Source organism: Malus sylvestris, chromosome 1, assembly GCF_916048215.2.
Source record: "Malus sylvestris chromosome 1, drMalSylv7.2, whole genome shotgun sequence".
Classification (NCBI taxonomy): domain Eukaryota; kingdom Viridiplantae; phylum Streptophyta; class Magnoliopsida; order Rosales; family Rosaceae; genus Malus; species Malus sylvestris.
Window position 1 is genome coordinate 15,197,427 of NC_062260.1, and position 242,816 is coordinate 15,440,242.

At 37.3% G+C, this 242,816-nt stretch overlaps 8 protein-coding genes, 2 long non-coding RNA genes and 1 pseudogene across 12 annotated transcripts; 3 read left to right on the forward strand and 8 right to left on the reverse strand.

Moving 5' to 3' along the window:
* Positions 1–484: 484 nt before the first annotated feature.
* Positions 485–5,648, reverse strand: LOC126615599 (protein REVEILLE 3-like). The gene is made up of 9 exons (XM_050283447.1): positions 5,129–5,648; positions 4,048–4,105; positions 3,184–3,307; positions 2,924–3,100; positions 2,673–2,801; positions 1,984–2,093; positions 1,770–1,829; positions 954–1,070; positions 485–876 (listed from the first exon to the last, which is right to left on the reverse strand). Exons 1-8 carry the CDS (start codon positions 5,419–5,421, stop codon positions 963–965), a joined length of 1,059 nt encoding a protein of 352 aa, XP_050139404.1. The 5' UTR covers positions 5,422–5,648; the 3' UTR covers positions 485–876; positions 954–962.
* Positions 5,649–9,919: 4,271 nt separating this feature from the next.
* Positions 9,920–18,210, reverse strand: LOC126620622 (C-terminal binding protein AN-like). The gene is made up of 9 exons (XM_050288838.1): positions 17,210–18,210; positions 16,003–16,223; positions 13,994–14,594; positions 12,903–13,071; positions 12,675–12,805; positions 11,182–11,973; positions 11,010–11,057; positions 10,764–10,877; positions 9,920–10,346 (listed from the first exon to the last, which is right to left on the reverse strand). Exons 1-9 carry the CDS (start codon positions 17,888–17,890, stop codon positions 10,275–10,277), a joined length of 2,829 nt encoding a protein of 942 aa, XP_050144795.1. The 5' UTR covers positions 17,891–18,210; the 3' UTR covers positions 9,920–10,274.
* A 20,754-nt stretch (positions 18,211–38,964) lies between these two features.
* On the forward strand, positions 38,965–41,318 carry LOC126627029 (heavy metal-associated isoprenylated plant protein 39-like). The gene is made up of 3 exons (XM_050296453.1): positions 38,965–39,343; positions 39,580–39,655; positions 40,540–41,318. The coding sequence occupies exons 1-3, from the start codon at positions 39,338–39,340 to the stop codon at positions 40,941–40,943; spliced, it is 486 nt and encodes a 161-aa protein (XP_050152410.1). The 5' UTR covers positions 38,965–39,337; the 3' UTR covers positions 40,944–41,318.
* A 13,293-nt stretch (positions 41,319–54,611) lies between these two features.
* On the reverse strand, positions 54,612–54,979 carry LOC126627062 (uncharacterized). Its single transcript, XR_007624879.1, has 2 exons — positions 54,840–54,979; positions 54,612–54,759 (listed from the first exon to the last, which is right to left on the reverse strand). It is a non-coding gene; the product is annotated as an uncharacterized LOC126627062 (long non-coding RNA).
* Positions 54,980–58,666: 3,687 nt separating this feature from the next.
* Positions 58,667–156,988, reverse strand: LOC126626969 (1-aminocyclopropane-1-carboxylate synthase 1). Of its 2 annotated transcripts, XM_050296388.1 has the most exons (5): positions 156,905–156,988; positions 60,985–61,016; positions 60,636–60,767; positions 60,377–60,537; positions 58,667–59,974 (listed from the first exon to the last, which is right to left on the reverse strand). In XM_050296388.1, exons 2-5 carry the CDS (start codon positions 61,003–61,005, stop codon positions 58,951–58,953), a joined length of 1,338 nt encoding a protein of 445 aa, XP_050152345.1. In that variant the 5' UTR covers positions 61,006–61,016; positions 156,905–156,988; the 3' UTR covers positions 58,667–58,950. The 2 variants fall into 2 exon arrangements, with proteins under 2 accessions (XP_050152345.1, XP_050152336.1); XM_050296379.1 differs by lacking the exon at positions 156,905–156,988 and having other exon boundaries at positions 60,985–61,271.
* LOC126627038 (uncharacterized) lies at positions 95,511–96,898 on the reverse strand. Its single transcript, XM_050296462.1, has 3 exons — positions 96,310–96,898; positions 96,053–96,188; positions 95,511–95,851 (listed from the first exon to the last, which is right to left on the reverse strand). The coding sequence occupies exons 1-2, from the start codon at positions 96,602–96,604 to the stop codon at positions 96,064–96,066; spliced, it is 420 nt and encodes a 139-aa protein (XP_050152419.1). The 5' UTR covers positions 96,605–96,898; the 3' UTR covers positions 95,511–95,851; positions 96,053–96,063.
* On the reverse strand, positions 96,932–98,224 carry LOC126627006 (uncharacterized). Its single transcript, XM_050296425.1, has 3 exons — positions 98,087–98,224; positions 97,693–97,963; positions 96,932–97,154 (listed from the first exon to the last, which is right to left on the reverse strand). The coding sequence occupies exons 1-3, from the start codon at positions 98,215–98,217 to the stop codon at positions 97,044–97,046; spliced, it is 513 nt and encodes a 170-aa protein (XP_050152382.1). The 5' UTR covers positions 98,218–98,224; the 3' UTR covers positions 96,932–97,043.
* On the reverse strand, positions 98,943–206,008 carry LOC126626952 (uncharacterized; annotated as a pseudogene).
* LOC126627054 (uncharacterized) lies at positions 121,268–121,933 on the forward strand. Its single transcript, XR_007624878.1, has 3 exons — positions 121,268–121,338; positions 121,489–121,556; positions 121,837–121,933. It is a non-coding gene; the product is annotated as an uncharacterized LOC126627054 (long non-coding RNA).
* On the forward strand, positions 151,139–153,439 carry LOC126627049 (1-aminocyclopropane-1-carboxylate synthase 1-like). 2 transcript variants are annotated; one of them, XM_050296475.1, is made up of 3 exons: positions 151,139–151,396; positions 151,622–151,752; positions 153,351–153,439. In XM_050296475.1, exons 1-3 carry the CDS (start codon positions 151,205–151,207, stop codon positions 153,412–153,414), a joined length of 387 nt encoding a protein of 128 aa, XP_050152432.1. In that variant the 5' UTR covers positions 151,139–151,204; the 3' UTR covers positions 153,415–153,439. The 2 variants fall into 2 exon arrangements, with proteins under 2 accessions (XP_050152432.1, XP_050152430.1); XM_050296473.1 differs by lacking the exon at positions 153,351–153,439 and adding an exon at positions 151,851–152,398.
* Positions 206,009–206,627: 619 nt separating the features above from the next.
* LOC126626943 (uncharacterized) lies at positions 206,628–210,362 on the reverse strand. Its single transcript, XM_050296349.1, has 9 exons — positions 210,088–210,362; positions 209,677–209,941; positions 208,986–209,087; positions 208,802–208,884; positions 208,499–208,615; positions 208,227–208,329; positions 207,538–208,144; positions 207,220–207,419; positions 206,628–207,015 (listed from the first exon to the last, which is right to left on the reverse strand). The coding sequence occupies exons 1-9, from the start codon at positions 210,210–210,212 to the stop codon at positions 206,899–206,901; spliced, it is 1,719 nt and encodes a 572-aa protein (XP_050152306.1). The 5' UTR covers positions 210,213–210,362; the 3' UTR covers positions 206,628–206,898.
* Between the last annotated feature and the right edge of the window lie 32,454 nt (positions 210,363–242,816).

Sequence of the window (242,816 nt, forward strand, 5' to 3'; positions counted from 1 at the left end):
GCTAAATTGTTGTAGATTGTAAAAGCGCTTTACGGAAAAGCACCTTCAAGAAGCACTTAAAAGAAAATTTATCTAACACGGTTATGATACTAGCAGAAGTGCTGCTTGCTTACACAAAACAACGTTCATCTCGTTAGAAAGCAAAATAATCTAAATTCAGACTGCATCAATAGCACATACACAACATACATGAATGAGGATCCTCTCCGGATCCTCTTTGTGAGGATCCTCGAAATTTTCTAATCACATCCGATTATCGTATATCGTGCGGTCAGAAATCATTGTAAATCTTTTTATTTAAAATTAAATATAAACAATATCTGACAAAAACTGACCACACGATGTATGATAAACGGATGCAATTAGAGGATTCCCAAAATCCTCATAAAGAAGATCCGGAGAGGATCCTCATTCAATATACATGGCCCTTTAGTGAGCTGTAAACAGCCGGACTTAACCGGAGAAGGCTCGACGTCGAACAGACTAGAGGTAAGACCTTTCTGCAGAATGTTTACTGTTTAAGACGGAGACGGGGAGACCACATACAGTAGCAGGTTTCTCTTGTTTGTCACCGTTTTGAGGTCCTACTTTTATTCCAGTTATGTAAAAACCAAAAACAACTATTACAACGGCACAGAGTCCACAGTCAACGACAATCTCCTAGAAATTCTATACAAGACGGCCTCCGAACAGACGTTGGAGTTGACTGTATCATCCCACATTCCTTCCCGACGAAACTGGGTTTGGTATGGTATGCACACAAAACTGGGTTTGGTCCTCACAAGCTACATGTATTCAAAACCGTCGTATTCTACATATGTACAAAGCCACTCTGCACAATAACTATTGGTGAACTTGGTCGTTCAACGCTCCGCCCTGAAATCCACAGTTAAGAGTCAGCAACGGCTAGATATTCGCCGTAAATATTGAGGAGTTGATAAGTTCCATTTTACCTTCGTCTCTCAAGCAGATAGGATGGCATTCTCTGATTTACCAATGCGAGAGAAGTTGCAATTGCCGTCTGATTTAGTTTTGTCGGAGCCGACAGCATATGATGTAATTAGCTTTCTCTGTGTACATAAAGAGAACCGTTAATATCCAAATAACAGCATCATATAATTTAGTCAGAGCTAGCACAAAGCTAGAAACGACACAAATACCGAAGAGTGAAAGGCACGACCTGTCCTAGGAAGCTCACAGACACAAGCAAGGCTTAGAGAGATTCATTCCAAGTTAAAAACTAAAGAACTTTTCAGATAGAAAGAGCACGCTTTCTTAAAACTTCTCGTGCAACAAAATGGATGTAACAGTCACTGCTGCCAATGATGAGAGGGGATACAACAGAACAGTTCAATTGCAAAGAAAGCATCACGGTCCAGCATATTTTTAGATCGGCAATCAATAAATTTCAAATTTCTAACTACAGAACTTCTGTGCACAAGGCATTCTTCAACAACTGCTTCGTCTCTCATCAGAGACATCTGGTCCTCACACTCCAGAGCTTCATTAATAAGTAGTCAATTATTACCTAATAGAGTCGATTATTACCTTAATGAGAGAGACTGTTAGGTGTCTTAATTCAAAAATGAAATTTCAGTTTATCAACTGCCAAACACAAGGTGTGAACATTATGTTCCTAAGATGTTGGCAAAGTTTTGAACCGTCAAGATAGAAATTTATCATATTGATTCTTTGAGCAAACAATTAGACTAAGGCATCCATACTGCAGTCAAGAAAGACATGCTGAAGTTGAGAAGGTGAACACTCACATGATCCTGAAACTCAGGACTTGTCAAATTAATGGAGAGGTTCCGCATCAGCAAAAGTGCCTGGGAAGAACCAAATAGAACCCTTCAGTAAACTTACCAGTAAGAGCAAGACACTTCCGGTAAATTCACGGGGGTATAATTCTGAACCCTTTTGATGATATGAGTGGCCAAATAAATAAATAAAAAAGGTTACAAACAGTCAAAATTGACTTACTGTTTCGAAATTTATGGGGTCCAATTGTCTCAGTCTCTCCAAATGACTAATTGCACTGGGGTCAAATACACTTCCGATAAATTTATACACCTGAGCAAAATCTGGCAAAACTGCAAATACAAGAACTACAGTTAATACCAACAGAACATAAAAAAATGTCATAAACGCATATAAACATTGCAATACCAAGGAGAATCTACATGCAAGCAACATCTTCAACTCCTAAGGAGGAGATCATAGACCAGTATACAGTACCGGGGATCTAAAAGCATCCCATGGTCAACAGAGAGCTACTACAGTGATGGAACATTGATTATCCTCCATCCTTTCTGGTGTTATAGGAAAAAAAAAAGAAAAAAAAAAGAAAACTAATTAAAAGGGCTTGAAAACTTTGAGTTTTAACGATAAGGACAAAATAAAGGGTAAGGTGAATATTACCAGGATTGACTTTTTAGTGTAAAAATGTGGTTTTTTGTTAAAATGAACGGTACCAGGAGCTTTTCGTTAAAGTTACCAATTAAACCCAAAATTTGCCAAACTATATGAAGAAGGTCAAGGAGATAATGTAGAACTCAAAGGCTAGACTTCAATATCACCTCCTTAAGCAACTCTTATGATTTTAACACAATAAGAAGATCATAACTCAAGCATATGAAGGGAGGCATTAAAAATATGAGAGAGAATTTTACCTCTGTGTGGCTGGCCAGGATCTACTCGATCAACTGTCTCACTCACTTTCCAATTTTTCGGGTTGCTTTCATTGCTACTACTGTAGCAAGAGTTATGTGTAACAGTTGGCCCAGATAACCTTCCTTCGTCTAAGAAAAAGCATAATAAAAAATATAAAAAATTGTATTTTAACAAGATAGGGAAAACAACTTATTATTATGGCCAAATCGATCAAGATTAAATCACTAAGGCAGGCAGAAAAATATGAAACCTTTAATTGTTTGCGACACGTTGACTGGTGGCACAGAGTTATAACTCCAAGATAATAAAGTTGCAGCGTTAACTGGAGTTCCAAGCACAATTGAGGAATCTGGCTGGTAAACATATCCATGTTCAAGCAAGTCAGATGAGGACTGAAACGGCCCAGCTACTTGAGATACAACTGCAGCTGCCAGAGATTAACTTATGAACAAGAATTCTATGATAACCATAAGAAGCATTGACAAGAAAACAATGGTTGACTATACTGACCACTTTTTGGAGCCTTTTGTGGGTATGGATGAGTCGCTTTCCTCTTTGGCCGAGGTGGAGGTACATGTTCACTTGTCCCTTTCTTCTGAACCTTCAAAAAGTATTTCTGTGCATGACTTCGTATCTGAAAGGAATATCATTTGCCATGAGTACAATGAAAACATGACACATACGCATTGAAATGGAGCAAAAAGAAATACGACAAGACGAAGCAGATACAGTGCTTACTAAGACAAGATTTCTCAGATGGTATTTAAATTCTACAAGGAAAGAAGCATAAAACTTGCAGGGGCATGTATTTCTCTGTCACCTTGTCCAAGATATTCACTTCATTTTAATTATTTTTTCGATAACATGAAACTATGCTTGAAAAAGTGAGATCGGAATACATACACATGACTAGAGGATGTTGTTTTATATGTAATCTGAAAATTTGTGAACATAGAAATTCTCCTTATCAGTTCACTATCCACAAATTCAAAGAACAGTCAGTTTCTCTATCTTCAATCAACCAAAAAACGCAACAAAAAGAAATTTACAGAACCTACAAAAATGTTAGAGATCCTTCTAAGTAAAGGTCGTACCCAGTGCACAAGGCTCCCGCTTTATGCAGGGTCTGGGAGAGGTGAATGTCGGCTAGCCTTACCCCCATTTATGGAGAGGCTGCTCCCAAGAAATTACTTACAAGTTACAATTCCTTCACCATGTACTTAAAGACAACCAAAACCATCTAACATCACTCTCCAAGTAATTATATAAATATTAAAGCAAAAAAATAAAAATTAAGCATATTATATTCATCCTACATTTTTGTTTTTTGCTATCTGCAAATACATGATAAATTTGACTATGATAAGTAGTCACCTGGATAACCGTTTTTGAGCCAATAAATGCTTCAATCTTCTTCCAGTCACGATCAAACCTGAGTTAACCCAAGTGAACAAACATAAGAATGCTTAAACGTGGAGGAACAACTCATGTGAATTAAAACCGCAAGGCTTACATCTACATACACTAACACAAACATATATATTGAGTTAAAAATACCAGATACCTCACGTAGTCTCAAGAAACATTAATACATCTTGACCATGAAAAGAAGAGAAACTAAATAGATAAAACAGCTTATCAAGACATTCCAATCAAAACTACTAAAGCAAGGCCTTCTACTCAACAAATCTGAAAGAAAAAAAGAATTAAAAATTACGAACGTCTGTCCTATATTAGTACAACCTGATACCTCTCCTTTATCATATTTTTATTGGATACCAAACTATGTAATGAGTACCTAAAAAAACCTATTAACAAAATTTTGATATTGAGAACAAAATCTAATAGTAAATCCCAAATTGGGATTTAGAAATCATCAAATTCAGAGATTATCAACTTGCATAACATAAATATTCCACCATTTGGATGAACTAATCCAAACAACTGGATCAACTTGGGCGAGATTTGTATTTTGAATACATCCTAGTGTCCAAAACAACACTCTTTGACAATACAAAGTCTCATTTGCTTACACTCGAACGCCGGTTATCTTGTCCACTAACACAAGCCCGAAAAGGCTCATCCTTGGGACAAAATTTTAGCTCCAACTTCGTAAAATTAATCTAATTGGCACAAATTCACTAATAAAATCCATCAAATTATCTAAAATTACTGGTAGAAAAATCCGTAAACCGAAGGACCTTCAATAAGCTCCAATTCTCTACTTGGTTAATAGGAAATGCAATAATCCATCACAGAACAAAAATCACCATCTCAATTCCAAATCATCGTTTATGCAAACTGAAAGCAACGCTTTTCCATTAATTCTTATTTTAAAAACAATTAAAAAAGAAGCAGCCCTTTCATCTATTTTCCACACCCTGTCCCCAATTTTCCCAGCAACCAAACAGAAACCAAAGAAACAATACTAATAACACAAAATTGAACTCCTTACAGCTGAAGAGCTTCGAGAAACTTGTCGTGCTCCTGCTCCGTCCAGCTCTCTCTCGACTTGGTAATCGTATACGGTTTCCGGATTTTCTTGCTCTGATCATCCGCCGACATCGACGCGGCGTTTGCAGGCGCGGACGAAGACGTGCACGCAGCAGTCGTACTGGTCGCCGCCGTGGCTGAAGCAGCACCAGTTGTCGGCGGCGGCATAGGATTGAGACCCGGAAGGCCCATATTGGTATTCATGGGATCGAATAAGTAGAAACCTTGAGCTGGGTTTGGATTCAGAGACAGCATAAGCTATAAGCTAAAAGCTAAAAGCTAAAAGCTGAAAGCTCAAATTATCAAATACAAGTACTGAAAGCTATCAAGTTTGTAAAAAAACCACAGAAAATTGAAATTTTTCTTTGAATTTTCTGGTGATTTTTGTTGGTTTGCTTTGCTTTGCTTTGCCCTTTGATTTGGGTTTTTAGCTTTTGGTAGGAAATGAGGTGGGGCCTAGAAATGTAGCCGCCTTTGGGCCATTTTGCTCCTATATTTATACCTCTATTTATACACTTATTAATCTCTCAGCAAACGCTTTACGTATGAACTTAATATTTTTGTAGGAGTGTGTTACTCCTCTCACACTTTTTATTAATTTTTGTCATTTGATTTTTTTCAATTCATCAGATTCGACGATTTAAAATTAATAAGATGTGAGAAGTAAAAAGGGATGTGTGAATATCACATCCCTTTTTGTAAGATACACCTCGAGATTTTTTATCTCAATAACTTACTAAAAACTAAAAGATTAAGCAAATATGGATTTAGCAAAGTTGAAGTGAACACCGCGCTTTAAAACCTTCGCTCGTATTTTTATTATAAATAAAAGTGTAATTATTCTATGTTTGTAAATGTAAATATTAAAATATAAATAGTATTTATCAATTAACGTTCTTGAGTTTGTTTTAAATATAAAGTAAAATATTTTTTTTATTAATATACGTGTTATAATAAAATTATTTTTTAAATGATATTAATTTTCTTATTAATTTTTTTGCGCACTTTTCATTCTTTTAGTAATTTTGAGTAATTAACATAAAAAAAATATAAAACCAAAGTACTAAAATCACTACCTTCAAATTTGGAAAAAAAAAACACAACTCCATTGAAATAATGAGTTATGATAACAATTGGTCCTCTATCACAATTATTGAGAAAAGTAGTTCCTTACACTACGGCATGGATTAAAACTCTATCGAGTTTCTAATTTAATATTTAATTTAACAAATTTATTGTTTGATAAAAAAATAATAGGAAAGAGATCCTCTCCTAATTTCTACTACCAAAGCCACCTAATCAAGTGATTTGGACATTTGAAATTTGATCCAACGGCTAAAAATAGGGGTTCCCTTTAAAAATTATAATAATTTTAATCATTATATCAAATTTTAAGGATCCAGATTACTTAATTAGGTGACTTTGGTGGGAGAGATTAGAAGATGATCTCTGTCCAAAATAATGAGTTATGATATATATATGAATATGAATTGGCCTAATCGGATAAATGGTTCCCGTGGTCATAAGGTATTCGGATGATAGCTCCTGTGGTAAAAAAATTCGGATTTAAACCCCTGTGGTCACAGTCTGTTAGGATTTAAACCCTTGTGGTCTAAGTCTGTTAGGATTTATGCCCTTCTGTCATTCCTCCATTAGGTTTAGGTTGGCCAAATCGGATAAATGGTCCCCGTGGTCTAAGTCTATTAGGATTTATGCCTGAAATTAGAGGTTATGTCATTCCTTCGTTAAGCTTACAGGTGGAGCAGAGTTTCTCTGAGTATCTATCAATAAAAAATATCTTACAATAAAAATGGGGGGGGGGGAGAAGATTTCAGTTTATGGTAAAAAAATTCATTCATCTTAGTTATTTCACAAGAAGAAAAAGACGAAAACAGAGATCTGTTAAATTTCAAATAGTTAGTTTCACCAATAGGATACGAAGACTTACTTCACATTTACAATTACACAAAAAAACTATTTATCTCAGAGAGGTTTACATAAAATTCTGGGAAAACGTCAACGATTACTGTCTTATTTGTCAAAGAAAAATAGAATATGTATAAAGAATTAATTAATCGGTTGGACATTCGGGAGTCAAAAACTCGTTAATTTTATAAAGGCATTTTGAATTATTTGATTTATTAGATCTTGAATTTTAATGAATTATGTGATTTATTAGTTCCACCTGTAAGCTTAGCGGAGAAATGACAGAACCTCTAGTTTCGGGCATAAATCCTAACAAACTTAGACCACAGGGGTTTAAATCCGAATTTTTTTTACCACAGGGACTATCTTCCGAATACCTTATGACCACGGGGATCATTTATCCGATTTTTCCAACCTAAACCTAATAGAGGAATGACAGAAGGGCATAAATCCTAACAGACTTAGACCACAAGGGTTTAAATCCTAATAGACTATGACCACAAGGGTTTAAATCTGATTTTTTTTACCACAGGGGCTATCATCCGAATACCTTATGATCACGGGGACCATTTATCGGATTAGGCCATATGAATATTGTATTTGTTGATGTAGGGGACACTAAAAATTTGGGTGTGATATCCACACACCGTATTTTACTTCTCACACACCTTTTTAATTTTTGGACGTCAGATCAGATGAATTGAAGAAGATCAACGGATAAAAATTATTAAGGGGTGTGTGAGAAATAAAATAGGGTGTGTGGATAGCACAACCCTAAAAACATTACCTACTTGGCTACTTGGGTATGACCGCACACGTGGCGACACAAGGATATGGTATCAAACTATGTGCTGGGCTTGCGGGAAGCGGCACTGGCACGTGGCAAGTGCCAATGCTGTCGCTTTGAAAAATTCCCCAGGTTTTTGAGCTACGCGGGACGATGTAAGGCCATCTCCAACCGAAGGGTCCAGAGGGCCAAAGGGCCGAAAATAGCCCTAAAACCGTCTCCAACCGAGGGCTAGGCCAGAGGGCTCTGGAATCTGGGAGGGCCCCATGGGATCGGAGAGGGCTGGCTTATTTTTTTTTTAATGTTTTCTATTGCTGTCGGTTTTAACCGACAGCATTAAACAGGTTTTATTTTTTTTTTAATAGTTCTACTATTAGTGTCGGTTATAACCGACACTAATAGTTTGAATGTTTTTTAATACAACGGCTAGTAGCCGTTGTATTATTAGGCCTTTTTTTTTTTTTTTTTAAACTTTTTTTTTCCTTTTCATATTAATCAAATTTTGTTTCATATTTTTTTTTCAATTCTATTTTACAAAATTTGTTTCAATTTTTTTTTAAATTCTATTTTTTTCCTATAACTTCTATTTTACAAAATTTGATTCATATTTTATTTCCTATAACTTCTATTTCACAAAATTTGTTTCATAATTTTTTTCAATTCTATTTTTTTCCTAGGCCATTTATACAACATTAAATTAAATTAAGTAACATGAAACAATATTAAACAATATGAAATAACATTAAATTAACATTAACCAACATACAAATTATACAATTATGTTTGGCCCTAGCCGTTAGATTTGAATTTAAATTGTAGTTTTTAAATAATAAATTATGTTTGGCCCTATGGCCCTTTGGCCCTCGGTTGGAGACGGTTTTTTGTGACAGGGCTAAAACGAGCCCTCTGGCCCTCGGTTGGAGACGGAGGCAAATATGGCCCTGTACTGTTCATTAAAATATTAATATCTTGGAGAATCTTGGAGGGCCAGAGGGTTAAAACGAGCCCTCTGGCCAGCCATCGGTTGGAGATGGCCTAATTGGTCATAGTTTAGGGGGCATGGCCAAATCCCCCTTCTTTGTTTTTCGTATTTTTCTTTGGGGAGTGACGTGAGCAACATCACACTTTTTGTAGAGTCGAATTTCCATGTCACGAATGCAGTGTCATTATAATGTTAACAAAGAATTTTAAAAGAAAATTTACACATAACGCTACAGGATCTCTTCTCCTTCCTAAATACGAATCGGATCCCTTATTGACCTTTAAAAAGTGAGCAGACGATTGTGATCGTTGAAATTTAATTCAACGGTTACAATTATTATAATTTTTAGATGACTCTTTATTTGTAACTGTTGGATCAAATTTTAACGACCACGATCATCTGCTTAGTAGACTCAGTTTTTAATGGTCAAGAGGGGATCCGGATCCTAAAATTACCAAACGGCTAGGGCTGAGATGATGACATGTGTGCCCCTCAAATATAATATATAATATTCTCCCAAAGAAAAAGAAAAAGATATGGAGGGGAAGCTCTAGAGTTTCTTTCTAGCACTGTCTTGACAGAGATGTTAATCAAGACGTTGCCACTCCTTTTGGCAAACTAAAGTCCAAGAATCCGTACTAAACCAGCAAACCCGATTAGTTTAATGGCTTAATTATCAAATCAAATGTTAACCACACTAATTAAGGAAAAGCAATGTGGTTTAGTGGTTGGCAATTGATTACCATATTTGCAAGCAAATCCATTTAAATTCTGTTGTTTGCATTTCTCCCCACCAATTTGGGTAGCCAAATTCAGTAACAACAACATTACGGATTAATTGTGTTTAATTCAAGTTTGGTAACATAGAACCGCGAACCTAAGCTCGCTAGAGCAATGAGTTCCTCCCTCTGTACTCAAAGTTTGATTGGTTTTCGTCGACTGAAAGGACAACAGAAATTTCTCTTTAAATTTCTAATCCATGATCAAAATACGAGTTTTGCTTGCGTCCCGAATGAATTCGAGCACATATTCAAACAGAATAAAAATAACACTCCGAATGATAGAGAAACAATAAGCTTCATCAATCGTAAAATAACACTCCGAATGAAACTTCCTCGATGGATGAGTTATACAACCGCCATCCATTGGAACAAACCAAAGGATATCACTTGTACATTACACAATACACGCACCTAATATCTGGAGGCTGAATAACCCACAACACAAATCCTCTACCAGCTGATAACATTATGCGACGGAAAACCCGAAAAAGAGAAGTGTAGAAGAACAAAAAATAATAACAAAAAGAACGCTTTACAACTCTCAAGCTGTTTTAAAATGATACAAACCTCAGAAAGAGGAAAAAATAAGAATAAAAATGTTAGGATTCTTAGTATTCTTTCTCGTCGCAGTCTAATCAAGCCAACGTGTAACCCCGTCTTCCCCTATGGTGGCCAGAATCTCGATGCTTACATCCAAAACAGCCTACAGTTTTTGTATCAACCAAACATTCGAACGGTGAGAAGGATTAAATTGGCAACAATATTTACAGTTTATGAAATTCACAATTTAGCACTGCTAGGACTATTTCGGCTGAGAATTACATCTGGGAAAGGAGAGGCAACTTTTGATAATATTGTTTCCTGCTCAGCAGTTGATGTATAACCCTTAAAAATTATAAAGCAAGCACATAATCATTTAAATTAGTAGACTCGGCAGACCACGGATTTACACAGGAGAGTTTTTCTCTTAAATTCTTCTCGGGGCTAGGGGGTATGTTCGTTCAAGGCAACTTAAATCACCTATGGTTATTGAACTACCATTGCACGGTCCACTAGAGTCAAATTTTTCAGTTTAAAATACAAGAAGGCAGATGCAACTACATAAAGTAAAGGAACTTACCAAAGGATTTCTACAGTTAACCAGCCTACATTCCTCCAGAGTACCTTCCAACATCCAACTCTCCCAGACATCGAAACTGTGACTGGCAAATACAAATTCCATTTTTCTATTTATCTGCAATGTTAAGGTAGAATTTGATTTTAATCCCCAAGCACTTAAATAGTCAGATAGTCAGCTTTTGAGATCAATTTTTAATCTCGTCCAAATTTAGACTTCCAAGAGTGACAATTGATAAAGTAATATTACCTGCAATAACTTTCCACCAGCAGCAAAAGATCGCAAACCAATTGTGTCCTGTATAAGGTACCGATAATTTCATATCAGCTAACCAGATTATAATTAACACAGCAGCCAGCATAGATTGAATAATAGACTACAATTTAGGTCCAAGAGAAGAAATAAGTTCTTGCATACTAACCTTGCTTCTGATAACAATGAGAAACTGAGCTGCAGGATCTCTTTTTGTTACATTTGACATGGTATCTAGGAGCCAACCGCCACCTTTAACTCTTTGCCTTGAGACATGGAGGGCGGGACGATCTCTTGCATACAAAGCGACAACATACCCATCCTTCAACAGCTCACCAGGCTTTCCACTGAGCCTCTTAATAGATTTTTGAAGATGGTGGGAAGGCAATTCTTGCATTGATTCTATTTGAGTTTTCCTACTTCTTGAGTCCTCTGGGGAGGCAAACCGAGAACTGGAACTTAACGCTTGATCAGTTCCACTCATAGCTGTATCTTCTTCCCGCTGCGAGGTACTTTCTTTTTCTCGTGAAGGATCATCTGACTTTTGCCGGGATTTTTGGTGTGCGTGCCTCTTTTTGGCTTTCTTACCTGATCTGCCTCGTCTTCCATCAGGTCGAGTGGCACTTTGAGATAAACCTGAACTTTGGTGCTGGCTAGGAGACTCCTTGGATTGAATAGCTTCTTTATTCTGAGAGCGTTCCGGGCTTGCATGAATGACTTCAGTTGGTTGCTCAATAACGGATAGCTGCAAGTTATTTTCTCTGTCCAGCTTATCCGACTCTTCATTTTCATCACCTAACTCACTTTCATTCTCCTCTTCAGATACAGAATCTTTTGGAACAATCCCGTCAAAAAAGAATGTCTGCAATATGGAGATAGCTTTCTCCCTTATCTCCAACCATACTTCTTCACTATAATCTGCACTGTGTGGAAGTATCAACACGTTGGGCATCTCCTTCACCTGAAGTAAACCCATGATATCTTAGCATCAACCTGGTATATCAAATTTAAATGCTCCAGATGTGCATCGTTCATATATGGGTAGAACTAAAGAAGAAAAATACTAAGAATATACAATCATCCATAAGCAGGTAAAATTTATATTCCCTTCTGCCTTTCATGCCTGTAAGTTATATTACCACATGTAAACAGCACCATAAACACCATGGGGTTTCATACCAAAGGTTATAGAGCCATGTGATAGTTCAAAGATAATTAATGTTAACAATGCAGATGCATTTTTTTACTCCAAAGAGCACAATCTACATCCAATAATTCAGATATTAAGGATGTAAGACTGATAAGAAATGAAGAAAAAAAAATTGAATTAGGCAAGGGGGGAGTCAATGAGAAGATGGGTATAGTACAAGGCTAGAATGAAAACACATACTTTGCATATTACTGAATTCAGTTTGCCAAAAAAGAAAGAAAAAAATGATCTACACATCGTTTAAAGCTCCCAAGCTATTTATGAGCAAGTCCAAACCTATTAATACAGCAAGAAAGCAGGAGACAAGTCCTGAAATGAAGCAAAAAGGGGACTAGACTAACTGGGCATATTGCGAAGCATGCTGCAGCACTCAAGCACAAGTATTTGCCAGAAATTGACACAGTCACACAGCCTATGTTAACAAGTCGATAGCCCACAAAGAATTAGCATACCCATGCTTCCATCCATTGTGGCCCTTCAGCGCCATCTAAAGCACACCCAGCTAAGGTTCCGTCAATCAAAAGCTGTTTCACAGAACAATCGTCCAATAGTTGACAGCTCCCTGTGTTGACCAGAAATGCTCCTGCACAACAACACTTATAAAATCATTCCATGCTAATATAAAATACAAGGAATCCCAAAATTTCCTTAAACAGGCACCAAGATGAAGATTAATGTACCAGGCTTTACATGCTGTAAGCATTCAGCATTTAGAATCTGAACTGTTTCATTTGTCAGAGCACAGTGCAATGAAATGAGGTCACTTGCAGCCAGTAAATCATTAAGTGTATCCATTCTTCTCGCAGCAGAAGGAAAGCTTACAGGAGAAATGCTCACTTTTCCGTTCACCTGAGATATTGTACCATGCAAAACGTTCATACAGCACACAATAAATAGAACCAGAAGAATCAAACATGAGACGCAAAAGGCAGTTCCAAACTAGAAAGTATGCAATGGCAATATTGAGTCAATTTCCATCAATAGAAGTGGCAAAAACAAGTTTATTTCCAAAAGAAGTTTCAAGTGCAAAGTATTTGAAGAAACTAAAAACAATAGTTTTCAGAATTCAAATAAGCATTAGGATACTTGTAAGCAGTACTTCGCAACTAAAACATCAACGTGTACCCGCCACCCCAATAGATAATGGGGTGTGCTATCCACACACCCCAAATTACTTCTCACACACCCTTGTTAATTTTTGTCCGTTGATCTTCTTCCATTCATCCGATCCGACGGCCGAAAAGTAAAAGGGTGTGTGAGAAGTAAAATGGGGTGTGTGGATATCACACCCCTAGATAATTAGATATGTAAAAAACTGAAAGTCCACAATTTCTCGACAAGTAATGCATTCTGCTTCAATAAAACCTACCCATATCCAATCCCAAAAGAAAATATTAAAGAACCACAACTTAACTTCAAACATCAAAATGAATTGAATCTACTCTCTTTTTTCCCGCTATCAGATTCATAATAAACTATACTACATTTTAGGCTCCGAACATAGATTAGGACCGAAAACACAAACTTTACCACATTTCCATCATAACAAGCTACGGTAAACATAAAAAAAGTGCATTGTCTCAACAATATCAATATGAACAATTAAAAGCACATCTAAAGGTCAAATCTTTCAGCTACTCAAATGTTAAAACTTAAAAATGAATTCACTAACTTCAAAATGATGCACATTTCGGGCTACTAAACATCAGATCTTTTAGTACAATTTAGCTGAATATGAGTTTCGGAGAACTAAATATGATCGAATCGGTACCTCTACGTCTTGAACATCAAAATAGAGAACGTTCATTTTGAAGGCCAAGCTCCTTGTAGCCAGAGACCTAGCCGACGCAGATCTGCCAATAATCCCCAAGACCAAGCCTCGACACCGTCTCATCCCACGGCATAGCGGCTGGATCGAGCCGAGCCATCCCGAAGCAGAGAGCGTGTGGCGGGAGAGCATATGCGTCCGGCGGAGCAACCCGAGGAAGAGCGCCATAACCGTGTCGGCAATCTCCTCGGCACGGGATACGTCCACGTGGACAAGCCGGATCCCGAGGTCGGCGGCCAAGGCCGAATCGACTGCGCGGTCGGAGGAGCCCAGGCAGAGGATGAGCTGGTAGGGGCGGAGGCGGCGCTGGGCGGCCCGTGGGAGGTACGCGAGGGACTGGAGGAGCACGGCGGAGGCCGACTCGATCTTGCCTTCGGCGAGGCGACTAAGCGGCACGTGCTCGACAGCGGCGACGCCGGACAAGGAGTCCTGCTCCATGCCGAAGTCATCGATGCAATTGAGAGTGACGACCAAGGGGAGCGATGAGGGTGAAGCCGCAGGGCTGTTACGGCGGGGCATTGTTGCAGGGGATCTGTGACCGGTGCTTGCGCTCATGGTTTGTGGCGGCGATGGGTTAGGGTTTTACGCTTGTAATTTTGGGCATTTCTGGGGGTTAAGGTGAGCGAGAGCTCCCATTGATTTGCCGGAGAGTTGAGAGCTTCAAGTGTCCATGCTGATGAGATCCAGTGCGCGCCTCTAGGCTCTAGCTAGCTAGTCCTCTTCGGCTCTGCCGCTCTGTCAACTCACCACATTGCCCCTCTCATTTTACATAATTACCTTCATGTCCCCAGTTTTTGTTTTGTATTTTTTTGGTTCCCTTTAATTAGGAAGAGGATCTAGCATCTTTGACGTACCACGGTCAGCGGCACCATAAAAATATACCCCTATGGCTTTGACTAATTTGATTTACTTTTTCCTACATTTATTTTGTTTATCATCAGCTATTTTACGAAAGAAAGTTGTTATTAACGCTCTACAATAATTATCCTGCACTCTCTTTGCGTGCCGAAAATCTTGTTAATAACATTTTTCTAAAATGAAAAAAACAACTAATATCGAGTGTGGATGTTTGGCGACTAACTGTAGCACAATTTCCCGTTCGAATGAAATGCATTTGACATGTCTCAAAATCTTTATCTACAACACTTGTGTACATCGGTTGTACACAACGCCTTGTGAAAGAGGCGTTTCATACAACGGTTGTATAAAGGAAGTCTCACGAATAACATATAACTCATGTACGACCAAAATCTAATAACAACATATGCGCATCCGCTACCTACATGGCAAGAAGAAACAATACAATTATTCATCAACTGCACGCACACTGCTCGCTCGCATCGAATTTTATTAATCTGAGTGTGAGACTCTGAGAGAAGAAAAAAACATCAAATGTCGATGCAAGTAATGCAACGGTACACTATCTACAAAAACAAACATCCACGATATGAACTTTCCCAACAGACTCCAAGGACTGCAAAATTTTCTACAAGATATGAAAAAAACATAGCCAAATACATACATTTTCCACGAAGGCAAAGTCGAACCTCATACAAGCTTGTGCTGGCCGCTGAACAAGTACTTGCTATTACCTACAGCTCCATCAGATCTTCAAAGCTTATTATATTTTCCTGCCTCGGAAGGCTGAGCCGGGTTATCCACATTGGCACCTGTGTCTATGTTTCATTGAAACAACATTTCAATGGTGTCCAACCAACCTTTGGAGTGAAATGAACAAGTTTGGCATCCTTTGTAAGCGCTTTTATCTGAACATAAAACTATTAAACAGAAAAACTGTACAAAACTTCCAACCCAACTTCAAAAACTCATGCTCAACAGATTTATGTTACCGATTTATGCCGTTTTCACTTCCTCACAATTTTTTATTATTTCGTTATTCCTTTTCCCTTGACTTCCCCATAAAAGTTTCCAATTATCCACTTCAGAAAAACCTCCTCCTGAAATTACTGGTAGTCGCTTGATAGGAACGCATGAGCAATCCAACACCAATCCCTATCCCAAGGCACATCCCAAGGCCAATTCCAACACCAACTCTAACACCAGCATTAAACCATGTAAGTTGGCCGTCTTCACCGGTGTACATTTCATCAGAGTAGAAATGATGTCCGATTTTCCCTTCTGCCTCATACTCATCAATTTCATAGTCTGTGATCTGCATACAGCCGCCAATCAAGGACTCCAAGTCAGTTTAAACTACAGATGATAAATATGCTTCTTTCCTCCAGTACAGAAGTAATGGGGGTAATCCAACCCAAAATGATATTACAAACGGGAAGACTTAAGTATCAAATAAAAGCTTAGTAATCAAAATTTCAAAAGAAAAAAAAAACCAACGAAAAAAAAACATATATATACCTCAAGCCCCAGTGAGCTATATGTTTCGCGTCTATATGTGCACCAAAAAGTAAAAGCAAAGGAACCTAAATTGTTCGCTAGTATGTCACTGACATTACAGAGCCCTTCATTTAGTTTGCTCAACTTAAAGCAACCCCTTCGGAAGAGTGAAAAAACTAAAGGGAAAAATAAACATTTCCATACTAACATAGCCCTCAACAACCAAATCCAGGGGGAAAAAACTTAAAGCAACCCCTTCTCCGTTCATTAGAAAACCACAAAATGGATTATTTTCTAAGTGCTATAAATTTTGTATGAGATATGAACCCACAGGTTTGACGAATACTGGATCAAAACCTGGGTGCAATAAATTAAAAACATGATCACGGCAACTACCTACCAAGTTTCAGTCCCCTGTCGGAAGAGTGGATTATACTATCATCCCACTTAACAGCAACATTCCCTCAATTAACATATATATGTTCAAATGAACAGTGGCTCGTGGAGCATTCTGAAGAGCCTCAAGATACTGTATTTCAATCAAAAGCGTAGTTTAAATGACTCGTACTGATGTTTCTACAATAGCCATTTATGCTAGAAGGCCACAGACTACTGTGCATCCATTGACATAAATTATTCCCACCTAAATAAATTCATAAGAAATCCAAATTCTCTACCACCGCCACCACCAAAATTCTCACAAATTCACAAGCTAGCTACCAACAATTATCGATACCATATTCAATACAAACCAAATGAAGAACAAAACTTTCAACAACAAAATCAATGGCAACATTTCAATACCTGAACTTTCCGGCGAATCGTCCCATTACAGCCCTTGGTGTGCTCCTTCCCAACCTCCTCATCCTCCGGAATGGCATCGAGCGTTGCATGCCTCGGGCCCTTCCGCCTCGGACTAACCTGTATGGTTTTCGTCAATATCACGGGCACCCCGGAGCAACACCCGGCGATATATACCTCTATTGACGGTGCAGAGACGCCGAGTTTTGGCCGGAAAAAGGCGGAAGAACCCGAATTGATCGAGGCGGCCATGTAGCAATCCACACTCCACCCGGTTCTCGAATCGTTCTCCAATCCCCCCGCATTTCCATTGAGCCAAACACCCTCCATCCGCTCCAGAGACCCACACAGAACCATGTCATTGTTCTCGTACACCTCAAATTCAACCCCACCGGTGACCCTCACGCTATCAGTGCTGACGTACGTCACCTCCGACGACTCCTTATCGACCCGATCGCGGCGGAGCGTGAGCGAGGCCGAGTCCGACGCGGGAACCCGGGTCCCGTTGATTTCAAGCGATACCCCAATCTCGCGTCGGAGGTGGCGGAGCGTGAGGTGGTCGGGAACGCTCCCAATCACGCAGGGCGCAACCCGGACGTAAAACAACCGGATTTCGAACCAGGCGGAGTGGGCCAACGACGGCCCGTTTAGAATTTGGATCGAATTTTTGTCATGCTGCCCCATAAAACCCAAATTCACAATCGAAATTGAAGAACTGGAAGCGGAAAACTAGGGTTTTCGAAAAATCAAAATACACAGAAGCGATTTCTCCCCTTTTTTTCAATTAAATATTTTTTTACGGTGATTTATTTTTTCAGAGATTGGAAGACCTGAGCTCTCTGGTGATCCACGTTTCGGGTAGAGGCTGCGAACACGAAGAGGGTCGTTGCGGAAAACAGGGTTTTCTGAATAGGGAGGAAATTTACAAACAGAGCCAGGAGAGAGAGACAGTGTTTTTTTTTTGGGATTTTTGGGTGAGTGGGAAAAATGAAGGTAGGATTTGGACTTTTGTTGGTGTGAGGTGCCTGGTTGGAGATATTTTGTGTCGTCAGTTTAAAGATGGGTGCATGCAGACGGAGTCAACTGTGATCGACACGCGTCGTTTTGCGCTAGAAGACAAATGAACAACCTTTGTCGTTTATGTTTTTTTTCCTGAACTGAACCACCATGCGTAAATGGGTAATTGGGTATGGTTATGAGAAAATAATTCTCTTATTCGCAAGTTAATGTTGCGGTTTTAATTATATTGGCAGACGATTGTGACAAATAGTTTTCTTATTCGAGGGAGAAATCAGTGTCGATCGATGGTTACAAACTAACTCAAATCAAAACTACGCATTAAGTCCAAGTGATAACGGTGGTGTTGGATACTCTTTGGTTTGGCTTTGGTACCCAGCCACAATTCCTTATCTCGTTTACGATGAACTTAACCATACTTAAAAGTGGTGGTAATCACTGTTTAATTTAAGTGGACATATCCAATCCGATCCGATCCGATCCGATCCAACCTACCAAACAGTCTTGAGGTACCTTTTACCCCTTCAGCCTGGCCCATTGGACTATGTTTGTATGAATTCATGTAGAACGAAGCCCACATGTGGCCTAACCATGCTACCAATGAGTTTTTCTTCCTTGCCAACCTATATGCCCACTCCACATCCATTCATAAATCAAGGTAAGTGTATGTTGCACACAGCATTTAACAAATGGATAGCGATTCCTTTTTTTTACTTTGTGAACACATCCTGTTAATCCTGATCGTTGATTTTATTTTAATTCTTCAATTTAATGGCTACGAAACAAGAAAAATGTGTATGAGGTGAGAAATGGTGTGTTTAAAACGCTACCCTTAATAAATAAGGAATCAAAGAATTGAAGGAAGAGCCCATGAAAGCGGAACTAAACAAGGAATAGCCTGACAAATAAAAACGGTGGGCAGACTCCGAGAAGGAAGAGCCCATTTATTTCGAGTACATTTTTTCTCATCACCCTTTTAATTATCGTTAAATTACTATAAAGTTTAAAATTAGTGTAGTAGATAGATCGAATTAAACTCATTTAACAGTAATCAATAAGGTGGTAAGTATCACCATCACTTTTCATTTATGGTTTACTTATTTATTTCTCTTATTTCCTTATATGGTACCATTTTGTATTTTAGCTTTCAATTTTTCACTTGAGATAAAAGAAAATTACATGGAAGACAACAAAGTTCGCTCACAACAAAGTTATTCACAAAAATGGTTCATTTCACATCAACTGACTGTTGAACTCACAATAAAATCAAACGTGAGATTTGCTTTCAATCAAATACCACTCAATGAAAGTTAGTTTTTTTCTTTATCCAAGCGATAATGGAAAAAAAATAAAAGAAATTAAATCAAACTCCAAACTTCTAATGCAGCAGTAAATACTTTTAATCTTAGCTACAAACTTTTTAGGGATCAAAAGTAGATAAGTGGAGGAATTTAATTAAATCCCATCTCATATATTTGTGAAAATATTTGGAGCCTTGCAAAGTTATCCGATCGTGGACCTCATCTTTCGTTCCACGTACGTAGCCATGCAAAGGAGGCGGGCGGCTGCTCAACCTAGTCTAAAATTTTCAAACTTACATGATGGATTAGAAAGCAAAAGATTCGTACTATCAATGTCACCTAATCAAAACTCGCAGAAAAGATGAAAATACCGAAATGATAGCACACAAAGAATGAGTGAAGTGGCATCCATGGCTCTTAATGTTTGCAATAATTTTCCCTTTAAATTTGTGACCACAAATGGCCTTCGAATTATATATGATTACGACTACCGAATCTAGCTACCTATTGTGCCCTCTTAAATAGGTTTGACAATTTTTTGCACTACTTGTTAATTTGACACCAAACAAAATCAAAATAAAAGGTTTCGGGTTAACATGTTAATGAGTCGGGTAATTATTGAGTTACCTATTAAGAACTTGAAAATATATCGTTTACCAGATCTATGTATTAGGTATGGTAATTTCTTGCTTGACCCGTTAACTTGACATGAAACGACACGATCCATTAACGAATCAGGTCGTTATTAAGTCATCCAATAAGATATCGTTTGCCAGATCTAGATATTAGGCATGGTAATGTCTTGCATGACCCATTAACTCTATACGAAACGATACAACTCGTTGACGAATCAGGTTGTTATCAGTCACATATTAAAGAATCTGTTATGATAACGAATTTGACACAACACGATGTGTTAAAATAACTGGTAGACATGAACACGACAAACATGACCTGCCAGGCCTCTCCTTAAGGCAATTCCTTGATGTAAGCAATAGATTAGATTGAACCTAATACTTCGCTCTCATTTTGATTCATGCCTTAACCAACATGTATGCAAACATTAAGTTCGTGACTCGAACTCGTGATTCTGGTGAATAAGAATATTCACGCATGATTTATGCATTTGAGGTCATGTGTTTAATTAATATTTTTTTTCAATGTGTGTTTGATTATCATTTCTCCTCATATCATGAACAATACTTGACTACTGAAAATTCAACAGCAATTCCTGTTTTTATCCAATTAGATTTGAACTCGTGTTCAAATCTTATTGGGTGAAAGAAGGAATGGCTGCTGAATTTTCAGCAGCAGCCAAGTATTGTTCTCATATCATATGTATATAATTAATTGAGAAATATTTCGGACAAGTGCGGTTATTAGAAATAACACCGTCACTACAAAATCCTTCCATTATACATGCAAGCAACATACAACCTCACACATTGATAAAAATAAATAAAGACATACAGTCTCACACTGGACTCTGATTTTGAGTCAATACAGCATAAGAAATATTATTTGCAATCCTACAACTTGAGTGACACATCTGTCCTCTTTTGTAAAAAATATAAATAACATGCATAGAGAAAGGTAAGCGATTTCACTCACATTTACTATGTATAGACTTAATTATTGTGTTTTTTCCGATCATCCTCTCTTTTATTTAATCTTAAAGTTAAAAGAATAGTTTTTTTATTTTTAATTTTTTAATTTTTTATAAATAAATAAAAGAGGACTAGATGGTGGTTTCGTCACTGCAATCATCCTTTTGGAGATCGGAAAGATTCACAGAGTCATTTCAGTATGCTCTTGGGCACCATCATGTGATTCACCAGCGTTATAAATTGAACCCAGTACATGTTGTATGGAATACATGCTTGAAATTCGTCCCTAATGACTGATCACCCCGTAGTGATCGTTAAGCGTAAAGAATAGTTGGAAGGACACGAGAAGAAAAAGAAATAACAGTCTAACAAATGTACATGTTTAAACAACCCCGTAAGTGACCCTTTACTATGGTGATGGAAATGTGTTGAGCTCTTACATGATGGCGTTCAAATCTCGTCAATGAATAATCTGACATCTAATATAACAAAATTTATTGTTTGACAAAAAAAATAAAGACAATCCTATCCACAAATTAATGTTTAAAAGTAAATTATAATATGTAAACTGCCATACTTTAGCCAATATCTATTTCCTTCTTATGATTTTTCTTTAGGTGATGCTAGAGAGATCATTTTTAAACTATATTTTGCAGACCGTATGATATAAGAATTGATGATTGAATTCATTTTTAAAATCTTTAAAAAACAAAGTTCAACCATCAATTGTCAAATCACGTAATTCACAAAATATAGTCTAAAAAATGATCTTCTTTAACATTTTTCTTCTTATTTTCATCTTTTTACCTGCCAATATAAGTAGTCATTGAGTAATAATGAGATTATTTGGTCCAACGTCTAGCCACCCCAACCAACCATTTTTCTTCGGTGCATTTTTTTGGCTTTCATGCCAATGTTACTGTTCCTAATTAAAACAAATAAGAAAAAAGCGTGAAACCGGTCATCAAGTTAATAATGCATGTGGATCATTACTTACCAATATTTTCGTCCGAAAATTTCAACTCAATCATCAATTAATCCTCAAAAATAGGAATTATTTTCCACATTTAAATGAACAATACTCAAATCAAATCTCAATATGATGGAGCCATGTAACCGTAGACAACAAGTGGGTACATAGATGAATATATAGTTACACATCAGTTCATTCTACAATTAATTCATATTATATTCTCTAAGTTAACTTTACTATTGATGAGCGTTAACACACACCCATCAAAGGTTGATTTCCCTGTTTTGATCGTTAACAGAACTGCCTGGCCCTTTTGGTCCAATATGTCGACGGATTTAGTTCTCCTCTGCTTCATCAGCGAAGAGGATGACATATTCGAGCGATTCCATAAGGCTGTTTTCGTCTTTTTGACGAATCGCCCATTTTGATCTGCCATTTTTAAGGAGTGATGATACCCACCCCATTATTCTATTTCTACACCCATCATAAAAATTAAAAAAAATTAAAATATTATTTCTTCACCCACCATTATTCCTAAAATAACCTCTAATGTCTAATTTTTTAAACAATAATTTAATACGATTTTTTTTTAAGAAAAAAAAAACTTCATGCTTCCTTAATTGCCACTACCCTAGCCGCACTAGAAACTCCTCCCACCCCCATCAAAAACCAAAACCTTTGACACCTGCTTGGCGGCATCTCCTTTGGAAAGAGAGAGAAACCAAGGGGAAAGGAAAGAGAGAAGCATAGGGGGAGTTTTCCAATACAAAAGCAAATCTGCTCCAAATCGATTTATTCCAACTGGAATTGGGTATTCTTTGATTTTAAAATCTGGGTTGTCGTCGTTATTGATTTATGAGGAAAAGGAGGAGATGATGGAGGTGGTAGTACCATAATTGAAAGGGAGAGTGGGGTGGTGTTTGTTGCTGGCGACGATAATGGATGATTGGGGATTTGATAGTCGTGTTGGAAAATAGTTATTTATTTAGTGTTTAGATTTGGGCTTAGCCCATTAGAATTAGGTTTTCGTTTCCTTACTTATTAGGGAATAGGGTTATTTTATTATAAATAGAGAACTGTGTTATTAAGAGATAATAAGTTAGTCACAATGTAGCCTCTTAGGGTTCTGTAGTCGTTTCGGCATTATCGTTTGTCTAATAATATTTCTATTAGTTTGTAGTCTTGCTTGTTCCGCACTCTGATATTCAACTTGGTATCAGAGCAGGTTAAATCTTTCAGGAATTAATCTGTTTTGGGGTTGATATCGATTTGTTTGTTTGTTCAGTATCAGATTATCAGTTTTGTTTTAGTTAGGGTTCTGTTGTTTGAAAAAGAAAAAAAAAGTTGAATCTGCCATAACCTCACCGCTGCATCACCGCATCTAGGCCTGCTTGGACCATTCTTGCAGCAGTACAAGATCAGTTTCATCCCCATATCCTGTCTCTAGCCTGATCCTATAGAATTTGTTGATTGTTGGAATGGATTGTTCGTTTGCTTGCTTGGATGCTCGTCCGCTTGCCTTGTCTTGTCTGCCTAATGGAGCTTGCCTTGTCGTGTCAACCTAACGGAACTTTCCTTGTCGTGTCTACCTAACGGAGCTTGTTTTGTCTTGTCCGCCTAACAAAGCTTGCATCCGCATCTGCTTGTTGGCAAACTCATGACATGTACCTCCATGAGTTTGACGGGGAGTTGGAAAATCGTTATTTATTTAGTGTTTAGATTTGGGCTTAGCCCATTAGAATTAGGTTTTCGTTTCCTTACTTATTAGGGACAAGGGTTAGTTTATTATAAATAGAGAATTTTGTTATTCAGAGATAATAAGTTAGTCACAATGTAGCATTTTAGGGTTCTGTAGCCATTCCGGCATTCTCATTTGTCTAATAATATTTCTATTAGTTTGTAGTCTTGTTCGTTGCGCACTTTGATATTCAATTAGTCGTTGGTCCATCGTGGATGATTTGGGAGGATGATTGATTTATTTTTACTTTTGTTAGTTTTAGTTTTTCTTTATTCTCTTTTAGTTTATTTAATTAAAGTTATAACAAATTTACAAATGTGGATTTAAAAGTCTTTTGCTAAAAGGATAATTATGTGATTAACATTTTGATTAAAAGGTGTGTGGGAAAATAAGACAATGGAGTGGTTTTATAGCACTCCACTTTCAAAATAGCCGACTTTCCAACCCTCTAACGATTCTCCCAACCCAGAAAGATTTATAAATTTTCTGATATTATGCTCTGTATACAACCTGGTCAACCGAAGAACCTGGTCAGTGGGATGTTATCGGACGATAAAAAAGAAATGGTATTTGTTTGTACCATACTTAGGGTCTCCGTATTTAGACCTCGTATAAATACTCGAAGGACTCAAATGTAATTATGTAGGGGCAAATATGTAATAAGTGATGATCCTTTAGTCTATAAAATGGACTCCTCACCCTCACAAACCTCAAGCCTCAGATCCCCTAAAGAGAGGTCTCATCCTCACCACAGTCCATGCTCTCAAACTCTCTATTTCTTTGGGGACTCCCCCTCACCTTTGTAATCCATACATACAGTTAGAGAGAAATACAATCAACATCAGTGTGAACGTAGCCCAAACATTGGGGTGAACCACGATACATCTTGTGTTCTTTACTTTCTTGTAGATTCACGGTCAGATTTACGTTGTTCCAAGACCCCTCCGGTTTTGTGCATCAACATTTAGCACCATCTGTGGGAAATGATACGAAAAGTTGTGTCGATTCTCTTCATTTTTTCACTTCCACAGTGAATCTGCAAAATCACAAAAACCTAAGAAACCAGTCCCTTCCTATCCATATTTCACATTTCCAAATGCTACTTGATTAGCCTCTCTACCATCAGCCAAACAGTGGAAAACGGAGTTTTGGAAACTGCTTCTGGCATCCAAGTTCTTCTTGGCTTCGTGGGTTTTGGCAGTGGGAGGCCAGAACTTACCACCCTGTTCTTTTCCATCTCTATTGTCTCGATCTGTCCTACAACAACTTATCCGACGAGATTCCCTCAACGATCAACCATTTGACCTATCTTCTCACTCTCTGGCTCAGGGCCAACCGTTTCTCCGGTTCAATGTCGGATCTGAACCTGCCGAATCTGTAGGACCTCAATGTGTCCGTGAACCGTATAACCAACGAAATACCCAAGTCCTTTTCAATATTCCTCGTAACTGATTTTGCTGAAAACCTGGCTCTATGCGTGTCTCCGGTGCAGAGCTGTAAGGGTACATTAAACAACCCGACCTGGCCTGGATCTGACGGAGCCATTGCGTCTCATGTAATGCCTGTTGCTAACCCAATATCGTAGCGTCGTCGCTGAGTTCGTTGCCTGCGAAATCAGCGCCAAACAAATCAGGAAATTCTCACCGTGTTGGTAGCGCAAAAATGAGTCCGAAGGCTCTAATCGCCATCATAATCGGCGACGCTTTGGTTCTCGTGCTGGTTTCGCTGCTTCTGTACTGCTAGTTCTGGTGGAATTTTAACACCAAAATGCAGCAGGGCAAGGGCAGCTCGAAGCTTCCAGAAACTGAGAAGATCGTGTACTCGTTGATTCCTCGAGCAAGATTACTCATTTCGTCTTCAAACGAAGAGAAAATGGGATCAACGATGTGACCATAAAGATCTTGTACTGTGGGATATACCACATCGATCTCCACCATGCTAAGAATGACTGGGGCATCACCATGTATCCGGTAGTCCCTCGTCTCGCCGATCTCGATGGCTTCCATACCCAACCCCGGAGACATTTTCTACTGAAGCAACATGGTATTTGCATGTGGTACTTGGGTTTTGGGAGCGAAAAGTTGGAGGCTTTGGAGCTGAAGGAAGAAGGTAGAAGGTAGAAGAAGAAATGAGCATTGTGAGACAGTGAGAAATGGAGCAGGTTCGGTCAGCAGTGGAGGAGCACCTGGATCACATGGCAAATCTCGTCCAGAAACTATCCACAAAGTTACGTTTTGGTCTTACACCTGCTGTGAACATTTTCTTGGGCTTTCTTCTACGCCATCGACTGGAAGGAACCAAATCTCTCGTCTCTCTCTCTGCTCCAAAACAGCTTCAATGGGGGCACTCATACACTCATTCTCTGTAGCTTCTCTAACTCCAACGGCTCTAAAACTGGTCTGCACAAATGGGCCTTCCTTCAAAAAACCAAAATTCAAGCTTTCAATTCTCAAATGGGTTCTCTTTGTTTTCTTCTCATCGACATTTCTAGCTCAGAAGCTCCCAGTCAGAGTCAGAAGCTCTCGTCTTCCCTCGAAGCATTCATTTTTTATTTGTGAATTTAGGGAATATTCTTGGATGGTGTAACATCTTGTCATCTGGTTAAGTGTGCCGTTTCCTTTAATCATTGCCTTCAATGCACAAAAGCAAGACAATCATCAACCAGCTCTGAGAAAGCAAAAGTGGAATAAAAGAAAAACGAAAAAGCTGGAGAGTAACGTGCAATCCGCTGTCAAGTGGGCTTGCTGGATAAAGGAATAGAATATAAAAAAGAAAAAGATCATGATGTTGTTGAGAGAATGTTTGAGAAAAAGAAAAAGAGGAAGAGTGGGAAACAAAAGCAGAAAAGCAGAAAGCAAAAGAAGATAAAAAGAATGAGACATAATTGCAGTGGTGATGTCATGCAGAAAAGGGAATTATGGGCGTGACCTATTGAGCAGAGTGTCAGATTTATTTTTGAATGATGTGATTTATTTTTCTTATCTTTCAGAGACATCTGTATAAACCCCATCAGAGGGTGATAAAAAAAAAGGGCAAGCCCAAAATAATGGGCTGAAATGTTATGTGAAGGGCCAAGGTCCATATGCCCAAAAGAGCCAGACCCTGTGGCTCCAAATTTATTCGACACCCTACCGCTATTATCACCAACTAGGGGATCAAAAGTACGTCCAATACTCCAAAATTATTCGGCAGTCTGCCACTATTATCACCAACCAGGTGATCAAAAGTACGTCTAGTACTACAAAAAATTATTTGGTAGCCTGCCGCTATTATCACCAACCAAATGATCAAAAGTACGTCCAGTACTCCAAAATTATTCGGTAGCCTGCCGCTATTATCACCAACTAGGTGATCAAAAGTACGTCCAGTACTCCAAAATTATACATGAGCATCACTCATGTCAATCATACATAAACATTCATGAGCATCACTTATGACAATCATACATAAACATTCATGACCCTCATTCATGTTAGCATTCATGGGCATCACTCATGTCAACCTCCATGAGCATCACTCATGTCAACATCCATGAGCATCACTTATGTCAATCAACATAAACATTCATGAGCATCACTCATGTCAATCAACTTCAAAAGCTTCATTTACAAAAGCTCCCGCTTCAAAGCTTTACTTGCAAAGCTTCACCTACAAAGCTTCACTACAGGGTATACAAATACCGCCTTCAAACAACCACCACTTTGTCTTATACATGGATTCAATTTGAAGTCTCCAGCCAACAGACTCTATTGACTGAAGACTTGGGGGACTACACTATGTACTATATATTGGGCTTCCGCAACTAGGCCTCATGAAAAATACTCGGGGGACTTAGCCCATTACTTATGTATTGAGGAGCGAACCCTTATTTTATAAAAGGGACTCCCTCACTTTTATTAAGCACCCATCACTTATGTATTGAAGAGCGAACCCTTATTCTATAAAAGGGACTCCCTCATACTCGGGGGACTTAGCCCATTACTTATGTATTGTGGTCCGCTAACCATTTGGCCCTTTTAATTGCTGTATTCGGGTAAGCATCTTCTAGGGTTACGATTTTTTTTTTTAAATTTTTTTTGGGTATGGTATTGAAGAAGATAGGATATAAATCATTTTTATTCTTCTGAGCAATAATGTTATCATGACATTTTTTTTATTCAATAGAAAAAGAAAAATGTTACTTTTATCCGTATTACATTTATACTATTTCTAATACATATGACACTCACATATGTTGGTTGCTTTACCTTTATTACAGAGGTGATATGAATGTGGTAATAGTAGCATTACTCAAAGAGAAAATAAATTACCTTCTTTTTTTAATACTAAAAACTAGTGTTTTACGACTAGGGATGGTACATGGTGCCCATAGATATTCCAGCATCATAATCATCACCATTACCATCATAAACACCATCATTCACCATCATAATTAACACATATTTATACTTTAACGGGCTTCCATTTAGCTAAATGGGTACTCGTTGATCATCTCTTATTTATGGCTAATCTTGCTTGCATGTGTAATGATAGGAAGACCATATTTTAAAACCACATTGGTGTATTATTTCATATGACATGTGATGCACACAACCAACACTCATTCAAATGGATTCATTAATTGACATGCCGTATACATCACTTGTCAGGTCAAATAGTACACTAATGTGGTACAAAAATGCAATCTTCTAACACTTTTCTTTTGCATATGATTTTAGACCTAATTAGCTAGCACATAATGTAAATGATTTAACGTTTGTGTACATGTAACACAGATTTATCATGATATTTAAATACCAGCATGATTTATTCCACAAAACAATATAACATCCCTTGCAAAATGAAATCTCCATTAAAATTATATTACATAGTGTTCTTCTCCAAGTAAATATTAAAATGAAGCCTATTAATTATTTAATTTTTCTTCCCTCATGCTCATTAGACAATAGACACCTAACTAATGCGATGTTGACTTTGACAAGGTGGCATTTGAGATTTGAAGCATTGGCGGCATTCTAAATCGACGGCCAGGATGCGTCGCCGCCCATATTGTGAAAACCCGCAGATGTACTTTGACATCGACTATTTGACTGGGGGTAGGATAGAAGGGCCCACAAACCCTCTGAGAGTCTGAGGTCCTTAATTTTACCGTCCAACTCCGACACGCGCCCCCGAACTGCGAGTGTTGAGATCCAAAAGTGAACTGAAAATCAAAATGATTTGCCAGCGGAGAGGGGGACCCACATGCTGCGTCAGATCGTCGTCTTTGTAGCAGCCTTTTACAGTAGCACTCGTGAATTTTTCAGTGCTGTCGTTTTGGGATTTGTTGTCTTGGAGAGAGTACTTTTACCCCAATTCTCTTTGTGAGAATCTCATGAATCGTTTCATCGTGTCTGTTTTTCTGTCATACTGTAGTTATAAATTATTTTAAATTTTTTAATTAAAATTGAATATAAATAATATCTGACGAAAACTGATAGCATAATATACGATAAACGAATACGATAAAATAATCCTGAAATTTCTCACCAAGAGAATCTAGAGAAAATCCTCATTCAATTGGTAATTAGAAATTATAGCGTAAAATTAAGAGAGAGTGCAGAAGGTGGGTAATTTTGTATTTTTTGTGAAATATTTTTGTAAATTTAGCTACCAATTATTTATTTTAACTTGAAATGTAACTTAGCTAGTCTCTTTGGAGCACTATTTTTTGTGATTTTTTGGAGCATCTTTAATCATACTCTAATCCAACCATATTCCCTAATTTAAAATAGAGGTTTTATTTAAGTATCAGTAAAAGAGTAGTTGCAAATGCTAGGAACACCTTTTTAATTTCCCATGAGCTCCTAACGGTTTGGTATCCTAGAAGCAAGTTAGCGAGTGTAATTCGAAAGAGGGGGGGGGGGGGGGGGGAAATGCTTGTGTCCTCCATGGAGAGCTTATCTCGCATTTACGATTAATGAACATTTATCGTCTGAACATCATAATCGAAGCCGTTTATTTTTTTGTTATCATTTAAAGATTGTATCTACAAAAAATCATTCAATTTGGAGAGAATTTAGTCATCTATATGTGTTAAACTAATCAATGATCGCGATAACAAGTAATATTTTCACGATGACACGGTCATTTGTTTTTATGCATATGAAAGGCTAAAAGATTTTCAAATTGAATAATTTTTTGCACATATGATGTTTAGATGATGATAAAAAAAATGAACGGTTCTAATTATGATGTTCAGACAGTAAAAGTTCGTTAGTTATAAGTGAAGGGACAAGTAAGTCCACCCGTAAAAGAACACAAGCATTATCCTTTAGGAAGTTGATTGAAGATCTCCAAGCAAACCGAGGTCAGCTAGGTCCCAAAAAAGATAAAAATTTAAAAAGTGAGTTGGGGGCACGTACATACCCATGAGTGCAAGCATTTTTAGAGTACAGATTTGTCCTTATAATTTAAATCTAAAGTTTAGTTGGGCCACACAAAAAAGAAAATGGAGATCTAAACTGAAAACTCTAAAAACATGTGATCCTCTAATTAAGAAAAAGGCCATATACAAAATGATTTATCCAAAGAAAAATTGTAAACCAAGTCCCATACCAAATTAATGACCATTTTGGTAAAATTATATATTGAGACATACATAATTAGGTGCTTATTCTCTAAAAGAAATCATGGTTAATTACTTATCATCATCATTCTTTTTTATATTGCCATAGAAATATTTCTTACCATGCTTACACTGGATTCAAGTTTGTGTCCATTTATTTTGATTAACATGCGTGTTTTTTTTTATGTAATATATTATTGGGTTTATGATGAACTTGTAAACATTTCAAGTATGGGCAACTGACCAATTTGAAGTTGTTGGAATCCTTATGGGTCAATGCTTGCTTAATTATGGATAAATTAGTTTAATGAGGCTACTTGTATTAAAAGAAGAAGAAGAAGAAGGTGGAAACAGATAAATAGGGAATTAAGGAGTGTTAGAATAGGTGAAGGGTGCGTAGCAAACCACAATTGTTGATCAGATTAACAAGAACGCTCAGATTAACAAGAATGAAAATCGAATCAACTACACTCTATGGTTTATCATATTCCTAATTTTGATATTATTTAATTTTTGTAGTTGGAATAGGCCTCTCGGTTATGTTTTCAATCTTAATATAACATAAAAAAAGGTAATGCTAGGGAGACTATCTATTTAAACCATGTTTTGCCACTATGTTAATGCACAAAACCGGAAGGGTCTTGGAACAACGTAAATCCGACCGTGAATCTACAAGAAAGTAAATAACATAAGATGTATCGTGGTTCACCCCAAGGTTTGGGCTACGTCCACACTGATATTGTATTTCTGAGAGAGATTGTGAGGGAGAGAGCTTCTAAGGGTGAGAGAACTCTTCCCAGTCCCCCAAGTCTTCAGTCAAGAGAGTCTTTTGGCTGGAGACTTGAAATTCAGTCCATGTGTGGAGCAAAGTAACTAGATGTTGTCTTGAACTGATGTTCGATATGAGGTGGTGCTCAATCTGAAATGATGCTCAACTAGAAGTAGCACATGCTGCGAGGCTGCTCGGCTCGTGGCTTATGTTGCCTTGGTTGGCTCGGCTTGTGGCGTTGAAGGTGAGGGAGTTCATTTTATAGAATAAGGGCTTGCTCCTCAATACATGAATGATGGGCTAGAGTCGATGCTCGTGGCGAGGCGGTTGCTTAGTAGGCGGCGATGCTATCTAATGATGGTGAGGGAGTCCCTTTTATAGAATAAGGGCTTGCTCCTCAATACATGAATAATGGGCTAGAGTTGATGCTCTCTAATGATGGTGAGGGAGTCCATTTTATAGAATAAGAGTTCGCTCCTCAATACATAAATGATGGGCTAGAGTCGATGCTCGTGGCGAGTCGGTTGCTCAGTAGGCGGCGATGCTCTTTAATGATGGTGAGGGAGTCCCTTTTATAGAATAAGGGCTCGCTCCTCAATACATGAATAATGGGTTAGGTCCTCCAAGTATTTTTTATGAGGCCCAGTTGAGGTCCAATATATGGTACATAATGTAGTCCCCAAGTCTTCGGTCAATAGAGTCTGTTGGCTGGAGACTTCAAATTGAATCCATGTATGGGCCAAAATGGCGGTTGTTCGGAGGTGGTATTTGTATACCTTGCACTGAAGCTTTGTAGGTGAAGCTTTGCAAGTGAAGCTTTGAAGCTGGAGCTCTGTAAATGAAACATTTGAAGCTAGAGCTTTTGTAAATGAAGCTTTTAAAGCTAGAGCTCTGTAAATGAAGCTTTTGAAGCTAGAGCTTTTGTAAATGAAACTTTTGAAGCTGGAGCTCTGTAAATGAAGTTTTTGAAGCTAGAGCTTTTGTAAATGAGGCTTTTGAAGCTGGAGCTCTGTAAATGAAGTTTTTGAAGCTAGAGCTTTTGTAAATGAAGCTTTTGAAGTTGGAACTCTGTAAATAAAGCTTTTGAAGCTAGAGCTTTTGTAAATGAGGCTTTTGAAGCTGGAGCTCTATAAATGAAGCTTTTGAAGCTAGAGCTCTGTAGATGAAGCTTTTGAAGCTAGAGCTCCGTGAATGAAGCTTTCAAAGCTGATTGACATGAGTGATGCTCATGAATGTTTATGTTGATTGACATGAGTGATGCTTATGGATGTTGACATGAGTGATGCTCATGAATGTTTATGTTTGATTGATATGAGTAATGCTCATGAATGTTTATGTATGATTGATATGAGTGATACTCATGTATAATTTTGAAGTACTAGGCGTACTTTTGATCACCTAGTGGGTGATACTGGCGGCAGACTGCCCAATATTTTGGAGTATTGGGCGTACTTTTGATCACCTGGTTGGTGATAATAGTGATGTGGTGCCGAATAATTTTTTTTGTGGTACTGGACATACTTTGGTTCACCTGGTTGGTGTTATTTTGGGCTTATGGGCCTTCGCCCTCCACATAACATTCCAACCCATTTATTTTGGGCTTTGCCCTATATTTTTTATTTTTTATTATTACCCTCTAATGGGGTTTATACAGATATCTCCGAAAAATACGAAAAATAAATTACATCATTCAAAATTAAGGAAAGTAAACCACATCATTCTGGTGGGGTGTTTATTCCTTGCTTTTGCGGTGTCCCCATGTGCCTCCCTTTTGCTTTCTCTTTTCTGCTTTCTGAAATATTCTCTCAACGACATGATCTTTTTTCTTTTTCTTTTCTGTTTCTTTGACCCTGATCTCTTCACCTCCATACACACTCACTAGCTTTTGCTTTTACTTTCCCTTTTCTGCTTTCTGAAATATTCTCCCAACGACATGATCTTTTTTCTTTTTCTTTTCTGTTTCTTTTACCCTGATCTTTCCACCTCCAGACACACTCACTTGCTTTTGCTTTTACTTTCCCTTTTCTGCTTTCTGAAATATTCTCCCAACGACATGATCTTTCTATTTTCTCTTTTGCGTTGACTTGGATGGTTTTTGAGAGACTGGGAGTAACAGCTGCTGCCAGATCTGAATTCGAATGAGCTAACTTGTTGGCCCATCATCATCATGGTTGTGGACTACACCACCCTACCATGCATCCCATTAATATTATCTTTTGGAAAAGTTGGAGGCGGAGGTGACGGTTATCTTGTTCTTCCCACGAGAGACGGTGATGGAGTCACCGAGAGCACCGGCCTTACCGCAGACCTTAATGCGTTCCTGGAGGAACTTCTCCAGTGAGGCGATGTCCATGATCTTATGCTCCACCGGCTTCGCGCAGTCTATCACGAATGAAACTCCCTTCTTCTTTTTTTCGTTTAACTTCTGAACTTCTTCTGTCGCAGCAGCTGCAGTGAGGGTGGTAATATCATCATGTGAATGAACATTAACGGCGGAGCTGACCACTGTAGTAAGATGGTCATGCTCAGCTCCTATAGCTTCCGCAACATTAGCACGTTGAGCAGCTATCGACGTGGCGGCAGACACCACTGCCATGTCAGTCTTCCCTGCTTGACCGTTCTGTCCTGACCCCGAAGAAGCCGTTGTGGCTGCAACAATGGCGGCCACTCTGTATTGTCTACAAATCATCTCAGCCATATAATCCAACTAGGCTGCCAACTTCCCCAAACTTGTTGTGGACACAAATGATCCTCCATCTGTCGAAAAATTCGCCAAGTGCCTGCAGAGAATGAGGCCTAAAGTTGCCCTCACCTTGGCCAAAACCGTCTTTTACAACGACCATAGAGACGTTATCGACAAGGTCTCGACTCGATGCACCATCGTCAGCACCAGCAGCGACATTGTTGTTCCAAAATCGGTTACGTTCTTGAGCTTCTTGATATACTTGGAAAAGTCTTGGGCCTTCGTCCTGGAAGATGACACACCTGAATCCTTTGTCGGCAATTACAATTTTTGGTGAAAGCTCCCCAGATTTGGGGGTTATGGGTTTTGAACCCAACGTGAATGCTCCCTAGAGACCAGCGATGCTTCTGACCATATGGACCACCCCGACCCGGTGAAATCGATGACCCCAGTTCCAAATAAAAGGTTTTCGGTATTTCCGGCGCTAGCCCAGCCATCGACTGACCAGAAACAGTGGGTGACGACTGGGTAGACGAATCCGGTGAGGAATGAGGGGTAACTGAGGTAGGCGACAAATTGAGTCTTCTCGGCAATGGATCCGCTGGTGATTCCGGTGGCAGCGATGGCGAAGGCCCACTGGTAGTTTCTGAGGATGAGGAAAGATTGCACTGCATATCCGGTTGAGAAATTTCACGGAATGGTTTCCTTTCCTCGCGTGTTTGGAGCTCATTTTCTGTACTTGTGAGAGCTGGAACTTATTGGCGTTGCTTCTGCATAGCTTTCCTAAATTGCACTACCTTATCCTGAGAATTGACTAGAGATTAAATAGAGACTTTGCTTTCAAAAGATTATTGTACAAAACATCGGAAGGATCCACGCCGGAATGCTTAGTGCTCTGCCTTCAACAAATCGAGATTTGAGGGTTCGAATGGGCGTTGTATGACTGACCGAGAGAGGAGAAAGAGAGAGATTTGGTTTTTTGGATTTTTGTGATTTTGCAGATTCACGGTGGTGGTATGAAAAATTGAGAGAGAACCGACATAACTTTTCGTGTCTATTCTCACAGACGACGCCAAATGTTGATGCATAAAATCGGAGGTCTTGGAACAACGTAAATCTGATCGTGAATCTGCAAGAAATGTAAATAACACAAGATGTATCGTGGTTCACCCCAAGGTTTGGGTTACGTTCACACTAATATTGTATTTCTGAGAGAGATTGTGAGGGAGTTAGGGAGAGAGCTTCTGAGGGTGAGAGAACTCTCCCCATGGACTAAGAAATGGCCTCCTTAATTGTGAGGGTGATGAGTCATTTTATAGAATAAAGGCTCCTCACTTATTACATATTTGCCCTTTCTTTTATTACATAATTACATTTAAGTCCCCCGAGTATTTGTACAAGATCTAAATACGGAGGCCCTAAGTATGGTATAAACACACTGTATAACATGGTTGTTAATTATTAGATTATCACTTAAGTGTTAATGTAACGTGCTTATTTTCTATTGATAACACATCACATAATTTACAAATTTAGTCTAAAATATTAATCTACCTTACATTATTCTTATATAAATACCATTTTGCCTTATCAATACAAGAGGAGACAAAGGAAGTTCACACTAATAAGAAAGCTGGGAGAGTCTTTTTTTTTCTTTTCCTTCAATTGAATTCTTTTAAAAAAATTAATTTATTAAATTAGTGCTAATTCAAACCTTGAACTAGGCCACGGGCCACCCTTTGCTTAGTTCAAGCATTGCCCAACACTCTTAAACTAAGATATCCAAGGGCATGTGATTATGTCACTAGGTTCACAGGATACAATATCAGAAATTACCATTTGGCAGGCGAAATTTTGTCAGACAAAATTGCAATTTGTATTGCAAATAAACTTTGTCCGCCAAATTACTTATGTTCACCGGACAACATCAGTCAACATTTGGGTTTCTTCATAGGGTTTTGCCCGACGAACAGAATTCGACAGGCAAAGCTTTAGTTGTCCGGTAAAGTTTAACGAACCTTGTCGCGTAAATTGACAACCTTTACCTGACAAACCATCTAGGATTCATCGCACAAAGTTGTACTTTAAGGTTTAGGGTTTATATTTCGTCGGGCAAAAGTGAGAGACATGGTTGACATATTTTATTCATTCGATGATTTTCGCAATCTGCAAAATTAATATCAACAATCCAACCGTTAAACTTGTCTGTATGTACTCCAAGATCGTATATGCCAAAAATGGACTTTTTTTTTTAGGATTAGGTAACATGATGAAATCCTTGATGGTTGGAAACAAAAAATCCGGATTATAGGGTCGTTTTAGCTCCGATTTTGATGATTTTTTACTACACTTCTCGACCCTTGAAGAATACAATGAAACTCAATCATCAATTTAAAATATTTACGATAGTGGATATCACAAAATCTTACGTTATACTTAATGGAAGTATAGAATAAACTCTTAAGTGTTTGTTGAATCTATTGTTTTTTATTTGATATGCATTTTATGAAACTAGTTTCAACGATCCAACCGTCAAACTTGTTTCTATATACTCTGAGACCGTAAAAGCCAAAAACCACAAAAAACAAACTTTTGGAGATTAGGTAACGAGATAAAATCCTTCAATGGATACAAACATATCATGACGATTTAATGTGTATAAACCTTTGATTTTGATGAATTTTTGAACGACGGTAATTGAGAATAAATAATTTTTTGATGTTTGCTCGACGATTTAATGTGGCAAACTAACATAGATTTATTGGGCAACATTGCTACATTTGCGGGGCAAACCTGAAACTGAAAAATTTCTCCCAAATTTTTCCAAAAAGTCAAATTTGCCCCTAGATTGCCCCGATGAAATATTCCAAAATTTTGTCAGGCAAACTTTATTTTCCACCAAATTTTTCGTCAAATTAAACTATTTTAGACGCCTTTACCTAACGAAATTTTAGGGTTTTAAACATGTGTTTCATTTTTTTAAGAATAAATTGTAGCTATGGTCCCTTAACTTTAACTCAATTGGAGCAATGGTCCCTCAACTAAAAATGCATTACCATTGGTCCCTCAACTCATCAAAACATGCATCTATGATCCCTTAACTAAAAATCCATTACCATTGGTCCCTCAACTTTAATTCAACTGGAGAAATGACCCCTTAACTCTAACCCAATTGTAGCAATGATCCTTCCAACATAACTCGTTTTGACAAAAATTTTGACGTAGTTGACGAAAAGGATCATAATTACACATTTTGATTAGTTGAGGGACCCTAATTATATAAATGGTTATTCAAACATAATTTATTTTGACGAAATTGATGAAAAGCACTATAGCTACACATTTTGATAAGTTAAGGGACCAATGGTAATGGATTTTTAGTTGAGGGACCATTGCTCCAATTTGATTAAAGTTGAGGGACCATTGCTACAATTGTCGGGCAAGAGTCTGATATGTTATTATCCGAGAGCCCTTCTTCTTCCTCCTCATGCTGCTCAACTGTAGAAAATCTCACGCTCTCTCTCTCTATCCTTTCTCTTGGTGTTACTAGACTAAATGATCGTGTGCAAATAAACGATAGAAGTGAGAGTTACGCATCATGTTTCTTGTCCTACATACCCCTCTTTATAATTGGTTATTCAGATTGAATAAATCAAACATAAACAACAGATAAGATTAACAAAGAATGTATGAGAAAAGAAAAATAGTATATAATTATAATTTTTCATTAAAAAAAGAGAGTTAAAAGTAGCATTGAGTTTTAATGTGGCATGGAGAATCCAAAAAGTCACATAGAAGAAAAATAAATGTTTTAACAGCCTATCAAATTACGTGCATGATGACATTGAAGAACACCAACGCTTGAGAAAGAGAAATGATAAGGAGACTTTTTAAAGTGAGAATTTCCATAAACTTTCTATAACTTTATGTTTTTAACATAATATTTTATGGAATGTGATATCCACATATCCCTTTTTACTTCTCTCACACCCTTTTAATTTTCGGCCGTTGAATCAGATGAATTGAAGAAGATCAAAGGACAAAAATTAACAAGGGATGTGTGAGAAGTAAAAAGGGGTGTGTGGATAGCACACCCCTATTTTATAATATTAATGTATAAATTAACGCTAAAATTATAAAGTAACAGAAAATCTATGATGAATTTCATTTTGAGACAATCTCCTTAGGCTGTGTTTGTTTGAGCTCCTTAGGTTTCATTGGACTAGGACCCCGAAAACATTGGGATTGCTAATCCCTGCTCTCTAATATCTCCCCCTTATGAAACCCAACGAACCCACAACCCAGATTTCCCCTCTTTGCTTCAAGAAGGAATACCTAGCTGGATTTGCTTTGGATTTAATCCAACGCCAAGAACTAAAATTGTAATCTCAAAGAACTGAAATTTAAATATCAAAACAAATTCAGAGTTTCATATTTTGAAGAAGAGAAGAACAGAGCAAAGTAATTTGAGTGAAAATGGCGAAAGAGAGAGAGTGGAGAGGGTGACAGTGGACGAAGAAAAAAGAGAGTAAAAATGGAAAAGGGCAGGAAGACCATGGGCGGAGAAAAAGAGAGGTTAAGAGAGAGGAAGAAATTATAAAAGAATAAATAAATATATTAATATTAAAATATTAATAGATATTTGTTAAATAATATAATATTAAAGTTTATTAATCATCATACTTTTTAATCTGACACTGTATCAAAAGTTTTATTAAGTTAATCAAGCTTAGTCTAATCTAAATCAGTCTAACTTAATTCCTAAAGCTAATCCAGTCCGAGATAATCTGGTACAACAAACACATCCTTAGTTAAAAAACTTACGTGTTTTGCGGAATACTCATTAAAATCCACCACAAATTACATTTTCACAACGAGGGTATTTTTTGAGGCTTCAAATTTGGGAGAAGACTTTATAGGCCAGAGAGTAAATTGACGCGCCAACAGTTCGCGCGTGATATGCAGTTTCATGTTCCAAAAGGGCCATGGATTTTGACTGTAATAGCTTAACTTAACTGCTTAAGCAGCTTGATAGCTTCACTGGTTGCACACAATTCTTGAACACGTTCGTGCACAAAAGCTTTCTCTCTCTAGCTTTTCTCTCCATCTCATTTTCCACTCCCTAATTTTCTCTCTCCTATTCTGCACTGGTTGTTTTGATTCGGATTTTTTTGGTACCTGGTGTGCCCAAACACCGACCTTCTATCTCTCTCATCTCATCTCATCTCTCTCTCTCTCTCTCTCTCTCTCTCTCTCTCCCTCCTTTTCAACAAAGCATTATTCGATTTCGTCTTGGCCTCTCTTTTCAACACCCCATTTGTGCAAATTGCATTTATCTCTGTTTTCTCATTTTTCTTGCACGGCTTTTCCATCTGACAATCTCAACTTTCTGGTTTTTTTGCTCTGCATCTCTCTAAAAAAAGAAGGCAATTGCAAATGAAGGTCTGGAATCTGAAATCCTCCCCACTTTTAAATTTTCTGAATATTCATTCTTTTTGCTGTCAAGATTTCCCTTTTGGGTCCTAATTAAGCACACAAGTCTCTATCTTGAAAGGGACAAAAAATTCTGCTTTTGGTTATTGCAGTTTTGGAGTTTCCATGAAAGAATTGTTCAGATTTGGAAGATTTTTGTGTGATTCTGATCAGATCTCTTGGTGTTTGTGGTTTTGTTGTTGCAGAAGTTTGTACTGAAGTTGGATTTGCCTGATGACAAAGCCAAGCAGAAGGCTCTCAAGACAGTGTCTACTCTTTCAGGTGCAAATTATCACTATTTTACTAGATTTAATCAAACTTCTTAATTTGGACCAAATTGATGATGTTAATTACTAATTGACAGAAATATAATTAAATCCTTACCTAAATTCTGTCATCTGTAATTGTTTGGATGGAAAGTAGTGGTTGGAAGATTTCTCCACTTTAATTTCCTAAAGAAGCAAGAGATGGGATTGGAAAATTATATATAAAAAATCAAATCTTTTTTGTTATTGTTCATATCTGATTGTTCACATATGACAACTTAATTGGTTAAAAAAACAAACAGAAAGATGAGGAAAGAAAGAGAAAGAGAGAAATTTCTTCACCTAGGCTCTTTATATGAATAAATTTCGGAGAAGATGGTGTAGTTTGCAGACGTCTACACTATAATTTGTGATTCAATTTCAAGGGGTTGAAATGTACTAGAAATCTTACAAGTAATGTATGTAATGAATCGGGCTAATGTTTGCCTTTTGATTTTTTTTTTGTTTTTTTCAATTTGAAGGTTTTGAAATGTGTTCTAAAAGTCTACAAGTAATGAATGTAGAGCACGTCAAGTATAAATTCAAGCATCGATGATGAAGAACTTGCCGTTTGTTGTCGGCGTTGGTTGTCCATGTTGCCTTCGGAGTTGTGTATAAGAGAAAAATGTTAGTAATGAATGGGTTAATGTTTTAAAACAATCTGTGCATGGTTTCGGCAGGGTTTAGAGTTGCTAGTTTGCTCTATCAGCAAGTTGATCATCTGTCTTGCATTACTCAAAACTTTAAGTACCACAAAATGTAGGGGTCATATGGATCAATTGTTCTTGAGAAAGTAGATATTTAAGCAGAGTTGAATAATTGAGAATTCTCAATTAATTGTTTTGATCTTGCAATTTGTAGGCATCGATTCCATTGCCATGGACATGAAGGATAAGAAATTAACAGTGATCGGAAGCGTGGACCCGGTGACTGTGGTGAGCAAGTTGCGCAAGTATTGGCAAACAGATATAATCTCAGTAGGACCAGCAGTAGAGCCTAAGAAAGAGGAACCAAAGAAGGAAGAGCCCAAGAAAGACGAACCAAAGAAAGAAGAAGAGGCGAAGAAGGAGGAGCCCAAGAAAGAAGAACCCAAGAAAGAAGAAGAAGCCAAGAAGGAGGAGCCGAAGAAAGAAGAAGAGAAGAAGAAAGAGTCAGACCCCGTCTTGGAGCTCGTCAAGGCGTACAAAGCGTACAACCCCCACATGACCAAATACTACTATGTGCAAAGCATGGAAGAGAATCCGAATTCATGCGTTATTTTCTAGGCAAGCAAGCTTCTTGAATCCTCGAACGAGGGACTCAAAATCTTCCCAATGCGAATTGGAAGCCAAAACCCCAAGAAAGTAGGAGCTGCATTTGTATATATAAGATGCTCTTTGCCTCATTGAAATGTTGCAAAACATTACTATTGTGTGTAGAGCAAATAAATGTATTTAAGTTTTGTTGTCACCACATAATTGTACTCTCGAGTCTTATTATGGTCTGTAATGCTTCTCTTGGGAGCTTGAGCTCGCCAATTTGGTAGTTTTTTTTACTGTGGGTAAAGAAAATGGAAAATTTCATTTTCTTTGGTTTTGTAGTTCATATTTTGTAGGGCACAGGTGTATTAAATAAAGCAAAGGTAACTCTCATTTTCTTCAGTTTGCATGGTGGGTCATGTGAATGTATTCCTTTCAGGTGTTTCTTTGTATTTGTCTGTGAGCTTGTATGTCAATATGCTTTTATTAAATGAAACTGAAGGCTCATGGAGTCATGGTCCTCCTCCTCCTCCTCCTCACCATTGTACCTGTCATTGATGTGTCTTTATATTATATATAAGCTGCTGCTTCTGCATTAATTTGCAACGGTCATACATGGTCCCATGGATTAACTGGTCAAGTTAGTAATCATTTTTCCTTTTTCTTTTACTTGGTCATCTCTATTAGTGTGGTACCACTTCATTGGATGGTGTAAGTTAATTAGTAAATGGAGTTTTCTCTGCTTGAAGAATCATGGTTGTTTTCTAGATCATTTTCAAGCTCTTCCAGCCTTCTAAAGTTGGTGTATCCAAAACTCAAACTTTCATGTCTGATTTATGAAATGCATGAGAAATTTTTAGAGTGACAATCATGACGTTTGTTGGAAGACTATAAATAGATTCGAAAGTACGTGTGTACTTTTTTTTGCGGAAACTTGAATCTCAACACGCTCCTACAAACATGAACAACGCTCCGACCCTCCGTGCACTTCTAGAACCTCGTAGGTCGTTGAGTTGGCTACAGTATGTCGAGTTGCCCCTTGGTTTTCGCCTACCAAGACCTAGAGCCGAAAGTGATAGCTCTAAAGACCTAACTAAAATATTTGAACTCTGGAAAAGCTTGTGTTTCTTATTTTTTTCTCTCTTCCCCAAAGCCTCCTTATATAGTGGTTGGGAAGAGTGTACAAAGACTGAAAAGCTCCCAAATATATTCTAATATGAATATCTCTTGATTTTCATCTAATTATCACATAGATTATTAGGAGGTTAATATCCTTATGTGGATGGAATATCCTTTGATATTTATTTATCCCATAAGATAAATCCTACATCTCCCACTCACCCATATAGGGTGTGGCATAGTCTTAATCAACGCACTTAGTTCACATCCATTATAGTCTATCTCCTCATACAGAAAATGGGACATGTGACCTCGCGAGAAAGAACGTACATAACCAGGACCACTGACATTAAGCTATCACTAAACTAACAACAGTGCATCACCTTGAAATGCCCTAGATTGTTCATCACACACCAGACTTGACATTCTTTATCCCTCGTTATGAAATAAAAAACAATGTCATGTCTCACAAGTATCATGTATCCATGTCTTATGTTTGATAACAAATATCAAGACGCCACGCAACTAATGAATCATAGGACATGGTGTTTTCTTCGAATTGTCTTCCTTAAGCTCTCATGTCAGTCTAATATAATTTAACTGCTTACCTAGACACGCCTTTTGGGACAGTAACTGACTTGACCGTCTTAGATAAATGTGCTAAAGTAGTGATCATTAAACCTCATCTTTCTAACATAGACTTTAGTTCAAAGGGCATAAGGGTAGAATCATATAGATTCCTTGTGGTTCACACATTGATTGAAGCAGGGAACAATTCATCACTCCCACTGTCAGTCGGTTATAGCACATACAGTATGATTTGTATGCTATGGTGTATCCTCATTTCAATGAGAGTGTCACATGTATATTTGACATACACCATACGAATCTTAGTCTAGTTGCTACAGAAGCGCCTAACCTGAGTCTTCTAGCTTAGTCGCCCTCTCGACGTCCACCTAGATGCTCATATCCGGCTTTACAAGCTTCAGCATGAAACAAATCTCATGTTCGACTTCTGTTAAGTCTCATCTTAGACATTTCTAAGGCAACGTTTACCTTGTGCATATTCGTACGTTCAACATACATGTGTCCGGTCTTGCAGTCCAATACGTTGAGGACACAAATGTCTCATCCTACTCTTTATCTCAGCACCAGGGCGAATCGTTCGTGTGAAAAACTGATTCTAGCTTGGTGACACTCGTAAAGATGTGTAAACAATCATTTCAAAAATAAATATGAAATGAAAAAAATTCAATGCCTTTTTATTCAATAATAATGTCAAATACAAAGAAAAACACATCAAACCCTACATAAACCCATATTCTTTACATGAGTAAGAAACGAGTTTCTAATTATGGGTTTAGTCATGGGATCAGTGAGCATATTGCTAGTCGAGATATGTTTCAAAACTACTTCACCCTTAGTAACCTTGTTCCTAAAGAAATGATATTGTGTATCTATGTGCTTAGATTTGCCATGATATTTAGGATCTTTAGTGTATGCTAAGGCCGAAGTACTATCACAGTAGACAAGTATAACTTCTTGAGCATAAGCCGCAATTCCCATATGTCGTAGAAACCTCATAAGCCAAACAGCTTCTTGAACAACTGATCCAAGGGCAACACATTATGACTCCAACAGAGCAATACAAGTTTGCTTCTTGCTACACCAAGAAATAATTCAATTCCACCTCCAAGGACAAAAGCATAACCTGAGGTGGACTTGCGTTCATCTCTATCGTTTGCCCAGTTTACATCACTATATCCTCTTAACTTCAGATTCCCTCCTTGGTAACATAAGGCTAAATCTTTTGTTCCTTGTAGGTATCTCATAATCCTCTTGACGGCTTGCCAGTGAACTTGTCCAGGATTACTTTGATAGCGGCTTACCATGCCCATGGCATGGAAAATGTCCGAACGCGTGCAAAACATCGCGTATATCAGACTTTCTATTGCAGAGACATAAGGGATGTTTGCCATTTGTTCTTTCTCTGTCTTAGTCTTTGGATAATGTTCTAAGGACAATATTGTGCTTTTTTTCATAGAAGTGTCTAGGGGTTTGGAGTTATCCATCTTAAATCGTTCAAGTACCTTCTTAATGTAAGTATCTTAAGACAAACTTAGAAGTTTCCTTGACTGATCTCTTGTGATCTTAACTCCAAGCACATAATGTGCTTCATCCATATCTATCATCTCAAAAGGGGATGACAACCACGCTTTCGTGGTTTCTATGGAGGTTTTATCATTTCCCGCTATTAGGATGTCATCAACATATAGAGAAAGTATGAGAATACTTTTCCCAGATTTCTTAAGATACACACAGTGGTCTTCCTCAATCATCTCAAAACCAAATGAAGTGATTGAATTATGGAATCTAATGTTCCATTGTCTAGACGCTTGCTTGAGGCCATATATGGAACGTTTTAGGCGGCAAACTGTACGCTTTTATCCTTTGGCCTTGAAGCCTAGAAGTTGATCCATGTATATCTCTTCGTCTAGTTCTCCATTGAGAAATGTTGTCTTAACATCCATTTGGTAAAGTTCCAAATCTACTTGAGCAACAATAGCTAAAATGAGGCAAATAGAGACAAACCTCACCACAGGGGAGAATGTCTCTTCATAGTCAACACCCAATTGCTCAGTGTATCCTTTCGCCACAAGGCGTGCCTTATATTTGTCAATTGAACCATCCACCTTGCGTTTGATTTTTAAAACCCACTTGTTTCCAATGGTTTTACGCCCAGGCGTAAGGTCAACTAACTCTCAAACAGTATTTTTGTCCATGGAGCTCATCTCTTCCTTCATTGTAGTTACCCACTTTTCTTTGGCCGTTGAAGACAATGCTTCTATGTAAAAAGAAGGTTTGTCTTCCTCTAAAGGTTTGCAAATGTAGGCCTCCCCATCAACCTCAAAATGATGTTTGGGAATGTGGCCTCTCTTGCTTCTTCAAATTGTGTGACCTTCAATTTTAGAGGGTATGCTCCCATCATTGGGCGTATTCTCTTGAGTGATTATGGATACATTACTCCCACTGGGTTGTGTACTCCCACTCGGATCAAGTCCTCCTACATCATATTCAGCGACCATTGGATTGGAAATTAATTCCCCTAATTCGCTTGTAGATGTTACAAGTTCTTCATCTTTCTCCAACTCATGGAGATCAAGGTTTTTGATAGTATCACCAAGTTTTGGGAAATCATTCTCTATGAACTCCACATCATATGAATCAATCTTGGTTCTCCCTCCATTTGGATGTTCACCATACATCACATAACCTTTTGAGTTTTCACAATATCTTATAAAGATATGTTTATTTGCTCTAGGACCTAACTTTTCAAACTCATGTGGTTGATTATGAGCAAATCCAGCACAACCCCAAGGACGCAAATTACCCAGATTGGGTTTTACATCATTCCAAAGTTCGTATGGGGTTGAGGGAACCGTCTTTGAAAGCACACGGTTAAGTATATACGTCGCAGTCAATAATGCTTCACCCCAGAAAGATATGAGGAGATTTTCTTGCGCGATCACAAACCTGACCATGTCTAATAAAGTTCTGTTTCTCTTCTCAGCAACACCATTTTGTTGTAGCGTGTAAGGAACATAAAGTTGTCTGTGTATCCCCTTACTTTCACAAAAAACCTTGAATTGGTCAAACAAATCCTCGAGTCCACGATCAGTGCAAAGAGCTTTTACAATATTCCTTTTTTTATTCACAAAAAACATTTAATATTGCCTGAACCCACTCACCATGGGTGGCGCGTGACACACACGCGCCACCTTCTAGCAGTCCGATGTCGTTCTTTTGACCTCTGTTGGATTGAACTCCCTGAGATGAATCCAACGGTGTAGCTATCATCCAGGAAAGCCTAGCGAAGTACTCGTACTTGCTTAGGCCGAAAGTGGAAGAGATGAACCACTGTTCATCATCTTTTTCCAAAAAATCTGGAATTTCCAGATTTTTCACTCTCACGAGGCCTATTTACAGAGGCCATAAGTTAGCGAATATGCATCCGTTTTATGCTTATTTTATGTCGTTAGAAAGATCAAATTACCATATACAATTAAATCTTTTGATGAAATCCAAAAACAACTCTAACCTCACGAAAAAAAGGTAGCAAAAACCTTGGAAAAATTAGGGCATGTTTGGTATTGGATTTGGATCCAATATTTTTAACTCAAAAACAAGTTTTGAGTCACAATTTAAAATCTTTGTTTGGTATTTGATTTGAAAACAATTCTCAAAATTTCAACTCAAAAATATTTGAAAACAAAGCCTATTTGTTGAAAACACAAAATGTGTTTTTAGACTTTTTTTTTTTGGAGATTCAGCCACTCCCGTCTCTCTCTAACCTTCTCACAGAGGCCTGCACTGGTGTGCACTGCAGTCTGTTTGATTTCTTAACAAAGCTCCACCCCGACTCCTCAAATTTCCAATTGTTGCAGATCTCCAAAGACCAAGTCTACCGTGTCCCGCCGCCAACCCGCTACAAGCACTACACTCGCCAGAACCCTTCTTCTACGGTCTTCGGCCTCATTCCACCCTCATCCTCCTCCCTGCCGACATCTTCTACCTCGTGGTTTGCCCTGAATCCCCCAACAACTCAATCGATATCATCATGTTCAGAAGATTCAACTTGACGGCATTGTCTCCTTCTTCGTCATCTTGCCGGAGATCTAGGTCACTATTTGAGCTCAAAACCCCAACAAGAAGATCATAATTTACTGTGAGATAAAAGCCCCCGTCAAACCCTTCAACTTAACTTCTTTTTCTTTTTTGGATTAGTTTAGAGAAGTTGCATACCAAACAAGGTTTTGGATTTAAAATTTTTAAATCAAAACATGTGTTTTTAGAAAAAATCAAAATGTTGAGTTTTGTTCTCAAGTAGAATACCAAACAGGCTCTTAGTTTTTCGTGCTATTACGAAACTAGGGTTTCAATTATCTCTCTAACCACTTGGTTTTTCTTTACCAAATTTTAAACATAGTCTCATATGAATGTAAAGAAGCGTTAAAACCCAGGAAAAATAAGCATGGCAAAAACGAAAATTTTAAAGACAAGCATTCATGGCATATTAATATATATCTCATGCTTTCAAGGTTTTCATACATGGCATATTCATATATATATATATATATATATATATATATATATATATATATATCTCATGCTTTCATGCCAGGAGTGTGTGAGTGGCTTTGATACCACTGTTGGAAGACTATAAATAAATTCGAAGGGACGTGTGTACCTTTTATGTGGAAGCTTGAATCTCAACACGCTCCTACAAACACGAACAACTGCTCTGACCCTCCGTGCACGTCTAGAACCTCGCAGGTCGTCAGGTTGGCTACGGTATGTCAAGTTGCCCCTTGGTTTTCGCCTTCCAAGACCTAGAGCCAAAAGTGATAGCTCTAAAGACCTAACTAGAATATTTGAACTGTGGAAAAGCTTGTGTTTCTTATTTTTTTTTCTCTTTCCCAAAGCCTCCTTATATAGTGGTTGTGAAGAGTGTACAAAGACTGAAAAGCTCCTAAATATATTCTAATATGAATATCTCTTGATTTTCATCTAATTATCACATCGATAATTAGGAGGTTAATGTCCTCATGTGGGTGGAATATCCTTAGATATTTATTTATCCCATAAGATAAATCCTACAACGTTATTATAGAATCATATTTTATAATATTAGTAGATGATATGGATGACCGATACTGCATGCATTAGGGCATTAGGGGTTTAGGACTTTGAGTTTAGGGTTATAACACAAACACATGGTTCGTAACAGCGAGACGATTTAATTTGCCTCAATTTTATACAAGGTAATTCAACAAAACTTCCAAGGGTAGTACTTAATAAGCATTTGAGACTGTTTAATTAATTTTATCATTGCTTATTGACAATTAAGAAAAAAGAACAATCTTTTGTTTCTGGAATCCACATGAAGAGCCTAATTTTTAATTTTCAATTACTAATAATATACTAATTATTAGTTAATGAGAGGCATGTGATGCTAAGTATAATTTTATTCCTTGTACCTGTTCTTACCCCCTAAAGTGGCAACAGAATATACACAATGTATGACCGTGCAAATATTCTTCTGACAAATTAATAATTCTTAAGTTTGAATGATGAAATTAAAAAAAATGCACAGGAGACAGATACTGAACATTCAACAACATGGTGTGTATTGAAGGCAATCGTAGATTCAATTACCACATTTAAAAGCAAAAGTATTTGTAGCGGTGGATCTGGTCTTTTCAACTCTTCTGTCAACCATTTTCTGTGGGTGGTTTCAGAGCTGATGGCTTCAAACCAAAGAAATAAATAAAGAGTAGTGTCTCCAGGTTCAATGAAATGACTCATTTTTTTAGTCAAAATTTTACCCCCTTTCTTTGGTCGAGAAGTTTTTACCACTTGAGTAATATTATATACTTGAAATCAAAGTAATTTCTGGATATATGCATGGCATATAGTCTATCCAAGTCATAGCTTGGCCTACTTAAAAACGTGTTGTTGTTTTCTTTGAAAAGATAACTTTTCAATGAGACGTTCTTATTACGTGACAGGAATTGAGTGATAGACAGGACCATTAAGTTAAAGTTTATTATCTGTTACGATTCTTGACTATAAATAAATAAAAGCCTATCACACATGACAACTAATATTCTTTGGTCCCTTGGTCGACCTAAGTATTGGAAAAGCATATATGAATGTATGTATCACGACTTGATCTAGAAATAGCATGGCCATTAAAGAAAAGAAAACTTAATCTAGAATGGCGGTGAGAGAGAAAACTATCCTAGCTTAACATAGAAAGGCTAAAAGGAAATGAAAGCTAACAATGTTGGGTGTTTACTGAATCAAGCATTAGAACAAAGAATAGATCGCATCAACCTCTATATATATATACGTATATTTATATGTATATATATATGTATGTATTGGAAGAATATGATTAAAAAAATGCTAAGTATGGGCATTAGGAAGTATCTGGAAGGTTTGGAGCTTAAAATATCCAGCATATCGAGTAATTCAAACCTAAAACATCTTCCCAAATATTATAGTTAGGTCGAAAACTAAATTTGTGCACTGCATATGTTTTCTTCACAACCATGCATGTATTTTTTAATGAAAAAAATATTTAATCGATGAGAGTAACTTATATGAAATGAGTTCACAACCATAATGACGTGTCGGTTCATAAAATTTTTTCTCCTAACCTAGTGGTGACACATTCGTTCAAGCAAACTTTACGTTATCTAATAAAAAGATATCGATATATTATGCCAACCTTTGTCAAATTGTCAACCATCATACCTATGTCGTACAATACTTATTGCTTCAAAACTTTGATACATATCTGATCTTTGTAATGGACTGTCGTTATAGAATTTACGTACAAACAATAACCATATATGGGTACGTTCTATATTGGCCGAAAAGGACCAGAGACTAGCCTTATTAGTGACTTGTGTAATCTACATAAAATTTGTTTACAAATATCAAGCAATGAAATATATAGAAGAATAATGTTGGTGGAAACAAAATGTTGATCGTCATGATTCTATACTGCATGGCAGCTGGTTACGCTCGACAATTTGGACACCATCAGCTAGAATATGACATGGCCTTTCCCCACTAACATCTCTTGATTTAAGAGACGTGTGATGACACTTCAAGGCTTCTGTAATGCTATTGCCTTCGATATCCACCCTAAATTTACATCAAAACTGACAATATAGCCATGTCAACATTCTATCCTTGATCTTGTAAGATTATGTGTTTGACCTTTTATTGTAACTCCCTGTTTGTTAACATTTTTTTTTTCCATTTTACCAGAGCGTTAAGGTTAATGTAAATACACTAAAAACAGTCATAATACACATTTATCATTTGAAGGGTCATGAGATTTTGGGACTATATTTTCTATTTTCTAAGTGATCCTTTAAGTTAACCAGTTAGGAGAAATAATATTTAGGTTTCCTTTGTTTTTATGGATTTAGGTTTGCTTTACTTCACGTTTTAAGTTCCCCCTCTAAACTTGTTTTCTTATAAATACTTTCTTATGGAGAAGAATAAAAAATGCTAGTGTATGTGTGATTATGACAAAATTTCACTTTGTTTGGCTAGATATACATATTTAAATTGGGAAATTTGGAAAAGTAACCAAATTTTGGATCCCATATAGAATTATAGCCACCATTTTAGATTTATGATAATTATAACCCAAAATTGATATAAAAGTACTAATATACCCTTTGATACACCTTCATAATTTTGTATCAAAATAAAAACTCAAAAAATGGACAATTAAATCCCCTTCTACTACAAGTTCAGAGACAGAAAACATATCGAAATCAAATAATGCAGAAGAGAAATGCCAAATGAAAACTGATACAAAATTTGCAATGGACAAAAAGCAGTTAATAGGTAATGATCTTCTTTTTCATGCTTGCTAGATGCCCCAAACTTGTAAAAAACAAAAATTGCTAAATGTAAACGAATCAATGTGTGTGGTGTGGGGCAATATATATATATATATATTGACATGTTCTCCAAGTGATCTTACCCATGAGTGTTCATGGCTTCCCAGACCATGCTCTTCGGGACTGGATTCAACAAAAGACCATTTTTAAACGACAATAAATAAATTTTTCTTATCACACACAAATCAAACCAAGAAAATCCTTTTGTTCACACGGTCTATTTTTTTCTTTGGAACCCAAAAAAAGAACTCGGTAAGACATTGGGACAATCTCCTATTTGATTTGGGTTTTTTGGATTTGTTTTCAAACTCTCTCCTTATCTCTCAATTTCTGTTTTAAGGGTATATTAGTATTTACATATCAATTTTTTGTTATAGTTATCATAAATTTAAAAAAGTGGCTATAGTTCTATATGGGGTTCAAATTTTGATTATTTTTCCAAATTTCCCATATAAATTATAAGATCAATTAAAGTGAATAAAGATCGGCACATATATAAGGGTTTAGGATTTAATAATGGGAGTTTTAACGAAAAACCTGCGGTACTGTCCACTTTAACAAAAAACCACATTTTTACACTAAAAATTCAATCCTGGTACTATTCACTTTACCCTTTATTCTGTCCTTATCGTTAAAATTCAAAGTTTTCAAATCCTTTTCATTAGTTTTCCATTTAATATAAAGGTTTAGGATTTAGAGTTTAAATGTGATTTTTTACACGAGAATTTTGGATTATAAGATAGCTAAAATTATTTAAAAGGCAAGCAATGCTAAAACAAGCAGAGAATCCATTTCGCTAGTATAAGTTTCATTTTTACCGTCACAAAGAAAACAACACCACCAAATTTGGGCGGCAAGAAAAAGTTAACGCACATTATTTTAGATTGTGGATTTGTGGTTCTGAAAACCATAAATTAATGGATAGGTTTTACTGAGAGATAAGGGAAGACACTTTCGGCATAGGAACCAAAATCGAACAGAAACAAGCATCAAGCATGTCCCGCCGTGGGTCACACTGTGTCTCCTCAGAACTTCACCACAGCAACATGAAAATGACTTCTCAGATTTACGTCCTGTAAGATGTAATCTGAAAATCAACAAGTTACTAGGATCAAAGATATAACAAATATAACTACAATAAACCAATAAAACAATTAAAGGGAAATAAACTTATTTTCCAAAACGGAGGAAGAAGAAGCCACGACTGCTAGGGTTTCAAGGAGGAACTTCTACACTGTAGCAGCCGAGAGTCATTGTGCACAGAAATAGGGTTTTGCACTAAAATAGGATAATACTGTGAGTGTAGGGACCTCCTAATATATATATATATATATACACACACACACATACACATGCTCATCCCTTTAATCCGGCCTATTAACTGATTAAAGGGATATTCCAAATCAATTAGGATTTCATTAGCGTCCTAGATGGTAATGAATTCTTTGTCAACTAATTAAGGTTTTCATGATAAATTGCACTAAATAAGGATTCCTAAACCTAACCAAATAAGGCTCCATAATTTTCTCAACTATTAACTCGGATTGACCAAGTTACTTGTATGTCAAGAAACAGTGAGCACATGTTCTTTGACACTCACAACTTACACGTCGAACTCTGGTTCACATCAATCAATCCCCACTAAATAAAAAGTTTGAGTAAAAGTTAATCCTCTCTAGATTCTCTTTGTAAGAATTCAGATGATTAATTAATTGTGTTCGTTTATTGTACATTGTGCAGTTAAAAATTATTTTGATTTTTTTAAAAATTGAATATAAATAGTAGCTAACGAAAAATAACTGCACGATATACGATAAACTAACATAATTAATTAATTCCTGGATCCCTACAAAGAGACTCCAGAGAGAATCACACATGCCCCACACATATATACATTGTCGTTCACCTTAGAGCAGTTCCAGCCTTGTAAATAGGCCGGGGGACAGGGGAGAAGAAAAGGCCCGAGGGCCTGTCAAGTTGCTCCAGCCATGAAGAGCCCGAGCTCGTGGAAAAGGCCCGAGCAGGGGGCCTGTCAATTTGTGACAGCCCCGGAGCCCGAGCTCCAAGCCCATTTTTTATTTTTTTTGTCAGGCGCGTGCACCCCACTCGCGCGTGGGGGCACGTCGCCCGACAGCTTTTCAGAAAAACAGACAACTTTTCAGCCTTTCACAGTTACCGTTGGGAAGCCACGTGGCTTCCCACGGTCCGTTCGATCTCAACGGCTCCTTCATTTGGACCGTCGGATCTCAACGGTAAAAAAAATAAAAAAAATCTGATTTAATATCAACCGTTCGATCTAAGATCAACGGTCGATATTAATATGCTTTATAAATAAAGAAAAAATAGTTTTAAAATTAAGAAAAGTTACCGTTGTGACACGTGGCACAATCTGGAGTGTTGGAATTCAAATTTTTTAAAATCCAACGGCAGAAATTAATTATTTGAAAAAAAATTAAAAAAAATGGAAAAAATCCGAAAAAATTGTAAAAAATCTGAAAAAAAATTTGTAAAAAATTGTTTTTACTTTTCTATAAATACCACTTCTTCTCCATCTACCTTACACCACAATTTCATATTTTCTCAACCACTTTCAATCAAATTCTTATCTTTCTCTCAAAGTTTCAATCCAATTTTTTTTCCACAAAATGACTACTGATGCAGGTACGAATTGGTCGCTTCTTGAAGATGTTGCGTTGTGCACTAGCTGGGTTGAAGTTACTCATAATTCCCTTACGGGTAATGAGATGCAGTTGCGAGAAATGTGGAGTTTAATTCATACCAAATTTCTTGAGCAAATGAGTGGGAAAAGAACCAAAGAATCGATGTCCAGTCGTTGGAAAATACTTTGCCATTCCTTTAGTACGTCGAGAGATGCCTTGACACAAGCTAGTAGTAATGTTCGAAGTGGGGCAAATTATGCGGATGAGGTAAGATTATTTGTTTGTATTATTTATTTGTTACCTAATTTCATTATTATTATTATTTGTGACCTAATTTCATTATTATTATTTGTTTGTATTATTTATTTGTTACCTAATAATTTCATTATTATTATTTATTTGTATTATTTATTTGTGACCTAATTTCATTATTATTATTTGTTTGTATTATTTATTTGTTACCTAATTTCATTATTATTATTATTTATTTGTTACCTAATAGTCTCAATATTATTATTTGTAGCAACTTCAAGCACAAGCATGGTATGGTGCCAAAATTAAATCAAGAAACAAATCATTCACCCGGTGGGAATGTTGGAATATTGTTAAAGATTGTCCTAAATTCAAAGTTGTGCCTGTTGGTCCAGAAGTATGCATGAACAACATCCCTCTACACAGCACCTTTGTACACAACACCCCTCCACACTCTACACCCGATCATGGCTCCCATGTTGATGAAGAAGATGGAGAAAAAGTGCCTGAAACGCCCATTCCTAAACAAGCGTCGGGGTCGACCCGTTATCCAATCAGGCCTCTAGGTAAGAAGGCTTCAAAGAGGAAAAGGAGTGCTTCCAAGAATGATTATGGAAAGTACATGCAAGAACTTGCTCGTCAAGGTGAATTGACGTTGGCACGGGAATTGGCGAAATATGAGGCTGACAAGGCTAGAGATGAGGTAAAAGCTGCAGCTATTCAACAAGCATTTCAAGCTGAACAGAGGGAAAAAGATCTACTTAGGCAAGAAAGGGAGTTGCTTAGAGAAGAAAGAATTGCACAACGAGATCGTGACATTATGAACACGCGTTTAGAAGGGATGTCTCCAAATTCTAAATATTTTTGGCAGTCGGAGAAAGCGGATGTGGTGCAAAAGAGGCGTGCAAGAGAAGCGAGATCAAGACAAGATGGTCCTAGCACAACAAGACAAGATGATCCTAGCACCACAGATTGGTTAAATGGTGAGGAATAAGGTACTTTTGTAATCAGAGCCCATAGTTTTCCAATCACTTTGGGTTGTAATTTATTATTTATGTTGTTTCCATGTAATCGGAATAGGGTACTTATGTAATTTATTATTTATGTTGTTTCCATTTTATTGAAGTTAGTACTTTATTAAAAGTGAGAGTACATGTATTTAATTTCGTAATATATTTATCCTAATAATAGAATCTTTATTCATCAAATTGTTCACGTATAATGAAATTATAAAACACACCAAATAAAACTAAAAAACTCACCAATTGGAATTACATAAACACACCAAATAAAATTACATAAACATACGAAATAATAAAAAAACTCACTACAAAAAACACACCAAATAAAATTAAATAAACATACCAAATATAATTACATAAACATACGAAATAATAAAAAACTCACTACAAAAAACACACCAAATAAAATTACATAAACACACCAAATACAAACAAACATACTAAATAAACTTAAGTATCTTCAGCTTGTTTCAATGCCCACTGGTGCTCTATCAAGTCAATTTGCCAATCAATGTGCATAGATGACCTTTGAAGTGCAGTATATTGTTGAATGACCCTTTCATTGTAATGTCCATCCCTTTCTAATGGGTCGTGTTGCACGGGTTCTTCGGTGGTATCATGCGCACAATATATCTGTGTTCTCGAATTGTTCATCGTGTCTGCCTCTGGCTCATATTCATCAACCGCATCATAATCGAACTCATCTTCCACAATCATGTTGTGAAGAATGACGCACGTCATCATGATGGATCGAAGTGACGAACATTCTGGCAGCACCCTTGACGATCGCCCAACGAGCTTGAAGGATACCAAAACAACGCTCCACATCCTTCCTGCACCCCTCTTGACAGCTTGCAAAGTGTTTTTCCTTTGCACTTCGCGGACGTGGCACTGTTTTGACAAATGTTTCCCACCGTGGGTAAATACCGTTAGCTAGGTAGTATGCCCCTTCGTACCTACGTCTGTTGACGACGTACGTGACTTTTGGTGCCTTTCCTTGCAGGACGTCGTTGAACACTGGGGATTGGGCAAGGACGTTGAGATCATTTTGAGCCCCCGGAACCCCGAAAAAGGCGTGCCATATCCATGTATCAAAAGATGCCACGGCCTCGAAAATGATAGATTTTGATCATTTTCTGTCCCCATATGCGCCTTGCCATGCACTTGGACAGTTTTTCCACGTCCAGTGCATACAATCGATGATTCCTATCATCCTAGTAAAACCTCGCATCTCGCCCTTCTTCAGAAGCCTTTGCAAGTCCCAGCGAGTAGGTTTTCGGAGGTACTCTGCGGTGTACAAAGATTCGACTGCTCCGCAAAACCTCATCAGGGCCTCAAGAATGGTTGATTTCCCCATCCTCGTTATCTCATCCACTTGGTCTGCAGATGCTCCATACGCAAGCATCTGCAACGCAACAGTGATTTTTTGCTCAGGCAGGAGACCCATAACACATCAAGCATCCTGTTTTTGCACAAAGTAAGAATCATGGTTACAAACATCAGTCATGATTCTGTTGAACAAATGTCGTTCCATTCTAAAACTGCGTCTGAAGTACGTATCAGGAAATGCACTGTTATGGACAAAGTAATTGTCCAACAGCTCTTCACCCCGTCGTTGCCTGCTTCTATCAAGGTTTCTTGAACGGTTGGGCCTGCATATCTGAGCAACAGTCTGGATGACTTGACGGGAATGTGAGGCTCTGGCTATTCTTGTTTCGTCATCTCTCCTTCTACGCTCCTCATCCTCTTCCATCTCATTTTCGGCTATCTGAAGGTTGAACATTCCTTCAGATTGGTTAAACAATTCTTCCTCTTGCTGATCGATTTCCCACATCATCCTTGATGAAGAAGAAGACATTGTAATGATGGATGGTGAAGAAGAAGCAGAAACTATGAATAATGAGATAAAGATGTTGAGAAAATTGGTGTGAGATTTGTGAGGATGGATGGTGGATTATATGGACGATTCAGAAAGGATTGGATTGTAGATAAGGCCACATGGCATGCCGTCATTCGTTAAAAATCTGATCGAAATCTATCCTCAAAGATTCTGAAAAGATAATGACACGTGGCATGATCGTATTGGATAAAAATCTTATCGAAATCGATCTCCAATAATTATATTTTTGGATAATGACACATGGCGCAATTTTGAACAAGTTAAAATCTGATCAAAATCTATCGTCAAAGATTCTCAAAAGATAACGACACGTAACACGATGACATTGGATAAAAATCTTATCGAAATCCATCGCTAAATAATTGTTTTTTTTATAAAATGACACGTGGCGCAACGAGAACGATTTAAAAAATCTTATCCGAAATTACAAATAATTTTATTTTGTATTATTTAAACAAACAAAAACAACTAATATTTTATTGCCTATTGCCAAGGGGGAGGGCTCCAAGGGTGGAGATGCAAATGGCAATTACTGTTCATTAATGGCAGTTACTATTCATTAAAGGCAGTTACTGTTCAAAAGGGTGGATTCAATAGTGGATTGCCAGGGGAAAGGCTCCATGGGTGGAGTTGCTCTTACACCTTCCACCGTCCAACAGTTTGGTGAAAAATTCCGACTTTGGAACAATGACACAGTGCACTTGTCAACTATATGCAATAGTGTATGTTTTATTTCTCTATTTCATTAAAGGGTGTGATGTCCACACATCCCTTTTTACTTATTCCACACATTTTTGGTTTTCGGCCGTCGGATCGGATGAATTGAAGAAGATCAACGGATAGAAATTAATAAGATGTGTGTAGAAAGTAAAAAATGGTGTGTGGATAGCACACCCCTTCATTAATTGAAACTTTGTTTCTTTTTTTATTTTTTATTTTTATCAAAGTCGTCTAGTTTCTATCTATGTCATAAATTCAACAATAATAATTTATATGTCAATATATTTAAATTTTGTAATAAGAAATTATTTAATCATTTCTAAACGTTACATTCAGTATGTTTATATTCATGACTAAATATGTATCATATATTTTTATTTTTAGTTTATAATATTTTTAATTTGTAATAATTTTTTAATATGTACTTATTTTCTTTTTAATTTTTGTACTCATATATTTAATTTCTTTTTGTGCCATTTTCAAAACTTTAATCTTTTATTTGTACCCTAATTTTTTAAATCATTTATTGCACCCAAGATTTTAAACACTGATATGTACTCCAAATCAGGCTGCAAGTACATTTTGTGGGTACTTAACATTTTTTCCTTATGATATTGAGATTGGTAGAATTTTTTTTTTTGAAAAAAAATGTGTAGGGGTGAGTACATTTTGTTGATATTGTGAAATATAAAGGGTGAGATTAGTTTTTTATATCCTACAAATTGTGAGTTTTGAATAATATCTCATATTTTCAATAGAATAAAAAAGAAGAAAGAATATCCCATAAAATGGGAATTATATATTTCATAAGTTGTTACTTTTATACAAAAAAATTAACATGGAAATATATGACATTGATATTGATATGCTAAAGCGTACAAAGTCACTTTGATAAAAAGCTGAAAACCAATAAGATTTCAGTTAAAGAACAGTGATAGCAAGAAACTCGATCCAAAGTCTCCTTTAATTTAAAATTGAAAATAAATTAACTTATAAACAAATTATAATATAGTGCCATGGCCGTCTCATACTCATTATGTAGATGAGTTTAATCAAATTAATTTGTTTGTGTGTTTGTGTATATATATCTATTATCTTATATATGTTTCTTGGTTATGGTATGTGATGATCTCATCAGTTTTAACATTGTGCTATGAGTCATTTTGACTTGGAATTTTATCAAATTGAGTCATTGTGCATTGTGAGGATCAATTAAACACGCAGCATGCTCATCATATAATACATGTATTATATAATAATTTATACATTCTATGACGATGATGATGGATACAGAAGAGCCTGGGACGCGGTTAGGTTGTTGGATTGTCATATGCTTAATGCCTCATGTTTAATATTTAGGTTTCATCTGCTATAATGAAGCCAAAACATCCAACATATAGCTATGATGTCACAAATTGGCCTTTATCAGTCAGCATTCGACTAATTAATTTTCAATAATCCACCCAGCTAGCTAATATTGAAGAAACACATTAGAGAATAGAGATACATGTATAATTTACATTATTTATATGTATAGTTCAGCTTTCAAAGTCACACAAGAAAAAAAAGTGCTTGATACAGTGGGGAGTCCTACAAGCATATTAAGGCCTCAATAGAGAGGATCAATTTGGATATGGCTATTCACTATAGTGATAGACATTTTAAAGGAAAAATGGACGACAACTTCCCTATTTAGTGCATTTAAAAAACCTTTGAGAACTGCATTAATCAGCATCCAAAGTAATTATAATGGGCAAAATTATCATGCGTATGTCCAAAACGAAATTAAAAACACAATCAACCTCAGTAATTATTTTCTAATACCCTTAATTAATAGCACACACTAGAGTATATATAGGTCCCCAATACTCTTTAAGTCGTAGCTCGAAGGAGAGGTGAGTGAGGCATTGGTGAATGAGGAGACATCATACGTGGTGACATAACACTAACACCTTCCTGCTCAAACCTTCTGGATGATGATGAAAAGCTCAGCCTTAGATTGCTCTGCCAACGCTTCTTAGGACTTTTCACTTGTGCTTGTTCTTGAGCTTTCTTTCCTTGCCCTACAAATGCCCTAATCCTTTTGAGTGCAACTTCCACTGTGTCATCATCCATGTTGGCGAAGCAAACCCTAAACCAACCAGGCTCGACACATTTAAACGAAGAGCCCGGAGAAACGTTGAGCTTCACTTCATTAACGATTACACGCCACAACACCATTTCGCCATCAAACGTTTGATCTTTCAATAGCCTCCTTAAGTCCATCCAACAGAAAAGCCCGGCATTGCTCTTCAAGCAGTTGATTCCCACTTCCTCAAGCCCATCAGTGAAGACCCCGTGCCTCTTTGCGAGCCTTTTTGCGCTTGTGGTGAGGAACTTGTCGACAAAATCTTCGTCCGAAAGCATGGACGCGAGCATGTGCTGAGTTTGGGACGAGACCAGCCCAAAACTTGACATTTTTCGGCCAATGTTCACCACGTCATCGTTGTAGGAGTAAACGATGCCGACTCTCAATCCCGGGAACCCCATGTCCTTGGACAAACTGTAGACAATGTGGATTAGGTTGGGGTTGCAATTCATGTTTTGTATGACCTCGGTGATGCATGTGAATTTTGGGGAGCTGAAGACTGTGGCTGCATAGATTTCATCACAAACCAAGTGAATGTTCTTTTGGTTTATAAATGTGACAAGGCTTTCAAGTGTGTCTTTGTCTAGGGTTGTGCCTAATGGATTTGATGGGTTTGTTATGATCAAGCCCTTGACATTGATGTTGTTGTTTTGGGCTTTTTCATAAGCTGCTTCCAGTGCTTCCTTGGTTATTTTGAAATTGTTGGAGCTATCACAATCGACCGGGACAATTTGGACTCCAGTTCTCCATCCAAGGTCTCGGTAAAATCTGCAAATTTTCAGATATGAAAAATTCTCTGACCAAAACATTATTTTAAAAAAAAGTAAAGAAAATATTACAACTCTCTCTATCTCAGTTTGACCAAATATGTTGACCTTTACTATAAAAACCCAAATATATTTATCTTAAGGATTTCAAAACCCTTGTGGTCAAGTCCATGACTTGGACTCCACAAGTTTCTTTCTACCAAATTCTTAAACCTACTACTGTATTGTGTGTACAAATTAAACACGCGTAGTCAACCAAACGCTTGAAAAGAAAAACGGTGGCTATTGGGGAATTAAGTACTCAACTATTCAGCACGGTATATAATTAATTAGCAACGTACGTAAACGTAAACAATTAAAAAACAATATTTGAAATGAAAGACATAGAAGAAGCATCACGTACGCTGGATAGTACGGTGAGGGGATAAGGAAAGCATCGCCGGGGTCGGCCAAACAGAACATGACCAGCTCGTTTGCTCCGGTGGCTCCGCCACTCATAACTACGCGATGAGGATCAAATGTGACTCTACCACCTCTTGCTTTCGACATGAACGTAGCAATGGCCTGAAAATTAATTAAGATCATGCAAGTTAATTATAATGGCAATTACTGAATAATTGATTTCCGTGGACCATGCCATGCATGCATATGTGTTTGTATACCTGTCTGAACTCTGGAAAGCCATGGTAGTCTTGAAAATTTGCCACGTTTCTGAACTTCTCAATTCCTTCAGCAGTGCAAATAGAGGCTTTGGGATTTTTCCTAATCCACTCTTCAACCAAGTCGAAGGAAAGCTGAAACAAAGTAAAACCATGCATTTTGTTAGCTTAATTTCTTCCTAACTCTAACGTAATTATGTGTGTACAATAGAGTCACGGTTGAGGCTTGTAGCTCAAGTGGAAGTGAATATTTTATCCGACTTCAAGGCGAAAGTTCGAATCCCTCACCCCCTTTGACCACCTTATAACTGAAAAAAAAAAAAACTAAAACGGGAAGAAACGTAGTGCAAACCTGATTTTCTGCCAGACCCATCTGGATAACACCTTCAGGATTTTCAGTTGGATGAAATGGGTTTTGATCGTACGCCTTCCATCCGTCAAAGTACGGCGAGTTCTCCCCATGTTTTTCATTGGTTGCAATCTTGGATAACAGTAAGCGATTCTCACTTGCAGATGAGGCCATTTTCTTGGTTCCAAAGAACACACACAAGCTATATAGCTGGAGGGAATGATAATACTACTGGAAGTCTGGAACGACAGTAGTGCTTATTTTTTTAAGCAATGAAGTGTGAAGCAAAGGGTAAGGCAGTTGTGGATTTATAGGCAGTGGAAGATTGATTGGCAAGCTGCACGGGAAGCAAAATTTGATGGAAAAGTCCATTTCAAAATTCAAATGTAGAAAAACCGACCCCTAAGAAGGGAAATAACAGAATTTAATTGTGGTAGTGTTGGTCAATGAGTCGTAATTGCTTGCGTGTTGTACATTATACCGAACCATCAAGCATGTAAAAACTTGCACAACCACGTGTACACCGCCAGTGTACCTCTTGGTGGTCCTTATACATCACCTTTCATGAAACACTCCTACAACTCATCACTTTTTCTCAATTGACATGCCACATGGTAATATTGTAATCAAAATTTTGTAAACTAAATTATATAAAAGTTAATAATTAGATTATTATTTAATCCTTGATAAATATACTCATTTTTTATTGGTGACACATCATTTGATTTGTAAATTTTATCTACAAGTTTAATCTCCATAGCATTATTCTATCGTCACACAACAGTATATCATTTAATCAAATAAGGGTTTATCTCAGCTTCATTTGTTTCTAATATGAATAAGATACTAATATGTATACGGGCACACCATTTGATGGTTCTTTTTATCCATATAGAAAGTCGTTTTTCTTTTTTCCTATTAGTTAGGTATTTGCTTTTGTGTTAATTTTTTCTTCAATGGATGTGTTATGTTTCTAGGAATGAAGCTTCCCTGAAGCACCATGAGAGAAAGAATGAAGATTTTGGTGCTGACTGAAAGCATATAGTTAGAAGTCAGAACTTTGGAATTTGGTCGGTTTTGGACTTGTGCACCAATAGTAGTAAATGCACAAGACTCACACATTGTTAGGACTTGAAATCTAAAGGGTATTACTATTTCCTTGAGGTTTCCTTTTCCTCCACGGTTGCTCTGTGAGATACTAATTTGGTTCCACGTTAATGTGCTCCATTGCATTACTTTGCCATCTTTTCTAAACTTACTAATTAAATCCCTCGTGTGCTCAAATGGGAATGCAATTAAATACTTCATAAATAGTTGGAAAATCGATTTATATCATGATCCTGCCAAAAATAGCTGCTGAGCAAGGTCGGTCCAAAGATTTTTGAGGTCCAGGGCGACGTCAAACAAAGTGCCCTAACTTCATGTAAGAAAATTATTTATTTTCACACATAAGACAACGAAAAAATTATACTTAGAAAAACACTTCAAACTCAATAATTTAGAAACACAAAAAGACTAATTTATTTTGTATTGAGAGAGGGAAACAAAAAAACTTCGGGCTTACAAGTAGATAGAGGATGAGTTTTGTTTTCCATCTGAACTTTGAATGTGTTTTTGAATAAAGCATGAGATTTTTTTTTTCTTATTTACTAACCTTGTCAATATGGGACTTATAAATAATGATGTTTTCGAGTCTTTAATTGATATGCATTATTAATGAATGGGCACTAAATTAAACATTTTGACGACACATCATATAATTTGCAAATTTGGTCTGCTTATTATTCTTTGTGAAGATTAGACTTGAATTAAAACGAATATTTAAAAATAACAACCCGCATAGCTACTAGATAGTAACTAAAAATAAATTAACAACCAAACAAAAATTTGTAAAAATTGAAAAAAAATAAACATGCACATAGCATTTCGAACTTAGGACCTCTTGTTAATTTTAAACAACAAAAATCATTGTTTCTAATTAAACTTCTTGATCCTTTAACCAAATTTTATAAATTTATACTCTTATCAAAAGAAATTTGTAAAAAATGGAAAGTAAATAAGCACCCATGGTGTTTTGAACTCAAGACCTCCTCATTATTTTCAAATGACAAACCACCACTTCTAGTTAAATTTCTGTGTCTTTGAACCAAATTTTATAAATTTATACTCTCATAAAAATATATATAAATATATCATCCTAATAATTTTGGTGCCCCTAATTTTTTTGAGCTCTGGACGGTTGCCCTGCCTGCACTGGACCTGGGCCGGCCCTGCTGATGAGGAGTGAGGACATCTCATAAAAAGTACTTTCCGGCCCCCTAACCTTTTGGGTTAATATTTCACGCGGTGGTCTCTGGTGGTACCGAAAGCCAAGCAAATCAAAGGTGGTTTGTGGTCGGGTAGTACAAATTTCAAATTTTAGATTTAAAAGATAAAACATACACCCCGAAAATGGTATAGCACCAACTACAGGCGATAAGTGTGTATTTGACTTTAGCGCATACAGTCACTCGTATTAGTTATTGATTTTAAGCATCCCTTTCACATTTGCTAACGATGTATTGGTTTGCATGGCTGTACGTAGCTAGGTACTTGAGATATTACTAATTTTCATTGCTATGCGTATGTATTGGTTTGCTCTACAATAGTATAATTTCAACTTTTTATGTTACAACTACCTTTCGAATCACTCAAATCATTTCCTAATCACACTTCTAAACATTATGATAGATTATATTTCTGAGACTATCGAAATGTATAAATTCAAATATGGGTTTGTGTTATGCAACCCACTCCTCTTTAATAAGACCATTTATCCATTTTGTAATTCCATTACACTATGTTTGGATGAAGGAAATAAACTTAGAATTTCGATAAAAGTCAGAACTTATAAATTGACATGCATCAATTCCCTTATTTAGATTCATAAACATAGAAATTTAGAATTTCCGCGTGGAAAAAAAAACTTAGTATTTGGGACCTTCAATTCCCAAGTTTAAATTCCATGTAAATATGTGTCATTTCCTAATTTCTATGATTGAGGGTTTAAAAAGAACAAATTCCGTATTCAATTCCATTGTTCTTTTACGTTAACCAATTTCTAAAATTCCTTAATAATCTTAAATTTCTTCATTCAAATATAGTGTTAGAAAAACCAAAATTCATTTTAATACTCCAACACTATGTTTGAATGAATGAAATAAACTTGAAATTTTGATAAAAGTCAGAATTTATAAATTGGCATGCACTGATTCCTTTATTTGGATTCATAAACATAGAAATTTAAAAAAACATGGAATTTGGGACCTCCAATTTCTAAGTTTATATTCCATGTAAATAGGTGTCATTTTCAAATTTCTATGAGTGAGAGTTTAAAAATAACAAATTATGTATTGAATTTCCATTGTTCTTTTAAGTTAGTCAAACAAGAAAAATTCACCAATTCTATAAAATTTCGTCAGTTCAATTTCTGTCATTTTAAAATTCTTTGGTAATTTTAAATTTTCTCATCCAAACAGAGTGTAATGTACTATAAGTAATGAAGTTTAAGAATCTTAATTCGATTCTAGTTAGCGGTCTAACATGCATTGATCAGATTATGATAATCTCTAATGAGCTCCTTAATTAAATTTCAAGAAGTTAAAAAAAAAATCAACTTAAACATGCTAATTATCCTTTTATACTTGAGATATGGAATCCTCTAAAGCTCCTAAGAGAGAAGATGACTCCTAGTGTCTCTAGTCTTTAATTAATGGCGATTGTTTATTAATATTTTAAACAAATATATTCAAATTATATTTGGCTTATAGTCATTATAACTCTCTAAAGTACGGAGTATGATTACTGTAAAAAAATTTAGAGAGCTCTTAAAATTAATTTTTGATATTTTTAGCTAAAACTTAGGTCTAAGATAGAAAATATAATTAGAGATGCTTTAAGTGTTCATACATTTAAGAGATGTCCATTATGGTAGGAAGGTCTATTCACCAACATACTTCAATAATATTTTTCACTAGAACCAGCAGTGAAGGAAATTGAAGTTCTACTATATAATTAAATGGTAAATGGGGAGTAGTCCAACTACTATAAGCACATGAAATGTTTCTGTCATTTTCCTAATGTTGGATTCAATCTCAACATGCCTTCTCACATGTGATGAGTTTCAAGCTTAACACGTAGACAACATAAATCAAATGACAGAGAGCACATGTGGACTTTGGGATTCACACATGGAACAGTCTGCTTTGATATCATGAAGAAAGTTGAGGTTCACTATAAAATAAATTGACAAATATATGCAATAGCCCAACTACTTATAAAGACATAAAATTTCTCTTTTCCAATGTGGAATTCAATCTCAACATGCAGCAGTCATATTTGATTGACCACAATAGTGAACTATGGATTTGGATCCCATCTCGATCTAAATTATAGGGATCCTAGGGATCCTAGGGATCATCACATCCTAACCGTTCATTGTACATCGTAAGGCCAAAAATCATTTTGAAATTTTTATTTAAATTAAACATAAAATGTACCTAACAAAAACTGATCATACAATTTACAATGAACGATTAAGATGTGAGAATTCCTACAAAGAAGATTTGAAGAAAATCCTCATTCGTGAACTATGTGCATGTTGCTTGCCCTAAGCATGCTGACGATGCATGCATGCACCAAATCAAATCCCCAGTATAGTGGTACGTGCAAAATAATTATAATTTTTTAAGCACCATTGTTGTGGTGACGGTATTGTTTAATTGTGATTTGACATAGAGAAATTACAATGTCATGGACTGTGGATAAATTTGGCGATAAAAGGGCGACTAAGTACATGGCATTTCATTTTTAACCTTCCTTACAATGGTTTAAATGAGTTAGTAGCAGATTCCAAACACGGAAATACAAGCCAAATTCGGTGCACAATGATTAGTTAGGAATTGGATCCTATTCGGATTCATTTTATGGGGATCCTAGGATCTCTACATGTTAGCTATTTATCGTGTATCGTATGGTCATAAATTATTTGATTTTTTTATTTAAAATTAAATATAAATAGTATCTGACGAAAATTGGTTGCACGTTGTACGATGAACGGTTAGGATGTGGGGATTCCTAGGATCCCCACAAAGTAGATCTGGAGAGGATCCTCTTCCAATTAGTTATAATTAAACTTAAGAAATAAGTTACATAGTACTATGGTCTAGTGGTATTACTCTTCACTTGTAAGTGGGAAGTTGAACCCACATCATTGCTAGCCAATTGTGAGACTCAGCCCATCCACCCCTTAGTGTAGACAAGGTTTTACAAAATGTTAGGTGCTTGTCGGGCGGCGGGTTGGGGCTTAGCGCCTAAGTGGCTAGGCAGGGGTCTAGGTGGCTAGGCAGAGATCTAAGTGGATGTAATTAAGTTTATTATATAACATATAAATAAGTGTCTACTTACACTCTAAAAAATTAGAAATTATACTTATATTGACAATTTGGGAAAGTTAAAAGTTAAAACTTAAAGCATCATGTCATTGTCATAATCACAAACTAATGCAGTAAAAATAAGTAAAACCCAAAACTAAAAACCAAAATTGAAAATCACTAATTCATCTAGGTTCTTTTTTAGTAGGTTAGAAAACCCTTGAAGTTAATTATAAAAAAAAAAATTAAAAACAAATGAATTGCCTAGACATCGCCGAGCTCACCTAGCCCCCTACCCACCTAGCCCGTTTAGATGGGCCACCTAGCCCGTTTAGATGGGCCACCTAGCCCCTACACGATTTTTCTGCCCGTTTTAGCCTAAATCGCATCGGTCCTCCACCGCCTAGTACCTAGGTGCTACCTAAGCTGATTTTTAGAACAGTGAGGTAGATAATATTGTTTATTAAAATAAATAAATAAATAAAACTTAAGAATTAAGGTCATTTTTTTTTGGGGTTAAAGGGTGGATTTTATTAGATTCTAATGGAAATGTTTACATCGTAAGCCAAAATATTAAAGAGAAATTCAAGACCAATGGAGTTCTAAATATGGAAGCCACTATGGGTGTGCAAACGAGCCATGGACCCGCAGGTCAAGACGAGTATGGGGCAAGTCCAAAATTTATATATACAACACGGGTCAAGGCGGGGCAAGGACAATTGCGGGACGGGGTGAGTCTAAAAAACTGGGGCAACAGAGCCCCGACCCAAACCGTTGCTACAGTTGATCATATACCTTTCTTGTATAATCTTGCAAAGTTTTGTTACCATTGATCATACCTTGCAAAGTTTTGACTCATTCATTTCTGTCTTGACTAATAAATCTTGTACATATTTAGTCTGTGACAGAAATAACCTAGTTTTGGTATTGGGAATTTGTATTCCCAGAAAATAATGGAAGGCCCCTAAGTCTTTGATCTCAAACTCAGTTGTGAGGGATTGAATAACCTTTTGAATTGCATTTGATGCATTGCCAGTAACAATGATGTCATCAACATACAATAATAAAATGACAATCTCATAATCCACTTGCTTCACAAATAAAGAAGAATCAGAGTGTATTCTTGAACCCTAGTGTAGGTAGAAATGCAGTAAACCTCTCATTCCAAGCTCTGAGAGCTTGTTTTAAACCATATAGGGATTTATGAAGTTTGCAGACCAAAGTTGGATGATTGGGACCCATAAATCCAGGAGGTTGGGCCATGTACACATCTTCTTGGAGAATGCCATGCAGAAATGCATTCTTTACATCTAACTGCCTTAAATTCCAACCAAAATTTGCTACAAGTGCCAATAGAATCCTCACTGTAGTTGGCTTAACTACAAGACTAAAAGTTTCTTCATAATCCTGTCATGGTTCTTGACTGAATCCTTTAGCCACCAATCTAGCTTTGTGTCTAGCAATGGACCCATCTGCATGCTTTTTGATCTTAAATATCCACTTACACCTAACCAAATTCTTATTTGCAGGCAATGACACCAAACTCTATGTACCCTAAGAGTGAAGAGCATCAACTTCTTCTTTCATAGCGGTCAACCAAAAATGAACTTTTAAAGCAGTCTTGTAAGTAGCTGGTTCAACTAGAGACAAATCAACACCACCAGACTCTTGGAGAGTAGTTAGAAAAGCCTTGTTTTTCACAATTCCACTTTTGCTTCTGGTTTGCATTGGATGCAAATTCATGGGGGGAATCTCCAAAACTACTTGCAAATTTTCGGGTTGAAATGGAAAAACTTGATGCAAATTATCAGTTGATGTTGCTTTATTATTGGACTCAGGTACCACAGGGATTAATGAAGAAGATTCAGATGTACCAATAATGGACAAAGGTGAATTTTGAACAAATTGAAAGGGTGAGGATGGCAGGGGTGATATATGTGGTGCTAAAGAACATGGATCAGGTGAATTACTAAGTGTAGTAATTGTATAAGAGGTAGTGTTATCATGAGATGCAGGTAAGACAACATATTAGTATTTGCGACAATAGGTAAAGAAGATGGTGCACTTGGCATCACATGAGATGTATGTGGTGGCTTGGAGTGCATTAATAAGTCTGTATATGGATAATCATGTTCATCAAATACAACATGCCTCGAAATATAGGTTCTTTTCCCAGACACATCATAACAAATGTACCACTTATACTAAGATGCATATCCTAAAAAGACACACTTAATGGTTTTTGGTTGAAGTTTGTTGTTGAGATATGGTTTTAGCAAGGGATAGCAGGCACAACCAAATATTCATAAATGAGAAATTGCTGGAACATCTCCAAATAAAACTTCAAAGGGAGACTTATCATGTAAAATTGGTGTGGGCATTTTATTAATCAAGTAAGATGCAATTTGAATAGCATAAGACCGGAAAGAAGATGGTAACTTGGCATTTTGCAATAAAGTGATGGTGGTTTCTATAGGGTGTCTGTGTTTTCTTTCAGTCAATCCATTCTGTTCAGGAGTATATGGACATGACTTTTGATGAATGATACCCTTATCTTTAAGAAATGATTGAAATTGTTTAATGACATACTCTCCCCCTATCACTTTGTAAAGTTTGAATAAAGCTTGAGAACTGAGTTTGAACATATTTGTAAAAAGTAACAAACACATAACACAAGTCATTTTTATTGATTAATGGATAAGGCCAACAATGCTATGTACATTCATCAACAAATATCACATAGTACCTATATCCATCTATTGAAATACAAGGAGAATGGCCTCATAGGTCACTATGTATAGTTTGGAAAGGTTGTACAGACTTATTGACACTTTGGTGAAATGGAAGTTTACAAAACTTGCCTTGTAGACAACTGTGACACATGATAGGTGAAGAAACCTGTTTACATTGTACATGAGCTTTATGTAACATCAATGTAACAATCTTATTTGTAGTGTAACAACCCATCCCAATTAATATAACGGATTTAGGAACGGAAGGGCCTTTTGGTAATTTCATTGGGTTTGAAAGATATTTTGAAAATGTTGCTTTTTGGGTCTTATTTAGTGTGCCCAAGGGGGCCCACCCTTTCAATTTGTCCCTGCCCCAATCTCTTCCCTCATCTTCTTCTTCATGTGTCTCTTTCTGGAAAACCATACAACTTTCTCTCTCTCACCGATGCTCTCTTTCAGAGCTCGACACAAACAACACCAACGACGACACCATAAACCACTACCACCTTATGAACCTTCGACTTCTCGAACATAGGCCAAAGCCAGGTAGTCCCAATGCCCTAACGGTGGCAACACCATTGTTCACTATCTCCTCCATTGAGAACACGACGCACCCTCGATTGTACGAGCAAAGTAAGGCCTCGAAAACGTTGTAGGTCACCTTAGATCCCTTTTTCACATTGCTCCTAGCCTCATTTCAACTTTTGACACAAAAAAACCACCCCGAGAAAACCTTCCCCACATTCTGGCGAGAAACCAAAGCTTGCAAACCATTTTTTGGCCAACTCTGGCCACCACACAACTTGAAATTGGTACGACTCTCTTCCTTGTTCCTTGGGCTTCATTTTGGTATATTGTATGATAGGTTTTAGGTAGGTTTGTGAGGTTGAATGAAGTTGGAAAAAGTCCAGCTTTCCTCTTCGTCGAAACCAGCCAACCCGGCTTGGAAATGGGTTAAACCCTACCCACAGAACCCAGCCCAAACCCTTAGTCCGACTTAAACCTTGGGTTACGTAGCCAAGCCCAATTCACTTAGCCCAGGCCTAACCTACCTAAACCTAACCCAAGCTTAACTTTGCGGCCCAAAACCCCTGACCCAACCCAGAACCATGTCCAGTGCGTGGGTCTGTGTGAGGACGCGCATGAGCACCTGTCTTGGCCAGCATGTGAAGCACACGTGCCTCCACTGGAGGTACTATTCTTCGTTACCATCCACGGTAGCGACCACGACTGCGCCATCGACTTTTCTGGCCAACTTTTCGGCAACCCAAATCGGTGCGTGGCGGCACGTAGGGGTACCCGAGGTCCCCCTTATGTTTTTCGATGTCCTGAATCCATTTATGACATCAATTTCTTGAAATTCAACCGTTTTAGTATAGTTTTATTAATTGGTACTTTTATGTGCTTAGGTGCAATTGTGTATGGCATTTCCGTCCTCTCTTGCTTACATGGCTATTCGACGACGAATTATCTGTGAATGGACCCCTTCCAAAATGCATGATTTTATTATTAGAAATGCATACATGAAAAACATGATTTGTTGGTATGAAATGTTTATGGTAAATTGGATTTACACTTTATGATATATTATGCTTTATCGACTTTGCGTTCTTTGTGGTATATATAATTGATGACTATATACCTACTTACGAACGTGGTTTTACGATATGACGTTTTAGTTACTGAGCTCCGATTTGAGATATATATATATATATATATTAAAAATATTATGTTAATGTTTTTATGTTCTTTTTTAGTGGTTACTCATAATGTCTTGCCTACGAGCGAATGTCCTGCCTACGGGCGAATGAAATCATTAATTGGCTTTAGTCGAGTGATGTAGGGCCTACAGGTGAATGATATTGCTTACCAGCAAATGATACTTATATTGGCTTCGGCTGGGCGTAGGTTGGTGGTTTTGGCCGGAAGATACTTATATATGGCTTCCGCATGGCGTAGGTTGGTAGCTTCAACTGAAAGATAATTACATATTGCCTACGGGCAGGTGATGTAGTGCCTTCGAGCAAATGAAGATTTATTTATATATATATATATATATACACCTTTGTGCTACTATTATTAAGCACACTAAATATAATATATGTTTTAAGAAGTTTTATGGCATGTTAGGGTTTTCGGAAAAACCTATTACTTATTATGCTATACGAGTTTCCTATACTTGGGGGTTAGTATGTTAAAGTTTAACTGTTTTAATATTACTTATATATCAACTTGGTCCATTCATGTTTTGTTTTACGCCCCTTCAGGACTTAGAATCGAGGCGTATAATCCCGGCATCAAGGCACTCCCGCATCAGCATCTTCGAGTCCTCTCGGTGTAGGACCCATCCTTTGTTCATTCAATTTTATATTATTCATTTTTAGTGTCTCGGATTAGTTGTATGCTTTGAACATGATCCATAATTGCATATTCATTATAATTAAATTCATAACTTTTATTTATGTCGGTTAATTGTTTTTAGTTCTCATGCATCCTAATATGGCTTCGTCACCTTCGAATGTCAGCCAGCACGTGCCTACCCTTGTGTTTGGAGAATATCAGGGTCGAGCGTGTCATGTAGGGTGTCATAATCGATGATGCCAAGTAGAAGATAGTACTAGCTAACCAAGATATGCTTGTGGTTGATATTTGGTGGTTTTGAGAACATAATGAGAAGATGCTAGAGGGATGTGATATAGTCCGTTACTGCACAGCCCTTTGTAGAGAATCATCCATGTGGCCTTGTCCTAAATCCAAAAGCAAAATGCATAAAAAATTAGCCAACAGTTGTTATCTAAGCATATCCTATAAACGGACAACAAGTTTTGTGTCAATTTTGGAACATAGAGCACTGAATTCAAGTTTATTGGTTTCACTCTTGTATTAATAACAGATATACCAATATGTGATACTAATAAACCTTCACCATTGTCAATTTGAATGGTTTCATTAGTTGGATAAGGAGTTGCTAAAGACATGTTATATAGAATAGATCGACAATCATGTGGTTTACTACACCAAAATCAGTGAGCCATACTTGAGGTAGATTATAAGATGTGGATGCCTGAGTTGGTTGTATTGCAGTATGCATAGCTTGCATAGAAGATTGCTGAGACTGGTAGTGTTGAGATGGACAATGTCCAAATGATTGAGAAAACATTTGAGGATAATTTTGATGTGAACCAGTACCAATAAAATTCGAACATTTGTCTTATAGAAGCAGTACCATGTGGTATGATTTGTTTTTCCACAAAAGTGACACTTGGATCTCTAAGGAGGCTTAGAACCACAAAATGGAGCAGTATGACCTTCACTGTTGCACAATTGACATGTAGGAATAAGAGGTGTATGTAACACCCCGCCCCGGAAAATATTTATTTTGTTTATGGGGAATAATGTTGATGATAGGCCCAAAATAAACTCCCGCTTTATTTAGCAAAGTTTAAATCACGATTCTCTATTTAAATTTCTTAATTCCTCCTCATTAACTCAATTTAAAACTTAATCACTAAGGCATGAGCCTAGATTTTCTATCTAATCTAATTTCTTCTAATAACTCAACGTCTCAACATAAAATAATTCTTGATTGACAAATTATGAGTTATCCACAAAATCCATAATCCAACTCATTCATCAAGAGCATAAGATAAATGTCGCAAATTAATCTACCAATTTTTCTTCTTAGACAAAATCTAAAGTATGATTCATCTCGGTTGTTTAAGGCTGCATCTAACACTGTTAGACTGCCTACGTACCCATTAACGGGATCAAGCCTTTCGTAGTTCACAAATTCCAAAATTTAAACCAAAACTGAATATATTCATTTAATCCAACATATACCAAAATCGTATTAATATTCAAACCTTTGCTCTCAAAACATAAGTTGAATAACGAAATTCGCATAAAACACAATTGTCGGCTTCCTGGCCATGCGCCGCCGCACCCGCCGACCGCGGCTGCCCCTACTGGCCGAAAAACTTAATTATTTCTAAAAATTCGTAAAAATTACAGAAATAAAGATCTCAAAGAGTAGAGTAAACTTTATACCTGTGGCCAAGTCCAATTTGGCCTAGAAAGACTCCAATTTTCCTTGAACCCGTCGAAAACCCTATAAATGGGTGTCCTCGATTCGTCACCTCCGGTGCTCCGCCGTCCCTACCATTGTTTGGGCTTTGTTCCAGACCTCAAGAAGAGTCTAATAGTGGTAGATATTGATGTAGTTTGCTTCAGATTTAGTGGATTCGAACACCCATTCGCCGTTCCCCACTGTGCGGTTTCTCCCGATTTAAAGTCCAAATCCCTATATTTTTTGGATGTAATAGGAATGGGGAGGTTGTGGAGGGGTTTCCAAGTGATTATTTGGTGTAGTTCATGGGAAAAATGGGTGGAAACCCATCGAAAATGGCTAAGAATGTCGATCGGGTCAGGTCACCAGAGACTGGGTCCCGATCCCTCGTTTCTCTTTTTCCTCATTTCTCTCCCTGATTCCTCTATTCCCCGCCTGATTGGTCCCAGACTCCCCCTTATCTCTCCTTTCCTTTCCATCAGTGCCACACACGTGGCACTCCCCTTTTGTTTCAAGATTTTCTAGATTCTTCCCACTTAATGACAATATAATTATTTTACCCTCAACTTCTATCGTTCATAACTTTCTCATTATAACTCCGTTTCACAAACGGTTTGCACCTACGCGTTCATGAGATCGAGCTTTATTCAAAAATATAAATTGTGACCTCCAAAGGTCTATGAATTGTAAATAATTAATTTCCAAACTTTAAACCTCGTAATTAGTTTCATTTACAAACTGATCTCAAATAAACTAATATAATTTCTTGAAAAATAACATAAAATCTCAATAATACAATTATGTGAATGATAATAGTTTCTCAATTCTATCTTCATAACCGTAAATCGATTTATTTTCGATTTTCTCCACATATTCATAATTATGAATATATTTCATACATTTAAGTTTTCAGGGTATTACAGTGTAGATGATGAATAGTAGTATGTAGTTGGTGATTGACCAAGAACACGTAGATTTGGTGTAGGTAGCATATGAGTTTGTGTCTAAAAATGTTGTCTTGGATTAAATGATCTCTGACCTTGATTGAACTTTCCTTTGCCCTTGTTTCTATTGAAAGACTTATAGCCTCCATTAATATAAGAGGATTGTCCATGAGAACCATTAGACTGCTGAAATATTGGTGCTTGAGACATATTAGGTCCAAATTTAGTAGCCATAGTAGTGAGATAAGATGGTGTAGCAGTGATATTATCCACAATACTTTCTTTAACCAGTAATTGAGATCGAAATTCTTTAAAGGGGCGTTTGTTTGCCCTCAATAAGTGTCACTGGACTAGACTGGACTAACTATTAGTCCAATCATGTGTTTGATATCATGTGGGACTAGTGTTAATGAGACTAGCTCGGACTCGCCTAGACTAAAGGCATCACTAAAGGTTCTTAGCGAGAGTCCCCGAAAACCATAGGACTAGCTAAGAACTGCCTTTCTCCGCTCTCTGTTTCACTCTCTCCTACTCTCTCCCTCTCTCCTTGCCCAAAACCCAGAATTATGAGAGCTCATATATGCTTTTCCCATGCACTTCTCGAGTTTATCGCCGAGCTCGTTGTCGAAAGGTAGTACTTCTCCTCTGCTCAGATCCTCGACTTCCTCAACTCCCAATATCGCTTTTGACCATCACTTTCATCCATCGGGACATAGTAAGCAAACTCCACGATGCCAGCGAAAACCCAAAAGACAAAAAATACCAAAATGCCAAAACCCAAATGAAATTCAGAAGCTTGTGAAAAATCCAGAAAAAAACCCCCCCCATATGACAAATCATAAGCTTTTTTTGAGAATGAATGAAAAAGAATGGAATTTGGTGATGAGGGAGAAAGTAAAAAGAGAGAGACAGAGAGGCAGTTGGAAAGGAAAGAGAAAAAAATGGAGAGCATTCTAGAGAGAGAGAGGGTGTTCTAGAAAGGTAAAAGAAAAAATATGTAAAAGATATAATTAAATATTATTATTTTTATTATTTTAGTTCTTAATCCAATACTACATCAAACGCTTCACTAAGTTAGTCTAAGCCAGTCCAGCTTAGTCCCTAAAGTTAGTCCAGTCTGAGTTAGTTCGGTGCAATAAACGCACCCTATGGGTAGTAACACTTTCTCTACCCTTAACCACACATCTGAATGTATTATATTCAGGAGGGAGTTCATTCAAAGCTAGAATTACAATATCTTCATCAACAAAGTACACACCTGCAGCTGCCAAGTAATCCCTAGGGGCAAAGTGGATCAAAATTGAGCTTTAGGAGAAAAATGAAGCGAACTTTAAGTTTTATGGAGTAAAGTTGTGACTTTTGAGTTATATGGAGCAAAGTGAGATTAATATCAAGTTTCAATGAGCGTTGCTAAAAATAATTTTTTAGTAAAGTACTTTGATTCATGTCAATACTTTCATCTATTGACTTAAAAATCAATACAGGGTTTGCGAGCTTAAATGTATTTTTGCTTTAATCGATTTAGGGCATTTATCATTGTACTTGAGATTTCAAGTTCGATTTCCCTTTGCCGTCTATATTGCTTGTATAAAAAATGTTTAAGCCTCCACGAGTGCTTATATTCATCATAGTAGTGGAGCTATGTTCTTTATTGCATAGATATTGTCGTTAATTGAGGTATAAATAATATGTCAGTGCATCTTAATGTGGTTTATAATGTGTTCTACACTTCATCAATACGATATAGATAATATTCTACTTTTATAATGTAATACGATGCCCACAGTGTAAAGGTTAACTTTATAGTAATACTGATGTCATTGATACAACCCGACCCTAATCAGGGTATGCTGGCCGTCACGTGAGGGTGACGTAGCCATGTGCACAGTGCAGAAGCAATAAAGATAATAGAGAATACGAATAAATGAAAACCAACTCATAAGAGTACTAGTGAAGACAAGTGCTATAATATGTGTGAATACACAATCAGAGTGTGAGTAGCCTAAGTTCAGTCCAGAAAACAAGTACTAATTAAACGACATCCAAATATGTCCTACATTTGTGATAGTCTGTCAGAACCTCCAATCAATCCTCGTGAGCCACCAACGAACAAGCTTAACCTGGAGGGACGCAAAACAGAAAGTGTGAGTGGGCAAAAACGAAGCTTTACAAAACCATTTCATTTATCAAATGCTCTAATCCCTCGCCGTAAAACATGTATAACTTTCTTAGAAATGGAATATATATATATATATATATATATATTCAAATCATGCTTCACATATCCATATTCATAAGTATGTCATGCCAAAACAAAAAACAGAATAAGTAACTCAGGTGAAAATAAATTCATGGATAAATAACATATTAGCAGGAACCCCTGCAGAGGTCTGTACGACTGAATTCATAGCTCATTAGTCAATATAGCCGGAGTCGCAAGTGACCTATACGGCACTACACTGCACATGAGTCGGAACCACTGCAAAGGTCTGTAAGACAAGACTGGGTGTGATATAGTTATGTTCAATGCTATGCTCTCATGATAACTGTGCGATAAATCGCTAGTCACCTACGAGTCGGAACCATCTATAATGGTCTGTAAGACAAGACTGTGCACCTAAATTGGATCCAATGTGAGCATATGGTGCGGGAGGTGACATTATAAATAGGCATGTACTATATCTTTGGCTAAATCACAATCACCTGGGGTGCATGTTTATGAGCTCTCAATCACGTGTCACATTATCAATATTTCATATAACAAAACAATACTCACCTGGTACTTACATGAGCGTCCACAACACTACTTCATATTATGCATCATATACTAATTCATATGCTGAATATAAATTTATATGCATGGCATTTCAAGCATATTTTCATTTAAACACATTTTCTGGGAAAATATCAAGTATATAAATATATACTGAAAATTAAAAGCCCACTCACTGATATGTCGAAGGGTCGTAGCCCTCGAACCGCCCTTGACTGGGCTCGTCCTTGGGATAGGTCTCACCTATATGTGAAATAACTGAATAAAAGTTATTTAAAGCACATAGACAAAACTAGTTAATAACTTCTCATACATTACTCAAATGAGATGTTTGAATATACCAACGTGATCTACACAACCTCACGAACATCCCCATATTTTTAGAAAAAATTTCCGACCACCCACGCACTGCCACTCGCCGGCCAAGGCACGGCCAGACGCGCCCCCAAGTGCGGGTAACCTGACGGAAACCTAACTGCCGTTAAGAATATTCCGTTAAAATCTTAATAGACGTTAACGGCGTTACCTTTTGCCGTTAGAATATTCCGTTAGATTTGACGAAATATGCTCTTTCGTCTTCCTCAACTCGCCGGAGTCCGGCGTCGGTGACCTCTGTGTTGCCGGTTTATGGAAAGTAATAAAACCTTCATTTCTCACTCAATTTTCCACCAAATTTCATGAAACTTGAACCAAATTGAAGCTTAGGACAAATAGAACACAACCATACCTGTTTTGGGACCTAAAATCCACGGAAATTTGCTGGAGGACCTTCGATAATCCGGTCAAACTTCAAATGCATCAATCTCGATTTCCCGACATCCAAATTATGTCATTTTTCTTCTCCGAGCTTTGTGGAGAGGTCCCTAAGCTTCCTATAAGCTTGAAATCCTCTAAAAAATATTTATGATTGCATGAACAGTACCTCAAAACTGGGATCTTGGGTTCTCGGGTTTTCTAAGCTTTCCCTTCCTATAAATGGTACGAATGGACTCAGGAGCCTACAATGAACTCAAAGGTCATATTCTCCTCGTCGATCCGTGCCTAAATGGAATGGTTCAAGAATTGTCCGTACGCTTGTACGGACGTTGCAGAAAATCGAGAGAGGGAGGAGAGAGAGTGTACACATGGAAAGGGATGGGTGTGTGTGTGGTCCTAGTTGGTTACTAACCCACAAAACAAAGTAACAAGCCTAAGTCTTTTTCCAAGTACTTAGGAAATATTAGAATTGTTCAACTTAAGTACATAATACATACAACACACTTTAACGTCCAAGGGTAAATTAGTAACTTCCACGTTCGAGACCAATTAATATTACAACATTTCGGAACGGGCTATGACAGTCATTCTGTGTATAAAATTAGAGTGCAAATTTGAACGACTCTAGTGTAGTGTAATCCAATTACGTCTAAGCATATTACCCTATGTTGACCGTGTAAAAGGACATCCCAATGTAATCACCAACTGTGTTATAGTAAGAATAATGACATTTTGTATTATTATTAACTATAAAATTACCATCATGATAAGACGCTATATTATACTTGGACGTGATTACATTCTGTATAGTTCAGAACTTTCGATATAAGCGATATTGGGGAAGAGAGAATTCGAATTCAGAACTTTAATACAAAAGTGAATGTTTTAAACCAACTAAGTTACAAATTATTTACTTACACTTCAGTTGCCCTAATTAATATATGGATCAAGAGACAATTTGGTACGTTGCTAAATATTTTTTTTTAAGCGTACATTATCCAACTTTTTAGGTCAACGTCATATGTTAATTAAACATTAGCCCTGCACAAATAAAAACAACCAATATTAAACAACTCCAAAATTCAACATTTCTTAGTAATGGAGTGTCCAACTTTGCAAGGTTTGCTTTACTAAAGGGTTACATGTAAAAGTTGAAAAGGAAAGATTAGGAACAAAATTATATATATTATAAAGATGTACGTGCATATTTTCAAATAACCAACCATACTAAGATATATAGTGTTTGGACACAAAGATCCCATTTGACCGTATTCATTTTCTCTCCAGCGCAAGCTCTTGCAGCTTGACATATGGAGTTGGTGGGTAGCTTTACGATATTCAAATGAGTCTCAGGAAAATTATGAACTTCCTTTTTTCTTCCAAAAAGCGTACTGCTGACCAGATTTTTATACCTGTACTGTAAAATGTAAAACCAAACTATTAGAAATTAATCATCTCTTCATCGATCGATCAGTGGGCTAGACGATAGAAGATATATGAGAGGTTTTGAGAATTATATAAATGTGTCATGTTCTGCATCGGAAGTTTGGAATTGATCAGTGTCTATCGTGAATTGTTCATCCTGTGAATTGTTCATTTGAGCCACGGTTGATGTTTATTTTTTAGGTCTAAGAACTTTGTCACGACTGCTTAGGTCTGGCACCGTTTTACTTTTAGTGTTTATTACTTTTCATTTTTTTTTTTAAGAATGAATAAAGGTGGAGGAAGGTATGGAGAACTGATGAATGAAGGATAATTCATCAAAAAAAATTTGAGTATGAAAACAGCTACATATAATATTTTAGGTTTTATTTTTCATTTTGTTGTGCATCTCCGTCTTCTACCCGCTCTTTTTTTATCCCTCATTTTTCCTCTATTTTTTGAAAAAAAAATAGTAAAATTATTACAATTAAAAACAGAATTGTTGTGATAAAAATAAAAAATAAAAACCAAAATTGTTACCAAACGAGTTTTAAGATACTTCTAATGACTCAAATTTCTTTTTGTGTGTAGCTATGATATTCATTGCTGATACCGCCAAAACTACAGTTGACTTCTCTCTAGGCAATGACTATACTAGGGCAACATTACTCCGAACGCACATTATTTGTCTCTAATTAGTGGTAAAAAATTCAAATCATGAGGGCTTCAAAGTTTTAGTGACAAAGCGTACTTATCCTATTTATATATAGAAAAATGATACTTGCACACTCATTTTCATTCTGCACTCTTATTAGTTTTTTTTTTTTTTTTTTTTTTTTTATCTTCTTTGCTTTATTCAATTCAACCAAGAAAAATCAAACTTTGCACCGATATAAAGATATTCATAATTAGTTATTTCTCTGACAGTGACTGCGAAGCATTTTTCACACGGTAAACTTGTAAAAGAAAAAAACTGAGGCGGCATGTACTACGTGCCCCATATAGTATTATTGACAAGTGGGTCAATATTTGGTTTCTAATTTCATCATGATCTCCTTTCTTTGTATAACCACACTTTTGTCTTGTAAGATATAAGTCATAAGTGAATTAGAAATTCGATAGTTGGGGCCATGAGTTTCAAGCTAAGATTTTAAGGAGTTGTGTTTGATAAATATTTTGCTTTCACTTATGTTTTTTTTTTTTTTTTTTGAGAAATTTTCACTTGGTTTGTAAACAAAAAATCAAAGCAATTATCTAAAGAAACTAAAGTTTCATCACAAAAATAATTGACAATATAAGGAGTAGTCTAACTATTTATAAGCACATACAAAATTATGAGCATTCTCAACATTACGAAACAAGTTTTCAGCTGAAAATTGAGAACCAAACTTGTCACAACAATATCTTTCAATTTTTAATTTTCAATTTTCAGTCCTATTTAATAGTAAAACTAACCATTTGCTTTATTTGTAGTTTTACTAGGGTAGGCTAGAGGCCTTGAAATATATATGGTCAGGGTAGGCTAGAGGCCTTGAAATATATATGGTCAATCTGAGCGTGAGTGTTGACTACCAAGGTCACCCTAAGTTTCTACATGGCCGTCCACGTGGTCTGCCCCCCCGCCGGAATTCCACTCTTCATTATTTTTGTTGAGAGAAGATCCTCGCCGAATCCTCTTTGTGAGGATCCCGGAGATTCTTCAATCATATCCGTTTATCGTACATCGTACGGTCAGTTTTATCAGGTATTGTTTATATTCAATTTTAAATAAAAAAATTACAATGATTTTTTACCGTATAATGTACGTTGAACAGATGTGATTAAATGATCATTAGGATCCTCATGATACGGCGGGGATCCTTCTGGATTTTTGTTTGTGTTTTTTATGTACGCTAATGTTTGTTGACCTGTAGATTACGTTGCCCAGAAAGATGGCTGAGCATACAAACGGTCATGCAGTACTAGAAATTCGAACAGTATGTTCAATCCGTGGCTATTACAAGAACTGTCATGGATTAGTCGTGGCCAACGCACAACTCCCGTGTTATTACTTATTAGATATTTGAGGTTGTCTATCCCTAATTTGTTCATGTTGAAACACGTATTTTATTATTCAACGTATATTTTGAAAAGTATATACTAGTACTTATATTATTAGAACACACGGTGAACTAATAGCACCACTTTATTTGGTAATGTGTTATGCCAAAAAACATTTATAAACTACGTATTAATGTAACAATTATTAAAACCAAGAATTTTCACAAGGGTAGATAGGCCTGGAAAGCAGGTCGTGTTTGTCGTGTTCGTGTCGTTTTCGTGTAACACCTGTTATCTTAACGGGTCGTGTCGTGTCACACCTGTTATCTTAACGGGTCCTTAACAGGTTGGGTCACTTTACCCAACGGGTAAAGTGACCCGACCCGTTATGACCCGTTAAGAAAAATATATATTTTTTCTTAAATTTGCACATACCACACATTACCACATAAATATTACTTCAAAACATTAAACATATTTGTCATTTATCTACACTCGAAAATAAGAGCCTAACAAAAAACAAGTTTGACGGTTGGATCGTTAAAATTAGTTTCATAGAATTCGTATCCCATCAAAACGATAGATTCACTAACACTTAAAATTTATTTATATTTTCATTAAGTATAACATAAGATTTTGTGGTATACACTTGTGTAAATATTTTAAATTGACGATCAAATTCATTCATTGTATTCGTATAGGTTCAAGGAGTGTAGTTGTAAAAAATCATCAAAATCGGAGTTAAAATAACCGTTAAATCGTGATTTTTTTGTTTTATAACCGTCGAAACGTTTTGTCTCATTACTTGATCTCTAAAAGTTTGTTTTTTGTGATTTTTGGCGTATGCGATCTCGAAGCATATACAAACAAGTTTGACAGTTGGATCGTTAAAATTAGTTTCATAGAATTTGTATCCCATAAAAACGATAAATTCACTAACACTTAGAGTTTATTTATATTTTCATTAAGTATAACATAAGATTTTGTGGTATCCACTTGTGTAAATATTTTAAATTGACGATCAAATTCATTCATTGTATTCGTATAGGGTCAAGGAGTGTAGTTGTAAAAAATCATCAAAATCGGAGTTAAAATAACCGTTAAATCGTGATTTTTTATTTTATAACCGTCGAAAAGTTTTGTCTCATTTCTTGATCTCTGAATATTTGTTTTTTGTGATTTTTGGCATATGCGATCTAGAATCATATACAAACAAGTTTGACGGTTGGATCGTTAAAATTAGTTTCATAGAATTCGTATCCCATCAAAACTATAGATTCACTAACACTTAGAGTTTATTTATCCTTTCATTAAGTATAACATAAGATTTTGTGGTATACACTTGTGTAAATAATTTAAATTGACGATCAAATTCATTCATTGTATTCCTATAGGGTCAAGGAGTGTAGTTGTAAAAAATCATCAAAATCGGAGTTAAAATAACCGTTAAATCGTGATTTTTTGTTTTATAACCGTCGAAAAGTTTTGTCTCAATACATGAACTCTGAATGTTTGTTTTTTGTGATTTTTGGCGTATGCGATCTCGAAGCATATACAAACAAGTTTGACGGTTGGATCGTTGAAATTAGTTTCATAGAATTCGTATCTCATCAAAACGATAGATTCACTAACACTTAGAGTTTATTTATACCTTCATTAAGTATAACATAAGATTTTGTGGTATCCACTAGTGTAAATATTTTAAATTGAAAATCGAATTCATTCATTGTATTCATATAGGGTCAATGTGTGTAGCTGTAAAAAATCATCAAAATCGGAGTTAAAATAACCGTTAAATCGTGATTTGTTGTTTTATAACCGTCGAAAAATTTTGTCTTATTACTTGATCTTTGAATGTTTGTTTTTTGCGATTTTTTGCTGATGCGATCTCGAAGCATATACAAACAAGTTTAACGGTTAGATCATTGGAATTAGTTTTGTGTATCCCATCAAGTTCAATGGTGTGTGTGTGTATATATATTTATATTATGTAGATTTAAATCTATTTATTTTGTATGTATAATTATTATAGTTAATATTTTGGGGGTATAATTATTTTAGTTAATATTTTGGGGGTATAATTATTATAGTATATATAATTATTATAGTTAATTTAATATATATATATATATATATATAATTATTATAGTTTTAAACTTTTTAGGGGTATAAAATTGTTAAATTAATATATATAATTATTATAGTATTTTTTAGGGTTATAAAATTATGAAATTAATATTCTGCTTATCGTGTATCGTGTTACCCACGTGTATACCCGAACCAACCCGTTATCTTAACAGGTGCTTATCAGGTTACCCGATAACACCCGATTCATTATCGTGTCGACCCGAACACTTGTTAATTTCGTGTCGTGTTGTGTCGGATTATCGGGTCGTGTCAGGAATTGTCATGCCTAAGGGTAGACATAGACAGACTACGATCTTTTCGGTCTATTATACATAATTGATTGACTGACTTTGTTCTGTGAACAGTGGGGTGAAGAGGGTATTAATTTTGCTAGGATTAAGCTAATTTCGGCTTAGTAGGCTGGACTTCATACAAAACTACCACTAAATTTTTGTTAGTCCAAAAGTTAGCACTAGGCTGAAACTCGTCGCAGTTTAAGACATGTTCGGTCCCTTAATTAGCGTACAAAATAAAATAGTAAGGAAGAAAAATGGAATACATGTTGAGGAACAAAGCCACATGAATCTTATGATTGTTGGACTCGATACGTGGATAACGTGATCTTATTTGTAAAGTTCTGAATTAACTCGCCCCATTTTAAGACATGTTCCGCGCGCCCCTCAGTGTGCAAAATAAAGAAGGAAGAAGAATGGAATACTTGCTGAGGAACAAAACCATATGAACCTTCTGGACATTGGATTCAATACGTGAATAATGTGCTCTCATTATGCAAAGCTATGAATTGGCTGAAACTCACTACAACCTAAGACAGGTTTCACCTTGCAAATGACGTTTTACCGCAATGATGAAAAACAATCCTGCCAATGAACTCTAGTTCGGGTTCCATCCCCACTGATTCCCCCTCTCTAACAACTATATATATATTTTTTCAAACATTTTTCTTCAGACCATGCTATATGCTGAAATTTTTATTTCTTAATATCAAAAGATTATACGTACACAATTTTCCATTGTGATTTGAATTTCGTGTTCTTAACCTTGATGACAAGCTACAACGTTTTGATTACTTCACATTACATTTCGTGTTGTTAACCTTAACCATGCAATATTTTGATTACTTCAATCAAAGCAATATAATTTATTGACAAAAAAAAAAAAAAATCAGAGCACTATAATTAGAATTTAATCTAACGAAGTGGTTCAAGTAACTTGGATGGACCAGTCGACACTGAACAACTATTTCAACACGTTGTAATAAATTTTTTTGTTAATAGATTTTCTTCCTCATCGCCCTTAATAATATGTTCTTCAGCATGTTGGACCACAATTGGAAGCACATAATTAACTATATATTCTTGCAGATTTCGTTTGGGAATTGATTTTGGTTACTAGATCATATTAATCATCATGAGTAATTCTTCATATTTCTCAGGTATGTACTCGTTGTGTTCCACATGATAAATAATTGACACATGCCTGCATGGATCTCATGGCCGAAGTTTGAATAAACGGGTTTCACAATGTTCTTCATGCACGTTCCTTTTTTTATTTGGTCGGAGTTTGAATAATCGGGTTTCAGCACTTCCTACATTGTCTGTGCATGTGTGGACTACACATTACATTATCTTCTACACTATGCAGGTAACATATACATTACATTTCTTAGATACATAGATGTAGAAGGACATATGCGCACGAAGATGTGAAGAAATATCCAACATCAGAAGTTTATCAAAGTAATATTGCATGTTTTTATAAGAACTTGAGCTCCTCATCATATTACTGATTTTTTGGTTTGGGGGGGGGGGAGAGACCTCAATTTTTTCATGGTACTAGAGAATTTGTCCTATGCGTGAATGCTCTGAGTCACTCAATTTGTGTTGTCCACATATTAGGCTTATAAACTTTCCTCACATGAGGGACTGTGTGAGGGATGTGAAGAAAAATCCAGCATTCAGAAGTTTATCAACTGTACATGTCTTTAAAGAAGTTGGACTACATTCTTTTTGTAGACTACAGACATGTAAAGTATCAAAAACTCATCACACCATGCATAAAACGTACAATAATTCTACACACAAAGTGATGTAGGATAGATGTGGATCAATTCCAATGAAGAAGTATAAAGAAAATAAAATATTTCAAATTCTGTAAAACAAGAATTAAATTTGAGAAATATTAGATTGAATCGATATAGAGACATAATAGGTAGTGATAAATATTTTGGTGTCAAAATTAGGCATGTAATATGTTGTTTTTGAAAATAACAAGACTCGTGCTATACCATGAGCCTGTCGTTTTTAAGGCCATCTGAAGTTGTTTAAACTTCCAAAACAACATTTTAATTTCCATAATAAAAATCAGACATTTCAGTTATCGTCGGATTAATTTCGTTTTAATTAGTTGAGTCATTTGAGTTGTTGTAGGAGTTGTAATCAGTTTATTTAAAGTCTTTAGCTGTTTCAAGGTAATCATTTCAAGAATTAATCAAATACAACACTTTGGGATTTCTCTCAATTCTATGGTGGATTCCATACTTGTCCTTCAAGGATTACGTTGGTAACCCTTTGATTGTTTTGAGTTGTGTCAATCGGTATTGGAGCATGGATTTGCCCTGTTCTAATGATAATCGATTGTGGGAGAAGCGGCGTTGATCCCGAGGTTTTGGCAATAGATGCAATGTGTGTATAGGGAATTGCCCTGAGCCAACCTCATCTAGTTGATATTGATGATATTTCTATTTTCCTGGGAAGTGATTGCATTGAAGAGTTTCTCTTGTGGGTTGAGGATATAGAGAAACTTTTCAAAATACAATAATTTGGGAAAATGAAATGGTGAAGATGATTGCTTCTTGTTTAGATGGTGATGTGCATTTATGGTGGGATCAAAGGCAAGAGTCTAGGTGACAAGAAGGAAAAAAATCCTATCAAAACTTAGCGTTGGTTGAAACGACTAATTGTTAAGCAATTCTTTTCCAATTTCTACAAATTGTATTTGGAAAGGATGGGTCAAGCAATCAATAGAAAACAAGCTAAAGTGGTGGAGATTGATATTTCATTACGCCAAGAAAAGGTGGAGGTCAATTTGGAAGAAAAAGAACAAGTAATTTTGCTTGTTGAGAATCTTGTTAAAGAAGATCTTCTGAGACATGACAATTCACAAGTGGAGACTCAAGAAATCTAAGGTATGAATGATTCCAAAATTGTTTTGACTTTGGAGAATCAACAATCTAATAAATTGGAGTTAAATTTCATTGTTGGGCAAACAAGAAAATTGGGGAAAGAAACATATTTTGATTATTGATTGTCATATTTTAATCTTTTTTACGAAATTAATTTCATGATTATTCTACCTAAGTGGAATTTATTTGCTTAACAAAAGAGTTGTCTACTAGCTATCAAGATCATTTCAAGGAGAACTCGAGGTTGAGTTCCTTTCAGGTGGAGGAGTTTGATGTATAGGACAAAATATGGGTCAATTCCGAAGAAGTAAAAAGAAAATAAAATGTTTCAAATTCTGGAAAACAAGAATTAAAGTTGAGAAATATTGGATTCAATCAATATGGAGATAGAATAGGCAGTGAGAAATATTTTGGTGTCAGAATTGGGCGGGTAATTTATATATTGTTTTTTTAATTAATCATGAGCATAACAAGACTTATGGAATATCAAGAGCCCGTTGTGTCTAAGGTCATCTGAAGTCGTTAGACTTTCAAAATTGCGTTTTAATTTCAATAATTAAAATCAAACCTTTGAGTTGCCGTTTGTTTAATGTCATTTTAATTACTTGAGTCACTTGAGTTATTTAAGAGTTGTAATCAGTTTATTTAAAGTCTTTGGCTGTTTCAATGTAATCAAATAAAACCTTTTGGGATTTCTCTCAATTTCCTGGTGGAGTCTAGACTTGTTCTTCAAGGGAATACGTGGGTAACCCTTTTGATTACTTCGTGCTGAGTCACAAAGTAGAGAAAGTGTACACAACATCTATATTGTCACAAAGTAGAGAAAGTGTACACAACATCTATATTAAGTGATACGAAAATACATGTATTGTTTGTTCTGACATTGTATTATTGTATGTTTTGATACAATATGATAGTATAATTAAGCGAATTCTAACATGAAATCAATCAAAAAACGAGTGGGGAACCCAAAATCTTTTATATATCACGTTATTGTTTGGCAATCCCAAGTCTCGTAAAGTCTCTACTAAGTGTTGTCCTTACTCCGAAAAAAACACACACATAATGTACATCTAGATTCATTCAATAAAAAAATGTATATCTTTAGCTTGACCGGCAAGGGGAAACGTCCCAGCATGTATGAAGCAGGAGCATGTTAGTTGCCGCCCACGCATGGATCCACCGATGGGCAACTATCCCTATCAGCTGCATGTCTACCTGCTCATCAATGTTATGAAAATCTCAGTCTCTTTTTTCCTTTTCTTTTTTCTTATTTGAGTACATTAATTGCTCTTGCCATTGTCCTATGCATTGCCAACTGCTTTATGCGTGACTTTGTGTACAAACAGTAAGTCCAATTCCCCGGTGCTCTCATGCACATGCAGTGTCCTCTCCAACAATAACGTTGTTTAATTTGATGCCTTACGTGGTTTCTTCCCCTCCAGCTCCCTCCCTCCTGTACCTTAACATGCAAAACATATACAGATAGTCAAAAAACAAATAAAATCCAACTGACAACAGCACGCGAACTGATGTGTGTGCATATTTTCATATATTTTTATCATATACTTCCTTTGGATTTTGTATATATGAATGAGTTAAATCTACTAATTTATATTGTTTTAATTTATAGGCATTCAATACTGAAGTTCTACAGAAATGAAGTGAAAAATGAGCTTTTTGGGTATATAGAGTAATTCTAGTGGAGCACGAGGCTAACTAGATGTGTGAAGACATGTGCATTACAACAAGAAGATGGAACCGAGCGGTTTTGGAATCAAATAGACATGGGAATGCTATTCAATAGACTTCAGAAGAGAAATTAATTTCTATTTTTATTATTTCCGCTTATTTTTCCTTTTCTTTAATAAGGACTTAAAGTCCATTAGTGATAGGATTTTAGTGGGGTTTAAATTGTTATTTTTCTTTCTTGAACACCTTATTGCCGTGGGTTTTATATAAGGAGGTTACTTCTCCTCATTAAGTTAGAGAGCCATAAAAAACAGAACCAAAAATCATATTTTAGATAGGGGGTTGCGGCAAGGAAGGGAAGAGATAAGAACTTTTCTAGTTTCTTTTCTTTTCTAGGGCTACGATGTAGCCTAATTATGAATACTTAATTGCCTTGTGGCATTGTTATTATCAAGTTTTTCATCTTTATTGAGTATCTTTCACTATTCGTAATGCGCTTGATTTTTATTTAGATGCTTGATCACCATCTAGGTTTAAATTAGCTTGATTTGATGCAAGTTAAAGTAGATGCCATACTTAACTTGAGTTTAGCTTCTTGCAATTGATACCATAAACACTTATTTGTAGATGCCATACAATTAGGGTTTGTGTGATTTTCCAACGATTTCCATAGAGCTTAATGGGTTCTTACTTGTTTAAATTCATCTAGATGCCATAGAGGGTTAACATGTGTAAGGATATTTTTTTTATGTAACCAGATTCCATGGCCGTCGAATAATTTACAAAAAAATCGATCATCAATATTGGGGATCTACTTGAGCATAACATATTAAGGGAATTAAGTAGAATTGGTTACGGTGAATTCGGATGTCCTAGGTTTTCCTTTCTTATATTTTTATTTTATTATTTTATGCATTTTTTTAAGTTGTATTTCATTTCAGTTTAATTCAAATCATATGTCTTTATTTTTTTGTTAAAGCTTCTTAACTATAATTTGTTTCAATTTAATTAGTAAGACTTTTAGATTCAATTCGATCTCTGTGGGATGATATTTGTGCTTATATGTTATACAATCATCCGATTCACATATTTGCGAGCACTAAAATTCGAGATTGTTGGAGCAATATTAGAAAATATGAAAAATAACAATATAATTCCAATCAAAATAATCACAAAGAAATTCACAACATCAATTATATATGAGATTAATATAAACAACTAGAGAGAAAGTTAAAAAAAAAACTGACAAACTTGGAGATTGAGGCTTGCATAAATGCAATGTCTTAAAGACAGAATTTCGCCCCTACTCTTGTGCTTGTAGTTCGGTAGGCATCCGTCTCCCAGGATTCAACAATCTATAATCCGAAGTCAAAGCACTTCAATCTTCGAACTCTGGCTAACTTCATATATTTCGTACTCTCAAGACACGACTCAAAGTTTGACAAAGACATTAGAGAAAACTCTTCTCTATTTTTTAAATCTATTAGACAGGTGGGATGCTTGAGTTTATATAGAACTCAAGGCACCCTTTTTAAAACATTATGATTGTTGCCTAAAGTTCCAACAAATAGACACAACTCTGAATTTGAATTCAACTATGACACATGACTTTTATTTTTCATTCATATAAAAATAAAAAATAAAAATATTAATTATAATATATAATTTCCAACATTAATGAGTTTAATTTTGGTTATCTAATTTTTGCAACAAAAACCTGATATAATCATCACAAAAACCAAAGTGAGACTTATTAGTTCTATCGGTCTCTTGACCTCTCTGCAGAATCTATGCTAGTGCAGACTCACATTCATACAAGTATATTTGAACCAGAACCAATATATGATTCATATGAACATTATTGTTTTATCGATTTTAAATTGGATAGATCAAGAATGTATATCGATCTCTGCAGATAATTATCATACGTAAAGAGAGAAGTTAGATGAAAAATATTTTATTAGATTACTCTGTACCATTTTAATTAGGTATGCCAACCTTCTTTATGCAACTTATTACTATAAGCTTGATTTGCTCGTAACTATTTTATCAAAAATCCATCAAATGCGGTTTGATAGACTTTTGGAAGCATACATACGGAAAATATACATTGCACGAAGCACTTATGATAAAATGTCTCGCGCGCGAGTTTGTTACAATACATGTTAGAGAGACTAGTTATCAATATAGTTTTATCTTCAAACGTATTATTCAACCTATTTTTATACAAATGATATTTAGGAAGTGAGAATTAACAACATGACTTTGAGTGTAAAGGTAGATTAATTACTAGCTAGTTGGGAATTTAGAGAATTCGTGTCAATTCTTAAAATGCAGCAAAAGATTTTTTTTAAGGATTCTGTAATCATAGGAGATCACTTGGTTTTCTTTTTAGGATAGATTTACTTGACTATATATTTAAGAACATAATCTAGATTTGTAAACAGATTACCAAACAATTCGAATTGTTTTTCTTTTTGTTCATGTTTCTGTAAACCTAAAAGAAAGATGTATCTAGGGTTTTTGGAAACCCTAAATAGTCAAAGAGACAAGTATAATTTCTTACGGTGGCTTTTGGACTTGGCTTAAATATTGGTCTGCCTAGGAAAGGATTTGCAATCTTAATGTGGGTGTTCAATTGGACCCGCATGTCTGGCTGTCTTCCATTACCTTTTATTGTTGTTTTGTTGCTATCAATATTACAAATTATTCTTAATTCAAAAGTCTTTAAGCTTACATTCTTGACACGTGCATTTGAGAGGGAATTTTAAAGTTTCTTGCGAAGGAAGCTTAACCATTGACTGGAGGAAGAAGAGGTCTTATCAATTGGCCATTGTTATTAAAAAAATAAAAAATAAAAAAGTCAATTCCATAGCTAAAACTAATACCAAGAGAAATGTTAACAACTTTTTTACTTCTTCTGATGTCATGTATACTCTATTAATACTTAGAACTATGTATTAAAAATTTCCTAGTTTTATTTCTTTGTTAGTACAATTAAAAATTTTGTTTGTCAGCAAAAAAAATATATATTTTTAGTGTTACGTGCTAATGGAATACATGAAGCATGAGGATGAGTGATAATGTTGAGGTTATTTATAGCTAAGTCTCATGAAACTCAGTTTTAGTCTCATTTTGCCCCTGTAACTAAAAGTTTGCTACTTTACTCTCTGAAACTTAAAATTCGCTTCACTTTGCCTTCTGAAACTCGATTTTTATTCCATTTTGCCTTCCTGAGATTCAAAAGTCATCATTTTACAGTATAAAACTCAAAATTGCCTTCCACATTGCCTTAATTCAGTTAATTTCTGTTATATGGATTTGATTGTAAATCTCTACTATGAATTTGAGAAGGCTGCTAGCACTCCCTAATACCAAAAGCATCAACAGTTCCTAAACTTCAGAAACATGATCAAATTGTAGAATCTTAGTTGTGAAAAATAAAAGATATGTTAAGGAAATACACAATTTGTAATGCATTTAATAAATATATTTAAAAAAAAGTCATTGTGATTCATATACAAACAAGTAATTAACATATTGTGACGCTTAGTTGGCATGATTAATGGAATGGAGCTATATTTTAAGAATATGCATTCCATTGTTTGGTTCAAAATTCCAACATAGGAGTGGGAATGAAAATTTCATTCCTCTAAAAAATAGGGATGGGTATCCTCAATGTCTAGTGGACATCGGGATAGGGACATGTTGACTTATGACTCGTTTGAAAGTGCTTTAAAATGACTGAAGACATTTTTAGTTAAAATATTTTTGAATCAATCCTTAGTAAAAATCCAAGTGGATCTTGAAAAATCACTTTATGTGCTTCCTGGAAGATTTAGTGCTTCTTCCAAAAAAGCACTTAACGTACATTTGAAACCCAAAATCAATTTTACGAAAAGCACTTTCATCATTTTAAAAGTACTTTCAAACAAATCCTTATACAAAGAAAGTAACAAAGACATTTTATGCATGATGTATATAACAAGTTAATTCTATCGAAAACTCGACAGAATTTTCTGTATTCACTTTATGCATGACTACAATAAATTCCACAACTTTCCACACCTCATGAATCTCAGACCCTCCATTCCATGAAATGCATGAAAGAGAATTCAAAGCACACTTAAATAAGTCATAAATCCTACTACAAACGTGTAGAAAAAATTTCTATAAGGATTCTCTATCCGTTCTTGAACATCAAAGTGCACATGTGAATGAAAGCCGTTCAATTTTTAATTTAATTCTTGTTCTGATGTTAAACTTAAATGTGCATTTTTAATGTGCCTCGAAGAATTCTCAAAATTGTTAGAATGATCATTTCATTGGTTGGTTCGAGTCCAATGTCCCAAATTTTTTATCCTGAGCCTTTAGGGTACATGATGCGAAAATTATCTTAACACACAAATTTAACCCTCTTCTGACAACTGTAGTATAAGTATAAGTAGGGATCGTTATGGACCGGGGATTAGGAGGGCTTGCTAATAACCTCTAAACTGACTCAAAAACATAAAACTAAACTTAAAAATACTTAACAAGACTCACAAGACTCACAAGACTCAAAGCAAACATAAAATACTCAAACCAGCTTAGAACAACTAAATAAACTTAAACTAGACACTATGAATGACTTTGGACGAAAATTGACTTTTACTTGAATCAAAATATTTAAAAACACAAATTAAAACAGATTCTAACTAATTAGACACACTAAAGTAAAAGGGGATTGAGTTTTGGATGAAGTTGAAACAAACAAACAAGTATGAAAAACTAGACAGATTGTAAAACAAATTTGAGAAATAAGATGATGGATGAGATAGCTAGAGGCTTTTTCTCCACACATGACATGTATGCAAATAACTCGATTTCCAGTTACTACTTCATTGAATTATGAATGACAATGCTCCAAATTAACCGTGACATCACTAGTTAACTCTCAGATTTTCCTTATTTTATTGGATTGGATGACATCATTTGACAACCCAAAACATTCTTCTAAAGTTCCCTACATGACATCACAATAGAGATACAATCAAAGATCATTATGTTTAATGAAAATCATAGGCATTGACAAAGCACTTGCAACTATGACATCATGTCACTCATGCTAGGAATTGAATTTAATGCGATCATTTATTAGCGACCTTCACTACATGTGAATATAAGTTTGTAACGATTATGTGAAACTTCCTTATATTCTAGCAACGAATTTATGCATGCCAATTAAGTGTCGACCCTTAATTAACAAATACAAATAAGTTATCAATCAAATAGTTAAGCCAATTGCATTCACGATTCAAGAATTCATAACTGGAATTTATCAAATTATATTGCACACATAATCATGGCTTTGAAATCACCCCTAGCCAAGAGGGGTTTAGCCACTCATATTTACAACAAAACGAAAGGAAATGAATTTAAACATTAGAAACAAAAGAAAGAAAACACCTAAACGCTCCAACGATCCAAGTTGGACAGCAAGCACGTCCAAGCACTTTCCTTCCCTTCCTTTGCTACGGCACAAGGTGTTGGTGAGTGTTTGAAGGTTTGTTTGTATGGAGGAATGGTTGAATGTGTTTAGGTTGGATGGAAGTCACGGCAAGGAAAGGGAAATGAAGGTGCATGAAATTGTGTTTTTGTTATGGGAATGTGTATAATGGTTAAGAAGAAAAGACTCTGTCTTGCGGCAGAATGTGTCTTCCTCCCTTCTCCCTAAACTATCCCCTTGAATGTGTCTTTGGATGGATATATTTATAGGCTAAGGAGAGGATGTAGTGGGTGATGGTAATGAGTGGATGTAGTGGTAGGTGAATGTATTGGGTGGTTGAAATGAGTGGATGTAGTGGTAGATGAATGTATTGGGTGGTTGAAATGAGTGGATGTAGTGGTAGATGAATGTGTTTGGTGGTTGTAATGAGTGGATGTGTTGGATGAAATAAGTGGATGTAGTGGTAGGTGAATGTGTTGGGTGGTTGTAATGAGTGGATGTGTTGGGTGAGATGAGTGTGCTAAAATGGTTATTTATAGGGAGAGGAACAAACTTCAAATTTCGTCCATTCCTTTTGCTCCAAGCATATGTTATCCATTTCATGCCCAAAAATGCTCCAAAATGCATTTTTTTTTGCCACATTAACCCTTTGGACCTACAAACACACGAAAATAGCTTAAAAAACTAAAATAACTACGAACTAACAACATAAATACCAAGAAACAAGCTAACTAAGTCGCATAAATATGCTCCTATCAGTACACCCTTAAATTTATATTTTATTGCATTCAATGGTTAAATACTGAAATTGATTCTAAAGTTTTTCAACCATCAATTTCATTCATATTCTCGTTTAATTGCCTAACAACTAGAATAAAGAGAAGATTAATTGTGTTTTAGTACCATGTGGTTTGCTCATTTGGACACACGTTTACTTCTTAATTTTATTTTGACTTGTTCAATCAAATTGTTAGAAAAGAAAAGGAAAGTATACCAGAGGTAAAAATAGATGTGTAGAGACAATTCCAAACCCAAGAACTCTACGATGCTTTGGAGTATAGAATGCTCCAGAGCATCCTCTACTTTGGACTTTCTAACTGTTAGGTTTTGATTTTTGTGTTTTAAGCTAAAGATTTTACAGTGTAGTAATATTCTTTTTAACTTATAATTGAAAAAAGTCTTAAGCTTGATCTCATAGATGACGAGTTTGAAACTAGTTAATTTCTCTCGTCCCTTAATCTAAATATATCATTTTATAAAAAAAAAAAAATCTAACGGCAAAGAAAGCCAGTCTTCGATACTCCCAAACAACTAGAGAAACCACAACCCCCCCCCCCCCCCCCCCCCCCCGTTTATATGCTTTTGTTGTAGCCGCCCACAATTAGGATGTGCAGTAAAAACTCCAGAAACAGCGGGCTGTTTTGCTTTGAGCGGGCTGTTTTGCTTTGAGCAATTCAACTACGGTAGGGCTAGGCCCTTTGTTTCACCCCACCTGGACCCAGCAACAATTTCAATATTTGTTCTCCAAATTTTCAATCCGAACGAAAGTAACGTTAAAATTGTTGAATTTATCCGATGTCAGTATCAGTTTCCCTGACAAAAAGTAATCCAAGGTTGTAAGACATTCATGCATCTTCTCAACCATTCCCAACCAGCCCTGCCTAAACCAAAGAAAAATCTTCCTTACCTTCGAAGAACATATGTCGAATTTTTATTTGTCTAAAAGAAAGCGTAAGGAGCCAAGTACTTTTTACGGTAAAATATGACGTGCATAATTGCTCATAGCCAAATTTCAAAAAAATAATTAAAAAACATAAATAGCTGATGCCACAAGCCTCTGTCATCCATAATTCATGTATGCAATTGCAATCACAAGTATTGGAAACTTCATTTCTCACTAATGCATGGAGATAGAATTTACATTAATGTTTAAAACTAGTCTTAAGACCACAAAAGAGAGCAAGAGAAAAGGAAGAATTTCACCGTCAAACTTCGTCGACATGTTTGTCTGCAAAATTGAAGTAGCAACTGCCCCAAAATACACCACATGCACAAACTTGGAGGACCTTTGTACAAAGACACTACATTTTCATCTCAAGAAACAAATTGCAACTGTTCTTTTTCCAAGTGATTTAGTTCTCCTCTTAGTCCTGCAATCTATGTCTTTGGATCCGTACTTGCACCTCTTCGTTTTCAAGTGATTTAGTTCTTTTAATCCTGCAAAAGTAAAACAGACCTACATTCTTAGCGCTTGTAAAAGGAAAGCTGATTAACTCTGGCAAAAAAGAATAGGTTATCTGATTAAGAACAGATGCTATTGGTCTGAAAAAGCATTTTAGGCAAAAATTAATTGAGTGAACACCAGCACATAAACCCGCTATCATAATTGATTAGGAGATTTTGGAACTTTGATTTTACCTCCTCTTCCATCAGCTCATAGGTATTGGATCTTGCGTTATTGCCGATCCATTCTTATTCCTCCGCTTGCACCATTTACCTAAATACCTGTTTGTGCCATCAGGGCCGAGCAAGCCACTAGAAAAACACACATCCCCTGCATTTTTAAAAAAGGAAATCAAAGCAAAGTTAAATTTCATCTTCTAATGTTCTTCAGGTAAATGTACTCATTTCATGATGTATTGGCCAACTAAACCCAAAATGCATCTATAATATACCTGGTCTGGGAAGTGGTTGTGGAACAAGACATTCCCTTTTGATGTTCAGCGTCGGTTGAACTTGTTCATTGTCGTCAATAATCACAACTTCAGCACTATCAGAAGCTGGAGTCTTGGCAGGATCATTACATGTACCAGTTGATAAACCCAGCGACTCCGCCAGATTCCTTAGCCCATGGACTGAAGTTTCTTTCTTTGTTTCAGCAGCTGCCACTGACATTAACCAAGAACACTTATGCTTAGCAACATCCTCACAGGTTTGTTTTTTCAAATCGGGATTTGAAGGTACATGCATGGTTGTAGAAATACTTTAAAGCATTGTCATCTATTAAAGAATAGGCATCTCTTACATTACCATTAGCACTGATACTTGTGCAATCTTTAGTACAAATTACAGTCATATGGTTAGTGAAATTGAAGTTTTCTATTTTCCTATATGATAATTTTACAAGCTTCTGGTTCTAGTTAGGGTATATGGGGGATTCATCCGAATGTTTTTTATTTTATTTTTATCTTTTGATGAATTGTTGAGAGAGTGAATTAGACTTGAAATTTAAACCATTCTGAATAACTCATTCACCTCCAGCTTTCTTTGTCCAATGCCTTCTTTCTTTCTCGCAACCTTAAACACTCCAAAGTCAATTTATCAAATTCTTACAAAAAATTTAACCGAAACTTCATCAGCTTCTATTTCTTATAAATAATGAGCATTATTTTAAAGTATAAGACAGCTATTAGTTTACCTCAGATTTCATTTGAAGCTGCTGTTGCGTAGATGTACGCTGTTTCAAGGCTTCATTCTTTAATGCAACTTCTATCCTTGCCTGCACCTTGGATTGACAAAGCTGAAAGAAGACTTGCAACGTAAAAAACACACAAAGGCAAAGCAAGCTCTTATAATCTTGCACGAAACAAATCACTGTATATCCAATCCAACATTTTGATATTTCTATTACCCCCCTCCTCCAAATCCCTTCCTTTCCTTGGCAAAGAAATCAATCATAACCTCACCACCTTCTCTTGATTTTCTTTTGCAGTGAAGGGTCTACGCTCGTATCGGAGGTGTCTGTTTTGCTAAAACAGAAAGTATTCCAGAAACTAAAGTTTGAAACTTTCTTATTATTCAGATTGAGGTTCCACCCAAAAGCCAATTTGGGCTTTTCGACAACTCTTCATATCCTCAACCAAATTCATCACTCGAGTTATACTTGTTTTGCTTAATTCCTTTCTCCAATTCCCAACACTAAAAGAAAAAAATAAAAAAAGGACTACCCAAAATATGTAAATCCAAATCAAATAAAAAAACCCTAATTTGTTTTGGGGGGTTCCATATTTTCTCAGGAACCAAACCGAGCATAGTGTGAATCGAATAAACTACAATACCTCTTCTTTGACCAATTTGAGCTCCTCCTCCTTGAGCTCCAAATCCGAAGCAAGCCCTAGCGCCACGGCCTCCAACCTCCTCACCTCTTGCCGCAGCGCCTCGGAGACTTCCTCGCATTCGACACTCGACCTCTGATTCTGACTCTGACTGAGATTCGGATCCGCCCATTGAAAATAAACCCGGACGACGTCGTTCAGGTTGCAACTCTGTTTGCAAACCGGGCAACTGTTCCTCTTTTTGGTCGCATAGTACCCGAACGACTCTTGCAGACTAGGGTTTTTGCACACAAAACGCAGCGTTTAAGCAATTGGTTCCAACCGAACATAGAAATTAGATACAGAAAAATGAAATTGCATATATACAGAGGAGTGAGAGGGAGAGAGAGAGAGAGACCAGAGCTCGTGGAAGACATGGCCGCAGATTGAGATGACTTGGAGGTCCTCGACAACGGGATCGAAGTCTTTGCAGCAGAGTGAGCAAATGGTTTTGGTAAAGCCGTCGCCGCCGCCGCCGCAATGCACCATTCTCTATCGACTCTATACTCTCTAACCTTTCAATGGGGTTTCGTCGTTTATCCCTCTCTCATATTTTCTCAGGAAAATGGAGCGAATTTTTAAAAATTAAGCGAATTAAGCGGGATGGTTTTTAATTTTTAATTTTTTTTTTTTTCAAAATCTACAGAAATGCCCGCCACTCTTTACTTTATTTCAGATTTTTGCAAAATGGCTGTCTTAATTTTAGCCCTTAGATTTCATCCAATGGCTTTCAAAATTACTTAAATTTCTATTAGTTTAAATTCCGGTATATCTTTTTTCCGATTGGATTATCTATTTTTTTTAATGTACAACAAGACAAACATTGGTATAAGCCACTTTGGTTCCATGAAATGCAGAATGAAGAATCTAACTCAAAACTTTCGTTTTAAATTTTAAAGGTAAATGTTCTCAATCATTTGAGCTACAAGATTCATTGGTTGTTTCAAACCAAATAGGTCATTGCATCAATAGCATGTTTACTTAGCTTAAACGAAAAATGAGTCTGCAATAAATAACCTTGGGTTAATCCAATAATTGATTTTTTACGTATGGCATATCAAAATCTAACACATTTGTTTCATTCTTGCAAACGCTTTGTAAGTAATATAGAGTTTTCCTCTCCTAAGCATAAGAAGAGAGTAAACAATGATTGAAATTCAACTAATCAACCGCTCACTTGTGAAAAATGATATGTAACTTGATAAACTCTCAACTTTGTACAAAGACATTTCTTTCCTCTAAACTTCAATAGTAGCCAATAATATTTTGAGCGACAAAAATAGTAGCCAATCATATAAATTATATACAATACAACAAAATGGCTCTTCATAAACAGGAAGTATAAAATGCCATTTGCTTCAACCATTTGTTACTCTTCACAATTCGCATGGACAGAGCATAACATATGAATTTTTGCTTTCTCTCCTAACTCCAAGCCTCCACAACAAAATCATACATCTCAATATTGCAAACCCGTAAGTAGACGCACCTTTGAATGCTTGATCATCTACCAACCCTCCCAAAGAAGTGTTCTATTTGCAAGCACCCTTGGGACTGCACACTATTTGCCTTAGACCCCGACTTGAACCGCTTTGTCGCCGGTGCATTCTCCTTATTATCCTGCAAAAGTAAACATATCTACATGCTTAACATTTCTAACAACATCGAGTGAATCACTTCTTGAGTAGGTACAAATATTTCGAGATGTGAAAATTTGTGTCCATGGGCAAAAACGACCAAACAACTCAATTAGAAAGGAAACTTGATAAGAGTACCAAAAATCAAAATAACAAGTAGAATGAAAACAAGCACATGAACCCACCACTATTGAATGATTCAGTGATCTAAGAACTTTGATTCTGCCACCTCTTCCGTCAGCTCCTACAGCAATCAAATTACCAGAATCTGCACTTGGGTTTTGCCTTGATTCTGATCCCTTGTTCAGACCCTGCTTGCACCATTTACCTAAAAACCTGTTTGTTCCATCAGGCCCAAGCAAGCCACCAGAAAAATATACATCCCCTGTATTTTGAAGAGAAATAACAAAAACAAAATTAAATCCTCATCTACTACATCTTCAGAAAAAATGTTACTTATTTCATGATATATTACTCATTAAACTCAAAAAACTGCATCAATACATGTTCCGGGAAGTGGTTTGGGGTGGGAGACTCCTTTCTAATGTTAAACATGGGTTGATCTTGTTCAACATCATCAAGAATCACATCATCGGCAGCAGGAGTCCTGGTGTATCGTTACAAGTAGGAGTTTCAGAAACTGCATCTGACGTCAACCGAGTGCATTTCTGGTTAACAACATCCTTATAGGTTGGTACTTTCAATTTGGGATTTGAAAGTCCACGCTTAGCTGTAGAAAGTTTTGAAGCATATTTATCTCCTCAAGAGTAGGCATCTCTTACTTTATCATGAACAGTTGTGCTTGTACTATCTTTAGTACAGCTTAAATCCATATGGTCAGTGAAATTTGAGTTTTCTGTTTTCCTATAACACAGTAGATCATGTTCCAATTTTTCAATTCTATCCAACTTATGAATGGGAGCATACGGATGTTTTCTTTGAACTTCTGAGGAATTGTTGACAGACATTGAATTAGTGTGCTTGTACTTGAGCTTTCTTTCTGTTGACTTGTATAATATTTCCTCGATAAGTATGGGATTCCTATAATATTGGGTTTCCTAGTTTAGAGTGTAGATTGATTGTAATTATTCTTTCCTTATTGTAGAAGGATTGTACAAGATTATATATACCTCAGAATGAGAAGAATACAATTAACACATTCAAAGCATTCTCTTCTTGGCACCAGAGCCAGGTCGTAAAAAAAGGAAAGAAAGTTTTGAACCCTAACAAGGTTTGTTACTGTGCCGTGCCTAGCACCACGGTGGTGCCTTCGACGAACAGCGAGCAATGTGAGGTTGTTGATGTGTCCCGATCTTCTGCCCTGAATTCCGGTGAGCAACGTGTGTTGTTGCTGCCCTAAGTACCTTTGCTGCTACACAGGTTTCCTATTCTTCGTGAAAAATATATGCCGTGAACAACCAAATCGTTTCTACTACCGCTTCGATCATGATTTAGTCGGATAATTCAAACTTCAACATTGGGATGGTTTTGGATAAGAAGAACTATGATTTATGGGCTCCTTTTATTCAAATTCATATTGTTGGAAGGAAGAAGATGGGATATTTTTGTGGGTCCATTAAGGCCTCTGCAAAGGATGATCCTAAATATGATGATTGGTTCTCTGAAGATCAGAGAATTAAGAGTTGGCTCTTGTCGGCAATGAAGCCGGAGATCATGAAACATTATATTCGATTGTCAACTTCTAAAGAGATAATGTGTAAAGAGCCACCACTTGGACATCAGGCTGTTTATGCACATGTCCGTCGTGAAGCAGATCATAAGGAAACTATGAAGATGGAGGGCCAAAGCTCAAAACCGGCTACAATGGCAGCCAAGGCCCTCGGCCCCTCCAACTGCACCAACCTAGGTGGGTCTGAGAATAAAAGTGGATAACTAAGAACCAACCAACCCGATCGTGATCGTCCTCAGCGTAACTATCCCTATTGTGGTATGACGGGACATTCCAAAAGCCGATGCTTCGAGCTGATTGGGTATCCCGAGAACTGGGATAAGACACTTAACCCTAGCTTCAACAAACCTCGAGCTTCTGTTGCAAAAACCAAGGATGATTCAACTGATGTAGCAAGCAAAACATCATCTCTAATTGTCACGGCAGGTACCGGTGGTAAGGCACTTAATGTCTCCACTTCTGTTATGAATTATACATGGATAATTGATTCTGGAGCTACTGAACATATGACTTGTGATTCTAGACAGGTTTCCTCACTAAAAAACTTTTCCCACACCGAGATTAATGTGGCTAATGGTGATGCCGCCCCAGTCCTTGGGGAAGGCACGGTTTCCCTTTTTGATACCATGAAACTTGATACTGTTCTTGTGGTTCCCTCCTTGAATTATAATTTATTATTGGTTGCATAACCTTTGCCTTACATTGTTTGGTGGTGTTTTGGCCTTATTTTTGTGTATTTAAGGACATCCGGACCCGGAAGACGATTGGTTATGATATTAGACGAGGGAAGTTGTACTACCTCGAGTTGAATTCCAATAGCTTAAGATTGCTCACTCAATTATTGTTAGTGAATGAGACTCCAACTGAGAATAATAAAGGGTCTAATGTGTGGATGTGGCACCGTTGTCTTGGCCATGCTTCGTTTGGTTATTTGCATAAATTATTTCCTAGTTTGTTTGTGAAAAACGATGTTTCTCAGTTTAAGTGTGATGTGTGTGAAATGGCTAAGAGCCATCGAACTTCTTTTTCACCAAGTTTAAATAAGAGTTTCGTTCCTTTTATGGTTATGCACTCAGATGTTTGGGGCCCTTCCAAAATTGCCTCTCTTGGTGGAGCTCATTGGGTTCCCACATTTATTGATGATTGTATGAGAATGACTTGGGTTACTTTGCTAAAATTGAAAAGTGATGTGAGTATGGCATTTCAAAAATTTCACAAAATGGTTTCGATAAAATTCAATATGAAAATTCAGGTGGTTCAGAGTGATAATGAAGGCGAGTATGTTAATACTAAACTTCATTCTTTCTTTGATAAGCATGATATTGTTCATCAAACCATATATCCGTATACTCTTTAGCAAAATAGGGTCATTGAACAGAAGAATCGACACTTGTTAGAAATGGTTAGTGCTTCTCTTATTAAGGCACGTCTTCCCTTGTATTATTAGGGTGAGGCCCTCACGTCGGCTACCTATCTTATTAATCGGCTTCCTTCTCGTACCCTCAAGTTTCATACACCATTTCAGACTCTTATGTCTTTGCTCAGCTGCCCACCAGTCCCTAACCTTTCCCCTCGAATTCTTGTCTACGTGGCTTTTGTCCACATACATCATTCACAACGACAAAACAAACTTGAACATCGAGCTCTTCGATGTGTGTTTATAGGGTATGCTACTACTCAGAAGGGCTATCGGTGCTATCACCCTCCTACTAAGAACATATTTATCACTGCCGATGTCATTTTTCATGAAATGGAGATGTATTTTGGTTCCTCTGAGTCCTCACTTTAGGGGAAGTTTCAAGGCGATGAAGCTCGTATGTTTGATTATGGAACTGAACAACAAGATATGGTGTAGCCACCTATTATCAAACGGTAGACCACTTCGTAGCAGCCTGCCGCTGAGCAGCAATCTACGATGCAGCAACAGGCTTTCGAGCATCAGGCTACTGTGCAGCAGCTTAACACCGAACTCGTGTCAACTGTACAACAGCCAAGTTTCAAGCAGGTTGTTGCTACACAATAGCTTCCTGCCAAGTTCGAGATAGCAGAAGACATGGCCCCCTCGACCCCCTTGCAGGTGGAACCCGTGGTTGTAAAAGAAACAGTACATGCCAACTCGTCTCTCAGTGATTCTCATAACCAATCTTCTTCTACGCTAGATGGACAACCGCTCCGTAGTCTCCCCGAAAAAATTAATCGAGGTATTCCTAAACCCACTTATAAAGCAGACCCTAAGTGTAAAACTAAGTATTCAGTGAATGCACCAACCCATAACTCAAGAGTGAGGTGCCTATTAAACAACTATGTGTCCATCTGTCACATGTCTGAATCAAATAAGTCATTTGTGAATCAATTGTCTACTGTATATATTCCTAACAGTGTGCATGAAACCTTAGCCAAACTTAGATGGAAAAAAGCAATGAATGAATAACTAAGGTCACTAAAGAAGAATGCTACTTAGGAACTATCGGACTTGCCATCGGGCAAGAAACCAATGGGATGTAAATGGGTCTATATAGTGAAGTACAAAGCAGATGTAACAGTTGATCTGTTTAAAGCTAGACTAGTAGAAAGGGGTGCACTTAGAAGTATGGCATAGATTACACGAACATCTTCGGGACAGTAGCCAAGATCAATATTGTCCGAGTTCTCTTATCCATGGCAGCGAACCTAGATTGGCAACTTCAACAGTTCGATGTAAAAAATGCGTTCCTACATGAGATTTAACTAAATAAGTTTATATGGAGCTTCCACTAGGATGTACCCGAATAGACATGAACAATGGTAAGGTATGTAAGCTAAATAAGTCACTATATGCATTAAAGCAATCACCAAGGGCATGGTTCGGCAGGTTCACTAAATCAATGAAGGCATTTGGGTATAACCAAAGCAGTTGGGATCACACCCTCTTCTTGAAACGAAAGAATAAAAAGATTATAGCACTTATTTTATATGTAGATGACATGGTGGTCACCGGGAATGACACAGTGGCATCAGATTCATGTAAAAAATTGCCACAACATTACACACATTATACCAAAAGCAATTAAAACCGACATAAACTTCATTAGACGAAAAGCGGAGGAAAAAAAACTCAACTGATTCGTCAGATACTTCTTTGAGGCATTTAAACAAGCAGCTTGTAAGTCAAAATTGCATAACCCTATTTCACCAAACCAGTAAAGGGAATTCCCGAAAAACAATTTCTTTCCACTTTCTAATTGAACAAAAACAAACCCAATTGCCATTTTCACGTATTGAATCCAGATCAAAACGAAAAACCCAAATTTTTTCAATTGCATTCATCTAACACACCAAAAAATTGTTATAGTTTTGATAATTTAAATTCTTTTCGACACCCACAAAAAATTTGCAAATGAGAAGTGGATTAAGAAGAGCACGAATTATAAAGCAAAACAACATAAAGATATAATTGTTACTCATCTTCCCAAAGGAACAAACCAAATGCAGAAAAAAATACATCAAAAATGCGAAATGCGAGTTTAGCGGGGAATGCTCGGAACTCATGCTAGGACAATTCATCTTCTGTGGTTTGGTGTGAAAAGAAATAAGATAGGGGAGGGTTGGATTGTTGATGACATTTGGCATTTATACCGCCCACCCTCAAATCCATCAAAATCGTGCATCCACCAAAATCCTAGCAAATCCTTGGCATTCACACTACACTTAGATTTGTATGGACTTTTTAAAATTTTAATTGATTACCTATGAGTTTGGATGTATTCTTTAAATCCTCTCAAATCATGATTTGACTACACCTTGATTTTAAAATCTTTTAAAATCCACTTTCAAACTTCTAATTGACTACACTATGATTTTAAAGTCTATTAAAATACCATTAAATCTAAATTTGACTATACCCTCTTTAGACTTTCAGCATGGAAAAAAAAAACTTGCAATTTGAGACCTCCAATTTCCAAGTTTATATTCCATTTAAATATGTGTCATTTTCAAATTTCTATGAGTGAGAGTTTAAAAATAACAAATTCCGTATTGAATTTTCATTGTTCTTTTAAGTTAGTCAAACAAGAAAATTAAACAATACTACAAAATAAAATTCCGTGTGTTCAATTTCTGTCATTTTAAAATTCTTTAGTAATTTTAAATTTTCTCATCCAAACAGAGTATAATAGTACTATAACTAATGAAATTTAAGAATCTTAATTCGATTCTAATTAGCGGTCTAACCTGCATTGATTAGATTATGATAATCTCTACTGAGCTCCTTACCTAAACTTCAAGAAGTTAACAAAAAAAAAAAATCAACTTAAACATGCTAATTATCCTTTTATACTTGAGATATGGAATCCTCTAAAGCTCCTAAGAGAGAAGATGACTGCTAGTGTCTCTAGTCTTTATAATTAATGGCGATTGTTTATTAATATTTTAAACAAATATATTCAAATTATATTGGCTTATAGTCATTGTAACTCTCTAAAGTACGGAGTATGATTACTGTAAAAAAATTTAGAGAGCTCTTAAAATTAATTTTTGACATTTTTAGCTAAAACTTAGCTTTAAGATAGAAAATATAATTAGAGATGCTATAAATGTTCATACATTTAAGAGATGTCCATTATGGTAGGAAAGGATCTACTTACCAACATACTTGAATAATATTTTTCATTAGAATCAGCAGCAAAGAAAGTTGAAGTTCTACTATATAATTCAATGGTAATATGGGGAGTAGTCCAATTACTATAAGCACATGAAATGTCTCCATCATTTTCCTGATGTTGGATTCAATCTCAACAGGCCTCCTCACATGTGACGAGTTTCAAGCCTAACACATAGACAACATAAATCAAATGACAGAGAGTACGTGTAGACTTTGGGATTCACATATGAAACATTCTGCTCTGATATCATAAAGAAAGTTGAGATTCCCCTATAAAACTAATTGACAAAATATATGGAGTAGTCAAACTACTTATAAAGACATATAAAATTTCTCTTTTCCAATGTGGAATTCAATCTCAACATGCAACAATCATATTTGGCTGACCACAATAGTGAACTATGGATTTGGATCCCATTCGGATCCAAATTGTGGGGATCCTAGGGATCCTCACATCCTAACCGTTTATCGTACATCATGAGGTCATAAATTATTTTGAATTTTTTATTTAAAATTAAACATAAATAGTACCTAACGAAAACTGATCATACGATTTACGATGAATGACTAGAATGTAAGGATCCCTACAAAGAAGATCTGAAGAGAATCCTCATCCATGAACTATCATGTGCATTTTGCTTGCCCTAAACTTGCTGACGAGGCATGCATGCACCAAATAAAATCCTCAGTATGGTGGTATCGTTGTACATGCAAAATAACTATAATTTTTTACGCACCATTGTTATGGTGACAGTGTTGTTTAATTGTGATTTGACATAAAGAAAGTACAATGTCATGGACTGTAGATAAATTCAGTCATAAAAAGGCGACTAAGTACATGGCATTTCATTAATTAACCTTCCTTATAATGGTATTCATGGAATCCGGATTCTTATTAGATTCTCTTTGTGAGGATTTCAGTGATTCGTGAATTGTGTGTCTATTCATCATATATTGTACAGTCATAATTATTTTAAATATTTTTATTTAAAATTAAACACAAATAGTACTTAACAAAAATTGACTGTACGATGTACAATGAAGAGACACGATTCACAGATCCACATGATTCTCACCAAAAGGATCTGGAGAGGATCCTATTGGGTTCAAATGAGTTAGTAGCAGATTCCAAACACGGGAATACAAGTGAGTATTTATCAAATATAGCCAAATATTAGCCTATAATTTCAAAAATGTCAATTTTTATAAAAACTTTCAAATATATCCAAAATATCACTTAAATAGACACAAATACCCTTAAGTCATACAAATAACTAGTTGTTGATTAAAAGATTCTTGTGTGATAATCAAGTGGTGCTTTCACTTATTTTTCTAATATGCACCCGAAGAATTTCTATTCCGTAAACCTTAAAATATGCTTTTTGCACTTTCTAAGAACACGACAAATCTCTCGGTTCACTACCATAGTCAATGATAACCTTCAAAACAGAATCCGGACACGGACAACACACTTAATTGGAAAATTAAATACGAAGCATATATAATCCAAAGGAAAATTGAGATAAATAATGTTACAAAAATTGACAGTTCATTCTTCCATAAATATTCAATCGAAGGAAAAAAAACTACAAAAGCAAAGAGAAAATGTAGAAGAAGAAAAGTGCAAAAAACTAACCATCTACACTTGTTGATGCAAAAAACCGGAGGGGTCTTGGAACAACATAAATTCGACTGTGAATCTGCAAGAAAGTAAAGAACACAAGATGTATCGTGGTTCACCCCAATGTTTGGGCTACGTCCACACTGATGGCGATTGTATTTCTCAGTAACTATATGTATGGGTTACAAGTGTGAGGGGGAGTCCCCCAGAGAAAGAGAGAGTTAGGGAGAGCTGTGCTCTGAATGTGAGAGCTTCTGTTTGGGGATGTGAGGCCTGAGGATTGTGAGGGTGAGGAATCCCTTTTATAGACTAATGGCTCCTCACTTATTACATATTTGCCCCTACATAATTACATCTGAGTCCCCCGAGTATTTATACGAGGTCTAAATACGGAGGCCCTAAGTATGGTACAAACAGTAGTCCCCAAGTCTTCAATCAAGAGAGTTTTTTGGCTGGAGACTTGAAATTCAGTCCATGTGTAGGGCGAAGTAACTAGATGTCGTCTATAACTGATACTCGATATGAGGTGGTGCTCAATGTAAAATGATGCTCAACTAGAAGTAGCACATGTTGCGAGGCTGCTCGATTTGTGGCGTTGAAGGTGAGGGAGTCCCTTTTATAGAATAAGGGCTCACTCCTCAATACATAAATGATAGGCTAGAGTTGATGCTCGCGGCGAGGCGGTTGCTCAGTAGGCGTCGATGCTCTCTAATGATGGTGAGGAAGTCCCTTTTATAGAATAATGGTTCACTCCTTAATACATAAGTGATGGGCTAAGAGCGATGCTTGCGGCGAAGAGGTTGCTCAGCTAGTGGCGATGCTCTCTAATGATGGTGAGGGAGTCATTTTTATAGAATAAGGGCTCGCTCCTCGATACATGAATAATGTGTGCTCTCTAATGAAAGTGAGGGAGTCCCTTTTATAAAATAAGGGTTCGCTCCTCAATACATGAATAATGAATGCTCTCTAATGATAGTGAGGGAGTCCCTTTTATAAAATAAGGGTTCGCTCCTCAGTACATAAATAATGGGCTAAGTCTCCCAAGTATTTTTCATGAGGCCCAGTTGCGGAAGCCCAATATATAGTACATAGTGTAATCCCCCAAGTCTTCAGTTAATAGAGTCTGTTGGCTGGAGATTTCAAATTCAATCCATGTATGGGCTGAAGTAGCGGTTGTTCAAAGGCGGTCTTTGTATACCATGCACTGAAGCTTTGTAGGTAAAGCTTTGAAAGTGAAGCTTTGAAGCTGGAGCTTTTGTAAATGAAGCTGTGAAAGCTAGAGCTCTGTAAATGAAGCTTTCGAAGCTAGAGCTCTGTAAATGAAGCTTTTGAAGCTGATTGACATGAGTGATGCTCATGAATGTTTATGTTGATTGACATGAGTGATGCTCATGGATGTTGACATGAATGATGGTCATGAATGTTTATGTATGATTGACATGAGTGATGCTCATGAATATTTATGTATGATTGACATAAGTGATGCTCATGTATAATTTTGGAGTACTAGACGTACTTTTGATCACCTAGTTGGTGATAATAGCAGCAGGCTGCCGAATAATTTTTTGTAGTACTGGACATACTTTTGATCACCTGGTTGGTGCTAATAGGGCAGGTTGCCGAATAATTTTTGGAGTACTGAGCGTACTTTTGATCACCCGGTTGGTGATAATAGCGGTAGACTGCCGAATAATTTTGGAGTAGTGAGCGTACTTTTGATTATCTGGTTGGTGATAATAGTGGCAGGGTGCCGAATAAATTTGAAGCCATAGGGCGTGACTCTTTTAGGCATATGGGCATTCGCCATCCACATAACATTCCAGCCCATTATTTTGGGCTTGCCATTTTTTTATTTTTATTTTTATTTTTTTATTATTACCCTCTGATGGGGTTATACAGATGTCTCCGAAAGATAAGAAAAATAAATCACATGATTCAAAAATAAATCTGACCCTCAACTCAATGGGTCATGCCCACAATTCCCTTTTCTGTATGCCATCACCACTGCAATTATGTCTCTTTCTTTTTATCTTCTTTTACTTTCTGCTTTTACTTTTTGTTTTTCTTTTTGCTTTTCTGCTTTGGATATGTCGCTTGATGATATGATTAAGGGCAATATTCTTTCTCCAAAGTGACAGCTGCTTGGACAACCTTTTTCGACACTACCCACTTGCTTTTCTTGATCGCTCTGCTCATTCTCTGCTCATTTCTTCCCTTTTTCTTTTTCTGAAATATTCTCTCTACAACATCATGATCTTTTTCTTTTTTTATTCTATTCCTTTTTCCAGCAAGCCCACTTGACAACAGATTGCACGTTACTCTCCAGCTCTTTCCTTTTTCAATCAGGACCTATAGTAGGCTGCATAATTCCCTCTATTGCAGTAGGATTTACAGGAAGCGGTCGGTGATGAAGACGACGGCTCCGAACCAAATGTTGATGTTGGTGCATACGGGATTCAACGCTGCTTTAGCGGCAGATTTTGGATGAGGGTATGGTGGGCGAGGGAGCGATCGGCGATGAAGACGATGGGTCTAGAGCCGTTGTGGAGGGAGATGATAGGTCCGTATTGGACCTGGAGGTTACGGATGAGCTGCTTGAGCTCCGAGATGGGTTTGGCATGACCTACCCTTTTCTTCAATCACTTTGTCCACGAGTGATGGTGAAAATCTCATTCCAATCAAATTGATCTCAAATTGCTACCCGATGAACTTGCTACATTGTTCCCGAAATGGCCTGAAAATGTAGGATCTGAATGCAACTCATAATCCAAGATCTTTTCTTTAGTAACAATTGCCTTCTCATATTCCTATTTATGACAACAAACTGCATAAGCTAGGCCGCCGGTCACACTTTGATCAGAAATTTCAACGGCCGGAGTGGAGCAGAGCCTATGACGCCGATGCAGCGGCGCGTCAACTGTACTCACTCCCGCAGGAGAAAGGTTCGTTGGGAAACAAGCCGAGAGTTACGAGAATCGCATAGAGCAACTGAATCACTGACCGAGTGATGGATCCATGGTTGGTAAGTTGTCGATGAACTTCTCCATTTTCTTGGCAACCAAACAGAAAAGTCCTCTGCTTTTTGTTTCCTTTTGTCTCTGGATCTGAAACTCTTCCTTTAGATCTGAAATTCCCTTTCCCCCCTCTCTCTCCTCAATCTCTCTTTCTCTCTCAGAGTGAAATGTAATCCCTCACTGGCCAATGGAGTGAACAAAGTGGGTAAGAAAACTGGAAGGAGAAGTAGCAAAAGAGCACTGAGTGCTCATCCTCTGAGAGAAAACTCAAGCTCGACCACCATTTTTCCAAAGCTTGGATCCGAAAACTAAAATTTGGGTTTTGCTCTGCAGTGGAAACTACAGAGATCCACAAAGAAGAAAGGGGGTGAATAACGCAGCTATAAATGTAGCGACTTAGAGATAGAATCTTAGGATCTTTAGAGAGAGTGTGGTGTTCTTGGTTTTTGTGATTTTTTGTAAGAGGATAACAGAGTGAGAGATAGAGTATTTGGTTTCCTGGGTTTTTGCATATCCACGATGGAGGTGAAAAAATGAAAGAGAACCAACACAAACTTTCGTATCGATTCCCACAGACGGCGCCAAATGTTGATGCACAAAACCGGAGGGGTCTTGGAACAACGTAAATCCGACTGTGAATCTGTAAGAAAGTAAAGAACACAAGATGTATCGTGGTTCACCCCAATGTTTGGGCTACGTCCACACTGATGGCAATTGTATATCTCTGTAACTGTATGTATGGGTTACAAGTGTGAGGGGGAGTCCCCTAGAGAAAGAGAGAGTTAGGGAGAGCTGTGCTCTGAATGTGAGAGCTTTTGTTTGGGGATGTGAGGCCTGAGGTTTGTGAGGGTGATGAGTCATTTTTATAGACTAAAGGCTCCTCATTAATTACATATTTGCCCCTACATAATTACATTTGAGTCATCCGAGTATTTATACGAGGTCTAAATACGGAGACCCTAAGTATGGTACAAACAACACTCATCTTCATTTAGGGTTGCACAATTCTTCACCAACAGTCAATGCCTACTCCTCCAATTTTAAGGTTTAGCTGTGAGAACTCTTCATTTAATAGGGTTTTGGTTTTTTAATTTATTAGCTTTAAAACTTAAGGGTATTTGTGTCTATTTAAGTGATATTTTGGATATATTTGAAAGTTTTTATAAAAACTGATATTTTTTAAATTAGGGGCTAATATTTGGCTATATTTGATAAATACTCAATACGAGTATCCAAATGGGTGCACAATGATTAGTTAGGAATTGGATCCCATCCCGATCCACTTTGTGGGGATCATAGGGATTCCCACATCTTAGCTATTTATCGTGTATCGTGCGGTTAGAAATCATTTGACTTTTTTGTTTAAAATTAAATATAAATAGTATTTGACAAAAGTTGTTCGCACGATGTACAATGAACGGTTAGGATGTGGGGATTCCTAGGATCCCTAGAAAGTGGATATGGAGAGGATCCTCTTCCGATTGGTTATAATTAAACTTAAGAATTAAGCTACTTAGTACTATGGTCTAATGGTATTCCTCTTCACTTGTAATTGCGGAATTGAACCACATCATTGCTAGCCAATTGTGAGGCTTAGCATATCCACCCCTTAGTGTAGACAAGGTTCTACAACGGGCGGTGGACTGGGGCCTAACGCCTAGGTGGTGGGCTAAAGCCTAGCGCTTGATGCGAAATATATAAGCACACAAATTAAACCCTCTTTTTGACAATTGTAGTATAGATGTAAGTAGGGTATCGTTCTAGGCCGGGGATTAGGAGGGATTGCTAATCTATTCTAAATTAATTTAAAAATATTAAATAAGATTCAAGGACACAAAATTAGGCTAAAAACTCTAATAACTCGAAACACACTTAAAATGACTCAAAACAATGAAAACAATTAAATTAAACACTAGGAACTGAAATGGACGGAAATTAAATTAAAAGACTAACAATAAAGAAAACTAACTAAATAATATAAATTAATAATGGATGGGTGTTTGGTTTTGATGAAAAGTAAATTAAACTTAATTAAATTACAGAATTGATAAAAACATAAAATTAAGGTAAAATGATAAATGACGGACTAGCTAGAGGGTTCTTCTCCACACATGACACATATGCAACCTAAATTGATTTTCAGTTGTTCTTTCAATAAATTTTGAATCTCAATACTCCAGATTAACCGTGAACAGCACTTTTTTAATCTTCAAGTTTTCCTTAAGTTATTGAATTGGACGGGAAAACGCATACAACAATTCAAAACATTCTTCAAAAGTCCCCTACGTGAAAAGCACAATAGAGATACAATCAAAGATCATTAAACTTTGTGAAAACTATAAGCATTGACGAGGCATTCGTAACTATGAAAAGCATGATACTCTTGCCAAGAATTTACTTAACGTGATTGTGACTAGCAACATTTACTACTTGTGAAAATAAGTTCATAACGATTAGGTGAAATTCACTTATATTCTAGCATCAAATTCATGCATGTAAATTAAGCGTGCACTCTCAACCAACATACACAAATCAGTTTTTATACGAACGGATAAATAAATTGAAATCACAACTTATGAAATCACAACCGAAGGTAATCAATTCATATTACAAATATATTCATAGTTTTGAATTAACCTCTAGCCAAGATAAATTTAATTACATATTATTAAAACACAAATAAAATAGAAGTTTGGAAAGTTTAAACCGAGAGAGAGAACAGCTTGCAGCTTTCTTCACTCCCTGACTTCCCTCTCCCTGCGTTTCTGCGCTGGCAAGCCTCTGTGCTTTTTCTGCTGTCCCGTCCTCTGTCCCCTGCACGCTGCCAGTCTCTTCTCTCCCCACTCTTCCTGCGCCTCTCCCCTTCTCTCTGCCTATCTCCCTTGCTTGCCTCACGTCTTTTTCGCTGCTCCTTCCTTTCTTTTTTTTTATATTTTTTTCTTTTCTTTGACGCTGCTCAAGCAGCTCTTTTCTTCTCCCCGCTATCCCCCTTGCGTCTCTGCGAGCTGCCCAAAGGCAGCTCCCCCTTTTTCTTCTATCTCCCCTCTCCTCGCTCTCCCTTCTACAGCTGCCTTCTGATTTCCTTTTATTTTCTGCCTTCCACTCCTCACGTTTCCACCTTGGATTCCTTTCTTTCCAGCTGCAAAGCAGCATCCTGTTGTTTTCAGAAGTGAAGAATATGGGAGTCAACGAGGTAAAAATAAATATAAATCATGATGCTCTCTTGCTCCCTCTTTGACCGACTCTCCCCATTTTTTTTGTTTATGCCGTGACATAATTCTACCAATAATCCATGACAGAATGAGAACGACTAAAGCAATTTTCGACGAATTTATTATTTAAAACTCATTTGTGCTATTTTTATTTTCTTTGCATAACAAATTCTATAAACACAAAAATAACGTAAATAGCTCAAAAATATAAGGAACTAACTAAGAAAAGACGAGTGAATTCGAAGTAAAAATATATATAAATATGATCCGATCAAATACCCCCACACTTAACTTTTGCTAGTCCTCGAGCAAAACAAAGAAAACTAGAACAAGAAGTAACAAGAAAAAAAAAAAAAACATTAGCTTCCCTCTATGTGACCCTCATAGAATTTCATTCAAGAAAACAAATCATCAAGAACCATAGCTAGCATCAAGGAACTAATCCAAGTTCATCTTCCTAATTCAAATATTAGCAGTAATCTTTAAATCATCCTTGAAGTGTAGTGTGTGAGATAGCCATGCTAATGCAATTTCAAGTTTTTATTTTTAAAATCATCATATGCAAACTAGCGACCTTCTCACTGAATATTCACTCAATCACACATGTGTTTAGTTTTAATGTGTTTCGCTCAAAGAATCAAATGTGAAATTTCTACCATAAGCTTGCATAAAGATCTCATCTCCACAATCATAATTGCAAAACTTAAATCAAGAGGACTTTTATTGGACGTAATGAGGTTTAGGGAGAGGGTTATTGAAATGAAAGAATAGGTAAACACAAGTTCCAGGCTACAAGCAGTTCTTTTGTTTAGATTTATAAGAACTCAATATTTCCAGCGATTCTTCTAGCACCTCCAACCACACTCTTAAACTGAAACTTTAAAAACTTTTTATTTTCTTTGTATACAATCTTTTTTTTTTTTTTTTTTTTTTTTTTTTTTTTTTTTTTTTAAATGAAATACCCCCACACTTATTCTTTTGCCAAACACCTTCAAAGTATTTCACAAACGTTTCACATAAGACAATCTCGCATTGCTCGCTTGGAAAGGGTAAGGAAAAATGTTTCAGGTATAAGGGTAGACATTTCTGGTGATAAGAAACAAAAGGTTCAACATATACGGCTCAAATTGGCAATCTAATGATATCATTTTTATTTGGGAAACATGGTTATTTGGGCCATAGTGGTAAACATAATGCCTCTATCATTTCCAAGTTCATGCAATCAATGACAAACATTTCGAAAGATCGTTACGCAAGTTCTAGAGATGTATCTCACATAAGTTCATCACACATGAAAGAATAGGAGTGTATGAAAAATGCACACACTTTCAATCGGCTCAAAAACTCACATAGGATATATATGGTCACTAAATTCACATATGAAGCTTTAAGTCATACTTTAGTTTCACATTAACAAGGCTATGTGCATTTGGTTTTTCAAAGATGGTCAAACATGTACAAAACTAACAAGAGAATTAGGAATTTCATAAAACACATGTTAACTAAGTTCTTGATAATCGTGATTCAAATTTGATCTAATTATATCATTGGGTCGGGAAACTAACAAAAATCTAATTCAAAACAATAAGGGAAACAAGACAATATTTTTGGATTTTTAAATTTTCCGAAATTTTTTTAAATTAAAAAAATTTTTTTTTTAAAAGAAAACAAAACTAATTAAGAACACAAAAAACAACAACACAGAAACAAATGAAATTCTATTATTTTTTTTTAAAAAGAAAACAAAACTAATTAAGAACACAAAAAACAACAACACAGTTTTTTTTTTGTTTTTTTTTTTAAAAGAAAACAAAACTAATTAAGAACACAAAAAACAACAACACAGAAACAAATGAAATTCTGGAGATTTCTACCCCCACACTTAAACTTGACATTGTCCCCAATGTCAGAAAACACTATAACGCAAATAAAAATAAAATAAAATAAATAAATAATAAGAAACAAAATAAAGCAATTAGACTGAAAACTTCCCTAATTTGCAGTAAAGTCAAGCGATGACCCCCAAGCTAAAATTCTGCAATCAACTTCAAGGGTGGAAATAACCAAAAGTTCCTGCAAAGAAAAGAAATAATTCAGTTAAGTACGCAAGAAAATTAATTAAAAAAAATTGCAAACGAAAAATTGAAAATTACGATAAAAGATAATGAATAAAACTAATAAGTAATCATTGGTCGTGCTTGTTGACTTTCCACAGCTTTCCTCTTGAACGGGGTGACACTTAGCTTTTTACTTGCAAGTGATGATTTGATGATATTGTACGGCGGAGCTTTGCTCTTTGGGAATGTTGCAGTTCCTTATTTGTTCTCCAAGCAGATGTGGCAGCTTCTCTAGTTCCTCAGCTCGGACTCCTTCCGCTGGGATGATTGTGCAAGCTGCATTCTTCTCTGCTTGTTTCTTCTGCACAACGGGCAGGCACGAGGGAGAGGTGTTGGTCTGTTTCTTTCTTCAATCTTTCCAAGTGCCCACCTCTTGCTCTCTTTCTCCTTGTCCTTAGTTGAGGATGAATCAGCACGTTGTCTCCACATGCTTCGAGGTATCATCTTCACTTCCCTTATAAGTGAGAAACAAAGCGAAAGCACAAGATGATGAGTACTCGAGAGCAGGTGCTGGCTGGAGAAAGGACAGGGAGAAAGCATGATATGAGATACTCTTGCTTTCAACCTTCATGATATGAAATACTTTTGCTTTGAATGGGTTGTTCGCAGGAGTATCCCAAGGAATGAGGAATACAGAGTGACTCGAGAGGATTCTTTGGGAATGCATTTTCAGAGATGAAGAAGTGCTGAGAGCGAAGTGCTGAGAGAGTGTGCCTTTGCTGTGGAAGGCGAAGGTAGAAACTTATAGGACTTCTCTTCACAACCGGAACTGTTATCTCACTCATTGTCGGTAGCCGGTGGATGGATGAATAGTACAAATTACGCGCTTTCTGACAAAGCTGCCCGTAATTTCCGCAAAGCTACCGGTTGCATGTGACGAGTGACGACACGTCTGGACAAAGTGATCTTTCGAAATCCGGGATTCGGCTCGTGGTTTCTGAGCAAGCCCAACTTTTAAGAAATTAAACGCCTCATTTGAGAAAAGAATCCGGCTTTTGAGAAAGGAAACTCCTCTTTTGAGAAAAGAATCAGGCGTTTGAGAAATGAGCCTCGACTCTTCGATTTGCGAGAGGACGCCTCTTCAATTTCTGAGGAGCGCCTCTTTGATTTCTTCCTTTTTATAGAGGCGTTAATCTTGCTCCACAACACACTTATCCCTCCAGTAAACACTCCCTTCTTGCACTTCCGAAATCTTGATCAGTCCGACACTTCTTTCTCAACATCTTCAGAAAATGGCAGGCCCTTCTGATCGACGTTTTGACTTGAACATTCGTGAAGAGGCAGCTCCTCCTTCACCAGACAACATATGGCGCCCTTCTTTCATATCCCCCACTGGTCCCCTTACCGTTGGGGCTTCGGTGATGAAGAACGATATGACAGCAGCGGTGGTGGCCCGGAACATTGTCACTCCTAAAGATAACAGACTGCTCGCTAGACGGTCTGATGAATTGGCGGTTAAGGAGTCTCTGGCTCTCAGTGTGCAGTGTGCGAGTTCCGTATCCAACATGGCCCAACGCCTATATGCCCGAACCCGTCACGTTGAATCCTTGGTGGCTGAAATACAGAGTCTCAAGCAAGAGATTAAAGGGCTCAAGCATGAGAATAAGGAATTGCACAAGCTCGCACACAGCTATGCCACCAGTATGAAGAGGAAGATTGACCAGATGCAGGACACCGATGGTCAAATTTTACTTGATCATCGGAGGTTTGTGGGTTTGTTCCAACAACATCTGCCTTCGTCTTCTGGAGCGGCACCGCGTAGTGAAGCTCCAACTGATCAACCTCTGCCGCCTCCTACTTCTGTGGCCCCGCCGACTGCTAAAGCCCCGCCTACTACTGAAGCACCACCCGACCAATGAATACTATTAGTTTACATCATTGTAAAATTTTAATTTTAAATTTTTTTTTTTTTTTTTTTTTAATTTTATGTTTTTTTTTTTTTTTTTTTTTTTTTTTTTTTAATTGTTTTTTTTTTTTTTTTATCATTAATTTTAAATTTTATCTTTTTTTTTTTTTAATTGTTTTTTTTTTATGTAAATTAATGTAAAGAGACTTTGGTTAACCTTCCCCCACACTTAAACTAAATAATACAAACTCACAGAAATCAACCAAATAACACAACTAACTAAACAAAACAAAATGAAAGCAGTAAAGATAAGGGTGGAAGAATGCAAAGCTGATTGGGTTAGCGATTCCAAAGTCTCCCTTTCGTTGAATGCTTGGGTTGCCTCCCAAGAAGCGCTTGATTTAACGTCTTTAGCCGGACGCATCTTTCCTTTAAATTTCCCTCGGCTCCATTTGAATCTAAAATCAAAGAAAGAAAAATAAATCAAATATCAAAAGTAAAATACACAAACACCAATATAAACATAAACAAAAACAAAAATAAAAGGATTAGCAAAGTTACTAATCCCCGGCAACGGCGCCAAAATTTTGATGCGAAATATATAAGCACACAAATTAAACCCTCTTTTTGACAATTGTAGTATAGATGTAAGTAGGGTATCGTTCTAGGCCGGGGATTAGGAGGGATTGCTAATCTATTCTAAATTAATTTAAAAATATTAAATAAGATTCAAGGACACAAAATTAGGCTAAAAACTCTAATAACTCGAAACACACTTAAAATGACTCAAAACAATGAAAACAATTAAATTAAACACTAGGAACTGAAATGGACGGAAATTAAATTAAAAGACTAACAATAAAGAAAACTAACTAAATAATATAAATTAATAATGGATGGGTGTTTGGTTTTGATGAAAAGTAAATTAAACTTAATTAAATTACAGAATTGATAAAAACATAAAATTAAGGTAAAATGATAAATGACGGACTAGCTAGAGGGTTCTTCTCCACACATGACACATATGCAACCTAAATTGATTTTCAGTTGTTCTTTCAATAAATTTTGAATCTCAATACTCCAGATTAACCGTGAACAGCACTTTTTTAATCTTCAAGTTTTCCTTAAGTTATTGAATTGGACGGGAAAACGCATACAACAATTCAAAACATTCTTCAAAAGTCCCCTACGTGAAAAGCACAATAGAGATACAATCAAAGATCATTAAACTTTGTGAAAACTATAAGCATTGACGAGGCATTCGTAACTATGAAAAGCATGATACTCTTGCCAAGAATTTACTTAACGTGATTGTGACTAGCAACATTTACTACTTGTGAAAATAAGTTCATAACGATTAGGTGAAATTCACTTATATTCTAGCATCAAATTCATGCATGTAAATTAAGCGTGCACTCTCAACCAACATACACAAATCAGTTTTTATACGAACGGATAAATAAATTGAAATCACAACTTATGAAATCACAACCGAAGGTAATCAATTCATATTACAAATATATTCATAGTTTTGAATTAACCTCTAGCCAAGATAAATTTAATTACATATTATTAAAACACAAATAAAATAGAAGTTTGGAAAGTTTAAACCGAGAGAGAGAACAGCTTGCAGCTTTCTTCACTCCCTGACTTCCCTCTCCCTGCGTTTCTGCGCTGGCAAGCCTCTGTGCTTTTTCTGCTGTCCCGTCCTCTGTCCCCTGCACGCTGCCAGTCTCTTCTCTCCCCACTCTTCCTGCGCCTCTCCCCTTCTCTCTGCCTATCTCCCTTGCTTGCCTCACGTCTTTTTCGCTGCTCCTTCCTTTCTTTTTTTTTATATTTTTTTCTTTTCTTTGACGCTGCTCAAGCAGCTCTTTTCTTCTCCCCGCTATCCCCCTTGCGTCTCTGCGAGCTGCCCAAAGGCAGCTCCCCCTTTTTCTTCTATCTCCCCTCTCCTCGCTCTCCCTTCTACAGCTGCCTTCTGATTTCCTTTTATTTTCTGCCTTCCACTCCTCACGTTTCCACCTTGGATTCCTTTCTTTCCAGCTGCAAAGCAGCATCCTGTTGTTTTCAGAAGTGAAGAATATGGGAGTCAACGAGGTAAAAATAAATATAAATCATGATGCTCTCTTGCTCCCTCTTTGACCGACTCTCCCCATTTTTTTTGTTTATGCCGTGACATAATTCTACCAATAATCCATGACAGAATGAGAACGACTAAAGCAATTTTCGACGAATTTATTATTTAAAACTCATTTGTGCTATTTTTATTTTCTTTGCATAACAAATTCTATAAACACAAAAATAACGTAAATAGCTCAAAAATATAAGGAACTAACTAAGAAAAGACGAGTGAATTCGAAGTAAAAATATATATAAATATGATCCGATCAGCGCTTAGGCAGCTAGGCGAGGGCCTAGGCGAACTAGGCAGTTTTAATTAAGTTTATTATATAACATATAAATATGTGTCTACTTACACTCTAACAAATTAAAAATTATACTTATATTGACAATTTGGGAAAGTTAAAACTTAAAACTTAAGGCATCATGACATTGCCATCATCACAAACTAATGCAGTAAAAATAGGAAAAACCCAAAATCAAAAACCAAAATTGAAAATCACTAATTCATAATCTAGGTTTTTTTTAGTAGGTTAGAAAACCCTTGAAGTTAATTATAAAAAAAAAATTAAAAACAAAAGAACTATCTAGACATCTCCTACCCCGCCTAGCCGCCTGCAAGCCTAGCCCTTACCCAATTATTCTGCCTGTTTTGGGCTAAATTGCATCGGTCCTCCACCGCCTAGCACTTAGATGCCGCCTAAGCCAATTTTTAGAACAGTGAGGTAAATAATATCATTTGTTAAAAAAAATTAAAAAAAAAACTTACGAATGAAGATCATGTTTTTTTTTTTTTTTTTGGGGGTTAAAGGGTGGATTTTATTAGATTCTAATGTAAATGTTTACATCGTAAGCCAAAATATTAAAGAGCAATTCAGGACCAATGGAGTTCTAAATATGGGAGCCATTAGAGGTGTGCAAAAGAGTCTTAGACCCGTAGGTCAGGGTAAGCATAGGGAAAGTCCAAAATTTATACATACAACATGGGTCGGGCTGGGGAGAGGACAATTGCCGCAAGAGAAGGGGAACCAAAAGGGGGAAGAAGAAGCAGCAAAAGCGAAGCAGAGGAAGAAGAAATAAGGGGAAAAAGGACGACTGAAATTAAGTACGCAACCATATACTTATAATAGCAACTAATCAAATAGAACAAAAAAATATGGAGGAATGATATCAGTCACACTTACTGCCAAAGTTTTGTTACCATTGATCATACCTTGCAAGGCTTTGCAGCATACAAGATCAGTGGGGCCACTGCAACAATTCCATTACCGCAACCAATTAGATCTAAAACCTCTGAAATTTTTCAATCCAGTACAATAAGATTCAGCAATACATTAACAAGCCAGCAAACCCACCACTGCCATACCATCTGTGTCAAGCAACGGCGACACCCAGCCCTAAATCTTCTCGTCTCCTCCTCAAATTAAGTTAATCCACTCTTTAACTAACGCTACTCCGATCTCTCTCTTCTCCATTTCTCTCTTAATTTCCTTTTTGTTTTGTTTGAATTTCTTTTTTGTGATTTTTGATTTACAAATGGATTTTGTGTTCAAATTTCCTTTTTGTGATTTTGGGAATTTTGTTTGTGTTCGCCGTTATGCAGCTCAGACCATCACGATTCACCATTGTCACCTCATCACTGCCGTCGCAACCACCGCGGCCACATCACCGCCGTCGAAAACACTACCATACCATCATCCTGCAAAAGATTAGGTAATTTCTAAATTAGGGTTTTTTAATTATGTGAATTTCTACCTCGATATGTTCATAAGGTCGAAGGAGGTCTTCCTTTATAGATTTAGTTCATCCTCTATGTTATTTATTTGAGTCACTAACAAATGGGTTTATGTTGTTTGTGAACAGGGAGAGAAAATATAACCATACTTGTGTGGTTGCTCTTTGGTGCATTATCAACGAATGGATCACGTCAGGTTGTGTTTTCAGTTTATAACCATAAATATTATCCATGTAATTTAAAGCTTTGTTGTTAGATGGAAATTGATGTTTAATAGCTGTAGTAAAAAAAATATTGCTTTTGGTCATTTTGGGTGACCTCCTCTCCTCAAGATAATTAGAAAACTCTTTTGAACATGGCTCTTTTAATTTTTGTGTGTAAAGTTCCAATTTTCTTCTCATTTTCATGTGATGAATCATATTAATGTAGACAATCATATGCAAGACAAATCCCAAACCTTTTTTTCCATCGTCCAGATCGTGTCAAAGGCTGGGCATCCAGCTGTTTTGCCCCTCTCCATCTGATGTTGCCCCCTTGGCAGTTCTATTACTACTGTGAAAGGGCTGGAGCTTTGTGGTGAGCAATCTGCCACTTTTGCATCCTTTGTCTTTCTATTTGGAGATTCTTATTTTGTTCCTACCATAATTAACACGGTTTCTTTGATTACAATTCAGGCGTCAAACTTAATGATGCTTCAAAGAAATTGGGGAAAAATTTTGCTAGGTATGATGGATATTATATTGTTTTGTCTGTATGCGATGATAAGAAATTTCCTCAACCAATCTCAATCATTTGCAGTCCTTTGGTATCAAGGTGGTTTTTTGTTTGAATTTGGCGCGCTATGTGCAATTACATATGTGTGAGAGACTTTTTAAATTAGATGCACTACACGCTTCTTACGGATTTTATAATGTCAGATTCTCATTCGGTTGCTGTTTTAAATTTGGGCTTTCATTTGGTTGAGCATCCTTCTCTCTAAAAGGTAACATTGTTTCTAATGCCTAATCAAAATTTGATTTCTTAGGTCATTACAATTTATGTAGTTTTGTAAAGAGAAATTGTTTACAAGCAAAAACAACTGCCAGATTTTATTTTGAAGTCTGAATATGCCTATAGAACCATATAATTATGGGAGCGAACCAGTGCGCTGATAAAAAACGTTAAGGTTGCTCTCATTGATGCAATTAGGACATTGGTCAGAACCTCTTTCTTCCCATTTTTGTTTATGCTAATTTTAATCGGTTATGTGTGTGTAGATATATATATATATATATATATATATATTTTTTTTTTTTTTTTTTTTGAATTCTTATCAAAGTTGGTTTCTTTAATGAAATGCAGAGGCTGCTTAGAAGGAATTGAGGAGGAGAGGGAAGGTTTTGGCATCGAAAAAGTCATCCGGATGGCTGCTGAGGGCTTTCTGGCTCAGGCTCAGGCTCAGAATGAGAACAAGGCTGCTATTATTGAACTTAACTGTGAGACTGACTTTGTTGCTTGATATCTTTCAATAATTCCCTTTTCATATTCTTCTCTCCCAATTTTCAAATACCTTTGGCGGCTTTTCTCAAAATCTTACTTGGGATGCCACCAAATGCGAGAATTAGAATACACCAGTGATTCACCTTGTTCACATCACATTTATTCTCCCTATTTCTTATCAAACAACTCCTATATCAGTTTTCCTTTTGACTTTTCGAATGAGTCTTACTTCATTAAGAGAATTTAGTCACTAAAATTTACCGATTAGGGAATTACCCAATCAAACACTTTACTTGGGGAACTTCAAACATATTCGTGAAGGTGAAAGACTGAACCCTAGGTTTGTACCTAAACTTTGGCAACTTGATCGGGTGATGATTAGAAACCATTTAAACCCTACTTCGAACTGATGGTCTAGTTGACTGACCTTTGTAACCCGAGTTTTCCTCCAGAGTCTGATGAAGTCATAGTGTTCTTATCGACAACCTTCCTATCTACATCGACGGTGAGACCAAATTCTCTAAGCTTTGTTAGTCAGCTTTATACTAGATTCTTCGACTAAAAACTTTGAGTAAATTGATATTCTTCTTGGGAGACGTGATCTCAGTGGACGAGATTCTTTTCTTTTCCCAAAAAGGTTGTAGCGGAAGAAAGTTGAAATTCTCACAAAGTATTGTGGAATTTCGAGATATCTTTGGTCTTATCAGTCTTATTGACAATTGGTTAGAGATTTTTCGAATGCAGTATCCTTCTTCACTTTTGGCCGAACTGTTGTCTCACCTCACTATCGTTTTACACTATTCGATGACGGGCTATTTGGATGTTTCAGCTATGTAGAGGCATCAAGATGGAGTAATTGCCTATATCTCTTAGTGGTTAGAACCGTTTGAAATGAACCATCATATTCATGACTTGAAGTCAACATTTACCACCTTTGCTTGAAAATCAAATGACATTTCTCTGTGGAGAATGTGTCCAAAATCCTTATCAACCTTAGAATTTCTTAAGTACACTTACTCTTGGAATGAGCTAAGTTTCTGACAGCGGCAGTAGAAGGACTAGATCAACATTTACGAGTGCATTATCGTGTATCAGTCCGGTTGTACAAAAGGACATATCTACCCTTGAACACTTTCAACTTGTCCTATTCTATTTAAGTTAGAAAATACGAGTATCGATATGGCATTACCTTTAACCCATCAAGAAATAGTTCGAATGGTTATAATCACTTTCGTTGTATAAATGGAGTTGGGAAGTATCATTATACACTCTCAGTACGAGGTATTTTGTATGTGTAGAGAATGTGAGAATCAATAATCATGATGCTGAACCAATGCTACGCTCATGTGGTGTTTCAATTGGTGGTAGCTCTACTTAAGTGGAAAGCAGTATTCTTCCAGCCTCAAAGCTTAAAGTATTAGCGATGATTTCTTTCCTTCAAATGGGCTTTGAAATTTCAACAACAAGAAACTTGTGAAGACAACTAAGACAAAAGTGGGATGTTGTTAACTTCTCCGCATGACTTGATCTAAAAGTCCTCATTCGTGATATGATCAATTGTGGAGATAGGAAAGGAATTAAAAATTGAGGCTCCACTTGAGGAGTTTGAAAAGAATTCTTAGTCTAGGCGCGCCTTGCCTTTGATTAGAGTAGGAAAGATGTTTGAGGAAATAAAGTCCAAATTTCCTGGATAACCACATTTTCTTCTCTGTTTGCTTTCAGATGATGATGGCATTATGAGAGAGTTGCTTCTAGACTTCTATACAAGTTCAGGCAAACAGAAACTCGACAAGATTATCATCTTGGTGTATTTATATCTCATCGTGCTACGTGTTTCACTTCCAAGCTTTTGGAAGTCTTTATGAAGGTTATGAGTATTAGATGTTGTTTAGTTTCACATTTCCACCCTTAGACTAACGATTAGACTGAAACGAGTTACTCAGACCTTAGTGGACGAGTTGCATTTTGTTCGTTCCACCATTAGTTTGGTTGCAACATACCATTATCTTTATTTTAGTTGCTTGTAACTATAGTTACGATTTTGGCTTAGCTATGATACCATTGGAGCTGATATATAGAGATTTTATACACAGTACATGTTTGTTAGACACTTAGCCTTGTTAGAGTTATGTGTAACTGCGGTTACATTCCTGATTATGATCATGACACCGTGTGAGAAATGGTATAAATATTTATGCGCAATATGTGATTTACAGAAGAATATTATGAATAAGTGTTTGAATGATTGAGATGGTGACATGGAAATTTTGTGATATTAATGATGTTGCCTGAGAGGGTAGTGTGTGAGCATGATCAAGGCAATTTCAGGCGATGTAGGTGTATTTCCCAATGAGGGGCAAGATGGTAATATTGCACCCTCAGGAATTCCTTGCTTTTCGAGACTACTGTAAGTTATTGGTATCGCGGGATGCAAACTGCAATATCAATAACTTATTGTTGGGTTCGTTAAGCAAGTGGCTAATTAGGTCTGTTTACGAGAGTGTTTGTACCATACTTGACCAATCTCGAAACTACCAAGCACCGGTCAACGTTATACCGTCAAGGACCTAGAAGAGTTTCACTCCAACCAAGAGGCCAATCACAGCGCAACACGTGTCAACACCAAGAGGCCAATCACAGGGCGACACGTGTCAACTGATAGGAGCATATTTATGCGACTTAGTATGTTTGTTTTCGTGCATTTATGTTCTTAGTTCTTAGTTATGTTAGTAGTTTAAGCCATTTTCGTGTGTTTATAGGTTCTATGGGCCAAGGATGCAAGAAGATGCATTTTGGAGCATTTTGGAGCATTTTTGGGCCAAGATTGGATGTTGCAAACATGGAGACATGAGGATGGACGAATTTGAATATTAGAAGGCTAGGAAATCAGCATTTGTGTGTGCAAGTGTGTTGGCCTACAACTACAAACATCATAGCTGCCATGTGATGGCAGAAAATGTGTTTATTGCTAGCTAAATGGATGAAGAGCATGTATGTGCAAGTATAAACACCACATGGGCAGCAAGAAGGAAAGAAAACAGCAACACACACACCACATGGGCAGCAAGGAATCAGAAATTAAAGCATGGAAAAGTGGGAAGTGATGAGGACAACACACACACACACACACACACACACACACACACACACGGCAATGGCAGATTTCTACAACAAGGGGAGTGAATGGACAGCAGAAAAGCAAGGAAATTGGACCACTATGAAGTGGATTTCTTGTTGGTCTCCCACTTATAGCTTTGGGTGGCTTTGGAATGATTATTTCTAGGTGGAAAGAGCACAAAAACAGCACACACACATGCAAAACAAAGCTGGCAGCATCCTTTCTTCCCTTTGCCGTGAGTTGTCATGTCCATTACCTTGCATTTCTTTTCATTTTCAACCTCTATATAAACACCATTCAGCCTTCAAGGAAGAGAGACAGAAATTCATACACATTTACATTAGTTCCAAGGCTTGCAAAGAAGGAGGAGTGCTTGGAGTTGTGCTAGCCATTCCATTGGAGTTGTTGGAGCATTCTAGGTGTATTCTACTTTGTTTTTCTATGTTTAATATCAATTGTTTTTGTTTAATTGCAAGTATGAGGAACTAAACCCTTACTTAGCTAGGGTGAAGTTCGAAGCCATGAACATGCTTGAGATATGAATTAATTTCTTCCAATTGTGATTTAATAAGTTGTGAATGCAATTCAATTAACTACTTTCTTCAAAACTAATTCTTGTATGTTGATTAAGGATGCATACTTAGTTTTCATGCATGAATTTGATGCTAGGATATAAATGAGTTTCACCTAATCGTTACAAGTTTATATTCATTGGTAGTGAAGGTTGCTAGTCACAATCGCGTTAATTGAATTCTTGGCAAACGTATCATGCATTCATAGTTACGAATGCCTCGTTAACACTTATGATTTTCATAGAACGTAATGATCTTTGATTGTATCTCTATTATGCATTCATGTAGAGGACTTTTGGAGAATAATTTGGATTGTCGTATGCATTCATCCAATTCAATAAATCAAGGAAAATCTGAGGATTAATTAGTGCATCACGGTTAATCTGGGGTGTTGAGTTTCATAATCTATTGAAAAGCAATTGGAAATCAATTCATGTACAAGTATGTCATGTGTGAAGAATAGATCTCTAGCTAATCCATCAACCACCTATTTAGTTTTACTTTTTGTTGTTATCTCAATCTCATCCAAACCAATACCCCCCATTTACTTTCTTGTATCAAAGTGTGTTTAAGTTTGTTTAGTTTGTGCCTTAAAGTGTTTTGAGTCTAGTGAGGTATTGTAAGGTATAGTTTTGTGTCATTGAGTCTATTCTAACGTTTTTAACTTTGTTCTTATATTTTTGAGTCAAGTGAGAGGTTTTTAGCAAGCCCTCCTAATCCCCGGTCCAGAACGATCCCTACTTATACATATACTACAATTGTCAACAAGAGGGTTTAATTTGTGTGCTTAACTTTATTTCGCATCATCAACATCAAAGGCCAATCACAACATGACACGTGTCAAGGCCAGAACAAAGCTAGAAACTCTCTTCTATAAAATGAGATCATTCTCTCATAATAATCCCTAATGTCATTTGTACTAAATCATTCACTAGTACTCATTAAAGGAGAGCTTGAACCTATGTACTTGTGTAAACCCTTCACAATTAATGAGAACTCCTCTACTCCGTGGACGTAGCCAATCTAGGTGAACAACGTACATCTTGTGTTTGCTTCCTTGTCTCTATCCATTTGCATACTTATCCACACTAGTGAACGGAGCAGTCTAGCGAATGTCACGAACTTAACACTTTCTGTTGTACCAAAGTCCTCACTGATTTTTTGCATCAACATTTGGCGCCGTCTGTGGGAATCACACTTATTCCTACTCTCTTCAGCTTTGTCAAGCTGGTTTCCCCCATTCGTACACTCTCTTTTGACCAAGCATCCCTCTCCAACATGGGGAGCAAAAGAAGCCACAACACGCAGAATGACACATCTCTCGCACCTAGTGCGAAGCAACAAAATAAGCTCATTCTTCAAGCTAAAGTCGAGGAGCTGAAGGCTCAGAAGACCAAGAAAGCAATAAAGAATGAGATCCTTCAAGAATAATATGAGAAGCTCTTTGAGACGTTCCACGAAACTAGGCGTACTCAAACACGCGAGCTTGTTGCCCCTGTGGACATCAACCATCATCTGGGTGCCTCTCAAGACGGAGGGTCACCTTCATTTGACATGGGTATCCTTGATGAGGAGCGAGCTAATCATCAAAACATCGATCAACATGAGACTTCTCTCGACCCAGCTGCTTTAACCCAAAGTAGGAGAAGTGGAGGAAGACACATCTTTGCATAAGGGTTGGAAAGATCGAAAGCCATTTATCGTGACTGCCGAGACTTCCTAAAGCAACGTCGAGAGAATCCTATCCACATAAGCTCGAAGATCAATTACCCAAAGGTTTCTGAAAGACTTAGTCCCCTTCCATGACCCAGGCCAGCTACCCATCTAAGGAAGGAATGACAGGTCCCAGAGGAACATGAAGATATCGGGGACTTAGAGGTAATCTGACAGACTAGCCTTAGAAGTCAGTACGGCGAGTCCAAGGAAAAATCACACGCTCTTGCTCAAACTTTCCTACTTCCGAGAGACGATGGAGACTTACGGAAGAAAATCCCAGTGGTATATGACTCAACTCAGGACCCTTTTTCCTATAGCTCATTGAAGAAGTAAACAAGTTGAAGGCTGAACGTCAGGCCGAGATACTTGACTGGAACCAACCCAAGCTTGGCCTTCTCACAAGGAGGATCATCGACGCCCCCTTTAAGCGAAGATAAAACAAAAACTTGGTTTACAACTCTATACTGGAAGGAAGGACCCGATTGAACATCTTAACCTCTTTGAGTCCACCATGGCATATCAAATGCACACCTACAAAGAGCGATGTCTTCTCTTCCCTTCCACCCTCTTTGGTGGAGCTCTAAACTGATATTGTCGTCTTCCACCCGAGACAGTAGACTCATTTGAGGAACTAAGGAAACTGTTTGTCTCTCAACACGTTCCACTCTATCTGGCGGAACTCTCTAAACGTACTTCTTGCACACAATTACTGCCCCTATAAAAAAAGGGCAAAAGGGTCGTTGGTTCAAAAATTGAAGAGGCACCATTCTCCGGATTTCGAGAAACGGATTTTCCTGAGTAAAATCTGTCGACAATCTCCACACGCAACATCAGCTCCTCAGATACTACAGATAACTTTGCCAAAGATCTCTTACAAAGTTTAGACACATAAATTTTGCAGGTCCAGCTACCCTATTATTACCCACAAGGGTAAAGGAACCGCACCACTGCTTGATAACTGGAAAATCCATATGTGTGTCAACCTCCGTGCTCCGTGGCAAGGCAGACTGGCAAAAATGCCCAACTTTTACTCACATTCGAGAAAACACCCCCAACAGGATTGCATGCTTAAAAATCGAAGAGGCACCACTTTTCGAATCTCGAGAGCTAGACCCCCAACAAGATTACTTTCTCAAAAATCGAAGAGGCACCACTCTCCGAATCTTGAGAGTCAAACTCCCAACAAGATTATTTTCTCAAAAATCGAAGAGGCACCGCTCTCTGAATCTCGAAAGCCAGACTCTCAACAGGTTGCTTTCTCAAAAATCGAAGAGGCATCGCTCTCCGAATCTCGAGAGCCAGATCCCCGACAGGATTGCTTGTTAGAAAACCGAAAAGGCACCGCTCTCCGAACTTCGAGAGCCAGATTTCCTTGGATAAAGCTTGTCTGCAATCTTCACACATAACATCAGCTTTCCAGATACCACAGACCACTTTTTCAAAGTGCTCTGACAAAGTTAAAACACGTGAATCTTGCAGCTCCCACTACATTGCTATGACCGAGAAGAGTAAGGTACCGTTTGGTACGCAGACGGGATGGGACGGGACATAACAGGATGGAACGAATGATGTAAATATTGAAAAAGATAAGGAGAAATGTTGTCATAAAATGTTATAAATTTGTGTTCGACGGATGTGGAACAGATCATTCCAGGGGGAAGAGGTGGAACGAAAAATCAGCCAAATTTCGTCCCATGAGACAACCCGTTCCATAGTTTTTAGGCGCACCAAACGTGGGATGGAACGGCTCGTCCCGTTCCGTCCCGTCCCGTCCCACGTACCAAACGGTACCTAAAGGAACAACGTTACTACTCGTTGTTGGGACAATTCCTATATATGTTGACCTTCATCCTCCACAACTAGCAGACGTGCAAATAACCTCAACTTTTCTTCACATCCGAGAGGGCACTCTCAACAGAGTCTCTCGAAATACTCAGCTTCTTTTCCCTCCTATAATACCTCTACAAACAAGCCACACCAGAGAAAGAGTATCTCATATCATCAAGGTTAAAAGCAAGAGTATCCCATATCATGTTTTTTCCCTGTCTTTTCCTTTGCCCTTATTCTTACCTGCAAGACAAGGAGAAAAATAGCAATCAGTTACCACTTGGAACTAATCTTCCAGTCAGGAACTAATTGCCTGATTACTTACTTGGCATTGCTCTCGAGTACTCATCTTCAACATCTTATACTTTTAGAAAAGATACCACATCTGCCTAAGGAACAGATAGGGCAAGTGAGAATGATACAAGAAAGCATGTGGAGACAAACGTAATAGAACACGTGTCGATTCATCTATTACTTTGTCAACAGCAAAAGTATCTCATATCATTAAGGTCGAACGCACTATTAATTTGATGGATTTGTTTTAACCCTCAAATTCTTGAGTCGGCATTATACTCTAGAGGAAACCAAAAAACCCTCTAACCCAGTTCAAGAATAAGTCTGTGGAAAGTTACTTCTTCAAAAGAAAAAGTATCTCATATCATTTCTTCTCCATGTCCTTTTTTTGTCCTTGTTGATGTATACAGAACAAGGAGAAGGAGAACAATCAGCTGGAACACGAGATCAAACTTTCGATCTAAGACTAACTGCTTAGAACTCTGATTGCTTACTTTGTCTGTCACATCTTTCAGCAGATCTCCTCGCTCAGAGACTTGGGGGACTCCTACTATAGGGTTTGTATCGCGTTTGACCAAGCCCGAAACTACAAGTAAGCTTCAAGTGAAATTGATACATTACCTTGTGCATCTCCATCGGCTAAGGATACCTGTGCATCTCAATCTGGGTGAATCACGTACATCTTGTGTTTGCTTCCCTGTCTCTATCCATTTGCTACTTATCCACACTAGTGACTGGAGCAATCTAGCGAAGGTCACAAACTTAGCATTTTCTGTTGTACCAAAGTCCTCACTTATTTTGTGCATCAACAAAGAGCATAGGTGAAATTTTTCTATGTTCAGTCTTTGATTTCAATGCAATTACTTTAACTTTACGTTATTGTTTATATATACGTAATTTGACATTATGTTTTTACATATCTATTTTTGACGTGAGGTTTCGTAAAGAATTTTATATTGAAGTATTATACTGAAGGAGAAGGAAAGTAGGAGCTTGGAGGCATGAAAGAGGAATAAATGCAATCTCATTGTGATGGAATGGCATTCTCCTTTATGCAACCGCTTTAACTTGATATCTCCTTCACATATTTATTTTTCTACTGTCTTTTCACTACTTTTGTTTAGCAAATGATTTCGAATTTCAGGGACGAATTGTTTTTTAAGGTGGGTAGATTGTGACAAACCGTCACTGATTTTACGTTTTATAAATTTTACAAATAGTGATTTTACAAAAATGCCCTTAGAGGCAAAGATTTTGATGTACGTTGGCTATGGTTAAGAGACATAAGATTCATTCTGTTAGGGTATTCTTGAAGTACTCGTCATTACGAACACGTGGGCGCAAGCAGAATCGAAATTGGAGTTATAACGAAGAAATTATTAATGATCAAAGTCGAGGGCAAAATAGATATTTTCCCATTTATTTGGAAGACTCCAAAAAATCTGGAGTGCCACATGTGTGGGTGAGATTAAAATGGAAGTAAGATGGGTGGTGGAGATGGAAGGACAAAGAGAGAAAAGAGGGAGTGTGTGTGTGGCTAATTAGGAAAGGAGAGAGAACTAGCATGGCCCAATCCGAGAGGGAAGAAAGGAAGGGAAGGGAGAAAAGAAAGACCTACCGAATCCCTTGCCCAGTTTCCTCATTCGACTCGACCCAACGAAATTGAAGAATTCCAACGGTTTTGATGCTATTTTTTCCGACGAATTGAGACCTCCCATCACCCCTAAACATCACCATAGTGTCCCAGCATCCAATTATAACCTTAATCAACGAAGTTTCATCACGGTTTCCACGAAGAACAATCCACGGGTCCGAAGACCCTTAGTTGGAAATCCATCATTTTTTTAAATGTTTACCCTCGATCCACACCATCAAACAACTCCTCTTTGACCTAGGAACAAGTCCCAAACATTGGTTGGAGCGTCGAAGTTGATTTGAGGAGGAATCGACGAATACCCATATTAGGGTTCCGGTGGATTCGAGATGAATTGGAGAACTTCCTAGCCAAATTGGACTTGGCCACAGGTATAAAACTTTCTCTACTCGTTGAGATCTTCATTTCTGTAAATTTTGGTAATTTTTCGAAATAGTTGAATTTTCTAGCGAGTCGGGGTGGCCGACCGCCACCCACGGCGGCGCGTGGCCAGAGGGTTGTCAATGCTATTTTTAGGATAAATTAGATGCCTTGAGTTCAGTTCTGATAATCGTATGACGTAGATTGATCGTTGGAACCTAAATTCTCTACGATACGTTAATAGGTCATTATATGAATCGACGATCCGACCGTTGGATCGTCACCAAACTTTAATAAGTTATAGTACGTAATATTAAAGGAACATAGGGCTTACGGATTGGGAATCCAAAGTATGGATCTTCCTGAATTGGATTTTTAAGTTGATAAAATAAAATGTTAACCGCCACTTGAATTTTGCAATTGGCGGAGATCCAACCGTTGGATTGTAATGAAACTTTGAGATGTTGTTCTAGAAGCATAATGTGGATCTTTGGAAGTAATGGATCGGAAATCCGTGATGCAGATCTTCCGGATCGAATTACGTAGGGATGTGTTTTATGTAAGTTACATATTCTATCGATAAGATTTCTGAGACATGATTTGATAATTGTTCTAGGCGCCAATCGTTCGTGACGCCTCGATGTGTGTGCTAGGAAGTTGTAGCGCGGATTCCAGGTGAGTGACCTTTTGGTTTTCTATATATATGTATATATGCTTTACGTTTTCCTAGAAATCTTCTTAAATGGTTTTACGTTTTAAATGCCATGTCAATTGCATTACATTTTAGAATATGCATTAGTATAGTTATGCATATTGTTGTTTGACTCTGTGGCCGCTCAGGTAAGCTTCAGGTGAGTATATCTTGAGGGTAGTAATTGTAGTGTGTATAATTATGCTGAGATGCATTTAGGGCTCATTATCCTACACCCCGATGTTAGTGCTCCCGCCCATGGCCAGGGCACAGTCATTCACGTGATGTTCACCTCCCGCATCGTACGCTCACCTTGGATCCAAGTTTGGTGCACATTCCTGTTGTACAGACCACTATAGGTGGTTCCAACTCGTAGGTGACTTGCGATTTATCGCACAGCCTTCACGTGATCGTAGCACTTTAGCGTATTTATTTACACCCAGTCCTGTCATACAGACCACTATAGGTGGTTCCAACTCGTGTGCATGCATGCTTGATGAGCTATAGGTTCAGCTGTACATGTCACGTTAGGTGACTCTAGTTGACATATCATTTACATTGATTTATTTCACCTGGCTTATTTATTTCATTGCTGAGATACTTGACATGACATATACTTGGTTTCTACTCTCTCGAGCATGATTTCTATATACGTACGTATTGTTATTTTCTGGGAAATTATACATGTTTTACGGTGAGGGGTTATTATGTTTAGAAAGAAAAATATGTTTTCAAAAGCTTTGTTTTTTGCCTACTCACGTTTTTTGTTTTTCGCCCCTCCAGGCTTAACTGCTGAGCGATCGTATCGATGAGGATTCTTGGTGAGTCTCAGTATATGTGTGGCTACTTCTGAGGGTATGATCTTTACCTACTCTATTGTACTTTACTTATGCTCTGACGTCACGTGTGAGATGGGTTCATTCCCGCTCACTAGCGCACTCTGTATTTAGGCACATCTAGGTTTTAAATTTATCCACATTTTCCACATCACTACACTTTATGGTTTCGTCGCCTTCCAGGTGTCGGCCAGCACAATTTGATTTGGAGTCCTAGTGGACATTTCAGGTCGGGGTGTGTCATATTATAAAATGTAAAACCAAACTATTAGAAATTAATCATCTCTGCATCGATATCGATCAGTGGGCTAGACGATAGACGATATGAGTGGTTTTGAGAATTATATAAAAGTATCATGTTCTGCATCGGAAGTTTGGAGTTGTTCAGTGTCTATCGTGAATTGTTCATCCTGTGAATTGTTCATTTGAGCCACAGTCGACGTTGATTATTTAGGTCTAAGAACTTTGTCACGACTGCTTAGGGCTTGTCTGGCACCATTTTACTTTGTGTTTATTACTTCTTTTTTATTTTTTTTTTAAAGAATGAATAAAGGTGGAGGAAGGTATGGAGAACTGATGAATGATGGATAATTCATCAAAGAAAAATTTTGAGTATGAAAACAGCTACATATAATATTTTAGGTTTTATTTTTCATTTTGTTGTGCATCTCCATCTTCTACGACTCTTTTTTTATCCCTCAATTTTCCTCTATTTTTTTTTTTGTAAAAAATAGTAAAATTATTACAATTAAAAAAAAATTATTGTGATAAAAACAAAAATAAAAACCAAAATTATTACCAAACGAGTTTTAAGATACTTCTAATGACTTGAACTTCTTTTTATGTGTAGCTATGATATTCATTGCTCATACCGCCAAAACTACAGTTGACTTCTCTCTAGGCAATGACTATACTAGGGCAACATTTACTCCGAACGCACATTATTCGTCTCTAATTAGTGGTAAAAATTTCAAACCACGAGGGCTTCAAAGTTTTAGTGACAAAGCATACTTATCTTATTTATATGTAGAAAAATGATACTTACTCATTTTCATTCTGCACTCTTATCAGATCATTTTCTTTGATCTTCTTTGCTTCACTCAATTCAACAAAGAAAAATCAAACTTTGCTCCGATATAAAGATATTAATAATTAGTTAGATATCTTCTTTTCCCTGTCAGACTAACAGTGTGATTGCGAGGCATTTTTCACACGGTAAACTTGTAAAAGAAAAAAAACTGAGGCGGCATGTACTATGTGCCCCATATAGTATTAGTCACAAGTGGGTCAATATTTGGTTTCAAATTTCATTATGATCTCCTTTCCTTGTATAACCACACTTTTGTCTTGTTGTAAGATATAAAGTCAGAACTGAATTAGAATTCGATAGTTAGGGCCACGAGTTTCAAGCTTAAGATTTTAAGGAGTTGTGTTCTATAAATATTTTATTTTCACTTACGTTTTTTTTTTTTTGAAATTTTCACTTATGTTTTTAAACAAAAATCAAAGTAATTACCTAAAGAAATCAGGATTCCACCACAAAACGAATTAGCAATATAAGACGTAGTCCAACTATTTATAAGCACATGCAAGGTTATGGAATTCATTCTCAAGATTACGAAACAAGTTTTCAGCTAACAATTGAAAACCAAACTTGTCACAACAACATCTTTCAATTTTTAATTTTCAATTTTCAGTCCTATTTAATAATAAAACTAACCATTTGCTTTATTTGTAGTTTCACTGGGATAGGCTGATAGAATTTAAACTAGGTTTATAGAGACTGATTTCATAAACTCAACTTAATTGAATTCAGTTCATACTGCTCTTCAACAGCAGCATGCTCTTTATACAAGATTTACATACACGCATGCAATAATAAAAGCCACGCATGCAATAAACAACTACCAGAAAGTGTTTGTCTAGCTGTGTGAGTTTATACAATATTCTTCTGTCCATCTTCATCAGCATCTTCGACAAGGTTTCATGGCTTCCATTTAGAATAATCATTTCAAGTCAGCAGCACATGGCTTAGCAGCACATGACTCAGGTCAAGTCAGCAGCACATGGCTTAGCAGCACATGACTCAGGTAGATCGAACTGCATGGATTGCTGACATGGAGTGGTGTGTTGACCTGGAGGAAATGTAGGTTTATCACGCCCCCGCAAGCGAAGCGGGCGTGGACGCACGGGAAGCTTGGAGAGTAGATAACGGAAACGAGGAGAGGACAGACCTTTGGTGAGAAAGTCCGCAATTTGATCAGCAGTGGCAACATAGCCAACCTGTAGTTCTTTGCGGACGACCTTTTCGCGAACGTAGTGGTAGTCAACTTCAACGTGTCGCATTCGCGCCTGATATACATGATTAGAGGCAACAGCAAGGGCACTGATATTGTCGCACCACAACCGTGGTGGATAAAGAGAAAGGTGCAGGTCACGAAAGATATGGCGGAACCAAGATAAAGTGGCTGCCGTATAAGCCAGCTGTCTGTACTCGGCCTCAGTGCTTGATCGAGACACCCCGCGTTGTTTCTTGGAGCTCCAAGAGACGAGATTATCACCCAGAAAAATGCAATAGCCCCCAGTTGAGCGCCGATCGTCAGGATCCCCGGCATAATCAGCATCAGCAAAGGCAGTGAGGGTGAGAGAGCTAGGTTTATAAACAATGCCGTGATCAGGAGTGGCTTTCAAGTATCGAAGTATGCGTTTTACAGCAGCCCAGTGAGTAGTGGTGGGAGAATGCATATATTGACAGACCTGATTGACGGCGAAAGCAATATCCGGTCTCGTGAAGAGAAGGTATTGGAGAGCGCCAACGATACTCCGAAAAAGTGTGCCATCAGATAAAGGTTCACCTTCATAGAGACTTAACTTGCGTCCAGTGGTAGCGGGAGTGGTGAGAGGTTTTGCATCACACATATTTGTCTTTTTGAGAAGGTCCAGGATGTACTTGGATTGAGTAAGATACATGGCAGTGGATGTCCTTTGAATTTCCATGCCCAGAAAATAATGCAAAGGACCTAAGTCCTTCATGGAGAACTTTTGACCAAGTTGGTGAATAAGCTGAGAGATATGAGAAGGGTTATTACCCGTAACAAGAATGTCATCAACGTAGATCAATAAGTAAATGACAGTGGACCCATTAAAATATGTGAACAACGACGAATCTGCGAGGGATGCCTGAAACCCTAGATCTTCAAGATGGTGGGAGAAACATTGAAACCAGGCACGGGGTGCCTGTTTGAGACCATATAGTGATTTGTGCAAACGACAGACATGATTTGGAAACTGAGAGTCCACAAATCCTACAGGCTGCCGCATATAAACAACCTCTGCTAAAGAACCATGTAAGAAAGCATTCTGAACATCAAGTTGTCTGATAGGCCAGTTGAAGTGAAGAGCAACTGAGAGGACGAGGCGAATGGTTGCATGAGTAACGACCAGACTGAACGTCTCGTCATAATCAATACCATCTTGTTGGTGATAGCCATTGGCGACTAAGCGAGCCTTATACCGCTGTATTGAACCATCAGAATGTCGTTTGATCTGATATACCCATTTATTGGGAAGCACATTCATGGAGGGAGCAAAGGGAACCAATGACCATGTTCCAGTGAGTAAGAGGGCAGTAAACTCTTCTGCCATGGCCTGGCGCCATTCTGGAGATTTGTTAGCCTGGGTAAAACAAGTAGGCTCAAGCACAGGATTAGTGACAGTAGAAGTAAATGCATATTTGGGATTAGGTTTGTGAATCCCATCCTTGGCACGTGTGGTCATAGAATGAGTAGGTGGAAGGATCCTCTGAGAAGAAGAGGATGTAGAAAGAATGTGACTTGCATTCGTGGGTCCTAGAGGAGTGGATATAGGAGGAGTAGGGAGAGGTAATATGGAGGAAGGGGTAGGCGTGGGAGTGACGGTTGAGGGTAGAGGTGGTGGAGTAGGGTTAGGAGGGATGGGAGGTGACTGTGGGCGGTATGGGAGGGATGGACCTATGTCTAATGTCATAGTGTCGGTGGAAATGGTTGGTGATGGAGACATGGAAGTAATGGATTCTTTATATGGGAAACAAGTTTCATCAAATACAACATGACGAGACACAAAATTTTTTCATGTAGACATGTCAAGACATCTATAACCTTGGTGATTTAAAGAGTAGCCAAGAAAAACACAACGGTCAATCTGAGTGTGAGTGTTGACTACCATGGTCAGCCTAAGTTTCCACCTGGCCTTCCACGTGGCTGCCACCCTGCCGGAATTCCACTCTTCGTTATTTTTGTTTGAGTCTTTTTCTGTACGCGAATGTTTGGTTACCTGTAGATTACGTTGCACAGAAAGATGGCTGAGCATACACATGGTCATGCACTACTAGAAATCCGAACAATATGTTCAATCCGTGTCTATTACAAGCACTAGTCATGGATTAGTCGTGGCCAACGCACAATTCCCGTGTTATTACCAGTGGCGGATCCAGGAATCTTACCCCAAGGGGTCGCAGTGTAAAAGTTCAAATAAAAATTTAGGATGGAAAAACATATTGAAAATGAAATCATAGTACTTTCATTCATAATTCATAATGGAAACAATATTACAAACTATAATTGTCCACGACGAGGTTTCATATTTTGAAAACGAAGCATTATAGCTTCATTTTCAATACAAGCAAAAACGAAGTGAAAAGGTATTTTTCATTGTGCCCTGGTGAACTAAAAAATCTCCCCAAAGCGAAACACTATCCAAAGTTTAAGGAGAATTCTTAAATTTAATCCTATATTTTATTTAATACAAATTGAACTTTTAAAATTTCTTATTTTCTAAATAATTTTCCTTTCCTTTTTTCTTTTCAATATTCTGAGTAGAATTCATATTATACAGTATACTGATGATGAGTCGGTCGACAAAATCATAATTTTATGCCCAAAAAGCACCTTCTTCATCCTCCCTCTTCCTCCAAGTCATCCCCAAACAAATTGCAGAAAAGTCACTGCCTCTCTCTCTCAGCTGATCCAAATTTCTTCTCAATCTCTTAACTGCAATATTGGATCTGCTTTCCCAAATCTTATTACTATTGGGTTTATTAATCTATTAATTTTACCATTTTTTTTTTAGTAAAGTTTTGATCTTTCTGCGATTTCTAACAAATCCAACCTTCCCCTTCCCAAAATCTCCATCAAAACATGTCGACGAGGAAGCTTTCATACACAGACCCAAAACCCTGCAACCACCTCTCAGCTTACAAGCTCAAACATGGTTGCAACGGCTACAAATCCCTCCAGAAATCCCTCAAATCCGCCCCGAACGGAAGAACAAGCGTTCGGATTCACGAAACAAAGATACCCAGATGCAGTTTCTGTAAACGACGTCGTTTTGCCCGTCTGTTTTGAAAAAACAGAAGCGCGCGAGCGCTGCTTCTTCTTCCTCTTCCTGCCGAGTCTTCCCGACGACCCCAGCTCCAAGAGGTCGCATATGGGACCTTCAAGGCTGTTTCCATGGTTTCCAAGGGGTCGTGCGACCCGACGACCCCACTGTGGATCCGCCACTGGTTATTACGTATTAGATATTTGAGGTTGTCTATCCCTAATTTGTTCATGTTGAAACACGTATTTTATTATTCAACATATATTTTTAAAAGTATACTAGTACTTATATCATTAGAACACACGGTGAACTAATAACACCACTTTATTTGGTAATGTGTTATACCAAAAAACATTTCTAAGCTACGTGGACAGACTACGATCTTTTCCGTCCATTATACATAATTGATTGACTGATTTTGTTATGTGAACAGTGTGGGTGAAGGGGGTATTAATTTTTCTAGGATTAAGCTAATTTCGGTTGAGTAGGCTAGACTTCATACAAAACTACCACTAAATTTTTTGGATACTTTCATACATCCGTTAAGTTTGATGTTAAATCAGCCGTTAACTGATGACGTAGTGCTCACGTGGACAGTGACTAGGCGCCATGTGTCATAGGGGCCCACATAAATATTAAAAGTTTTAAAAATAAAAAAAATTTAAAAATTCTGACTTTTATCCAAATTCTAAGTTCATTTCCATCATCCAAACATAGTGTAATGGAATTACAAAATGGATAAATGGTCTTATTAAGGAGGTGTGGGTTGCACAACACAATAGGTGTGCGATTAGATTTTATAATAAAAACTTTCGATGCAATTTGTAGTAAAACCATTCAATTATATGTTGTATCTTATTTCATCGTTGATTACGTAAACTCATAATTGAATGTATACATTTCGATAGTCTCAGAAAGAAAATGTATCATAATGTTTAAAAGTGTGATACGGAAATGATTTGAGTGAATGATTCGAAAGGTAATTAAGCAACATAAAAAGTTGAAATTATACTATTATAGAGCAAACCAATACATACGTATAGCAATGAAAATTAGTAATATCTCAAGTACCTAGCTACGTATAGCCATGCAAACCAAGCAAATGTGAAGGGGATGCTTAAAATCAATGACTAATACGAGCGACTGTTTGCGCTAAAGTCAAATACACAATCATCGCCTTTAATTGGTGCTATATCACTTTCGGGGTGTATGTTTTATCTTTTGAATCTAAATTTTGAAATTTATACTACCCTTATAGAGTAACAAGAAGCAACCTTCTCCACCCTCCCACAGTTCACAAACCACCTTTGACTTGCTTGGTGTGGATGCAAATTTTCTCCTCCTCGATCTCGGACGATTTTGCACCTACAAAACAACTAGCACCTTAGGTTAAGGCCAAAAGCCTCACGCGCCCACGATGAATGGGGGGGCTTTGGCCGAAGAACCTCCGATGCCAAAGTTAGAATTTTAGAGAGAAATAGTGTTTAGAATATTTAGGATTTTTTGCAAGAGGTTTGGAATGAATTTTTGATGAGAATAAGTGCCTATTTATAGGGGTAGGTCTTGCCCCATTTTGAATAATGGGAACCGGCCATAAGGTTTTTGTGGGGGTCAAATTCATGTTTAATTAGCCAATTTATTCTAATTAAATATGAAAAGAATAAATGGGTGGTTATAAAAATGAATGACTATTTTAATAAGGAAAATGGGAAATATGAGGATGTGAAAAGTGGGGGGCCGGTTTTGGCTATTAATTGGGTGATTTAATTGACTATTAAGGATGATTTTAGGAGATATGGTAGACATATATTATTTAGCTAATTGATTAGCTAAATAATGAAATAGAAAATACTAGGTCTTGGGAAATACCTTATAGAAAGGATTTTGATGAAAGAGGTTTTTAATTGTTACCTTTTTTGGGTACTTTTGACTTGATTGAAAGATGATTGCCCACTGCTCGCGCGTAGGAATCCTGGTATGCCTCGAGGGTATTTTTGTCCTCTTTTGTCCAAAAGTCCACGTGTCGCCTAGTGAATATATTTGGCTCCACAAATGCCCCCACACCTGTTGGGCTGCTTGCAGAAAAGGGCAACAGGTGTAGAGATTTTCTTGCTTTAGGAAACTTAAGACTGCTTCCTATTTTGATGTTGATTCTCTCTTTAAATGGAAATTAGATCCTTCTAGGAAAAGGAAATAAATTTCTCTCAAAGCCTATTTAAGTCCACCTTAAGTGGGTTATTAAATCAACTTTGGAGAGCGATTTATTCTATCCTACAAGAGAGAGATAGCTTAGAGGATATTTGTTCCCCCTCCTCTAGCAATCTTCTACATCTTGCCCGTGCAAAGGACCGTCTTTCGTTGATTTCTTCGTCTTTTCCGTGCCGCACCGATGTAAGAAAAATTTAATTTTTCTTGCCTTCTTCTTGGATAGTACTATTGCAGGGCAGCCGTCGGGGTGGTGCGACACGTCGGCTGGCATAGGCCAGGAGTCGGCTCGGCATGGGCCGAGGAGGTATTGTGGTAGGGACCACTGCTTTAAGCTGCTTGACTTGGCTAGAACCAAGGGCAGCTTGTGCAGCTGGGGTTGAGGATTGTGGCGCTGGGGCGCAGTGCTAGGCGAGCCGCATGGCTCATGTCCTTTGGGCTCTTGGACCTGACTCGGGCCAGGCTGGCGATTGAGAGAAATAAGGAGATTGCGGGTCTCATGGGCTGCTGGAATGTTGGGCATGCAGGCCTCCTGCCTGCTGGAAGGCTGGGTTGAGCTCTCTTGCTGAGTACCATGAATGTCGTTGGCTGCTTAGTCCTTTTTGCTGAAAGAAAGGTGGGCTACTCCGAAAAGATGAGGTAAAGAGGATCAAGGCGGATGCATTGGCTCGTCTGATCGCTGTCGTGGAGCTTACTATGAATGAAGATGGAAAGAAGAGATTTTCCCCGCCTGCTCATGAGATGCCAGTTAAGAAAAAACTGAAGACTTCTTCTGCTGCTCATGTGGGTCCGCTTGCTACCGAGAGGTATGTGATTGACATGACTTCTTCCAATGGGAAGAAAAATAAGGCTGCTAGATCTGAGCATGTGGCGTCTTCCATGTTGAGAATGGCTAGTACAATTGTGTGAAGGAAAAATTTTGTCCTAGCTAAGAACAAGTATGAACATTTGAATACATATACATACTATTAACTCATTAATATAGGCATGCATCCAAAAACAATTCAATAAAACCCATGACTTTCAAAGCCTAGTATATGGTGAACCAAAATAAACTCTTTAACAACATTAAAAAGAAAGAAGAATTTAGTGATTCTTTACCCTTGAAGCTCATCCTTGTTTACACAAGGGATTCACCCAAGTGGAGGGCCTTCAAGTCACCTCCAAGCTCCTTGAATCCTTCTTGTGTTTTCCTCCCTTTAGTGCTCCTTTGATGATTTGAGGAAAAATGATTTGTTCTCCAAAACACCAAAAGCTTGATGTCTCTAAGTCTCTTCACCAAGGTTGTATCTTGTGAATATGATATGGATGATTAAAAGAAGAAGAGATTGCTAGATGTTTCTTCCTTTAATGGCCGGCCTCTTAGAAGAAATAGAGAGAAAATGTCTCACCAAATTTCAACTAGTAAACCCTTGAAGCTATAAAGTTGAATTTATACTTCATTTCTTTGGTGAGTGGCAAACTTGCAATTAAGCAAACTTTGCCCATCCAACCCTAATGGCCGGCCTCCTTGGTGTTATTGGGCTATTTGCCCATTTTGTTTTAGTTGTCATACAACTTAAACATAATGGGCCTTTTGGACCAAAACGTTTTTGGGCCCCGAAACCCAAAACCAACATATAAGCCCAATACGAACCTTTCGTATAATTAATTAACTAATTAATTAATCTTGACCATTCTTCAATTAAACCATTTAATTGCTTATCCATTTCATTTGATTTCTTCACATACATCCTTACTCGGTGTACGATCCAGTAGGTTCTAATTAGCGAGGCAGTGGGCGATGTTACTCTTAACTATCGATTGTGAATTGAAACCACATTTCAATTCTCCCTTTTATTGATTAGTATTTGCTAACCATTAGGGCTTCCACAAACCATGGTTGACGCCTAGCAGCATGTCATGGTTACCCAAGCTAAGTAGAATTGGTTGGAGAACCTATCAAGTTACAACTACAATGCAATACAGTCATTCTCTAATACAATACTCTTAATCACATTGTTTAAGTGATAGTTTGTTTCATGTCTACTATCCAATGTGATACTTTCTTATATGATTCCCTTGAATATGATTTGGAACATCCTTCCTTTAGTCATATTCATTTGCTTTGGCCAAAGACTTTAGAATCATATTTTAGAGTATTCTCCCTTCACCATGGAAGGTTAGAGATCCCTTGTTGTACATTCATATGCCTACATGACTAGATAGCTTGACCCCAACAATGCCGTGGACACTCCGAGGGAATGCCATTGACAGGATCAAAGATCAAGGACCTAACCATTAGACATCTATGATGCCTCAGGTCAAAGGACTACTTTGCATATTGCAACCTTAGAGTTCTTACATGACATGTATGTTCGAACTCTGATTTGATCGTAGTTCAGTGTACTCGATTACTCTTTCGAGCACCTATGTGTCTGTCTTAGTGTCCAACACCAAATCACTTGAGACTAGTCATACTCACGCTTGAGTCAACATAACACATACTAACCTTAGCGGATTGTCAATGCCCAATTGGCAATCCTATGGCTAGGAACGTTTTAGGAATGAACATAAGAGAAAGGTCTCGATAATCTAACTCACTTAGATCACTTATCTCTTAGAACAAATACATTCCTTGGATTCACTTATTGCTTAAACACATGATACAATAAACAGTGATTAACAATAAGATTTGCCCTCCATTAAACATATAAAAGTTTAACATAATAAGTATTCCAAAAAGCTATTACATCAAATGAGTGGCTTTGTGGGCATACTTCCAACATTGTGGATAAGATTGCTCAGCGTAAAGGTTTTATCATGCCCCCAGTGCCGAAGTTTGTACCAGGACGTTCTTTGGGAGCCAAGTCCGGTTCACTTTTGTAGAGACTTGCTATTATGAAGAGTGGTAAGGTGGACTCTGCTGCTAAAGTGGCGCCAAAGCCTGCTCCCTTTGCTGCTGAGATTGATTCGCCTCAGATTCAAGATCTTAAGCTTACAATTTCTGAGCTTCGTTTTGCTGCTTATGCTAAGAAGGGAGTGGATGAGTTTCTCTATTTCTCCGGAAGACTTGCTTGCTTTTACTTTTAAGGCTTCCATTGGTGAAGTAGTTGGAGAAGTTAGTGCCCAGACTGGGGCAGTCGGGGGTGAAGCGCCGAATGATGCCGCTGCTAAGAGCGTTACAGTTGTTGAAGGTGTGGCGACCGAGTAGTCATGGGATGTCCAAGCTGCTGTAGTGTAGTATTTTAGGTAGCCTTTAGGATTTTCTTTGTTTTTCCTTGTAGCTCTTGTTTTGCTTGAACTCCTTCGACCTTTGCTAGTTGTTTATAAACATGTTTTCCTTCGTTTTTCTTCATCTTCACTTCTTTTGTTCATGCCCTAACCTTTAGACTTGATAGACCAGTGGCAGGCATGCTACTTTTTTATAAGCAGACAAGCTCGCGTAGCCTATGCAGTCGTAGGTGTTGGTGTAGAACTTTGCAAAGTTGTTAGCCATAGGGTTGGCAGCCGGATGCCTTACTTACAGAAGCAGACAAGTCCGCGTAACCACTAGGCTGTTAACCTTGACTTTCTTCAATTCCGTAGGTTGCGTAGCAAGTATCACAACATTTTAGGACTTGGTGTAGGTTGTTCCGCGCTTGGCAGAGGTGGAGCTTATCGACTACGTAGCATGTCGGCAGTGGATAAAACTTCATATATGCGCGCTAGCTTGTTTAACCTTTCACAAGAATGTGCGGTTGTATAAGTCTAGTGCGGCTTTACTGCTCGAAGGGCAAGCCGTAGGCAGTCTTCCGGAATCCGTAGGCTACCTTAGTGCACTCGGTAGCAGCTTTAGGATTCCAGGGTAGCCGTCCATCGGATGTACTGCGTAATGTGCCCTCTCCGTCTCTAGGACCCGGTTCCCCATGGATTAGGCCAAGAGACCCAAAATCCTTCAGTTAGCTAAGCCTTGAAAAAGACCATTGCGGCTACTTCTAGGAATTCCGGCGCAAGCCATCGTGCATCTAGTTATACTAGGGCAGCCAGGCTCATCCACGTCTGGATATACGGAGTGTAAAGTTTATCCTCCCGTCTTGGAGAGCTGACCCATATGGGTGTCGGAGAATTGGTTTACCCTTTCGCACTGGAGAGCATGGTCGGTCCCTCGGGGGGCGCAATTCCTGCGATGAGTCCCTAAAAAGGGCGCAATCTTCTTTTGAAGTACAGGAGTGATTAGTTGTTGTAAGCATGCAGCCAAGCCAAGTTGTGATTACTTCTAAATTCCTCATTGAAAAAATGAGTGAAACGAACAAGAACTTTAGCTGTAAGGTAGGAACTGCATAACAACTGGATAGTCCTCAACTTGTGAGGTGGTGCCCGTCGAGCTTATTGAGTCTTCGGGTTTTGATGTAGCGGGAGGTCACACATGGTACTTCTTCAGATTGTAGGCCATCCATTGCTTTTCAATCTTTTTGTCGCTTCATGGTGGCAAGGGTGTAATTACTCTTGCCCCCTACTTTGCTGATCTTGTACGGACTTTCCCAGATGGGATCCATCTTTTTGGAGCCTTCTCTGCCGGCAGTGATGAAGGCTTTTCTGCGTCGTCGACATGCAAATGCCAGAAGTCTCCATCGGGTGGAGTAGGCGCAGCTAGAGTGTGCTCGGCTACTTCTGAGGCATCGTTAGGCTGCTCTGTTGCGTCACCTAGGCTCGGTGTGAAGGCGCAGTAGGGAGCTGTGGAGATGGGGCCATGTCATACGCAGCAGGAGATGCTCAACTGCCGGTATTGGGCCACTCTTGAGTTGAATCATTGAGCAAGGGTCGGCTAGGGCCTTGTGATGCGCAGCAAGAAATGGTACTCAATTGCCGGTACATGTTGCTCCTATGTAGAATCTTTTAGGGTGACGAGGACAAAACTTGCTTTCGAGTGTGTCCTTCCAGTGTTGCGTTCGTCAAAAAACTTTACATCCGCCAGGGTCTACGCCTTTATCGTCGCGCGTCTGGTTTGGGCAGAATAGTACGTCATGAGGATGATTGCATGCGTTTGAAAGTAAAACTTGTGCTTCTGGGTTGCAACAACTATCGCCAAAGTTAGCTTTTGAATTTTTAATAACATCGAGGAGAACTTTTGAACTGTAGAATATAGGTAATTGTGGAATACAGGTAGTCGGGCCCCCATCTCTTCTCGCATGATGGTAGAGCTTATTGCTACTTTAGATACCGTCAAACATGTGAATAAGTCCTCTGCTGCTTCTAGGGAGGTGATGTCGGGTACTTCTTCAAGTCCTTGAATGTGCATTGGCGAGCCTCATCCCAAAGTGCATACTTCTCTGCCAAAGCAAAAGAGTCTGCCAGAGTTAGATATTCTTTCATGATCAATTTTTCGAATAGCGGGTGGTCTGCTGGAAGTCCTTTTTGGAAGGCTGCTCTAGCTATCGAGTCGTTGCATCCGACTATTTTTGTCTTCTCTACTTTGAACCTCCTCACATAGTCGCGAAGCGACTCCTTTGGGTTCTTCTTGACGTTGAATAAATGATCAGACTTCTTTTTGATCGAGCGATAGGATGAATATTCTTTGGTGAAAACCAAAGAAAGTTCGTAAAAATTCCGGATGGATTGTGGTGGCAGGGTGTAGAACCAATCTTGCGCCTCGCCTTGTAGAGTGGTGGCGAATATCTTGCACATGAGATCATCGTTGTTTCGATAAAGGATCATTGCGCTTCGGTAGCGCTTTAAGTGTCTCTCCGGGTCTTCATCCCCTTTGAAAGATGTGAAATGTGGCATGCTGAACTCTCGTGGAGGCTCTGCCTGCTCGATCTCGTCCGTGAAGGGTAACCTGCTTATGTTGGTCATGTTCCGTCGTAGTGCCTCGTCGGTGACCTCGTTGCGTTGGAAATCATGCAATCGCTTGGTCAAGAGTCTCTCTACTTCTTCCTGAATTTGCCTTTGTTGGGGTAGCGAAGCTCTCGGCTGCCCCCAGCCATGATTTGCTGGTCTAGGCTGCTCTTCCATGTGTTTGGCTCGTCTATGCCGCAGATGCAGTGCATGTGGTGCGTTCCTAGCAGGCGAGCGAGTTCTTCGCAGGCTGCTGGTTGAACTTGAGCTGGATTGAGTGACTGCTTCTCTCCGTCCGTCGTGCTGCCTACTTTGATGTGAGGTGGATGATGCTCCTTGTGGGCTTAGCCGCGAATGAACACTTTGTCCGGAATGTTGCTCATGTTGACTATCGGAGTGTGACCCCAACTGTGAATGTATGCTAATCCGTGTGCCTAGTCGAGAGTACACGCTCCTCCGCGCACTAAGACGGGAGTATACGCTATCTCAGGGGCCCAATCGGGAATGTACACTGCCTGAACGTTCGGCTTGTGGCTGGTCGAATGGCTGCTTGCCGGGACGCTGCTGGAAAGGTTCGTCTGCCCTTGTCCTACTTCGGGATACCTCGTCCGGGGCACGTTGGATCCCGATGCGTTGCAAAAGTTGCTTCACCAAAGTTGTCTGTTGTGCAAGGGCGCTCATTAACTCTATGACTTGTCGAGACAAGTGTTGCTCGCCATTTGGATTGGAAAAGTTTGGAATGAATGCGCCTCGTTGGGCAGTGGAAGGGTGGTAGACTCCGGACGTGAGATTTGAGTTGGGAAATGTCAAATCCGTGAAAAAATGTGGTGAGAATGCCCCCGGCTCGATGGTAGGTCCGGATGGTTGAGATAGTCTTGGGTCGACTTGGGCTGCTTGGAAAGCCACTGGAGCAGGATGGGCCGTGAGAGTGGGCTGCTCGTCGGGAGCAGGATGGGTCACGAGAGCAGGCTGCTCGGCAGGAGTAGGTTGGGCTGCGGGAGTGAGCTGCTTGACGGAAGCAGGCTGGACCACGGGAGTGGGCTGCTCGTCGGGAGCAGGTTGGGTCATGAGAGCAAGATGCTTGGCAGGAGCAGGCTGGGCCACGGGAGTGGGCTGCTCGACGGAAGCAGGCTGGACCACGGGAGTGGGCTGCTCGACGAAAGCAGGCTGGACCACGGGAGTGAGTTGCTCGTCGGGAGCATGCTGCTTGGCAGGAGTAGGCTGGGCCACGGGAGTGGGCTGCTCGACGGAAGCAGGCTGCTCAACGCGCGGTGCATGTGAATGCGAGGCTTGGGCTTGGGTCCACGTAAACTTGGATGGCACGGCTTGGGTCGTGGTCTTGGTATCGTGAGCCTTGGATGGCACGGCTCGGGCCGTGGTGAAAGCTCCATGGACCTCGCCACGAATGGCTACCGAAGTAGCCACCGCGGTGGTTCCCATGGTGGCCGTGGTGAAGGCACCATGGTCCTCGCCGTGGGTGGCTACCGAGGTAGCCACCACGGTGGTTCCCATGGTGGAAACTCGTGGTGGTGATGCCGCTCCCCTTATTGTCGCATTTTGCCTCACGGATCTCTGCACTCCCATTTCTTGAACACTAGAATTTTCACTTATGGAATTTTCTAAATTTCTAGCCATTATATTTTGCTTATACGTTTTATCAAAGAACCTTTGCAAGTAAAAAATTCTAATAATAAGAACGTATGAAAAATATTCAAATGGACTAGAAAATAAAGAAAAAACCTTTTTTGTGCGAGAGTCTTCTACGAGTATGGATTTCAACTCTCAATGAAAGCACCAATATGTGGATGCAAATTTTCTCCTCCTCGATCTCGGACGATTTTGCACCTACAAAACAACTAGCACCTTAGGTTAAGGCCAAAAGCCTCACGCGCCCACGATGAATGGGGGGGCTTTGGCCGAAGAACCTCCGATGCCAAAGTTAGAATTTTAGAGAGAAATAGTGTTTAGAATATTTAGGATTTTTTTGCAAGAGGTTTGGAATGAATTTTTGATGAGAATAGGTGCCTATTTATAGGGGTAGGCCTTGCCCCATTTTGAATAATGGGAACCGGCCATAAGGTTTTTGTGGGGGTCAAATTCATGTTTAATTAGCCAATTTATTCTAATTAAATATGAAAAGAATAAATGGGTGGTTATAAAAATGAATGACTATTTTAATAAGGAAAATGGGAAATATGAGGATGTGAAAAGTGGGGGGCCGGTTTTGGTTATTAATTGGGTGATTTAATTGACTATTAAGGATGATTTTAGGAGATATGGTAGACATATATTATTTAGCTAATTGATTAGCTAAATAATGAAATAGAAAATACTAGGTCTTGGGAAATACCTTATAGAAAGGATTTTGATGAAAGAGGTTTTTAATTGTTACCTTTTTTGGGTACTTTTGACTTGATTGAAAGATGATTGCCCACTGCTCGCGCGTAGGAATCCTGGTATGCCTCGAGGGTATTTTTGTCCTCTTTTGTCCAAAAGTCCACGTGTCGCCTAGTGAATATATTTGGCTCCACACTTGGCTTTTCGGTACTACCAGAGACCACCGCGTGAAATATTACAAAAGGTTAGGGGCGGGAAGGTACATTTTATGAGATGTCCTCACTCCTCATCAACTATTTTTGGCAGGACCATGATATAAGTCGATTTTCCAACTATTTATGAGGTATTTAATTGCATTCCCATTTGAGCACACGATTTAATTAGTAATTTTAGAAAAGATGGCAAAATAATGCAATGGAGCAGATTAACGTGGAGACCAAATTAGTATCTCACAAAGCGACCGTGGAGGAAAAGGAAACCTCAAGGAAATAGTAATACCCTTAAGATTTCAAGTCCTAACAACGTGTGTGTCTTGTGCGTTTACTACTCTTGGTGCACAAGTCCAAAACGGACCAAATTCCAAAGTTCTAACTTCTAACTATATACTTTCAGTCAGCACCAAATCTTCATTCTTTCCATAATGGTGCTTCAGGGAAGCCTCATTCCTAGAAACATAACACATCCATTGACGAAAAAATTAACACAAAAGCAAATACCTAAATAATAGGAAAAAGAAAAACAACTTTTTATATAGATATAAAGAACCATCAATGATGTGCATGTATACATGTTAGTATCTTATTCATTAGAAACAAATGAACTTGAGATAAGTCCTTATTTGATTAAATGATATACACAACTGTGTGACGAAAGAGTAATATTATCGAAATTAAATTTGTAGATAAAATTTGCAAACTAAATGATCTGTCACCAATAGGAAATAAGTATATATTTATCAACGATTAAGTAATAATCCAATCATTAACTTTTATGTCATTTAGTTTATAAAATTTTGACTACAAATTTAGTTTCTTTAACGTTACTTGTGACAATATTACCATGTGGCATGTCAATTGAGAAAAAGTGATAGTTGTAGGACTGTTTCATGAAAGGTGATGTATAAGGACCACCAAGAAGTACATTGCCGGTGTACACGTGGTTGTGCAAGTTACGCAAACAATTAGTGTGTAGAAATACAATTGCAGAAAAGGAAATAGTAATTCTTTGAGATTCATAGCTTCTTCCCTAAAACATTTCTTCTTCTTCGGATGATTTGTGAGCTGTTCTTAATTTTCTCAGTGTGTTTAGAGGTTCGGTATAATGTACAACACGCAAGCAATTACGACTCATTGACCAACACTACCACAATTAAATTCTGTTATTTCCTTTTCTTATGGGTCGGTTTTTTCTACATTTGAATTTTGAAATGGACTTTTCTATCAACTTTTGCTTCCATATGCAGCTTGCCATTCAATCTTCCACTGCCTATAAATCTAGAATTGCCTTACGCTTTGCCTCACACTTCCATGCTTAAAAAAATAAGCACTACTGTCGTTCCACACTTCCAGTAGTATTATCATTCCCTCCAGCTATATAGCTTGTGTATGTACTTTGGAACCAAGAAAATGGCCTCATCTGCAAGTGAGAATCGCTTACTGTTATCCAAGATTGCAACCAATGAAAAACATGGTGAGGACTCGCCGTACTTCGAGGGATGGAAGGCGTACGATCAAAACCCATTTCACCCAACTGAAAATCCTGAAGGTGTTATCCAGATGGATCTGGCAGAAAATCAGGTTTGGACTACGTTATTCTTTTTCTTCCCGTTTTAGTTTTTTTCAGTTATAAGGTGGTTAAGGGGGTGAGGGATTCGAACTCTCGCCTTGAAGTCGGACAAAATATTCACTACCACTTGAGCTACAAGCCTCAACCGTGACTCTGTTGTATTATACTTAATTACGTTAAGAGTTAAGAAGAAATTAAGCTAACAAAATGGTTGGTTTTACTTTGTCTGTTTTCAGCTTTCCTTCGACTTGGTTGAAGAGTGGATTAGGAAAAATCCCAAAGGCTCTATTTGCACTGCTGAAGGAATTGAGAAGTTCAGAAACGTGGCCAATTTTCAAGACTACATGGCTTACCAGAGTTCAGACAGGTATACATACACATATGCATGCATGGCATGGTCCATGGAAATCAATTATTCAGTAATTGCCATTATAATTTACTTGCATGATCTTAATTAATTTTCAGGCCATTTCTACGTTCATGTCGAAAGCAAGAGGCGGTAGAGTCACATTTGATCCTCATCGCGTAGTTATGAGTGGCGGAGGAGCCACCAGAGCAAACGAGCTGGTCATGCTCTGTTTGGCCGACCCCGTGCCTCTTTGCGAGCCTTTTTGCGCTTGTGGTGAGGAACTTCTCGACAAAATCTTCGTCCGAAAGCATGTGCTGAGTTTGGGATGAGACCAGCCCAAAACTTCATGTCCTTGGACAAACTGTAGACAATGTGGATTAGGTTGGGGTTGCGATTCATGTTTTGTATGTCCTCGGTGATGCATATGAATTTTGGGGAGCTGAAGACTGTGGCTGCATAGATTTCGTCACAAACCAAGTGAATGTTCTTTTGGTTTATAAAGGTGACAAGGCTTTCAAGTGTGTCTTTGTCTAGGGTTGTGCCTAATGGATTTGATGGGTTTGTTATGATCAAGCCCTTGACATTGATGTTGTTGTTTTGGGCTTTTTCATAAGCTGCTTCCAGTGCTTCCTTGGTTATTTTGAAATTGTTGGAGCTATCACAATCGACCTGGACAATTTGGACTCCAGTTCTCCATCCAAGGTCTCGGTAAAATCTGCAATTAGACATATGAAATCTTAATTAATATTAATGAAACTAATTCAATCCATATATTAAGCTTCTAAATTAGCTTGTTGACTTGTAACTAGCAATTTCTTCATAATTTGTACATACGGATATATGAAAATGAGACTAGCCCACTGAGCATATCAAGTTTGGTAAGCACCATATGAGAACGGAAATTGAAGCTAATTAGAGAATTTTAACATTACGGTATAAAGATTAAGACTTTAAACAATTAAATATGAGAAGGAAACGAAGTTGGAGTTTTGCCTAAACATCCAGTTGTAACTACACAGACTAATCTGATTTGAATTATCATCCAATGTGAATGTATGGTTGAGGATTGATGCGTATGGCTTGATCTTATAGTAAATTTCAACTATGGAGTTAAAAGTCTTAACTAGTTCTTATGATATACATTAATAATACTGTATGTGATTGTTAGGGCTAAGTATAAAATGATGAGTAAGTGTGGGCGAGATTCAAAATTAGAAACCTTTCTATAAATATAAAAGAAAAGTATATGTAATCTCAACCGAATTTATTGAACTAAACATAATTACGTGACTCAACCGTGACTCTGTTGTATTATACATAATTATGTTAGAGTTAAAAGAAGAAATTAAGCTAACAAAATGCATGGTTTTACTTTGTCTGTTTCAGCTTTCCTTCGACTTGGTTGAAGAGTGGATTAGGAAAAATCCCAAAGGCTCTATTTGCACTGCTGAAGGAATTGAGAAGTTCAGAAACGTGGCCAATTTTCAAGACTACCATGGCTTACCAGAGTTCAGACAGGTATACATACACATATGCATGCATGGCATGGTCCATGGAAATCAATTATTCAGTAATTGCCATTATAATCAACTTGCATGATCTTAATTATTTTTCAGGCCATTTCTACGTTCATGTCGAAAGCAAGAGGTGATAGAGTCACATTTGATCCTCATCGCGTAGATATGAGTGGAGGAGCCACCGGAGCTGGTCATGTTCTGTTTGGCCGACCCTGGCGATGCTTTCCTTATCCCCTCACCATACTATCCAGCGTACGTGATGCTTCTTCTATGTCTTTCATTTCAAATATTGTTTTTTAATTGTTTACGTTTACGTACGTACTTTGCTAATTAGTTATATACCATGCTGAATAGTTGAGTACTTAATTCCCCAATAGCCACCATTTTTCTTTTCAAGCGTTTGGTTGACTACGCGTGTTTTAATTTGTACACACAATACAGTAGTAGGTTTAAGAATCTGGTAGAAAAAAACTTGTGGAGTCCAAGTCATGGACTTGACCACAAGGGTTTTGAAATCCTTAAGATAAATATATTTGGGTTTTTATATTAAAGGTCAACAGATTTGGTCCAACTGAGATAGAGAGAGTTGTAATATTTTCTTTACTTTTTTTAAATAATGTTTTGGTCAGAGAATTTTTGATATCTGAAACGCGTGTTAAGAGTCATAATCAAGAATAAATAAGGATTATAGTTCAATAAATTCAGTTGAGATCACATACTTTTCTTTTATATTTATAGAAAGGTTTCTAATTCTGAATCTCGCCCACACTTACTCATCATTCTATACTTAGCCCTAACAATTACATACAGTATTATTAATGTATATCATAAGAACTAGTTAAGACTTTTAACTCCATAGTTGAAATTTACTATAAGATCAAACCATACGCATCAATCCTCAACCATACATTCACATTCAAATCAGATTAGTCTGTGTAGTTACAACTGGATGTTTAGGCAAAACTCCAACTTCGTTTTCTTCTCATATTTAATTGTTTAAAGTCTTAAACTTTATACCGTAATGTTAAAATTCTCTAATTAGCTTCAATTTCCGTTCTCGTATAGTGCTTTACCAAACTTGATCTCAGTGGGCTTCTCATTTTCATATATCCATATGTACAAAATATGAAGAAATTGCTAGTTACAAGTCACCAAGCTAATTTAGAAGCTTAATATATGGATTGAATTAGTTTCATTAATATTGATTAAGATTTCATATGTCTAATTGCAGATTTTACCGAGACCTTGGATGGAGAATTGGAGTCCAAATTGTCCCGGTCGATTGTGATAACTCCAACAATTTCAAAATAACCAAGGAAGCACTGGAAGCAGCTTATGAAAAAGCCCAAAACAACAACATCAATGTCAAGGGCTTGATCATAACAAACCCATCAAATCCATAAGGCACAACCCTAGACAAGGACACACTTGAAAGCCTTGTCACCTTTATAAACCAAAAGAACAGTCACTTGGTTTGTGATGAAATCTATGCAGCCATAGTCTTCAGCTCCCCAAAATTCATATGCATCACCGAGGTCATACAAAACATGAATTGCAACCCCAACCTAATCCTCATTATCTACAGTTTGTCCAAGGACATGGGGTTCCCGGGATTGAGAGTCGGCATCGTTTACTCCTACAACGATGATGTGGTGAACATTGGCCGAAAAATGTCCAGTTTTGGGCTGGTCTCATCCCCTATGATGCATGGACGCGGGAAGACCAATGTATCCTGTATCTGACACGTAGGGATACGAATACATGGGAGGATACGTACGGATACGCGATCGATATGTATCCAAGTCAACAGATACGTTGATGACTGATGGGATACGAGTATCTTACTATTGGGATACGAGTATCCTACCTTTCAGATACGTTTCAAACTATAATCAGAGGATAATCACAACAAAAAAAAATAATCAAGATAATTACACTTAATCCGCACAGAATATTAGTTGAACCGAAACGATTCTTAGACCAAAAATTGAAACCATTTTATGTATAAAATTCGGATCTACCTGTTTTTCCTCACTCAAACCTCAGAACCGTCATCGGCAACTGCTTCTGTCGTCTCCGTTTGCAAGTGTTGCATTGTATCTTATGCATCTGCTGGTGAGAACTGGTAACTGGGTTTCGAATTCTATGCTTTCCTGAAGCCTTCTTTTTCTTTTTGTTGATAATGTTGATGGTTTTCTGCTCTGATGCCTCAACTTTACTTATTAGAGCCCCTTTTTGCTTTTCTGAAGCCAAACGAAAAGCTCATTTTGCTTTGCTGTTTGCATATTATAATAATATTATTGTTAGTGATCTAGAATAATTTAGATTATAATATATTTATATATGCTTTTATGTTGTTTTTTTTTATCTCTTAGCATAAATTTGACTTGTGAGATTTTATGCGATTACTTTTTATTGATTCTTATGATTTACATGTTGATAATTTAGGAAAAAGAATCATTCTGATAATCATGCGAATGCTAATGTTAACCCAGTTGAGAATGTTGAAAATGATCATGGTACAATGTAGAAGTATGCCAAAAAGCTCGAAAGAGTGGAAAATGGAAGAGGAGGTATTGTGTTTCAATGCAACTATTGTCAAAAGATTTTTAGAGGATCCTACTCTAGGGTCAATTTTCATTTGTTAAAAATGTCTGGAAATGGGATCGTCTCTTGCAACAAGGTTACTAATGAAGATTGATTTAGTTATTTAGTGAATTATCTTTTTAAATGTTTGAAGTATATCGAAATAAATTTGAACTTGAATAGTATATTTGAATTCTTATTTTATAATATTTAGATATATTTATTTATTTATATTATTTTTAATTGCCGTATCGTGTCCTTGCCGTATCGTGTCTTCGTTTTTAGAAATTTGACGTATCTCCGTGTCGTGTCGTATCGTATCTGCGTATCCGTGTCCGTGTCCATGCATCATAGCTCATCCCAAACTCAGCACATGCTCGCTTCCATGCTTTCGGACGAAGATTTGTTGGAGAAGTTCCTCACCACAAGCGCAAAAAGGCTCGCAAAGAGGCATGGGGTCGGCCAAACAGAGCATGACCAGCTCATTTGCTCTGGTGGCTCCTCCGCCACTCATAACTACACGATGAGGATCAAATGTGACTCTACCGCCTCTTGCTTTCGACATGAACGTAGCAATGGCCTGAAAATTAATTAAGATCATGCAAGTAAATTATAATGGCAATTACTGAATAATTGATTTCCATGGACCATGCCATGCATGCATATGTGTATGTATACCTGTCTGAACTCTGGTAAGCCATGTAGTCTTGAAAATTGGCCACGTTTCTGAACTTCTCAATTCCTTCAGCAGTGCAAATAGAGGCTTTGGGATTTTTCCTAATCCACTCTTCAACCAAGTCGAAGGAAAGCTGAAAACAGACAAAGTAAAACCATTCATTTTGTTAGCTTAATTTCTTCTTAACTCTTAACGTAATTAAGTATAATACAAGAGAGTCACGGTTGAGGCTTGTAGCTCAAGTGCTAATGAATATTTTGTCCGACTTCAAGGCGAGAGTTCGAATCCCTCACCCCCTTAACCACCTTATAACTGAAAAAAACTAAAACGGGGAAGAAAAAGAATAACGTAGTCCAAACCTGATTTTCTGCCAGATCCATCTGGATAACACCTTCAGGATTTTCAGTTGGGTGAAATGGGTTTTGATCGTACGCCTTCCATCCCTCGAAGTACGGCAAGTCCTCACCATGTTTTTCTTTGGTTGCAATCTTGGATAACAGTAAGCGATTCTCACTTGCAGATGAGGCCATTTTCTTGGTTCCACAGACACACACAAGCTATATAGCTGGAGGGAATGATAATACTACTGGAAGTGTGGAACGACAGTAGTGCTTATTTTTTTAAGCATTGAAGTGTGAGGCAAAGGGTAAGGCAATTGTAGATTTATAGGCAGCGGAAGATTGAATGGCAAGCTACACAGGAAGCAAAAGTTGATAGAAAAGTCCATTTCAAAATTCAAATGTAGAAAAAACCGACCCATAAGAAAGGAAATAACAGAATTTAATTGTGGTAGTGTTGGTCAATGAGTCGTAATTGCTTGCGTGTTGTACATTATACCGAACCTCTTAACACACTGAGAAAATTAAGAACAGCTCACAAATCATACGAAGAAGAAAAAAGGTTTAGGGAAGAAGCTATGAATCTCAAAGAATTTCTATTTCCTTTTCTGCAATTGTATTTCCACACACTAATAATACAAGAAGGGAAAAATCCCTTTTAAACTCTTCTAATACATTGACTTAGAGAGTAAGCTACTCATATCATGTGCACAGCACATGTCATTTACACTCTTACTAATATCATGTGCACAGCACATGTCATTTACATTCACATCCAATACCCCCCCCCCCCTCAATCTTAAGTGGGGTAACCCAACTTAAGATTGAAGCAATGCCTTAAGAACTCAGGTCCATGCAAGCCCTTTGTGAGAACATCTGCAACTTGATCTTTGGTACACAAATACTGAACTGACTGATCTCCTTTTTGCACCCTTTCATGAACAAAATGAAAGTCAATTTATAAATGTTTGATCCGAAAATGATGGACAAAATTCAGGCTGAGAGTAATTGCATATTGATTGTCACAGTAAGGAACTGGAGGAGAATGCAGAAAACGCATGTAAATCTTAAAGAAGTAACCTAATCCAAACAATATCTGTAGTGGTATGAGCTAATGCACGATATTCAGCCTCGGTGGAACTCCTAGAACTGAAGACTACTTCTTTGATTGCCAAAAGATTGGATTGTTCCCCAAAAAGACCACATAACTAGTAATAGATCGTCTAGTGTTTAAATCAACCGCCCATTCGGAATCACTATAAGCATTTAAATGTAAAGATCCACTAGAAATGTATGTCAATCCACAGGTAACTGTACCTTGCAAATATCGCAGGATTTGTTTAACCATGGCAAGGTGAACATCAGTTGGAGCACTCATGTATTGGCACATTGTATTAACTGCAAAGGCTATATCAGGGCAAGTGAAAGTGAGATAATGTAGACCTCCAACTAAGCTTCAATACAATGTAGGATCTGATAATAAAGAGCCATCACCTGTTAAAACCTGGTTATGAGGTTTACAAGGTGTTGAACAACTTTTACAATCATCCATACTAGTCTTATGAATAAGATCTTTAGCATATTTCCCTTGGTTGATAAACAAATCTCCATTAGACTTGTAAGTAATTTGAATACCAAGAAAATAAGCTAACTTCCCCATATCCTTCAATTCAAAGACCTCACTGAGATTAGTAATCACAAATTGCACCAACTCAGAATTAGACCCTGTGATGATTATGTCATCGACATATAAAAGTAAAATAATAACATGACTACCAACTGTCTTCACAAATAAACTGGAATTCGATAGAGAAGCTTCAAAACCAATAGCTTGTAGATAACCAGTGAATTTGTCATTCCAAGCTTAAGGAGCTTGTTTTAAACCATACAATGATTTCATGAGCTTACACACATGAGTAGGGAAACTAGAATCAACAAACCCTTGAGGTTGCTTCATATAAACTTCTTCTTGTAATTCCCCATGTAAAAACGCATTTTTAACATCCAATTGTCTAAGATCCCATTTGTATGTGGCAGGTAATGCTAAAATTAATCTCACTGTAGTGTGTCGAACCACAAGACTAAAGGTCTCTGGATAATCAAGGCCTTGTTCTTCGCTAAACCCCTATGCTACTAGCCGAGCCTTAAATCTAGAAATAGATCCATCACTATTTCTCTTAAGTTTATACACCCATTTACTCCCTATAACATTCTTATCTCCATAATTAGGTACAAGAATCCAAGTACCTTGAGATTGGAGAGCATCAAACTCCTCTTGCATTGCCAACTGCCACTGTGGAATTTGTGAAGCTTGTTTAAAGGTTGATGGTTTAGAAGCATCCTTAATATCAGCAAGGAATGTAAAACCCCCTAAAAAATTAGCATCATCTGCAAGATTTAATGAGTGAACTTCAAGAAATAAAGCAGTGAGGGCAGAGTAATCCTTGCGAGTAATGGTTCCTATTCTTAATCGAGTTTGAATGCCTTGTGAAGAAAATGAACTTGTAACTAAGCTTGGTGGAGGGACAGGCAACAGGGAATTGGAACCAGAAAGAGTAGCATTAGTTCTAGAATCTGAATCATTACTAGCAGGTGAAGATGTACTTGTACCAGTAATAGATGCAGACTGATGTTGATGAGCTAAAAAATGAGAAGATAAACTATGAGAATCAGTAGTAATAATAAAAGCCTCAGAATGTTCTGTAGTATTAGGTAACTACACTAACAAAGGTCTAAGATTCACAGATGAAGATGATGGAACGAAATGCTGAGAGCAAGAACTAACCATATCCACATAAGGAAAAGAACTCTCATCATGTAAAACATGTCGAGAAACAAGAAGCTTTCCTGTCAACAAATTGTAACAAATAGCACCCTTATATCCATTTGAATAACCCAGAAAAATGCATTGTACAGATTGAGATTCCAATTTGTTTGCATTATAAGGTCGAAGGTAAAGATATATAGCTGAACCAAAGACCTTTAACAGTATAGGTTTCTTGCCATACAATCGTTCAAAGGGAGAAATCATCTGTAATACTTTGCAAGGCATTCGATTAATAAAAAAGGTAGCATGAACAACTGCATAATACCAGAATTTGTGTGGCAATTTAATAACTGACATAAGAGTAATAGCTATTTCAAGCAAATGGCGATGCTTTCTCTCAGCCATGCCTTTTTGTTGAGGAGTGTACAAACAAGAAACATAATGCAAGATTCCATTCTTATCCAAATAATCTTTAAATGAAGTATTCAAAAACTCCCCACCACCATTAGATTGGAACACCTTTATCTTAGCATTAAATTGGTTTTCAACATATGCACAAAATTTAACAAATGCACTAAAAACATCTTATTTATTTATGAGAGGAAAAATCCATACAAACCTAGTGGCTTCATCTAGGAAAGAAACATAATATCTATAGTCTCCAACAGAAAGAACAGGAGAAGGTCCCCAAACATCACTGTGTATCTTATAAAATGGGATATCTATCCTATCAATCCTTTTTAGAAAGATAATCGACTCATCTTGCCACAAATACAATGGGAATAGACTTGTACATGTTCATCTGGACTACAAACTATATCAGAATCTTCAAGCATCGCAGCAAGTATCTCATTTGATAGATGACCCAACTGTTGATGCCACAAAGAATTTTTCACAGTATGCCCTAAAAAGGCAGAAGAAACAAAACCTGAACTCAACAATGTAGGAAACACATGTACTGGAATTCTAAACAGCTCTTCTTTGCTACTCTTTTTGTGGTGTAGGATTGCCCCTGTTGGTTTGTTACGCACAAAGAACTGGACATCATCACAAAAAACTAGCTATGGTTATTCTTGCAAAGCTTTTTAACTGATAAAAGGTTGACAGTAACCATTGGCACATGTAAAATATTTTTCAGATGTAAGACATGAGACCGAGTATGTAAGGTAGCATTGCCAATGTGTTTGACTTCCAAACCTACACCATTGCCAACAATTATCTTCTCATTTCCTGCATATGGAGTAGCCTGAGTAAGAACATTAACATCAGGGCTCATATGATGAGACGTTCTAGTGTCAATGATCCATGAATCACCATTGAAACTTCAGAAGAGCTTTATGCATTCATAGCAGACATATTATATTACTAAACTTGAGATACACTCGAAGGAAATTGAGTGAAGGACATTGGTGATGGAAACTGTGGTGAAGAAACATACACAGGGACTACTTTATATTGAGGAGTAAACCCTTGATAGGCATAGTTAGCAGTCAAGGAAGGAGGTGGTTGATTGTCTTGATAAGCATAGTTTGATCTATGTCTACAGTTAAGTGCAATATGACCACTTTTTCCATGAATTTGACACTTTTGAACAATCTGATCATTTTCAGTATCATTTCTATATAGACATGTAACAGCAACATGACCCTTTCGAGAACAAATTTGACACTCTGGAATCTATCCATATCTGTTGGATGTATTGCCTGACCAAGATGGCCAAGAATTACCAGATCTTGAATTATTGAACCTGGGTTTGTAGCCACCATTACCCCTTGGCCGAAAATTGTTATTATTATAAAGTCTCCCTCCATTATGACCATTAGCAACAGATGAAAAGGCATTGTTACCATTAGACTAATAACTAGGATATCCACCATTATTTTGTGAAGAACCATACCATTATAGCCATACCCAAAAGTAAATGATCATTGAGAACAGGAACCAAAATTACCCGAGAATGGAGACGAACCACTATTCTCAGAAGTACTATTGGACAAGTTGGTATACATAACAGTCATGCTCTGGACTAGAGAATGTACCCTTGACTCAATAGTCTTTTTAGCACCGATCAACTGTGCTCGAAACTCTTTTAAAGTAATTGGGGTATCTCTAGCTAAAATATCAGTTCGTATCGTATCATACTCAGAGGTAAGCCAGTGAGAGTAGCAATTATAAGATCATTATCAGATACCTTTTCCCATGTAGCCTACAACTGATCCTTAATGCTTTTCAACCGTAACAAGTATTTATCAATAGTATCTCTTCCTTTTTGTAAAGTATGAAGCTCAGCCTTCAAATGATTTACACTGGCACTAGAAACAGACAAATAACGATCTTGCAAAGTTGTCCAAGCTTCTCTAGAAGTTTTGCATCCAACAACATGCTCTATAGCATCATCACTCAAAGTGGCAATTAAAATACTCAACAAGGCCATATCATTTTTAATCCATGCCTTATAGGCAGCACTAATCTCCGTAGTAACACCCAGTTCAAGAGTAAGAACAAATTTAGGAAGACATACAGATTTACCAGTGAAATTATCAAACAAGTCATAGCCACGTAAAACAGACGAAAATTGGAAATTCCACTTTATGAAATTATCATCAGTAAGCTTTATAGTAAGCATCCCCAACAAGCTTTCAATCTTCACAGAATTCGACATGATGATAAGCAACAACAATCTTCAATACCCAACAATATATACAACAATCATGTGTCAACAAGAAAACCCAGTTGGCAAAATTCAAGAAAACCTAACTTCAATCAATGTCTGCAAGAAAAACCCATATGACAAAATTCAAGAATTCAAGAATGAAAGAAACTCAGAGATGGCATCGGCCTTAAGAAAGCAAATAAACTTCAAGAATTAACTAATTCATCAACATAATCGACATCGGCCTTCAAATTCACAGCGCAGGCATCAAGCTTCAAATTCACAGCGCATTTTCAAGAAAACAATTAACACCTTTGGCATCGGCCTTGAGGCAATTCATCAACAAATTCTTCAAACAACATTCTTGTATGGCATCAGCCTTCAAAATCCCCAAAAAAAAAAAACCAACTTCAACCACTATTCAGAAATTTACAAGAGAAATATCACCTTAACAGTAATCGGAGCAGCGAAAAACATGAATCAGGAGCACCGCACGAGCGAGACTGGCTATTTGATACCATCTTAACACACTGAGAAAATTACGAACAACTCACAAATCATACGAAGAAGAAGAAAGGTTTAGGGAAGAAGCTATGAATCTCAAAGAATTTCTATTTCCTTTTCTGCAATTGTATTTCCACACTCTAACAATACAAGAAGGGGAAAACCCTTGTTAAACTCTTCTAATACATTGACTTAGAGAGTAAGCTACTCATATCATGTGCACAACACATGTCATTTACACTCTTACTAATATCATGTGCACAGCACATGTCATTTACATTCACATCCAATAGAACCATCTAGCTTGTAAAAACTTGCACAACCACGTGTACACCGGCATATTACCTCTTGGTGGTCCTTATACATCACCTTTCATGAAACATTCCTACAACTCATCACTTCTTCTCAATTGACATGCCTCATAGTAATATTGTCACAAATAATGTTGAGACTAAATTTGTAGTTAAAAATTTATAAACTAAATGACATGAAAGTTAATGACTAGATTATTACTTAACCGTTGATAAACATACTCGTTTCCTATTGGTGACACATCATTTGGATTGCAAATTTTGTCTACAAATTGAATCTCCATAGCATTACTCTATCGTCACACAACAATATATCATTTAATCAAATAAGGGCTTATCTCAGCTTCATTTGTTTCTAATGAATAAGATACTAACATGTATACTGGCACATTATTGATGGTTCTTTTTATCTATATAAAAAGTTGTTTTTCATTTTTCTATTAGTTAGGTATTTGCTTGTGTGTTAATTTTTTCTTTAATGGATGTGTTATGTTTCTAGGAATGAAATTCCCTGAAGCACCATGAGAAAAAGAATGAAGATTTCGGTGCTGACTGAAAGCATATAGTTAGAAGTTAGAACTTTGGAAATTTGGTCGGTTATGGACTTGTGCACCAAGAGTAGTAAATGCACAAGACTCACACATTGTTAGGACTTAAAATCTAAAGGGTGTTACTATTTCCTTGAGGTTTCCTTTTCCTCCACGGTTGCTTTGTGAGATACTAATTTGGTCTCCACGTTAATGTGCTCCATTGCATTACTTTGCCATCTTTTCTAAAATTACTAATTAAATCCCTCATGTGCTCAAATGGGAATGCAATTAAATACTTCATAAATAGTTGGAAAATCGATTTATATCATGATCCTGCCCAAAAATAGCTGATGAGGAGTGAGGACATCTCATAAAATGTACTTTCCGGCCCCCTAACCTTTTGGGTTAATATTTCACGGGGTGGTCTCTGGTAGTACCGAAAAGCCAAGCAAATCAAAGGTGGTTTGTGGTCTGTGGGAGGGCGGAGAAGGTTGCTTCTTGTTACTCTATAAGGGTAGTACAAATTTCAAAATTTAGATTTAAAAGATAAAACATACACCCCGAAAGTGGTATAGCACCAACTACAGGCGGTAATTGTGTATATGACTTCAGCGCAACCAGTCGCTCGTATTAGTCATTGATTTTAAGCATCCCTTTCACATTTGCTGATGTATGTATTGGTTTGCATGGCTGTACTTGAGATACTACTAATTTTCATGGCTATGCGTATGTATTGTTTTGCTCTACAATGGTATAATTTCAACTTTTTATGTTACTTAACTACCTTTCGAATCTTTCACTCCAACGGAGAAGCCACATTAAGGGCTACCCTGGGCTATAGCCCAGGTAGCTTTCAGTAAAAAAATAAAATTTTACATGTAATTTTTACTAATTTTCGAATGTAGCACACCATATATTTAGTCACTGATTCGAATTCTCTTGGTTTAATCATATAATACAGTATACAAACCGTCTCTTTGTCTCACATTTTTTTCTCATAGCTTCTTGTACATGTACAAGTTTGAATTTGTTTGAATAACGAAAATTCTTGGCTAACCTTGTCACCTCCTAGTCTCGACTCCGCCGTAGCACAATATTGTCTGCTTTGGGCCCCGGCCACGCCTTCACAGTTTTGTTTCTGGTAATTCACACAAGAACTTCCCAGTGGGTCATCCATCCTAGGAATGCTCTCGCCCGAACTTGCTTAACTTCGGAGTTCCGATGGAATCCGAAGCCAATTTCCCAAAGGGCCTCGTGCTATATGAAGATGAGCATGTACATATAAGGCATATCACCCCCTCTCCGTTTGTCGATGTGAGATCCACCCCCATAGGGGCCCGACGTCCTCATCGGCACACTCGCACCACACGGCAGAGTGGCTCTAATACCATTATGTCATATCCTAGTCTTGACTCCACTGTAGCACGATATTGTCTGCTTTGGGCCCCAACCACATCCTCACGGTTTTGTTTCTGAGAACTCACACGAGAACTTCCTAGTGGGTCACCCATCCTAAGAATGCGCTTGCCCGAACTCGCTTAACTTCGAAGTTCCGATGGAATCCGAAGCCAGTGAGTTCCCAAAATGTCTCGTGCTATATGAAGGTGAACATGTACATATAAGGCACATCACCCCCTCTCCGTTGGTCGATGTGGAATATTACAAACCTTGTGAAAGTTTTTTTAAGCTAGCTGATACTCTGAAAAATACAGTATCAAGTTTCTTTGTTCATAAAGTTTAATTTTTAAGCTAGCCCACCTGATGAAAAATATCTAGCTCCGTCATTAATTCACTCAAGTCATTTCCGTATCACACTTTTAAACATTATGTTACATTATATTTCTGAGACTATCGAAATGTATACATTCAAATATGAGTTGACATAATCAACGATGAAATAAGATACAACATATAATTGAATGTTTTTACTACAAATTGCATCGAAAGTTTTTATTATAAAATCTAATCACACACCTGTTGTACCCACACCTCTTTAATAAGATCATTTATCTATTTTGTAATTCCATTACACTATGTTTAGATGAGGAAATAAACTTAGAATTTGGATAAAAGTTAAAATTTATAAATTGACATGCACCAACTCTCTTATTTGGATTCATAAACATAGAAATTTAGAATTTCCGGACGGAAAAAAAGAAATTTGGAATTTTGAACCTTCAATTCCTAAGTTTAAATTTCATATAAATAAATGTCATTTCCCAATTTCTATGATTGAGAATTTAAAAATAACAAATTTTGTATTTAATTCCATTGTTCTTTTAGGTTAACCAAACAAGAAAATTCACAAATTCTAGAAAATAAAATTGTCACATCCCGGGCTCGACTCCACTGTAGCACGATATTGTTTGCTTTGGGGCCCGACCACGCCCTTACGGTTTTGTTTCTGGAAACTCACACGAGAACTTCCAAGTGGCTCACTCATCCTAGGATTGCTCTGGTGCGAACTCGCTTAACTTCGGAGTTCCTACGATATCCGAAACCAGTGAGATCCCAAAAGACCTCGTGCTACATGGAGGTGGGCATGTACAGATAAGGCATAGAGGATCCACTCCCTTAGGCGGATCTAACAAAAATCTCATCATTTCAATTTCCATCATTCTAAAATTCTTTAGTAATCTTAAATTTCTTCATCCAAATATAGTGTTAGAAAAAACCAAAATTCATTTTAACACTCGAAGACTATGTTTGATCGAAGGAGCTAAACTTGAAATTTTGATAAAAGTCAAAATTTATAAATTGACATACACTGATTCCTTTGTTTGGATTCATAAACATAAAAATTTATGTGAGTGTAATCAATTTGGATTTCATAGGATTTTAATAGATTTTGTTAAGGGACATATTTTAAAGGATTTTAATAGATTCTACAATTATATATGGATTTTGAAAGATTTATATGAATTTCCATTATAGATTTATATGGATTGTATGAACTTCTTTCATGGATTTCTTAGGATTGGTGTGGACTTTTTTCATGGATTTTTATCAAAGTTAAGTGGCTAATATATTTCTTCCCCAATTTTAATCGAATCACATCTCATAACATATCAACCCGTAGCATCAAATTCATGTCAAAAATTGCCACAACATTATACACATTATACAAAAAGCAATTAAAACCAACAGAAACTTCATTAGACGAAAGGCGGAGGAAAAAAAATCAACTGATTCGTCAGATACTTCTTTGAGGCATTTAAACAAATTGCTTGTAGGCCAAAATTGCATAACCCTAGTTCACCAAACCAGTAAAGGGAATTCCCGAAAAACAATTTCTTTCCACTTTCTGATTAAACAAAAACAAACCCAATTGCCATTTTCACGTATTGAATCCAGATCAAAACGGAAAAAAAAAAACCCAAATTTTTTCAATTGCATTCATCTAACCCACCAAAAAATTGTTACAGTTTTGATAATTTAAATTCTTTTCGACACCCCAAAAAAAATTGCAAATGAGAAGTGGATTAAGAAGAGCACGAATTATAAAGCAAAACAACATAAAGATACAATTGTTACTCATCTTCCCAGAGGAACAAACCAAATGCAGAAAACAAATATAGCAAAAATGCGAAATGCGAGTTTAGTGGGGAATGCTTGGAACTCATGCTAGGACAATTCATCTTATATGGTTTGGCGTTAAAAGAAATCAGATGGGGGAGGGTTGGATTGTTGATGACATTTGGTATTTATACCACCTACCCTCAAATCTATCAAAATCTTGCATCCACCAAAATCCTAGCAAATCTTTGGCATTCACTGTACACTTAGATTTGTATGGACTTTTTAAAATTTTAATTGACTACCTATTGATTTGAATGTATTCTTTAAATCCTCTCAAATCATGATTTGACTACACCCTGATTTTAAAATCTTTTCAAATCCACCTTCAAACTCCTAATTGACTACATTCTGATTTTAATGTCACATCCCAGCCTGGGCCCCCACCACATCCCAGACTCGACTCCACTGTAGAACAATATTGTCCGTTTTGGATCTCGACCAATCCCTCACGGTTTTGTTTATGGGAACTCACACGAGAACTTCTCAATGGGCGATGTGGGAACTCACATGAGAATATACATATAAGGCTTACAGGATCCTCACCCCTGGGCGATGTGGGATCTTCCATTTAAAGTCTATTAAAATACCATCGAATCCAAATTTGACTACACCTTCGACTTTCAGCATGGAAAAAAAATTTAGAATTTGGGACCTCCAATTTCCAAGTTTATATTTCATGTAAATAGGTGTCATTTTCAAATTTCTATGAGTGAGAGTTTAAAAATAACAACTTATGTATTGAATTTTCATTGTTCTTTTAAGTTAGTCAAACAAGAAAATTCACCAATTCTACAAAATAAAATTTCGTTAGTTCAATTTCTGTCATTTTAAAATTCTTTAGTAATTTAAAATTTTCTCATCCAAACATAATGTAATAGTACTATAACTAATGAAGTTTAAGAATCTTAATTCAATTCTAATTAGCGGTCTAACCTTCATTGATCAGATTATGATAATCTCTACTGAGCTCCTTAACTAAACTTCAAGAAGTTCAAAAAAAATCAACTTAAATATGCTCATCATCCTTTTATACTTGAGATATGGAATCCTTTAAAGCTCCTAAGAGAAAAGATGACTCCTAGTGTCTCTAGTTTTTTATAATTAATGGTGATTGTTTGTTAATATTTTAAACAAATATATTCAAATTATATTGACTTATAGTCATTATAACTCTCTAAAAGTACTGAGTATGATTACTGTAAAAAAATTTAGAGAGCTCTTAAAATTAATTTTTGACATTTTTAGCTAAAACTTAGCTCTAAGATAGAAAATATAATTAGAGATGCTATAAGTGTTCATACATTTAAGAAATGTCCATTATGGTAGGAAAGTATCTACTTACCAACATACTTCAATAATATTTTTCACTAGAATCAGCACAAAGAAAGTTGAAGTTCTACTATATAATTAAATGGTAATATGGGGAGCAGTCCAACTATTATAAGCATATGAAATGTCTCCATCATTTTCCCGATGTTGGATTCAATCTCAACATGCCTCCTCACGTGTGACGAGTTTCAAGCCTAACACATAGACTACCTAAATCAAATGACAGAGAGCACATGTGGACTTTGGAATTCACACATGGAACAGTCTGCTATGATATCATGAAGAAAGTTGAGATTCCACTATAAAACTAATTGACAAAATATATGGAGTGTTGATGCACAAAACCGGAGGTCTTGGTACAACGTAAATCCGACCGTGAATCTGCAGAAATGTAAATAACACAAGATGTATCGTGGTTCACCCCAATGTTTGGGCTACGTCCACACTGAATATGTATTTATCTGAGGATGAGAGCTTCTGAGAGCTTCTGAGAGTGAGAGAGGGGATCTCAGGCCTAGGAATTGGCCTCCCCCAATTGTGAGGGTGATGGGTCTTTTTATAGAATAAAGACTCCTCACTTATTACATATTTGCCCTTTCCTTTACCACATAATTAAATTTAAGTCGCTCGAGTATTTATACGAGGCCCTAAATATGGTATAAACAGTAGTCCCTCAAGTCTTCAGTCAAGAGAGTCTTTTGGCTGGAGACTTGAAATTCAGTCCATGTGTGGGCCGAAGTAACTTGATGCTGTCTTGAACTGATGCTTGATATGAGGCAGTGCTCAATCTGAAATGACGTTCAACTAGGAGTAACACACGCGAAATGACGTTCAACTAGGAGTAACACACGCTGCGAGGCTGCTCAACTCGTGGCTTATGTTGCCTTGGTTGGCTCGGTTTGTGGCGTTTGAAGGTGAGGGAGTCCCTTTTATAGTATAAGGGTTCGCTCCTCAATACATAAATATAGGCTAGAGTTGATTCTCGCGGTGAGACGGTTGCTCAGTAGGCGGTGATGCTTTCTAATGATGGTGAGGGAGTCGCTTTTATAGAATAAGGGCTCGATCCTTAATACATAAGTGATGGGTTAGGAGTGATGCTCGCGGCGAGGCGGTTGCTCTGCTGGCGGCGTTGCTATCTAATGAAGGTGAGGGAGTCCCTTTTATAAAATAAGGGCTCGCTCCTCAATACATAAGTGATGGGTGCTTTATAATGAAAGTGAGGGAGTCCCTTTTATAGAATAAGGGTTCGCTTCTCAATACATAAATAATGGGCTAAGTCCCCCAAGTATTTTTCATGAGACCCAGTTGAGGCCCAATATATGGTGTATAGTGTAGTCCCCCAAGTCTTCGGTCAATAGAGTTTGTTGGCTGGAGACTTCAAATTGAATCCATGTATGGGCCCCCTGCACTGAAGCTTTGTAGGTGAAGCTTTGCAAGTGAAGCTTTGAAGCTAGAGCTCTTTAAATGAGGTTTTTGAAGCTAGAGCTCTGTAAATGAAGCTTTTGAAGCTGATTGACATGAGTGATGCTCATGAATGTTTATGTTAATTGACATGAATGATGCTCATGGATGTTGTCATGAGTGATGCTCATGGATGTTGTCATGAGTGATGCTCATGAATGTTAACATGAGTGATGCTCATGAATGTTGACATGAATGATGGTCATGAATGTTTATGTATGATTGTCATGAGTGATGCTCATGAATGTTTATGTATGAATGACATGAGTAATGCTCATGTATAATTTGGAGTACTGGGCATACTTTTGATCACCTGGTTGGTGGCATGAATGGCTAGTTGCCAAATTAGAGTGCGGGTTGTACATTTCATCACTTGGTTGGTGGCTTAAATGGCTAGTTGCCAAATGATATTAGAGTACGGGTTGTACATTTTATCACCTGGTTGGTGGTAATAGCGGCGGGTTGCCGAATAATTGTGGAGTACTGGGCGTACTTTTGGTCACCTGGTTGGTGGTAATAGTGGCAGGTTGCTGAATAATTGTGGAGTACTAGGTGTACTTTTGATGACCTGATTGGTGCTATTTTGGGCTTATGGGCCTTCGCCCTCCACAACATGCCAGTCCATTTGTTTTGGGCTTTTTTTTGGGTATTATTACCCTCTGATGGGATTTATACAAATGTCTCCGAAAAATAAGAAAATTACATCATACAAAAAACAAAGGTTTCGGCACGAAAGCTTCGACAGTTGCAGATCGTTGGTGCGTTGCTTTTGCTTTTGTTTTCTGCTTTGCCTTTTCTTTTGTTTTTTTGTTTTGCTTTTGTTTCTTTTTAACCACTCTCTCTGTCTCTTCACCTAGCAGACAAAATGAATTGTAATCATAGAAAAATTTTTGCTTTTCTTCTTTTCTCTTTTCCTTTTCCTTTTTACTTTTTCCTTGCACCTATGTCTTTGCTTTTCTCTAGATTTTGAGCGTTTTGAGTGATGTCCCATCTCTCCTTGTCTGATCACTAAAAAAATATGAACAGATAGGAGAAAAATGGATGCATGACCTGAAAGTGTATGCAGTGGAGGTGGTGGACCCAGAAATAGCAACAGCACGCAACACTTTGAATATGGCCTTTTCAACATATTTAATCTCAGTGTCGGTGAGTTTGGTGCCCTTACCATCAGTATCATCCTTAAGCGACAGCAACATCGTCAGCATGTCCACGTGCTTCCCTCTGAATTCTTAAGGCCTTGAGCTTCTCTCTCCTCGTCATTTGATCAAGAAGAAGACCCGGAAACTGGCCGACTTCGAGGCAATGGCGAGGGTTGGGATCCGCACAAATTTTTTTAACAAGTAGGAAATGGATCGTCGGATATGGTTGATCCAACGGTTGCGAAGGGCTTTCTTTAGGAGGTCATTTTTCTCATTTTTTCTTGCCTGCGTCTCCATAGGACCACCTGTTTAAAGCTTTCACAAATGCTTGCCCACATACGTGACCTTGTGTTGGAATCATTCAGGAAACTGGCTCTCCTCCCAATGGAGGAAACTGACCGGACCAGGGTGCAGAGACCAGTAGCTGCCTCTGACATTGTCGTCGCTGAGGCCATGTTGGTTCCACCGGTGGTCTATGGCCTCCACGTTGCCGGTGAAGACGAGCAAGAACGGCAGCAGAGAAACGTGCTTGATGACGGAGGGCACTGCAGCCACTGACCCTCAGAGGTTCTCGGAGTTCGAGAGTCACGGCGATGTAAAGCAAACTTTCTGGAGAGAAGCTTGAATCGGCTGAAGTGGGATGGCAACCTGGTCTTGATTCCCAAACAAGTTAAGAACAAAGCTTGTTTTTTTCTTATCCATCTTTAGAAAAAGCTGAAAAGTAAGGATTGAGGTTTCAATAATCTTGATGAGATCAGGAGCATGCACCGATGAATCTGCTTCTTCTTACTTCTTTCCTTTTTGTATTGGACCTTGTATATTAGGCACCCGGAGGTACTCGCGCTGCCCTAGTCTTTCAGGGCCGAGCCCAAGGTTGCAGGACCCGATTCCAGAGATGGGCTTGATTGGACCTCGGAGGTTCGAGAAAAGAGTGGCGGTGGAGTTGTCGGTGGTTCTGCAGCAATACTGCCGGATTTCTGGCCAAAAATCACGTATTTAGATATATGCGCAGGAAGCAAGGCGGACGACAATGGGTCTGGGGGAGAGAAACTAGTCCGGGCCTTTTTAACGGCCTGCATAAGCTGCATGCACCAAGAGACTAGCCCAGCCCATTCAAAGTAATTGTTGGCGAGCTCGGGCTCAACAAGGTGCCCCGTGAATAAAGCCTGGTTCTTGGTCTCGATCATCTATACCCAGCGAACAAGTTTGTTGTTCTGAGAAACCAAACTTGAGAGAGAGGGAAAGCGAGAGATTTGTTTTTTTTTGGATTTTTTGTGATTTTGCAGATTCAAGGGGAGGTGAGAAATTGAGAGAGAACCGACATAACTTTTTGTGTCGTTTAATGCACAAAACCGGAGGTCTTGGTACAACATAAATTCGACCGTGAATCTGCTGAAATGTAAATAACACAAGATGTATCGTGGTTCACCCCAAGGTTTGGGCTACGTCCACACTGATTATATTTCTCTGAGAGTATTTGTGAGGGAGAGAGTGTGAGAGCTTTGCTCTAGATAAGAGAGGCTTTGAGAGGGGGTGAGAGGGCCTAGAAATTGGCCTCTCTCTATTTGTGAGGGTGAGGGGTCCTTTTATAGAATAAGGACTCCTCACTTATTACATATTTGCCATTTTTTTACCACATAATTACATTTAAGTCGCTCGAGTATTTATACGAGGTCTAAATACGATGCCCTAAATATGGTATAAACATGGAGTATCCCAACTACTTATAAAGACATACAATTTCTCTTTTTCAATGTGGAATTCAATCTCAACATGCATCAATCATATTTGGCTAACCACAATAGTGAATTATGGATTTGGATCCCATTCGGATCCAAATTGTGGGGATTCTCACATCCTAACCATTTATCCTATATCGTGAGGCTAGAAATCATTTTGAATTTTTTTATTTAAAATTAAACATAAATAGTACTTAACGAAAACTGATCATACGAACGATGAATAACTAGAATTTGAGGATTCCTATAAATAATATCCGGAGAGAATCCTCATCCGTGAACTATCATGTGCATGTTGCTTGCCTTAAGCATGTTGACGAGGCATGTGGTACGTGCAAAATAATTATAATTTTTTAAGCACCATTGTTGTGGTGACGGTAGGGGTGGATTTTTTTGCCAAATTGCCGTGCCAACCGAATTGCCAACCGTGCCATACCGATTTTGTGCCAAATTTTTTGTACCAATCGGTAATGGTACGGTATTGTACCGTACCGAAATTTCATGGTACGGTATTGGTAATAGATACCATTACCACGGTATTACCGTACCATACCGAAAATACAATATAATTTATAATTTATAAATTATATAATAGATAATTATATAACACGTATTTATAATATTCCAATAACTTGAAAATAAAACCCTACTTATATTAGCATTGTTGTTGGTGACTTTGATCTCTTAAAATTGTGGAAATCAAACACAAAAGAGTTCATAATTTTTTCACAAATAGCCAAAATATCTTTGTAACCCCCACTTCTACTGTTGCTAGTGAAAATGCATTTAGCTTAGGGAGGAGGGTTGTGGACCCTTTTAGGGTATCCTTGACTCCTAAAATAATGGAGGCACTAGTGCGTACCAGTGGTTGACTTAGGGCAGATGAAGTAAATTTCTACAAGGAACCAACGGAAGATATGCTTCAATTTTACAAGGAAATGGAAGAAGAGAAAACAAGAAAGATATGCTTTAATTTTTTTAGTAAATTTGTTATTAAATGGTTTTCAACTTTAATTCTTCTTGCTACTAATTAATATGTTTTCTTTGTTTGTAATGTATGCTTGACACAAACTCAATCTTCTACAAGTTCAATGCCTCCTCCAAAAGCTTCGACATCTCAAGTTTGAATAACTGATCAATGAATTCTCATTTTTGAAGTTTACTTCCAATTTTCATTTGGTTTGAAACTTTAATTTCTATTTGGATTGTTAACTTCTATTTGTTTTGGTTCGTAACTTCTATTTGGATTGTAAGCTTAATTTTCATGATGAATCTTGATGCATCATTTGAATTATTATGTGTGTGAATTGTGAATAATGAATAATAGATGAATTTAATCTATAATGTATGAGATAAAGGTACAAAAAAAAAGTTTTGCCCTTGAATTGGGTTAAAAAAACAAAAACAGATTTTGTCCCAAAACAAAATGACAATTATCATTGCCATACCATGCCAACCGAACTTTTGGCAATACCGAACTTCGGTATACCGAAAGTTTGGTACGGTAATGGTAATAGATTTTTCCAAACCGAAAGTTTGGTACGGTAATTGGTACAAGGGTTTTGGTACGGTAACCGTACCGAACCCACCCCTAGGTGACGGTATTGTTTTATTGTGATCTGACATAAAGAAAGTACAATGTCATGGGCTGTGGATAATTTCGGCCATAAAAAGGCGACTAAGTACATGGCATTTCATTAATTAACCTTCCTTATAATGGTTTAAATGAAATCCGGATCCTCGCTTGATCCTTTTTGTGAGGATCTTGAAAATCTGTGAATTGTGTATGTTCATCGTATATTGTACGGTCAGAAATTATTTTAAATATTTTTATTTAAAATTAAACACAAACAGTACTTGAGAAAAATTGACCATATGATGTACGATGAAGAGACGATTCATGAATTCTCAGGATTCTCACCAAAAGGATCCAGAGAGGATAATGTTGGGTTTAAATGAGTTATAGTAGCAGATTCCAAACACGGGAATACAAGCCAAATGGGTGCACAATGATTAGTTAGGAATTGGATCCCATCCGGATCCACTTTGTGGGGATCCTAAGGATTCCCACATCTTAGTTATTCATCGTGTATCATGCGGTTAAAAATCATTTGACTTTTTTATTTAAAATTAAATAAAAATAGTATCTGACGAAAACTGGCCGCACGACATACGATGAAAGGCTAGGATGTGGGGATTCCTAAAATCCCCAGAAAGTGGATCTAGAGAGGATCCTAATCCGATTAGTTATAATTAAACTTAAGAATTAAGTTACTTAATACTACGGTCTAGTGATATTTTAACGTCCCGAAAAGTTAATTTGGAAGCCAAATACTAAGGTAGGCCCAAATAATTCATGGTTAATAAATAGACTCTTAACCACCATAAATTAAATTCAATCATATTATGGCTGCATCTAACCGTCTCGTTAGACTGCATACGTACCCTGCGAAGGGATTAAGCCATTCGTAGTTCACAATTCAATCTTTAACTCATTTTTCAAAAATCATCCAAGTGACTAACAATCACTAGCTATGTTCAACAAGTGAAACACACCAATTGCTTATCAAATATAGATTCAGAGTATCAAAATTGGCTTTAAAAGGCAGCATTTGCTCACTGGCCACGTGCCGCCGCACGCGTGTCAAAGGACCCGGTGCCATCTCTCCGCTCCGATCACCGTTGACAACGGGGTTGGTAACAAAATGACCCTTAGCTCAAGGCCAAAGGATCCCTCTCCCATTTTCAACCCAAAACTGATGAAATGAGGTTCAATTTCACGATGAACCCCACAGTGGGTGCGAAGGGTTTGGGTGGAGATTCATCAAATCTGAAGCTAACTCAGGCAACCATCACCACTAATACACTTCCCTCAACCTCAGGAACAAGGCCCATGCATTGGATGGGGCGTTAGAGTTCGTTTTGGTGTCGAATCGAAACCACCAAATTCTAGGGTTCTACACGGATATAGGCCAATTTCAGGTGTTTCCCGGCCGAATTGGACTTTGGCCCAGGTATGAAAGTCTTCCTCTCACTAAAATCTACAACCTTGTAAAATTTGATAATTTTTGGAGTTTGTCAGAAAATTGGGTTTCCGTTCGTCTGAAACCGCCACGCGGGGCGGCGTGTGGCCAGTGGGCAAATAATGCTTTTTAAGCCAATTTTGATACTCTAAATCTATATTTGATATGAAATTGGTGTGTTTCACTTGTTGAACATAGCTAGTGATTGTTAGTCACTTGGATGATTTTCGAAAAATGAGTTAAAGATTGAATTGTGAACTACAAATGGCTTGATCCCTTCGCAGGGTACGTAGGCAGTCTAACGAGATGGTTAGATGCAGCCATAATAGGATTGAATTTAATTTATGGTGGTTAAGAGTCTATTTATTAACCATGAATTATTTGGGCCTACCTTAGTATTTGGCTTCCGAATTAACTTTTCGGGACGTTACAGGTATTCCTCTTCACTTGTAATTGCGAAGTTGAATCATATCATTGCTAGCCCATTGTGAGGCTTAGCCTATCTACCCCTTAGTGTAGACAAGGTTCTACAAAATGTTTGGCGCTTGTTGGGTGGCGGGCTGGGGCCTAGCGCCGAGGCGGTGGGCTAAGGCTTAGCGCCTAGGCTGTTAGGTGGGGGTCTAGGCGAACTAGGTGTTTTTAATTAAGTTTATTATATAACATATAAATAAGTGTCTACTTACACTCTAAAAATTAAAAATTATACTTAAAACTTAGGGCATCATGGCATTGCCATCATCACAAACTAATGCAGTAAAAATAGGAAAAGCCCAAAACCAAAAACCAAAATTGAAAATCACTAATTCATAATCTAGGTTCTTTTTTAGTAGGTTAGAAAACCCTTGAAGTTAATTATAAAAAAAAAATTAAAACAAAAGAATTGCCTAGACATCTCCTAGCCCATCTAGAAGGCCGCCTAGCCCCTACCCGATTATTCTGCCCGTTTTGGCCTAAATTGCATCGGTCCTCCACCGCCTAGAAAGAAGTTAGATGAAAAATATTTTATTAGATTACTCTGTACTATTTTAATTAGGTATGCCAACCTTCTTTATGCAACTTATTACTATAAGCTTGATTTGCTCGTAACTATTTTATCAAAAGTCTATCAAAGACGGTTTGATAGACTTTTGGAAGCATACATACGGAAAGCATACATTGCACGAAGCACTTATGATAAAATGTCTCGTGTGCGTGAGTTTGCTACAATACATGTTAAAGAGACTAGTTATCAATATAGTTTTATCTTCAAACGTATTATTCAACCTATTTTTATACAAATGATATTAAGGAAGTGAGAATTAACAACATGACTTTGGGTGTAAAGGTAGATTAATTACTAGCTAGTTGGGAATTTAGAGAATTCGTGTCAATTCTTCAAAATGCAACAAAATTTTGTTTTTTTTTTTAAGGATTTTGTAATCGTAGGAGATCACTTGTTTTTCTTTTTAGGATGGATTTACTAGATTTACTTGACTATATATTTAAGAACATAACCTAGATTTGTAAACAGATTACCGAACAATTCGGATTGTTTTTCTTTTTGTTCATGTTTCTGTAAGCCTAAAAGAAATATGTTTTTAGGGTTTTTGGAAACCCTAAAATAGTCAAAGAGACAAGGATCATTTCTTACGGTGGCTTTTGGAATTGGCTTAAATATTGGTCTGCCAAGGAAAAGATTTGCAATCTTAACGTGGGTGTTCAATTGGACCCGCAAGTCTGGCTGTCTTCCATTACCTTTTATTGTTGTTTTGTTTAACAACTCACAAATGGTTGAATAAACCTCACATACTTAATACACCCAACATTTGTTTTTTCACTTAAAAATTATTTTAATACACCCCACATACTTTCCGATAATACCCTCACACCCCCACATTCTCAATATACACCTTATATTTTGTACATACACCCACATTTCTCAAATCTTATAAGGTCTTTTTATTAGCACCCCACATAGTGTTGAATACACCTCACATTAAAATTTAATATTTAATGACATATATCAGCAGCCATACGCCATATGAAGATCAAAAACGTTACAATATGAATATTTTGTAGCCGTACGCCATATGAAGATTACCAACAATGTGGAAATCAAGATGTGACAGAGGAGTGTCACGAAATTGTACTCGGCAACCTCGAAAAGAAACCATATTACCGTCATGGCTTTTGATTATCAAAAGCGCAACTGATACATTTCGGTTCCTCCACAACTGCAACTGCAAGATTAATGAGATTAATTACTAATCTATGATCTTTCATGTTCGATTTATCGTCGTATGACTAAGGGTAATTAGCAGATCACCAATTAGGGTTTTAGCATGCATGCCAATTTAAATGAACATTACATACCTTTTCTGCCTCCAAGAACATGATGAATCGGTCTCTCACGTCCAAATAGCTTTGCACCGGGGATTTCATCATTGTCATTAGAATCGGATGAATACACTAAACTCGACTTTCTATACATACTTTTGAGTTGATTAAACTTAATTATTTGTATGAGTGATGTTAATTGATGATACATGTTCATCGTCACCAACTTAAATATGATCGTGATTTATGTGAGGGGTTCTAAGCTTGTTGGCTAAGTAAGCTTGTATAAAGGAATGGCTTGGGGAATTACGTCAAATATTTTTCAAGGTTGCTTTGCATGCCCACTAGATACCATTAATTAAAAAATAAACCTTGTTTTTACAAATGTACTCTCGCTTGGCTCCACAATGAAAAATATAAAGTCTTACCTCATGTGAAGCTTCTGAAACATCGATTTCGTGTCCGATTCGTCAAAAACAATTTTTCTCAATCAACATGTTTGTAGTTTCATTAGTTAGGATTTTGTTTAACAATGGAGGGTGGGAGGGTTTTGATAGTTGAGAAGATAAATAGTACACTATAAGTGATTTGGGGTGTATATAGGAATTTTTATTTTATTTTTTAAAAACCTAATATGGTCAAAATTATCATTGCATAGTGGGGTAAATAAGGTATTTAATATTAAATTTTAATATGGGGTGAATTCAACATTTTGTAGGATGCTAATATAAAAAGCCTTTTGTTGCTATCAATATTACAAATTATTCTTAATTCAAAAGTCTTTAAGTTTACATTCTTGACACGTGCATTTGAGAGGGAAATTTAAAGTTTCTTGCACAGCAAGCTTAACCATTGACTGGAGGAAGAAGAGGTCTTATCAATTGGCCATTGTAATTAAAAAAAATAAAAATAAGAAATAAAAAAAAAGTCAATTCCATAGCTAAAACTAATACCAAGAGAAATGCTAACAACTTTTTTACTTCTTCTTGTGTCATGTAGGGCTGGGTTCGGTTCTCAGCGGTTCGATTTTTTCCCAAAATCGAAACCGATTTCGGTTTGGTTCAAAAAATTTCGGTTTTTTCTCGGTTCGGTTTTTTTTTCGGTTCGATTTTGGTTTTTTTCGGTTTTTTTTTTCTTTTTTCTTTTTTTTTCCTTCCCTCCTCCAAAAAATAAAAAAAAAATTGAAAATATGAAAGTTCACATTCAAAGTCACTTCAGAGTCATCCACATGAAAACCTACATGAATGAAATCAATTTTACACATCTAAAACAACACAAATACACGCTTGGAAAATTCCTCACGGAATTTTTCACCTAAGGTTTCCTCTTTACTGAAAGCAAAATTCCCCACGAAACCAATCACCTGTTCACTTTGAGTTTGCCTGGGGCTTTGAAGCTTGAATGTTTCAAAAGCTTGACAAGGTGAATCATCACCTGCGGTTTCCTCTTTACTGAAAGCAAAATTCCCCACGGAACCATTCACCTCTTCACTTTGAGTTTGACTGTGGTTCTGAGCACTAAATGTTTCAAAATTCGGACAAGGTGAATCCTCCTCATCTGATTCACTAATCTTCATCAACTCTTCGTAAGCCTCATTGTACGCATCTAAAGCTTCTCCCGATAAGTTCATGACTAGAGGCTCTGCCGTGGTTTTGCAATTAGCAACCCTAGAGCGAAAGCTGCAGAACCAAATCCTTAATCCAACATACCCAAAATAAATTGCATAACCAAAATTTCTCACAAATTAATGAAACCTCAACTAATAGTGTTCATAACTGAAGTTACCCAAAACAAATTGCAAAACCAAAACCCATGAAATTGAAAAGCTACAGAACCCATGAAATTGAAAATAAATTCTGCAAAACGCATCAAATTGAAAACAAAATATGTAGAACAAACATGAGAGAAATTATTATAAGACTAACCTTGCAAAGGAATGAAGTAGTGGGTTGAGACTCGAAACAGCAAAAGGTCGCGGGTCACAGGTCATGGGGCTGAGAAACTGAGAGCAAATCAGTGACGACGAGTGAGACGGCAACACTTGCAGGTCGCTGTGAAGGAAGAAGACGAAGCGGAAGAGCGGCGAAGTTGGGAAGGAAGGAGAGAGGGTCCATAGCACAGAGGAGAGGGATAAGGGAAAAAGGGTCGAGCCGTCGTGGGTCGCCTGAGAGATTGAGAGAGACAGAGCGATTGAAGTTGAAGACCCGGCGAGAGAGAGAGGAGGCTCGGCTGCACAAGAGGGTTATTGGGTTAGGGTTACACTGGAGGAGGCAGGGAACGAGAGAGAGAGGAGAGGAATGAAAAAAAAATAAAAGGTATGGCTGCTAGTGGCTAGGGTTAAAGGGTTTTGTTGATTTCTCCAAAAAAATTAAAAAACTTCTCAGAAATCCTGGAGGTTCGAACCCGTGCGTTGGGGCTTGAAAAGGTTCAGCGAAACCAACTTGGCAACAATGTATGTTTTGTTATGATTGTATGACTAAACTATTTATAATATTTAAAACAATAATTAAATATATATATCGGTTCGGTTCGGTTTTCGAACCTCAAAAACCGAAACCGAACAGGTCAGATTCGGTTCGGTTTGGTTTGACAGTTTCGGTTTCGGTTTTTTTTCGGTTCGGTTTTTTTCAGCCTCGGTTCGGTTTGGTTTTCGGTTTTCGGTTTTTTGAACCCACCCCTAGTGTCATGTATACTCTATTAATACTCAGAACTATGTATTAAAATATTCCTAGTTTTATTTCTTTGTTAGTACAATTAAAAATTTTGTTTGTCAGCAAAAAAAAATATATTTTTAGTTTTACGTGCTAAAACTCAATTTTAGTCTCATTTTGTCCCCTGTAACTAAAAGTTTGCTACTTTACTCTCTGAAACTTAAAATTCGCTTCACTTTGCCTTCTGAACTCGATTTTTATTCCATTTTACCTTCCTGAAACTCAAAAGTCATAATTTTACAGTATAAAACTCAAAATTACCTTCCACATTGCCTTAATTCAGTTAATTTCCATTATATGGATTTGATTGTAAATCTCTACTATGAATTTGAGAAGGCTGCTAGCACTCCCTAATACCAAAAGCATCAACAGTGCCTAAACTTCAGAAACATGATGAAATTATAGAATCTTAGTTGTGAAAAATAAAGATATGTTAAGGAAAAACACAATTTGTAATGCATTTAATAAAAATATTAAAAAAAAAAATCATTGTGATTCATATACAAACAAGTAATTACCATATTGTGACGCTTAGTTGGCATGATTAATGGAATGGAGCTATATTTTAAGAATATGCATTCATTGTTTGGTTCAAAATTCCAACATAGGAGTGGGAATGAAAATTTCATTCCTCTAAAAAATAGGGATGGTGTAACATCCCACATCGCTAAAAGGAGTGGATCATGTAAGTCTTATATGTATATTTTCATCCTTACCTAGCATAAGGCATTTTGAGAGCTCACTGGCTTCGGGTTCCATTGGAACTCCAAAGTTAAACGAGTAGCACGCGAGAGCAATCCTATGATGGGTGACCCACTGGGAAGTTCTCGTGTGAGTTCCCAAAAACAAAATCGTGAGGGTGTGGTCATGGCTCGTTTGGAAGTGCTTTAAAATGACCGAAGACACTTTTAGTTAAAATGTATTTAAAATCAATCCTTGGTAAAAATCTAAGTGGATCTTGAAAAATCACTTTATGTGCTTCCTGCAAGAACCACATATTTGAAGCTTCTTCCAACAAGCACTTAAAGTGCATTTGAAACCCAAAATCAATTTTACGAAAATCGCTTTCAGTCATTTTAAAACTATTTCCAAACAAGCCCTGTACAAGGAAAATAACAAAGACATTTTATGCATGATGACATAAAGGTCATTATATAACAAGTTAATTCTATCGAAAAGTCGACAGAATTTTCTCTATTCATTTTATGCTTGACGACAATAAATTCCACAACTTCCCACACCTCATGAATCTCAGACCCTCCATTCCATGAAATGCATGAAAGAGAATTCAAAGCATACTTAAATAAGTAATAAATCCTACTACAAACGTGTGTAAAAGATCCTATAAGGATTCTCTATCCGTTCTTGAACATCAAAGTGCACATGTGAATGAAAGCCGTTCAATTTTTAATTTAACAGGATCTAATAATTTTTGTTCCGATGTTAAACTTAAATGTGCATTTTTAATGTGCATCGAAGAATTCTCAAAATTGTTAGAATGACCATTTCATTGTTTGGTTCGAGTCCAATGTCCCAAATTTTTTATCCTGGGCTTTTAGGGTACACACTTACACTATGTTTGGACGAGGGAAATAAACTTGTAGAATCTTAGTTGTGAAAAATAAAAGATATGTTAAGGAAATACACAATTTGTAATGCATTTAATAAATATATTTAAAAAAAAAAAGTCATTGTGATTCATATACAAACAAGTAATTAACATATTGTGACGCTTAGTTGGCATGATTAATGGAATGGAGTTATATTTTAAGAATATGCATTCCATTGTTTGGTTCAAAATTCCAACATAGGAGTGGGAATGAAAATTTCATTCCTCTAAAAAATAGGGATGGGGATCCTCAATGTCTAGTGGACATCGGGATAGTGACATGCTGACTTATGGCTCGTTTGAAAGTGCTTTAAAATGATTGAAGACATTTTTAGTTAAAATATTTTTGAACCAATCCTTAGTAAAAATCCAAGTAGATCTTGAAAAATCACTTTATGTGCTTCCTGGAAGATTTAGTGCTTCTTCCAAAAAGCACTTAAAGTGCATTTGGAACCCAAAATCAATTTTACGAAAAGCACTTTCAATCATTTTAAAAGTACTTTCAAACAAATCCTTATACAAGGAAAGTAACAAAGACATTTTATGCATGATGTATATAACAAGTTAATTCTATCGAAAACTCGACAGAATTTTCTGTATTCACTTTATGCATGACTACAATAAATTCCACAACTTCCCACACCTCATGAATCTCAGACCCTCCATTCCATGAAATGCATGAAAGAGAATTCAAAGCATACTTAAATAAGTCATAAATCCTACTACAAACGTGTAGAAAAAAAATCTATAAGGATTCTCTATCCGTTCTTGAACATCAAAGTGCACATGTGAATGAAAGCCGTTCAATTTTTAATTTAACAGGATCTAATAATTCTTGTTCCGATGTTAAACTTAAATGTGCATTTTTAATGTGCATCGAAGAATTCTCAAAATTGTTAGAATGACCATTTCATTGTTTGGTTCGAGTCCAATGTCCCAAATTTTTTATCCTGGGCTTTTAGGGTACACAGTTACACTATGTTTGGATGAGGGAAATAAACTTGGAATTTGGATAAAAATCAGAATTTGTAAATTGACATGCATCGATTCCCATGTTTAAATTCCATGTAAATATGTGTTATTTCCTAATTTCTATGATTGAGAGCTTAAAAATAACAAATTTTGTATTTAATTTCATTGTTCTTTTATATTAACCAAATAAGAAAATTCACAAATTCTAGAAAATAAAATTCTATCAATTTAATTTCCTTCATTTTAAAATTCCTTAATAATCTTAAATTTCTTCATCCAAACAGTGTTAAATTTATATTTTATTGTATTCAATGGTTAAATACTGAAATTGTCACATCCCGGCCCGGGGCAGATCACTTCCTGGGCCTGCTCCATCACTGTAGCACGATATTGTCCGCTTTGGGCTCTGACTATGCCCTCACTGTTAAGCAGTATACGGTAACACATTGTTTTATTGATAGATAATTCAAACCAAATACAAACAGTCCTTTAAATAGTGAAAACCTAAAGCAAACCCTAGACTAAAACAAGTAAGTAATTTAAAACTTAATGAGCAAGTGATTAATCCTTGGCCCGCAAGACAACTAATTTAAAAACTAATAATCTAAATTCCAACACTCACGGTTTTGTTTTTGGGAACTCGGGTCACCCATTATGAGCTTGCTCTCGCGCGCTACTTGCTTAATTTCGGAGTTTCGATGGAACCCGAAGCTAGTAAGCTTCCAAAAGGCCTCATGCTAGGTAAGGATTGGGAATATACATGTAAGGATCACTCCCCCGAGCGATGTGAAATGTCACAGAAATTGACTCTAAAGTTTTTCAACCATCAAATTTCATTCATATTCTCGTTTAATTGCCTAACAATTAGAATAAAGAGAAGGTTAATTACTATGTGGTTTGCTCTTTTGGACACGCGTCCACTTCTTAATTTTCTTTTGATTTGTTTAATTCAATGATTAGAAAAGAAAAAGAAAGTATACAAGAGGTAAAAATAGATGTTTTGGAGTATAGAATGCTCCAGAGTATCCTTTACTTTGGACTCTCTAACTGTTAGGTTTTGATTTTTGTGTTTTTAGCTAAAGATTTTATAGTTTAGTAATATTGTTTTTCATTTATAAATGAAAAGTTTTAGATTTGAATCTCATGAATGACGAGTTTCAAAACTAATTAATTTCTCTCGTCCCTTAATCTAAATATATCGTTGTATAAACAAATCTAATGGCAAAGAAAACCAGTCTTCGATACTCCCAGACAACTAGAGAAAAATGCCTTCCAAATTCCAAAACCACAACCCCCCGTTTATATATGCTTTTGTTGTAGCCCCCCACAATTAGGGATGTGCAGTAAAAACTCCAGAAACAGCGGGCTGTATTTTTCTTTGAGCATTCCAACTACGTCAGGGGCTAGGCCCTTTGTTTCACCCCACCAGGACCCAGCAACAATTTCAATATTTGCTCTCCAAATTTTCAATTCGAACGAAAGTAACGTTAAAATGGTTGAATTTATCCGATGTCAGTATCAGTTGTTGAATATTTTAAAAATATATATATAATAATATATTTATATATATATATATATATATATATATATATATATATATATATATATGGGAATGTTTGACGGGAAGTTGGGTCATTGACCCAACAATTATATCTTTTCAAATTAGCATTGTAACCTTTTGCTAATACCCAACGGTTGCTGCATGTTTTACAACATATATGATCTTTGGGTAATTGGTGTTTGTATTAGATATGTTCATTGGACATAATGATGCAATGTGTTGTATCCCATGGTGAAAGGACATACTCAAATCAAATGATGTGTCTAAAGGGTGTAATTCTCTCTATATATAGTGGTAACATTAGTAGAAAAGGATCATTCAGAAATTTGTTGTCTACATAATTTCTTTGCTCTCTTTTCTCTCTTCATCACATTCATACAATTTCTTTCTAGTTATTTCTAAGGGAATATAATTTGGTTTTGCTAATCGAATATTCCATACTTTGTTGTATCCTGGAAGTGATTTGCCAAGAATCCTTTAGCAAACTCATTCGAGTGGGGGCAAATAACACTTTAAGGAAACGATTCAAGTCGTACCTCAAAGTCATTATTCGGATTATTCTCCATATTTCTATATTTAATCTAACAATCTTAAAGTGTTATTTTCGTTATGGATAACAAATCTGATAACATGGCTTTAAAGATTATCAACCAAGATGTCTACAAGTTAGACAAATTTGATGGATCAAATTTCACCCGATGGAAGGACAAGATGCGTTTCATGCTTACTGTTCTAAATGTCATATATGTGTTGGACCCGAAATTGGAGCCTATTCGTGAACCAAGTGACAAAGACTCGGACAATATAGTTGCCGATTGAAAGAAGCGTGAAGAAGATGAATTGGTATGTCGAGGACACATCTTGGGCACATTATCTGATCGTTTATATGACCTGTATGCACACATTCAATCTCCAAAGGAAATTTGGGAAGCACTTGAACACAAGTACACAACGGAAAAAAAAGGTACCGATAAATTTTTAATGTTCAAATATTATGAATTCACTATGTTTGATAACAAACCCATCCTAGACCAAGTTCATGAATTATTGGTCTTGGTCTCAAAGCTTCGTGAACTTAAAATAGTTATTCCGGATCCTATGATAGTTGGGGCTATTATGGCAAAATTACCCCAAACATGGAATAACTATAGAAAGAAACTTCTACACATGGTGGAAGATATTGGTTTAGAGAATTTGCAAAAGGGTATTCAAATTGAAGAGGAAACTCGAAAACGTGATAAGAATTTTGCAAATCAAGATTTCTCTAAAGTTCACATTGTCGAAGGAAACAAATATAAAAAGAACTTCAAAGTCAAAATTGACAAAGAGAAGTTTAAGAAGACAAATTCCAACAACAATCAAAAGAATGCAAATGGTGTATGCTACCATTGTGGAAAGAAAGGCCATTACATTCGTGATTGTAGACACAGAAAAGCAAGTGAGGAATATGCCAATAAGACCAATAGCGCAAATATGGTGGAAAACTCTGGAATTGATAACATTGTTGCAATGGTATCAATGATGCATATTGGCATGATTACCGAACTGAATATGACATCGGTAATAAAATCCTCCGATTGGTGGCTCGACTCAGGGGCTACTATACATTTGTGCAATAACAAGGCACAATTCAAGACATATGAAGCATCAACGGACAATCAAGAAGTTTTAATGGGGAATCATAATTCCACCAAAGTTCTAGGAAAAGGAACCGTTGAACTTCAATTTACTTCTGGGAAGAAATTGACGTTGCTTAATGTACTGCATGTTCCAAAAATTAGAAAGAATCTTGTGTCTGCAAATTTATTATGTAAGAACGGTATAAAGACTGTTTTAGAGTCCGACAAGTTAATAATGTCGAAAAATGGGATGTTTGTTGGGAAGGGATATTCTTGTGATGGGATGTTCAAACTAAGTATCAATAATAAAGTGAATTCTTCTGTTTATATTGTTGAATCTTCCTCTCATTTATGGCATTTACGTTTAGCACATATAAATTTTAGATCTTTAAAATACATGCGCACACTTGGTTTTATTACTTGCAATGATGATTATAATGATAAATGTGAAACATGTATTCAAGCGAAAATGACTAAGAAACCTTTTCCAACTACCGAAAGAAATACAAATTTATTAGACTTAATACATTCTGACATATGTGAATTTAATGGTGTTTTAACAAGAGGAGGAAAAAGATATTTTATCACATTTATAGATGATTGTTCTAAATTTACTTATGTTTATTTATTGTCTAATAAAGATGAAGCTTTTGAGTGCTTTAAGCGCTATAAGGTTGAAGTTGAAAACCAAAAGGGAAGGAAAATTAAATGTCTTCGTAGTGATAGAGGTGGTGAATATTTTTCACATGAATTTGATATTTTTTGTGAAGAGCATGGTGTTGTACATCAAAGAACTGCACCTTATACACCACAACAAAATGGTTTGGCAGAAAAAAAAAATAGAACACTCACTGAAATGATTAATTCTATGATGATTAATGCTAATACTCCAAAATATTTATGGGGTGAAGCATTGTTTACTGCATGCCATATACACAATAGAATTACATCTATGAAGACACATGTGTCACCATATGAAATTTGGAAAGGAAGAAAACCAAATTTGTCATATTTGATAGTATGGAGTTGTGTAGCTTTTTATAAGGCACTCGATCCTAAGAGATCCAAGTTGGGTCCAAGAGGAATTAAAAGCATATTTGTAGGATATGCAGAAAATTCAAAGGCATATAGGTTGCTTAATTTAGACTCGAACACAATAGTTGAGTCTAGAGATCTCGAATTTATAGAAAATAAATTCTATAATGACTACTCAGTGTCTGGAAAAGAGAATGATCAAACACATTTCTCTAATCCGTCTACTAGTCAATCTCAAGGTGAGAAAAGAAAACAGTCTGAAACTGTTAATGAACCAAGGAAAAGCCAAAGGGTAAGAAAAGAAAAGACTCTAGGCTCTGATTTTATTTCATCTCAATCTATTGTATTTTAGTCGAAGGAAATAGAATAAAGGTTCTTAAGAAAATACCCATATTGTTGAATGTTGAGGATGATCCTAAAAGTCTAAGCGAAGCATTGACTTCAAGAGATGCGGCCTTTTGGAAAGAGGCTATAGATGATGAATTTGAATCATTAATATCTAATCAGACATGGGTTTTAGTAGACTTGCCCCAAGGATCAAAAGCAATAGGTTGTAAGTGGGTATTTAGAAGAAAATACAATACAAACGGGTCTATTCAGACATTTAAAGCCAGGCTAGTTGCTAAAGGTTTTAAGCAGAAAAAAGGAGTAGACTATTTCGATACATATGCACCAGTAGCTAAGCTCACATCAATTAGAATATTGTTTGCATTGGCATCTTTATATAATTTGCATGTGCATCAAATGGATGTGAAAACAACATTTTTAAATGGTGATTTAGATGAAGAAGTCTATATGGAACAACCAGAAGGGTTTGTTCTTCCTGGGAATGAAAAGAAGGTTTGTAAATTAGTAAAGTCATTATATGGATTGAAGCAAGCACCAAAACAATGGCATGAAAAGTTTGATTTTGTCATTTTATCATATGGATTTAGACATAACAGTGCTGATAAATGCATATACTCTAAATTCACAAATGAATATGGTGTTGTTATATGTTTATATGTCGACGACTTGCTTATTTTTGGTACAAACATGAAAGGTGTATCTGAAACTAAAGAGTATCTAAATTCAAAATTCAAGATGAAGGATTTGAATGAAGTAGATACTATCTTGGGAATTAAAGTAAAGAAGCATAGTGGGGGTTACGCTTTGTGTCAGTCACATTATATAGAAAAATTGCTTCTTAAGTTTAAGTATCTACAAATAAAAGAAGCAAATACCCCTTATGACCATAGTGAAACTTTGCTTAATGATTCTGGTAGGTCTGTTGCACAGCTTGAGTATGCTAGTGTAATCAGAAGTTTAATGTATGCCATGCATTGTACCAGACCAGATATCGCATTTGCAGTAAGCAAACTTTCTAGATACACTAGTCATCCAGGTACTGCTCATTGGAAAGCAATAAATAGAATTTTTGGTTATCTTAAAAGAACTATTAACCTGAGTTTAACTTACTCTGAGTTTCCAGCAGTACTTGAAGGATATTCAGATGCAAGTTGGATAATAAGTGCTAATGATAATAAGTCTACATCAGGGTGGATTTTTACAATTGTCGGAGGAGCAATTTCTTGGGCTTCGAAGAAGCAAACATGTATAGCACATTCAACTATGGAATCTGAATTTATAGCATTAGCAGCAGCAGGTAAAGAAGCGGAATGGATTAGAAATTTGTTATTGGAAATAGAGTTGTGGCCACAACCAATGCCATCCATTTCTTTATACTGTGATAGTGAGGCTACTTTGTCTAGAGCATACAATAAGGTATACAATGGAAAATCTAGACATATTAGCTTGAGACATGAATATGTCAAGCAATTAATAACTGATGGAGTTATTAATATTGTTTATGTTAAATCAAGTAATAACTTGGCGGATCCGTTAACGAAAGCACTTTCAAGAGCTTTGGTAGTTAGTACATCTAGTGGAATGGGGCTAAAACCCTTTACTGAAAATTAGCCACCAATAATGGTAACCCGACTTTGTCTAGAACATCACTAGTTTAAAAGTTTAATGGGTAATAACAAGTTATTGTTAAGTGGTTGTGTAAGCACTGAAAATTATTATATAGCTCATTCCAGGATGATTAGTGCAAGACTGCTACGTTTAGGAGGATGAGTTTTATCTCTTAATGAGGTTATTTGTAGTTATGTCTATAGTAGCAGGGACATGAGAATGAACCTCACCTATATGAACATAAGAAGTGGTGCCGCTTCTACCAAGAGTTGGGTCTTCTCTTGTAAATGTTTATGAAACCAGGATGAAGCACAAGGCCATAATAGTGCTTAATTGGTTCAGAAATTTCTTTAAAGAAATAAGACATAATCATGTGTGTAGTGATTCCGGTTTTAACATAAGAATAGGTGGTTTAAACTTAGGTCACCATCGCATTCGTTATAACTTTGAATTACTTACACTAATTAAAGGTTTAATTCGAAAGACACCTTTATTGTATGCATGATTATATCGGTATGCTTGTGATAATTATAAAGAGAGTTGTAATATCATTTTCTATATATTTTTCAAATAGGGAAGGATTGTTGAATATTTTAAAAATATATATATAATAATATATTTTATATATATATATGGGAATGTTTGACGGGAAGTTGGGTCATTGACCCAACAATTATATCTTTTCAAATTAGCATTGTAACCTTTTGCTAATACCCAACGGTTGCTGCATGTTTTACAACATATATGATCTTTGGGTAATTTGTGTTTGTATTAGATATGTCCATTGGACATAATGATGCAATGTGTTGTATCCCATGGTGAAAGGACTTACTCAAATCAAAGGATGTGTCTAAAGGGTGTAATTCTCTCTATATATAGTGGTAACATTAGTAGAAAATGATCATTCAGAAATTTGTTGTCTACATAATTTCTTTGCTCTCTTTTCTCTCTTCATCACGTTCATACAATTTCTTTCTAGTTATTTCTAAGGGAATATAATTTGGTTTTGCTAATCGAATATTCCATACTTTGTTGTATTCTGGAAGTGATTTGCCAAGAATCCTTTAGCAAACTCATTCGAGTGGGAGCAAATAACACTTTAAGGAAACGATTCAAGTCGTACCTCAAAGTCATTATTCGGATTATTCTCCATATTTCTATATTTAATCTAACATCAGTTTCCCTGACAAAAAGTAATCCAAGGTTGTAAGACATTCATGCATCTTCTCAACTATTCCCAACCAGGCCTGCCTAAACCAAAGAAAAATCTTCCTTACAGTCGAGGAAGATCATATGTTGAATTTTGATTTGTTTGAAAGAAAGCGTAAGGAGCCAAGTACTTTTCACGGTAAAATATGACGTGCATAATTGCTCATGGCCAAATTTCAAAAAATAATTAAAAAACATAAATAGATGATGCCACAAGCCTCTGTCATCCATAATTCATGTATGCAATTGTAATCACAAGTATTGAAAACTTAATTTCTCACTAATGCATGAAGATAGAATTTACATTAATGTTTAAAACTAGTCTTAAGACCACAAAAGAGAGCAAGAGAAAAGGAAGAATTTCACCGTCAAAATTCATCGACATGTTTGTCTGCAAAATTGAAGTAGCAACTGCCCCAAAATACACCACATGTACAAACTGGGAGGACCTTTGTGATAAACCTAGTTCGGATAAATCTCCAAACCCTAAAGAAAGGTCCACGTCAGCACCACCAATTCAACCACAACCTTCCCGCTGCAATCTGCAACCGAAATGATCATAACAACACAGTCCATTATCCGCACAACTCTCTCAAATATGTTTGTATCTAATTCAAACCGTTTGTATTTATCTTTCTGATTCAAATGTTTATCAAGTGTAACAACCTTATCATTTGTAACTCTATATAAAGAAGTGAATGAATACTCACTCTAGATTGAGTCGAGCTTATACAATTCATCAACCTGCTATACCTTTGCCTTCAGTTTTCCTTTATGGTATCTCAGAGCTGACAGTCTAACGACCAAAAGCTTTATTTTTTTTTTCTCTCTCATGGCGTCCAGTTCAAGTCCCTCAAATCCCATTGTTATTCCCTCTCTTCCAAATGCTTCCAACTTTCTGACTATAAAGTTGGATCGTACCAACTATCCCCTATGGCATGCCCAGATGTTGCCCTTGCTTCGCAGCAGGAATCTGGTGTCTTTTGTCGATGGAACCAACCCATGTCCTCCTGCCTTTTTGAAGGATGATGCCGGCCAACTCACTGATAAAGTCAATCCTGACTTTGATGCATGGATTCAGCAAGATGCTATGGTTCTCTCTTGGATCAACAGTTCGGTTCATCCCACAGTTCTTGCCTCTCTTATTGGTAAGACAAGTTCTCTTTCTGCATGGACTTGTTTACGTGACAGGTATGCTTCTCAATCTACTGGCCGCCTCCTCCAATTGCGTAGTGAGCTTATGAATACCCATCGTGGTGATTCCTCTATTGCTGAGTTTCTTGATCGCATTAATTGTCTTGCTGACACTCTCTCCCTCTCTGGTTCTCCTGTGACTGACTCTGATCTTGTTGCCATTATTTTAAATAATGTTGAGCTTGCTTATGAGAGTACTGTTGCTTCTGCACAAGCACGGGATGAGGCCATCACTTACAGTGCCTTGGAGGCTCTTCTTCTTGGTGCAGAGAGACGTCAAAAGCTTCATACTGTGTTTGAAAATGGGCCCACTGCCCTTGCTGCTGGAAGAGGTCGTTCAAGACCTTCCCGTGGTTGCGGTGCTCCTCGAGGAGGCCGTGGTCACTTCAATGGCGGCCATGGCCAGTTTCCTCCTCGTCCTCAAGGCCAGGAACACCATGCTTCTCTACCCCGACAACCTCATGATGGCGTTCTTGGTGCTCCTCCTTCTCCAACCCAATCTGGTGGCCGTATCCAATGCCAAATATGTCGTCGTCACGGCCATTCTGTAATTGATTGTTTCAATCGCCTCAATATGGCCTATGAAGGACGTGTTCCTGCTCCACATCTCCAAGCTTATGCTGCTGCTGCACCGTCTCCGGCATCTGCCTCTCCCTCTGGCATTCAAAACTGGCTTTTTGACTCTGGAGCCAATGCACATATCACCAATGATTTGAATCAGGTTTCGAATCCTCGTCCCTACAATGGCACTGACAATGTTAATGGTGTGGTGGATGGATCAGGTTTGCACATTTCTCATGTTGGCACTTATTTTATTCACACACCCAATCACTCATCTACCCTTCCCAACACCCTTCACTGCCCTAATGCTTCTACTAATGTTATTTCCATCAATCAATTTACCAAAGACAACCATTGTTCACTGACCTTATATCCCAATTCCTATCGTGTTCAAGACCTTCAAATGGGGAAGATGCTTTTGCAAGGTCGGAGTAAAAATGGTTTTTATCCATTTTCAAGTTCTTCTGTGGTCAACCATGGAGTCTCTGCATTTGTCGGTGTTAGAGTGTCGGATGCTATTTGGCATTCTAGGTTAGGTCACCCTGCAGTTTCTGTTTTGCGTAATCTAATTTCCCAAAATAAATTACCTTTAACTGGTAATGCAACCTACGACTTTTGTTCATCATGTCCCCTTGGCAAAAGTCATAAGTTGCCATTTAATTTATCTTCTTCCCAATCATCATTTCCTTTGGAATTAATACATTCAGATGTATGGATTTCTCCTTCTTATTCAATTAATGGTTACAAGTATTATGTTGTTTTTGTGGATGACTTTTCTCGTTATGCATGGCTCTATCCTTTAAAGTTAAAATCTGATGTTTTTCAAACCTTTGTTAATTTTAAAAAGCTGCAGAAAATATGTTCAACACCAAAATTAAATTTTTTCAATCTGATGGTGGAGGAGAGTTTGTCAATTCCTCTTTTAAACACCTTTTCTCTCAACATGGCATTCATCATAGACTCAGTTTTCCTCATCATCCCAAGCAAAACGGTCTCGCGGAACGCAAACATCGTCATCTTGTTGAAATTGGCTTAACTTTACTTGCTCATGCGTCTCTTCCTCACACTTTCTGGGATGACGCTTTTCAAACTGCAAATTATCTCATTAATCGTCTTCCCACCAAAATCTAGAATGGCGTCTCTCCTTTCCAATAACTGTTTTCAAAATCACCCCAGTATGATTTTCTCAAAGTATTTGGTTGTGCTTGTTTTCCCTATTTACGTCCATATACTGATACTAAACTTAAGTTTCGATCAAAACAATGCATTTTCTTAGGATACTCATTAAATTATCAAGGTTATAAATGTTATGATCCTACCACTGGCAAGTCTTTTCTGTCTCGTCATGTCGTTTTCAATGAAAAGAGTTTTCCATATAAAGCACTTGCTACTCCGACCTTGTCAAACCCTAGTCAGTTGGACCATGTCCTGGACATTGATACCTTCCATTACACCCAACCACATTCGACCCCACGGACCCCTCCTTCCATTCAAACACCAATTGTCGCCACCTCACCCTCTCACCTGCACCCTACCCCTTCTCTCCCTCACTCCCTACCGCTACCTACCCCGGCTTCCCATCCTACCCTTCCATCATCTACCCCAGACTCTCATTCTCACCCACCAACTCCCACTACTCACGTGAATATTGAACTTGCCAACACCACTTCTCATACTGTTCCATCCACTCATCCCATGATCACGCGTGGTCAACAAGGAATTCGAAAACCAAATCCCAGATATGCTTGCATCACTAACGTTACTAATACTTTGGTTGATCCCATATGTTTCTCACAGGCCAATAAGTCTCCCCAATGGCGCCAAGCAATGGCAAATGAATTCAACGCTTTACAGCGTACCGACACTTGGACTTTGGTACCCTACAAGTCTTCTATGAACGTGTTACCTAATAAATGGGTGTATCGCATAAAAAAGAACTCTGATGGTTCCATCGAGCGTTTTAAAGCTAGACTAGTTGCCAATGGCTTTCATCAGCAAGAAGGCATTGATTTCTGCGAAACCTTCAGTCCGGTGGTCACACATGCCACCATTCGACTCATTCTCTCTATTGTTCTTCACTTTCAGTGGCCTATCCGCCAGCTTGATGTTCAAAATGCCTTCCTTCATGGCACGTTGAATGAGGAAGTTTATATGCGCCAACCTGCAGGGTTCATTGATCCACAGTTTCCCTCTCATGTGTGTCGACTTCGAAGGTCCCTATACGGTTTGAAACAAGCACCCCGTGCTTGGTTTCAATGTTTTTCCCAGAAACTAGAAGACTTGGGCTTCACTGCTTCCCAAGCTGACTCGTCTCTCTTCACCTATTTTGATGGCTCAACAATCATTTATCTTCTCATCTATGTGGATGACATTTTAATCACAGGGAACAACAATGCTCACTTGTCTCAGTTTATCACGCAGCTTAGTACTCATTTTGCAATGAAAGATCTTGGGCCCTTACACTACTTCTTGGGGATGGAGGTTTCCCGGACGCCTTCTGCCTTCTATCTCACTCAATCCAAGTATATTTTGGAGCTTCTACAGAAAACTAATATGGCTGACGCCAAGCCCATCTCAACGCCAGTTCCCAGTGGTAAACGCTTGAGTTTATATGATGGTGAGCCTCTCTCAGATGGATCTTCTTTTCGCAGTGTTGTGGGCGCCCTTCAATACCTTCTATTTACACGTCCTGATATTGCTTACGCTGTCAACCAAGTGTGTCAGTTCATGCACTCTCCAACTACTGCACATTGGGCTGCAGTCAAACGCATCTTACGATATTTGAAAGGCACACATGATCATGGCTTAATCTACAAACCCAGTCCCCTCACTCTAACTGCCTTCGCTGACACTGACTACGCTGGCGACCCTGATAACCGTCGTTCCACTGGCGGTCACTGCATATTTCTTGGCGATAATTTAATTTCCTGGAGTTCGAAAAAGCAACGTGGAGTCTCACGGTCTAGCACAGAGGCGGAGTATCGTCAACTTGCCTATACTTCTGCCCATCTTTCATGGTTTCGCAATCTATTCCGTGATTTATATCTTCCATTACAGCCACCTCGTCTCTGGTGTGACAATATCAGCGCCATTGCTGTTGCTTCCAATCCCGTTTATCAAGCTCACATGCGCCATGTTGAAGTGGATTATCACTACATCCGGGACAAGGTCATTCGCAAGGAAATAGAAGTTGGTTATGTGGCTACCACAGACCAAATTGCCGATTTTTTAACCAAGGGTTTGTCCTCTGTCTGCTTCCATTATCTTATCTCCAAGCTTCCTGTCGTCAACGCCCCGTCAGCTTGCGGGGGCGTGATAAACCTAGTTCGGATAAATCTCCAAACCCTAAAGAAAGGTCCACGTCAGCACCACCAATTCAACCACAACCTTCCCGCTGCAATCTACAACCGAAAGGATCATAACAACACAGTCCATTATCCGCACAACTCTCTCAAATATGTTTGTATCTAATTCAAACCGTTTGTATTTATCTTTCTGATTCAAATGTTTATCAAGTGTAACAACCTTATCATTTGTAACTCTATATAAAGAAGTGAATGAATACTCACTCTAGATTGAGTCGAGCTTATACAATTCATCAACCTGCTATACCTTTGCCTTCAGTTTTCCTTTACTTTGTACAAAGACACTACATTTTCAACTCAAGAAACAAATTGCAACTGTTCTTTTTCCAAGTGATTTAGTTCTCCTCTTGGTCCTGCAATCTATGTCTTTGGATCCGTACTTGCACCTCTTTGTTTTCAAGTGAATTAGTTCTTCTTTTAATCCTGCAAAAGTAAAACAGACGTACATTCTTAGCGCTTGTAAAAGGAAAGCTGATTAACTCTGGCAAAAAAAAACTATAGGTTATCTGATTAAGAACAGATGCTATTGGTCGGAAAAAGCATTTTAGGCAAAAATTAATTGAGTGAACACCAGAACATAAACCCACTATCATAATTGATTAGGAGATTTCGGAACTTTGATTCTACCTCCTCTTCCATCAGCTCATAGGTATTGGATTTTGCGTTATTGCCGATCCATTCTTATGCCTCCGCTTGCACCACTTACCTAAATACCTGTTTGTGCCATCAGGGCCGAGCAAGCCACTAGAAAAACACACATCCCCTGCATTTTTAAAAAGGAAACCGAAGCAAAGTTAAATTCCATCTTCTTATGTTCTTCAGGTAAATGTAACTCATTTCATGATGTATTGCCCAACTAAACCCAAAATGCATCTATAATATACCTGGTCTGGGAAGTGGTTGTGGAACACGACATTACTCTGTACCATTTTAATTAGGTATGCCAACCTTCTTTATGCAACTTATTACTATAAGCTTGATTTGCTCGTAACTATTTTATCAAAAATCCATCAAAGGCGGTTTGATAGACTTTTGGAAGCATACATACGGAAAGTATACATTGCACGAAGCACTTATGATAAAATGTCTCGCGCGCGAGTTTGTTACAATACATGTTAGAGAGACTAGTTATCAATATAGTTTTATCTTCAAACGTATTATTCAACCTATTTTTATACAAATGATATTTAGGAAGTGAGAATTAACAACATGACTTTGAGTGTAAAGGTAGATTAATTACTAGCTAGTTGGGAATTTAGAGAATTCGTGTCAATTCTTAAAAATGTAGCAAAAGGATTTTTTTAAGGATTCTGTAATCGTAGGAGATCACTTGGTTTTCTTTTTAGGATGGATTTACTTGACTATATATTTAAGAACATAATCTAGATTTGTAAACAGATTACCAAACAATTCGAATTGTTTTTCTTTTTGTTCATGTTTCTGTAAACCTAAAAGAAAGATGTATCTAGGGTTTTTGGAAACCCTAAATAGTCAAAGAGACAAGTATAATTTCTTACGGTGGCTTTTGGACTTGACTTAAATATTGGTCTGCCTAGGAAAGGATTTGCAATCTTAATGTGGGTGTTCAATTGGACCCGCATGTCTGGCTGTCTTCCATTACCTTTTATTGTTGTTTTGTTGCTATCAATATTACAAATTATTCTTAATTCAAAAGTCTTTAAGCTTACATTCTTGACACGTGCATTTGAGAGGGAAATTTAAAGTTTCTTGCAAAGCAAGCTTAACCATTGACTGGAGGAAGAAGAGGTCTTATCAATTGGTCATTGTTATTAAAAAAATAAAAAATAAAAAAGTCAATTCCATAGCTAAAACTAATACCAAGAGAAATGTTAACAACTTTTTTACTTCTTCTGATGTCATGTATACTCTATTAATACTCAGAACTATGTATTAAAAATTTCCTAGCTTTATTTCTTTGTTAGTACAATTTAAAATTTTGTTTGTCAGCAAAAAAAATATATATTTTTAGTGTTACGTGCTAATGGAATACATGTAGCATGAGGATGAGTGATAACGTTGAGGTTATTTATAGCTAAGTCTCATGAAACTCAGTTTTAGTCTCATTTTGCCCCCCTGTAACTAAAAGTATGCTACTTTACTCTCTAAAACTTAAAATTCGCTTCACTTTGCCTTCTGAAACTCAATTTTTATTCCATTTTGCCTTCCTGAAATTCAAAAGTCATCATTTTACAATATAAAACTCAAAATTACCTTCCACGTTGCCTTAATTAAGTTAATTTCTGTTATATGGATTTGATTGTAAATCTCTACTATGAATTTGAGAAGGCTGCTAGCACTCCCTAATACCAAAAGCATCAACAGTTCCTAAACTTCAGAAACATGATCAAATTGTAGAATCTTAGTTGTGAAAAATAAAAGATATGTTAAGGAAATACACAATTTGTAATGCATTTAATAAATATATTTTTAAAAAAAGTCATTGTGATTCATATACAAACAAGTAATTAACATATTGTGACGCTTAGTTGGCATGATTAATGGAATGGAGTTATATTTTAAGAATATGCATTCCATTGTTTGGTTCAAAATTCCAACATAGGAGTGGGAATGAAAATTTCATTCCTCTAAAAAATAGGGATGGGGATCCTCAATGTCTAGTGGACATCGGGATAGTGACATGCTGACTTATGGCTCGTTTGAAAGTGCTTTAAAATGATTGAAGACATTTTTAGTTAAAATATTTTTGAACCAATCCTTAGTAAAAATCCAAGTAAATCTTGAAAAATCACTTTATGTGCTTCATGGAAGATTTAGTGCTTCTTCCAAAAAGCACTTAAAGTGCATTTGGAACCCAAAATCAATTTTACGAAAAGCACTTTCAATCATTTTAAAAGTACTTTCAAACAAATCATTATACAAGGAAAGTAACAAAGACATTTTATGCATGATGTATATAACAAGTTAATTCTATCGAAAACTCGACATAATTTTCTGTATTCAGTTTATGCATGACTACAATAAATTCCACAACTTCCCACACCTCATGAATCTCAGACCCTCCATTCCATGAAATGCATGAAAGAGAATTCAAAGCATACTTAAATAAGTCATAAATCCTACTACAAACGTGTAGAAAAAAAATCTATAAGGATTCTCTATCCGTTCTTGAACATCAAAGTGCACATGTGAATGAAAGCCGTTCAATTTTTAATTTAATTCTTGTTCTGATGTTAAACTTAAATGTGCATTTTTAATGTGCCTCGAAGAATTCTCAAAATTGTTAGAATGATCATTTCATTGTTTGGTTCGAGTCCAATGTCCCAAATTTTTTATCATGGGCCTTTAGGGTACATGATGCGAAAATTATCTTAACACACAAATTTAACCCTCTTTTGACAACTGTAGCATAAGTATAAGTAGGGATCGTTATGGACCGGGGATTAGGAGGGCTTGCTAATAACCTCTAAACTGACTCAAAAACATAAAACTAAACTTAAAAATACTTAACAAGACTCACAAGACTCAAAGCAAACTTAAAATACTCAAACCAGCTTAGAACAACTAAATAAACTTAAACTAAACACTAGGAATGACTTTGGACGAAAATTGACTTTTACTTGAATCAAAACATTTAAAAACACAAATTAAAACAGATTCTAACTAATTAGACACACTAAAGTAAAGGGGGGTTGAGTTTTGGATGAAGTTGAAACAAACAAACAAGTATGAAAAACTAGACAGATTGTAAAACAAATTTGAGAAATAAGATGATGGATGGGATAGCTAGAAGCTTTTTCTCCACACATGACATTTATGCAAATAACTCGATTTCTAGTTACTACTTCATTGAATTATGAATGACAATGCTCCAAATTAACCGTGACATCACTAGTTAACTCTCAGATTTTCCTTGTTTTATTGGATTGGATGACATCATTCGACAACCCAAAACATTCTTCTAAAGTTCCCTACATGACATCATAATAGAGATACAATCAAAGATCATTACGTTTAATGAAAATCATAAGCATTGACAAAGCACTTGCAACTATGACATCATATCACTCATGCTAGGAATTGAATTTAACGCGATCGTTTATAACCGACCTTCACTACATGTGAATATAAGTTTGTAACGATTATGTGAAACTTCCTTATATTCTAGCAACGAATTTATGCATTCCAATTAAGTGTCGACCCTTAATTAACGAATACAAATAAGTTATCAATCAAATAGTTAAGCCAATTGCATTCACGATTCAAGAATTCATAACTGGAATTTATCAAATTATATTGCACACATAATATGGCTTTGAAATCACCCTTAGCCAAGAGGGGTTTAGCCACTCATATTTACAACAAAACGAAAGGAAATGAATTTAAACATTAGAAACAAAAGAAAGAAAACACCTAAACGCTCCAACGATCCAAGTTGGACAGCAAGCACGTCCAAGCACTTTCCTTCCCTTCCTTTGCTACGGCACAAGGTGTTGGTGAGTGTTTGAAGGTTTGTTTGTATGGAGGAATGGTTGAATGTGTTTAGGTTGGATGGAAGTCATGGCAAGGAAAGGGAAATGAAGGTGCATGGAATTGTGTTTTTGTTGTGGGAATGTGTATAATGGTTTAGAAGAAAAGACTCTGCCTTGCGGCAGAATGTGTCTTCCTCGCTTCTCCCTAAACTATCCCCCTGAATGTGTCTTTGAATGGATATATTTATAGGCTAGGGAGAGGATGTAGTGGGTGGTGATAATGAGTGGATGTAGTGGTAGGTGAATGTATTGGGTGGTTGAAATGAGTGGATATAGTGGTAGGTGAATGTGTTGGGTGGTTGTAATGAGTGAATGTGTTGGGTGAAATGAGTGAATGTAGAGGTAGGTGAATGTGTTGGGTGAGATGAGTGTGCTAAAATGGTTATTTATAGGGAGAGGATGATGCACAAACTTCAAATTTCGTCCATTCCTTTTGCTCCAAGCATATGTTATCCATTCCATGCCCAAAAATGCTCCAAAATGCTCCAAAATGCTCCAAAATGCACTTCTTTGCCACATTAACCATTTGGACCTACAAACACACGAAAATAGCTTAAAATACTAATATAACTACGAACTAACAACATAAATGCCAAGAAACAAGCTAACTAAGTCGCATAAATATACTCCTATCAGTACACCCTTAAATTTATATTTTATTGCATTCAATGGTTAAATACTGAAATTGATTCTAAAGTTTTTCAACCATCAATTTCATTCATATTCTCGTTTAATTGCCTAACAACTAGAATAAAGAGAAGATTAATTGTGTTTTAGTACCATGTGGTTTGCTCATTTGGACACACGTTTACTTCTTAATTTTATTTTGATTTGTTCAATCAAATTGTTAGAAAAGAAAAGGAAAGTATACCGGAGGTAAAAATAGATGTGTAGAGACAATTCCAAACCTAAGAACTCTACGATGCTTTGAAGTATAAAATGCTCCAGAGCATCCTCTACTTTGGACTTTCTAACTGTTAGGTTTTGATTTTTGTGTTTTAAACTAAAGATTTTACAGTGTAGTAATATTCTTTTTAACTTATAAATGAAAAAGTCTTAGGCTTGATCTCATAGATGACGAGTTCGAAACTAGTTAATTTCTCTCGTCCCCTAATCTAAATATATCGTTTTATGAAAAAAATCTAACGGCAAAGAAAACCAGTCTTCGATACTCCCAAACAACTAGAGAAAAATCCCTTCCAAATTCCAAAACTACAACCCCCCGTTTATATGCTTTTGTTGTAGCCGCCCACAATTAGGATGTGCAGTAAAAACTCCAGAAACAGCGGGCTGTATTTTGCTTTGAGCAATTCAACTACGGTAGGGCTAGGTCCTTTGTTTCACCCCACCTGGACCCAGCAACAATTTCAATATTTGTTCTCCAAATTTTCAATCCGAACGAAAGTAACGTTAAAATTGTTGAATTTATCCGATGTCAGTATCAGTTTCCCTGACAAAAAGTAATCCAAGGTTGTAAGACATTCATGCATCTTCTCAACCATTCCCAACCAGCCCTGCCTAAACCAAAGAAAAATCTTCCTTACCTTCGAAGAACATATGTCGAATTTTTATTTGTCTAAAAGAAAGCGTAAGGAGCCAAGTACTTTTTACGGTAAAATATGACGTGCATAATTGCTCATAGCCAAATTTCAAAAAAATAATTAAAAAACATAAATAGCTGATGCCACAAGCCTCTGTCATCCATAATTCATGTATGCAATTGCAATCACAAGTATTGGAAACTTCATTTCTCACTAATGCATGGAGATAGAATTTACATTAATGTTTAAAACTAGTCTTAAGACCACAAAAGAGAGCAAGAGAAAAGGAAGAATTTCACCGTCAAACTTCGTCGACATGTTTGTCTGCAAAATTGAAGTAGCAACTGCCCCAAAATACACCACATGCACAAACTTGGAGGACCTTTGTACAAAGACACTACATTTTCATCTCAAGAAACAAATTGCAACTGTTCTTTTTCCAAGTGATTTAGTTCTCCTCTTAGTCCTGCAATCTATGTCTTTGGATCCGTACTTGCACCTCTTCGTTTTCAAGTGATTTAGTTCTTTTAATCCTGCAAAAGTAAAACAGACCTACATTCTTAGCGCTTGTAAAAGGAAAGCTGATTAACTCTGGCAAAAAAGAATAGGTTATCTGATTAAGAACAGATGCTATTGGTCTGAAAAAGCATTTTAGGCAAAAATTAATCGAGTGAACACCAGCACGTAAACCCGCTATCATAATTGATTAGGAGATTTTGGAACTTTGATTTTACCTCCTCTTCCATCAGCTCATAGGTATTGGATCTTGCGTTATTGCCGATCCATTCTGATTCCTCCGCTTGCACCATTTACCTAAATACCTGTTTGTGCCATCAGGGCCGAGCAAGCCACTAGAAAAACACACATCCCCTGCATTTTTAAAAAAGGAAATCAAAGCAAAGTTAAATTTCATCTTCTAATGTTCTTCAGGTAAATGTACTCATTTCATGATGTATTGGCCAACTAAACCCAAAATGCATCTATAATATACCTGGTCTGGGAAGTGGTTGTGGAACACGACATTCCCTTTTGATGTTCAGCGTCGGTTGAACTTGTTCATCGTCGTCAATAATCACAACTTCAGCAATATCAGAAGCTGGAGTCTTGGCAGGATCATTACATGTACCAGTTGATAAACCCAGCGACTCAGCCAGATTCCTTAGCCCATGGACTGAAGTTTCTTTCTTTGTTTCAGCAGCTGCCACTGACATTAACCAAGAACACTTATGCTTAGCAACATCCTCACAGGTTTGGTTTTTCAAATCAGGATTTGAAGGTACATGCATGGTTGTAGAAATACTTTGAAGCATTGTCATCTATTAAAGAATACTCATCTCTTACATTACCATTAGCACTGATACTTGTGCAATCTTTAGTACAAATTACAGTCATATGGTTAGTGAAATTGAAGTTTTCTATTTTCCTATATGATAATTTTACAAGCTTCCGGTTCTAGTTAGGGTATATGGGGGATTCATCCGAATGTTTTTTATTTTATTTTTATCTTTTGATGAATTGTTGAGAGAGTGAATTAGACTTGAAATTTAAACCATTCTGAATAACCCATTCACCTCCAGCTTTCTTTGAAGCTTTCTTTAAAGCTTTTAAAGCCTTCAAAAGTTCAGTACTCTTTACTTCAACAGCAGTCTCCAAATCTTGTGCCTTCGTCTGATATTGACCAAAAAAATCATAAATCAGGAACAACTCATCAAATGAGATTCACTTAAGATCGTCTCATTACAAACTCACCTTCCACTTATTTATCTTTCTTTTAGCCTTCTCTAGTTTTTTACTGTAACGAGCTTCTTTTCGTTCAAGAAGATCACATTTGTTCATCCATTCCTTGCAACTCCTATGAGAAGTAGGTGTCACAATAAAAACATACTAAAACATGAGAGTGATAACAAAGTATACATAATGGAAATGAAGAGACGATGCTTAAATGTTATTTGAGATAGAAACACTATAGCAAATGTCAAACTGTTTTCTCCATCCATTAAATTAACTGTAGTTCAAAATAAGATTTAAACGGCTGACCTATTAGACATTGCCACGGAAATGCTTAAAACATCTATTGTGTCTTTGTTGTTGGCCCCATCACCAAAAGTGGCAAGCTTTGAGACCTCCTCTTTATCCAGATCTAGATCAGATACCCTGGATTGCAACACATAACCATGTTAGGAGCAGAAAAGGAAACATGTAACAGAGAGATGTAACAACCTATACTAGCCCTAGGGCATTGGCTCAAGGAGCGAAGCATGTGCGGGGTTGAGGGAAGTCATATGTCAAATCTTTCTCAAACAAGATAGTAATAACCATTAGGAAACTACTTGTTCATAATGCAAAAACACTCACAATTTGACCACTGCAAGCTCTTTGTCCAATGCCTTATTTCTTTCTCGCAACCTTAAACACTCCAAAGTCAATTTATCAAATTCCTACGAAAAATTTAACCGAAATTTCATCAGCTTCTTTTTCTTATAAATAAAAAAGGTCGTACCCAGTACACAAGGCTTCCGCTTTACGCAGGGTCTGGGAGAGGTGAATGTCGGCTAGCCTTACCCCCATTTATGGAGAGGCTGCTCCCAAGTCTCGAACCCGAGACCTACCGCTCATGGGCGAAGGCACTTGTAATGAGCATTATTTTAAAGTATAAGACAGCTATTAGTTTACCTCAGATTTCATTTGAAGCTGCTGTTGCGTAGATGTACGCTGTTTCAAGGCTTCATTCTTTAATGCAACTTCTATCCTTGCCTGCACCTTGGATTGACAAAGCTGAAAGAAGACTTGCAACGTAAAAAACACACAAAGGCAAAGCAAGCTCTTATGATCTTGCACGAAACAAATCACTGTATATCCAATCCAACATTTTGATATTTCTATTACCCCCCTCCTCCAAATCCCTTCCTTTCCTTGGCAAAGAAATCAATCATAACCTCACCACCTTCTCTTGATTTTCTTTTGCAGTGAAGGGTCTACGCTAGTATCAGAGGTGTCTGTTTTGCTAAAACAGAAAGTATTCCAGAAACTAAAGTTTGAAACTTTCTTATTATTCAGATTGAGGTTCCACACAAAAGCCAATTTGGGGTTTTCGACAACTCTTCATATCCTCAACCAAATTCATCACTCGAGTTATACTTGTTTTGCTTAATTCCCTTCTCCAATTCCCAACACTAAAAGAATAAAATAAAAAAAAGGACTACCCAAAATATGTAAATCCAAATCAAATAGAAAACCCTAATTTTTTTTGGGGGGTTCCATATTTTCTCAGGAACCAAACCGAGCATAGTGTGAATCGAATAAACTACAATACCTCTTCTTTGACCAATTTGAGCTCCTCCTCCTTGAGCTCCAAATCCGAAGCAAGCCCTAGCGCCACGGCCTCCAACCTCCTCACCTCTTGCCGCAGCGCCTCGGAGTCTTCCTCGCATTCGACACTCGACCTCTGATTCTGACTCTGACTGAGATTCGGATCCGCCCATTGAAAATAAACCCGGACAACGTCGTTCAGGTTGCAACTCTGTTTGCAAACCGGGCAACTGTTCCTCTTTTTGGTCGCATAGTATCCGAACGACTCTTGCAGACTAGGGTTTTTGCACACAAAACGCAGCGTTTAAGCAATTGGTTCCAGCCAAACATAGAAATTAGAGACAGAAAAATGAAATTGCATATATACAGAGGAGTGAGAGGGAGAGAGAGAGAGACCAGAGCTCGTGGAAGACATGGCCGCAGATTGAGATGACTTGGAGGTCCTCGACAACGGGATCGAAGTCTTTGCAGCAGAGTGAGCAAATGGTTTTGGTAAGGCCGTCGCCTTCGCCGCCGCCGCGGCCGCAATGCACCATTCTCTATCGACTCTCTACTCTCTAACCTTTCAATGGGGTTTCGTCGTTTATCCCTCTCTCATATTTTCTCGGGAAAATGGAGCGAATTTTTAAAAATTAAGCGAATTAAGCGGGATGGTTTTTAATTTTTAATTTTTTTTTTTTTTTCAAAATCTACAGAAATGCACCCCACTCTTTACTTTATTTCAGATTTTTGCAAAATGGCCGTCTTAATTTTAGCCCTTAGATTTCATCCCATGGCTTTCAAAATTACTTAAATTTCTATTAGCTTAAATTCCGGTATATTTTTTTTCCGATTGAATAATCTATTTTTTTAATGTACAACATGACAAACATTGGTATAAACCACTCAGGTTCCATGGAATGCAGAATGAAGAATCCAACTCGAAACTTTCGTTTTAAATTTTAAAGGTAAGTGTTCTTAATCATTTGAACTACAAACCTCTTTAACATTCATTGGTTGTTTCAAACCAAATGAGTCATTGCATCAATAGCATGTTTACTTAGCTTAAACGAAAAATGAGTCTGCAATAAATAACCTCGGGTTAATCCAATAATTGATTTTTTAGGTATGGCATACCAAAATCTAACACATTTGTTTCATTCTTGCACACGCTTTGTAAGTAATATAGAGCTTTCCTCCCCTAAGCATAAGAAGAGAGTAAACAATGATTGAAATTCAACTAATCAACCGCTCACTTGTGAAAAATGATATGTAACTTGGTGAACTCTCAACTTTGTACAAAGACATTTCTTTCCTCTAAACTTCAATAGTAGCCAATAATATTTTGAGCGACAAAAATAGTAGCCAATCATATAAATTATATACAATACAACAAAATGGCTCTTCATAAACAGGAAGTAGAAAATGCCATTTGCTTCAACCATTTGTTACTCTTCACAATTCACAGGAATTTTTGCTTTCTCTCCTAACTCCAAGCCTCCACAACAAAATCATACATCTCAACATTGCAAACCCGTAAGTAGACGCACCTTTGAATGCTTGATCATCTACCAACCCTCCCAAAGAAGTGTTCTATTTGCAAGCACCCTTGGGACTGCACACTATTTGCTTTAGACCCCGACTTGAAGCGCTTTGTCCCCGGTGCATTCTCCTTATTATCCTGCAAAAGTAAACATATCTACATGTTTAACATTTCTAACAACATCGAGTGAATCACTCTTGAGTAGGTACAAATATTTCGAGATGTGAAAATTTTTGTCCATGGGCAAAAACGATCAAACAACTCAATTAGAAAGGAAACTTGATAAGAGTACCAAAAATCAAAATGACAATAAATAGAATGAAAACAAGCACATGAACCCACCACTGTTGAATGATTCAGTGATCTAAGAACTTTGATTCTTCCACCTCTTCCGTCAGCTCCTACAGCAATCAAATTACCAGAATCCGCACTTGGGTTTTGCCTTGATTCTGATCCCTTGTTCAGACCCCGCTTGCACCATTTACCTAAAAACCTGTTTGTTCCATCAGGCCCAAGCAAGCCACCAGAAAAACATACATCCCCTGTATTTTGAAGAGAAATAACAAAAACAAAATTAAATCCTCATCTACTACATCTTCAGAAAAATGTTACTCATTTCATGATATCTTGCTCAGTAAACTCAAAAAACTGCATCAATACCTGTTCCGGGAAGTGGTTGTGGGACAGGAGACTCCTTTCTAATGTTAAACATGGGTTGATCTTGTTCAACATCATCCAGAATCACAACATCGGCAGCAGGAGTCCTGGCAGTATTGTTACAAGTAGGAGTTTCTTTCCTAGTATCAGAAACTGCATCTGACCTCAACCGAGTGCACTTCTGGTTAACAACATCCTCATAGGTTGGTTCTTTCAATTTGGGATTTGAAAGTCCACGCTTAGCTGTAGAAAGTTTTGAAGCACCTTTATCTCCTAAAGAGTAGGCATCTCTTACTTTATCATGAACAGTGGTGCTTGTACCATCTTTAGTACAGCTTAAATCCATATGGTCAGTGAAGTTTGAGTTTTCTGTTTTCCTATGACACAGTAAATCATTTTCCAATTTTTCAATTCTATCCAACTTACCAATGGGTGCATACGGATGTTTTCTTTGAACTTCTGATGAATTGTTGACAGACACTGAATTAGTGTTACATCTTTCACCATTCTGCATAATTCCTTCACCCCGAGTTGTCTTTGAAGCTTTTAAAGCCCTCAAAATTTCATTATCTTTTACTTCGACAACCATCTCCATTTCTTGTACCCTTGTCTGATAATGGCCAAAAAAATCACTAAATCAAGTTCCTCTCATGGACTGAAATTCAATCAAGATCATCTCATCACAAACTTACCTTCATTTTTTTAATCTTTTCTTTAGCCTCCTGCTCCAGTTTTTTGCTCTCACGAGCTTCTCGTGCAAGACCATTGTATTTGTTTATCAATTCTTTGTAATTCCTATTAGAAGCATGCACAGCAAAAAATGCAAATTAAAACATCAGAGAGAAAAAAGTATACGAGGATGAAATGCAAGGTGACCGCTGTTTAATTTTACTTGAGACAGAAACACTCAAGGAAATGCTCCATCCATAAAAGTAAATTTCAAGATAACATTTGCATGGCTGACCTTTTACTCATCTCCAAGGACTTTCTAAGAATATCTATCGTGTCTTTGGTGTTGGCACCATTACCAAGAGTGGAAAGCTTTGAAACCTCATCTTCATCCAGATCTAGATCAGATACCCTATAATTGCAAACCACGTAACCATTTCAGGAACAGAGAAGAGAACAAGTACTTAAGAGACTCGATTGCCTAAACTAGCCTTGGGTGTAGCATGTGTAGGGTTGAGTAAGTCATGTGCAAATCATTCTGAATAACAAAATGGTAATGACCACTTGAAACTACAGCCCATAGTGAAGATTTACTCACAGTTTGAATGCTGCAAGCTCTTTGGCCAATGCCATGTTTCTTTCTTGCAACCTCAAACGCTCCATAGTCGATTTATCAAGAGCCTATGAAAAAGTTGAACAAAATTTCATCAAAATTTATTTCTTATTAATCACTCATCACTACAAAATATATACTTAACTACGAACTACAGTTGATAGTTTACCTCAGTTTTCATCGTAAGCTGTAGCTGCATGTATGCTTGTTGTTTCAAGGCTTCATTTTTCAAGACAACTTCTTTCTGTGCCACCTCCTTACATTGACAAAGCTGACAGAAATATCTCCTCATGAGAACCACATTAATAAGAAGCAAAGCTTCTATACTGCACAAAATATATCACTGAAGATCCAGAGTCCAAATATTTCTATCATCCCTGACCTTTCATCAGCAAAGAAAATAAACCATACCTTCATAACCTTCAATTCGATTACCAAAGAATTTAAATCACGGCTCCTATGAAAGGTTCCTCTTTCTCTACGAAAATACCAGAAACTAAAATATCAAACCTTCTCTATATTCTACCTTTTCCAACAATATCGTCTAAAATATTCCTTCCGATTATGGATTATGTTTCGATTGTTATAAATACCTTCATTAAGCCGAACTATCCTATCGAATCACAGAATACTGCCAAGTTACAAATCATCAAACATTCAAATTCAACTCTCTAACTGATATTATAATTTTTGTGATTTATTTCTTTACTTCAATTCCAAAAAGTAATCGAAAAACCAACCCAAATGTGTTACCATTTCAAGTAGTAGGAGACCAATTAACCAAAGTCCTAATCCAAATCTCTTATTTGATTTCCCCCAATTTCTTACACACCCAACAAAGCACAATGACAATCCAATACCTCCTCTTTGAGCTCCTTAAGCTCCTTCCCCTGAAGATCGAAAGCCAAACGAATTCCCAGCTCCGCCACCTCCAACCTTTTCACCTCTCGACGCAACACCTGGGGATCTTCCTCGCATTTGCTAATCGGCCTCTGAGTCGCATCCGCCGCGTCCCCCACCGACTGAAAATAAAGCCGGCCGGCATCCTTTTGCTTGCAATTTTGTTTGCACACCGGGCAAGTGTACTTCTTCGTCCTCGCAGAGTACTCGAACCACTGTTGTAGACTAGGGTTTCACACCCAAGACGTCGCCGTATTAAACATCAATTTCCGAACAAATGCATACATTGAGATTAAACAAACATACACAAATTGAATACATATATACATGTAGAGAGAGCGAGAAAGAAAAGAGAGGAGAGAGAGATAGACCAGAGCTCGTGGAAGACATGGCCGCAGATGGAGATGGATTGGAGATCCTCAGAAGTGGGCTTGAGGTCTTCGTAGCAGATTGAGCAGATTGTTTTGGTAAAATTGTGGGAATCTGCATTGGCCATCTCTCTGGTCTCTAATCTAGGGTTTCGGATTTGAGATTTATTTGTGTCATGGTTTTGGAGGGCCCTGCGTGGAGCCAACTGAGCGGGAAGAAGATGGAATTGGAGGGAGGGGGAAAATCAAATGCAAAATTTGCAAATTACGAGAGCCTTAATTCCAGTCTAATTACAACTTATTGTTTGTTCAGTCTCTTTCAAATATTTCAGGTCGGTTTAATTGTGCGTGTTTAACTATAGATGAGTTAATGGTCAAATTAAAAGTAATGGCTGATGTGGTGATTTAAAGTCTTATGTCATTTCATATTCCTCTAACTGAATTGTCAAATGTTATTTTCTTATTAAAATAAAGCTTTAAATAGTTGTAATTATCAATGTTCTAAAAAACGTTAGGCACTAGTCGGGCGGCGGGCTAGCGCCTAGCGCCTAGGCGGTTAGGCGGGGTCTAGGCGGATTTAGGTAAATTTCTTACATATCTTAAAAATAGGTGCAGATTGACACTTATAAAAAATTAGATTTATTATATATTATATGATTACATAATTACTTATTTTATGTATATAATATGATAGTCTAAGAAAAAAACCATATTTAACTAATTCACATAACATTTATATATAACATATATACAGATATATATTTATTTATATCCCAACTTTTTAAAAGATGACAATACCATGCAATGCTAGTTGGTGGCTTCAAAAATCGGTTACACTCCACCTCTCTCACATTCCCCAACAACAAAAGCATGTAGTGCGCCAGTGGGTGGTATCAAAATTTAACACCGGGTTCCACTCCCCAAGGTGGAGCTCAGATCAAAACCACATTTGACCCATTGGAAAGTGAAAATACCATGCCCATTCAACCATTTCGTTTCTTCTTCTTCATTAGCCCTTTTAGAAGCTCAAAACTAAATCTACAAGACTGCAACTCACGCTGCCGAGGCTCTCTCTCTCTCTCTCTCTCTCTCTCTCTCTCTCTCTCTCTCTCTCTCTCTCTCTCTCTCTCTATCTATTCGTACTCTCTCTTCCCTCATCTGCTCATAGACGGCAAGCTTCAGAAGCTCGCCGAGGCTCTGCTTCTACGTACAACATCAATAGCTGCAGATTTGTTGCGAGAGTTGCAGCGATTTTGGGATTTGCAGCCGCCTTGACTGCCGCCTAGCACCTCCTAGACCGCCTAGAACGCCTAACGAGCGCCTAGGCGGCCGCCTAAATCCTCCCCGCCTTGAGTGAACGTTTTGGCAGAAATCGAGTCGGGGCACCGCCGCCCAGCGCCTAGGCGCCGCCTAGGCCGATTTTTAGAACACTGGTAATTATTACAAAAAAAAAAATTGTTGAACTAAATTTTTTACTAGTTGAAATATTAGTCCAGCTTAGTCTAATCTAAATCAGTCCAACTTAGTCCTTATAACTAGTCAAATCTGAGATAGTTGGTGTAACAAACGCATCCTTAGAGAAATTCTTGTGTCTATCTAGACAGTAACGCTAGTCGTAGTTCCACACACAACTAAGGAATGTATTGGGATTGGTGAAGTTGGGCTAGTGTTGTCCCCAATACAAAGGCAGTCTAACTTAGTTGTGTGAGTGGGTGTATGCATGACAATGTCCTCTAAGAACGTGTTTGTTTGCTCTCGTTAAGTCTCATTGGACTGATTTACCTTAGGTAAGACTACTAGTCTGTGTTTGGTGAGAACACGAACTAACTTAAATGAGATTAAGTCGGACTCACTCCGAGTAAGGCCTTTGCTAGGTCAGCTTAGCAAGACCCTCGAAATATATGGGATTGCTAATCCCGTCTGAGTTGCGTCGTTTACACACCTGAATCGTTTGAGCTGCGTCGTTTGCTAATCTTGTCCGACCTTCGTCTTCCTCTTCGCTGTCTTCAACCTCTTGTGCGAACTACTTCTGCTTCTGCTTCATTTGTGAAATTATATCTGGAGATAAGATTTGGGATGGTTCGATGTAGTTAATAAAGGGGAATATGTTTTCACCTTGTTGGATTGCAAGTTGGAAGGCCAAGATGACGGAGATGAACTAAGTAGAGCATGCAAAGTGGCTTGTTGGTGCATTCAAGAAGATGAGAAGGATAGGCCAACAATGAGGTAGGTGGTTCAAATTCTCGATGGAGTTTCGGACATCGGTGTTCCTCCAATCCCATAGTTCCTCCAGAACCTTACCGAAAGTTCGGTAAAAAACATTAATTACCAAGAGACTGACGTCCGGTTCATGTTCATGGTAGGGATTACCATGCAACGTAAAGTAAGGAATTGATAGGGATTACCATGCATCCTTATTTTCCTAAATCATTAGCAGCATTTATGTTGATTAGGTAACCTTAATATTTTTATTTACTGAAAGTATTGGTCAAGATTGGAATAGACACCCACTAACTGAATGTAGTCTCATGTTATTGTTGTTGTTGTGGGCATGCAAATCATTGGAAGTAGCATGTTAAAAGGAGTGTTCATTCACCATATTTGCTTTCGAATATGGATTTTTGGTGGAAGTATTTGCTTTCCAATATAAATTTTTGACAGTATCGAAATACAGGAATATAATATTCACACAAGCACAATTATGGTGCCGATGTCAGTGCATGTAACTAATCTTTCCCAGTAGCACCATGTATGGAGTTCTTTGATATTGTGAATGTTAATTGGTGGGAGGTAAAATATGTGAATTGGTCTTCATAACTGGGTTTTCTTTTGAATGTTTACAAACTAATCAGATATCATCCGCTTTAAACATTTTAGTTTCTGCATGCAGGAAAGGGTTTAGGGTTTGGTGTTTAGGGTTTAGGGGTTTAGGGATTTTAGGGGTTTTAGGGGTTTAGGGTTTAGGGTTTATAATATACCAAACTGGTCAAAGTTTAAATTTGAATCATCTTCACTGGAGAGATGCAATATTGGGATGTAAATACTACATTTACATCACATTTCACATTTCTAGAGATAAATGTTACTTCTACTTGAATGGGAGAAAAGGGCAAAAACAGCCTCACATAGTGATCAAAAAGCGTAATTTAAATGATCGCCCAGACCTTGGTGAACGCAACAAGCTTTCGGTTTCTGCCTATGGCTATGCAATCTTGTACGCAACTATATTGGTCCGCCTTTATGCCCATTGCCACCCAACCTATTTGACATTACAGTTGGTTACTGGATATGAACCTGACGTGTCGTACTTACATGTTTTCGGTGTGCATTCCATGTGCCAAGTTGCGCTGTCGTAACGTACAAATATGGGTCATCATAGAAGGTTGTAAATCTTTGTCGATTATGATTCTCCTTCATAATAGCTCTCTTATAGCCCTTGCATGCAATCTCTTTGCCACTCATTTGTGGATTGTCACTTCAATGAGATAGTCTTCCCGCCATTATGGGGAGATAAGAACGTCAACGTTCCTGTAGAATGACTGGAATTGCGTGGATGTTGCCCACTATGTCTCTCTCGATCCCATACCGCACAAGTATGATAAGTAAGTGCGATGTATTCTAACTTTCATAATGTTGCTCCAGACACATTCCTCTGATCTAGCTAAAGTGACAAGATCATATAACAGCTGTTAAACATGCCTTCAAGGATAGACGTACCTAACAAACGTCAAGTCAACATCCCCGAATGGGGTGTTGCTCCTGTTGGACGGTCTGGTACCCCGCGGAGCCTATCAATATGTCTCGTCCTAAAGCACAATAGATCACTCGGTTCATATGATTCACTTCCCTAGAAGAGGAAGATCAAGGCACAAACATGAATTCACACTTGATCGTTGTCTCAAATCATTTCCATCTCATGAGATTAATCTGGATTACACCCGAGACTTGAAGTTTTTGGTCCAGTATACTAGTTTGGATGAGATAATAGAATTGGAATGAGATTATCATCGATGATGTTTCTACTTATATGGTAGCTACCAACGTAAATGAAAACCGACGATATCGAACCATGTTCCGTTGATTAGTGACAATGTAGAATTGATTGGATGACCGAAATTACAATCCAAGTTTAAATTCCTTACCAAAGTGTGTTTGGACCCGTAGTTCCTACATTACCCAAGGTAACCCTACTGTGTTACAAGTGGGAAAGGAAGTGTAATAAGACGAATGAAATAGTGTGATATAATACACGTCTTACGGCGCAAGGTTTCTCTCAAACACCCTGTGATTGACTGCAGCATTATGAATGTGTTTAATGTTTCTCCATGGGGATATAGATACAGAGATTATATGTAGGTTCCCGAAGAATTACATAGACTGGTTCAAATAGTTCCAAAACCATGGAACACCCTCTTAACTCGTTTGAGGCATTCACTTACAGATTGAAGCAATCCGACGGATGTGGTATACTTGTCTAAGTGATTATTTGATTAGTTAGGGATATGAATTATGCCCTTGTGTGTTAAACTATGAACTCATATTTCGAATTGCTAGAGTTGCAATTTATGTCAATGACATGAATCTTAATAAGACTCTAGAAGAGCTTGAGAAAATTGTCTCACACCTGAAGATGGAATTTGAGATGATGGATCTTGGAAAAACTCATTTTGACTTGAAGTTCAAGCGTTGTTCTAACGGTACTTGGTCTACTAGTCAAACTACACCCTGAAGGTGTTACCTTTAAGTATACTTATGATCCTCCATACGCTATATGCAAATGAGACCCTTGAAAAGGTTATGGAATCCGAAGTTCCATATATGAGTTCAACTTTATGCTTTGTTGTACTTAGCTCATTGCAATTAGAAATGACATTTCCTTTGCTGTTGATTTATTGGTAAAGATACAGCACTACGCCTACACGCAACCACTGAATTGGTATTAAAGATGTTTTTCTGCTACCCTGAATGGTATTACAGATTTAGGCTAATCCTAACGCATCTCAAGCGGATCCGACCATCTTGATCCTTGGAATAATGTTTGCCTTGTTGGTATGCTGACACTAGTTACTTATCAAACCCGCACAAGGAAGATCCCTAAATGGTTATGTCTTTACCGTTAAGGATATCACAATATGTTGGAGGTCCACGATATGACCTTAGTTACGAAATCTTTGAATCGTTCCATGACTCACCTTACTTCACTACGCCACACCTGAGACATGATTGGGAGTTCTTGTTAAGTATATTCGAAGTACTTGCTATTTTCATTCATCGTTGAGTCCCAACGACGATCCATAAAGACTATACCACATGTATCTACTCGACCAAGACATGATACATCAACGAAGTCAACGCCAAGACATATTGAGTCTACATCTACATTAGCAAAGTATCAGGAGATTGAAATCATGCAAGCAAATCCTAGATAACCTTGCCGACCTTCCAGAAGCTTGTCTGAGGAATTGGTATGCCTAACTATTCATATGTAATGCTTGTAGTTCTCGTTTGGAAGTTATGTCAAACTCAGGGGGAGTATCCAGAATTATACTCACTTGATCTTAATGTACTCTTTTCCCTGCGATTAGGAGCATTTTTCCCACTAGGTTTTTGTTATCTAAACTAGGTTTTGACGAGGCACCCATCCTGGGTTGATCATACCCTTGTGAGCTCTTCTACTTGCATCCAGAAGACGTATAGTTTTGACTTAATGCAACTTCTCACTTTTCTCCTTAGTCTATGGGTTTTTATCCCACCTTGGGTTTTACCATAGCAAGGTTTTATGAGTTTTACCTTTTATGCATTCTTCTGTTGATTTAAGACTCACATTCGCGCATTGTGTCGACGACTTCATCAACTGCACTTACTTCATCGTTGAAGACCTGATGCGCCATTTGTTTGAGTATTTACACACTTAATGGGGAGTGTTGCAGTCCTCTTAGATTAGGAATGTGATTGTGTAAATCTTAGTGTATTCAGGGATATCTTGGAACATTCCCTACTACTATAAATAAAAGCACAATGAGGTAAGATAAGACACACCTCACAATTACACATCTATCTCTTTCTTTGTAATATTGTCGCACCCCTTCTCTCTCTATCCTTTATATGATTCAGTCAATTAGGCCTACAATAATACTGACATTTGTGAATTTGAAGGAATTTTAACTCATGGAGGAAATAGTTATTTTATCACTTTTATTGATGATTATTCCAAATATATTTATGTTTATTTGATGAAAAATAAAAATGATGCTTATAATAAATTTAAAGAGTTCATCCTTGAAGTTGAAAATCAACTAGGAAGAAAAATTAAAAAACTTCAAAGTGATAGAGGGAGAGAACATGATTCTTCTGAGTTTAATTCCTATGTACAATATGAAATTGGTAAGTAGGTATCCTGCATATAAAAATTATGATCCATTGGGCTAACTAGTCCAGCTCGCTAGACAACTAAGATAGATTTGTTAGTCAATAAATCGAAGATTCAATTACCAATTTCAATTCCCAAAAACTATCTTAGTCAGCAAGGCCTCAGTTCATTGCAAGTTATTAATGTGTCAAATGAGCATGACTATGAGCACATACCATTTATATGTTCAAGAGATATATGTACCATGTATATGTTTGTGAGGTGTGTGACACAATATAAATAACTTTGAACACAAGATATTTTTGGCCGGAAAAAACCCATCTGGGTTAAAAAATCGAGGACTCTCCGCTGAGTCCAATCCACTAGTGTAAACAAAAGTTCATACAAAGAGCACACAAGCTCAATTCCTAAATCTCTATCTACATAGTAACTTTACCCTTGTGGCACCGATACCAACTCAAATCACAAAATGATAAGATGTTATGATATGCATATAAAAGCTGGATTCAGATGACCAGTTAGATTCTCCAGTCAAACAGTTGAAGGAAGAATCTAACTTGAATCCAAAAGCTTGGTCTTAAAACGGATTTTAAAGCTTAAAACCAGACCAAGAACTAAATGCCAAACCTTAAAACAATGTAACCCTAATATACAATGATTAGGTGTTTAATGCATGAACTTGGTTTTGCAACTAGGGTTTCATAAATGAGGAAGAGGAAGTAGGTAGAAGCATAAATGCTCTCTCTCTAGATAGAAATGAACCTGGAAACCCCAAAAAAACAAAGAACCCTAGTTGGGGATCTTAATCCCAAAAGCATCTATTTGTTTTTCACCTACCAAGGACACTTGTCGTACTACAAACTGATCAGAAAATATTAAGGGCTGAGATCTGACCATCAGCAAAAAGCTATCCAGAAGCCCATATGGACAACTCTTAATTTGCGTGCCCAGCCAGTTAGAAACCAGCTAGCAGTTTTGACTAGACAACAATACTAAACATAAAGCACCAAGAATATAGACATGAAATGCACATGCATGACCAAACCTTTTGAAGTGAAGTTAGCCACATCCTTGAATGTTTAATCCTAGTAGCAACAGTCCATAATCAGATAATGTAGTCTAAAACAAAATTGAGCATGTGGTACACAAACACAATATTTGACAAGGAAAGCTAAACACTTAAGACTAGACTTTACAATCTCCCATTTTGGCTTTCCTTGACAAAATACCCCAAGCCTAAAACTAATTTCACTCACCCACACTCAAGAGAAGAGCCAAGAAATGAATCCTGCATATGAACAACTCTTGACAAGAACAAGTGAAATTTATCATGGGTAAAAAGGTTTGCAAGGCATGAACCACAACTAAAATTTTTCGTCCCCATTTTATCATAGCAAGACAAAGACAAGGTGGAAAAACACAGAAAATGGTCAAATTTGCTGCATGTACACATGACAAGAATAACAAGAGCACATCGGATAAAGAATTTGCAATAGATCATATGGATATGCCCAAGCAAAGTGAAGAAACAATTAGACTAGCAACAAGTAAGAACAAAAAGATGCATGTGTTGTAACTAAACTCCCCCATACTGGAAACTCCCTTAGAAATGATGCTTACAATATGAATAAACTCTTGAATAAGATTACCACACAGAATTATAGATTTGCACCAATAGACAACCGACAACATAACAACAAAAAAATAATGAACTAAGATGTAGCTTGAATATCTATGCTTCAAAGAGATATGTAATTTGAAGAAAACAAAAATTAGATGTGCAATGCAATTCTCAATGGACAAATCTTCAAAGGCATACACAAACATTAACAATGAGATTAACACAAGCTCATAATCCTGCAGTGATGTGGCAAGGTATGGGAGAAAGGATTTGTGAAAGCCATCTTAAAATCATAGATCCAAGCACTTAACCAAAAAGATATGTCAATTTTAACCAACTTTTAAAAATTCATTGACCTCAAGAGACAACACTTCTTTCATAATATAAACAAAGGACATGATGCACAAAATAAGGCAAAAGTCTTGAATGAAGGGAACACATTTTGTGAGACTTTGAGTGAGACACCAATCGAGAGAAGCCAAGGCCATTTGAAAGAAGGTGTAAGAACTTGTTTCAGTTGCAGATCATAAGGAATTAGAACAATTGCATCAAATACAGTATCATGAAGTACCGCTTGTGGAAACTCGATATCCATGGGTTTATTAGCTAAATGGAAATTGGTACATACAATACGGTCAGTCGCTTCTCGTGGATTTTCATAACATGTTGTGCAAAAATGCGATATCCATTTGAAAGGGGTGCCTGGGTTAGTATATATATCATGAGCAATACGGAAATGGATCGAGTAATCTTTTTCTTTATCCAAGAAAATGTATTTTTAGTTCGCATGGTCCAATCATTGATCCAGAAACTTTCTACAATAAAATTAGGTAGGTTACTAGTATAGTTCCCTATCTATAATTTTTCTATTTACTTAAATATTAAATATAAGTAATTTTACTGAAATATTGGAGGAATCCTTCGTGCAGGAAAAATAAGACTATTCGGAGAAGCGGGAGTGGGTAAAACAGTACTCATTATGGAATTGATTAACATTGCCAAAGCTCATGGGGGTGTATCCGTATTTGGCGGAGTAGGTGAACGTACTCATGAAGGAAATGGTCTTTACATGGAAATGAAAGAATCTGGAGTAATTAATGAACAAAATATTGCAAAATCAAAAGTAGCTATAATCTACAGTTAGATGAATGAACCACTAGGAGCTCGTATGAGAGTAAGTTTTTCCAAGATGTTAATGAACAATTTCCGAGATGTTAATGAACAAGACATACTTCTATTTATCGACAATATCTTCCATTTTGTTCAAGCAGGATCCAAAGTATCTGCTTTATTAGGTAGAATGTCTTCCACTGTGGGTTATCAACCCACCCTTAGTACTGAAATGGGTGCTTTACAAGAAAGAATTACTTCTACCAAAGAGAGGTATGTAACTTCTATTCAAGCAGTTTATGTACCTGTGGATTTATGAACCACCATTCTAAACTACGAAAAGATTGATGTATGACCTGAGAAAGGGAATTTGAGACATTGAAACACCCCATGACATTGCATAAAAGGATACTTTTGAAGAGAATTTCCCTTGAGCTATGATAACATATTTCTTGAAGTAAACCCCCACCCCCCTTTGTTGTTTTTGATGTTCCTACTTTTGGGGAGACACAAAAAGGAACAAGGAAAATGACACTTGGTTTAGATTACAGAGTAAGTAGAGTCACTACCAATCACATAGAACCAAAGCAAGTCTTAACACAAAAATCACCTCAAGGTTTGGATGATGGAAACATGATTTTTTTAGAGGCTATCAAGACAGTAGGGAGAACTTTTGACATCACAGTAAATAATTATCCAAGGATAATCCAAAAAATATCACGAATGTATAACAATTAAGATAAGCATATACAGGGTTAAAACATAGGTATCTGATGAGCATTCTTTGTTGCCTGAATAATGCCACCTTGACATAAAGCCAATCATTTAAACCATTCAAGAGTTTAAAGTACGTGTATCTCCATGACCTGTTGAATATCAAACTCCCACAAACTCCCCAGAATCCAACGACAAATCCAAGCCCCAAAGTCACATAAAATCTAGGTGTTATAACCGACAAAAAATGGCTTCACAACCAAGTGAACAATCTATATGGGATTGGTGAAATCGAGCAAGTGTGGTCCCCAATGCAAAGGCGGTCTTGCTTAGTTATGTGAATGGACATATAAATGACATGATGTTTAAATTGACACAAGATTTTCTCGTAAAACCATGGCTAATAAATTGTTTGCATTGGGCTTTCTGAGACTTTTGGGATGATACATGCCTAAGTCTCTGCTGATATTCAGTGACAAATTGATCTGAAAGTATTTGTAGGGCTCTTAAGGATGGCTATAGTCCATGTTACATTTATAGTCTGATTAGCCCAAACAGGGAAGGAAAGGTAGAAAAATATTACAGACCCAAAGTAAGACTTGGAGTCCTAAGGGTTTGCAAGCCCATCAGTAGCAATATTTTGTTTACATCTCTTTTACGTACGTCAAGAAAAAGATAAAAGTGCTCTCCTTAATGCGAGATTTTTTAAAATATATGACATGTAGGTAACATATTATCTTATGATTGACGTTTAAGGCATATTTCAAACTGAGTCTCCTCTGAAAGCATTCGTAACAACCAATCTTGGAAAGACGAGTGAGTATCTGTATTAGTGGGTAATCAAAGTTAAATGGCAATCATTTTATAATAATTGATCAGCCTAAAAACCGAAAGTTAAAGTGCTTTGTTTTTACCATATAGTTTTAAGCATTACTTCAAAATAATATCTTTATTTAGTCATTCTACACATTTTACAACACTTTACACAAAAGTTATCAAACACTAAAAAATTGTTGATTCTACTTATAACAAATTTGAAATGGAGTTTACCAAACGCCAAACTGTTTTTTTTTCCACAGTCTATTTCCTGCACAGAACTTTCAAAAGTGATTTTTCTCACATCACAGTCAACTAATTTTATAATATTAAATAATATATACAAAATTTATTTTAATTAAGATATTGAATGTAGACCCAGCAGTTTCTAACACGACACGAAAACGACACGAAAATAATGGGTTTCGGGTCAACATGATAACTATTCGGATCATTATGGAGTGACCCATTAATAACAGGTTCTTAACGGGTATACACGCGAGTAACACGTGGGTAACCCGATAAGAAAAAAAATTATTTTGATAATTTTAAAGTTTAATTAATAAAAGATTTATTATAAAATACAATATCCATATTAATATATACAATATATTCTATATTAAATATATAGTTTTGTATTATTACTCTATATAAGTTAAGAAAAAAAAAGTTCTAGTCATAATTTATTTTGATTATGAGAGTTCCTTATTATCATTACTAGTATAAATTTTACTTAACATGTTGTTGTCCAAAATTAAAATAAACTAGTATAGTATTTGTATAGGCAAGAACCAAGAAGACATACATACAAGTATGAAAAATGTGAAAGAATATATAAACACTCGTTATTCATCATTATTCCTCCACGAGTAGATAATGGTTACACTTACATTATCGTTTAGGTTTTTAAAATCCTCCAAACCCTCATGAATAATGTTCTTTATTTGAGTGCAAAATTAATAAAATAAATAATGACACACCCCGACCTAAATCAAGGTGTGCTGGCCATCATGTGAGGGTCACGTAGCCAGTGAGCTCCTAAAGGCCTCGTGCTAGGTAAAGATGAGAATATACATATAAAGCATCGATGATCCACTATTCTGGGCGATGTGGGATTATAACACTGACACACCTCGACCTGGGCCCCCACCACATCCTGGGCTCGATTCCGCTATAGCACGATATTGTCCGATTTGGGCTCCAACCACGCCCTCACAGTTTTGTTTCTAGGAACTCACACGAGAACTTCCCAGTGGGTCACCCATCATGGGATTGCTCTCGCGTGAACTCGCTTAACTTCGGAGTTCCAATGGAACCTGAAGCCAGTAAGCTCCCAAAATACCTCGTGCTAGGTAGAGATGAGAATGTACATATAAAGCATAAAGGATCCACTCCCATGGGCGATGTGGGATGTTACAATAAATTGTCACATCCCGGGCTCGACACCGCCGTAGCACGATATTGTCCACTTTGGGCCCCGACCACGCCCTCACCGTTTTGTTTCTGGGAACTCACACGAGATCTTCCTAGTGGGTCACCCATCATGGGATTGATCTCGCACGAACTGGCTTAACTTCGGAGTTCCGATTGAAACCGAAGCCAGTGAGCTCTCAAAATGCCTCGTGCTAGGTAAAGATGGGAATATTGATAGGAGCACATTTATGCTACTGAGTTAGCTTGTTCTCATACATTTATGTTGTTATTTCTTAGTTAATTATGCATTTTAAGCTATTTTCGTGTATTTGTAGGTCCATAGGCCTTATAAAGCAATAAGATGCATTTTGGTGCATTTTGGAGCAGTTTTGGGCTTGGAATGGATAGCACATGCATGGAGCAAGGTGGATGGACGAAATTGAAGACTAAAGAGGCTAAGAATGTGTTAAAGAGAAAGAAGAATTAATGTAAAAAGGACAAATAGCTCAGCCACAAAGGGGTGTCACTCCACCATTCACCTTTCCATCATTGCCGTGCACCACCATTGCACTCCCTTTGGATTCCTATGCCGTGCATCATCATCCATGTTCTCTCAATTGACTCATTTGTTGCATCATTCCACTTCCTTTCCTTTGTCTACCATGTGCACAATATCCTTTCACCTCCTTGCACTCATTGATTCACCACTTACTTACCTTTCCACCTATTCCATGCATAATCACCCTTGTCCCCTTTATGCACTAGATTTCTTGCACTCATTGATGTACCATCCACCACCTTTGGAATCCCATGCCGTGCATCATGACATTTGCTGCACCTTTGACTCATTTCTGCACCATTCCACCTCCCTTTCCTTTCTATACCATGTGCACAATCATTCATGTTCCCTAGCTACAATACCGCTCCATTTACCCCTCCATGCTTTGCATCATTACTTCATTTTCACCCTTGAATCATTGCACACACCACCAATTCACCTTCATTGCCGTGCACTTCCTCTATAAAAGGAAGTGTGTGTGGCAACCATAGAGCTTAGTTTTTGCTTGATCATTCATCCCCATTTCAATACAACCTTCAACATATCCATTCATCTTCACATCCATTCCTCTATACAAACAAACCTTCAAACACTCACCAACACCTTGTGTCGTAGCAAAGGAAGGGAAGGAAAATGCTTAGACGTGCTTGCTGTCCAACTTGGATCGTTGGAGCATTTAGGTGTTTTCTTTCTTTTGTTTCCAATGTTTAAATTCATTTTCTTTCGTTTTGTTGTGAATATGAGTGGCTAAACTCCTCTGAGCTAGGGTGATTTCAAAGCCATGATTATGTGTGTAATATGATTTGATAAATTCCAGTTATGAACTCTCGAATCGTGAATGCAATTGGCTTAACTATTTGATTGATAATTTATTTGTATTTGTTAATTAAGGGTCGACACTTAATTGGCATGCATAAATCCGTTGCTAGAGTATAAGGAAGTTTCACATAATCGTTACAAACTTATATTCACATGTAGTGAAGGTCGTTTATAAACGATCACGTTAAGTTCAATTCCTAGCATGAGTGACATGATGTCATAGTTGCAAGTGATTTGTCAATGCTTACGATTTTCATTAAACGTAATGATCTTTGATTGTATCTCTATTATGATGTCATGTAGGGAACTTTTGAAGAATGTTTTGGGTTGTCGAATGATGTCATTCAATCCAATAAAACAAGGAAAATCTAAGAGTTAACTAGTGATGTCACGGTTAATTTGGAGCATTGTCGTTCATAATTCAATGAAGTAGTAACTGGATATCGAATTATTTGCATAACATGTCATGTGTGGAGAAAAAGCCTCTAGCTATCCCATCCATCATCTTATTTCTCAAATTTATTTTACAATCTGTCTAATTTTTCGTACTTGTTTGTTTGTTTCAACTTCATCCAAATCAAAACCCCCCTTTTAGTTTCTTGTTTCAAAGTGTTTCAAATCTGTTTTAGTTTGTGTTTTTAAGTGTTTTGATTCAAGTAAAAGTCAATTTTCGTCCAAAGTCATTCATAGTGTCTAGTTTAAGTTTATTTGGTTGTTTTAAGCTGTTTTGAGTATTTTAAGTTTGCTTTGAGTCTTGTGAGTCTTGTTAAGTGTTTTTAAGTTTAGTTTTATGTTTTTGAGTCAGTTTAGAGGTTATTAGCAAGCCCTCTTAATCCCTGGTCTAGAACGATCCCTACTTATATTTATACTACAATTGTTAAAAGAGGGTTAAATTTGTGTGTTAAGTTAATTTTCGCATCAAATATACATATAAAGCATAGACGATCCACTCTCCTAGGCGATGTGGGATGTTACAAATAATAATTATTGTAGAAGTGTAAAAAAATATACAATCACTCATAGTGACAAGTTTTACAACTTTTATGAAGGGGTCAGCTTTTTATCCAACACTATAATCCATAAACCTTAAATTTATATTAACCGTCAATTGTCATTTACGCTTTATTCTTCTTATTGAATTTCATTTTTTAAATTTTCTTTTTTGAAAACATGATCATCTGGCAGATGTAAGAAGATGAACGATTTATATCTTTGATATCACGTTTCGATATTTACGGTTAACTGAAATATGAGTCGATGTCATATAGTTTGTAGAAACTTTATAAACATCATGCAATATTTTCAGTAACTATAAAACTCTAAATATAATATCAACGATCTAAACTGTTCATCTTCCTGCATCCTCTAATAGATCATGTTTTCAAAAAAGAAAATCCGAAAAAACAAAATCTGATGAGAAAAATGAAGTGTAAATGTAAATAACAATCAACGGTTAAATTTGATCTATGATTATATGATTATAGTGGCGAATTTCGAAGTTAAGCTCTTTACGAAAGTTGTAAAGCTTGTCATCACGAGCGTTTATATATTTTTTCTATATTTTCACACCTTTACATTAATTAAAAAACTATTAAAGAATTTACTTAAATAACAGCCGTAAGATAAATTAGAGTAAATTTGTACCGTTGGATTTTATTTCAGTTATATTATTAGAACTTTTTTAGACAAAATAACCCTTTCTCTATTCCATTATTTTCCAATTTTACCATTTGATCAAAACAAAAGCCCTAATCCATTTCTCCTTCCCCACTCCCGTAACCCTCTCTCCCGATCCAGCAGTTTGTTTTTCCTGGCCCTTCTCTCCCACTATATGTTCAGTTATTCCGGTAGTCTCTCTCAGTCTCTCTTTCTCCTCCCTCGTGCAGTGGACGAAATCATCCTTGTCATCTCTGTATCTCTGCATCTTCATTCTCTTGATTCCACTCCAGGTTCAATTTTGTCTCTACATCTCTGTATCTCCTTTCTCCATAATTGTTCCGTATTCGTTCTTGATTAGATTGTTCAAGCCGATTAGAGATTGGCACCACAAAATGAGGGTGCCTCGGGATTGGACATGTTAGCCTGCTTGCGATATTCCCATTCCCTTGAACCAAATGCTGAGCTTCCAACCACTGATCATGAAGCTGCTGCAAGTACACATATCGCTACTACATCCTATAGTATTGCTCCTCTTCCGTGTTCCTCCAGCTAATTTGATTCTGGTTTAGCTGTTGAGAATGTAGGTAAGGTAAGGAATACAAGATTGTGCATCAAGAAAGAATTGCTGCTGATGATCAAATCTCACGTATTATACAGAGAGCCCAAAAACTTGAATTCCTGAAACCCGACATTGCCTCCCAAATTCATTGGATCGTTTTCACATCGCCGCCGTCGACCACCTGTTACAAGCTTCTTTGAAAGGTTTCTATCATCTTTCTCTCTCTCTCACTGCGTTCTCCTGCAGTTTCTTAGATTTAGATTTTTGTTGATTTTTTGGTTGCAGAGAGTGGTTTCTATTTGGAATTTGGGGTCGGTGATATAATCAATCAATTCATGGCTACTTTGCAATCGACGAGGGCTCGGGCGGATTGCGATTATCTCATCAAGCTTCTCCTCATAGGCGACAGTGGTTAGTCGTCGTTTATCTTTCTTTGTTTGGTTCCTGAGAAAAATTTGGAATTGCAAATTGGAAGTTGGGCATTCTGAGATCTAACATGTTTTTCCTTGACTTTGGTATTTCTGGTGGCCAACGTGATTTGCTTTTCATCCGAGTGAACAATTTTGTTTTCAATAAAAAAAAAAGATAACATCATTATTTCTGAACGTTTTTTTTTTGTTACAAAACAGTGGGTGTAGGGTAATATTTAGTTCTGTCAAGTTTGAAATTTTGAATGTGTGCATTTTTTGGTAAATTTAGTGTTTAAGGACCTGTATGTGAGTGTAATTAGATGGGTTTGTTAGAAAGATAGAGTTTTGGGTTTGATGAAGACGAGTGAGTATAATCATATTTGTACTAATTTGTTTTATGTATCGAAAATGCGATGAGTAATATCTAACTCTTATGTGACTCAATATGCATCACAATATATGCTTGATAAAAAATAACTAGAGAGTGATCACAAGTATGAAAAATTACCCTTTGCTCACTGGACTGTCTTGTTGGGGTTGAAAAGCACTCAACCTCTTTGTAGTATTTGATGTCAATTATTGGATAAAGGTCAAATACGAGCTCTGGTGGGGCTCGGTGTTTTGGCATTAGTTGAGATTATTGCTTTGGAGGATACAATTTGAAATTGCTTTGAGATTGATAAGAAGTTTTGGGATTTTTTTTGTTTGGATGGGGTATCCTGGATCTTGTGCATTAAAAATGGTCTAATTGTGAGGATTGCTTTGAAAACAATATATCAAGCCAAAGTTCCAATCCCCATGGTGATTGAGGAAAATTGAAGGGTTTAATTGGAAGAAAATGTGCAAGGTTCCAATGTTCTAATGTTCCAATGTCCTTAATTTTGCAAATCTTTTGAGCATTTGATATTTTGTAATGTTCTAATGTTTTTTTTTTATGCTCTTATTTTGGATATGTAAATATACACTTAAAAGAAAATTGCGTTTTTTATGTTTTGGATGTGACAATATAGTATGTATATACTTATTTAGTATTATGTTTTTCATTTGATTATTTATTGGTTTAAAATATATTTTCCTTAATAGGTAATGGTTCGGGTCATATTACCTGTTAATATTATCGGGTTGATTTCGGGTCGAGTCATTTTACTTGTTTATGTATTACACGACACGACTCGTTAAGATATCAGGTATGACAAGAAAATAACACGAACACGAAAAACACGACATGAATACCATGTCTAATTGAATGTAAGCAATCTAGTCATACTTTGTTTAACAAAAAGAAAAAAAAATTGTGAATGTGAAGTCATTTGTTGACTTATAAGTCAAGTCCATTGTATTTTGATCCAACATATCTGGTTAAGATCCAATCATTCAAAGGAAGGACCAATTTTGGCTTCTGCTTGCAACAATATCTCTTTTTTGTTGCAATTTTATCAAGAGATGGATACGAAAATTCTACTCTGCTATACATTGAGATTTTTGTTATGTTGTACCTTCATTGCTTGTATTTCCACGGCGTCTCACACCATCTCTCCAGGCCAATCTCTCTCCGAGGCACAAACAATCACCTCTCCAAGTGGAACATTTGAGCTCGGTTTCTTCAGACCACGTATACCTCCAAAGTATTACATAGGCATTTGGTACACAAATCAAAGTAGTCAAACCATTAAGACCGTAGTTTGGGTCGTAAACAGAAAACAACCTGTTTTTGAACCGAAACTTTCAGTATTAGAACTTGCCAAAAATGGAAACTTGACCTTAAGTAGCCCTCCAAAGTTGCAATATGGTCGACTAATTCAAGATCAAAGGTCTCTAATTCTAGTGTAGCAAAACTTCTTGACAATGGGAACTTTGTCATGCCAAATGCATTTGATTCATATGTTGTTATATGGCAAAGTTTCGATCACATGTCGGATTCTTGGCTGCCGGCTGCTGAGCTTGGATACAATAATCGCACCAAGAGAAAACTAGTTCTTACATCCTGGAGAAATCTGCAAAATCTTGCACCTGGTCCTTTTTCTTTTGAGCTAGATGAATTACCTTTTAATTTATCTGATTATACTGATGCCTTTATTAGAGGCACACTTAAAGTCAATGGTCAGCTCACGTTTTATGCCTGGTACCAAGACTTTTGGGGATGGGATCCGATTTCAATTGAACCATCGGACCAATGTGAGGTTAATATGCCGTGTGGTGCTTTTAGTATTTGCAACCAGCTGTAGTATCCTCATTGTCGTTGCTTTGAAGGATTTGAACCCAAAGTCGGGGAAAATTGGAGACTACATGAATTCTCAGATGGTTGTGTGAGGAAAATTCCTTTTCACTGCAGTCCTGAGGACTCATTTTTGGCGATAACTGGTGTTCCATATCCTCAAAACTTCAAGGAAATTTTCCATGTGAGCATTGAACAATGCAGATTAGAATGCTTAATAAATTGATCATGCACTGCCTTTGCATATAATTTTTTGGATAGTCAATGTTACATGTGGACAGGGGATCTTAATAATATAAGGATAACACAACCTTTCGCACTCCATTTCATAAGTTATTCTCCAGACAGCACAATATGGCATCTCCGGATTGTGGATTCTAAAAATGAGATGACGAGAAAGACTACTTGGATTGTAATTGGAGTACTTGCAAGGATCTTTTCCATCTTAGGTAGTACTTTCATTGTCACGATATTTTTTAAAAGGAGATGGTCAGTGGGAACATTGGCAACTACTGGTGATTCTTTGGTGCCTTACAAGCATAGAGATTTAAGAAGAGCAACAAAGAACTTCTCCCAAAAACTCGGGGAATGAACCTTTGGTTTTGTATTCAAGGGGATGTTGCCTAATTCAATAGCCATTGCAGTGAAAGAGCTGAAAAGTACGAACTAGGGAGAGAAACAATTTCGTACGAACCAGGGAAAAAAAAATATTTGCTCGCCTCCCTAAAGTGATGGGACCCAGGGAGAGAAACAGTTCCCACTTCAGCATGAAATTGTTTCTCTCCCTGGTTTGTAGTTTTCAGCTCTTTCACTGCAATGGCTATTGAATTAGGCAACATCCCCTTGAATACAGAACCAAAGGCTCATTCATCGAGTTTTTGGGAGAAGTTCTTTGTTGCTCTTCTTAAATCTCTATGCTTGTAAAGCACCAAAGAATCGTCAGTAGTCGCCAATGCTCACGTTGACCATCTCCTTCTAAAAAATATCATGACAATGAAAGTACTACTTAAGATAGAAAAGAACCCTGCAAGTACTGCAATTACAATCCAAGTGGTCTTTCTCGTCGTCTCATTTTTAGAATCCATAATCCGGATATGCCACTCTGTGCTATCTGGAGAATAACTTATGAAATCCATTTGGAATCGTTGTGTTATCCTTATATTATTAAGATCCCCAGTCCATATGTAACACTGACTATCCGAAAAATTATACGCAAAGGCAGTGTATGAGCAATTTATGAAGTGTTTGTACCATACTTGACCAATCCCAAAACTACTAAGCACCGGTCAACGTTATACCGTCAAGGACCCAAAAGAGTTTCCCTCTAACCAGGAGGCCAATCATAGCGCGTTACGTGTCAACATCAGAAGCCAATCACAACACGACATGTGTCAATGTCAGAACAAAGCTAGAAACTCTCTTCTATAAAAGGAGATCACTCTCCCACAATATTTCCTAATGTCATTTGTACTAAATCATTCACTAGTACTCACTAAATGAGAGCTTGAACCTATGTACTTGTGTAAACCCTTCACAATTAATGAGAAATCCTCTACTCCATGGACGTAGCCAATCTAGGTGAACCACGTACATCTTGTATTTGCTTCCTTGTCCCTATCCATTTACATACTTATCCACACTAGTGACCGGCGCAATCTAGCGAAGGTCACAAACTTAACACTTTCTGTTGTACCAAAATCCTCACTTATTTTGTGCATCAACATTTGGCGCCGTATGTGGGAACGACACTTATTCCTATTCTCTTCAGCTTTGTTAAGTTGGTTTCCACCATTCTTATACTCTCTTTTGACCAGGCATCCCTTCTCAACATAGGGAGAGAAGGAAGCCACAGCACACAGAATGACACCCCCTCGCACCTGGTGTGAAGCAACGAAAGAAGGAACAAAAGAAGTTTGCTCTTCAGGTTAAAGTTGATGAGCTAGAGGCTTAGAATAACAAGATAGCGATGAAGAATGAGATCCTCCAAGAGCAATATGAGAAGGTCTTCGAGATGCTCCACGAGGCTAGATATACTAAAACACACGAACTTATCACCTCTGTGGAAGTCAACCATCAACTGGGTGCCCCCTAACACGGATGGTCATTTTCCCTCGACATGGGTATTCTTGTTGACGAGCGAGCTACTTATCGAAATGGCAACCAACATGAGACTTTTCTTTACCCAGCTGCTTCGACCTGAAGCAGGAGAAGTGGAGGAATGCACCTCCTTATAGAAGGAGTGGAAAGATCGAAAGCTGTATTTCGCAACTGTCGAGACTTCTTAAAGTAATGTTGAGATAATCTCATCCATGTAAGCTCGAAGATCAATGACCCAAGGGTCTCTGAAAGACTCGGTCCCCCCTCCCATGTCCCAGGTTTACTACCAATTTGGGGAAGGGGCAACAAATCCTAGAGAAACACGAAGGTATAAGGGACTCAGAGATGTTTCGACAGACATACCTTGATCAAACCTTCCTACTTCCAAAAGAAGATGGAGATTTACGAAAGAAAGCTCCAGTGGTACATGACTCTACTTAGGACCCTCTTGTCCTACAGCTCCTTAAGGAAGTAAACAAGTTGAAGGCCAAATGACAAGCTGAGATACCTGATTTGAATCAACCTAGGCCTAGCCCTCTTACAAGGAGGATCCTCGACACCCCCTCCAAGCAAAGACAAAGCAGAAGCTTGGCTTGCAACTCTATACTGGAAATGAGGACCCGATTGAACACCTTAACTTCTTTGAGTCCACCATGGCATACCGGATGCACTCCGATGAAGAACGATGTTTTCTCTTCCCTCTACCCTCTCTGACGGAGCTCTAAACTGGTATTGCCGTTTTCCACCTGAGACGGTAGACTCATTTGAGGAATTGAGGAAACTGTTTGTTTCTTAACACATTTTCTAGACCGATTGCTTGCACTCTGCTGATGACTTGTACACTATTCGCCAGAAGCCAGACGAATCATTACGTATGTATGCTGGCCGCTTCAACTATGAGTATTCCCGTTGTGCCAAGGTAGACGACAAGGCTGCCCTCAAAGCCTTCACGGTAGGCCTACGTGACTGTTTCTTTAAGTACATGATCAATGCCAACACTTGGAAGACTTACTTTGAGTTGATGGCGCATGCTTATAACCATGCCTCTGCCGAGGCAAGGACATACCAAGAGAAACCCCTAACAACCATCCCCTATTAGCAAGTAGGGAGTGGAAGCCAGACCCACCCAAATGAGAAGACCTCAACCTTCCAAACGGCAGCGGTGCCTCCCCCTGCCTTACATAATACTTTGCCAAGTCAACAGACATATCAATCTCAAGGAAAAAAGGAAGATTTCCATCCTCACCAGTCTCATTTTAGTAAAAGGAGTAAGGGACACTACCATGATAACCAAGGGTATCGCCATGATAATCCCCGACCCCAGGCAGTCAACAAAGTGGGTCAGGATAGGCCCTACCCTGAGGTATAAGGCGTACACACCTTTAAACGCCACATGCGTGGCCATTTACCCCAGCATAGCACACCTGATACCGAAGCCAAAGCCGAGGCACCCGGATTACAAGCCCAGGAAGAACACGGGGATGTTTTACTGCTACCACGAGCATAACGACCATGACGGCGAGAAGTTAATCACCCTTTGTGATCATATTGAAGCTTTGGCACGTGAAGGAAAAATTGATCAATTCCTCTTTCACCCTCCAAGGGGTAGCCGTAACCAATGCCAGGTGAATATGGTATATTCCATAAGTAGTGGCACACCCATATCTAAATCTTCCAACAGGGCCATGAAAAATAGTGAACGAGCTTTAAGGTCTGGCCACCAAGTGTTTCACGTGGAAGACATCAGGGGAGGCAAGTATTAAAAGCCTAACTAGGATCCAATATGTTTCTACCTTGAGGAAGACAGAGGTATCATCTACCCTCACAACGACCCACTGATCGTGGAAGCTCACATAGCCAACTTTGAAGTACGACGAATCCTGATAGACATGGGGGCTTCGGTCAATATCATGTTTATTGAAGCTTTCAGGGCACTTAATGTAGCTGAACACTTGCTTGATCGCTCGATTTCCCATCTGATAAGCTTTTTCGGTGATATTGTGCAACCTCTGGGGAGCATACACTTACCTTTCACCATTGGTACAGGCCCTTACACAACTACCATTACCACTAACCTCTTGGTGGTTGATTGCCCAACGGCATACAATATCATCTTGGGAAGAGCATGGAAGTTTATGTTGATGATATGCTAGTCAAGAGCAAACATGCTAACCAACACATCACCAACCTATCTGAAACTTTCACCATTCTGAAGAGGTATCGAATGAGGTTGAACCCCAACAAATGCGCCTTCGGCGTAGGCTCTAGCAAATTCTTAGGCTTCATGATAAGCCAATGAGGCATTGAGGCTAATCCTAAGAAGATCAAAGCAATCATCGACATGAAGGAACCGGTAACTTTAAAAGACATCCAGAGCCTTACTGGCAAGGTGGCAGCCTTAACTAGGTTCATCTCTAAGGCCACAGACAAATGTGCTCATTTCTTTAAAGCACTTAAGGGAAGTAAGAAGTACATTACATGGACTGATGAATGTGCCGAGGCATTCAAGAACCTCAAAGACTATATGAGTAAAGCCCATCTGCTCTCCAAACCTGAGGTTGGTGACACTCTCATTATCTATCTGTCGATATCGGCTTCAGCAGTAAGTTCCGTTCTCATTCGAAATGATGGTAATGTCGAATGGCCTGTCTACTACGCTAGCAAGGCCTTACAAGATGCGGAGACACGATACTCCAACATTGAGAAATTGGCTCTAGCATTGGTCATGTCTGCTTGAAAACTTCGCCCTTACTTCTAAGCATACTCCATCATTGTGCTTACCAATCATCATCTTCGACAGATACTCCAAAGTCCTGACACTTCCGGGCGAATGATCAAATGAGCGATAGCATTGGGTGAGTTTGACATCTCTTACTAACCAAAGCCAGCTGAGAAGGGCCAAGTAGTGGCAGACTTCATCGCCAACTTCACATATCCTGTTGACATTGTTTCTACGCCTAAAGAAGTGGTTTCATTACCCTCGGAAGCTCAGAAAATAGAACCAACAGCCCCATCATGGAGTCTATATGTTGATGGCTTGTCTAACCAACAGGGTTGTGGAACAGGACTAGTCTTTACGACCCCGGACAAAGTGGTGATAGAATATGCTATTCGTTTTAAATTCAAGGCGTCGAACAATGAGGCCGAATATGAAGCCTTCCTAGCAAGCTTATGTTTGGCCAAACACCTTGGGATTAAACGAATTGATATTTTCAGTGACTCCCAATTGGTGGTTAACTAGGTCACCAATAACTTTGACGTTAAGAATAGCTCCATAGTAGCATATCTGGCACATACACAATTGTTACTCAAGCACATCCACTACCAGATCACCTAAATTCCTCGAGCGGTAAACAGTCATGCAGATGCTTTGGCTCGCCTCGCCTCAGCGGTGGAAGACAAGATTGGGAGAAAAATTCAAGTTGAATTGTTGGCAACACCAAGCACCATGGCTATGGAAGTGTGCAACTTACTACAAGGGGATAGTTGAATTACCCCAATTTATAGATTCCTTACTCATGGCACTCTTCCAAATGATAAAGTCTAAGCTAAGCAGATTTGATACAAGGCTATCCGTTACTTGATCATTAATGACCAACTCTACAAGCAGGGTTTTAACCTACCATACCTAAGTTGCCTTACGCCCGCAGAGGCATAAACTGTCATTCGAGAAATACATGAAGGAGTCTGCGAAGATCATGATGGATCTCGATCCCTAGCACACAAGGTTTTTCGCCAAGGATATTACTGGCCAACACTCTACCAAGATGCCATCAGAATAACCTGCTCATATGATAAGTGTCAACACTATGCAACTATTCCTGACTCCCCTCCCTAGCCATTCACTCCTATGATCAGCCCTGGGCCCTTCACCCAATGAGGACTTGATTTGATCGGCCCAATGCATGCAGGGAAGGGCAAGGTCCGCTATGCAATCGTTGCAGTTGACTACTTCACAAAGTGGGCCAAAGTAGAACCTTTGGCAACCATTACTGAGGCAAAAATAGAAGACTTCATATGGAAGAACATCATTTGCAGATTCGACATTCCCAATGCAATAGTCACTGACAACGGGCGACAGTTCGACAACAATAAGTTCAGGACGTTTAGCTCTAAGTTCAACATCAATTTATGTTTTGCCTCCCCAGCTCATCCCCAGTCTAATGGACAAGTCGAAGCCATCAACAAAATAATCAAGCGAACTTTGAAAACCAGCTTGGACAAGGCTAAAGGTTGTTGGCCATAATTTGTACCCCAAGTTTTTTTGTCATATCGCACTTCGTATCAGACATCAACAGGAGAAACCCCATTCTCACTTGCCTTTGGTGCAGATGTAGTTATCCCAATTGAGCTTGAGCAAGCAATGTTCCGAGTCCAGAACTAGGTGCAAAGCGAAAATGACAAACAACTTACCCTCAACTTAGATCTAGTCGAGGAACACAGAAACCAGGCTCACTTAAGGAATGTCGCCTACAAGCAGCGCATCTCCAACTACTATAACTCAAGGGTCAAACCTCGTTCTTTCAAAGTGAATGACTGGGTATTGAAGAAAAGATTACTTGGCGACAGAGTCCCGAGTGAATGAACACTTGGTCCAAACTGGGATGGACCATTTGAAGTTGTTGGCATCAGTCGCCCTGGCTCCTACAAGCTTAGAAGCTCTAATGGCAAGACCTTTGGCCATTCATTGAACGTTGATCACTTGAAGTACTATTACAAGTAAACTCACATTGTACAAGTGTTAAGCTTCAGTCGTTCGACATCTTATGTAACGAAGACCATTTAGCATGAATTCAATAAAAAGGTGATTTAGACAACTCGGTCCTAATCCGCTTACATTCCTAGCAATGAAACACTCGGGTTCAAAGCTTTAACATGAATGCTCCTAACAAGAAATAAAGTCTAAGTATATGTCAACAAGACTATACAAATAAACGAACAGCTCCACATTATATTCGTTCAATCTGACCCAAGTTATGGCTTATATCCAAACAAAGGATTTGCTCAAACATAGCTAGGCATTCATCAATGATAGTGCAAATACTTGGTAATTAACATCAAACTATACGGCGCAAAGCCGTAAGCATCCATAAATAAAAAGTCTCAGGCTTATGATGCCAAAATTAACTTAACACACAAATTAAACCCTTTTGTATCAATTGTAGTAAGAATGTAAGTAGGGATCGTTCTGGACCGGGGATTAGGAGGGCTTGCTAATAACCTCTAAATTGACTTAAAAACATATAAACAAAGTTAAAAACACTAAACTAGACTCAAAGAATTCAAAACAAACTCAAAGAACTCAAAACATGCTAAAAACGCTCAAATCTGCCTTAAAACACAAACTGGGTAGATTTGGACTCTAAACACACTTTTGGACGAATTTTGGTTTTAACTTGGTTCGAAATACTTAAAAACACAAACTAAATTAGTTTCTAACTAATATGACTCAACAAGGTAAATGGGGTTTTGGTTTTGACGAATTTGAAAACAAAACAAGTAAATTAAAGAACTAATGAAATCTGCACGAATTTGAGTAAATTGAATGGATGGAAGGCTAGCTAGGAGATTCTTCTCCACACATGACACACTTGCAAACAAAACGATTTCCAGTTGCTTTTCAATAAACTACGAATTCTCAACGCCCCAGATTAACTGTGAAATGCACTAATTAACCCTCAGATTTTCCTAATTTCATTTAATTGGATGATTGCATACAACAACCCAAAGCATTCCCCACAAGTTCCCTACATGAATTGCATAATAGAGATACAAGCAAGAGTCATTAAGTTCTATGAAAATCATAAGCATTGACGAAACACTTGTAACTATGAATTGCATGAAACTTATGCCAAGAATTTACTTAACACGGTTATGACGAGCAACCTTCACTACTTGTGCATATAAGTTCATAACGATTAGGTGAAACTCCCTTATATCCTAGCTTCAAATTTATGCATGAAAATTAAGCGTGCACACTCAACCAACACACATAAATCAGTTTTAATTCAAATGGATAAGTAAATTGAATTCACAACTTATGAATCACAACTTAAAGTAATCAAATCATATTGCAAGCATGAACATGGTTTCGATTTCTCCCTAGCTAAGGGGGTTTAGTTACTCATAATTGCAACAAAATCAGAAAATAACAAAATAGACATTGAAAGCAAGAACAAAGTACACCTAAAACGCTCCAAAGTTTCAAGCTTGAAACGCCAAGGACCTTCGTTTTCACCACCTTGTTGCAGCACAAGTGTCTAAGGATGTGTATGGATATATGGAAAGGTTATGAATGTATTTAGGATTGGTGAATGTCTCGGCCAAGGGAAGGGAGTGTATGGAGTTGTGTTTTAAGATATATGGGAAACGAATAGATGAATGGATGGTGCTCATGGCCAAGGAATGAAAGTGTAAGTGTATGGAGTTGTGAGATGTGAATGTAGTGTCTTTGGATGGATTTTCCTTTTCTTTTCTGTTATGGTGAAGGGTGGATGTATTTATAGGCTATGGAGAGGACCACCATCTAATTAAGGTGGTAGTGGTATATGTTGTGGTAATGAGTGGATGTAATGGGTGTAGTGGGTGAGTGTTGTGGTAATGAGTGGATGCAATGGGTGTAGTGGGTGAGTGTTGTGTAATGAGTGGATGTAATGGGTGTAGTGGATGGAGCTCACGACAAGGGGATGGAAAGGAATGGATTTGTGAGATGTCATGTTTTGTTGTGGTGTGGTTTGTGTATGTTTAAGGAAAAGGGATGGCTGAATGTTAAAGGAGAAAAGACCTCTATTTCCTTGTGGCAGAATTGTCTCCCTTGTATGTGTGTGTATGAATGATGTCTCCACACTTTGCATATGTCTCTCTGCCCTCCAAGCTGTCCATGCACTTTGCATGTATGTGTATGCCTTCTTTTCTTCCATGTGCCATGCTTTATGTTGTATCTCCACATGTACTAGCTGTTACACTCACACACACACATGCTCTTCATCATTTCAGCCACAAATCAACCCATTTTCTGCCCTCCAAGCTGTCCGTGCATTCCTCACTCTTTTCATGTGTGTTTACTGTCATCTAATCATCATTTCCACATGTATAAGCTATTACACTTGCACACACACATGCTCTTCCTCATTTCAGCCACAAATCAATACACTTTCTATCCATGCCGTGCCTTTCTTTCCCATGTATGTGCTGCCATGCTCCTTTCTCTCCATGCATCCTCATGTCTCCATGTGCATGCACTTCTTTGCATGTGTGTGATGTCCATCTTTCTTCCATGTGCCGTGTTCCCCTTTGCATTTGCACACACATGCTCTTCATTATTTCAGCTAGCAACCAACACAATTTCTGCCATCACATGGCAACTATGATGTTTGTAGTTGTAGGTCAACACACTTGCACACACACATGTTGATTTCCAGCCTAAAAAAAACGTCCATCCTCATGGCTCTATGTGCATGCAATCCATTTAAGCCCAAAATTGCTCCAAAACGCACCAAAATGCACTTTTCTTGCCAACTTTGTTATTATGACCTACAAACACACGAAAATGGCTTAAAACACTCTTATAAGCAATAACTAGCTAAGTAAATGCAAGAAAACATGTTAACTGAGTCGCATAAATATGCTCCTATCAAATTCCCCCACACTTAGCTTTTTGCTAGTCCTCGAGCAAAACGAAACAAACAAACAAAACAAAGTAATCAAAACACACTCTAATCCTTCCAACATTTGCCTCAGGGATTTCCAATGCACATGACAAATTAAAAATCATCATTCCCACATATTTTAGTCATCTTCACATTTGAGAACTTAATTATAGTTACCACTTAAATGGTTCACATTTAACCAATTAAAACGATGTTTTGAAAGTGGTAACATGACTTAGAGAATTTGCTCAATTCCTTACAAGATACTCTCTATTTTCATACACATTTTCTGACTACACACCCTACACTACTTATATGTGAGAAGATTGATGTAAACATGAAAACGAACACTCACATATATGTATAACGAAGAAGGCAATTTTCTGGAGTTATTCAGCATATTTAGATATGATCTCATGAATGGAACGCTACTACTTAGATGCGAGAATCAGTGATACCATATGCTCATACCCATTCCAAACTCCAAATATTGAAACACATAACACTCAAGATTGAAGTCAAGGGTTGTAACAGGGCTTGGGGGTAATGGCTAACAAAGAAATGATAGGAATAACAAACGTTCTTAAAGCGATAGCAAGCAAAGCAATGAAATAGACACTTGGAAATCACTTTAGAATGTAGAATCAACTTTTAAATACAACGGGAAGATTCATGCAACACTTAGGGCCGAATTCAATGTTTTGAACCCTTTCTTTAACAAACAACACTTTAGAGCTCTTTTTCATACTTTGTTTTTTCAATTTTTTTTTTCTTTTCTACCCGTGCCTTATTAAGGACTTTGGCACACACACACACACACAAGAATCACTTCCCCCACACTTGCTTTCTGCAATACATTGATAAAAAAGGAGTTCATTTTAAGTCATGCTTTACTATGCTTCAAGAATAAGAGTATGGATGGTCCTAAAACTAGGCTAGGTAAGGATAGTGTGGGTTAACAAAGAACATAGGCTTAACAAGGCTCAACGGGGTTAAACTTAAACACATAATGAAATAGAGGCACGACAATTTGGCTTTGGTGGTCACTACACAACTTCATCTTGAATATGTGTTATGCAAATCAATAGCATGCTTTGAATGAAATAGGCATAAGTTCTAGCTTTTGGAACTAAATGATGAAACGCCTTCTAAGTAGAAACCAAGCAAAGAATAATGAGATCATGCAACAACTTTAGAAAACAATGATGCACAGATTATTAACTCTCCAAATAAAGGTTTAGGCTCATTTCTCACAAGGTTGTAGCGTTCATTTGAGTTCCTTCTTTCAAGCATGTTACAAAAGCTGATTTTTCCTTTATGATTGCATGTGAATTCATAAATTATAACCACAACTAAGCATACACCAAAGAGTAAATCAAATTTTTATCCATGTTTATAACTCTCTTTAACAGTCATGTAATTAAAAACCAAATCCTCATCATTGTGTTGGAATGTACCCTAAGACACAAATAAACACACAAAAACAACTCTTTTTGGGTTTTGCAAAACAATTTTTCAAATTTTTACGAGATTTTCGGATTTTTATGTCAAAACACACTAAAACACTCCAAAACAGCTTAAAAACACTTAAAAACAGCAAGGAACAACACTAGAAGTAATGGGTGATAAACTCCTACGAATTTCATGCAAAATAACTTGGTTACCCCTTACACTTCAATCAAACATTGTCCTCAATGTTTCAAGCCTAAACTCACACAAAACAAGCAAACAAACAAACAACGAATAAACATGACAAGTATGGTAAAGTAAAAACCAGACAGAGTAGAGTTTAAGAACGCAAATATGGTTTTGGAGATAGATGATCTTGTTGACTTTCCACAGCTTTGAACTCGAACTGATTTAGAATTCTGAGCAAGGAATATCAGGGTTCCTTGGTTTCAAATCAGACTCATTCTGCTAGGTTGATTTGATTGTGCAGTCTGCATTCTTCTCTCTTGTTTCTTCTGCACGGCAGGCAGGCACGAGGTAGAGGTGATGGTCTATTTCTTTTTTCAATCTTTCCAAGTGCCCACCATTTGCTTTCTTTCTCCTTGTCCCTAGTGGAGGATGAATAAGCACATTGTCTCCACATGCTTCGAGGTATCATTTTCACTTCCCTTATATGTTCCCCAAGCAGATGTGGTAGACGAAGAGGAAGCATAAGATGTTGAAGATGAGTACTCGAGAGCAAGGCTAGGTAAGCAATCAGGAAGGAGTTCCAAGTAGGCGGTTCCAGATCGGAAGATTGATGCCAAGTGCTGGTTGATTGCTCTCTTTCTCCTTGTCCCGCAGATGAAAACAACGACAAGGAGAAGGACATGGAGAAAACATGATATGAGATACTCTTGCTTTCAACCTTCATGATATGAAATACTTTTGCTTTGGATGAGTTGTTTGCAGAGGTACCCCAAGGAATAAGGAACACTGGGTGACTCGAGAGGCATCGTTGGGAAGGCATTCTCGAAGATGAAGAAAGGTTATGTATGTCTGCCTTACAATGGAGGGTGAAGGTTGACATTTATAGGAATTAAATACCGGTACTATTCTTTCACTCTTGTCAGCAACCGTTGGATGATTTAACAGTAAACTTCACGTGCTTTCTACTTCACAAGAAATCTTCGACAGATTGCCCGTAATTTCCGCAAGGCTTAGTGTGCATGTGACAGGTGCTGCCACGTCTGGAAAAGCAAGTGCCTTTTCGATATCTGGAATCGGCGCTTCGACAAACTACTCGTGATTTCCGCAAAGCTGAGTGTGCATGTGACAGATGATGACACATCTAGAAAAGCAGATGTCTTTCTGATTTCTGAGCTTGCCTCTTCAAGTTCTGAGCTCCGTCAAGTGTAGAGGTTGCATGTGACAAGTGCGAACAAATCTGGAAAAGAGGATTGACCCGTGGTTTCTGAGCAAACCCAGCTTTTGAGAAAGCTAGCGCCTCTTCGATTTCTGAGCTCGCCTTTTCGATCTCTGAAATCTCGTCGAGTGCTGATTTTTATAGAGGCATGCAGTACGTTTCAAAGCACACTTGAATTTCTGCCTGTAGAAACTCCCTTCTTGCATTTTTACAATCTTGACTTGTCTGACCTCTTCTTTCTTCAACACTTTTGAAAATGTCTGGCCCCTCCGACCGTCGTTTTGACTTGAACCTTGGTGAAGAGGCAGTCATGCCTTCTCCAGACAATATATGGCGTCCATCCTTCATATCCCCAACTGGTCTCTTACCGTTGGGCATTCGGTGATGAAGAATGATATGACCGCTACGATGGTAACCCAGAACCTTATCATTCCCAAATATAACAGACTATTTTCCAAACGGTCTGATGAGTTGGCTGTTAAGGATTCTCTAGCTGTCAGTGTGCAGTGTGCAGGTTTTGTGTCTAATATGGCCCAACACCTATTTGCTCGAACCCGTCAAGTTGGATCATTGGCGGCTGAAGTGATGAGTCTCAAACAGAAGATTAGAGGGCTCAAGCATGAAAATAAACAGTTGCACAGGTTCACACATAACTAAGCTACAAACATGAAGAGGAAGATTGACCAGATGCAGGAATCTGATGGTCAGATTTTACTTGATCATCAGAGGTTTGTGGGTTTGTTCCAACAGCATTTGCCTCCGTCTTCTGGAGCTGTATCGCGTAATGAAGCTCCAAATGATCAACCTACGATGCCTCCTCCTTCTGGGGCTCCGCCGACTACTGAGACTTCTCCTAAACAGCCTTTGTGAAGGCTCCCTCTTGTATTTTTCTGTCTCCTGTTTATTTTCCACGAATTTTAATGTGAAAATACCTTGCATATCTGTCAATGTCTCAAAAATAAACCCACACCCAAAAATAATTAAATAAGCAACAAATAAAAATGACAATCATGGCAAAATAAAAATGCAGAAAAGGGAAGGTTTTTAGAAATGCAAAACTGATTGTGGAGCGATTCAAAAATCTTCCTTATTTGAATACATGGGTTGCCTCCTAAGAAACGCTTGCTTTAATGTCTTCTAGCCGGACGATACCTCCATTTAAGCTTGAACAGGGCCCACGGCATGGAGGGTACATTCTCCACGACATGCTCCTCAAAGGCCCCATAATAAGGCTTCAAACGATGCCCATTTACCTTGAATTCTTATTGCGTCTTCAAACTTTGTATTTGGACTGCACCATGAGGAAAAACATTAGTAACCACAAAAGGACCAATCCATTTGGAACGCAACTTACCAGGAAACAAGCGAAGGCGGGAATTAAAGAGTAACACTTTCTGCCCAATGGAGAATGATTTGCCTCAAATCATCTTGTTATGGAAAGCCTTCGTCTTCTCCTTGTAAATTTAGGCGTTTTCATAAGCCTCATGCCTAATCTCTTCAAGTTCATTTAATTGGAGCTTTCTATGAATTCTAGCGGCATCAAGGTCCATGTTGAATGTTTTGACGGCCCAATGCGCCTTGTGCTCCAATTCTACGGGAAGATGGCATGGTTTGCCATAGATGAGCCGAAATGGGGACATGCCAAAGGGTGTTTTATATGCCATGCGATATGCCCCAGAATGCATCCTCCAAACACAAGCTCCAATCCTTCCTTGTTGGCCCAACGGTCTTCTATAGAATCTGCTTGATCTCCCTATTAGACACCTCGACTTGCCCATTGGTTTGAGGATGATAAGGTGTTGAAACCTTATGGTTGACATTGTACTTCCTCAATAGCGCCTCAATGGTTCGATTGCAAAAGTGAGAA

Coding starts and splice junctions, on each gene's coding strand:
- LOC126615599 (XM_050283447.1), bottom strand. CDS start 5,421: ATGCTGTCTCTGAATCCAAACCCAGCTCAAGGTTTCTACTTATTCGAT. Junction 4,106..5,128: donor TTTCTCGAAGCTCTTCAGCT/GTAAGGAGTTCA, acceptor GGGTTAACTCAG/GTTTGATCGTGACTGGAAGA. Junction 1,071..1,769: donor GTCCTGAGTTTCAGGATCAT/GTGAGTGTTCAC, acceptor TTATGTACACAG/AGAAAGCTAATTACATCATA.
- LOC126620622 (XM_050288838.1), bottom strand. CDS start 17,890: ATGGGGCAGCATGACAAAAATTCGATCCAAATTCTAAACGGGCCGTCG. Junction 11,974..12,674: donor CACAATGGATGGAAGCATGG/GTATGCTAATTC, acceptor GGTTTACTTCAG/GTGAAGGAGATGCCCAACGT. Junction 11,058..11,181: donor TCATTGTTATCAGAAGCAAG/GTTAGTATGCAA, acceptor TACCTTATACAG/GACACAATTGGTTTGCGATC.
- LOC126627029 (XM_050296453.1), top strand. Junction 39,656..40,539: donor GACAGTGTCTACTCTTTCAG/GTGCAAATTATC, acceptor TGCAATTTGTAG/GCATCGATTCCATTGCCATG.
- LOC126626969 (XM_050296379.1), bottom strand. CDS start 61,155: ATGGCCTCATCTGCAAGTGAGAATCGCTTACTGTTATCCAAGATTGCA. Junction 60,538..60,635: donor GCTTTCCAGAGTTCAGACAG/GTATACAAACAC, acceptor ATTAATTTTCAG/GCCATTGCTACGTTCATGTC. Junction 59,975..60,376: donor CCCTCACCGTACTATCCAGC/GTACGTGATGCT, acceptor GAAAATTTGCAG/ATTTTACCGAGACCTTGGAT.
- LOC126627038 (XM_050296462.1), bottom strand. CDS start 96,604: ATGCATGTACCTTCAAATCCCGATTTGAAAAAACAAACCTGTGAGGAT. Junction 96,189..96,309: donor ACAACCACTTCCCAGACCAG/GTATATTATAGA, acceptor TTAAAAATGCAG/GGGATGTGTGTTTTTCTAGT.
- LOC126627006 (XM_050296425.1), bottom strand. CDS start 98,217: ATGGTGCATTGCGGCGGCGGCGGCGACGGCTTTACCAAAACCATTTGC. Junction 97,964..98,086: donor CATGTCTTCCACGAGCTCTG/GTCTCTCTCTCT, acceptor CAAAAACCCTAG/TCTGCAAGAGTCGTTCGGGT. Junction 97,155..97,692: donor TCAAATTGGTCAAAGAAGAG/GTATTGTAGTTT, acceptor GTCTTCTTTCAG/CTTTGTCAATCCAAGGTGCA.
- LOC126627049 (XM_050296475.1), top strand. CDS start 151,205: ATGTACTTTGGAACCAAGAAAATGGCCTCATCTGCAAGTGAGAATCGC. Junction 151,397..151,621: donor TGGATCTGGCAGAAAATCAG/GTTTGGACTACG, acceptor GTCTGTTTTCAG/CTTTCCTTCGACTTGGTTGA. Junction 151,753..153,350: donor GCTTACCAGAGTTCAGACAG/GTATACATACAC, acceptor ATTATTTTTCAG/GCCATTTCTACGTTCATGTC.
- LOC126626943 (XM_050296349.1), bottom strand. CDS start 210,212: ATGGCCAATGCAGATTCCCACAATTTTACCAAAACAATCTGCTCAATC. Junction 209,088..209,676: donor TTAAGGAGCTCAAAGAGGAG/GTATTGGATTGT, acceptor TATTTCTGTCAG/CTTTGTCAATGTAAGGAGGT. Junction 208,885..208,985: donor AGCTTACGATGAAAACTGAG/GTAAACTATCAA, acceptor ACTTTTTCATAG/GCTCTTGATAAATCGACTAT.